Source organism: Bos indicus x Bos taurus, chromosome 7 (assembly GCF_003369695.1).
Source record: "Bos indicus x Bos taurus breed Angus x Brahman F1 hybrid chromosome 7, Bos_hybrid_MaternalHap_v2.0, whole genome shotgun sequence".
Taxonomy (NCBI): Eukaryota; Metazoa; Chordata; class Mammalia; order Artiodactyla; family Bovidae; genus Bos; species Bos indicus x Bos taurus.
In genome coordinates this window covers 95,809,816-96,017,223 of record NC_040082.1, presented here as the reverse complement: position 1 = coordinate 96,017,223, position 207,408 = coordinate 95,809,816, and the positions used below count along the sequence as shown (strand labels likewise).

General features: G+C 50.4%; 9 protein-coding genes and 2 non-coding genes across 15 annotated transcripts; 7 read left to right on the top strand and 4 right to left on the bottom strand.

Annotated features, from left to right (window-relative positions):
• Positions 1-9,633: 9,633 nt before the first annotated feature.
• Positions 9,634-54,309, bottom strand: COL5A3 (collagen type V alpha 3 chain). Of its 2 annotated transcripts, none has more exons than XM_027547797.1 (67): positions 54,052-54,309; positions 50,058-50,219; positions 49,785-49,974; positions 49,553-49,709; positions 47,917-48,021; positions 47,438-47,590; positions 44,667-44,780; positions 44,416-44,562; positions 42,841-42,888; positions 42,727-42,768; positions 42,345-42,407; positions 41,763-41,837; positions 41,578-41,661; positions 41,150-41,206; positions 40,999-41,052; positions 40,393-40,446; positions 39,263-39,316; positions 39,127-39,180; positions 38,880-38,933; positions 38,262-38,306; positions 38,097-38,150; positions 37,868-37,912; positions 36,954-37,007; positions 36,780-36,824; positions 35,586-35,639; positions 35,440-35,484; positions 35,249-35,302; positions 33,512-33,556; positions 33,349-33,402; positions 33,104-33,211; positions 32,629-32,682; positions 29,018-29,071; positions 28,041-28,085; positions 27,805-27,858; positions 27,636-27,680; positions 27,187-27,240; positions 27,042-27,095; positions 26,742-26,795; positions 26,500-26,607; positions 26,253-26,342; positions 25,847-25,900; positions 24,670-24,777; positions 24,468-24,575; positions 24,322-24,375; positions 23,622-23,675; positions 22,886-22,993; positions 22,756-22,809; positions 22,364-22,417; positions 22,210-22,263; positions 22,025-22,078; positions 21,125-21,232; positions 20,415-20,468; positions 20,186-20,239; positions 19,861-19,914; positions 19,603-19,656; positions 18,799-18,906; positions 18,569-18,622; positions 17,844-17,897; positions 17,540-17,647; positions 17,220-17,273; positions 17,100-17,135; positions 16,627-16,680; positions 15,884-16,091; positions 15,688-15,800; positions 13,243-13,311; positions 10,743-10,982; positions 9,634-10,645 (listed from the first exon to the last, which is right to left on the bottom strand). In XM_027547797.1, exons 1-67 carry the CDS (start codon positions 54,137-54,139, stop codon positions 10,499-10,501), a joined length of 5,241 nt encoding a protein of 1,746 aa, XP_027403598.1. In that variant the 5' UTR covers positions 54,140-54,309; the 3' UTR covers positions 9,634-10,498. The 2 variants fall into 2 exon arrangements, with proteins under 2 accessions (XP_027403598.1, XP_027403599.1); XM_027547798.1 differs by having other exon boundaries at positions 50,058-50,216.
• Positions 54,310-56,490: 2,181 nt separating this feature from the next.
• On the top strand, positions 56,491-62,754 carry RDH8 (retinol dehydrogenase 8). Its single transcript, XM_027548858.1, has 6 exons — positions 56,491-56,711; positions 59,265-59,426; positions 60,073-60,252; positions 61,241-61,334; positions 61,692-61,875; positions 61,986-62,754. Exons 1-6 carry the CDS (start codon positions 56,609-56,611, stop codon positions 62,199-62,201), a joined length of 939 nt encoding a protein of 312 aa, XP_027404659.1. The 5' UTR covers positions 56,491-56,608; the 3' UTR covers positions 62,202-62,754.
• A 13,162-nt stretch (positions 62,755-75,916) lies between these two features.
• On the top strand, positions 75,917-77,127 carry LOC113895937 (complement C3-like). Its single transcript, XM_027547796.1, has 3 exons — positions 75,917-76,262; positions 76,375-76,582; positions 76,936-77,127. Exons 1-3 carry the CDS (start codon positions 76,192-76,194, stop codon positions 76,948-76,950), a joined length of 294 nt encoding a protein of 97 aa, XP_027403597.1. The 5' UTR covers positions 75,917-76,191; the 3' UTR covers positions 76,951-77,127.
• Positions 77,128-78,529: 1,402 nt separating this feature from the next.
• On the top strand, positions 78,530-106,114 carry LOC113896348 (complement C3-like). Its single transcript, XM_027548570.1, has 39 exons — positions 78,530-78,668; positions 78,815-78,885; positions 78,974-79,056; positions 79,147-79,229; positions 79,480-79,567; positions 80,425-80,527; positions 80,667-80,787; positions 81,045-81,160; positions 81,836-81,976; positions 82,068-82,274; positions 82,474-82,680; positions 82,980-83,141; positions 83,408-83,537; positions 84,447-84,527; positions 86,549-86,746; positions 86,903-87,014; positions 87,755-87,840; positions 87,958-88,097; positions 88,563-88,769; positions 89,742-89,793; positions 89,967-90,053; positions 90,186-90,389; positions 92,442-92,517; positions 92,735-92,903; positions 95,603-95,698; positions 95,858-96,011; positions 97,016-97,197; positions 97,396-97,554; positions 98,756-98,815; positions 99,963-100,053; positions 102,055-102,100; positions 103,140-103,227; positions 103,510-103,596; positions 103,816-103,921; positions 104,582-104,671; positions 104,952-105,038; positions 105,126-105,215; positions 105,327-105,462; positions 105,883-106,114. Exons 1-39 carry the CDS (start codon positions 78,530-78,532, stop codon positions 106,013-106,015), a joined length of 4,668 nt encoding a protein of 1,555 aa, XP_027404371.1. The 3' UTR covers positions 106,016-106,114.
• A 10,684-nt stretch (positions 106,115-116,798) lies between these two features.
• C7H19orf66 (chromosome 7 C19orf66 homolog) lies at positions 116,799-121,347 on the top strand. The gene is made up of 8 exons (XM_027547795.1): positions 116,799-117,119; positions 117,589-117,712; positions 117,903-117,952; positions 119,322-119,360; positions 119,497-119,646; positions 120,098-120,201; positions 120,344-120,498; positions 121,041-121,347. Exons 1-8 carry the CDS (start codon positions 117,099-117,101, stop codon positions 121,268-121,270), a joined length of 873 nt encoding a protein of 290 aa, XP_027403596.1. The 5' UTR covers positions 116,799-117,098; the 3' UTR covers positions 121,271-121,347.
• Positions 121,306-130,243, bottom strand: ANGPTL6 (angiopoietin like 6). 2 transcript variants are annotated; one of them, XM_027547794.1, is made up of 6 exons: positions 129,681-130,243; positions 124,639-125,221; positions 123,343-123,520; positions 122,600-122,787; positions 122,250-122,520; positions 121,306-121,754 (listed from the first exon to the last, which is right to left on the bottom strand). In XM_027547794.1, exons 2-6 carry the CDS (start codon positions 125,212-125,214, stop codon positions 121,564-121,566), a joined length of 1,404 nt encoding a protein of 467 aa, XP_027403595.1. In that variant the 5' UTR covers positions 125,215-125,221; positions 129,681-130,243; the 3' UTR covers positions 121,306-121,563. The 2 variants fall into 2 exon arrangements, with proteins under 2 accessions (XP_027403595.1, XP_027403594.1); XM_027547793.1 differs by lacking the exon at positions 129,681-130,243 and adding an exon at positions 128,404-128,565.
• A 588-nt stretch (positions 130,244-130,831) lies between these two features.
• Positions 130,832-137,752, top strand: LOC113896347 (suppressor of SWI4 1 homolog). The gene is made up of 14 exons (XM_027548569.1): positions 130,832-130,967; positions 131,056-131,226; positions 131,744-131,845; positions 132,041-132,091; positions 132,401-132,571; positions 133,191-133,267; positions 133,457-133,564; positions 133,673-133,796; positions 133,885-133,963; positions 134,068-134,197; positions 134,271-134,437; positions 134,528-134,738; positions 135,168-135,292; positions 136,438-137,752. The coding sequence occupies exons 1-14, from the start codon at positions 130,950-130,952 to the stop codon at positions 137,532-137,534; spliced, it is 2,631 nt and encodes an 876-aa protein (XP_027404370.1). The 5' UTR covers positions 130,832-130,949; the 3' UTR covers positions 137,535-137,752.
• LOC113896742 lies at positions 131,882-131,966 on the top strand. Its single transcript, XR_003512113.1, has one exon. It is a non-coding gene; the product is annotated as a small nucleolar RNA SNORD105 (small nucleolar RNA).
• On the top strand, positions 133,305-133,379 carry LOC113896750. The gene has a single exon (XR_003512119.1). It is a non-coding gene; the product is annotated as a small nucleolar RNA U105B (small nucleolar RNA).
• A 102-nt stretch (positions 137,753-137,854) lies between the features above and the next one.
• Positions 137,855-142,513, bottom strand: EIF3G (eukaryotic translation initiation factor 3 subunit G). Its single transcript, XM_027547792.1, has 11 exons — positions 142,407-142,513; positions 142,212-142,258; positions 141,537-141,620; positions 141,340-141,428; positions 141,131-141,190; positions 139,852-139,956; positions 139,561-139,750; positions 138,719-138,826; positions 138,464-138,600; positions 138,271-138,377; positions 137,855-137,979 (listed from the first exon to the last, which is right to left on the bottom strand). The coding sequence occupies exons 1-11, from the start codon at positions 142,424-142,426 to the stop codon at positions 137,964-137,966; spliced, it is 963 nt and encodes a 320-aa protein (XP_027403593.1). The 5' UTR covers positions 142,427-142,513; the 3' UTR covers positions 137,855-137,963.
• Positions 142,514-144,296: 1,783 nt separating this feature from the next.
• Positions 144,297-197,606, bottom strand: DNMT1 (DNA methyltransferase 1). Of its 3 annotated transcripts, XM_027547789.1 has the most exons (41): positions 197,374-197,550; positions 189,275-189,311; positions 188,516-188,623; positions 188,102-188,321; positions 186,958-187,033; positions 185,607-185,682; positions 182,670-182,704; positions 182,197-182,278; positions 180,690-180,724; positions 179,673-179,760; positions 177,944-177,978; positions 177,374-177,455; positions 176,149-176,187; positions 175,352-175,386; positions 174,862-174,907; positions 174,686-174,766; positions 174,501-174,610; positions 171,403-171,521; positions 170,977-171,069; positions 170,360-170,511; positions 169,887-170,074; positions 169,596-169,779; positions 168,265-168,362; positions 167,775-167,922; positions 166,665-166,780; positions 166,054-166,258; positions 165,841-165,974; positions 164,719-164,892; positions 162,806-163,027; positions 161,751-161,943; positions 160,368-160,452; positions 160,045-160,173; positions 159,602-159,884; positions 159,144-159,285; positions 157,662-157,828; positions 157,106-157,283; positions 156,246-156,441; positions 155,770-155,933; positions 155,526-155,642; positions 154,667-154,757; positions 153,911-154,269 (listed from the first exon to the last, which is right to left on the bottom strand). In XM_027547789.1, the coding sequence occupies exons 1-41, from the start codon at positions 197,451-197,453 to the stop codon at positions 154,238-154,240; spliced, it is 4,875 nt and encodes a 1,624-aa protein (XP_027403590.1). In that variant the 5' UTR covers positions 197,454-197,550; the 3' UTR covers positions 153,911-154,237. The 3 variants fall into 3 exon arrangements, with proteins under 3 accessions (XP_027403589.1, XP_027403590.1, XP_027403591.1); XM_027547788.1 differs by lacking the exons at positions 153,911-154,269; positions 176,149-176,187 and adding an exon at positions 144,297-147,091 and having other exon boundaries at positions 197,374-197,552; XM_027547790.1 differs by lacking the exon at positions 176,149-176,187 and having other exon boundaries at positions 197,374-197,606.
• Positions 197,607-207,408: the final 9,802 nt, after the last annotated feature.

Sequence of the window (207,408 nt, the reverse complement as noted above, 5' to 3'; positions counted from 1 at the left end):
AGAAAACAGCTAACTCTGTTGAGGTAAACCTTTTCAAAGCAATTAAAAAGACAAGATTAGAAATACTTGTGTCTACATGGAGAAGACGGAAAAAAAATTCTCTGGCTGAGCTAACAAAGCAAGTCGCAAAAGAGCATGTTCAATATCGTACCCATGTGAGACAGTTTAGGAACTTGCCAAATCATGTTGTGCATCACCCCTGGATACAACTTCCTGTATGAGGTAAACATGGAGAAATAATGAGGTCAAAAATTCCCACAACCTAGGGAAAGGAAAAAATAGGGAGTTAGGGTTTTATGGGGACAGAGTTTCAGCTGGGGAAGATGAAAAAGTTCTGAAAGCGAATGGTGGAGATGATGGCTCAACGATGGGGCACTGAACCGGACATTTAAAATGGGTAAATGGTTTAAATTTTATAGTATGTACTTTCAACCACAATTAAACCCATATTTTTCACTGAAATTCATCTACCCTTGGTGGAGAAGGAAGAGAAATGCCATGGTGGAAATATACTCTTGTGTGCGTGCGTGCTAAGTCATGTCTAATTCTTTGCTACCCTATGGACGGTATCCCTCCAGGCTCCTCTGTCCACAGGATTCTCCAGGCAAGAATATTGGAGTGGGATGCCATGCCCTGCTCCTTCCCAACCCATGGATCTCAATTGTGGTTGTGATGCTTTATTCTTAGGTTGGGTGGTAGGCATATGAGTGTTCATTATAAAATTTCTCTCTTTTTCTCTCTCCATATGTGGATATACATGTTGCATTTAAGTGTTGCATATATATGCATATTTTTATATATGCAACACTTAAATACAACATTTGTATAGCATTTACCTCATGGCAGACATTGTTCTAAGTGTGTGATCTCTATTAACTAATTCAATCCTTGCACAAATCTGATGCTCTAGGGCTATTATTCACCCCATTTTACAGCTCTGGAGACTGAGACTCGGTATGGTGAAAGTCACATCTGTTATAGCAAAGGATCTGACACTTGCACCACGTGACTTGGCTCTAAACATTATGCCACACGGCCTCTGTACAACTTCCATGTTTCGTTCACAGGTTTTGTCACACATGGAATGGATCTGAGAAGAGGGTGTGTCTGGAGGGGCATGGGAAAGGACGTGAGGAATTTTCTGGGTGCTGGAAACAGTCTACGTGTTGTTTAGGGTGTGTAGACAATTGTCAAAATTCCTCCACAAGAACACTTACGATCAATGCATTTTATTGTACATAATGTGTGTCTGAATGAAAACAACTTCTAAAAAGAAATAATACCCGATCCAGCAATTCCACTTCTGGGTATAGATCCAAAAGAATCAAAAGCAGGGTCTCAAAGAGATACTTGCACTTTTGTATTTATAGCAGCATTATTTACAGTAGCCAAGATCTGGAAGCAATGCAAGTGTCCATCAACAGATGAATGGATAAACAAAATGTGGGCCAACCATCCAATGGCTTATTACTCACCCTGAAAAAGCAAGGAAATTCTGACACATGCTATGACACAGATGAACCTTGAGGATATTATGCTAAGTGAAATAAGCCAGTCACAAAAAGACAGATATTGCATGATTCTACTTATACGAAGTCCCTAGAGAAGTCAAATTCCTAGGGACAGGACTTTCCAGGTAACGCAGTGCTTAAGAATTCACCTGCCAATGCAGAGGACACAGGTTCGTTCCCTAATCCAGGAAGATTCCACATGCCATGGAGCGACTCAGCCCGTGTGCCACAACCACTGAGCCCAGGCATCCTAGGGCCTGTGCTCCACAACAAAAGAAGCCCTCGCACCACAACTCAAGAGTAGCCCCTCATCACTGCAACTAGAGAAAGCCCGTGCACAGCAACCAAGACCCAGCCCAGCCATAAACAAACAAACAAACAAAATTAAAGGGGAGCACCAGGGTTTGAGGTGGGGAGGAATGAAGAGTCGTTTAATGAGTACAGGTTTTCGGCTTTGCAAGATGAAAAAGTTGTTGCCCAGCAGTGTGAACATACTTAACACTACTGATCTGTACAGTTAAAAATGGTACATGGTAAATTTTATGTTATGTAGTTTTTCAACACAAAAATACTGTAAAATAAATACAGCAAGGGAGGAAAAGCGTATATAAGGGAGATGAGACCAGCATCACAGAGGGACAAGACAATCTCTTGATGTCAATCTGGTCTTTTGTCTGCTCAGCCTCCCATCTCTCCTGTGCTACACAGTCATCTTCAGGGTCCAGGCCCGTCTCCTCGAAAGGAAGTTCTGGTATGTCTGGGACACTAAGCATGGGAGGCCACACGTCTGCTTTTGTAGGGTCGGGACCTCTTTGCGTGACCAGGTGGGGATCCGCATGGTTCTGAGCGGTTCACTGCCTCTGGGCCTGGCTGTGTGAGGTGTTGCTTGGCTCCCTCTCTGTCTCTCTGTATGAGCCTCCACTTCAAAGAAATCTCCAGGAAGACTTCCCTGACTATCCTGTCTTAAAGAACACCCCTCTAGTCCTCCTCCCTGCCTTATTTTCATAGTGCCACCTGACATATCATATACATATATATCTGCTTACTGCCTGTCAGCCCCACTAGAGTGTTAACTCCACGAGGGCAGAGAATCTTTGTTTTGTTCACTGCTGGGTCCCTGGAGCCTAAAACACGGCCTGGCACATGATAGGTACTAAATACAGATTTGTTGGGACTTCCCTGGTGGTCCAGTGGTTAAGAATCCATCTTGCAAGGCAGGGGACAACGTGGATTCAGTCCCTGGTCAGGCAACTAGGATCCCACATGCCACAGGGCAACTAAGCCCGTGCATCACAACTACTGAGTCGCCCATGCCACAGCTAGAAACTGTGGGTCCCTGCAAAGAAAGACAGAGAAAGCAATGGCACCCCACTCCAGTACTCTTGCCTGGAAAATCCCATGGACGGAGGAGCCTGGTGGGCTGCAGTCCATGGGGTCACTAAGAGTCGGACACGACTGAGCAACTTCACTTTCACTTTTCACTTTCATGCGTGGGAGAAGGAAATGGCAACCCACTCCAGTGTTCTTGCCTGGAGAATCCCGGGGACGGGGGAGCCTGGTAGGCTGCTGTCTATGGGGTCGCACAGAGTCGGACACGACTGACGCGACTTAGCAGCAGCAGCAGCAATGAAAGATCCTGCATGCTGCAACTAGGACCTAGTGCAGCCAAATAAATAAATATTTTTTTTAAAAATTGGTGGATTGATTGAGTGAATGAACGTGTGGGCAGAGCAAGGGTTGTCTCTGAAACAACCATGACGGAGTTTACCTGCACCCACATCTGTGGCTTTTGTGTTGGTGGCACATCTCTGTGTGTGGGGTTGTGTGTCCGTCTGTGTATTTAGCATCTGCCAGGCCCCAGGATGTGGTACTTCTCTGTGTGACAATGAGGATCTCCCTCCAGAGGTGGCTCCGTCTCTGAGTGTGGGTTTGTGAACACAGTTGTCTGGGGGGCTCTGGGTGTGCATCCAGACACAACTGTGTGTGTGGCCTGTTATGCATGTCACCATATCTGCCTCTGGCCAAGGATGTAGGGGTGTGTGTGAGGCAGGTCTGCCTCTCTGAGTCTGCTTGTGGGTCCAGACTTGCAGCTGTTGGTGGCAGAGGGGGAGGGGAGGAGGTGACAAGATGCGGGTCTGATTCCACCTGCCCTTGGTCTGTGTATGTCATCGTTTGTATCTCTGTCAATGTTGTCAGGGAGTATGTGTAAATTACCCTGTTCCAGCCACCCTCTACAGCCCTGTCTAAAGCCACAGGCAGGCCTCCCCGCTGGCCGTCCCATGCCCGCCCCCCCACCACCACCACCTCGAGAGTAATTGCTCAAGAAGCACTAGCGGTGTGATTAATTATGGCTGCTGAATATGCAAATCAGCTGGGGGTTTCCTAGCAGCCGCCTGGGTGCTGGTGATGATGCTGAGTAAATACACAGAGCAGAGGCGAGCCAGGCCTAGAATTCCCTCCTTACATCTTTGTCAATTACCCTTTAATTTAGCAGGGCAGATTTCTAATTCTTTAATGAGCTTTTACCTAATTAAAGAGTCCTCATTACACTATTAATTGGTCCTCCCCTCCAAAATACCTGTACCAGCATGGGATTGGAGTTGCCAAAGCAGATGCTGGCTGACCTGCATTCAAACCCTGGGGTGTTATTGGGTATAATTTTTAAGATTATGTTGGAAATAATTCCCTTTAGGGAGAAGATGCCTTTTTGTTTAGCAAAATCTTTAGCTGTAGACTCTGGGCAAGTTACTCTCTACCTCTGTTTCTTAGCTCACTTATCTGCAAAAAGGAGGTAGTAAGAGAACCAAGTGGCATCCTCTGGAGAAGGGAATGGCTAACCACTCCAGTATTCTTGCCTAGAGAATTTCATGGACGGAGGAGCCAGGCAAGCTACAGTCCATAGGATTGCAAAGAGTCTGACACAACTGGAGTGACTGAGCACAACAGAACCTTCCTCAAAGGTGGTGATGAGAAATACATAAAAGCATTCAGGAAAGACATTTGATGAACAGTGTCTGGCATGGAGCCAATCGATGGTCTTTATTATCATTATTAATACTGTGAGTTGAACTAATCATGGATCATGTGGGCATGGAGACAGGGTCTGAACGAAGGGTTGAGGGGATTGCTCTTCATAAGAAAGTGAGATAAATTCGATCTAGCAAGATAAGTTTGATCCAGCGAATTCCTTGGTGCTCCAGTCATTTAGGGCTCTCTGCTTCTACTGCAGGGGGTGTGGTTTCGATCCCTGGTCAGGGCACTAAGATCTTACAAGCCGCACTGCGTGGCCAAAAATTAAAAAAAAAAAAAAAAAGAGCAGAAAGACTTAGAGGAAGGGAGTGAAGACGCAGGCAAGGAGAGCTATCAGGGAGGGAAAGATGGTAGGGGCGGGAGAATGGTAGGAAATCTGGGCTTGGGAAAGCACACCTCCAGTGACAGATTCACAGTGGTGGACACATTTGAAGATAATGATATTCAACAATAAATTTTAGCTTGATTTTCCTGCAGTGAGACCTCCTGGTTTGCACACATGCTTACATGCTGACCTTTGGTAAAAGTTGGATTTATTCACTGTGTTAGGATAATTAATGATAGCTGCTGTAAACAAGCAACTCTTAAAAATCTCAAGGGCTTAAAACAAGTAATTTCTTGATCACATCTAATGGAGTTCTCCCTGACAGCATTCTTCCAAGTGCAGTTGACCCTTGAACATGAATTTGAACTCACAGGTTCTTTTATATGTAGATTTTTTCCAATAAATATATACAGTACCATGGGCTTCGCTGGTGGCTCAGCGGTAAAGAATCCACCTGCAAAGCAGGAGCCAGAGGAGATGTGGGTTCAATCTCTGGGTCAGGAAGCGCCCCTGGAGGAGGGGATAGCAACCCACTCGAGTATTCTTGCCTGGAGAATCCCATAGACAGAGGAGCCTGGTGGACTACAGTCCATGGGGTCACAAAGAGTTGGACACGATTGAAGCGACTTAGCATGCTCACATAGTACTATAATGATCTGAGATTGGTTGAACCCATGGATTCGTAATCATGGATGCAGAGGTCTGACTATAAAGTTATGTGCAGATTTTTGACTATTCAGGGGTTGGTTTTCCTAAACCCAGCCTTGGTTCAAGGGTCAGCTGTAATAACTAATGGAAGCAGTCTTTCTAGTTCCACATCTGATACTCTCATCTGACACACATGATCTCCACGATCTTCATGGAATGGAGAGAAAGAGCAAGGAGGGCTATGTGGGCTATTTTATGGCTACACACATCCTATTGGCCAAGACCCAATTGTCCCCAACCTGACTACAAGGGGAGCTGCGAGATGTGATCTCAATTATGTGTGCCCAGGAAGACGAAAATAACATACAGCATTGGTGATACTATTATGCATTCTTCTGGGGGGGCTGTGATGGGTCTTAACTGCACCACGCAGGATTTTGGTTGCTACATGTAGAATCTAGTTCCCTGACCAAGGATGGAACCTGAGCCCCCTCCATTAAGAGCTTGGAGTCTTAACCACTGGACCACCAGGGAAGTTCCCACTATAGGCTTTTTTTTTTTTCCCTTAAAAGATGCATTTATTTATTTATTTTATTTAGCTGTGGTGGGTCTGTGTTGCTGCACGCAGACTTTCTCTAGTTGCAGCAAGCGGAGGCTACTCTCTAGTTACAGGGCACGCACTTCTCCGCCGTGTCTTTTCTTGTTGTGGAGCACAGGCCCTAGGTTCGTGGGCTTCAATAGTTGCAGCTCTCGGGTTCTAGAGCACAGGCTCAGTAATTGTGGTGCGTGGGCTTAGTTGCTCTGCAGCATGTGGGATTTTCCTGCACCAGGAATTGAACCTGCGTCCCCTACATTGCAAGGCAGATTCTTAACCACTGGACCACCAGGGAAGCCCATTATATGCATTCTTGAGTTAAAGATGTTTGAGAGAGGAACTAAAAGGAGGCAGGGCCAAGTCAACGTTTGGATTGATAAAAGTCAGGATGAAGAAGTCAGCAAAAGCCACACATCCAGAAAAGAGGTGACTGGGAGAAACACCATCCTCTCAAGAGCCCTCATGGGTATTTGACGATTTCTGGGTTCTTACACTGTGTGTCAGATACTTCCTTAAGACTTCACAAGATGAGTTCCCTGGTGGCCTAATGGTTAGAATTTGGAGCTTTCACTGCCATGGCCTGGGTTCAATCCCTGATCGTGGAACTGAAATCCCAAAAGCCACATGGCCAAAACAACCTCCGTATGGCTCTTCTCTTTCAGATCTCTGCTAAAACACCAGCTCCTCAGCAAAGCCTCATCTGACCAACCAGTTTCAAACAAGACATTATTCCATCAGTCTTTATCCATGCAACTTGTTTGATTTTCCTTCACAACAATTGAAAGTGAAAGTGTTAGTGGCTCAGCCGTGTCCGATTCTGCTATCCCATGGACAGAGGAGCCTGGCGGGCTACAGTCCATGGGATTCTCCAGGCAAAAATACAGGAGTGGGCTGCTGTGCCTTTCTCCAGGGGATCTTCCCAGTGGACTCTTTACCATCTGAGCCACCAGGGAAGCCCTCACCACGATCACTACCACCTGAAATCGTATTACACAGCTATTTGTATATAATCTGTTTTCCGCGGGACTAAGATCTTAAGGGCAGACACATCTTTCTTTTATCCGCAGTATCTGGAAACATGCCTTAGTGCTGAGAACACATGCCACAGAGATAAACAAATGAATGAATAATAATGGTGACCATTGAATGGATGACCTCTGGGCATCTTCTTCATAGAATTTCAACTCTTAGTAACATTTATTGAATGAATAAATGAATCCAGGTGGCCTTAGAGAGCCTGCTGACAGAAATAGTAGAGTGAGCCCTGGTTTGAGCTTCCCACGTGGCTCAGTGGTAAATAACCCACCTGCCAACACAGGAGATGCAGAAGACTCATGTTTGATCCCTGGGTCAGGAAGATCCCCCAGAGAAGGAAATGGCAACCTACTCCAGAATTCTTGCCTGGGAAATTCCATGGACAGAGCAGGCTGGGGGGCTACAGTCCATGACGGGCAAAGAGTCAGACATGACTGAGCATGCATGCATGCAAGCCCTAGTTTGGAAGAGGCAACTTACTCCAACCTGTTACTTCTGCCCACCCAATCCCACCTGATCCAACTTAATCACACCAGCCCTCCATCACTCCTAACTCAATAATGTCTATCAGCTGATGAATAGATAAACAAAATGCAGTAAATTATTATTCAACAATAAAAAGGAATGAAGTTCTGATACATGCTGCAACTTGAACTGTGAAATCATGCTAAATGAAAGAAGCCAGACACAAAGGACCACATGTTGTATGATTCCATTTATGGGAAATGTCAAGAATGGGCAAATCCACAGGGACAGGAAGATTAGTGCTTTTCTGCCACTCAGAGGTTTGGAGGAGATGATGAGTGTTAATGGATATGGGATTTCTCTCTGAGGTGATGAAATGTTTCAAAATTGATTGTGGTGACGGTTGCACAAGTCTGTGAATACCCTAAAAACCATTTAATTATGTACTTTAAGTGGGTGGATTAGATGGTACGTGAATTACATCTCAATTCGAGCCTGTGGCTTGTGGGATCTTAGTTCCGCCACCAGGGATTGAACCTCGGCCACAGCAGTGAAAACACCAAGTCCGAACCACTTGATCGCCAGGGAATTCCCAATCAATCTGTCTTTTAAAACCCTCAACCCGGGGACTTCTCTGGTGGCGCAGTGGATAAAAATCTGCCTGCTAATGCAGGGGACACAGATGCAGTCCCTGGTCTGGGAAGATTCCACATGCCGCAGAGCCACGAGCCCACGGACCACAGCTGCTGAGCCCGTTCTCTAAGGCCTGTGAGGCCCAAATACTGAGCCCACGTGCTGCAAATACAAAAGCCTAAATGCCCTAGGGCCCGACAGCCAGGACTAATGAGTCCCTGTGCCACAACTACTGAAGACTGTGTGCCCCAGAGCCTTTGCTCCACAAGAGAAGCCACTGCAAGGAGGGGCCTGCACGCTGCAACTGGAGTAGCCCCTGCTCTCCGAAACGACAGAAAACCTGCGTGCAGCAACAAACACCCAGTACAGCCAAAAATAGATAAAGCAGTGTGTACATGTCAAAACCAAAGTGAAAATCCTCAACCCAACATCTAATCCCCAACACAAGTCATCCCACATCCAACTCATCTTAACTGATCCCATTTTGACTCACCAAATAGGTAATCCTCCACCTCAAATTCATAATAACCCCTACTCACCTCTACTCAACTCAATCTCCTTCTTAAGTCAACCCTAATTCAACTCAATCCAGTATCCAATTTCAAACCCTTAACCCTCTCATCATTTCAACCTCCAACTCAACAGATCCCCAGACCGACTCAACTCACTCCAAACTACCCTCCAACCTGATTCATCTTTAACCCACCTCCCCAATGGCTCAGGGGATAAAGAATCTACCTGCAATGCAGGAGACACAGGAGGTGCGGGTTCAGTCTGGGTTGGGAAGATCCCCTGGAGGACGAAATGGCAATCCACTCCAATATTCTTGCCTGGAGAATTCCATAGACAGAGGAGCCTGATGGGCTACCGTCCATGAGGTCACAAAGAATCAGACACAATTCAGCATGCATGTGAATCACTAAAGCTACCTCTACCAAAAGGCACAATTAATTAAGACAAGTGATGGCAAGATGCCTTGGGTGAGACAAGAGCCAGACCCTAAGAGAACATCAATTGACAGACACAGACAAGGAACTTCCCTGGTGGTCCAGCGGTTAAGAATCTGCCTTGCAATACAGGGAACATGGGTTCTGTCTCTGGTCTGGGAAAATTCCATATGACTCAGGCCAACTAAGCCTGTGCACCACAACCACTGAGCCCACGCTCTCACACTCTAGAGCCCAGAAGCCGAAACTACTGAACCCGTGTGCGCTAAAGTCCATGCTCTGAAATAAGAGAAGCCACTGCGATGAGAAGCTCGGGACCACGGCTAGAGAGTAGCCCCTGCTCACTACAACTAGAGTAAGGCTGTGCACAGCAATGAAGACCCAGGGCAGCCAAAACTACAAATAAGCAAATAAAAAAGTAAAAAGAAAGAAAGACAGACAGGACACAGTTCACTGATTTATTCTCAGACTTGAGATGCCAATTATGCCCTATGGCCTGGGGCAGGTGGTGGTATGGGGGAGTTAGGGTGGGGGGATGGGGGTTTCTCTCATCATATCCCAGCCTTCCCTAAGGAGGAAGCAGATTAAATATACAACAGAGGGGATTCTCCCTTTTAATATAGACCCAGGTATAAATAGGGCAGCACCATTAGAATCCTAGTTTCCCCCCAACCCCACCAGTTTGGTCCCCACGCCACCTGGCATGGCAAGGTGTATTTGGGGAGGCATGGAGGGAGACAGTATTCAGAGCTGGGCTGAGGCAGCAGAAAGAGTACGCAGCTCAGTCCAGGGAAGTCCCACTTCCCTCTGTAGTCTGACATCAGTCCCTTCACTGCGAACCCACCTGAAAAGAAGAAATGAGCAAAGGGATCCCAGTCTGGGTTCAGGAGACATCCAGTGCTTAACTATGGGGAAGGTAGCACCAAAGGGTGTTGAGAGCACTGACTGAGGGGGTGGGAGGCAGGTGTGGGTGGGGGCATTCATCAGCTCTGAGTCAGAAGTTCATTGCTGGGGTGGGGGAGCTCAGGGGAGGGAGATGAGTGATGGGTGGGCACCGAGGGGAGAAAGAGCCAGACTACAGTTATGCCAGCCGGGGTGCAGTGCAGAGAAACGGGACCCATGGACCAGGGTAGTCCAGCCCCCAGACCCCCTGGAACGGAGAAGGAATATTGTTTGACCATGATGAGCAGACCGTTTCCTGGCTCCACGCAGTCACAGGAGACGATAAATATGACGGCTTCAAAGCCTCAGCACCAAATATGGCCCGTCTTGGGGGCTCCCTCATTGTCCCTCCCAGCCCCGGAAGCTCTCAGCTGCTAAAGCAGACAGGGCCCAGTTCAAACCCAAACTTCTGGTTCGTCTGGCCAAAGTCAGCAGCTGCCACGTCCAACAGGGGCAGAAATCCCACTCGGGAGGAGCTGAACTCAAAGAGGGTCTTCGACTGTCCCTTCCGGAGCTGACACAGGAAGACACGGATGGTGGGTAAGTCAGGGGGAGGGGAGTAATCACAGGCTCCCCTCCCCAATCTGGCCAGTCCCTGCCCTCTTCCTTACCCTGCAGCCATCGTAGGGGACTGTGATGGTGGCGGCTGCCATCTGGTTGAAGGATACCTCCTCCCCATTGGCCCCGAGGAAACGGGCAGAGCGGCTGTGGTCACCTGCAGCTTCGTCCAGCCAGGCGGCCGAGTTCTGGCAGGTGAATGTGAAGCTCTGGCGGGCCGTGGCACTCAGCAACTTCAGGAAGGTCAGCTGTACCACGCTCACTGCGGCCCCATCGGCATCCACGTAGGAGAACTGGAGGTGGGACAAAGAGGAGCTGAGGATGTGTCCTTGCCTCGACTCTTTCCGAGGTACCCACCTCCCAGGATCTCTATCCACTGCCGACCTGCCCCTGCTGCCATGACTTCCTCTTTGGAGGCCCCACCAGCCATCTGATCATCCCTGGTTCTCCTGCAAGCCCCTAGGCCTGTGTGGCCATTGAGCACTTGAATGGTGGCTGGTGAGATTGAGAAACTTTTCACAATTTCAGTTAAATTTTAAATTTTTTTTTGGCACTCATTTCTTAAGAAATTGAAGTATAGTTGATTTACAATGCTGTGTTAGTTTCAGGCTTATAGCAAAGTGATTTAGTTATATGTATATAGATATACACACAGATATTACATATATATATTCTTTTTCATATTCTTTTCGATTACAGTTTACTACAAGATACTGAATATATAGTTCCCTGTGCTATACAGTAGGTCCTCGTTTATTTTATACATAGTAGTGTATAGTGTGTATATGTTAATTCCAAACTTCTAATAGATCCCTTTCTCCCTTTCCTTTCTGGTAACCATAAGTTGGTTTTCTATGTCTGTGAGTCTATTTCTGTTTTGTAAATAAGTTCTTTTGTGTCATATTTTAGCTTCCACATGTAAGTAATATCATCCGATATTTGCCTTTTCTGACTTACTACACATAGTATGATAACCTCTATGGGTCCATCTATTTAAATTATTTAATTAAAAAATGTCTAACTTTATTTAATTTATAATGAACAACTGAGCCTCAATCCATTTATCAGAAAACTGAGGTTTGGAACAACTTGAAGATGCAAATCTGCTTTTTCAACTGCAGGTTTTATGCAGTCTAAGTCTTTCCAAGGAAATTTAGTATCAAAATTATGATGTGCTATAAATATAAAATATGCACCAGACTCTGAAGAACTCACAGGGAAAAAGTTGAAAATGCTTCAGTAATCTTTATATTGATACGACAATATTTTGGATATATTGGGCTACATAAAATATATTATTAAGTTATCACTGGCTTGAGATAACTAGCCCGGTAACACATCTTTTTTGGCTTCCTTCTCTTCCCTGTATCATTTCACATTTCCTGATTGATGTTTTCTGGACTCACATCACAGATAAACCCCTTGCAATTGAGTCTCAGGTCTGTTTTAGGGGAGCCCAAACCCATACACCACTTGACATTATATGGTAGCTTTGTTTCCTTGGTTATTCTCTGTCTGCTTCCTTGGTCCCATTCCCAATAGAATATTAACTTCAGGAAGTCAGGAACTGTGTTTTCTTTGCTGCTATGTTCCCAGTGCTTAGCATACATAAATATGTTACATAAACAAATCCCAAATGGACCCAAGATCTCCCACCACTGCATAAACCTGATCCTCTTCCCACTTATATATCTCAGAATCTCACTAGACTGTTCTTCAAACCAGGAACCTGGGCATCATCTCTCTTTCTTTTCCTCCCCTCCATCTCATCAATTACTCATCTCATCAATTACTATTGATAGGTCCTATTGACTTGCCATCTCATCAATTAACTAGGTCCTATGGACTTGCCCTCTTAGATAACATTATAAGCCATTCCTTCCTCTTCATCCCCCATTCCCCTAGCTCCAGCCTCTTCCCTTCCTTGCCTTTCTAAACCAACACATCAGTCTCCTCCTGGGTCTCCCAGCCTCCAGTTTCCCCACAACCACCACCAGCAGCCCAGAGGCATTTTCCTATCATAGAGATTGAATCTCAGTCCCTCTCACTTAAACACATTCCATGGCTCCCTACTGCCCATAGGTCTTTCTGAGGAGGTGGTCTTAGCTCTCACCTACCTGCCCAACCTCTTCTCTACCACATTCCCCCTCACTCTCTCTACAACAGAGCAAGTCGCTTTTTCTTCTTTTAATTTACCAGGCTTTCTCTTGACTCTGGGACTTTGTGTATGCTGTTCCATCTCTTCGGAACACCGTTCCGTGTCCTCCCAAACTTGCAAACCAGTTAATTCCTTAGACCTCAGCTGAGCTGTGACTTCCCTCAGGAAGCCTTCAGGTCCTTCCAGCACTGCCTGTAGATCACCACCATGTCCTGTGTTTCCCCCCACATCACACATCTGATGCTGCCCCCTCCCCCCTCCCCCCTCCCCCGCAAGCCTATGATCAGCATAAAGGCAGAGGTGAGGCTATCCTGTTCATCTCGCCTCCTCCAATTCCCATGCTGGTTTACACCAATTTTTATACCATCCCCACCCTGGCTTTGCAGGTAACTCACCTTTTTCCCTCGACGGAATGTGCTATACCAGCCACCTGGCTTTTCTTTGGACCAAGAGGCCAGTTTCACCTGGGGGACAGAGGGAAGGGTGTAACAGGTGCCCTGGGGTGGGGGGGCTGGCAACGTGTCAATTTTGCATTTACCACCCCACACTGAAAGCTACGGACTGTAGGGGACTTCCCCGGTGGCCCAGAGGCTAAGGCGCCGTACTCCCAATGCAGGAGGCTCGGGTTCAATCCCTGGTCAGAGAACTAGATCTCACATGCTGCAACTAAGATCCAGTGCAGCTAAATGAATAAAAAGAAATCTGCTGACTATAAATATCAGGAACTCTTAGGTTATTCTCTGGCTGTGGGACTGGGCTTGGCTGGTACCCAGGGTAGATCCAAGAGGCTGGGGGTTTCTGACTTCTGAGGGTGCCTCCACTGATGATTGACAAGAGCTGGTGGATAAATGCTCCGGCTCCTACCTCTCCCCTGAGGTGAGGTAACTCCCAGGAGTCTGCCCTACACTGTCTCCCTGAAGGCCCTGTGGATCGGAGCCTTGGGTGTCCAATGGTGATGTTTTAACAACACACCCCTTGGGAGTTCCCTAGTGGTCTAGTGGTTAAGAATCCACCTGCCAATGCAGGGGATACGGGTTCAGTCCCTGGTCTGGGAAGATGCCACATGCCGCAGAGCAACAAAGCCTGTGCGCCAAACTAATGGGCCTGTGGGCCACAACTACTGAGTCTGTGCGCCTAGAGCCCATGCTCCTCAAAAAAGAGAAGCCACTGCAACGGGAAGCCTGTGCACCACAGCAAAGAGTAGCTCCTGCTCACTACAACTACAGAAAGCCCACACACAGCAACGAAGACCCAGTGCAGCCAAAAAATAAATTAAAAGAAGAACATCACTGTGCACTTTTGCAGGCCCTGTGCTCACTAAGTGGTTTACCGGCAGTAGAGACATTAACAAAAAGTGTTAGTCAAGTGATTCAGTCGTGTCCGACTCTTTGCAACTCCATGGACAGTAGCCCGCCAGGCTCCTGACTGTCCATGGAATTCTCCAGGCAAGAATACTGGAGTGGGTAGCCATCTCCTTCTGCAGGGATCTTCCCAAACCAGGGATCAAACCTGGGTCTCCTGTATTGCAGGCAGATTCTTTACCATCTGAGCCACCCCAGCACTGCACACAGTCAGTGTATCAGTGTCATCTGATATGTGTACTGGTAACATGACTGCACAACTACCCTATCAGGTAGATACTTTCTTGAGCCCCCACTTTACAGATGAAAAAACTGAGATAACAGATCTGGATTCCAACCGAAGCAGTCCAGGGTCCAGAGGCTCACTGCTCACCCACTGCTCTCTACAGCTAAGCCTGGTTCTTAGTGTCAGAGACTGTTAGACTCCCTGATGGAGAACCCCAGGATTTCTGGGGGACCAGGTGGAGGGCAGTTAACCCATGGGACCTATAAGAGAGCAGGTTAGGAGGCAGTGTAGATGGGTGGTTAAGGGCTGAGACAAGGGCCAGGTGGTCATGGGTAATCTTGTCCTTCTCCATGCCTCAGTTTCCCTATCTGGGGGATGATAACAGAATTGTTATTTTTTTAATTGAAACAGAGCTGATTTCCAATGTTGTGTTAGTTGAGGTGTACAGCAAAGTGATTCAATTATACATATATATCTTTTTTTTTCTTTCAGATTCTTTGCCCTGATGTTGGTGTTGTTTAGTCTCTCAGTTGTGTCCAACTCTTTTGCAGCCCTATGGACTGCAGCCCACCAGGCTTCTCTGTTCGTGGGACTTCCCAGGCAAGAATACCAGAGTGGGTTGTCATTTCTTTCTCTAGGGGATCTTCCTGACCCAAGGATCTGACTCAGATCTCCTGCTTAGCAGGTGGATTCTTTGCCACTGAACCACCAGGGAAACCCTTTCTCCCCTTATAAATTATTACAAGATATTGAGTATAGTTCCATGAGCTTTACAATAGGTTCTTGTTGGTTATCTATTTTAGGGATAATAATAAAATGACCGCATCGGTGGCTGGGACTCAGTAAGTTAATGCAGCTGAGTTCTTAGGGCTGGCACATATATCCTATTGTTTCAAGGTTCACCACTATTATTGATTTCCTTACTATTTTTTCTTATCTGTCTTTCCCCACAGAAAATAAGCTCCATAAAACAAAATGAAGCAAAGAAGGGTTTGGTTTTTTTAGTTTGTTTGGTTTGTTTGTTTTAGATTATCTGCTGTAGCCGCAGCATTTCAAGGACTTTGGCATACAGAAGGTGCTCAATAGACGACAGAAGGTGCTCAATAGACGTCGGTTGAAGGAAAAATAAAATCCCAATCAACTCCTGGTGGGGCGGGGAGGGGGGAGGGTTGGGGAGCGGTGAGGTATGAATGAGATATTTTCGAAGTCCCTCCTTCCACCAACCCCTCCCAGCCCCCTACTCAGGTACTCACGGTCTCAAACTTCTTGTCTGGGTAGAGGCAGGTTTCTCCTCCTGCCGTGAAGTTACAGAAAACCCTGAGGGCATCCCGCGCGCAGCCTTGATTGGGATCAATCCAGTATTCCCCTGCCGCAGAGCCAGTGGGAGAAGATAAACCGGGGGCTGGATCCCACGTCTCCCCGCCCTCCGGGGGAGGGACGAGACCTCACCATCTGGCAGATGCGGATGGCTGCGGTGCAACTCTTTGCACACGAGGCCCGGGCGCTCAGCCGTGCCGGGAGGGCGCCGCAGCTGCTCTAACTCGAAGCTCAGCGACGCCATCGAGGCCAGCACCTCCTCCAGGCCGCCCTCCGGGGTTCCCAAGCCTAGCAGGGAACGTCGGCGCCGGCGCAGCCCGTGCAGCTCCGCAGAGGGACCCTGGGCAGAGGTGGGGATGGAGGAGAGGAGGACGGCAAGAGGAAGAGACAAGGAGAGAGACAGGCAGAAATGAGAGATGTGGGAGGCAGAAAGACACAGGGGTGTGGAGAGTAAGGAGAGATACAGACAGGAACCGGGGACATGGACAATCAGAGACGGAGGGAGACACAGGAAGGAGAGGGACAGAAAGGCTCAGAGATGGGAAGTGGAGAGAGGAAAAAAAAGAGCCAGAACCACAGTCAGGCAAAGGAGAGAGACAGAGAGAGACCCAGAAGACAAAAATAAAGATAAAATAGTGAAACAAAGTTTTGAGGTAGAGACAGAGAAAGGCCAGAGAGATGGACAGACAAAATCCAATCAGAGCCCCCATGGAGGTCCCCCCAAGCCCCTCTACACACAGCCCAGATCCTCCTTCAGCTTTTGAGCCACCTCCCTTCCCACCTGCAATCCCCGAACACGTGGTGTGTGCTCCGCCCACTTCTAGTCACTGAGGGACCAGGGGAGACACTCGTACAGAGCCCCATGGGGAACTTACCGGGGGACCAGGAGGACCTGGGGAGCCAGCGTCTCCACGAGGACCTTGGGATCCCTATAGGGAGAAGTCACTTGGGTGTGAACTCTGTCTATGGAGACCCCTGCCTGCCAACACACACACACACACACACACAACTGGAGGAAGGACATGCAATTTTCAGCCCCAAGCATAAAATGCAAATTTTCTTTCCATATTTGAACATCTCTGAAATCAGCATCTTAACATCTATGACAAGTCATCATTAACTTGGCAGAACTGTCTTCTTCTGTAGCAGTTCATAAAACAATGGTGCATCTTACAACAGATGAAATCTTAGATTTTATAAAATACAATGGTAAGTGTTGAAGACATAATCAAATGCCTGACTGACTGAATAAATAAACGAATGAACCCAAAGGCATTGAGGGTTCTGGTACAGGGAAGGGGGCTGGGGGGTTGGGAGGTGAGAGCCCAAGGGAGCAGTGACTACTTACCGGGGACCCCTTTGAGCCTTTCTGTCCTGGAGGACCCTGTGGGGTAGAGACAGGGGGGCTTGGACTCCTGGCTGGCCCAACAGGGTGACTCCCCCACCCCTACAAACCCCTCATACTCACCACCACGCCTTGGGGCCCAGGGTGGCCCAGAGAGCCAATGGGGCCAGGAGAACCCTGGGGAAAGGGCATCAGAATCATCACTGATGGGGTTCATCCTTATGGTCCAGACACATCCCCCAGACAAGTCTCCTCAAAAGAAGACCCTCAACCCCAGTCACAACCTTCAAGTCCCCCAGATAGAGCCCCCCATTTCCTTCAGACACAATCCCTATTGTTCAAGACCCAGGCTTCCTAATCCCCCACACCCAAACAAGCCCCACTTCTGCTTTCCCATCCCCCTCGAACACAATCTTCCCTCTTGGGGCATGACGAACACTCACCGGTTCTCCCTGGAGGCCAGGGGAGCCTTGCACTCCTGGCAACCCCTGATCCCCTTTCTCACCAACCTCCCCAGGGGGGCCGACAAGACCAATTAATCCAATGTGGCCCTGGAGGATATGAGAGACACATGTCGGGGAAGAATGGGGGCAGGGAATTGACAGACTGTTCCCTTCCAGCCTTGGGGTAGTGAGTTTGGGAGCAGAGGAGACCCCAATCTCCTAGCCTTCTGGCTACGGAGAGAAGTAAAGGTGGAGGAGAGGGAGGTAGCTGGGGAAGAAGAAGAATAAAAAGAGGCATCCTTACCTTTTCTCCCTTGGGGCCAGCATCTCCCTTCAGCCCTGGTAGGCCAGAGGGCCCCTGGAAGGAGAGTTAGGATCAGTTGAAAGAGAAAGTGTTAGTCACTCAGTGGTGTCTGACTCTTTGCAACCCTATGAACTGTAGCCCACCAGGCTCCTCTGTCCATGGGATTCTCTAAGCAAGAATACTGGAATGGATTGCCATGCCCTCCTCCAGGAGATCTTCCCAACCCAGGGACTGGACCCAGGTCTCCTGCATTGCAGGCAGATTCTTCACTGTTTCAGCTACCCGGGAAGCCCTAGGGTCAGTTGGTAAGTCTCAAACAGAAAGCCTCATGTGAGTGACTGGAGGATGGTCAAATGGGAAATGACCTAGATTTCGAATCGAATTACCAGGGAAGTGGTCATGGGGGTGGTCAGGAGAGAAGAGAGCTGATGAGAGATGAAGGGAGGGGTTTTTGGAGGATGGTCGAGATAAATGATCTGTAGTCAACATCGGTGTGGGTAGTCAGTGAAGACTGTTAAGATAGATGGTCAGTTTGGTCAGTGTAGACCGCCAAGATGAGTGATCTGAAGAGATGGTTAGTATAGATGGTCAGGGTGGACCATCAGAAGGATAGTCAGTGAGGGGTCAGTCTGCACTATGAGAACCCAAGGTCACTAGATGGTCACTGGATAGATGTCCAGTGTGAGTCTCAGTGCAGGGACCTCAGGGATGAAGAAGTCTCTTACCAGGGGACCAGGAGGGCCTAACAGTCCAGGAGGTCCCAGGAGGCCTGGTTCGCCCTAGGGCAAAATAGAACATGAGGGGCTGCACCCTGCCAGAACTCATGTGTGGCGCCCCCCTCCCACCCCAACCAGGGTCAGCTCCTCCCAACTGTGATGACAAATTACAAGAAGCGAGCAGACAGGGAGGGCCTGATCCCACCCCCCAACCCCATCCCTATTCTCAGTCCACTCACCACAGGTCCAGGGATCCCACGAAGACCCTCAGGTCCAACACGTCCAGGGGGCCCTTGAGCCCCTACTGGGCCTGTCCTCCCTGGGGGTCCATCAGGACCTGGTTCCCCCTGAAAAGGAGCAAGGTGGAAGGGAGGAGGCAGAGAGAATCAGGGGGAGCCTGCCTCCTGACCCTCCAGCCAGGAACCATCAGGGAGCAGGGAGAAATTGGGGCAACTGTGGTGGTCACAGGTCCCTCCCCATTCTGCTGGCCCAACTATTGACCAATGGGTCAGGACAAGGACCGCTCCCTGGGACTTCCCTGGTGGTCCAGTGGTTAAGAATCCACCTGCCAATGCAGGGGCTGCTGCTGCTGCTAAGTCGCTTCAGTCATGTCCGACTCTGTGCGACCCCATAGACAGAGCCCACCAGGCTCCTCTGTCCCTGGGATTCTCCAGGCAAGAACATAGGAGGGGTTGCCACCTCCTTCTCCAATGCGTGAAAGTGAAAAGTGAAATTGAAGTCACTCAGTCGTGTCTGACTCTTAGCGACCCCATGGACTGCAGCCTACCAGGCTCCTCCGTCCATGGGATTTTCCAGGCAAGAGTGCTGGAGAGAGTTGCCATTGCCTTCTCCACCAATGCAGGGGACACGGGTTTGATCCTTGCTCTGGGGAGATCCCACATGCTGCAGGGCAGCTAAGCCCGAGCACCACAGCTAGAGAGTAGCCCCCACTTGCTGCAATTTAGAGAAAGCCCACACACAGCAATGAAGACCCAACGCAGCCAAAAATAAAAGGACCCCTCTCTTGGCCAGGGGGAACTCACCTTGGCACCTTTCTCTCCTTCTCTACCTTCTTGACCCATGCGACCAGAAGGACCCTGAGGGGTGAGTAGAAAGTGTGAGTAGAGGGCTGTGAGCTGAGTAGAGGGCTGTGAGCTGAGTAGGGGTTTGTGATGGTGAGTGGAGGGCTTGTAGGGATGAGTGGGGGCCTCTGGGTATGAGGGGGGCTTGTGGAGGTAAGGGGGAGCCTATGAGAGTGAGTGGAACCAAGTTAGAGCTGGGGGTGGTGTGTCATCACTCACCCTTTTACCAGGAGGCCCAGGGGCGCCAGGCTCCCCAGAAGCGCCAGGTGGACCCTATAGAGATTGTAACCAGCACGGGAGTCAAGGATGACAGTTTCAGGATGCCTTTGATGGGAAGACAGCCTTCCCCAAACATCACCCCAGCACCAGCCAGCCCTCCCTCCCCCTGCCTCCTCCTTCAAGCTGCTCACATTCATGGTACAAAGCAGATGCATCCCTGGGGGCCCTGGGGACCTCATTAACCCATTCTCCTGGCCCTCAATTCACCCACTCACCTGCCCCAACACCCCTCTTTAGGCACCACCTCCTCTGTTCCCCTACTCACCGGTCCCCCCACATCTCCAGGGTTTCCCTTCTCCCCTGGGGGGCCATCTTGACCCTGTGGTAGGGGAAATGAAGTTGGGAGGGGTCGTGAGGACACAGCAGAATGTTGGGGTGATGCTTGGAGGCAAGTGGAGGTTTTTTGCTTCATCGACCTTGCTCAGGTTTGTGATGAGATTGGGGACAGAATAGGGAATATGCTGGGCTTTTGAGGAAGAGGGGGTCACACTCACCGAAACTCCAGGGTCTCCGGGGGGGCCTAGGTCTCCTGGGAGGCCTGTGGGGCCCTGGAACACATAATGATGAAAAATCATATCTCTGAATGATGGAGCATTCATCCATCCATTCATTTATTCATTCATTCAGCTGTCCTCAGACACAGTTCTGGTTGCTGGGGATACATTGGTGAAGAAAACACAAAACCCCAGCCCTGCTAGAAGGAACATTCTGGTGTTTAATGGGAGCTAAAAATGTTCCATGAATCATTTCACTGCATCCTCCCAGCTAGGGACTCACAGATAAAAATCAGAGAGGGGACCTGGTAAGGGGTGGGGTGCTGAAATTCAAATCAAGGTCCCTCAGACTCTGAAGCTCCTCACCGCCCTCCCTCCCCACCCAGAGGACCATCACCATGGCAGGAGGGGCTCAACCTCTGCCTTGATGGCAAATCCCAATCAGCCAACCCTGATCCCTCATCAGTTTCAACTTTGACCTTTCCAGCACTATTAGAATGACTCTATGTGGAAGCAAGTTTCCCCTGCTGCCATGACCGATTACCACTGTATGTTTACACTGATTCATTCTTTCATTCAATCATTTGGCCACGTTCTGGGTTGCTTGTGGAATCAGCACACAGGACCCCTGGCTGGAAGTTGAGGAGCAGGTTCGAGTTGACACATGTGCCCCTCCCTGGGTCGTGGCCTCCATGTGCCCCAGGACTCACCACATTCCCCTTTGCTCCATCCTCTCCAGGGGGTCCTTTCTTGCCTGGGGGTCCAGCAGCCCCAGATGGGCCTGTATCCCCCTTTTCACCAACTTCTCCCCTGGGGCCCTTGGCAGAAACAGAGGTCAGAGGTCAGAGTAGCCTGGACTCTCCAGGGGTCAAGGTTAGCATACCTGAACTCAGGAATCTGCGTGGCTTGGGACTTTCCTGGGGTTAGGGGTCAAAGTAGCCTAGACTGCCCAAGGGTCAGAGGAATCTAGGATTTACTGGAATCAGGGGTCACAGTGATCCAGTTGACCAGAGGTCATGGGCAAGTTTGGGCTAGCCCATGTGCCACTCTGGGGTGAATCAGAAAAGGGATCCCAGGACCTCCCTAGTGGTCCAGTAGTTAAGAATCTGCCTTGCAATGCAGAGAACACAAGTTCAATCCCTGGTCGGGGAACTAAGATCCCACACGCTGTGGAGCAACTAAGCCCACATGCCACAACTATTGAACTCTCGCGACACAAGTAGAGAGTCTGTGCACCCCAAGGAAAGATCCCACATGGCCCAGCGAAGCTCCCATGTGTCCCAACTAACACTGGACACAGCCAAACAAGTGAATGAATCAATATTTTGGGGATCCCCTCTGGGCAGCTCATCCTCAAGCCAAGGCTTGTGCTTTAGATCTGAGCCCCACCTGCCCCCTCAGCCACGCACCCTTGTGCAGCACACAACCTAGAGAGCTTGATGTAGCCACCCTGATACCTTTCAGGTCTCTGTCATCAAAATAACTGGGGATGCCCGTTGGTCTGGGTCCATGAGTGACCTAGGGCTGCCCAGAGGTCATGGGGGCCCAAGATGCCCAAGGGTCAGGGATTCCCTGAGATGGGTGCAGGGGCCCAGAACAAAGTCACTCACCGGGGTGCCTGGGGTCCCGGGGGGTCCTGGGTCTCCAGGCTCTCCTGGCTCACCCTGCGGGAGGCAAAGTGAAAGTGAGGAGGGGTCCCCTCCTGGCAGCCAGAACTGCCACCACCACTCCCCCAAACCAGGCAGGACTGATTGAGCCTCCTGGACCCTGGGCAGCCCCTTGTTCTCTCTCTCACCTTCTCACCCACAGCGCCAGGCTGACCAACTCCCCCAGGCAACCCTGGAGGACCCTGGAGAGACAACGAAGGGTATAGGTGGGATGGAGGGATTCCAACAGCCCCTTCTTGGGAAAGTGATGTCCTGAGGCCCTCCCCCTCCCCCAGTTCTTACCTCTGATCCGCTGGGGCCCTGGGGGCCCCGAGGGCCTGGAGCTCCGTGGGGACCCTATGGGACAGTCAGAATAGCATCCAGTGACCTCATGGCCCCTCAAAAAGCTCCAAGCAAGAGGAGAAGGGAGCGACAGAGGATGAGATGGTTGGATGGCATCACTGACTCAATGGACATGAGTTTGAGCAAACTCGGGGAGACAGGGAAGGACAGGGAAGCCTGGCGTTCTGCAGTCCATGGAGTCACAACGAGTCCAACACAACTGAGTGACTGAACAACAAACCACAAGCACCACCCTTGATACTGGTGACCCACATGTGCCCCATGACCCCCCAAATTGATCTGATGGCCAACCCTGCCCTACCACCCCTCCCATTTCCCCCCATAGTTCATACCATGGACCCTACATCTCCAACTTCTCCCTTTTCTCCAGCAGGGCCTGGCATTCCCTGTGGAGCAAAGAAGCAAAATTGGGGCACAAAGTGGGGAGGATCAGAGGCCATAGCCTCAAACTCAGACACCCACCTGTAGGCCAGGAGGACCAATCATGCCAGGGAAGCCTCTCACTCCATCATCTCCTTTCTGCCCAAAGAGGCCTGGGGGTCCCCGGCGTCCCTGAGCCCCGTCTGCTCCCTAGAAGGCACACAGGGCAGGACACAGTTAGGGTCTGTGTCAAGGGTTGGAGTTAGGTTCAAGGTCAAAGTCAGGATGGAAGTTCAAGGTTGGAATGAAGTTTGGGGAGGGTCAGGGTTGGGTCTAAAGGTGCAGGTTAAGGGTCAGGGTTTAGGAATGAAATCCAGGACTGAGCAAAGTTTCGAGATGAGCCTTGGTCATCTCAAGTGAGTCAGGGTCAAGCTGAGGTCAATTAAGGTCCAAGTGGGGTTGAGAGGTAGGGTTGAGCTTGACCTCAGGTCAGAGGTAAATTCAGAATTGGAGCTCAGGTTTGGGGTCAGTATTGGAGGGTGGGTCTGGACTGGGGTCAAGGGTAGGACTGGGTCAGGTTCAGCTAATGTTGGATGTGAAGATAAGGTCTGAGTTGGGATTGAGGTTAAGGTCACAATTAAAATTAGGGTATTAAAATTAGGGCTGTGATAGAGTTTGAGGGTTAAGGTCAAGACTGAGTCAGATTCTGGGGTGAGTTTGAATTGAGCATTGACACGAAAGGGTAGGGGTTAGGGTTGAACTGGGGCCTGAGTCACAGTGGAGAACACTGTCCCTTCCCATAAGGGATCCAGAGGACCACGAAGCTGGGAGTACTCACCGGGGAGCCGGGGTGTCCCACCAGACCCCGTATCCCTGTTGGTCCAGGCGGGCCCTGGAGGCGGGAACAGAGTCAAGAAACCCTCAGGTTTAAGATTAAGGTCGCAGGTGGGGAACTTCCCTGGTCGTCCAGTGACTAAGACTCTGCACTCCCAAGGGGGTCAGGATTCGACCCCTGGTCAGGGAACTGGATCCCACAGGCCACAACGAAGATCAAAGATCCCAGAAGCAGCAACTAAGACCCAGTGTAGCCAAATAAATAAATATTTTTTAAAAAAACTGGAAAAAGATGAAGGGGGAACACTAGCAACATCAATCACTGCACCCCTGTCCACTCCCCACCCCACTAGAAAATTGCATTTCTCTCCCCACAACCCTGTCTTCCTAGCCACCAACTCCTGGGACCAGACACAGCATCTCTCATAAGCTTGGCCCGTCAGAACGTTGGCCCCAGAGTCCCATCAGTTTCCCAGGACTGAGCTGGCTTCCGGGTGATGGGTGCTGAGACTGAATTCCTGGAGGGAAGTTGGGAACGCAGTTGGCCCCTTTATTCTGGGTAGCTTAAGTGACTTCTGTTACTTGAGTGTCAAGATGGGGCTCAAGAAGGCAGGAAACCCCGTGACCCGCCCCCCTGCCATCCTCTCAATACCCCTTTTACCCCTCTCCAAAGACCAGCTCCCTCTCTGGGGTCCCCCACTCACCGCGTCTCCCTTGTCACCTTTGCTGCCTTTGTGACCGGGGGCACCCACTTCTCCCTGCAAAGCAAGCAGACAGGATGAGGGACGACCCAGCCTCCCTCTTCCCCTGTCCTCCTCCAGCCCCTCCCTCTGCCTCAGCTCTCTCTCACCTTGTCCCCTTCCTCGCCAGAAGGCCCCGCAGCTCCAGGGGGCCCAGGAAGCCCCAGGGGCCCGGGGATCCCATCTTTACCAGTTGGGCCAGGGGCGCCACGTTCACCCTGTTAGGGGGAGTAGAAAGAGTCAGGGCAGAAATGCAGTCCTGGTATGTGGAGGGCTGGTTCTTGGGGATGAATGGAGGGGGCAGGAACTTACCGGGGAACCCTTCTCGCCTGTGGGGCCCACGGGGCCTTGGCCTCCGCTTTGACCAGGAAGCCCAATGCTCCCTGCTGGGCCTACAGGACCACGCTCCCCAGGGGATCCCTGAAAACAGGGGTGGAGGGTCAGGAATGATAGCAGTAACAGTAGATGTCATTTATTGGAGGGTTTGTAAGCAGCCTGAGTTAGGTGGTTACCACCAATCCAGGCCGTTCCCCACACAGCAGCCAGAGGGCGCTATCAACATCCAAGTCAGAGCACGTGACTCCTCTCCTCGCAGCCCTCCAAGGCTCCCACCTCATTTGGAGAAAAAAAGCTCTCCGGGCATCTCATGAGGCCCTAGGCGACCTGCCCCCATCTCCTCCCTGCCCTCACCTCTTCCGACTCACTTCCCTCCAGCAACACGGCCCCCCTCACTGCTTCCTCCAGCCTCAGGACTTTGCACATGCTCTTCCACCCTTCTCCTAGCCAACCACATGGCTCTTTCCTCAGGTCTCAGCTCAAATGTCATCTTCTCAGGAGACTTTCCCTAGTCAGCTTTTTTATTTATTTTTTGGTGCCTCAGGGTGGCATATGGGATCTTAGTTCCCCCACAAGGGATTGAACCAGCACCCCCTGCATTGGAGGCACGGAGCCTTAACCGCTGCACCTCCAGGAAAGTCCCGTGGCCAGACTATTTAAGGGCTCTCCCCTGCTCCCCACTAGTTTGCATTATTTGGCTTTGTGGCATTCACCGCCGCTGATCCATTATCTTCTTGACTAGATAGTAGTAAGCTCCAGAAGAAAGGAGGTTTTTAAAGGGGCTCATGTCCAACTTCCCTGAGGTCCAGTGGTTAAGACTTTGCCCTTCCAATTGAGAGGGCACAGGTTTGATTCCTGGTCAGGGAACTAGGGCCCACATTTAAACGGTGAGATCTGGTATGCAAGTAAGTATGTGTCAGACAGATCATCTCATTGAGGTTTACAACCTAGAGATGGGACTATTTTACAGACAAACCAACTGAGGCTGATGGAATGAGAGACTGCCTGGCCAGTGAGTGGCAGAGAGGAGTGTGACTCAAGCCTGTTTGGCTCCCAAAATAGCAGAACATGATCATGACCATACCCAGCTTCCCAGATATCTCGAGACCCCTCCACCCTGCCCACCCGCCATAGCAGATGGATTTACACTTACGTTGGCACCAACAGGACCTGGGGGGCCCTTGTCACCCTTTAAACCAGTCGGTCCCTGAGGAGGAGATGATTCATAGTCAAGAGACCCCCAAAGGTAATTCACTGGTAGTCCAGTAGTCAGGACTCTGTGCTCTCATTTCTGAGAGTTTGGGCTCGACCCCTGGTCAGGAAACTAAGATCCACAAGTCCCCACGACTTGCTTCCCTAGAAAGAGAGACCCCCCTAAAGTGCTCCCAGGTCCTGTGTTTACTCTGGGGGGCTCAGAGTTCCCACCCCCTTCCTGGCACTGAGGTTCAGGGATCCATCCCTCCTCCTCCATGGTCAGGAGGCTATGGCCATGTCCCTCCTAAGCCCCCCTTTCTTTCTCCACTTCACAGCCCAGCCAGGCACATGCAAACCATACTTACTGGGTCCCCGGGGGCTCCATGAGGACCAGGGAAACCTCTGGGTCCAGGTGGCCCTTCCTTCCCAAGGGGTCCCAGTGGTCCCACATCCCCCTGCAGGAGTCCAGGGGAGGGAAGTCAGACTGTGGAGCAGGGGCGTCTCCCCTCAATCTGTGAGTCTGGGTCCCCTCCCCCACAGGGTTGATGCTAAGGCCATTCCAGGATCTTTGGGGTCACTCAACCGAGATGTCCCGTGGGGTGGTGGTCTCACCTTGGCCCCCTCTCTGCCTTCCAGGCCCGGAAGACCTTGTTCACCAGGAGGTCCAGGGGGCCCTGGGGGCCCCCTCTCACCCAGAGGCCCTGCTTCTCCTGTCTTTCCCTGGAAAGGAAGAAGGCTCATCTTGAATGGAGGTGGCCTGGGGTAGTGGTTCTATCTGGGATCACCATCTCCCCTCCCCCCAAATATCCCCAAACTGGTGCAAAACTGGGGAGACCTGTGGGGACCACTCTGACCTGAGGACCCACGACACCAGCTGGTCCAGGTGGGCCTGTCTGACCTTGGAAACCCTGAGGAGAAACATTGAAAGAAGGTGTCATGGGACTTCCCTGGTGCTCCAGTGGTTAAGACTGAGCATCCGCTGCAAGGGGTGCAGGCTCCATTCCTGGTAAGGGAACTAAGATCCCACATGCCACAAGATGTGGCCAAAAAAAAAAATTTTTTTTTAATAAAATATAAATGAAAAAAAATATCATGGAGTGGAAGAAATGAAGAGCTCAATGGGGTCAGGGGTCAGAGGTCAAAGGGTTGCTCACCAATTCTCCTCTCTGTCCAGGGTGTCCAGGTACCCCATCTTTTCCCTGGGGACCCTGACAGACAAAGCATGAGAGAGCTGAAGCACAATAAGGAGTTTCCCCACTGCCTGGTTCCCCCTCCCCCCAGCAGGATATGCTGACTTACAGGGGGACCCTTTGGTCCAGAGAACCCAGGAGGACCTTGCAGACCTGGGAGGCCCTGAAACGGAAGCAGAATCATTAGAGCATCCTTTCTGCTTTCCTCCCCCTCCCTCTGAGTCCCACCTAATGACAACAAGCATTCTGGGTGCTTCCTGCAGGCCAGGCATGGGGTCAAGCATTCTACCTGCAGGAAGTCATTTCATTTGCCACAGCAGCCCTTTGGGAGGGGGACTGTGGTTATTCTCATTTGGTAGAGGAAGAAACCGAGGCAGAGAGGTTAGGTGACTCAACCAAGGTCACAGAGCAGATGAGCAGCAAAGTTAAGACTTGAACTCACAGCTCTCGGATATCAGAGGCTCTTTCTGCATTCTGCATTATAATGTCTCCCTACCTTCTGGGCTTGTCTCCCCGCCAGAATCACACAGACACACACAAACTCACTCACTCACTTACCTTTTCTCCAGGGAACCCAGGGGCTCCGTCCTGGCCCACATCACCCTAGGATAGAATGAATTAGACTCAGGCTGCAGAACAAACTCAACAGGGATGTGTTGGGAGGGACTTGGTGGGCCTGAACCAGAAGGCTTGCATGGGGGTACCTGGCCACCCACCCTCTCCATACCTTGGGGCCCGGCTGCCCTGTGGCACCTGGTTGCCCTCTCTCTCCACGGGCACCCTGAAGTGAAAAGAAGCAAAGATTAGGCAGGGGTGGGGGGGCGGGAGCCAGGAAGTGAGGCCGAGTCCTTAGGGTCCCTTCCCTCTGTGACCACCCAAGGACCACCGACATCCCCCAAACTCTCTTCCCACCCACCTCTCCCCTCGTAGCCCATCTTTCTGGCCCTGTCCCCATTTTCTTACTGGTGGTCCCCGCTCTCCTTCCAGGCCTGGCTGCCCAGCCTTCCCCTGGAACATAAATTGGGGCGAGGGGGAAGGAGAAGGTGGTGATGGTGCAAAGACAGGACAGAAACACACAAATACACCCAGTCAGAGACCTGGAAGATGTCTGTCTCACATTCATTCGCAAGCCTTTCACTCACTCAAATACATAAAGACAACTTACACACCCAACTATGAAAAGATGACAGACACCCAGTTATATTAGGATTGTACCTAGAGGGTCCACCCCTAGAAGCATGTTCACTCACACAGACACCTGTTTAATTATCACAGCTGCATGGTATGCATACAGGATTGTGTGCCACCATGGCATGCAAGGGGTGACCACAGCTTCGAGATGACACATGGAGCTTGTCGGGTAATATGTTCTTTGCCCATGTGTCTACCCAATGTAGTAAACACATATGTACATGGGCTCATGTGAGGACACGGTCTTGATAAACACAGTGGTGTACATGATGAGTGCATATACACAATATCCATTTACATAGCTGCAGTGCACACATAGCCAAACAATGCACGCATGTGTACACAATCCCTCAGGTGCATAGAAATACATATTCCTATGTGTGTTTCCCTATTCTTTAACACACATCAACATGCCCTTTCATGCATTTATGCCCACAGTCACACAACAGACATGCAGCTAGTGCCCTTGTTCACCCAGTCACAAGCCCCGAGGCTGCAGCATCCAGGTCCCATCTGATTTGCACTGAAGGGCATGTAGGATGCACATGGCACATGGGCACACGTGCTGTAGTGCCAGGTGGGATCACCTACATGTGCCCTGCATTGCATGTGGCAATGTGTGTGCACACAGTGCTTCCAGGCACAGACACACCTGCCTAGGGTCCCACCTGCTGTCACGCACAGCCACACACACTCCTCCTCTCATGCGAGCCCTTCCCCTCCCCACTGACCCCTAGATCATGACTCACCCGCTTCCCTTTTTCTCCTAATGGTCCCAGAGGTCCCGGAAAGCCAATAGATCCCTGAATCAAGAGAATGAGAGAGAAGAAATGGAGATGAGGAATGGGTGGTGGGCAATGTTAGCCCTCCATTTGGTCATCCCATCTTTTCAGGCATTTCCAGGTGACTGATTCCAGAGGCTTCTTTGGTCCCTCCAGCCCCTGCCTCCTCCAAGACAGCCCTCAGGCATCCTCACCTCTCTCCTCTTGCTCACTCCTTTCCAGCCACACTAGCCCCTTTAATGCTACTCACATACCAGTACATTCCTGCCTCAGGGCCTTTGCACTGTCTGCCTTTGCCTAAAATTCTCTTCTTAGATCCCCTCCTCATCTAGATCTCATTCAGATGTCACCTCCTTCAAGAAGCCTCCCACCACCATCCTGACCACCTCATCCTCAAATCATGCACTAACACATTTTCCTATTTTGTTTCCCCCATAATATTTGTCTTGAAATGACCTGCTTGTCTGCTTAGTTATTCAATGACTAGGACATAACGCTCTAGTCCTAATCCCCACTGCCTGGCATATGGTGGGCACTTACTCAATACTTATTAACTGACTCCAGTAGTTGCTTTCCTGCCCATCTTGGAGGCATCCTCCCTTGACCTGGGGAGAAGACATCATAGGCTCCAATATCCCCTCCCACCCCTCACTGTGTTTTGAATCCTAGATCCATCTCTGGACTAGCTGTGTGGCCCTAGACAAATGGCTGAACCTCTCTGAGCACCAGTCTCCCTGTTTGTAGCCTGGGATGATATGAACAAGGTTCTGGTTAGGATAGATGGGATATGTGTAGAAAATGTCTTGTTTAGTTTTATTTTTGTTACAAAGTACTTGGTACATAGTATGAATTCAACGAATGTTAACTGTCATTGTTACTCATGCAATTAGTAACTGCTATGGGCTGAATGTTTGTGTCTTCCAAAAATTCATGTTGAGTCCTCAGTCCCTAGTGTGATAATATTTGGAGGTGGAACCTGTGGGAACTAAGTAGGTCATGAGGGTAGGGGCCTCGTAAATAGGATTAGTGTCCTTATAAGAAGAGGAGACTAGACATACTGAGTGAAGTAAGTCAGACAAAGAAGGAGAAATATCGTATGACATCCCTTATATATGGAATCTGAAAAGAAATGATACAAACAAACTTACTTGCAAAACAGAAAGAGACTCACAGAATTAGAGAACCAACCTATGGTTGCCAGGGGGAAGGATGGGGGAAGGGATAGTTAGGGAGTTTGGGATGGACATGTACACACTGCTATATTTAAAATGGGTAACCAACAAGGACCTACTGTAGAGCACAGGGAACTCTGCTCAATGTTATGTGGCAGCCTGGATGGGAGGGGAGTTTGGGGGAGAATGGATACATGCATATGTATGACTGAGTCCCTTCTTGGTTTACCTGAAACTATCACAGCATTGTTAATTGGCTATACCCCAATACAAAATAAAAAGGTTTTTTTTTAAAGAAAGGAGACTATATCTCTCTCGGTCTGTCTCTCTCTCTGGCTCCTCCCTCTCTCCTTTGTTGTTGTTCAGTCGTTAAATCATGTTCGACTTTTTGTGACCCCATGGACTGTAGCATGCCAGGTTTCCCTGTCCTTCACTATCTCCCAAAATTTGCTGATTTATGTCCATTGAGTCTGTGATGCCATCCAACCATCTCATCCTCTGCTGCCCCCTTCTCCTTTTGCCTTCAATATTTTCCAGCATCAGGGCCTTTTCCTCCACTATGTGAGGACAAAGACAGAAAATGTTCATCTACAAACCAGGAAGAAAGCCCTCATAGAATCCAACCATGCTGGCGCTCTGATCTCAGACTTTTGGCCTCCAAAACAAATTTCTATGTTTAAAACATCCAGTCCAAGGCATTTTTATTCTAGCAACCCAAAACTGACTTCAACTTAACTGATACATCAGGCCTCCTGTAATGTGTTCATTGCTTGATGCTCAAGGCACGCTGCTCAGCCTTGGCTACGAGCCTTTGAATTTCTTTGAACTCCCAGGAATTCCTGCTCCAACAGGCTGAGTTCTGCTCTGAATTTTGGTGCCTTGAGTTAATTCCCAAACCTGTTTATAGCAGTTACTCTTGCCAATGGACTCATGTGATTTAATGAAAGCTTATGAAAACTGATGAAATGCAGAAAGGGAAAAGAAAGATATCTCTAAAATCAAAGTTACATGGAAAAGACAAGAATTCCCTGGCAGTTCAGTGGTTAAGACTCAGCGCTTTCACTGCTGAGGGCCTGGGTTCAATTCCTGGTCTTGGGATCTAAGATCCTTCAAACAGCAGAGTTCAACCCCAAAAAAAGAGAGAGAGAGAGAGAGAAATGGAAAAGATTTAACATAAAGGAAAGCAATTTTTAAAAAAATCACTGTCAAATTAGATAGACATGAGCAAGATAACTATGGGGCTTCCCAGGTGGCGCTAGTGGTAAAGAACTCATCCGCCAACTCAGGAGTAAGAGAGGCGGGTTCCATCCCTGGGTCTGGGAGATCCCCTGGAGAAGGGCATGGCAACCCACTCCAGTATTCTTGGCCTGGAGAATCCCACGGACAGAGGAGCCTAGCGGGCCACAGTCCATGGGGTCGCAAAGAGTCGGACATGACTGAAGCTACTTAGCATGCACGCAGGCAGGGCATCCAGGGTATGCAGGGCCCTGGTTAAAGGGCAGCCTCAGAGGCAGCGCCAGGGGCGGGGTCAAGAACGTGGGGGCGGTTGGGTAAGGGGCGGGTTAGAGGCGGGAAGATCCCTTGCAGGAGGGCGTGGCAACCCACTCCAGCATTCGGCCTGGAGATGCCCATGGACAGAGACTAGCGGGCCACAGTCCATGGGATTGAAAAGAGTCAGACACAACCGAAGAGACTTAGGACACACAAACGCAAGATAACTGTGCCAGAACAAGGCGCCAAAAGTATGGAACTCGAGGATTCTGTGCTCAGATTTCTTCCAAATGTCTTGGATTTTTCTGCTCCGCTTTATGTAAACAAAAACTACAAATCATCAGTGATGTAACACGGGTGTGGCTGAGGCAGAGAGACACGTCTTACCAATAGCCTCATCCATCAACACACTGGCAGCCCATGTACATTTTTACATAAATACATTCTAAGTTATAATTAATTCGAGATATGTAAGCTGCATGTTTTTTATGATTCTGCTCTTTACTGACTTTTTGTTTGAGCCAACCTCAATCATACCAGTAAGAGGGTCCTACAGATTTATTATCACCAAAATCATCAACATTATTATAATCAAATTGATGAGGTAGCTACTGCTGGTATCTCCATTTTGCAACTGAGAAAAATGGCTCAATAGACTTGTTCAAGTTCATTTAGCAGGTATTAGGGGGTGACTTACTCAAGGTCACTTAGCAGGTGAGGAGTGACTTACCCAAGGCCACTTAGCAGATAAGCTTGGGTATTTGAGCCTAAGTTTGATGCCAAAGCCCACATCTTACATTTTAAGTGCCCCATGAGGTGGCCAGTTCACACCCCCCAGACCACAGCCTAGAACCCCAGATGGTAATCAGTCTCTAAACCCTACCCTTGCCTACCACCTGCCTCCTAGCATCTGACCTTAGGGCCTGGACGTCCTGGATAACCTGGGAGACCCGGCACGCCAAGCTTGCCCTGCAGAGAGATTGTAGGAAAAAAGTCAGAGATTGCAATTTGGGGGTCAGTGGGGGAGGGGCAGGATGGCTGGGGCACGGTGGCAAAGGGAGGAGGGTGGGATCCAGGGAAACATGGGTTCAACTCCTGGTCCCTGTCTGCTAGGGGCATGTCCTTGGACAGCTCATTCAACTGTTCCAAATCTCAGTTTACTTGTCTGTAGAATGGGGATAAAAATGTCTGTTGCCTATAGTGGTTATGGGATATAAATAAGATAGAGTGCATTGCATTGCTCTATCATGCTGAGCTGCAGAAGTGAAGAAGTGGAGAGCCTCCTAAAGTTGGAGATAAAAAGACAGAAGGCTGAGGGCAAAGGGCCAGGGAACACCTTGACTGCAGGAAGCTGGGGACAGACTGGAGGCGGGTGACCAGGTCCACTCACCTTTTCCCCAGCTGAGCCTGGGGGACCCTCCTCGCCAAGCAGCCCCTCCTGCCCCTTTAGCCCCTCCGGACCATCCTCTCCCCGAGGACCGGGAGGTCCGGGTTGCCCCTGGAACAGAAAGGAGAAACCCTGATATCAGTCCTTCTTTGTCATCCCTGCCCGCTGTCTTTGCCCCAGTTCACCTCCTCACTGTTTTTCCCAAGTCCCCCAGATTCACCAGACTCCTCCCTTGGAGATCATCTTACCCGATCTCCTTTAAGCCCCGCATCACCCTTGAAGCCTGGGAAACCATCCTCTCCCTGGGTGGAAGACAGTACAGAGATCAGAAGTCAAGGTTTTCATGAAGGGGCAGAGTCAGAGCCCCAATATTAGGGTTCCCCTCTCCCAAGGAATCCCCTCCTTTCTTACCTTCTCTCCTTTCTCCCCCTGGAGGCCCCGGTTGCCAGAGGTACCCTGAAAAGAAAGAAGCTCTCAGTCCCCATGCTGCCCCCACTTAAGAAGGGCCCTGAACTCAGTCCTCTGCCCTGAAACAGCCAGGACAGTCCCAAGAGGATGCAGGACTAGAGGGAGGGGGTGGGGAGAAGCCCCAGAGAAAATTATCTTGTCCCATCATCTGCTAGTATGGTGTACAAGAGGTTCATTTCCCCCGCCCCTTCTCACTGGCAGCTTCCCAAGATCATCTGTGTGGGGGTGTGAAGGGAAGGCCAAATTTCCAAGTAATTGATTTCCATCTCCTAGGGACACTGTGTCCACAGTTCCTTCTGGCAGGAGGAAAAGGATGAACATTCCAGAACCCAGCTTCATTCTAAAGGCGAAGGAATGTTTCCCATTGTGCTGGATACAGTGCGACTCTGTGCCTGGCAACAAGGGGAGTCTGTGCTTGGCTACAGTGAGACTGCTCAGTGCAAGCCCAGATGCTGCTCACACCAAATTCTTGGCTTGGGCCATAAGAAAAGCTGCACTCGGCTACAGTGTAACTGAGCTCAGTGAGTTAAATGAAATTGTACTTGGATACACTATAACTATGTTTTGACAATAGCATGACTGTTTCCAGCCACAGGGAGACACACTATAATGGAATTCAGTGACTACAATGAAGTTACCCTTGGATACGATGTAACTATGTGTTTTGACACTATCATGACTGTCTCTAGCCACAGGGCAATTCATTGACCACGATGTAACCGAGTTTGACCACAATTGTTCTCTGACCATGGCTATGGTGTAACTAGACTCAGCCAAAACATAGCCTTCAACTCTACATAGAAAACCATGCCTGACTTTCAATGGAACTCTGAGTTTGGACACCCACAGGACTTCATGGCCAGCTACAACATAACTACACCTCCTTGGCTATAGGGTGAAGCTTGTCTACAATGCGAAAATGTGGCTTTTAGACTGTTCTTAGACTAACCAAACTCTGTTCTTAGACTACAGGTGATGGATACCTGTACTTAGCTACAAGGTAACTGGACTTAGCTACCACACAGATTTTAATACAATGTCCCTACAGCTGGTCAACAGTAAGTCTCTATTCAGTACAGCTCTCAAGTGGTCCTAGCACTTCTAGGCTTGTAGATTGTATGGCTCTTGGCTTGAGTTTTTGTTGCTTTTGTTTGTTTTATTTATTTTTAATTGAAGGATACATGCTTTACAATGTTGTGTTGGTTTCTGCCATACATCAACAAGAATCAGCCATAGGTATACATATGTCCCCTCCCTCTTAAACTTCCCTCTCACCTCCCACCCCATGCCACCCCTCTAGGTTGTCACAGAGCACTGATTTAAGCTCTCTGCATCAAACAGCACATTCCCACTGGCTATCTATTTGAGCTTTTAAAACAACCCTCTGCTTGATTATAATGTGTTGACCTGGGGATGTGATGTGTGTGCTTAACAGTGGGGTTCAGCCTGTAATGGGTTTAACTATTCTCAACTGCAAGGTGACAACTATGCTGTAATGTTACCCTTTGGCTGTTCAGCTTCAAAGTAGAACACACCCTGCTGCATAGGGCCAGTTCCACCGCACCTTGCCTGGCGGGCTGATTCCTCTCTCACACTCTTGTAGAAGTGTCTGATGGAGCCAGCTTCCCGAAGTCAGTGCTGATGAATCAGCCCTAACTGCAGGCCCAAAGCATCACTTACCTTCACACCCCGAGGTCCTGGATAGCCCGGAGGGCCTGCTGACCCTGCTGGACCCTGAGATGGAGATAAGATCAGTGTCAACCTGTTCTTCCCCCTCCGTGTTCCCAGCGCCCTCATCTCTCTTCTCATGAGACTCCTGGCCCTGCCTGCCAACCCCCATCCCCAAATCAGCCCCTCTTCAGGTCCCTTACCTGGGCCCCTTTCTCTCCTGTTGGGCCCTCATGACCTGGGTGACCCTGGGAGAAAGACGTTCTGAGTTGTCAAAGACCTGATTTGCCATCCAAACTCCCAAGCCTCTCCCTTCTCCTTCCTCTTTCTCCCAGAATCTAGTTCTCACCGGAGGGCCTTCAGATCCTGGGAGGCCTGGAATTCCTGGGTTTCCAGGAGGACCCTGAAAGAAGATGAAAAGTAGGGAGAGATACAGCGTCTCAGGGCCTGGCATTCCACCAGGAAATCCCTGCTCAGACATGCAGCTACCTCAAGGTTAGAGAAAAAGCAGATCCTACTGGTCAAGCAATCTATTCTCAGCAATTCCGAACTTGCTGTATGACCCTGGACAAGCCGCCTCCCCTCTCTATGCCTCAGAAAGCCTCTGCTTCTGGGAGAATTCAGGCAAGGGATATAAAAATAGTGTGACAGACATGCTGGGATGGGGGACCCCTTCCTTTAGAAGCCCCTTCAACCCACAGTTCCACCGAAGAGTGGTGGGTCTACACAGGCATGTGGTGACCCCTCTATGTCCTGCACACAGTTGATGAGTCCAGAGGGGAGATCCTGGCCCAGCTAAGCCAGTCAGACTCTCTCCTGAAATTTTGAGGGAAGCAACACCTTGTCTCATTGAAACTATGATCAGATGGGTTTGGGTAAAGAAACTGTAAGATCCTAAGGAGCTGGGAACTGAAATAGTGACAGAGCAGTACAAGATTGTGTAGAAACAGGGTTGAAGTAAGAACAGACTCAGACGGTAAAGAATCTACCAGCAACGCGCGAGACATGGGTTTGATCTCTGGGTTGGGAAGGTCCCCTGGAGAAGAGAATGGCAACCCACTCCAGTATTCTTGCCTGAAGAATCTTGTGGACAGAGGCACGTAGTGGGCTACAGTCCATGGGGTCAGAAAGAATCAGACGTGACTGAGCGACTAACATTTTTGCTTTTTCAAGATGTATATAGAAAGAATCCTGTCTTTCAGGGGAGATGGAAACAGACATGCAGAGGAACAAAGACGACACTGCAAGACCTCAAAGAAAAGGATTTCTTGGCCCATGAATCTTGGTAATACTTTCTGGCTTCTGAGAGGTTCCCCCGTGTCTTGATAATATCCCCTTGTTCTCTAAACTCGGTTGAGGTCTATTTCTCACCATCAGCCCTTCTCCAACAATGACACTTGGTTACTCTGGGCTTGTTTAGGGACTGCTGCAATTGATCATTATCCATGGCTTACAAAAGGGGCCCAATGGGAAGCTTTTCCTGCAGGCAGAGTTGAAGGAAGAAGATGATAGGAGAGGAGGGAAACGTAGAGCTGTCACTCACCTTCTCCCCAGGAGTGCCGATGGGTCCCTGGGGGCCGGGAATTCCCTGGAGATATTTTAAAAGACAAGAAAAGCATTAGAAAAGGACAGTGAGAGCAGAAGTTGGAGAAGCTAAGAATGGTCTATGACCTTCATGGACCACCCCTCCCCCCCTTATTGGAAAAATAGCTCAAACCTGGGACCCAGGATTTCCCTGCTGTCCTGGGGGGCCTGGTTCTCCTGGAGGACCCTGGGGAGAAAGTGAGGTTTCTGTGAAGCTGGAAAGGTTGTGGTGTTGAGGTGTCAGTGAAGTTGAAATGAGGGAAAGGGTCATGGGAGTGGACAAGGATATGGGTGGTCATAGGGTCAGAGTGTCTGAAAGCATCAGGGGGTCTTCCCTGGTGGCACCGTGGATGGGAATCCACCAACCAATGCAGGGGGCATGGGTTCAATCCCTGGTCCAGGAGGATTCCACATGCCGCAGGGCAACTGAGTCCATGCACCACAAGTACTAAGCCCGAACTCTAGAGCCCATGAGCTGCCAGCTACTGAAGCCCGTGTGTCTAGAGCCCATGCTTTGCAACAGGAGAAGCCACCGCAATGAGAAGCCCGCACACCACAGTGAGGAGTAGCTCCGGCTTGCCACATCTAGAGAAAGCCTGTGCCCAGCAATGAAAACCCAGCCCAAACGAAACTTTAATTCATTCATTAATTTAAAAGAAAGCATCAGGTGGGGCTTCCCTGGTGGCTCAGTGGTAAAGAATCCACCTGCCAATGCAGGAGATACAGGTTGGATCCCTGATTTGGGAAGATCCCAAATGGCAAGGAACAACTAAGCCCGTGCGCCACAACTATACAGCCTGTGCTCTAGAGCCCGGGAGCCGCAACTATGGAGTCCCCATGCTGCAACTACTGCAGCCCACGGACCTAGAGCCTATGCGCCTAGAGCCCCTCCGTGCTCTGCAACAAGAGAAGCCACTACAGTGAGAAGTCTGTGCACTGCAACTAGAGAGTAGCCCCCACTTGCAACTAGAAAAAAGCCCGTGCAGCAACAAAGACTGAGTGTAGCCAAAGATAAAGAAAGAAAGCATCAGGTATTGGAACACGTACCACATTTCCTTTGGCACCTGGAGCACCATCACTTCCAATCACACCCTGGGGGAGGAGAGGCTGTGAGACCAGGGCAGACACACGTGGAGGAGCCTGCGTCTGAGACGCTGAGAGGCACAGGGGGAACAGTGAGTGGGCAGAGAAGCCAGGCGGCAAGGAATGGACATGCAGAGGAGATAATGGTGAGGAAAGGACAAACAGGGATGTAGAAAGACAGTGATGTTCTCACCGGGCGTCCCAGGGGTCCGGGGGAGCCTCTAGGGCCAATCAGTCCTCGGGGCCCCTGCAAGGAAGTGGGAGCTAATGTTATTCCAGCATCCCTGCTCTGAGGCCCAAGGAGGCCTGCCTCCCTCCTCTGCGTCAGACAAGCAGTCCAGGGGTCCCTCATACTCACCGGCTCCCCTGCCTGGCCAGTGGGCCCCGGAGGTCCCTCTGCTCCCTGTGGGAAAGTGGCATCACTTGGGGAGGCAAGGGTATGACCTTTAGAGAATCACCTTCCCTCATCTGGGCAGCCCCTTCCAAGGCATCAGAGTCAGAACTTGTGGCAGAATCCAGCCAGCTGGGTGTACGTGACTTGAAATTCAGGCCCGTGACCCCAGTCTGGACCTGCAGTCCCGGGCCTCACCTCTGAACTCTAGTTGTTGTTTAGTCTCTAAGTCAAGTCTGACTCTTTTGCGACCCCATGGTCTCCAGGCTTCTCTGTCCATGGGATTCTCTAGGCAAGAATACTGGAGTGGGTTGCCATTTCCTCCTCCAGGGGATCTTCCCTGCCCAGGGATGGGACCCATGTCTCCTGCATTGGCAGGTGGATTCTTTACCGCTGAGCCATAGGGAAAGCCCAGTAACTCTAGTACTAACCCCCAACTCTCCATCTGTCTTTTTGAGCCCCTGATGGGGCCTCCTGAGTCTCCAATGCAGACCTTCACCCCTCCCCCAGTCTCCTGAATGTTCTATTTCCCTCATTCTGGCTTTCTGGCTTCCAAACCACCCCCTAACTTGCTTCCAAACTTACCTTCCGTCCATCCTCTCCTGGGGGACCAGGTTTCCCCACATAACCAAAGTCACCCTGGAGTGGGGAACACAGAGGGCCATTCAGAGTCAAAAGATGAGGGTAGAGATCAACCCCCAAGAAAGGGAGATGGGGTGTGAGGGGCGAGCACTCAGACACAGGGATGGAGGCTCTGATATTGGGGGTGGGGAGAGTGTCATGAATATATCGGGAGGGGCGTGGATGTGGGGGAAGGGCCTCACACACTCACCCTTTGGCCCTTCTCACCAGGCAGCCCTGGCAGGCCATCAAAGCCCCGATCACCCTGCACAAAAAGATACCATCTGAGCCTTGAATCCTCTACCCTGACAGTCCCTCCAAGTCCCAGTCCTGGCCACATCACCTACCTTAGGTCCCGTAGCGCCGGGGAGGCCCCGAGCCCCATCTGCTCCAGCGCGGCCCTGTGGGGGGTAGGGGTGACATAGTCAGGACATCTACTGCCATGTGGGGAGTACCTTCCTCATGCAGTCCCTTGTGCTGGTGGTTTCGCTGTGTACTAATTGAACCTCTCAAGTATATCTCAAACCCATCCATTACTCTTTATCCCTAGTGCCCTTTCTCTAATCCGAGTTACCAGCATCACAAAAATGAAGAACCCTCGTCTTCAGGGAATTCCCTGGCAGTCCAGTGGTTGGGGCTCCATGCTTCCACTGCAAGGGGGCAAGGGTTCCATCTCTGGTTGGGGAACTAAGATTCCCACATACCGCATGGCCAAAAAATAAAATAAAATAAAAAGAGGACTTCCTTTTTGGTCCAGTGGTTGAGAATTGATCCAGGAAGATCCAACATGCCACAGTGCAACTAAGCCTGTGCACCGCAACTACCGAGCCTGAGCTCTAGAGCCCATGAGCTACAACTACTGAAGCCCGTGGGCCCTGGAGCCTGTGCTCCACAATGAGAGAAGCCACCACGATGAGAAGCTTGTGCTCCACAACGAGAGGGTAGCCCCACTCACTGCAACTAGAGAAAGCCCTTCACAGCAAGGAAGACCCAGGACAGTCAGAAAAATTAAAAATAAATAAATTTTTTACAAATAAATTTTTTGAAAAGAGAAGAGTACACTTAAAAAAAAAAGCCCCCATCTTCAGTCTGCATTAATCTCCTTGCTGTATGTTCCCCATGGAACATTAATACTATCTGGAATTATCATTTTCCCCAATGTGCCAGTCTTTCCTTTTGCATGTACTGTTCCTTCGCTTGGAATGCCCTTCCCCTCCTGTTTCCATGGTTATACCTCAAATCTCAACTCAAGCATCATTCCTCAGCTGGTCCTCCCTGACTCCATGACCTGGCCAGCTTCCTTTGTCACCCTTGACTGGGAACGGCAGTCCATAACCCTCAGTGGACTGCCATTCCCTGTCCTCAGTGCTCTTATCCCACCAATGACACCAGCAGACCCTGAGAACACAGAGCCGAGGCTCATGTTGGGTGCTGAGAGATGGCTAAGGGATGACCTGAAGACATACGAATCACTCACCATCTTTCCCTCTCGGCCAGGGGGCCCATGAGGTCCCTGAAGCCCTCGGGGACCCTAGAAGAGAAAGAAAAGGAGGCAGAAAAAGAATAACAAAGAGTAAGGACTTAATTTAAGTCATTCCCTGTTGTGTTCAGTCACTAAGTCGTGTCTGACTCTCTGCGACCCCATGGACTGCAGCATGACAGGCTTCCTTGTCCTTCATTATCTTCTGAAGTTTACTCAAAGTCATGTCCATCAAGTTTGTGATATTATCCAACCATCTCATCCTCTGTTGCCCCTTTCTCCTCCTGCCTTCAATCTTTCCCAGCATCGGCATCTTTTCTAATGAGCTGGCTCTTCGAATTAGGTGGCCAAGTTATTGGAGCTTCAGCTTCAGGATCAGTCCTTCTAACAAATATTCAGGGTTGACTTCCTTTAGGATTGACTAGTTTGCTCTCCTGGCTGTCCAAGGGACTCTCCAGCACCACAATTTCAAACATCAAAAAGGCAGTAATTGCAAGTGTATCATCAGCCCTTTTGCTATTTTCCCCAACTCGCACTTTATCCTGTGGCCATGGGAGACATCCACCTTCCCATCCACCCTGCCCCTCACCCCACCAATCTCACCTGCGGCCCCATTTCTCCCATCTCTCCTTTCAGACCTGGATACCCAGGAAGACCCTTGGAGAAGAAAAACAGGGTGATGCACTTAGAGGGAGTTTGAGTTAGAGTCATCTCCACGGATGTGTTCCCTCTTCCACGCAGCCTCCTTACTCACCACGGGACCTGGGCGTCCGGTGAGCCCCACCGGGCCAGGAGGGCCTTTCATAGAGAGCTGAAGAGACAGAGGGGAACAAAGCCTCAAGTCTTCCACACCCCCACAAAATCATCGTCAAGAGTTAAATATCCACCTGTCTCCTGACTATTCAGAGTCTCCCATCTTTGTCATTCTCTCAATGTCCTCCCATTAGCTCCTGACACGCATGCTCAGTTATATGCTACCTCATAGACAGTAGCCTGCCAGGCTCCTCTGTCCATGGAATTCTCCAGGCAAGAATACCCGAGTGGGTTGCAATTCCCCTCTCCAGGGGATCTTCCCGACCCAGGGATCAAACCTACATCTCCTGAATTGCAGGCAGATTCTTTACCGCTGAGCCAATGGGGAAGCCCCACCCTCCAACAGTCCCCGGATTATCCTCCCCTCACCTGAGCTTGTTGCAGGACTGCCTGAGCCTGGGCCTGCTGGAAGGATACTGGGGGTCCTTTGTGAGAGCCTCTTGCAAACTGGAACTAGAGGGCAACTAGTAGTGAGGGTAACTTCTACAAGAGGTCCCCACTTCCTGGGTCAGGACTCCACTCCCCAAGGCCAGGCCAGCCTGTCTCCCTCTTACCGGCATCATGATCACAGTGCCCGGGAGACCCCGGATCCCATCCATGCCAGGGATGCCTGGGAGGCCAGCAGGGCCCTGAGAGAGGAAGAGAGACACAGAGGGATGGAGATAGAGAGATGGAGCAAAAGATAGGGGAAGGAGGGGACAGAGAGAAACAGAGCGGGAGAGAGGGAGAGAGACAGGTGAAGGCAGAGAGATGGAAAGAGGGGGGTAGGGAGAGAGAAGATACAGAAGACAAGACAAACACAGAGAAATTGAGGGAGGGAGGGAGAAAGTGATGAAAAGTGAAAGAGACAGAAACAGAAAGGAGACAGATGAAAGAGAGATGAGAAGACAGACATGGAGAGAAAGAGACAAAAAACACTCAAGGATAGAGACAGAAGGAAAAAAGCAGGGGATAGCCCCACCCCCAAGATGGAAGAGGAGCCAGATGGCAATTCACGAATGGGGAGAAAGATGAGCAGGAGGGGTCAGTGCCAGCCCCAAGGTGATGTCCCCAGCCCCAGCCATGCTCCCAGCTTCAGCTCCCCAGCTTGAAATCTCCCTCTCCCCAAAGGTTACATGCCAGAGAGACTCTCCTACCGGTAGACCACGGTCTCCAGGGAATCCTGGGGGGCCAGGAGGGCCTGAGGGGCCAACCACCCCCTGTTGCAGACAGAGGTACAGAGGTCATGAGAAGTGCAAAGTCTGAGCCAAGGGGACTTGCGGCCCACCACTGACCTCGGCCCCGTGTTGACCTTCCTACCCCATCCCTGAGCCACTCCTGGCCCCTCAATGCTACGCTGATCCATATAAACCTCCAACTTTACATCTCAATCCCGTTTTTTATTCATCTTTTGAGCCTCAAGTATCTAACAGTCATTGAATGATCTGGCAACATTACACTCCAACTCCGCACCCGGGGAGATCAAACACCCCAACTGGAAGTAAAAGGCAAGAAGAGGGGAATGCAGTCATGACTCACTTGGGGTCCCGGGGCTCCTGGGGGTCCTTCAAACTGCTGTCCCTGGGGGAGAAAGGAGTGTGACCCCCATTCTTGCCCACACCCCTGCAACTCTGCCAGCCCCAGACCCCTTACCTGTTCGACCACAGCTGGTTCTCCTTTTTCTCCTTTCTCCCCAGCACCCTGGAGCAGGGGGTGGAAAGAAAACAGATGTGAGCCTGGAACTCAGACACAGAACTCTCAGCTAACTGACTTCATACTAAACACACACACACACACACACATGCATACACAGAGTCCATTCTCTGAGCTGCCTCTGTTGTTCTTTCTTCAACCAATATGTTTCCAGCAGCTCAGCTTCCAGTTTTGAGCTGGCTGTGCTGCAGCAAGGTGAAGACCATGAATTCTGGGGCATGCTGTGAGATCTTAATCCTGGAACTGCCTCTCACTTATTCAACTTATTCAACTCCTACAGACTTATTTAACTCCTGCAGACTCACGTGCAAAGTTCATGGGTCAAAGCCTGCTCTATATATCCCATGGGAGGATGAAGAAGTTAAAACAATGCTTAGCACATCACAAACACTCAGGGTAAGATGGTAGGATTATTCACCTTCTTCCTTGTCCAACATCAAGGCTAGAACCTAGATGCCTTCCCTATGTGCGGTATTTTTCTAGACAATCTCCTCCAATCCCTGGACTAAAGATAGAATCTCTCTGCTAATGAGTTCTAAGTCTTTATCTCCAGTCTAGACCACCCCTTGAGCTCCAGAATTTTCTAACCAATCACTTGCACTGACAACCAAACAAGGGTTGCCAATTTGTCACTGTTGTTCAGTCGCTCAGTCAAGTCTGGGACCGCATGGACTGAAGCCCCCACCAGGCTCCTCTGTCCATGGGATTTTCCAGGCAAGAATATGGGAGAGGGTTGTCATTTCCTTCTCCAGGGGATCTTCCCAACCCAGTGATTGAATCAGCGTCTCCTGCACTGGCAGGCGGGTTCTTTACCACTGAGCCACCAGGCAAGCCCAGTTGCCAATTTAGCACATCCGAAATAAGATCATTGACCCTTTTCACCTGCTCCTCCTTCAGGCTTCCCCATCTTACTCAGTGGTGCCACCATGCATCTCCCCAGTCATCTTAGCATCTTTCTTCACCTTCAGCAGCAAGAGCAAAATGGGGCACGGTTCAAGTCAGTCCACTTGTCTCTGTCTGCCCCCTCCGCTCTCCCCCAACCACCACCACTCTCATCCAGGTTACCACTTTCTATTTTGCATGCATGTGTGTATTAATCACTCAGACGTGTCCTACTCTTTGCGACCCTGTGGACTGTAGCGGGCCAGGCTCTTCTGTCCGCAGGATTCTCCTTTTGCATAGACCGCTGGTTTCCCTGCTGCCCTTCTGGCTCCCCCTACAGTCCATAGGCTGTTCAGCACCAGAGAGAGCTTTGAAAACTCCCAAGTCATGTTCCCTCTCCAGAGGGCTTCTCATCATGCCTAGACTAAAAGCCAAATGAATCACCCTACCCACAGAGCCATTCATTAGCACAATGCCTGTCACATTAGCACAGTATCTGTAGATAAATATTTGTCAACTGTACTGGGGTGGTGGGAAGGCATTCTAGGCAAGAGCAAAGAAAGCAAAAAAAAAAGAATGTGGCCATGTGTGGCTCCAGGAAGGAGTCCCTGCACCTAAGCCACCCAAACTCACAGGAAAGATCTGGAACTCAGTATTCCATGACTGTTCTGCTGCCCGGAAGTGGGGGCCCATGGTGGGATCACCTTCTTCTTCATCTTCTCTGTCTAACTCAGTCTCCAGGGTCTCCAGTTCAGTTCCATTGTCAGGGTCCAGGCCCTCCTGAGGACATTGGAACAGACCCAAGTTTGCCCCGAGCTCTTCATTGTCTGCCGCCACCACCACCCCAGGACCTTCCCTTCCAGCCCCGTCCACTTCCCACCAACCTCTAGGATGGTGACATTGCTACCAAAGGTCACAGTTGTGGTGATGACCAAAGGCGTGGGTGTCGGAGACAGAGTTGGTTCTGGTGTCTCTGTCTTGGGGATGTCAGTGGAGGTCTGGAGGAAGGACAGAGAGAGTACCAGGTCAATCAAGGCGGAAGGGAGGGAACTTCCCTCGTGGTCCAGTGGCTAAGATTCTGCGCTCACAATGCAGGGGGCCCAGATTCAATCCCTGGTCAGAGAACTAGATCCCACACGCTGCAACTAAGAAAGATCCCACGTGCCACAGCTAAGACAGTGAAAGTGTTAGTCACTCAATTGTGTCCAACTCTCTGCGACCCCATGGACTGTAGCCTGTCAGGCTCCCCTGTCCATGGGATTCTCCAGGCAAGAATACTGGAGTGGTTTGACATTTCCTTCTCCAGCGGGAACGTCCCAACCCAGGGATCAAACCCAGGTCTCCCACATTCTGGGCATATTCTTTACCATCTGAGCCACCAGGGAAGCCTAAGACAAGGCACAGCTATATAAAAAAATAAATAATTTTTAAGGTGAAAAGGGAAGATACTTTAAAAAAAAAAAAAAAAAGGCAAAAGGAAGGTGAAGGAAGAGACAGACCCTGTCTCCCAGAGCACTCAGTCCAGGGAGGGGGACAGAGGAGGATTCTCAAAAAACATCAGAGGTATATAGGGCACCCTCAGGCCTGTGGAGGCGAAGGTGTGCTGGCTGGATGAGGACAGCCAGCAGGGGGAGCCCTCTTGTGTGGAGGATGGTCGGGGCTGGCCAGGGCTGGGAGTCACAGCAGGACTGGATCCAAAGCCCAGTGGTCAAGGTCAATGTCCAGCACTCAGGGCCAGACTCCCGGAAGCCTAGCTCATGTGTCCGCTCCCAAGGCAGAGCTCAGCGGTCAGCCAGCCAGGCTGCAGTCAGAGGGGGAGTTCGAGCTCCTGCTGGCCCAGACAGCTGCAAAGGAACTGGGTCAGGGTGCAAAGCGGGTGGTGGGGGCCCAGGTGAAGGGTTGGCGCTGAGGAAGGGGCTGAGGAAGGGTAGAATAGTCCTGGCATCTCTGTTCTAGGCTGAAGCGCTAACCTCTTTCTCCATGATGCTGAGAACAGATGTAATGCAACCGGTGACCCTCCAAACAAGGATCCCAACAAAGGGCACCTACCAGGGACACCTAAACAGTGGCCCTGCCAACTGATGACCACCATCAATGGCCCCCAATTATTCCTACAGTCATGAACCATTGCATGCATGCATGCTAAGTCACTTCAGTCGTATCCGACTCTTTCTGACCCCATGGACTATAGCCTTCCAGGCTCCCCTGTCCATGGGATCCTCCAAGCAAGAATACTGGAATGGGTTGCCATTTCTTCCTCCAGGGGATCTTCCCAACCCAGGGATCAAATCTGCATCTCCTGCATTGGTAGGTGGGTTCTTTACCACTAGCTCCACCTGGGAAGCCCAATTTAGTGACCCTCCAATTAATAACCTGTGATCAGTGACCCCCATTAAGAATCCTAACCAATGACTAACCAAAACACCTCCTAATAATCTGTATCTTTGATCTTCCACCAGGTATTCCTATAACCAGTCACCCATCACTGGCCCCCCATTAACGACTTCCATCAATGACCCCAACAAGTTACTCTTTCAGTCAGTGACCTCCCCAACCAATGACCCCCACAAGAAGTACTAACCAGTGACCCCCTAACCAATGAATCCTCTTAACCAGTGATCTTCCAACAACGAATACCCACAAATGAACTCAACTAGTGCTCTCCAACCAATGACCCCCCCGGACAGTAATTTCATTAACCAATGACCCATCAATGACTTCCCAACTAATTACCCATCAGGGACTCCCAAATTAACTATGTCATCCATGATCCCCCCAAAATCACTCCCCAACGAGTGATTCCAACTGGTGACCCCACTAGTGCTTTCTCATCAATAGTCCCCCACTGGCGACTTCCCCAATTAGTGATCTTCAACAATGACACTCCCCCACCATGAGCCTTAAGCTAGTGACACCAATAACACCAACAATGGCCTCCATCAATGGCTTCCAAGAATGACCTCCAATTAGAAACCCCCAAACATCAACCTTAATAAATATCTCCTTACAGTAACCCATGTCAACCAGTAATCTCTATCGGGGAGTCCAAATAGTGTGCCCCTAATTGCTGTTGTTGCTGTTCACTCACCAAGTCACATCCAACTCTTTGAAACCCCATGGATGTTATTAGACCAGGCAACTCCATCCTCCATTATCTCCTGGAGTTTGTTCAAATTCACATCCATTGAGTCAGTGATGCTATCTAACCATCTCATCCTCTGCCATCCCCTTCTCCTATTGCCTTCAGTCTTTCCCACCATTAGGGTCTTTTCCAATGAGTCCCCTCAGTGAGTGACCCTTCACTGAATAACCCCAACCAGTCAACGCCAAACAATGACGCACCAACAAACCCATCATTGAACCCAGCTAGTGGCTCTTCTTAAACAGTAGCCCTCACAAGAACCCCACTAATAATAATGTACTCATCTGGTGTGTCCCCTCCCTCCAGCACCCCCACCCTTAGAACTGGAGGTTGGGAGGAAGATATGAGAGACCTCCTAAGACAGGATAAGCCCCCCCCCCAACAGTGATTGGTCAGCCGAGATAAGTCAAAGGTCAGGGACTGGAGACCAGAGGGGGAGACCCTGGATGAGGCACAAGGGATCAGTGGGGATCAGAGTCCAGAAGCAGGGCGGGCAAAGGGCAGACCCCTTACCTGGTTGTCCAGGGAGCCAGGAGGAGGACTCACAGCCACAGTTTCCTTGTTCTTCTTCTTCCTGCCCTTCCCTTTACGACCTCGCCCTTTTTTCTTCCCTTTTCCTTTCCCCTTCCGCCTAGGGGGAGGGGTTTCTGGCTCCCCCTGAGGGACCTGGGGAGAGGATTCCAATCAGATCCAGAGGCCCTGAGTGGAGACTCCATCACTCAGATCACGGGAGGTCATGCTGGCACATGGTCCATTGGTCCTGTGTTTTAAAGCCAGGGCTCACTCAGCCCTGGGAATTGGGGTCAAGGTCAATACATGATCTGGGGCCAAGGGTCAGTTATGCGACTGGAGGTCAAAGTCATTCATGCCTAGGAATGGTTTGAGGGCGGGGGTCACTCAGCCCCATGGACAGGGCTCAGAATTCACTTATTCCTGAGACCTGGAGCCAGGGATGTCTGAGCCAGTGACCTCAGGACAAGCCCCATACTCACCGTGGTGACTGTTGGATCCAGGTCATCACAGCCAGGAAGGTACCGCTCACATGCCTGGAAGGCAGCCTGGGGATCTGGGCTTATCACCAGCTCCTGAACATCTCCCTGGGGAGAGAGTGGGGGTTGGCGAAGGGGTCCACAGCCTGACCCCAATCCCCATTCCAAGCAGCAGGGTCTCGTATTTTTCCACTCAAATCACCACTACTAAGTATAAGGAAGGGATAGCCCCACCACAGCCCCAGAAATCCCTCTGCACCCCAAAACTGAGAGCAGGAAGATTCTATCAGGGTAATGCCAAACCACAAGCCATACCCCAAAACGTCTGTCCCATCAGAGGCACATTTGTTCCTTTTCTCTTAGGCACATGGTGACACCTACTGTGAGTCAGGTGCCCTTCAAGGTACCAGGGACGAGAAGGGAAACAAAAGCTTTCCTAGTAGTCTAGTGGTTAAAAATCTGCCAATGCAGACATGGGTTCAATCCCTAGTCCAGGAAGATGCCACGTGCTACAGTGAAACTAAATCCATGCATCACAACTACTAAAGCCCACGTGCCCTGGAGCCCGTGTTCCCCAACAAGAAAAGCCACCACAGGGGAAAGCCCATGACTGCAACTGGAGAGTAGCCACAGCAGCAACGAAGACCCAGCACAGCCATAACAATAGACATTTTTTTCTTTTAGAAAAAGAAACCGGATGATGAGTTTCCTGGATTTTTATGACACACATGACAATTTTATGACACATTGAAAACACGTCTGTCACAGAGCCTCATGACACCTTGCCTTGCTGGCAACACACACCATCACAACAGCCAGTGTGGTCACGCATCACAGTCTTATCCTCCCACCTTAAGCTAAGTACGTGTGTGCATGCTAAGTCGCTTCAGTCGTGTCCATCTCTTTGTGACCCCTTGGGCTATAGTCCGATAAGTTCTTCTGTCCATGGGATTCTCCAAGCAAAGATACTGGAGTGGGTTGCCATTTCCTCCTCCAGGGGATCTTCTCGACCCAGGGGTCAAACCCACGTTTCTTTTGTCTCCTGCATTGCCGGGCAGGTTCTTTACTACGAGTGCCACCTGTGAAGCCTAAGCCTAGCATGCACCATCACAAATGATTGAATCGTGGTTTTACAGTCTCACAGACAGACACCAAAGATGCACTACAACACATGGGCTCCCTTCTCTCAGCTTCCTGGTGCTGAATTGAAGCTGGATAGTTCTCTTCTTCCATTTCTTCTCCAGATTCAGGCTGCAGACAAACCTTCCTTCAGCCCTCTGCCTCAGTTTCCCCATCACTGAAGTGAAGTGAAGTGAAAGTCACTCAGTCATGTCTGACTCTTTGCAATCCCATGCACTATACAGTCCATGGACTTCCCCAGGCAAGAATACTAGAGTGGGCAGCCTTTTCCCTTCTCCAGTGGATCTTCCTAACCCAGGGATCAAACCCAGGTCTCCCACATTGCAGGCGGATTCTTTACCAGCTGAGTCACAAGGAAAGCCCAAGAATAGTGGAGTGGGTAGCCTATCCCCTCTCCAGTGGATCTTCCTGACCCAGGAATCGAACCAAGGTCTCCTGCATTGTAGGCGGATTCTTTACCAACTGAGCTTTCAGGGAAGCCCAATCCCTGAAAGGCTACCTCAAAAGTCTCCTCGCCAAGGTCCTGGGTCCCCAGCACAGTGAGTCCCGCTGTACTGATGAATCGAGGTCCCTGAGCCAACATGGGGAGCTGAGGTTCACAATCAGCCACCAGGGTCACCATCCCACCGTCCACACTGATTGCCACACGGTGCCACCTGCAAGCACACAGTCTCAGTGGAGGGGTGCTCCTCACTCACCCTCCCGGGATCCCCCACCCTCCCCATATTCACCTGCCATCCGTGAGGTTGACCTGCTGGGGGAGGGGGCTGAAGGAGTCACCTAGGAGGTCCAGAGCTGGCCCCAAGGCCAAGCCGAGCTGCCGGACGCCGCCCTCATCATAGATGGACAGAAGGACAGAACGGTTGGCCGGCTGGCCCCGCAGGGTGATCAGGATGGAGAAGTTCTCAGGAAAGTGCCCATCTGGGAGGGCAGAGGGAAGGGGGCAGTTCATGCTGTGACCCCAGCTGCCAGGATGACCCACAGCCCCTCTGGCCCCGACTCACCTTGGAAGAGCTCCTGCGTGGGGACACCAAGTGTGCCAGTCTTGCCCACCCGGAATGCTCGGTCGCCCTCCGGGACCCTCTGGGGGCAGAGGCCGGGTCCCTCAGGGATACCAGCCTGGCCCCCCCGCATGCCCAGTGCCTTCAGCACATCCACAGGATCTACTAGAGAAAGAAGGCGGGGTGCAGGGCAGTTAGAACAAGCCCAGGACTCTGTGTGAGCAACTCCAGTTTGGAGGACTCAGCATCCCCAACTGTGTTTATGGGTCGGGGGAAGGAGCAGGCCTGGGACCCGTGCTCCCCTCACCCCTCCACAGCTGTTCCGGCCTCATCAGCTTGTTGACTCCTGTTTTTTTTCCCTTGGTTTTTGGTGAGAAGAAAAAAAAGCTGACCTAGTTCTGGGATGAATCAAAGCTTCCTGGCCTGAGCCCCAGAGCCAGGCGGTCCCCCTCTCCACACTCCCCCGCACCAGCTCCCTGGGGCTGCTTCCCAGGCCTGAAGCCCCCTTGCCAGGGGAAACCCGCTTAGAGAGGAGGGGCTCCTTCTGTATGTCCTTCCCACCTCTTCCCTTGGCTCCACTCCCTCGGACATCCTCCCTCTGACCACGCTCGTCCATGACTTCCTCTGACAACATTCACCCATGACTTCCTCCCTCTGACCACCACCTCTCCTGGCTTCTTCCTCTGACCACCATCGCCCAGGACTTCCTCTCTTTGACCACTGCCATTTTGGATCTCTTCCCTCTGACCACACTTTATCTGATCCCCACTGATTTCTGGCCATGCCCTCTGAACCTTCCTCTGCCTGACCCTGACCGTCTCCTTCTGACTACCCCCGACCTCTTTCCTCTGCCTATCCCAGTCTCTTTCAACCCGTGACCTCCCCATTTCATCACCCTCTCCGACCTTCTCCTCTGACCACCTCTCCCTGATAACCTCCTGACTTCCTCCCTCTGACCCTCTCCCTCTCATCCCAGCAAAGGAAGAGACTGGTCCAGTCAGATCTTAACCCAGGCTGTCCTACCAGCCCCACCCGGTGCAGCCTGGCCAGTGCTAAGTAGAACCACATGGCTGGGCAAGGGTGGGTGGGGTCCTCCCCTGGGCCCAAAGCCCCTGCCTGATCCCCCTCCCCTCAGCAGACTGTCCCACTGACCCCCTGACCCAGCCTCTTGGCAGGAGCCAGATTCTGCCGAATCTGCCATGACCTCACCCCGGGGGCGGCTCGGCTGAGCTCACCATTGGGGAGCCAGGGTGAGGGGCCAGACTTGGGGGAGATCGGGGCTCAGATGTGGGCTTCCCATCTCCGCTCCTCCTGGGTCAGATCCTGCATTCACCAGACTACAGAGCCCTGTTCCAGCCTCAGCTCTCTCTTGCCCCAAACTTCTGCTATTTTTCCTTCTCTCCCCCTCCCCGCCTTCTCCCCATCCCACTTTCTGTGTCCAACTCTGAATCAGTCCCTCTCCCTCTCTCTTTTGCTAACTCACGCTCGCTCTCCCTCTCTAGCTCTCTCTGTCTCTGCCTCTTGGTACTTCCCTGGTTCTCACATCTGTTTTTCTCTGCATGCCTCTCTCTATCTCTATGTGTGGATTACTCTCCCATCTCTCTCTCTCTCTCTCTCTCTCTCTCTTTCTATCCATACCCACTCCCCCCACCCTCCCAACCCCCCCGCCCAACTCTGCTGCTTCCACCAGCCTCATCTTTAATTGCCTGAATTGCCTGTTCTGTGGCTGGGCTGTCATTAAGAGGTATTTGGGTTACAGCCCCCTGGGGCTAAGATCTGGACTCCCAGGCTCTCCTGACCACAAGGGTCACTCCTGGGTGGAATAATCAGCCCAGCTGCCCTCTCTGCAGGCTGGAGCCCCGGGGAGGGCTGAGATCCATGATTCCACCCAGCATGGCTCTCCCAGGCTCTCCTTTCACCCAAACTCAGAAGGATCTCCCCTCGACCGACTGCTCAATCACATTTTAAAAGCCTTCCCCATCATCTAACCCAAATGTCTCCTACTTCAATCTGTGTTCCTTCTGTCATGGCCTTTCAGAAACTAACTGCCTTTCTTTTCATAGCTGGCTTGGTGACAAGGAAATACACAAGAGGCATTGAGTTCTGCCTGCAGGACCAGAAGGTGGGGGTCTGTCGAGCACCCAGCTTGCCCTTCTCCCCACAGACTCTCCCAGGTGCTGCTTAGGACCCCAGGGAGATGCTGGGTGGGGTCTAGCATCTGGAGAAAGGCAGGCAGGGATCAGGCTGGGACATGGCTGGGACCCCTCAGATGTGTAGGGGAGCTTATATATGAATGTGCAAATGTGTATACGTGCCATAGTGTATGTGGGTGAGACTGCAGGCATGTGTATGACTGACTCTATATGGTCCAGGGACTAGCTGAGCATGTTCTTTGTGGTGTCTCTATGTCTGTGAGTATTTGGCCTATGATGGAGTGTTTAGGTGCAGTTCTTGGACTTGTTCTGGGGTCCCAGCAGTGAGTCAGAGGTTCTGCAGGTGATTCAGGGAAATCTGTGATTGTTATAGCTCAAACTCGAGCTATAACAGATGCAGGCGTGGGGTTAACTGTGAGCCTGAGGCCAAGTCAGCGAGTGGGTGACTGGTTGAGAATATTTACTGCTTTGTGTGGATGCCAGTGGAAGAACGCGTGAGAGTTTGAAAGTGTAGGCGGGTGACAAAAGCCGAGGCCGTGTGGCGGACGGCTGATGGGGTTGCCTGGGCGTGGGCATCAGGTGTTTAACATTCTTGGCGTCCCAGGGGCCTTATATTCGGAATGCGTGCGTAAGATCGCACGACTGTGTGGATGTGTGAGCGTGGGAATGGGGCATAGGCTAATTTGGGATCATCTGCGTGAACAGGGACCTCTCTGAACTGCTGAGAAAGTGAGAAAGTTGGAGGGGCCAGGGTGCTCGGGTGGGGGTGGGCTGCGTCTGAGTTCACCTTAGTGGAGGATTACCGGGAGGGCCTGACTTGGGGTATCTTAGACCAGGGAAGCCCCCTCAGTCACACTTGAAGAACCACGACCTTCCCAAAGCCCGGGGCGCCCCCGACCCAGAACCCTGAGGGGCGGGGCGTGGCGTCTTGCCAGAACCGCACAGCTGGGCGTGCGTCAGCGCTGACTCATCCGTCCGGCGGCCCCCGGGACCCCCTGGGGGAGCCCTGAGAAATTCCTCGGGAAAAACACCCGAGGCTTGCTCAGCTTGGGGGAGCAACTTCCACTCCCCCCACCACCCGGCCCGCACTCCGCCCCTCCCTTCCCTGAGCCCCGCCCCGTCTCGCCCCTCCCCAGGGCCCTCCCGAGGCCCTGTCCATGGTGCTGATCCCGGCTCTGGGGAGCGCGGGGTGGGGGAGGGGGGCAGGGATGTGGGGGAAAGGAGGTGGGAGTGCGCTAACTGGGCACAAAGGAGGAAGAGGAAGAATAAGGTGAAGCCATTTGGGGAGCCGCCAAGGGAGCTCTGAATCCCAGGTCAACCCTCTCCCCTACAAGTCCCCACCTACCATCCCCCTTAGAATGATCCTCATGGGCAGTTATTTACCTATGTATCCCCCAAGTCACAACCACAGCCCTCATAGCGTCACCCAGAGACACACAATCAGAGACACACGCATAACACGCGCGGTTATTCTTAAAAATCAGCCCCACACACAGACACACACTCGCAATACAACTCAATCACAGATTCTCCCAGGGATTATCCCATCGCCCATATCCATACAATCGTCAACTCCCACTCCGAGCACACACATAATTTCACTCTAAATGCCCCCAAGCTCATGGCTGCGCACGCACACATACCTATAAATTGCATGCATTCCCATGCACACACCACGAAACAGGGTCACATGTTTCCATGCCTCCCCAAACTGTCACACCCGCAAACCGCCCAAACACTAGCGCCCCACGCAACGTGCACACCCGCATTCCCCACTCCGCGGCGTCTCTGGGAGCCTCGCTGGACCCTGCACTCCAGGTCCTATTTCCCCTTTCCCAGCTCACCGGCCTGCGTCCGGGGCAGAAGCTGCAAAGAGGCCAGGAGCAGGCAGAGGCCGGCCCGCGGCTGGCCCGGGCCCCGGCGACTCCCCATCCCGGCGGGGCCCACACTCAAGGCGGGGGACCAGCCCGGGAGCCTGCGGGGCGCGGCGTCTCCTCGGGCTCGGTGCAGTCCCTCCGCGGCCGACTCCACTCGGGATCCGCAGGAGACTGCCCGAGACCCCGCCCTGGCCTCTCCCTGCGCTCCAGCGCCCGGCCAGGCGGAGCTCAAGGGAGGGGGGGCAGCTGACAGCTGGTGTGGGGAATTGGGAAAGTTTGTGCTGAGCGCTGATTGGACGGCTAAGGGTGGAGCCCTGGGCCGGGAGCTGGGCCCTTTTTGCCCCACCCCACAGTAGCGGAGAGTGAAAGAGCCGGCTTAAAACTAAATATTATTAAAAAAAAAAAAAAAAAACTAAGATCATGGCACTTGGCCCCATGACTGCAGCCATGAAATCAGAAGACGACTGCTTCTTGGCAGGAAAACAATGACAAACCTAGACAGTGTGGTGGAAAATACAGACATTACTCTGCCGGCAAAGGTCCGTATAGTCAAGGCTGTGGTCTTCCCAGTGGTCAGGTACAGTTGTGACAGTGGAGGGTAAAGGCAGAATGCCAAAGAATTGATACCTTCGAAATGTGGTGCTTTAGAAGACTTCTGAAACTCCCTTGGACAAGGAGATCAAACCCATCAAATCTTAGGGAAATCAACCTGAATACTGGTTGGAAGGACTGCTGCTGAAACTGAAGCTCCAGTATCTGATGTGAACAGCCGACTCATTGGAAAAGTCCCTGATACTGGGGAAGATTGAGGGCAGAAGAGTGCATCAGAGGATGAGATATCTGAATAGCATCACCGATGCAATGGACATGAACTTGGGCAAACTTCAGGAGATGGTGAGGGACAGGGAGGCCTGGTATACTTCAGTCCATGGGGTTGCAAAGAGTCAGACACAACTGGCCGACTAAACAATAACAGTAGTGGAGGAGGGTCATTCCCACCCAGCCTTAAATTCCAGGGTCCCAGACTTATTCTCCAAACAGGCTCTGTCGAAGAGCTTAGTTGCTTTCAAACCTGCAGCCTCCATCTAGGGCCTGGAATTAGAGGCTAGAGCTTTATACCAGATCCTTTGTCTCAGTCAGGCCCCTAAATGGGGTCCCAGCCTGATGCTAAATCCTCACCCACCTGTCTGACCCCACAATAAGGTACCAGCCTCACCCCGTCTCCCCTGTGTGTGCTCAGTCATGCCTGACTCTTTGGAGACCTCATGGGCTATGGCTTGCCAGGCTCCTCTGTCCATGGAATTCTCCATGCAAGAATACTGGAGTGGGTTGCCTTTTCCTTCTCCAGGGGATCTTCCTGACCCAGGGTCAAACCTGGGTCTCCTGCATCACAGGCAGATTCTTTGTTGTCTGAGCCACCAGAGAAACCCAAACTCTTAATCTTCAAATAAAGCCCCCCACCTCCATCCTCCTCGCTCTTCTCCCAGACTCAGATCCCAGCAGGACGTCCCAGGCAAAACTCCGAATCCTTACGCATTTCCCTATTAAATCAGGGAGTCTGGTCCTACCCTCAAGCAGGGCACTGCTGCAGGGAGGGGTGGACCCCTGTCATTCCTGGGGTGAAGCAGAACGCTCCCTTCACCCCACTGGGAACCCTCCCCACCCCAGTGTGAGGGGGACCCAGGGGGTCAGGTCAGGCGGAGCTGTCTGTGCAATTGAACAAGCGCAGACAGGCAGGATCTGAGAGCTTCCGCAGGGAGGAACCCAAGGGGCGTGTCCCGGGCCCAGAACTGCCCCGCCCCCCATGGGGAAGAGGGAGAAGCCTCCCTCCCGGCCTCTGACTCTTACACAAAGAGACTTTGTGTCCCTGGGGAGGAGGGGGTGGGGACCCATCTGGCGTGAGGGGGAGGGGGGGCCCTGAGTGGGAGGAGGAGAGGGAATCTCCTCAAGTCATTTCTCTTCCCTCTTCAGGGACACCCGGAGACCAAGACTTCCCTAGCTGAAGACCCATGAAGTTCCTGCCCTGCCCTGTTTTGTTGGGAAGTTCTTCCTATAGTCTAACCTTATCTTCTGCCATTTCTATGCCCTTTCTCTCTTTGAAAGGACACTTCTGGGACCACACTCTCTCCACCAGAGATTCTTTGCCCAGGGTAGAAACAGCAAGAGAACACCCCTGCTCATTCCCCATGCACCCCAACTCCGCCCCCCCCCCAGCCCTGAATAACTTATCATCATAACAAAAGCCCCCAGTTATGAGTGTATTGGGGAGGAAAGGAAATATTTGACAGATAAAAAGAAAGGACTATATTGAAGTTAAGGGATTCTTCCCCCCACCCCCACCCCCACCATCCTCCCGCCCCGTGGCTGCCTGTGCAAGGTCAGTTCATAATCGAGGGATCCCAGGGTCCCTTCACGCTGCTGGGGATCAGGTGGAGGGTGCTTAGGAGAGAGCAGATGATCGGATGACAGGTGGTGGGAGTCAGCTGCTGGCCAGTGGAGGTCACGCGTCCAGGGAGGAATCAACATGGCTGATGCACCCCGGACTGTACTCATCTCAGGATGCTCCTCTGGGATCGGCTTGGAGCTGGCAGTGCAGCTGGCTCATGACCCCAGGCAGCGCTACCAGGGTAAGGGGCCTGGAGGTGGGGAGGACAGGCCAGGAAAGACAGGAGTGGGCATGGTTTCCCAGGACCCCTCAGCTCTCCCCGAACTATTTCCGATAGTCCATGCCTTCAGCTGCCTTGGTGAACTTGGAGAGAACCCAGAACACCGAGAGGCCCCCTTCCCACCTCTGCTTGTGAATCATCCCCCATCCAAAGAAAGCTTCTGATGCACCTGTTGGGTCTCAGGTTTTAGGTGTGGAAATACAGCTGCAAAAAAAAAAAAAAAGACAAAAATCTGGGGGAGGAGAGGGAAGACAAATATTAAACAGATAATTTAATTGTATTATGTGGCTAGTGCTGATGAGTGGTCAGAAGCAAAATAAAGGAAGCGGGGTAGGCGTGTGTGATATTTTTAGAAGGGCTGGCTGGGGAGGACAGCCCTTTTCTGAGGTTTCACTTACGCATTCCCCTCCCCCATGCCTCCCCAGATTACTATTCAGTGATAAGCCTCTTAAGTGACCCTGACCTTGAGGGTTTGGGGAGGGGAGGGCGCTGTACATCTAAAGACTTGGCCTCCTGCCGCTCTAGGGTCAATGGCCCCAATCTGCACCCCACCCAGAACCTCTGACCCAGAGCACACTAGAGTCGAAGCATCCAAAGGGCCATTACTTAATAGGAGGATGCAAGGGTGAGGACATTGCCCCACTTGGCAAGGCTGCTTCTCCCAGGGCTCTGCTCTCTGTCTTAGAGAGATGCACAACTTTGGCAAAACCCATGGTCAGAGGAGCCTGGCGGGCTACAGTCCATGGGGTCGCAGAGAGTCAGATTTGACTTAGCAACTAAACAACAAGGATAAATTAGGCAAGAAACTTCATTTTGTTGAGACTTGGTGAGTTAATGGGGATAATAACATTATCTATGTGTTCTGATTACTACTGTTAAAAACAGAGCACCCAAAAATGTATGGCATACAACAGCTGTGATCATCTATCTTGAGAGATTTACAAAGGTTATGAATTTGGAAGAGCTCAGCTGGGCAGTTCAGGCTCAAGGTCAAAGGCTACAACAAAGGAGACTGGAACATGTCAGGGTTGGGCAGACATCTCTCTGCCTTCCAGTCATCTCGGGGCTGCTTCATGGGGTCTTTCTGTCTGGGTTGGCTTGGGCTTCCTCCCAGCATGGTGGCCTCAGGACAGGGCTACTATAGGGTGGCTAAAGGCTTCAAGAGTAAGTGTTCCAGCAAGCAAGGCAGAAACTGCAACATCTTTTCCATCCTAATCTCCGAAGCCACACAGTGTTACCTTTACCACAGTCTATTGATTCCCAGCCAGTCACAGGATTCAAGAATCAGATTTCATGTCCTGCTGGGTGAGAAGCTACATTGTAGAAGAGCATGAGCAATAAAAGATATTGTGGCCATCTTTGGAAAATAAGTCAATGACCTAATCATAGGATTCCTGTGAGGATTAGAGTTAGCACTTATTAAAAAATGTTTAGCATAGTATATGGCACATAGTAGGTATTCAATAAATTGCAATCTATGCTGATGATGTAAATGTGGCTATTCATACTTACATGTGCATATTTGCACATATGTTGACTTTATTTTTTTATTGGAGGATAAGGTGGTGCTAGTTATAAAGAACCCACCTGCCAATGCAGGAGACGTGAGATACACGGGTTCAATCCCTGGGTCAGAAAGATCCCCTGGAGAAGGAAATGGTAACCCACTCCAGTATTCTTGCCTGGAGAATCCCATGGACAGAGGAGCCTGGCAGGCTATGGTCCATGGCGTCACAAAGAGTTGGACATGAAGTGACTTAGCACAGCACAGTGGCTTTACAATGTTGTGTTGGTTTCTGCCATACAATGCGAATCAGCCACAATTCTATTATATCCCCTCCTTCCCACTCCCATTCCTCTAGGTCATCACAGAATGGAGGCTGGGCTCCCTGTGTTAAACAGCAGCTTCCCACTATCTATTTTACACGTGGTAGTGTATATATGTCAATGCTACGTTCTCAATTCATCCTACCCTCTCCTTCCCCCACTGTGTCCATTCTCTACATCTGTGTCTCCATTCCTTCCCTGCAAATAAGCTTACCAGTACTATTTTTCTAGATTCCGTATATATGCGTAATATACAACATTTGTTTTTGTCTTTCTGACTTACTTCACTCCATATAACAGGCATATGTTGACTTTAGATATGCAGGCATTTCCTTTCTCAAGCCAACCTGTTCTATGTTTATTTTATTGTCTTACCTACTGGTTCTGAATTCCTTGAGGGCATGCACTTTATCTTATTTCATGGGATAGCCTCTGCACCTCGAATAGGGCATAGGGTAAAGTGAACGTAAATAAATGTTTGTTAGATTAATGGATGGATGGATGGAGGTACATATAAATGTCTGCACATAAATATGCATTTGTGATTGTATGGTGAATGTAGATGTGTAAACCTATGAGTCTCCATTCCTCTGTGACATTCCTCATGCAGTATCACAGGAACATGGAAGTTCACTCATAGGGTAAAGGAACCCCAGTGCCTGCTCCAACTCTGCTCTCTGTTCCCAGTGGTGGCCACCATGAGGGACCTGGGAAAGAAGGGGACACTGGAGGCAGCCGCTGGGGAGGCTCTGGGTCAGACCCTCACCGTGGCCCAGCTGGACGTGTGCAGTGATGAGTCAGTGGCCCAGTGTCTCAGCTGCATCCAGGGAGGGGAAGTGGACGTGCTGGGTGAGTCTGAGCATCCCCTGGGGTCACTTGCCTCCTCCTTGGCCTAAGCAGAGATCCTCAATCACAGCAAGCCCTCTCCAGTGTCTGGGAACCAGCCCTATTGTTTGACCAGCAACCTCTGACACTGTATGGAAGGGGTAGACCAGTTGGCTAAGAGCCCAGGATACCATTCAGTTTATTAAAGAAACAAAAAATAAATTGAGATCTGGGAACAGGGTGGATTTTTTTTAACGGAACTTCTCACGTATGAAGAAAACCATACGTGGTTGGGGAAATTAATTTGATGAGTCATTGAGGGAAAGGAGCATGATGAAGAAGCAACTCATGGTCCCTAAATGGTCCTCTAAGAAGGGGTGGATGTGGCTGTTTTGATGCAATTTGGGGTCAGAGCTGAATTGCTCATGCATTGAAGGAGAGGCTGTTCCCAGCAGTCCTCTTCCCCACCCAGGGTTAAGAGTCCCCTATAACAAATGCTAAACTGTATCTAAAGATTTTCAAGGCTCCACATTTGTCTGCCCTAGATACCCTGGATTAACCCCAGACCTGGAGTGGGGGCAGGGGGGAACAATTTAGTGAGTGTCCTTGGGAAAGTGACCCTAGAAGGGTTGGGGGACTTCAAAGTAACCCTCACTCCTACCCACCTTAGTGAATAATGCTGGAGTGGGCCTGGTGGGGCCCTTGGAAGGGCTCAGCCTAGCTGCCATGCAGAACGTCTTTGATACCAACTTTTTTGGGGCTGTCCGGCTGGTCAAAGCTGTGCTTCCCAGCATGAAGAGGAGGCGACAGGGCCACATCGTGGTGGTCAGCAGTGTCATGGGGCTGCAGGGTGAGTCCTGAGGATCCAATGCTGGGAATCCTCCCAGTGTCTGACCCTCCCCCAGCTGGAAGGATGGCAACTAGGTTTTAACTCATATTCCCTACATAGGCCTGCATTGAGAAGAATACTGAACTTCAGGAGGAAGAAGTTCTGGGATAGATTAATTATGTCTACCATAGTACAGGAGTAGACAGGGCTGGTATACATGCTGCCAATGGCCATCCACATCCATTATCAACCCCACTTCTGGAGACCTCCAAAAATCTCTTCCAACCATCCCACAAAATTGAAAGGAACCATCAGCACTCCTCCGGAGACTCCTTCTTGCCAGATCCCATCAGACCCCAGAGATGTCTAGATCTGGGACTCTGAGGTTCTGCAGGAAAGAGAGTGGTGATTGACTAGAGATGTCTGCTATAGGCCTACTATGGAGGCCACCTACTTGCCATCCTTGTGCCTGCTCTTTCCTCCTTGAACCCCTCTCAACTTCCTTCCTCTCCCTGGAAATTTCCTTGGAGCTGCCTCTCTCTCCAGCAGCCCCCTAAGGAATCCACCCTACTTGTAACCCTGACATGGAAAATCTGCATTTACCCAGCTCTCTGGTCCCTCTTCCAGCTACACTCCCTGACTTTGGGGGGACACATTCACTGTTCAATAAAGGGGCCAATAAAGACCCTGGTGAGTGGGGTTGTCCTTGTGGATCCCAGGAATCCCATGACCAAGCGGCCCAAGCGTTTAGAGGATGGAGGGAAATAGGAGAGTTCCTTGGACTAAGGATGGATGGAACACTGCAAGGAAGAGCTGGGACCTGGCACCCCAACTTCATCCTGACCCCACATGGTCCCATAACACACTACCATACACCCACCACATTGGCCCCAGATATCCTCTGATCTCTAAATCCTCTTTGCTCTGTCTCCCAAGACCCCATCCCTCTGGACCCACCAAGCCCACCACCCAGACCCCCAAAGGGCCTGCCTTCCTGCCATCTTCTCAGGTGTCGTGTTCAACGAAGTCTACGCGGCCTCCAAGTTTGCCATGGAGGGGTTCTTCGAAAGTCTGGCTGTCCAGCTGCTACAGTTCAACATCTTGTGAGGCGGGCATTTGGACAGTGATGGGGGGATGGAGGCAGTGGCAGGACAGACAAGGAGAGAGGAGTAGCAGAGGAGACGGGTGGGAGCAAGGAGGCATGAAATAACAATGGGAGACATGAGGAAGTGAGGAGAAAAGAGGGACAGTATCGGAGACTTTCCTGGCGGTCCAGTGGTTAAGACTTCACTTCCAATGCAAGAGGAATGGGCTCAATCCTTGGTCAGGGAACTAAGATCCTACATGTCATGCAGCCACAAAAAAAAAAAAACAGAGACAGAGAGAGAGACAGTATTAGACAAAATGGGGTATCTGGCATTTGGGGGGCACCAGACTCTCTCCCCTCCCCCTTTTCTCAGCATCTCCCTGGTGGAGCCAGGCCCGGTTGTCACAGAATTTGAGGGCAAGCTCCTAGAGCAGGTTTCCACAGCCGAGTTCCCAGGCACCGACCCTGACACCCTGAGCTACTTTCGAGATCTGTACCTCCCAGCCTCCAGGGAGCTCTTTCACAACGTGGGACAGAGCCCACAGGATGTAGCCAAGGTGAGGTGGGGCCTGGAGCCCCAAGACATGACTCAGGTATGTGAGGGGGCCCCTCCCTACAGAAACCCTGCCCCTCCTTGGGTCCCAGAGCTCAGGACTCCACCCCACAGGTCATCGTCAAGGTCATCGGCTCGGCCAGACCACCCTTGCGCCGACGGACCAACACCCGCTACACTCCACTGATCGCACTCAAGGCCATGGACCCCTCCGGCAGCCTGTATGTGCGAACCTCCCACTGCCTGCTCTTCCGCTGGCCACGCCTCCTCAACCTTGGCCTTCGGTGCCTGGCCTGCAGCTGCTTCCGCACCCCAGTGTGGCCCCGATGAACAGAGCCTCACCCAACCCTCCTCACCCCTGAACAACCAAGCCTCTTTAGTTCACACCCCTCTCTGGATGTACGACCCTTCACTCATTCATTCATTCATTCATTCAACAAACTCTGCCTGACACATTTTTGTGTCTGGGCATTGCCGGAACCCCAGAGAGCACTCAGCCTCCAGGTACAGACCCCTCTGTGGTCAAGGCTAGGAGCAGAGAGAGCGGACCCTAGGATCCTGGCATCCTGGGCTGAGGAGCCCAGATCAGAGAGCTGGAGTTGTGTCCGGGAACGCAAGGAAGTCTTCCTGGAGGAGGGGGCGTTGTCCTTGGACCTTGAAGGATGAGACAGGCTGTCTCAGTCAACCTCTGGACTTCATTATCTTCAGTCTAGGAATTTAGGAATGATCCAAACATTCCCATCCCTCCTCCCCTCCTACACACACACTCAAAGCTGGTTTGACTAAGGGGTTTCCAGACATTCTGGTCACATACTCCATCAGAAGGGCTTCCCAGGTGGTGCTAGTGGTAAAGAACCTGCCTGCCAATGTAGGAGATGTAAAAGATGAGGGTTCGATTCCTAGGTTGGGAAAATCGCCTGGAGGAGGACATGGCAACCCACTCCAATATTCTTGCCTGGAGAATTCCCATGGACAGAGGAGCCCGGCGAGCTACAGTCCATAGGGTCACAAAGAATTGGACATGAAGGAAGCAACTTAGCACACATGCAATCCATCAGTAAAATGTGTTTGCATACATACCAGCAATGTATGTATATTTTTTCATAAAATATATATTTGCAGCTAATAGTAATCACTGTAGTAATAAAGCTCAATTTCTCATGTATAAATAAAAACATTAAAAAGAAATAGGGCCTTTCTCACACCTATTAGCATGACTACATTTTTTTAATGCCCAGAAAATAGCAAGTGTTTGCGATGATGTAAAGAAATTGGAACCCTGTGCACTGTTGGTGGGCATCCCAGATGGATCAGCAGGTAAAGAATCCACCTGCAATGCAGAGACACAGGAGACTCAGGTTCAATCCCAGGGTCGGGAAGACCCCCTGGAGAAGGAAACGGCAACCCACTCCAGTATTCTTGCTTGGAAAATCCCATAGACTGAGGAGCCTGGCAAGCTACAGTACATGGGGTCGCAAAGAGTCGGACCTGACCGAGCACTTGGCACGTTAGGCATGAGGCAGGCACTGTTGGTAAGAATGTAAAATGGTGCAGCCCCTACGGAAAGTGGTAAGGCAGTTCCTCAAACAGTGAAATAAAATTACCATACGACTCAGCAGTTCCGTTCCTGGGTATTACCCAAAAGAACTGAAAAGATATTGTACGCCCATGTTCAGCACAGCGTTGTCCACAATAGGCAGAAGGAGGAACCAACCCAAATGTCCATCAACAGATGACTGGATAAACAAACTGTGATCCATCTGTACAATGGAGTATTTATTCAGCCTTAAAAAGGAAGGAAATTCTGACACGTGCTAAAACATGTATGAAACGTGAGGACACTCTGCTGAGTGAAAGAAGCCAGACACGAAAGGATAAATACTGTATGATTCCACTTATATGAGGTCCCAGAGGAGTCAGGTTCAAAGAGACAAAGTAGAACGGTGGGTGCCAGGGGCTGGGAAATGGGGGAATGGAGAGTTAGTGGTTAATGGCGATAGCGTTCCAATTCTGCAAGATGAAGAAAGAGTTCTTGGAGATGGATGGTGGTGGCAGTTACACAACATTGTAAATATACTTATCACTAATGAACTGGAGGGGCTTCACTGGTGGCTCAGTGGTAAAGAATCCACCTGCCCATGTAGAAGACAATCCCTGAACAGGGAAGATCCCCCACACCGCGGAGCAGCTGAGCCTGTGTGCCACAACTGTTGAGCCTGTGCTCTACAGCCTGGGAGTCACCATTACTGAAGCCCGAGAGCCCTAGAGCCCATGCTCTACAACAAGAGAAGCCACTGCAACGAGAAGCCCAAGTACCACAGCTAGAGAGGACTAGACTAGAGAGCAGTCCTTGCTCACTGCGACTAGAGAAAGGCGGCACACAGCAATGAAGATGCAGCACAGCTAAAAATAAATGAGCAAATTTAAAAAAAAATCTAGTCAACTATACACTTAAAAATAGTGAAGAGGGACTTCCCTGGTGGTCCAGTGGTTAAGACCCCATGCTCTCCATGCAAGGGGTGCAGGTTCGATCCCTGGTCAGGGAACTCAGATCCTGCATGCGTCGGCCAAAAAAAAAAATAGTAAAGATGACACCTTTTGTATTGTATATACTTTTCCACAATTTAATTTTTTTTTAAACCAATAAGGATTCCGTCTGAACCCTGAGACGTGTCCCCCACATTTCTTGGCCCTCCTCTTGAGAATTCGGAAGCAAATGGACTCTGGGTGTAAATGCTGATTTTGCCTTTCATTCAGTGGGTTGCCCTGGGCAGGTGACTCCCCTGGTGTCATCTTCTACCAAGCAGGACTAGCAATAAAGTGCTGAAACCAAAGTCCTCTGGACTGTTTCATTTCACTTGGAATATTTGTTGTGGTTTTGGGTTCAATAACCACCTTGGAATGCCAAGCTCCAGGCAAAGTTTTTTAATTAAAGTTTGCTCGGCAGCCTTATGAGATGGAGTCACTCAGAACATCCCCAGTTTCAAGAGACAGGGTTGGGAGGGGTGGGGAGAGGCAGGAATCTAGTCTGGGGCCATCCAACTCGGTCTATGCTGGTCTTTAGAGCCTCTTTCAATAAAAGGGAAACTGAAAGGAGAATCCCGGACCCTCGGAAGAGATCTCTTTGAGTCAGTGCAGGGGTTACTTAATATTTTTTCAAATCAGTTCCTCCTTTCTGCTCCATCTGTACTGGATTTTTGAAGCAAGGTTGGAATACCTGCAAAAGAATATCTAAAAGTAGATAATGGTGATGGTTGCATAAGCTTATGAATCCACCCAAACCCACAGAATTGTGCACTTAAACAGGGCAATGTTTATGGCATATAAATGCTATCTCAATAAAAAAAAAATTATTTTGGAGTCTGCAGAGGACAAGGATTCGATCCCTGGTCAGGGAACTAAGATCCCCATCATGCTGCACATGATCCCCACAGGCATGTGGGGTTCAGAGGGTGAAGAATTTCCCTGCAATGCAGGAGACCTGGGTTCCATCCCTGGGTTGGGAAGATTCCCCTGGAGAAGGGAATGGCTACCCGCTCCAGTATTCTTGCCTGGAGAATCCCATGGATAAAGGAGCCTGACAGGCTATAGCCCATAAGATCGCAAAGAATTGGACATGACTGGACTTAGCAGCAGCAGCAGGACAACTAATACTTCCATTTTCATCCCTGTAATTTAATTTCACGTGACCTGAATACTGATTTTTTAAATTAATTTTTATTGGAATATAGTATTCACCTGTGATGTAGGAGATGCAGGTTTGATTTCTAGGTCTGGAAGATCCCCTGGAGAAAGAAACAGCAACCCACTCCAATATTCTTGCCTGGGAAATCCCATGGACAGAGGAGCCTGGCAGGCTACAGTCCATAGGGTCACACAGAGTCAGATACGACCAAAGAGAATTAGCACGCACAGACAAATAAACATTTAAAATAAAATAAAAAAGAGTAGATGAAAAACACATGTGCAAAAGGTCTTTAACCAGGAGGCTCACCCAAGGATCAGATCAATCAATTTCCTTCACCTCCGGCTTCCAGTTGCGTTGGGTTCTGCCAGTGGGAGGCATCAGCAGGAGGTCAGGGGGTAGGAGGGGAAAGACCAGGGTGTTTGTCCCTTCCGTGCAGAGTCCCTGTGGATTCGAAGCATCTGTCCGTTTCAGGCCCTGACTCCAGTTTCTGAGGACCACACCCTCCTTTTGCCCCTTTCAGCTAAAGATAGTGATGGGACCCCATGGTCGGCAGCAGGAAGGCACTGCATTATCCTCCATTAGGCTCCCGTCCCCTGGCCCTTCCTTTAACCATTGTGCCTGTCCCCATCATTCCCCAAATTACCCACTGTGAGTGTGCTATCTCTTTCCATCTGGGACGCTGACTGATGGAACAATACACGCACTTGACAAGGCAGAGGAGCAAAGTGCATACACAGTAGCCTATCGTCAGACTCTACCGTTAGAACGTCATTGATATTGGCTGCCTGCCTCACCCCAAAGGTCTCCTCTGCCCTGAATTTTATGATTTTCCAGTATTTCCTTGCTTTAAAAAAAAAAAAAAACTCTGATTTTTTTTTTTAGAACTTCCATATTGGTACAGTGATTAAGGATCCACCTTCCAATTCAAGGGACCTATTCAATCCCTGGTTGGGGAACTAAGATCCCACATGCCTTGGAGCAAGCCGCAACCACTGAGCCTGGGCGCTCTGGAGTCCATGCGCCACAACTCAAGAGATGCCTAAGTGCCACCACTGAGACTCAACACAGCATAATTAATTAATATAGAAACCTCCTTTAGAACTCTCCCTAATATTCTGTGATAACCTCTATGGGAAAAGTATCAGGAAAAGAATGGCTATATGTGTATATATAACTGAATCCCTTTGCTGTACACCAGAAAGTAACATAACATTGTAAAGCAACTATACTCCAACACAAAATAAAATCTGTATTTATAAAATGTTTTAAAAACTCCCTTAAGTAAATTATTTTAAAAGACACAATTACCTCCTTACCAAGAAGGAAGAGCCATCATACCCAGGATGAGTGAAGCCAAACTTGATTTTTATTTGCAGGTGGGGCGGACAGTATTCCAAACCCCGTTCATATAGATTTTTTTTTTTTTTTTTTTGGCTGCTCTATGTCTTCATTGCAGCTCACAGGCTTTCTCTAGTTGCAGCGAGCAGGGGTTGCTCTTCATTCTGGTGCGCAAGTGTCTCATTGCGGTGGCTTTCTTGTTGCAGAGCATGGGCTCTAGGCATGTGGCTTCAGTAGTTGTGGAGCATGGGCTTAGCTGCCCTGCGGCATGTGGGATCTTCCCAGACCTGTGTCCCCTGCATTGGCAGGCGGACTCCTAACCACTGGACCACCAGGGAAGTCTCCATATAGACTCTTGGAACAAGAACACACCAGACCTTCTCTCCCAGCTTCCCTTGCAGCTTGAGGGCAAGCATGTGACCCTGATTCCACTCTGCAGATGCACAGGATTTAGAATGGAGAGCTGCCCACCTGGAGGAATGATCAGGAAGAGGAGGGGGCAGAAGGGATGTAAGCGTGGCATCACCAGTGTTGGCAACAAAAACCAGAGCTGCTGGCTGGTTCCAGGGGATGATTTAAACTGTGGTCTTAGCTGCTGTCCTGCCCTCACTTTGTCCTTTTCCATCTTCCAAGGCTGGTGATCCCATGAACCCCCAGTATCCACCCGAGAAATTCCTCTGAAGCGTAAATCACCCCGAGTCAGTTTCTGTTGCGAATCAGGAAGAATCATCATCAATCCAGATAGCAACTCTACAAACAAATGCAGAGCCTCCCTGGTGACTCAGTGGTAAAGAATCCGCCTGCCAACGGAGGAGACATGAGTTCAATCCCTGGATCCCTGGTCCGGGAAGATCCCACATGCCACAGAGCAACTAAGCCCAGGCACCACAACTACTGAGCCTGTGCTCTAGAGCCCAGGAGCCACCACTACTGAAGCCCTCTTGCCCTAGAGCCTGCAACTAGAGAAGCCACCACAATGAGAAGCCCAACTAGAGAGTAGCGTGGCAACTAGAGGGTAGCGCCCGGCTTGCTGCAACTAGAGAAAGCCCACCAGCAGCAAAGAAGACCCAGTCAAAAATAAATACATAAATACGTTTACAAAACAATTGCGGTGGGAAGAGAAAGGTTGCTAGGTGAATGCTACCGCTGACCAGCAGAGACTGATCAAAGCTCAGAAGGTGATAATAACCAGCCTACCTTTGACTCTTGATTTCTACACTCACACACCCCCCCCATCCTATCTTCCCATCTTAGCCAAAATAAGTCCATCCTAACTGCTCAAGCCAAAAATCTTGGCATTATCTCTACTTTCTTTCACACTTCATATATGGTCTATCAGGAGAGCCTATTCACCTGACCTGTAAAATATACTCAGAACCAAGTACTTCAAAACACCTTTTTGGCCTCCAGCCTAGTCCAACCACCAAGATTTCTCACCTAGAATATTGCCGCAGCCTCCTCCCCTTCTGCATTTTCCTCCCTACAATATATTCTCCAGACAACAGCCCAGAGGACCCTTAAAAATATCTTTCAAATAGTTAAAACATTCACAGTGCTTTTCAAAATCAAAAAATACAAAAGAACATACACAAAAATAAAAAATACATATTAAGAAATATTTTTAAGCCATTCTCTGACCCTCCTCATTACTCAACTACCCAGTTTCTGATTCCCCACCCCTCCCTGTAATAACTTTTATGAGTTATTTATCCAGATTTTCTATCTGAATATACAAGGGAAAAAAATACCTGATGAATGGATAAATGAACTGTGGTATATACACACAAAGGAATAGTATTCAGCCTTAAAAAGGAAGGAACTTCTCTGGTGATCCAATGGTTAGGAATCTGCCTTTTAATGCAGGGTACACAGGTTCAAGCCCGTGTCAGGGAACTAAGATTCCACGTGCCACCAGGCAACTAAGCCTGCATGATGCAATTAGAGAAGCCCACGCACTGCAACAAAGACCCAGAGCAAGCAAAATTTTAAAATAAAAGGGAAGGAAATCCTGACCTGTGCTACAACACAAATGAAGCTTGAAGACATTACACAGATGAACCTTGAAGATATTATGCCAAGCAATACAAGCCAGCTGCAAAAGAACAAGTATATTGCGTGATCTATTTATATGAGGTACCTAGAATATGTAAATTCATAGACAGGAAGTAAAATAGTGGTTCAAAGAGTCTGGGGAATGGGAATGGGGAGTGAGGGTTTAATGGGGATAGAGTTTCAGTTTGGGAAGGTAAAAAGAGTTCTGGAGATGGATGGTGGTGGTGGGTCAACAACAATATGAATGCACTTAATGCCTGTGAACTGTACACAAAAAATGGTCAAAATGGTCAATTTTATGTTGTGTGGATTTTACCACAACTTTAAAAATAAGGGGACTTCCCTGGTGGTTCAGTGGTTGGGACTGTGCCCTACCAAGGCAGAGGGGCATGTGTTCCAATCCTGGTCAGGGAACTAAGATTCCACATGCTGCAGGGGTGCAGCCAAAAATAATACAAAAAGATTTTTTTTTAATTTTTTAAAATAAAATGCTCAAATACTGCCTACATTTTAAAAAATATAAAAATAAATGTGTAGCATTTTAGTGGAAAAAATGAATATACACTTTTAAAACTTTTTCACAAAAAGCAACATACTATACACATAAGAGTGAAGAGTGAAGGGATCTTTCCTTGAGTATGTCCTGGGAGTTTTCCCCCCATCAGCCGGAGCAGACTTCCTCATTCTTTGATTCAGCCGTAATATATTCCATTGTGTAGATGGGGGTAATTTATACAACTGGTCCTGGAGTTCATGAAGAATCTTAGGGGTTCTCTGCAACCTTTGGCTATGATAGAAATGGCTGCAATGAATAACCTTGTGTTTACACATCATTTCACACACGTGCAAGCATTTCTATCATGGGATTTCTTGGCCACAGAAGCTAAGCATTTGTAATCTTTATGAACATCATCAAATTCATCTCTACTGGGGAGGACTGAAGTCCACATATTAATATGCTCACTTTTTAACAGCTCAACCATATTGAGCATCATTTTGCCAATCTAACATGTAAAAATTGGTATCTCACATTCCTCTTATTTTAACTTGCATTGCTCTTATTAAGAGCAAGGCCCAGTGTCTTTTAATGCATTAAAGAACCCTTGTGTTTCATTTTTTGTGAACATTCTGACTACACCATTTGCTCAATATTTTTCCTATGGGATTTGCATATTTTATGTAAATATACAAATTTATATTTATATTTTTATCATTAATTCTTAGAAACTCTTTACATATTATAGACATTAAGGGGTCTATAATATGAAGTACAGTTATGTTTTCCCAGGTTTTTTTTAACTTTTCTGTGGTGGCATTTGGCCCTTTTTTTTTTTTTATGAAGGTGCATTTGTTTATTTATTTATTTTGACTACATTGGGTCTTCCTTGCTGTGCTCGGTCTTCCTCTAGTTGTGGTGAGCACAGGCTACTCTCTAGGTTCAGTGCGTGGGCTTCTCATTGCAGTGGTTTCTCTCATTACAGAGCATCAGCTCCAGGGCACACAGGCTCACTAGCTGTGGCACTTAGACTTACTTGCCCTGTACCGTGGGGAATCTTCTTAGACCAGGGATGGAGCCCATGTCCCCTGCACTGGCAGGCAATTTCCAACCACTGGACCACCAGAGAAGTCCTGGCCTTGTTTTTATGTGGTGGAATTATTCACCTTTCTTCTCGTTACTTTTGGATTTCAAGTCATAGTAACAAAGGGCATCCTCAGACTAATTTGCTAACACAGAAAGAAAATGCCCTTCCCATCTTCAAAATTCTCCACGTTCCATCTCTAACTTAGATTCAGATCCACAATGATGAGGCCTCCTACATGATCTGACCCCTGAATATTCATCTCAAATTATCTCCATCACTCTCACCATTGCTCACTCCAGTCCCAGAACACAGGCCTCCTTGCTGTTTCTTAAACCTCCACACACACTTCCGCCTCAGGGCCTTTGCACTTGCTGTTTCCTCTGCCTAGAACACTTTTCCCAAATTTCCACAAGTCTCCCTCCTTGATCTCATACAGGGACTCAGAGGGGCCCCTCCCTGATCACCACAAGATGGCACAAGCAGATTCATTGTATACCTTGGACCTGCTTTATTTCTCATCACGTGACATATTTGTCTCTTGCCCATCTCCACCCATTAGAACATCGTCTCCACGGGGAGGAGACTGTGTGCTCAGCTGCATCACCGGTACCTATGGCACACGGTTGCTTGTTGTTCAGTCGCTAAGTCGCATCTGACTCTTTGCGACCCCATGGACTGTAGCCCACCGGCTCCTCTGCCCATGGAATTCTCCAGGGAAGAATACTGGAGTGGGTAGCCATTCCCTTCTTCAGGGGATCTTCCCGACCCAGGGATTGAATCCAGGTCTCCTGATTTACAGGCAAATTCTTTACTGTCTGAGCCACCGTGGAAGCCCTGAGATTCTCTGATTTCAGCCTAAATACAACTTCCTCCAGGAAGCCTTCCTTTACTCCTCAGACTAAATGGGTTAGCAGGCTCCTCTGGGCTCTCACATCTGCTTATTTATGAGTAGTTCTCCCTGACCTGGCTGTGAGCTCTTTGGGGACACATATTATTGGAATTCCATGGTGCTTTCAGACCCAGTAATCAACCCCAAATGTGATTGCTAAATTACTCTTTCTCCTCTGTTGGCAATAAGCTTCCCTTGAAAACTCTGACAGCCTTCAGAGACCGCCTTTGACCAGCAGAGAAGGCATGAGATTCCCGTAGGGAACAGGAAGCAAAGCCAGTTCTAGAAGCTCTGAGGAAGCCAAGAAATGGCCCAAGGAGCCTGGGCTAGGACTGGAAGTGACTAAACTGGCCACATCCCGGCCATGCCTTCCACACTAAGAAGCTCCTGACTCCCCCTACCTGAGCAATCAACCGTACCTCTCTGAGCGTCTGTTTCCTTATCTGTAGAATGGAGCAGTTGGTGGAAAGTCCCACCAAGCGCAGGGATTCGTAGGTGTACTACAAATGACAACTATCCGTTGTTATGCTGTTATGGGTGTTATTCCCTGTCTCCTGGGTCCTTCCCGGCCTTTCCCGGGAAGCCTCGGGCTGGAAGCCCAGGCGGAGGGGGACGAAAACAGAGGCCACAAATCCGTGCAAAGCCGCCCCTCCCGCGCCGGCCTCCTTTCTGCAAGCCCGGTGTCCCAGGGAGGGAGGGGGAAGGAGGGCGGAATCAGCGGCGGCAGCAGCAGCTGCTCTGGGCTGGCCGCCAAAGTCCCCTCCCTCCGCCACTGACATTCCTGCGGGAGGAGGCCGAGCGCTGCTCAGCGTCTGGCCGGAGGTTCGCTGGCGCCCTCTCGTGGCCAAGTCCAAGAGGTTGGACTTGATCGCTGGTGGCTGCCGAAGACTTGGGTGGAACCCATGGCTGCTCTCCCCAGTTCCTACCCTTCTTGGGCTCCCTCTTTGTTTCGTTTTTTAATCGAAGGAGAGCTGATTTACAGTGTTATGTTAGTTTCTGGTGTATAGCAAGGTGACTGAGCCATAGGCTTCTCTGGTGGCTCAAATGGTAGAGAAGCTGCCTGTAATGCTGGAGACCGGGGTTCTATCCCTGGGTCGGGAAGATCCCCTTGGGGAGGAAATGACAACCCCATCCAGTATTCTTGCCTGGAGAATCTCATGGACAGAGGAGCCTGGCGGGCTACAGTCCATGGAGTCGCCAAGAGTCCGGCACCCACTGAGAGACTACCTCTTTCACTTTCATATATATATATAAGTATATTCTTTCTCATATTCTTTTTCATTATTTCTAAGTCTTTATTGAATATGTTACAATAGTGCTTTCTATTTTGTTGAATTTTGGCTCCCAGGCATGTGAGATCTCCTTGACCAGGAAAGTGAAAGAAAATTAAAGTCACTTTGTCGTGTCCAACTCTGTGCCACTCCATGGACTATACAGTCCATGGAATTCTCCTGGCCAGAATACTGGAGTGGGTAAGCCTTTCCCTTCTCCTCAACCAGGGATGGAACCCAAACCCCCTGAATTGGAAAGCAAAGTCTTACCGATAGACCAACAGGGAAGTCCTCTCCATTATGATTTATTACAGTATATTGACGGTAGTTCCCTATGCTGTACAACAGGACCTCATTGTTTATCCATTTTTTTGATATATATATATATATATATAGTTGTTTGCATCTGCTAATTTGGGCTCCCTCTTAAGTCCAGATTCCAAGGCTCAGTTCCATCTGTTAACTTTCTGTGTGACCCTGAGTGAGTCACTTAACCTCTCTGTGCTTAAGTTTCCTAGCTGTACAGTTTGGGGCAGGAGACTTCACTTTGAGTTTTTTCCCCCTGCAAAATGGGCCAATGATGGATCTTTAGATTGCTGAGAGGATTCAGAGAGTCCAGGTGAATGTGGCTATGGTAAATATCCACTCCAGGAGGGTGGTGGTTTCCATTCTGTTCACTGCTATGTCCCCAGCACCTACAGCAAGGCTGGGCATGCAGTAGGTGCTCAAATTTATTTCAATTAGTGAGCAAACACTTATCATTTTTCTTTTGGGGTACCTGGATTGGGGTGGGATGGAGGGGTCAGGTGGATGAGATATGCACTCCTGTTATCACTCATTCAGTCAGCACCCATTCTTACCCCCATCCATTAGTTCATTGGGTGGCAAGGCTATATCTCAAAGGATCCCCACCCGAGTAGTCTAAGTGCTTCCTGCCTCCTCTGCTGCTCACTGGCACCCTAGGGCAGTTTTTCTTTCCTGGACCCACTTCCAAATCAAAATACTGATAGAAACTCAAGAGACTGCTGCAGGCCTGAGTGTGCTGCAGAGAGGCTTGGAGGCACCTACCTAGCAAAGATTCCCACTCAGGAGACAGAGGCATTGGCATGGAGGAAGGAGCCCAGACTGGAGAGAAAGATGAGATTATATAAGTCTCAGCAGCCACTCACCATTGGGTATCCTCCATTCTGGACATGTGGGGGCCCCTGGGATGGGTGGGGGAGATGTGAGCACCTGGTGTAGGGATGAAGATGTGAAGTGGGAGAGCTCACTCCAGCCAAGGGAGAGCTGAACAAGACCAACGGAGGTTCCCTGAGATCCTGGGACAGCGGTAGAACATGCCACCCCAAATGGACACCAGTGTTCTAGAATCTTCTAAATTAGGTCTCACCTGCATCCCCGATCCAGGCCGTAATTCCATTCTGTTGGTTCTTTGTTTCATAAGAGACTGTTTACCATAGATTTTGGTAAGGGCATTACCCAACCCGCAGGGCTCACGTGCCTGATGTGGGGGGAAGTTGCCCACCATCTCTGGGCCTCAGTTTCCTCATCCACACAATGGGTGGTAATTCTTACTTCGGCATGACTCTGAGACTTCAGCGAATGTACATCTGGCACGTAGTAGGTGCACAATAAGTGCCTGAGGAATAAATGACTATCTTCTTTGTGTCTGACACACTCAGTTTCCCAGCTCTCTACAAAGGTAGAATCCACAGAGTGGGTACACAGGGAACCAAGGTCATGGGAAGCTATGAAATCTAAGGAGAAAATAAGTTCTCAGAAAAGTATCCAGTCCATGAAAGCAGAGACTTTGTCTATTATGGTCACTGCTGTGTCCCCAGCATGCTAAGTAGGGCCAAGCTTGTAGTAAATATTTGGTGAGTCTTTGTAGCATAAATGTATATTATCATTGTTTGGGGAGGTCTGGGTCCCTCCTAGGCAAGACTCCCCAAGCTAGCAGTGTTGACCTCATCGAAGAAGGAGACCTATTTTTATTTATTTATACATCGATCTCTTCATCTTTGGTTGCATTGGGTCTTCACTGCTGCAGGTGGGCTTTCTCTAGTTGAAGTGTGTGGGGGCTACTCTTCAGGTGTGGTGCGTGGGCTTCTCATTGCAGTGATGTCTTGTTGCAGAGCACAGGCTCCAGGGTGCTCGGGCTTCAGTACTTGAGGATTCTGGGCTCAGTAGTCGTGGCTCGCAGGCTTTGTTGCTCCGTGACATGGGGAATCTTCCAGGACCAGGGTTTGAACCTGTGTCCCCTGTATTTGCAGGCAATTCTTACTTATCTACTCTTCCACCAGGGAAGTCCAAATAGAGCATATTAGACAGCCAGTGAGAATGATTTCAGGTCAGAGGAAGGCTTCTTCCAGGAATGCTTCAATCAGGATGTGTTTTCCTCCATGGTTTCATGGCAACCCACTCCAGTATTCTTGCCTGAAGAATTTCATGGACAGCAGAACCTGGTGGGCTACAGTCCACGGGGTCACAAAGAGTCGGACACAACTGAGTGACCAACACTTTCACTTTAACTATAATAGCGTATAATTTGCCATCTGGAAAAAGAACCCAGAGAGACTGGTGTGATTTTGGAATAATGGACAGTGGGCGATTTACCAAGTGTAACTGTCTCCTGCTTCCCCGATGGCTCAGATGGTAAAGAATCTGCCTGCAGTGCATGAGACCCGGGTTTAATCCTTGGATCAGGAAGATCCCCTGGAGAAGGGAATGGCAACCCACTCCAGTATTCTTGCCTGGAGAATCCCATGGACAGAGGACACTGGTGGGCTACAGTCCATGGGGGTCACACAGAGTCGGACACGACTGAGCAACTAACACACACAATCGTCTCCTGCAAGGAAGGAGAAAAGCCATGAGGTTCATGCTGAGTGAAAGTCACTCAGTCGCTCAGAAGCCCAGTAAGAGGATTTGACCTGTGCATTTTCCAGAAGCTTCCACTACAGTGGGTCCCAGGGCCAGATGGCTAAATGCCTCATACAGCTGATCACACCTGTGATTGGGAAATAAAAACATAATGCCTGCATTGCCCTTGTTAGAGCAGCTACCCCAGAAATTCTTGCCAATTTCACAAGGGCAGAGGTGGGAACATCCTGTCTCCTCCTACCCCTACCACCCAATCCCAACTATGTCCCGAGTGTGTGCTGCGCCTAGCGGTCACCTGGCCTGGGAAGTGACCTCCTTCCTGCTGTGGGAGCAGAGGGCTTCAGGATGAGACCCAGTGGCTGATGGGAAAGACAGCTCTCCCTACGCTCTGGCCCCCAAGGTGGGGGTGGGGCTGGAGTAGTCTCAGTGCAACTTTCCCTGACCCCGGACCCTGCAGAGCACTGGTTGAGAAGGGCAGAGCAGCCCCTCATCTTTCACTGGATTTATGGGAAGTTCCTCCCCTTGTTCGTTTAGATATTAACTCAACCAGGACAAGCCAAGGCAAACAGACCAGCGCTGAGGTGGACAAGAGGACAAGCATCTTCCACCCACCGCCATGGACGTGCCCTGGGGCCTGGGGTTGCTGCTTCTCCTCCTGGGGATCCCCATTGCCCAGGCTGAGCCGCTGTGAGTCAGAACTGAGGGGACCCGGCCGCTGGCATGATTCCTTGCATTTGACCCCAGTCCATTGCTTCCCCCACTTGAATCCTCCCATCCCCCCGTATATGTTCACTGGCAGGTACATCCTGGTGACCCCCCGGGTCCTGCGGATCGGCAGCCCAGAGACCATCCATGTGGAGGCTCATTCTGACTCCAGTGAGCCCCTCAGCCATCCCCTTGAGGTGAATCTCAGCGTGTGGGATTTCCCCATGAAGAATACTCGGGTGGCCAGGAGAGAGCTCGTTCTCTCAAAGGAAAACCACTTTATGGACCAAGCATCAGTGACGGTGGGTGACAGGCCAAGATGAGTGGGCTGGATATACTTACTGCTCCTCTTATGTCCTATTTTTTGTTTAACTTATTGAAGTATAGTTCATTTACAACGTTGTGTTAATTACTGCTGTACAGCAATAGGCTTCCCTGGTGGCTCAATGGTATAAAGTATCCACCAGCAGTGCAGGAGACTGGGATTCAACCCCTGGGCCAGGAAGATCCCCTGGAGAAGGGAATGGCTACCCACTCCAGTATTCTTGCCTGGAGAATTCCATGCATCAAGGAGCCTGGCAGGCTATAGTCCATAGGGTGGCAAAGAGTCACACACAACTGAGCGACTAACACTTTCTTTTTTTTTTTTTTCCAGAAAATCTCAGAGTAATCAAGTGAAAGGTTAAAGGTGGGAAGGAGAAGATGGCTTTGTTTCAGGGTGAACAGTCTGAGCAAAGACCTGGAAGGGAGATGCAGCATGGTGGCTTGGGAAGCAGAAAAAGATTTTAAAATCTTTCTTATTAGGCCTCAGCTCAGTTGGTAAAGAATCAGCCTGCAATGCAGGAGACCCCAGTTTGATTCCTGGGTCGGAAAGATCCACTGGAGAAGGGATAGGCTATCCACTCCAGTATTCTTGGGTTTTCCTGGTGGCTCAGATGGTAAAGAATCCACCTGCAAGGCAGGAGACCTAGATTTGATCCCTGGGTTGGGAAGATCCCCTGGAGAAGGGAATGGGTACCCACTCCAGTATTCTGCCTGAAGAATTCCATGGACAGAAGAGGCTGGCAGGCTACAGTTCATGGGGCCACAAAGAGACACAACTGAGTGACTTCCACTTTCGTACGTTCTTTTTCATATTCTATTCTATTATGGTTTATCACAGGATTTTAAATAGAGTTCCCTGTGCTCTACAGTAGGACCTTGTGGTTTATCCATTCTATATATACCGGTTGGCACGCTCTATCCATTTAGAAATTCAAAGTCCCCTAAGTCTGGGCTCCAAGAAAGGCCTTGATTAGCCCACATGACACCTCTGTGCAAATCTAAAAAGAAATGATACCAATCAACTTACAAAACAGAAAGAGACTCACAGTATTGAGGAACGAACTTATTCTTGCCATGGGGGAAGGGTGTGGGGGAGGGATATTTAGGGAGTTTGGGATGGACATGTACACACTGCTGTGTTTAAAACGGGTAACCAACAAGGACCTGGGAGCTCTGTTCAATGTTATATGGCAGCCTGCATGGGAGGGGAGTTTATGGGAGGAGAGTTTGAGGAAGAATGCATTCATGTATATGCATGGCTGAGTCCCTTCACGGTTCACTTGAAACTACCACAACATTGTTAATCGGCTATGCTGCCGCCGCTGCTGCTAAGTCGCGTCAGTCGTGTCCGACTCTGTGCGACCCCAGAGACGGCAGCCCACCAGGCTCCCCCGTCCCTGGGATTCTCCAGGCAAGAACACTGGAGTGGGTTGCCATTTCCTTCTCCAATGCATGAAAGTGAAAAGTGAAAGTGAAGTCGCTCAGTCGTGTCCGACTCTTAGCGACCCCATGGACTGCAGCCCACCAGGCTCCTCCATCCATGGGATTTTCCAGGCAAGAGTACTGGAGTGGGGTGCCATTGCCTTCTCCGTAATCGGCTATACCCCAACACAAAATAAAAAGTTTAAAATAAAGTAAATCATAGCTTGAGATTTGAAAGAATAAAAGGCGCCCTCTGCTGGTGACTTGGGAAACAGTCTAAACGGGATTGCATCCGCGCCGGATGCACTAGCTCGGCAGCAACCTGGGCATTGCACGCTGGAACCTTGCCCCCAACGGCAGAACCAGAGAGCTCCCATTCAATTGCTTCTCCAACACCTGGTCCAGGGCTTTGCCCGCAAGGATGGAGACCCCAGCAGACCCTGAGGAGTGTGGGCATCTCTCCCCAGATTCCCGAGGACCTGGTCTACCCCCCAAAACCCGGGATGCAGTATGTCATCATCGAGGCAAACTGGGCGCCCACCTCAGTTTCCTCATCCATGAATAAGCTGGTGTTGGTGGCTCCCCACGCTGGATACATCTTCATCCAGACGGACAAGACCATCTACACTCCCGAGCAATCAGGTGCAGCCCCCCTGGGCCCCATGTTCCACTTCCCAAGGTGTCCTTCTGTCCAAGGCCCCCCTCCCTCACCGCCCAAGATCCTCATGACGATACCCACCCCCTCTCCAAACCCTAGCCCACGCTCAGAATCTTCCCTCCTTCTCTAGTTCAATACCGGGTGTACACCGTGAACCACAGGATGGATCCTGTGTCCAGGACTTTCACTCTGGACATCAAGGTGACCTCTCCTGAGGGGAGGGTGGACCCCAGGTTCTATCACGTGCTGGAAGGCTGGGGCATGAACCGCCTGCTTTCCATTCCTGCAGAACCCGGAGGGGATTGCTGTGATCAGCAAGGATCTCCTGCCGGATAATGGTGTCTACATAGATTCCCTTCACCCTCCCAGAGCGTATCAGGTACCCTGCCAGGAGCTCTAGAGATGGAGTGGGGGCAGGTCTTCCTTCTCAGGCTCCAACTCTCCTAACTCTTTGTGCCTCAGTATTGGGACCTGGACCATTGAAGCCAGTTACCAAACGGCTCCCAAGCAGAAGTTCAAGACAGGCTTTGAAGTGAAGGAGTACGGTGAGAAGGGTGTGCCGGGGAGGACAAGGTGGGTCTCCACAAGGAGTGGAGCCGGAAATGCAAAGAAGGTCTCATGGTGCATGTTCCATGTGCCAGGGCCTGAGCTGGGGGCTGGTGAACAGGACCATGTGTCCAGCCCACCAGGGCTGCCAGAAGCATTGAGGAAGGAGCAAGTGGGGCAGGGAAGGGATGGGAGTGGGGCAGGCACAGTGAAATGCTGAGGGTAAGTAACTCTCTTTACTCCACCCAGTGCTCCCATCTTTTGAGGTCCAGCTGACACCCAACAAGACTTTCTTCTACCTCAGGGATGAGGTTCTGGGTGTGAATATCCAGGCCCGGTGAGTCCCTTTACCCCTAGCCTGGCCAGAGGACCAGGGAGGCCAAGAAGCTGAATGGGCAGAGAAATGAGCCCTTCTGTAGCTCTTAGGGTATAAGAGAGACACTCTGCCACCCATGAGACATTCTTGTCCTGTGAGGTTGTGCACATCACCCCCTAGGTCTCCAGGGTTGCACAAGCCACCTTGTCTTCATAACGGAGTTACACCATATCTCACGGTTCGGACCGTCTCTGAAGATCCATGAGGTCTCATAGGCACCTTTGCCATCTCCTGAGATTGTCCAGGTCATTTCTGGAGCTCAACGAAGCTGCAAATGCTACATTCGCTGCCTTTTGGAATTTTACAGACCATCTCCACAGCTCTATAAGGCTGTACAGGCCATGTTGTCTGCCTAGGGTTGTAGTGGCCATGTCTGTCACTTCTTGACATTATATAGACCACTTCTTCAACTCTATCATCCTACACAGGTCTCGTAGACTGCCTGATGAGGCTTCACAGGCTGCCTTTGCCACCCCAGGGTTGTTCAGACTTCCCTGTGGCTCCATATGGCTGTGCAGCCTACCTCTACCATCCTGGGAGGTTGCATAGGCCACATCTGCAACCCAACAAGACTTCATGGGGTTCTTTTGTCACCTCCCAGGCTTGTGTTGGTCAGTAATGGAATCATCTTAGTCACCAGGGGCCCCCTCTGCCCTTCCCAAGTGTTACAGCCTTTCCTCCAGCTCCATGAGGTCCTACAGGCTGTGTCTGCAGACACATGAGGTCGTGTCTGCGGGCAAACACATGAGGTCGTGTCTGCAGACTCATGAGGTTGTGAGGGTGCTTCAGAGCTAGTGAGATGGATATCTATCCTCCAGGTATATATTCAACAAGCCAGTGGATGGACATGCTCTGGCCATCTTCGGGGTGAAGCAGGACTCCCGTCGGATCCCCATCCAAAGCTCCCTGCAGAGGGTGGAGGTGATTGAGACTTACCCCTCTGCTATCTGTCCTCCCCCACCTCCTCTCCCCTCTTTCCCCTTCTCCCACCTCCCTTCCTTTGACTATCCCCTACTTCCCAAGAAACCATCTCCTCTCCTCTCTCCTACTCTGAGAGCAGATCTCTCAAGGCCATGGCCACATCTCCCTCCAGAAGGACACACTGATGGCTGCCTTCCAAGGCTCAGAAGAGGACTTCATTGGGGCCTCAATCTTTGTCAACGTCACTGTCTTCTCCTCAGGTGCCATCCTCACCTGGGCCCCCTGGCTAAGCTCACGACCCTGTGTCCTTTTCCAACCCAGGCACTCCACCTATGTGACCTCAGGCCAGCTCCTTAGCAGAGAAATTGGGAAATACCAGAAGGACTGGGAGGAGTCGAAATTGTGTTACCATCTTATCTTGCCTTCACCAAGTGGTGCCTTCCGTACCAGCAGCCCTGCTTCTTCCCCAAGAAACTTAACATCTGCTGCAGATTTCATGGTCCCCATGTCTCTCCAGGGGGTGAGATGGTCCAGACCGAGATCTCTGGGGTGAAGATTGTTCGGAGCCCATACAACATCAAGTTCATCAAGACACCCCAGTATTTCAAGCCGGGGATGCCATTCAGCTTTAGGGTCAGAGTCTGGGTTTACTCCACTCAGGGACTCAGGGCCCCCCTTCCCTGAAACAGACCTTCCCAGGAGACAAAATCCCACACTGGATTCACCTGCCTCCCAGAAATTCATTTGTCTAAGAATTGAGTCCATCATGTCTCCAGACCTATCCCAGGGTTCCTTCAAGTCGTAACTCAAATCCCCCGAAAGCACAGAGATGGCTCCAGAATTTCTCCAAAGATGGAGGGGGGATGGTTACAGACCACAGTCAGGCTAGAAGGTGGTGCTTAGACATTTATCTTGAGACTGCATTTGCACAGAAAGTGTGCTATTTTTGTATACATTCTTTTGGGATGATTTTGAGATGTCTGGTGGGCATTATAAAAGCTGGTGACAATCCTACTCCAAGCTTTCCCCAAGCCCTGCATGACTCCTCCTATGCTTTTCACCCTCAATCCCCCCCACCCCTACCCACCTGGCACACAAACCCCAGGGCTGCCACATCTGGCTTTACTCTGCAAAACTCTAAGGGGCGCCATTCATTGGCACTAAATGAGTGGTGCTCCTGGTGTCGTTCAGTGCACAACTTGTACAGCTGTACAAAGCAGTCTTATCCAGGCTGCCTTCACAGTTCCCACCTCTTACCTAAGGCCACCCTCCGGCCTGTCCTTGATCTCACACCAGATTCCACCCCAGGTCTTCGTCTCAAATCCTGATGGGTCCCCAGCTTCCAAAGTCCTCGTCAGCTGCACGAATGTGAAAGTACACACCACACCACGTGGTGAGGCTACTCTGGTCATCAACACAGAAGCAAATCTGAAGGAGCTCACTATCCAGGTACCAAACTTACGGGGAAGGGATAGTGGGGCTGGGATTTTGTAAGCTGGAAGAGTTATTGAGGGGTTTACTTGTCCATCACTCTCCCGAGGTGAAAACTGAGGCACCAATCCAGCCAGAGGAGCAGGCTTCAGCCAGTATGACAGCTCGGCCTTACTCAACTCAAGATGAGTCAGGGAACTTCCTGCACATTGATGTGAAGGCATTGAGCACAGAAGTTGGCAGCAACCTCCAACTGAACCTCAACACAAATCGAGATTCTTCTGTCAGTAACAAGATCACTCGCTTCACCATCCTGGTGAGGGGCTGGACTTGCACTGAGGAATTCTTTCTCTGGTACAACCCTGGCAAGCTGAGTTGGTGGGAACCATGTGGGATGGACTCAGACCTAAGGGTGGGCTGAAGCAAAGGGACTATGGGCCTCCTTTTTGGGCTGGGATGGCCTTGGGGAAGGGCTGGTCCTGTCCTTCTCATCCTTAGTCTCCCTTGTCTCCAAGGTCTTGAGTAAGGGTCAGATTGTGCATGCCAAAGAATTAAAAAATCATGGGAGTGTCTTCGCATCCACCATTATTGATGTGACTTCCAAGATGCTGCCCTCCTTCCGCATTCTGGCCTTTTATTTACTGCCCAAGGGGACAGGACAGGACCCTGAACTGGTGGCTGATTCCATTTTGATTGATGTGAATGACAAATGCCAGGAGAAGGTGAGCCTAACTCCTTATAGTTGTACACCACCATCATAATTCTTGGGAGATAGTCTGTACAAATTTAAGGGCTCTCAGCCTGGGGGCAAGGGAGAGGAAGAGGAAGTGATGTGGCATTAAAAGCTCAACCTCAGAGGTGAAGAAGATGCAAGTAAGTGTGCAGAGTTGAGACTGGCCTGGTGGAGTTCCCAGATGCACCATCGGAGCTGCAGGGAGCATGGACTTGAAAGTGGACTTCAGGAAACCCCTTGGTGACCTATGAGCCTCTTTTCCTCACATCTCTCTTTTTCCTTGCTTAGTTGAAGATTGGCTTGCAGAATGAAGCATACGTCCAGCCTATACAACCAAGCAGCTTGGTGGCATTGAAGGTTACAGGTGATGCAGAAGCCACAGTGGGGCTAGCAGCTGTGGACAAGGCTGTCCATATCTTGAACAGCAAGCACAAGTTCACACAGAAGAAGGTAAGAGCACGTGGGCTTTGAGCCAAAAGATTTCCTGGAGATTCTAGCTGGAGCCTCAGTTTCTTCACCTATTAAATGGGTAATATTGGTGATTGCAAAGATTCAAGGAGCCTGTGGATGGCATAGAAGTTGGCAGGTGGTAAGAGCTCAATAAATTGATGATGGTATGAAAATTATTATTTGAACCAGCAATTACAGTGTACCATTGCACCTTCCCTGGAGGGGTAATACAAGCTCTAAATCCAGGGTCCTCTCTTGACCCTCAGATCTGGGATACGGTAGAGGAACATGACATTGGCTGCACAGCAGGCAGTGGGAAAGACAGACTTGCCGTGTTCAAGGATGCTGGATTGGACATGAAGATGAGCACAGGGATGGACACTTTGGCGAGCACAGGTACAGATTGGGGACAGGAGGAGGGTAGAGGAAGGGAAAGTGCTATCCAGTGGTTAGGCACATGGACTTTGGTGTGAAACAGATGAGCTAAAATCTAGGATGCTGCCACTTACCATAGGTCAGTCATATTTCCTCTCTGATTCTCAATTTATCTGACCATAAAATATACATAGTAATATGTATATGTATAGAAGTAACTCACTGTGTGCTAATTAAGATGCAATTTTAGCCATGTGTATCAGAGATACAAATTAACATTGTCTTAAACAAGGGAGACGTTTATTTCTTGCTCAATAACAGGCCAGAGATTATTCTGGGACTCAGGCTCCTTCAAGCTTATTGCTCTGTTGTATCCCAAGATGGAGGCTTATTAGGACCTCCTGCCAGGCACCAGGACAAAGGGACTTGAGAAGAAGACACTTCTCTCTCATCTTATTGGCCAAAATTCAGTCACACAGCCCATCTAGATGCAAGGGAGGCTGGGAAATGTAGTATTCATTTCTGAGTGATACATTAAAGATGGAGGCTTAAATACCACAAGCCACAGGGGAGAATGGATATATGGAGACAACTAGGCATATCTTCTTTCAGCTATAAACCGTGAAAACAATAATGATTTTTATTTACTGCAAGCTGGAGCCTGCACTAAGTACTTTTATATGCATGATCTCACAGATAGAACTATGATTATTCCATTTTACGCAGCTGAAGAAATTGAAACCCAGAGAGGTTAAGTGACTTGCTGAAGACTGCACAGCTTTTAAGTGTCAAAACTTGAATGTGAAGAGGCTATGAGATAAAATGAGGTGATGCATATGAAGCACTGGGTAGGCAGTAAGCACCCAGTAAGTATCAAGAATGTGGATAACAATCTTGACTTATCCTCTCATTCTTCCCTCTGACTCCCAGACTGGCACTGCCCACCAAGCCCCTCTCCCAGCCATCGCCGCCGCCGCTCCTTGAAGAAGTTGGAGACCAAGAGGAAAGCAGGTTAGTACTAAAGCTGGATGTGGCCCTCTTGGCTCCCTGCTGCTGCTGCTGCTGCTGCTGCTAAGTTGCTTCAGTCGTGTCCGACTCTGTGCGACCCCATAGACGGCAGCCTACCAGGCTCCCCCGTCCCTGGGGTTCTCCAGGCAAGAACACTGGAGTGGGTTGCCATTTCCTTCTCCAATGCATGAAAGTGAAAAGTGAAATTGAAGTCACTCAGTCGTGTCCGACTCTTCACGACCCCATGGGCTGCAGCCTACCAGGCTCCTCTGTCCATGGGAGTTTCCAGACAAGAGTACTGGAGTGGGTTGCCATTGCCCTACCAGGGCTTAGAAAAGAAAACTGAAACCACTCTAGATACTCCAAAGAGGAGAGGAGTGACTTAATGATGGAAGTTTAGTGCTTTGAAATTCATTAGCTGAGCTTTGGAAATGAAGTTGGAAAGGTGTTTGCTGGGACTCAAGGTCATGCCACTGGAGATCTTACAATGCACAAAATCTCAGGAAATTGCTGTCAATATCCCTTGGGAAGCTGATGGGTCAATAATGAAACACAGAATTATGCCTGCTACAGAAACAGATGGTAGCCCACCTATCAACTACCACTGATGGTAGGGAAAATGGTCCCCACCTCTCTTCCACCTTCCAAATCCTATACAAGAGCGTCTGAAAAGTGAAAGTGAAATGGAATCCTCCAGGCAAGAATACTGGAGTGAGTAGCCATTACCTTCTCCAGGGGATCTTCCCAACTCAGAGATCAAACCCCGGTCTCCAGCATTGCAGGCAGATCTTTTACCATCTGAGCCACCAGGAAAGCCCACACAGGAGTTTCTAGATGGCAGGATCTCGTTCCATCCAGCACCCTAGCAGCAAGGGAGTCTGGAAATGTAGTTTTTAGATGTCTAGAGTCTGTGATACTGAAAGCGGAAAAGGATAACATGTAGACGAAGACCAGGGTGTGGTGAATCAAGAAGTCTAGAGCTGAAGGAAGATGGGAGGTAAAACTAGGTGTTTTTAGAAGATGGATTCTATGAATATTAGACTTTTCAGTCTCTTTGAGCAGTGCTAATTACTTTGTGGGTTTAAATAAAGGGGAAATAAGTGAAGTCTAATAAAAATTTAGGTAAAACGCTGTCTAATTTCAATATCAAAAATTCTGCTAACCTTCATGGAAAAGTACATATTATAAACTGTTGTTATATTTATGATAACAATCAGTCATATTACTTAACTATAGATGTGCTAATCACGTTATATGGTAGATGGCAAGATTTTTAAACTGCTGTAATATTTTAATCTTTAAGTGCACTCCTTCAGTTGGCTAATTTAGAAGCCTTTCAACTTGGCATCATACTCTACAGCAAGTTTTGTGTTTTCATTTTTTAAAAATACACAGTAGAACCAAGAGTCAAAATTGCATCTTTTTAAGGCTTATTTATTTACTTTTGGTTGTGCTGGGTCTTCGTTACTGCAGGCAGCTTTCTCTAGTTGCAGAGAGCAGGGGCCAAGCTCTAGTTGCCACGCGCAGGCTTCTCACTGAGGTGGCTTCTCTTGTTGCGGAGCACAAGCTCCGGGGCACAGGCCTAGCAGTTGTGGTGCACGGTCTTAGTTGCCCTGTGGCTTGTGAAATCTTCCCAGATCAGGGATCAAACCTGTGTCCCCTGCACTGACAGGCAGATTCCTAGTCACTGCACCACCAGGGGAGTCCCAAAATTACATCTTTAATAAATAAACATGGCATTGCCAATCCCCGTCCAAAAGGAAGGAGGAAGAGCAATGCTTCTGAGCTCTGTGACCCTAGGCCAGTGAATTGTTCTCTCTGTGCTCAACTTCCTCATTAGAACACATCACAAGGGAAGGGTTCAATGTGAAGCTTCAGGGGAAAGATATAGCAAAGCTCTAGGGACAGCATTTCCAGAGATGTGGCTAAACAGAGGTCGAGTGTCATGGTGCTTAGGTGGATGGGTCCCTGCTTCCTCAGGTCCCTCCCAGCCCTTCCTCTGTCCCTCTAACTCTGGCCTGCAGTGAACAAGTTCAAGACAGAGCTGGAGCAGAAGTGCTGTGAGGCTGGGCTCCGGGAGAACCCAGTGGGGCTGTCATGTAAGGAGAGGATCCAGCATGTCCGCCATGGACCAGTCTGCATCACTGCCTTCCTGAGCTGCTGCCAGCTGTCTGAGACCCTGACTCGGGAGGCCCGAGAGGAGCAGCTGCTTCTGGGGACAAGTGAGGGGGCCATGGCAGGAGGCACAGGGTTGGGAGGGCTCCACTGAGGGGGTGTGGAGTGCGATGGAGGGTTGGAGTGGGAGGACCCCACTGAAGGGTCTGCTGGGTCATGGGAGATGTGCAGAGGAGACCCTGCCCGGCATCTGCCCCCTGCAGCGGATGAAGATGATGATTTAGATGACTTCTTCCTGGAGGACGAGCCTGTCCGGAGCGTGTTCCCTGAAAGTTGGTTCTGGAAGACCATTACTCTGCCAAAAACCACACAAGGGTAGGATTATGACCCTCATGTCAGCCTCTGGTCCCTGGCCCTTCCATGCATTATCAGGGGATGTGGAGTCTTCCCAGACCAGGGATCGAACCTGTATCCCCTGCTTAGGCAGGCAGATTCCTAACCACTGCACTACCAGGGAAGTCCCAAGATTGCGTCTTTAATAAGTAAACATGGCATTGCCCATCGCTCTCCGAAAGAAAGGAGGAAGAGAAACAGAAGCAGCAGCAGCAGCATAAATTCCACTCCCAGCTCTGCCGCTCGTGAGCTGTGTGACCCTGGGCCAGTGTATTGACCTCTTTGTAGCTCAACTTCTCTGCAAGTTGAATGCTTCTAAATTAGCTAACTGAAGGAATGCACTTAAAGATTAAAAAATATAACAATTTAACCATCTTATTGTCTACCACATAACGTGATTAGAACAGCTATAGGTCAGTAATATAATTTGATTGTTGCCGTAAATGAAACTGTTCATATTATGTACTTTTTTCAGGGCCAATGCTCCCGGGGTGATACTGAGCTCTCAGAATCGTCCCATGCCTTCCTGGATGGGGATAAAGATCCCAGTGGGTTCCCCTCCCAAATCATGGCCCTCTAAGGAAAATGTCTCTAATTGGGTGACTCACTGACCCGTCCATAGTGATGTTAAGCCCAAGACAGTGACCCTCAAATCAGAGGCTCTGTCTAGGCAGCACAGACTCATCATGTCCCTTCCATCCACCCCCTGGGGCTTCCTGCAGCATCTCCCACTACACCACCCACGTGACCATGCCTGATTCCATCACCACATGGCAGTTCGTGGCTGTCAGCATCAAGACTGGACAAGGTGACCCCACAAGCCCAGTGCTGAGGAAACAGGAGAACAATGGCCCTGACCAGCCCCCCACCCCCACTCCCAGGACAGTAGGCCTTTGCTTGACCGCGAGTGCTCTCCTGGTTCTAGGTCTTTGCGTCTCAGATCCCTTTGAGCTGACAGTTATGAAACCCTTCTTTGTGGATCTTAAGTTGCCCTTCTCCGTGATCAGGAACGAGCAAGTCCAGATCCAAGCTGTGCTGTACAATTTCTTGCAGCAGTCAGTCAAGGTGAAGCCCCCAGACTTCCCCCTGTCCCTTCAAACATATCTGTTGGTGTGTTTTATGAAAAGGGATGGAGTGTGTCCATTTACCGAAGGGGCCACTGAAGTGGCAGCCTTCTTGCGAAAGCATCTAAGACATTTTCTCATTTAAGCCTCACAATAACCCCAGGAGATGGATGCTCTGGCCATTCTCAGTTTAGAGATAATTGCTTCCTGAGGTTACACCGCACCCAAGAGACAGAAGCCTGGCATGCTGCAGTCCATGGGGTCACAAAGAGTCGAACACTTAGAGACTGAACATCAACAAGTGAAAGAAGGGGTGTGAACCCAGGCAGGGTCTTTACTCTCAACCACTATGCTACGTTGTCACGTACTCAGGAATCTCAGGATGGAGGCAGGGAGGAGACTGTGACTTTAGGGTCCTGGGCCTCCTCAGGCAATCAAGATCCCCTAACCGTGCCCTCTGCCGCAGGTCCGAGTAGAGTTCCCTCACAAGGAGTCATTATGCAGCGCAGCAAAGCCAGATGCCCCTTCCCGCCGGATAGTGGCCGTGCCCCCCTTCTCCTCCAAGGTGGTGCCCTTCGTGCTCCTTCCACTTGAAATAGGCAAAGTGGATGTGGAGGTCAAGGCCAGAGGCTCTGTGGTCCAGGACCACGTGAGGAAGACACTCCTGGTCCAGGTAATGGGCACTCCCCAGCCCTTCCTGCCCATGTAGACAGTGGGGTGTCTACACTTGGGGCTCCAGGCTGTGTGATCGTGGGAGGGGGTGGTGGTTCCAAGATCAACAAACAGGCAGAAGTGAGGGGCGTGACAATGATTTAAAAGTTCAATCACAAAGCCCCCCACTTTGGGACTTTGGAGTCAGGCTTGGGTTCAAACCTTGTGTCTGCTGTGTGACCTTGGGCAGCTTACTTAACTTCTCTGAGCCTCATTTGCAAGAAGAATAATCCTCATAGCCATGAGTGATCAGAGAGCTGTGAACATTACACACAACCAGTGCCTGACCCATCAGTAATAATATTTTATTTACTTGACAAACACGTGTTTAATACTTAGGATATAGCACTTTGAAAATATTAACTCATTGAGCCTTCAGAACAACTCTGTGAGGTAGGAATTATTATCCTCTCCCTTTTATGGATGGGAAAAGTGAGGCACAGGGGGAAGAAGTATTTTGTCCAAAGTCATGCAGCAAAAGAGCTGGGATTTGAACCTAGTTATCTGGGCTCCAGAGTCTCTGGTCTTTTTTGTTTGTTTGTTTGTTTGGGCTGTGCTGGATCTTTGTTGCTGCTGGTCGGCTTTCTCTAGTTGCAGCAAGTAGGGTTACTCTATTTGTGGTGCATGGCCTTCTCATTGTGGTGGCTTCTCCTGGTGCAGAGCACTGGCTCTAGGGTTCAGTGCCAGCACTCTAGGGTCCAGCTCTAGGCTCAGTAGTTGTGATCCATAGACTTAGTTGCCTCAAAGCATATGGAATTTTCCCAGACCAGGGACTGAACCCATGTCCCCTGCATTAGCAGGAGGAGTCTTAACCATTGAACCACCAGGAAAGACTGAGTCTGCTCTTTATGGCTAAGCAAGACTTCCTCTTACCGTCATTATGAATGTCATTATGACTATTGCTTTTAACCTGCTTCTTCATTGCATCCTACAGGCAGGGGGTCAGATTGAGCAAATATCCCAAAGCTTCCTCCTGAACCCCCAAGGTTTGTGGGGTTTTCATGAGGCTTGTGGGATCCTGGGGCCATGCTCTGGTGTAGGGAAGGTCTGAAATGAGGGGGTCTGGCTAAGTGGGCAGTCTGAGCTTCTCCCAAAGTCTACACACCCTGACTTCCCCAGTCCCAGAGCCCACTCATCACACAAGGCTGTGCCTGCTCAGGTCAGACCAAGACGCAGCTGGTGCCAAAACAAGAATTCTTGAACAAGATCCCCAACACAGAGGCGGACGTGTTTGTCAGCGTCCAAGGTACCTAGGAAACAGAGCTGGCTCCTGTGGGGGCTGGGGTAGGGGGTGGGGGTGTGTGCCGGCTCCTCCAGAGCCCACCTGGGCACAGAGTGATGGGGGAGACCTGGTGCTTAGACTCTGCCCACCTGACAGGTGACATCCTTGGCGAGACCATCCTGGGGACCCTGACACCCAGTGAAACATGGCGGCTGCTGAGGATCCCGTCTGGCTGCCCCGAGCAGACGCTGAGCTCCCTGACACCCGTGGTCATACTGACGCGTTACCTGGATTCCACAGGCCAGTGGAACAAGGTTGGGGTGGAGCTCAGGGAGCAGGTGATGAAGAACCTTGCCAGAGGTGAGAGCGGGTCTCCTCCTGGGACCTTGATGAGGGTGTCTGAGTCTCTCAGGCAGAGTGCCAAGGTACCCTTGGAGCTGAAGGAGGCCCCCACTGGACCCTCCCAGACAATAGCATCCAAATTCTGACTCCCAGGGGACTTCCCTGGTGCACCAGTAGTTAAGACTCCACACTTCCAGTGCAGGGGGCATGGGTTGGCTCCTTGATTACAAGTGTGTGTGTGGTGTGCATGCTCAGTCGTTCAGTTATGTCCGACTCTTTTGCAACCCTATGGACTATAGTCTGCCAGCCTCCTCTGTCCATGGGATTCTCCAGACAAGAATACCGGAGTGGGTTGCCACGGCCTCCTCCAGGGGATCTTCCTAACCCAGGGTTCAAAACTGCATCTCTTGCATCTCCTGCCCTGGCAGGCAACTTCTTTACCACTGAGCTACCTGGGAAGCCCTGGATCCCTGGATAGGGAACTAAGATTTTGCATGCCCTGTGGCACAGCCAAAAAATAAAATTCTCAAACTCTGACTTCTCTCCCAGTTGACAGCCTGATTGATACCAAGTTCCCCAGGTGGCCTCCAACTATGACTGACCCCCAGGTTATTCCTTCACCCTGACCCCTCTCCCAGGCTACACGTCTCATAACAGACACCATGATTTACCCTAAAGCAGCAACTTCCCAGGTTATGTTATATTTAGACACTGTCCCAGGCTTTAGCCAGTCAGTTCCACGTCCTGGGCTACATTCCCAGGGAACTCCCAGGTAGAAAACTCCAGAATAATCCCAGGTGGTGGCTTCCTGGTTACACCTGAATGATAACACTTTCCCAAGTTACATCCAAACCCCCCAGGTAACAACCAGAGATACACACCCTGCTTACACCCAGACAGAGACCCTCAAGCATGTCAGGATGGCCAAGTGGTCTAAGGCACCAGACTCAAGTTTCTACTTCCCCAGACAGAAACCCTCAAGTTAGTTTGGACACTTACCCCTCCTCTCCCTGGTTACACTCAGACACCAACCCTCCATCCACATGCTCTGGATGGTGCTCCATCCAGCTAACACCCAGATGCTATCATCCCATGTTAAACCCAAACAGTAAACCTGAACTTCCCTGCAGACCCAGTGGCTAAGACTCTACGCTCCTGATGCAGGGGTCCAGGTTCCATCCCTAGTCAAGGAACTAGATTCTTCATGCCATGATGAAAGATCCTGCTTGCCTACAATAAGGACTGAAGATCCCACATGCTGAGATTAAGACCCAGTGCAGCCAAGTAAATAATTAAACACACACAGACACACACACACACACACACAGAGACAGGAAACCTCCAGATAACCTTCAAATAATACCCAAGCAGCAATGCTCAGAATCCGACAGAGACTACACCCAGACTACACCCTGGAGTGACCCCTTCTGACTACTACTGACACCTTTAGATTACAGCCAAGAAACAGCCCCCGAGAAAACACCTAGGTCATGGCCCCTCAGGGTTTCCTGCTGGCTCAGTGGTAAAGAATCTGCCTGCAATGCAGGAGATGCTGGTTCATCCCTGGGTCAGGAAGATCCCCTGGGGAAGGGAATGGCAACCCACTCCAGTATTTTTGCCGGGAGAATCCCATGGACGGAGGAGCCTGGCAGGCTGCAGTCCATGGGGTCCCAGAAGAGTCAGACATGACTAAGCGGCTAAATAATAATGGCCCCTCAGAATATGCCCTTTTCTGAGTTTTACCTTCCACGATCCTTGGTAGCAGTAATTCCCCATCACACCCTTCCCCAGAGGACCCAACAGCACTTCCAGTTTATTCCCATATACAACTGTCCCCTGGATCCCACGGTCACACTTGGCCATGACCATCATTTACACCTGGGCCCTTCAGGCCCCTCCGTTCTGCACCTGGACAAGTCACCGCCTCCGGGTTCCATCAATATGCAAAGCACCCCTAAGTCTCACCCACACCCTGCTCCCCAGATTCGGCCTGGTAACTGACCCCTCCCTTGACAACCACACCCAAACACCAACTCTCCCTGTAAATTTCCCATCCACCTATTTCCCCAGGGTACAGCCGGATGTTGACCCACCGGAGTGAAGATGGCAGCTACCACACCAGCAAGGGAAACCCAGGAAGCACCTGGTAAGGATGAGGACACTGGTAGGAGGGGCAAGCCTGGGGCTTGGGGACCCCAGGAGCACCCCCACTGTGGGATCTTGGGGCAGGCAGGCTGTGGGGCCAGTGGTGTTCCAAGTTGCTATGGTGTCTGGCATAGACTTCTCCACAGAGTAGAAGCCCCTCTCCTAGAATGCCTTGGTCAACGTTGCCAGCCATCACCCACCCGTCTCCCTCCCAACAGGCTCACGAGTTACGTATTCCGGGTCTATGCCTTGGCCTACCCCACCATGACAATCAGCGCGCTCAGTCTTGATTCTGTCTGCAACATCGCCAACTGGATCATCACCCACAGACAGCGGACGCATGGGAACTTTGTGGAGGAAAGCCCTGTGGTCATGTGGTCTATGCAGGTACCCACCATCCCCCTAGCTGAGCCGTTCAAATAAAACCCCAGGGCTCTGCATACAGGGAGGGGATGTCAGCCCCCTGGGGTGTTCACAGGTAGAATGAGAATAGGAAAGGGCTGAGGCCCAGCACCCAGCATCACATCTCCCTGCTCTGGACCATCCTGGACTCTATTACAATGTGGGGAGGTAGGGTACATCCAGGACCCATCCCCACCTCAACCCTACTTCAACGAGTTGCCAGTCCTGGCCCACCTTTCTCTGCGTCTGAGTCCTCCCTGTTCCCCCAGTCAATACACCCATCCCTACCAAGTATACCTCCATACCAGCCTCCAGAAACAGCTTTTAAAGTGGGAGGTGTGAAATTCTGGAAGGCTTCATGAGGAGAGGATGGGCTTCCCAGGTGGCTCAGTGATAAAGAATTCACCTGCCAATGCAGGGGATATCAGAGATGTGGATTTCATCCCTGGTTTGGGAAGATCCCCTGGAGGAGGAAATGGTAACCGACTCCAGTATTCTTGCCTCCAGAATCCCATGGACAGAGGAACCTGGTGGGCTACAATTTATGGGGTTGCAAAGAGTCGGACATGACTGAGTGACCAAGTGCATGCACTCTGATATTTATACAGACCTGGGGAGGTTAGGGAACAAGTCCCAGTGGATAACTAAGGCCAGAGTGTTCCAAGCAGAGGAAGCAGCATGTGCAAAGGTCCTGAGGCTGGAATGTGTCCAACATGTTTGAGGAACAGTGAGGAGGCCAGTGTGTCTGGAACAGAGTGAGCAAGGGGAGAGGGGGAGAAGGTGAGAGGAGGGAGGTGGTGGAACAGATTGTGCAGGGCCTTCTGGGCCAAAGGGAGGACTTGAGTTTTTCCCCTGAGTGAAGGTAGGAGCCACAGAAGATTCTGAGCAGAGGATGGATGCAAACTGATCCAAGAGTTCATAGGCTTCATTGGCCACTCTGGGAAGAAGGAGCTGTGGGCTATGTATTAGCTTCCTAAGACGGCCAGAACAAAGCAGTCCAACTAGGTGACTTAAAACAACAGAAATGTATTTATTTTGTCACAGTTCTGGAGACTTAAAGTCCAAGATTAAAGTTTTGGCAGGGCCATGCTCCTTTGGAAGGCTCTGGAGGGTGGGGATCAGCCCTGGGATTTCTTTGGAAGGAATGATGCTAAAGCTGAAACTCCAGTACTTTGGCCACCTCATGCGAAGAGTTGACTCATTGGAAAAGACTCTGATGCTGGGAGGGATTGGAGGCAGGAGGAGAAGGGGACGACAGAGGATGAGATGGCTGGATGGCATCACTGACGCGATGGACATGAGTCTGAGTGAACTCTGGGAGTTGGTGATGGACAGGGAGGTCTGGCATGCTGTGATTCATGGGGTCGCAAAAAGTCGGACATGACTGAGCGACTGAACTGAACTGGAGGGCAGGGATGGGGAGGGGAGAATCCTGCTTTGTCTCTTCAAGCTTAGTGGTTCCTGGCAATCCTTGGCATCCTTTGGTTTGTAGCCTCATCACTCCAATCTCTACATCCAACATCACATGCCTTTCTTCCTTCTGTGTACGCTTTCTTATATGTACACCAGTTATTGGATATTGGGCCCACCCTAACCCAGTAGAACCTGTACTAGTCACTCAGTCGTGTCTGACTCTTTGTGACCTATGGACCACCAGGCTCCTCTGCCATGAAATTCTCCAGGCAAGAATACTGGAGTGGGTTGCCATTTCCTCCTCCAGGGGATCTTCCCAACCCAGAAATTGAACCCAAGTCTCTTTCATTGCAGGCAGATTCTTTACCGTCTGAGCCACCAAGGGAAGTAGTAGAACCTGTTATTTTCTAAATTTTTTTTAAGTTTTAAATTTTATTTATTTATTTTTGGCTGCACTGGGTCTTCACTGCTGCACATGGACTTTCTCTAGTTGTGGCGAGTGGGGGCTACTCTCTAGTTGCAGTGAGTAGACTTCTCATTGCCGTAGCTTCTCCTGTTGCAAAGCACGAGCTCTAGAGCTCTCAGGCTTCAGTAATTGCAGCACATGGGTTTGGTAGTTGTGGTTCCTGGGCTCTAGAGCACAAGATCAGTAGTTGTGGCACAGGGGCTTAGTTGTTCCACGGCATGTGGGATCTTTCCAGACCAGGGATCGAACACTAGTCTCCTGCATTAGCAAGCAGATTCCTCACCACTGAGTTACCAGGGAAGTCCCAGTATAACCTGTTCTTCACTTAGCGAGTTACATCTACAAAGACCCTATTTCCTAATAAGATCACATTCCAAGGTTCTGGGTGGACAAGATTGGGGGGGAGGGCTGGACATTATTCAACCCAGCACAGGGATTGAGGGTGGAACCCGGGAGACTGGAGAAGAGTTTGAACCTTAAGTTGGTCATTTACTAGCAATGGAGACATGTCTCCAACCCTAAGGTTCATTGTCAAGAAAATGGAGCTGCCGCAAGAATGTTTTGAGCTAGCTTAGAGAATTTAGCACAGCATCCTCCATGGCCGTCAGCTTTTGTTAGTAAGACAGACCCCACACAGGCAAGTCTCAAGATAGCTCCTCCTCCTCTCCCTGTCTCCACATCTTGCTTTCAACATCATCCAGCCCAGAGCAGAGCACCCAGGAGCTGTTCAAGGTCAGGGAGGAGAGACTGGGGAAGGTGCCTCCAAGATGGTAAAGGGATCATGGGTATGGTTCTGCATTTGCAGGGTGGCTACCATGGCTCTGAGGCAGACATATCACTCACAGCTCTTGTCCTGATCGCCCTGAATGAGGGGAAGGAGTTGTGCAGCCAGAAGATACCGGTAGGCCTCAAAGAGAAGGGAAGGGTCTGCAAGGTGCCCTAACCCCTGCACACAGGATGCTCCCTTGCCATCATGTCCTTCTCAATGCATCCCTCTCTTCTAACTCCCAGACCCCTTCCACCCGTCACCTCCCTCTAGCCTCTTCTCTTGACTTTCTAGAGTTTGGCTGACAGCATGAAGCGTGCCGGTGACTTCCTGGAGAAAAAACTCCCTCATATTCGGACAACTTTTGCCATGGCCATAACCTCCTATGCTCTGGCCCTCATCAGGAGCCCCCGAGCCAATGACTACCTGGACAGCTTTGCCAGCAAGAGTGGGTGTGGGCCACTTTTTAACCAGCTATGTGTTCACCATAGCCATGGAGGCAGAGTGAGGGAGAGTGCATGATCTCAAATCCAGCAAGGTGTGATTCATCATTTACTGAGCACCTATTGTGTGCCAACCCTTGAGCTCAGGCCCTGAGAAACCAAGGTGAACAAGACTGACGTGGCCCCTCCCCTCAAAACTACCACTGTTGTTAGGGGAGGCTGGCAGAAGACAAACAGGTCAATAGAGAATGACAAATTGAGACTGGTGCTGAGGTAGTAACCTACAAGGTGGGTGGGAGCGATGATGATGAGGGGAGGGAAGTATAGACCGCAGAACTGGGAAGGGCCTCTGTGAAAAGGCGACCCCCTCAGCTGAAATGAAAGACGAGAAGGCTCACCTTCATGAGAAGGTTATTCCAAGCAGAGGGGCTGGCTCATGCAAATGCCCTGAAGCGGGCAAGTGCTTGGTATGTTTGAGGCTAGAAAGAAGGTCATTAGACACAGGTAATTGAGAGGGGTCTGCTTCCCATGGTCTTGCCCTATCCCATCCCTGAGGGTCCTTATCTCATCCTCTCCATCCCCCAAGTCAAGAGGAGTGGAGTTAGAGAAACTCACTTGTGGTGGGTCTGGGAAGGATGTGGAGGAGCTCCTTTGAACCTCAGTTTCCTCAACTCTAAATAGTGTCCCTGTCCCCTAGAGTGGTTCTGAAAAATTCAGTGTCCATATGTCTCCTCAGCAAAGGTTTTCACATAAAGTAGGTGCTCAATAAAATAGCCATGAGGGTGACAGAGGATGAGATGGTGGGATGACATCACTGATTCAATGGACATGAACTTGGGCAAACCTCAGGAGGTGGTGGGGGACAGGAAAGCCTGGCGTGCTGCAGTCCATGGGGTCGCAAAGAGTCAGACATGACTTGGCAGCTGAACAACAACAATGACACAAGGAGAGGACAGGTTTAGGGAGGTGGTTCCAGATCTACATGACCAGGGGGACACCTATCTTCTAGACAAAACCCACTGGCCAGTGGGTTTGGATGACCTGGACCTAGACGACTCCCTGTACACCATTGAGGCCACGGCCTATGCACTGATGCAGAAATTGGAGCTGGGTCGGCGCAATGAAACGCATGCCATCGCCAACTGGCTATTGAAGAAACGGCAGCTGGGAGGAGGCTTCCAGTCCACCCAGGTGACCAAATGGAAACTAGGGGTGGAGGGGTCAAGGGTGGAGGGTTGGGTTGCTAGCCAAGGTGCTGACACGACTGGCCCTTTGGGTGGAGCTGTCCACGGTGCTGGTACCCACAGGGTTGGGGAGAGGGGTCCCAATGTGCTGTCTCTGGTGCTGATCCAACACACACCCACGTACCCACCCTGTCCCAACACCCAGACCACGGTCGTGGCCATCGAAGCCCTCACCCGCTTTCGCGAGGCTGTCCCCTTCGAAGGTGTCCAGGATCTCCACATCCAGATCAAAAGTTCCAAGAAAGCCTTGCATGTGGAATGGGTCATTGATGAAAAGAATGCCTACCAGCTACGGTCAGCAAAGGTATGGAGCTCAGGGGCAGACAGGAAGTCCACACGGAAGTGGCACTGGAGATGAGGCCAAGAGTCATGTCCCTGACAGTCTCCCTCATCAATAGTATCTAGCCACCATAGGCAACACTGTCAATGTATTGGTTCACTTATTCTTCCTGAGCACCTACTGTGTGCCAAACATTCTCCTGGAGTACATTATGAAGCATCTGTGTTCCCTGCTCTCAATGAACTTACAGTCTAGAAAGAAACTAAGACAATAAATTTAATTCTATATTCTGTTTTAAGCTTCTGAACACAGGGGAAGGAAATAAGTATATAAAGGAAAAAAATAACCTGGGTATGGTAGAAAAGGTAATCTCCATGACCTTACCTCATGGAGGAGGTGATACTTACCTTCAATCACTCAGTTATCTTTACTGGGCACTTACTGTGTGCCAGGCACTGTTCTAGGTTCTGGGAATATGGCCATAAATGAGACAGGAAAAAAAGTCCTTGTCCCTGTAGAATTCTATATTTTAATGAGAACAGACGATAAAGAGATGTGAATAAGTAAGATGCGTAATGTGTTAAGTGATGACAAGTGCTACCTACGGGAAAGAATGAAACAGGGAGAGAGGTAGGAACAAGCAGTTGTCATTTTAAGTAGGTTGGGCAGGGAAGGTCTCACCAAGAAGGTTACACTTGAGCAAAGATCTTAAGGAAAGGGAGGTGTGATCCTTCTGGAGATCTAGGCAGAAGAAACAGCAAGTGCAAAGGCCCTGAGGCCAGAGTGTTGTAAGAATACCAGTGGGATTTAAGCAGGGGTGATGTGATTGGATGTGAATGCATAAGATTTTGCTCAAGCAAATGAGGGAAGAATGTATGAGGGGAACAAGACTAGGTGCAGAGAAGCCAAAGAAAAGAGTCTTGGTGGGGCTTCACACATTTGGAACTTCAGAGACACTGCAAAGTTGATGGTGCGGACAGATCTATATTAGGACTGAGTCAGCAGTTGTAGCTGATCTGTGACAGTGTAGATACCACAAATGCTCAGTCAAGAAGGAAAAGTCAAGCCATCTTCATGGAGAGGGACAGGAGAGTCACTAGACCCCAAGTTAGGGAAATAATTGAGTTCCCAGTGCCCATGGATGCTTCCCTCTTCATCCTCATTGCATGTGAGCCATGTTTTGCTGCTTCCTCTGCCCTCAAATCCTCCTCCCTCTTCATTTCAGTTCTCTGCTGAGGAAGAGCTACAGATCAAAGCCAGCGGCACTGGAAGAGGCACCATCTCGGTAGGTCTTGTGTTCCTTAGCTAGAGCCCAGGGCTCTCTCTGTTCATGGGAAGAGAGGCAAATATAGACTCCAAAACAAGGTTGATATCACCAATAAGCTTAGCTATCATTTAGAGCACAAATATGGGAATCAAGCTAAGGACACCTCAAAAAAACCCTGAGAAGTAGGTAAAAATATGGGCTCCATTTGACAGGTGGAGAAATAAGGTTTTCACTTGCAGTAAGTCAAGAGTTGGGGTAAAGGCCAGAGATACTTGGGGTTTTGGTTTGTTTTGTTTTGTTTAGGCCACACCATGCAGCATGTATGATCTTAGTTCCCCCACCAGGGATGGAACCCACATCCCCTGAAGTGGAAGCACAGAGTCCTAACCACTGGACCCCCAGGGCAGTCTCAAGGGCAAAGATTTTTGGATATTGAGTCCTTGCTACGTTGAGTCCCTGAAAAGATGTCTCTTTCCTTGCCCCACCAAAGGAAGATTCTCCCTCCAGGGTGCCTCCCAAGGCCCAGAGAACAACTGCATCCTTCCCCCAATATCTGGGGGCTCCATTACCTCATCTGACCCTCTGCCCTGTGATCCAGGAGGACAGCCCTCTTGGTCACTGAATTCAAGGTAGCCCGCTCTCATGTGTCAGGCGATGGAGTCACAGTTGAGTCCCTGCCTTTGTTGTGTGACCTCAGGCAAGTCACACTCTGTCTTCAGCTTCAGTCAATTTTAAAATAAATAAAATTAAAAATTCAGTTCCTCAGTGGAACTGGCCACATTTCAAGTGCTTGGTTAGCCACACGTGTGGACTTCCCTGGAAATCCAGTGGTTAAGACTCTGCACTTCCACTGCAAAGGGCATGGGTTCAATCCCTGGTCAGGGAACTAAGATCTTGTATGGCACAACCAAAAATAGCCACATGCGTCCAGTGGCTGCCACATGGAAAGCACAGATAGAGGCTATTTTGCCATCAATGCAGGAAGTTCTACTGCACAGAGGTGGCGTACACTCCATAGGCTGTTCTGGCCACTGAATGCACTGGATCGAGGAGGAAAGACCTTGCTGTGAATCCCCCATGGAGCAGAGAGCTGGGCAGGCAAGAATTGAAGCAAGGAGGAAAGGAGTATGCGTGAGTGAGCTCTGACCTCTCCCCTGCCCGACAGATCCTGACCGTGTACCACAGGTCCCCAGAGTTCCTGGAGAACACTTGCAAGCAGTATCACCTGAATGTGACTCTAAACGAGAACCAGAAAGGTGAGCCTGGACCCAGAGATGCTCTTCTTCTTTTTTTAAATATAATTGTGTTTATTTATTTATTTTTGGTTGTGCTGGGTCTTCATTGCTGTGCTACGGGCTTGCTCTATTTGCAGCAAGCAGGTTGCGGTGCCCCAGCTTCTCGCTGCGGTGGCTTCTCTTGCTGCAGAGCCCAGGCTCTAGAGCTCAGACTTCAGTAGCTGCAAGTCATGGGTTTAGTTGCTCTGCAACATGTAGAATCTTCCCAGACCAGCGATCGAACTCAAGTCCCCTGCATTGACAAGCAAATTCTTATCCACTGTCATCACCAGAGAAGTCCCTATCTCGTCTTTTTTATTATTTTATTTTAGCTACCATTCAGTAATCACATCTATTGCTTTATTCAGCCACTCAACAAAGAATCTGTGAGCATTTACCATGTGCTTCACTCAGTTTCTCGGCCCTGAGAACATAAGCATGAACAAGAAAAACAGCCCTTCTCCTCTGGGAAATCACACTCTAGCAGATTCTAGCAGAATCTGCATTGTAAAATGTAATACGTAGCATAGTAGCAGGTGATGACTAAGTGTCACCTAAAATAAAGTAGGAAGAGGTGCTACAGACTTGAAGGAGGTCCAGGGGAAGCTCTCCCCAGCCTGCTTTCAACTGAGATACGGAAGATGTGAGAGAGTGAGTTGTGGAGGATCTGAGGGAAGAGCACTCCAGGCAGGCAAAACAGCAGGTGCAAAGGCCCCGAGACAAGAATGAGGTCACCTGGCTTGAGTAACAGCAGGGAGGCCAGTGTGGCTACAGAGGAGCAAAGGTGAAAGTCGCTCAGTTGTGTCCAACTCTTTGTGACCCCATGAACTGTAGCCCGCCAGGCTCCTCTGTGCACGGGATTCTCCAGGCAAGAACACTGGAGTGGGTAGCCATTCCCTTCTCCAGGGGATCTTCCTGACCCAGGGATCAACCCCAGCTCTCTTGCATTACAGGCAGATTCTTAACTGTCTGAACCACCAGAGAAGCCCCCAGAGAAGGAAGGGGTAGTTTTAGGTGGAAGAGTCGGAGAGATGATGAGGCAGGGACTTGCAGACCATGGTGAGGACTTTGGGTTTGGCTTGGAGGGAAGTAGGAGCCAGAGAGGGTTCTGAGCAGAGGAGGGACGTGATATACAACAGGCTTGCACAGGCTCCTTCTGGGGGGAACAGACTATAGAGGGCACAGGCGGGAGTTGGGACAACAAGGAGGGGGCAACTGCGCTGTTCCTGCAGGAGATGATGGACTGGACCAGGGAAGGGGTGTTGGAGATGATCAGAAATGAACTTGCCTGATGGTCCAGTGGTTAAAACTGCACTTTCAATGCAGGGGGTATGGGTTCAATCCCTGGTCAGGAAACTAAGATCCCACATGTCATATGGTGTGGCCAAAAAATAAAATTTTTAAAAGAGGAAGAAATGGATTCTAGAATTTCCAGTCCTGAGTACGAAGAAGGAAGAGCCAAGGCTCTGCCACTGGGAACTCACTGTCAGAGTAGTGGGAGAAAACAAGCCTCACCAGTCCCAAGACTTTTGGGGACTAAAAGTAACCAAGAGGGGACTTCCCTGGTGGTCCAGTGGTTAAGACTCCATGCCCAAATGCACAGAGCATTTGTTCAATCCCTGGTCAAGGGACTAAGATCCCACACACTGTGCAGTCAACAAATAAATAAATGAAAATAAAAGTGACCAGAACTTTGGTTGGTGTCATATTTCTTAATAGTAGTAGTAAAATGATAGTAATAATAACTCACCATTAGAAAGCCCTGATCCAGCACTATATTAAATGCTTTACTTGTATTTACTCACTTAAAAGTAACCAACTTGATTGGGAATATCATGATCCCCTTTTCCAGATTAAGAAACCAAAGCACAGAGAGGTTAAACAACTTGCTCAAAGTCACACAGCAGAGCCAGGATTTGAGCCCAGGAAGCCAGCTCCAGAGACTATGTTACCAGCCTCTAAATTCCTGCTTTCTTTCTGCAGAGAATAAAAAGGGGGAAGCAACCTTTCAGCTCCGGATGGAAACAAGGTCAGAGAACAGATCTTCACCTAGGCAGGAGGAATGATGCACCTCCTGGAGTCCAGAGTCCTTAGCAGCTCTCCCTGTGTACTGAGTGGAGGCTGGGAACCAGCCAAACCCACCTCTCCATGCCTGCTCCATCATCGCTACCTCTCATCCTGCCCTCCCCTGCTTGTCTACCATCCCACTGCCCCAATCCTGTCCTCCATCCTGCCATGTCCAGAATGGCAGGCTCCTGAATGGTGGACATGCACCATGACCCAGATGCCCAGAGCCTGCTCCAAGCGTGGTGGCTCTCCCCTGGCTTCATTTTCTCCAGACATTCCAGCTCCCATTCCAGTCTGGCTGTCTCCCAAATACCCGTGCCCAAGTCTAGGTAACAAAACATGTACTGAGTGCTTCCTGGGTGTCAGGCTCTGTTCTAGGAGCTACGGAGACAGTTGTGAGCAAGACAGCTCCTCCCTGCCTGCTGAAGCCCACAGCCTCTCAGGAGAGATAAACAATAACTGAATAATCACCCAAAATCAATGCAAAATGACCACTGTGATTAAATGTGGTGAAGGAGAGGTCCACAGAGCCGCGGGAGGGCAAATTAGAGAATTATCAGTTGTGAGGGCTGAGGAAGGCTTCTGGGCGGGGGTGGGGGGCATGGTTGGTGAAGGGATGCATCAGGTGAGATTGCAAAGATGAAAGGGTTTTTCAGGGCAAAGAGGGAGGAAGGAGAATTCTAGGCTGAGAGAACAGCATGAGCCAAGGTCCAGTGGCAGGAGAGAGACCAACACTTCAGAGCAATCAAATTGGAGGCTGGAGTGGGAGGAAGTGAACTGGAAGGATGAGACCAGGCATTTTGTAAAGCAAGGAGGGTAAACCAGGAGGCAATGTATCAGATTTCTGTTTGCTAAAGCTATATGCTGTCTGGGGGCAGAAGAGTGACAGGGAGTCACAGGAGGAGGTTACTGCCCTTGTCCAGGCAAGAGGTGACAGCAATGGGAGTGTGGGGGAGGGGCAAGAGGACAGTGGGAAGAGACTCGCTCTGTGAAATCCCCAGGTTCCAGGGTCATCGAGATGCCACAATGACCATCATGGAGATCTCCCTGCTCACTGGCTTCTACCCCAACCAGGATGACCTCAAACAGGTAATGAGCAGGGCGGGGATGTCCTGGAAACCTCCCACACCCCCCAAGTGGGTGCAGAGCGCCTGTCTGTGGGTCAAGGCCCCCAGGTTAATGCCCCCACGGTCTGTGCCCCAAGGTCAGTGGCCATGGTCAACTTTAGCTTAACCTCTGCCCTGATTGTGCCTCAGTTTCCCCAACACTGGAGCTAATTGGACAAAGGTTGGGACCTCTAAGAGTGGAGCTCTCAGGGCTGGATGCCTCTGTGGATCTCTGCCAACTGGCAGGTCTCACCTTCTGCCCCAGCTCACGAGCGAGGTGGAGAGGTACGCCTTCCAGTACGAGACCAAGATGAACTCCAGTGACAGCACCGTTGTCCTCTACCTGGAGAAGGTAAGGCAAGCCAGGTGTCCTCTGCCAGGGCTGTGCGGGCCGCAGGGAGGCCAAGAAACGACGGTCAGCACCCTGGTCAGTGATGCTGGAGAGTCATGCCCTGAGGTCGGCTCTTCAGTATTCAAGACCACGTGGTCAGTGGTCATGACCAAGGCCCTGTAATCGGTATCCCCGTGCTCGGTGGCCCTGCGTGCCTCAGACAGTACGCCCCTCCTCCAGCTCTCCCACAAAGAAGACACCGTGCTCGGCTTCCGGGTCCACAGGATGCTGAAGGCCGAGTTCCTGCAGGCTGCCCAGGTCACAGTCTACGACTACTACGAGCCTTGTGAGCAGGGCCTGGGAATGGAGGGGATCCTCAGAGCGTACAAGGCCTGAGAAGGATAGGGTCAGAAAACAAAACAGAAGGGTGAGGCGCACGGAGCCAAAAAACGAAATGGGGCGTGGCAGAGAGGGTCTTCTTTGGCTCCGTGGGAGGGCTGGCCAGAGGGAAGGAACTTAAGGGGCGTGGTGCTGAGGGGCGTGTCCTTCGTTGGTGGTTAAAGGGGCGGGGAGGTGGGGCAGTAGGTTGCCTGGAAGAGGGTGTGGCCGAGCGGAGAAGGGACTGGGCGTGGCCTGCTGGGTCAGGATGGGCAAAAAGCAGGCAGGGTCTTCAAAGAGGAGGGACTTGTTAAGGGCGTGGCTGCGCACCCAGGTGCCCGCTAGTGGTAAAGAACCCTCCTGCGACTTCAGGAGACGTTAAGAGACGTGGGTTCGATCCCTGGGTCGGGAAGATTCCCAACCCACTCCAGTATTCTCACCTGGAGAATCCCATGGACAGAGGAGACGTGGGCTACAGCCCAAGGGGTCGCAAAAAGTCGAACACGGCTGAAGCGTGAAGAATGTTAAAATGATAGGCAGGGGCCTTCTGGGGGCGGGGCCAGACCGGCACCCAGCCCTCCAGGACCAGAGGCCCAAGCCAACCCGACTTACTCGCCCCCTCTCGCAGCCCGAAGGTGCACTTCCTTCTACAACCTGCCCACAGAGCACGCTTCCCTGCGGAAGATCTGCGACAAAGACGTGTGCAGATGCGCGGAGGGTGAGGCCATGGAGACGGAGGGCTGGGGTTGCCAGGCTAGGGATTCAAGAGCTTTTTATCACCTCCTGGGTGCCTTCTGGGTTGAGTTTAGACCGCGAGAGGGAGAGAGAGAGAGAGAAAGACAAAAAGAGACAGAGGAGGAGAGAGCACACTACAGACCAGAAAGGCCAGATCCGTCCCTCCCCCGGGGGTTGAGCCTGGGGCCGGATGGGGGTCAGAGTGGAGAAGGGCCCCACTCCTAGCGCAGCCAGAGCACCCTCCCCTTCCCCCAACCTTCCAGAGCAGTGCCCATCCCCAAAGAAGGACAGTAACCACCTGAGTCAGGAGGAGCTCCAGACAGCAGCCTGTGAGGCTGGAGTGGACTTTGGTGAGTGTGGGGCTTGGCAGGGGGGGTAGGGGGCAGACACCTGCAGACTGGACAGCAACACGACACACCCTTGGCCCCCTTCCCCAGTGTACAAGGCCAGTCTGGAGTCTGTGGAGACCTCTGACTCCAACCCCTACATCTACTACAACATGAAGCTCCAAGCCATCATCAAGAGTGGTATGTCCAAGGTGGCAGAGGAGATGGTGTGGGAGCCTACACCGGGGGTCCCAAAGTGGGGGCAAGCCAGGCCCATGCAGGTGAACACGCACTGGCTCTCATCTCCTTCAGGCACGGACTCTGCCAAACCCCTCGCCGTAAAGAAATTCGTCACTCACACCACCTGCCAAGACTCCCTGGGGCTGCAGGAACACGAAACATACCTCATAATGGGCCAGATTTCAGACCTGTGGAGAGTCAAGTCTGAGTGCGTGGCTGGGGGGCTCCTGCTACCCTGGGGACTCAGGCCTGGGCCCCTTTCCCTACCCCAGGCCAGTCCTTGGTGTCAAAATTTCTACTGCACCCGTCAACAGGAGTCTTGGGTTTCAGGGCTACCCTGAATGAAGGTGTAGGCTGTGTACTGCACAGCTCCTGGCAACACTGTTCATTAGGGGATGGTGGTTTTCCAACAGAGGGCAGGAAAGAGTCAGAGCAAAGGGAAGCTTTTCTAATCCCCAGTAGTATGGGCTGGGGTGGGGCTGGGAGACAGCGAGACAGCCCTGTGGAGGACATTATAGGTTGTGGTTCTGGGACTCCGTCAAGCAGGGCAGAGGGGCAAATCAGAAAGGTCTCCACACTTCCAAAGCAGCAGGCTCTCCTTACTGTCCTTGCCTCCTCTCACCCACAGATACATCCATGTCCTGGGCAAGGAGACGTTTCTCATGCACTGGCCAGCGAATGGGACAGTGGGCAAGAAGGAATTGCTGGACCAACTGGCAGGGTTTTCAGACTATATGCACACCCATGGCTGCGAGTCCTGAGACCCTAAGGGTTTCTGCTGCTCACAGGAGGGTGTCTCCAAGCACACCTGAACCCCTGGGCTTAACCTCAAATAAAAAGCATAGAATATTGTACCCAAACTCCAGACATGTGTTCCTGACCCGGAGAATTAAGCAAGGACCCCACGGAACCCGCTCTATCATTAACCTGCCTCCTCTTTCTCACTCCTATTCCATTCCAGTCACACTGGCCTTCTTTGTGACTTTCCAACACCCAAGTTGATTCCCACCACAGGGCCTTTGCACAGGGCCCTGTCCCCTCCGTCAGGTACACCCTTCCTCCAGATTTCTTTATGGGTTGAACACTTACCTTATTTGCAATCTGGCAGAGGAAGTTGTTTGCTTTGGTTGTTTAATTTAATTAGTTAATTTATGGCTGTGCTGGGTCTTCGTTGCTTCATGCAGGCTTTCTCTAGTTGCAGACAGCAGGGGCTACTCATTGCTGTGGCTTCTCTTGTTGCAGAGCACGGGCTCATGGGCTTCAATAGTTGTGGCGCATGGGCTTAGTTGCTCCGCGGCATTTGGGATCTTCCAGGACTAGGGATTGAACCTGTGTCCCCTGCATTGACAGGCAGATTCTTAACCACTGGGCCACCAGGAAAATCTCTGGACTCTGTTTTAATGTCACTTCCTCAAAGATATGTGCTTTAATAACATATCTAAAATAGACCCCCTTCCTTGAGACTTCCCTAGTGGTCCAGTGGTTAAGAATCTGCCTCCCAATGCAGGAGATGTAAGTTCAATCCCTGGTCAGGGAACTAAGATCCCACACGAGAGAGAGTGAGAGTGTTAGTCGCTAAGCCGTGTCTGACTCTTTGTGACCCCATTGACTGTAGCCAGCCAGGCTCCGTTGTCCATGAAATTCTCCAGGCAAGGATACTGGAGTGGGTTGCCATTTCCTCCTCCAGGGGATCTTCCTGACCCAGGGATCGAACTTAGGTCTCCTGCACTGCAGGCAGGTTTCTTACCATCTCTGCCAGCAGTGATCCCACATGCTGCAGAGCAACTAAGCCCACAAGCCACAAGAGACCCCTTGTGCCATAACTAAGACCTGATGCGGCCAAAAATAAATAAGTAAATATATTTTAATAAACAAGTAAAATAGGCCTCCTCCCATCACTCTCAATAACACTTAAAATACATAGTATGTGACATTTATTAATTTGATTGTTAGCTAATCAGGTATTTCTCCTGCCCCACAATATCAGCTCCTTGAGACCGCATGCCTGTCTGGTTCATTGTGGAATTCCCAGCTCCAGTAGCAGGGGCTGGTATACAGAAGGTGCTCAGGAAATGACTGTTGAATGAATGAATTTAGCATACACTCTGCACTTGGTCTTGATGGAAGCTTTGACCAGGAATCCTAGGAAACTGGAGAATTGAAAAAAGGGGCAGGGTAGGATGACTGAGTTTCATCAGTGTGGCCTGGAATGGGAGTAGGGGACTGGCAAGCCAAGGCAGTAGCCCATGGGGGTCAAGGGACCACCCCCCTCAAGGAGTTCTGGAGGGATTGCAAGTCATGCAGGATGGCTTGAACTCAGTGTCAAGGAGGGGCTGAAAGTGAGGGAGAAAAAGAAAGATGGAGTTTTGAACACCAGGCTAAAGGGTTTGATCATTATGAAGGGCAGTGGGGAGCCATGGAAGGTGTTTGAGCAGGAAGAGGAATTGACCAACTCTGAGGTGGAATGGCCCAGTTGATTGATGGGCAGAAAGTGAGTTGATGGCAAGAAAGCGGAAGAGGAGGCTGGGGGTTGTGGGCCCACTGGATAGCATGGCAGCAGCTACATGAATTGTGTCTAACTGCCGCCACCTCTCCATGGCTGTGTGTGACCTTAACCCAGTTATTCATATCTTTGTGCCTTGGTTTCCTCATCTCTAACCTTATTCCCATCAGAGAGTTACTGTGAGTGTCCAGCGTTCTAAGTATTCAATAAACCTTCATCGGCCTTATTATCAGTGAGCCAGATAAGAGGCCTTGGGGAGGGAGTGAAACTGCTGGAATTCACACAGTCAAAGAAAATCAGATATCAGCAACCCCTGCTCAACCCCCCCTACCCAGGTGAGACTTCCCTGGTGGTCCAATGGCTAAGACTTCACGCTTCCAATTCGGAGGACCCAGGTTTGATACCTGGTCAGAGAATTAGATACTGAATGCTGCGACTAAAAACTGGCACAGCCAAATAAGTAATTTTTTTTTAATTTAGTGGGACTTATCCTGGGACCAGGGCAATGAGGAGTTACCACCCCTTCTTGTATTCTTCCTCTTCCTCTTGTTATTTTTAATAATACATGAAGACCTTCTAGCAAAAAAGATTCCCCAAAAGGCAGACATTAAGGGGGAAAATGTGAGGGTCCCTGTTCCCTCCCCAAAGGAACCAGAACTGTCCATGGCTTGCTTGCATACCCTGTGTTCTATTTCCTGCTGTTTGTGGACACTCTGATGACCACAGGCAAAACTATAACTTAAGGTTTTATTTTCCTATGTATATAAAGACCTCCTCTTTCTAAATCAAACATTTCTTAATGTTTAACTTTTTTCTTTTTAAGAACAAACACACAATTTTTGCAATCAGGAAAAAAAAAAGGCAGAGTCTTTGTTTTTTTCAAGGGGGGCTTTCCACAGATTTGAAATTTCAAACTGTGACATAGAAAGAGATGAAGTCATCTGGCCACCCAAGCTCCCAGAGCTGAGTTACCTCACGCACTTTCCTGAAACTTTTCCTGTGAGCTTTCCGGAATGTGGGATCAATGATTAACTGTGAAGGCTTCTGCTGCCAGGAGCAGACACAAAGCTACCAGGCCCAGGGCTGGAGCACAGAACTGTTTTCCCACAGTTGACACCTTTAGGAAAAGCGATAGAAACCAAGGTGCTTGCACGATCAGTTGCTCAGTTCTGTCCAACTCTTTGCGACCCCATGGACTGTAGCCTGCCAGGCTCCTCTGTCCATGGGATTCTCCAGGCAAGAATACTGGAGTGGGCTGCCATTTCCTCCTCCAGGGGATCTTCCTGACTCAGGGGTCAAACCTGTGCCTCCTGCCTTGGCAGGTGCATTCTTTACCACTGAACCACCTGGGAAGCCCATAAACCAAGGTGGTATGATCATAAAAATAGCTGCATGGTCCTTGAAGGATTACTATGCTTTGTATCCTCTAAATCAACACAATGCCATAAGAATATAATGAAAGTCACATATAATTTTTTGTAAAATATTAAAAAATTTTTTGGCTGCACTGGGTCTTCATTGCTGTTCACAGGCTTTCTCTAGTTGTGGCGAGAGGGGGCTACTCTTTATTGCATTGCCCAGGCTTCTTATTGAGGTGGCTTCTCTTATCGCGGAGTAGGGGCTCTAGGCTGTGGGCTTCTGTAGTTGTGGCACACAGGCTTAGCTGCCCCTCCGCATGTGGAGTCTTCCCTGAGCAGGAATCGAATCTGTGTCCCCTGCATTGGCAGGCGGATTCTTAACCACTGGACCACCAGAGGAGCCCCCATACATATAATTTTAAATATTCTAGTCATCGTATTAAAAAGACAAAACTAGTGAAATTAATTATAACAATTTTATTTAGCCCAATATATCTAAAATATTATCATGTCAAAATGTAATCAGTACAAAAAGTTAAAAATGTGTCATTTCACATAAATCTTCAAAATCCAACGTGCAATTTGACACTGACAACACGTCTGAATAAGGAGCTACCATATTTCGAGGGCTCAAATGCTACATGTGACCAGTGGCTACCCTATCAGACAGCCCAGTTCTTAATGGTTTATCTATATTAACTCACAGAATCTTTACAAGAACTCTATTCCCATTTTATAGATGTGGAAATTTAGGCTCCGAAATTTAATAGAAGAAACTGCTCAGAGAGCTAGCAATGGACTCAAACCCAGATTGTCTGGTTCCAAGGTGTACCCCCTTGGCCTCTATGCTGCTGCTACTGCTGCTAAGTCGCTTCAGTCGTGTCCGACTCTGTGTGACCCCATAGACGACAGCCCACCAGGCTCTCCTGTCCCTGGGATTCTCCAGGCAAGAACACTGGAGTGGGTTGCCATTTCCTTCTCCAATGCATGAAAGTGAAAAGTGAAAGTGAAGTCACTTAGTCGTGTCTGACTCTTCACGACCCCATGGACTGCAGCCCACCAGGCTCCTCTGTCCATGGGATTTTCCTCAATTCCATCTGGAAGGAGCAATGCACTCAGCTGTCCTGGGTTCAAGTCCTGACTGTGCCACTTACAAGCCAGATCACTGCATGATTTGCTTAATTCCTCTGAAATTTCATATTCTTCATCTGAAAAAGGGCCAGTAGTACCTAAACCAGAAGGCTGAGGAATCACTTGCTAGTCTAAAGCCTGGAGGACACTGCACAGAGAGCCAGCACCCTGCTGACCCCTGGGTACACTCGGGCTCTTTCTACCACTGCGATTTCTCCGTTCACTGAATTCATTTGGGCTGCCCAGCTTTGCACATAACACATTCTTGAAAATGTATTTGAAGCCGATTTTGCACAACTCGAACAATAGATTGCTGTGCTGTCAAGGGCACTCCATTTACAAAGGACTACACAAATTATGAAATTCCAAATTACTTCTCACCTCTTAGGTGTCATTGTCAAAGACAGATTCCCAGGGTCTCGTACATGTTATTTTAAAAAATAATTGGATTTGTCTTATTGTGTATTTTCTTGATTCTTATTACAAAAGTGATGGATACTTATTGCAAATAAAAAAAAATTTTGATACTTCGAGAAATATGTCATATTGAGAGTAAAGGTGGTGTGGGGATCCACATGCAGAAATGCACAGGGATGGGGTGTGTGAGCCAAGGGAGTGTCAGCAAGGCTCCAGCTGTCAAAGCATCAGAATACAGAGGTTGAAAGAGACAATTAAAATAACACACAATATTCTGAAATTTCACACATACATACACACACACACATAATGAACTATGTGGATGAAATTTTTTTCTGAGCCATAAATAATAAAAAACAAATACTGATCAATCATGCTAGAGAAAAAATAAATTATCTTTGTAGTCAATCTGAAGAAAATATTCTAAATCATTGTCATATGAAGAGTCGGTTAAAGAGTTTGTTGTTATTTAGCCACTAAGTCATGACTGATTCTTTGTGACCCCATGGACTATAGCCTGCCAGGCTCCTCTGTCCATGAGATTTCCCAGGTAAGAATACTGGAGTGGGTAGCCAGTTCATTCTCCAGGGGATCTTCCTGGCCCAGGGATCAAACCTGAGTTCCCTGAATTGCAGGCAGATTCTTTACCACTATACCATCTGGGAAGCCCTGGTTAAACAGTATAGCCATAAAATGTAGGGGGACGTTTGGAGAGGCATGCTTGACAGTTAATTAATAAAAACACTTTGTTATTAAAAAAAAATAACACACCATGCTTTAGTAGGTGTTGCAGAGTTGCTCTCTCCAACGATTTTACCAAGGGACACCCTTTCCAACCAACAATATGGAGATTTCCCATACCCAACATCTCCAGTTCTAGGCATTCCCAAATTTCTTCATTTGGTTAAACTGAGGGAGGGACTTAGCCAGTGGTCCAATAGTTAAGATTCTCTGTTTCCGCTGCAGGGGGCACAGGTTCAACCCCTGGTCAGGGAACTAAGATGCTGCGTGCTGCTCATCCTGATCTAATTAATTAAGCTGAGGGAGAAATTGACTAGGTTTTGAAAAGCACGCATATCCTCCAATCATGTCCATTTCCTCCACAACTAAATGTACTTTCACTCAGCATGTGCCTCTGAAGGTCAAATTGAAGGTCAAGATTTGGGTATGAGTTTCCCCTCTGTTCACCCTCCACCCTGCTCACTAAAGCCCAGCAAAGGTGGCCTATAGATTCCTGCAATATACCCAGCCCCCTTCCACCTCAGGACCTTTGCACATGCTGCTCTCTCTACCTGCACCTTGTCACGTTGTTGTTATTCAGTTGCTCAGTCGTGTCTGACTCCTTGTGACCCCATGGACTGCAGCACCCCAGGCCTCCCTGTCCTTCACCATCTCCCACAGTTTGCCCAAACTGATGTCCATTGAGTCAGTGATGCCATCCAACCATCTCATCCCCTGTTGCCCCCTTCTCCTCCTGCCTTCAATCTTTCCCAACATCAGGGTCTTTTCCAGTGAATTGGCTTTTCACATCAGGTGGCCAAAGTATTGAAGCTTCAGCTTCAGCATCAGTCCTTCCAATGAGTACTCAGGGTTGATTTCCTTTAGGATTCACTGGTTTGATCTCCTTGCTGCCCAAGGGACTCTTAAGAGTCTTCTCTAGCACCACAGTTCGAAAGCATCAATTTTTCAGCACTCAGCTTTCTTTACTGTCCAACTCTCACATCCATACCTGACTACTGGAAAAGCCATAGCTTTGACTAGACAGACTTTTGTCAGCAAAGTGGTATCTCTGCTTTTTAATATACTGACTAGCTTTCTCACAGCTTTTCTTCCAAAGAGCAAGTGTCTTTTAATTTCATGGCTGCTGTCACCATCTTCAGTGATTTTGGAGCCCAAGAAGTAAAGTTTGTCACTGTTTCCATGTTTTCCCTAGGTAGTTCCTATTCCCTATTTATCCTTTGGAGAGACCCCACCCCCACCCCCAGGAGGTTCTTGTTTTCCCTTTTGTGATAATATTACCCCCTTTATATGATTTCTATCTGGATCAAATGAGATACATAATTCAAAACACTTGACACAGTGTTTCAGAAAGTGTTCACATCATGGGACAACAAAGCTATCTTTATCTGTCCAGACAGACCAAGATGGTTACAGAGCTCAAACTAAACTTTGAGGTAGGCAGCGCCTCCATGTGATCGCTGGGAATCTTTGTTTTTCTGTTCATCATGTTTAGTCGCTAAGTCATGTCAGAGACTTTTGCGACCCCATGGACACTGGCCCGCCAGGCTCCTCTGTCCATGGGATTTCCCGTGCCATTTCCTTCTCCAGGGCATCTTCCCAGCTCAGGGATCAAACTGAGTCTTCTGTACTGGCAGGCGGAAATTGACAAGCCACCAGGGAAGCCCTCTGTTCATCTATAAATGCCCAAATTCAGTACTCACAGGCTGTATCTCTGTCCCTCCAGACTGCTCTCGCCCTCGCCTCCTGCTCTGCGCCCTGACAGGCTGACTGCCTGACCGGCTCCCTTTCCTTCCTTACCTTCTGGCGCTGGAAGTGAGAGACTCCAGTAGGAGATGGGGAGGGAGGAGGGGAGAGAGGACAGGGTCTTTATCCTTCTTCCTAAACACAGGCTGGATCTGGCAACTCAATTTTATCACACAGGATGTGGCGGCTGAAGTGATGCTCTGGGACTTTGAAGGCTAGGTCATGAAACAATACAACTTCCACCTGGCTTTCCTTCTCTTGGGTTGCCTGCCCTGGCGAGGCCAGCTGCCAGGTTGGGCGTATCAAACTCAAGTCAACCTAGGTAGTGAGGAACTGAGGCATCCCGCCAACAACCAGCACTCACCTGCCAGTCACATGTGAGCGAGCCTCCTCGGAAGCAAGAGCCTTCAGCCCCAAACCTTCGGAGGAACGCAGCCCCAGTCAACATGTCGACTACAACCTTATGGAGACTCTGAGCCAGAAAGCCTACTAAAGCCGTCCCTGGATTCCTGACCCACAAAAACTGTGTGAGCTAATAAGTGTTTCTTGTTTTAAGTCACTACGTGTGTGCGTGCTAAGTCACTTCAGTCATGTCCAACTCTGTCACCCCATGTCAGTCCATGTCACCCCAGGTCACCCCATGTCAGTCCATGAGGATTCTCCAGGCAGGAATACTGGAGTGGGTTGCCATGCCCTCTTCCAAGGGATCTTCCTAACCCAGGGATTGAACTCTCATCTCCTGCATTGGCAGGCGGGTTCTTTACCACTAGCGCCACCTGGGAAGCCCTTAAGCCATTACATTTGGGAAGATAATTTGTTGCACAGCAACAGAGAACTACACCTGGTAAGAAGAGTCCCGAGTTCCCATTCTTCCTGGAACCCTCTTCCTCTACATCCTTCAGGTCTCCACTCAGATGTTACTTCTCATCTTCCCTAAGCTCTCTTTATCCATCCCCCTGTGGCGGTTTATTTTTCATCCTGCCGTGTATTATCTCCTGAAAGCAGTAAGAGTGTTAGTCACTCAGTTGTGTCGACTACAACTCCATGGAGTGTAGCCCACCGGGCTCCTCTGTCCATGGGATTCTCCAGGCCAGAATACTGGAGTGGGTAGCCATTCCCTTCTCCAGGGGATCTTCCTGACCCAGGGATCGAACCCAGGTCTCCCGCATTGCAGGCAGATTCTGTACTGTCTGAGCCACCAGGGAAGCTGCCTACCCATCACATATTTGTTTCTTCTATCTCCCCCACTAGAATGCTAGCTCTATAGGGCAGGGATCTTTGTTTTCTGTGATGCTGTGTCCATGGTGCATGGAGCAGTGCCTGGCACAGAGCAAGCTCTCACTATGGTGATCATTAGGATGAGAAGCTAACAGACGTGAGTTGTGTTGGGGCTTGATCAGATTCCCACCTGTTTCCTGCCTGTTCTGTGCTCACCATGACCAGGGATAGAACATAGCTGTGACCTCCCCCTCCACTGGGTAAGTAGTAGTTGGGAACTATAACGAGAGAGCCCCTCCATGCCTCCCTGCTTCCCTGGGATAAAATCCCAGGTCCTCTCAGCAGTCTTCAACCTTTTCTGCACCAGAGACCATTTTCCTGGAAGACAACTTTTCCACAGACGGAGTGAGGGGTGTGGGGATGGTTTCGGGATGATTCAAGTGCATAACATTTAGTGTGCAATCTATTTCGATTATTATTGTATCAGCTCCACCTCAAATCATCAGGCATCAGATCCCAGAGGTTAGGAACCACTGCTCTGTGATGCCTGCTGCTGCTAAGTCGCTTCAGTTGTGTCCCACTCTGTGCGACCCCATAGACGGTAGCCTACCAGGCTCCCCCGTCCCTGGGATTCTCCTGGCAAACACACTGGAGTGGGTTGCCATTTCCTTCTCCAATGCATGAAAGTGAAAAGTGAAAGTGAAGTCGCTCAGTCGTGTCCAACTCTTAGCGACCCCATGGACTGCAGCCTACCAGGCTCCTCCGTCCATGGGATTTTCCAGGAAGACTACTGGAGTGGGTTGCCATTGCCTTCTCCATCTGCGATGCCTACAGTCCCCCATTCCTACCTGAAATCCCACCACTCAGCCACAAAGAACCATGAACTGTTTATATTCGCTAATAGAGTAGGCTCCAGGGAGGAGTGCCTAGACCCCATAAACAGAACTTTGGAGTTCGAGTAGAAAACATTAGAACATTTATATTTTTAATCATTGGGGATCTTCCCCACCCAGGAATTGAACCCCCATCTCTGGAGTCTCCTGCACTGGCAGGCGGATTCTTTCCTACTAGTGCCACCTGGGAAGCCCAAGGAATATCATTATGTAATAAATACATTATTATAAAATGATCTACAGAATCTGATCTTTCTCTTGTAGCTCAGTTGGGAAAGAATCTGCCTGCAGTGCAGGAGACCTGGGTTCGATTCCTGGGTCGGGAAGATCCCATGGAGAAGGAAATGGCAACCCACTCCAGTATTCTTGCCTGGAAAATCTCATGGACAGAGGAGCCTGGCAGTCCATGGGGTCACAAGAATCGGACACGACTTAGCGACTAAACCACCACCACAGAATCTGAGTATAACTGTATTTGTATATAATTCATAAGCAAACACTCTTTGGGGAATTGAGCTTCCACATTTTTACTGATGGAGGTTAAACAATTTGAGGGGTGTCATTTATCCTAACACAATTTTGCCACCCCCAGAGAACATTTGGCAACGTCTGGAGACATTTTCAGTTACCACGACTGGGGCAAGGGTGCCACAGGCACCTAGTGGGTTGAAGCCAGGGATGCTGCTAAATATCCTACAATGCACAGGGCAGGCCCCCAGAATCACCCAGCCCTAAGCGCCAATAGTGTTGAGGTTGAGAAGCCCTGGCTTAAAGCGCTAGTCACTTTTTTCTGGGGTCTTTGCACCCAAAGCTGTTCCATCCCACACTCCTATCTTCTGACTGCTTGAGACCTCGCTCTTCCGGACTCCTCCAAGAAGCCATTTTTTTCTTTTTTTTAAAGAAACCATTTCTGATGCCGCCAGGCAGGGCTCCTCCAGCCCCCTCGCCCACCCCCCAGGCTGGGTTAAAATCGTCCTGATCCCCCGGGGTTCTCAATCTTCCGTTTTTCAGCGCAAATTCCCTGGAACCCCTAGACAGACCGATTCTGCAAGACTGCGAGGGACCAGGAATCCGTATTTTTAACGAGCACCTTCTCCCCACCACAACTGCCTGCTTCCTAATATCTTGCACATAGTAGGTGGCCCAGTGACTAGTTGAATGTCTACAGCGTGCCAGGCGCTGCTAAATACTCGACCTGGGGATCTCGAATCCTGGCACGTGCGCGCGCGCGCGCGCACAGGCATGAGCGCGCGCGAGCACACACACCCGCCCCCAGGATGTAGCCACTATCATCATCCCCATTTTACAGAGAAGTAAACTGAGGTTCAGAGAGGAGACATAGCCGGGTAAGACACTCAAAGCGAGTCAGGGGTCTAGATCCTCATTAGCGCCTGATTCCCGGGGGAGGGAGGGGACCGAGCGATGAACTGGGGAGCGCGAACAGGCGGGGGCACCGAGACTCGCCGCGGCCTTCAGATGCGGCCCCGCCCCCACGAGGGACGTGAAGACGCGGACCCCGCGCAGCGTGGGGACATGTGACCGACTGCAGAGGCCGCGCCGCTTCCCCCGCTCGAGTTCTGCGCGCTCCGCCGCAGGGTGCAGATCCGGGGCGCCCGCCTGGGTTTGGGGCGCAAGAGCAGAGGCGGAGCCAGGGCGGAGCCAGCGCTCCCCGTCCACCCCTCCGTTCCCAAACGAAAGCGAAACGGAGCGCAGGAAAGGAAGGGCGGAGCCGGCCTGGAGGCCCCGCCCCCTGCCCTGCGCGGCCGGACCGACGGGCGCGCCCAGGTAGGGGGCCGCTGAGCGCGCAGTGCGGACCCTCGCGGGGACCTACGCCGCCACCATGTCTCAAGAAGGTGTGGAGGTAGGAGATGGCTACAACTGGGCCGGTGGCCCGCGAGAGATGCTGAGGAGGAGCTAGGGGCACGGAGCGGGCTTCGCAGTTGCTGGGGACTCCATCCAAGCCCAGACCTTCCCCCCAAGGCTGGCTCTCGTCTCCCTCGGAAAGGAGAAAGACCGCCACATGCCCCGGAGCAAAATGCGGCCTCCTCAAGGAAAAGCGGGGGCTGCTGGGTCAAGGGTCAGAGGCCAGGGGTCATCTGGCCGGCCTCTTCCCTTAGCCTAGGACGCTCGCCCTAGTCCGCTCCCTCCCCCAGTGCCCTGTGGGGACTTTGGCTTTTTCCAGGAAATGCAGTAGAGGGATGGAGTTGGGGGGGGGGGGTGCGGGTGCGGAGGCCAAAACCCAGGGTCAAGTTTAGGCCGTGAAAAAAGGAAGCCTAGGGATGGAGGAAGGGCAATTGCGCTTCTCCTTCCCCTACCGGTCCCCACCCCAGCTGGAGAAAAGCGTCCGGCGCCTCCGGGAGAAGTTTCATGGAAAGGTATCCTCCAAGAAGGCAGGGACTCTGATGAGGAAATTTGGCAGCGACCACACTGGAGTGGGGCGCTCCATCGTGTATGGTGAGCAGGTGGGGGTCCTGCCTGGTGAGAGTAAGCTGGGGAGCAGGGAGGGGGTGTGGTCTGTGCTGGGGGCTGGAAGAGGCGATGAGATCATCTCTTTGGGGGGCGGTCTGGATCGGGGTTCTGGGGGCCCTGAAATTCCCACAAAACCTTTCAAGGGGCCTTCACTTACACTTACTCTCCCCACTAGGGGTAAAGCAGAAGGATGGACAGGAACTGAGTAATGATCTGGATACCCAGGTAAACTGTCCCCCTCCCCTCAAAACACGTGGTAAGGGGAGGAAGAATGGAAGGGTCAGGCAGAGCTCCTTCTGTGCACTGTCCATCCACAACTCATGGTCTAGCCTTATTCACTTACTCAACTCTCACTCATGGATCTGACCAAGGAGCCTGCAAACCGTAGGTGCTCATTACATCCTGATTGTATGAAATGGAGGAGAGATACAAGAAACTAGGCAGTGAAAAGAATCCGATTATCATCATTACAGAGGAGCCAAAGAGGTCGGGGAAGGCTTCCTGGAGGAGGTGGTACCACATTCTTCAAGCCTAGGGAGGAGTGATCCCTGGGAAGGGGAGGGGTTGGAGATCTTCCTGGAAGGGAGGGTGACCTGAGCAGAGGAACTTGCAGACAGGCTGGGACGAGTAGGAGATGGGGGAGAAAAGAGGGGCAGGGAAGCCCATGTGAATGAATGACTAAAACAATGAATGAATGAAAGCCTTTGTATGGCCACTTTGCCCCTTAGATGGCCTTGGTAGCTGGTGCACTGGTTTGCCTGTCTGAAAGGGCCCAGCACAGAGTTTTTAAAGAGTATAATAAAGTGTTTTATACTTGTAACATTTATATATTTACAGTTATACATGTAATGAGTATAATAAAACTAGCAAAGAGTATCATTGATTGAGCACTTTCCCTGCAGCAGGACTCCAGGAATTCTACCTGTTGACTTATTGCCACAGGTCCTGTAAGACAAGTCCTATTATTTATCATATCCACTTGACAGATGAGGAAGCTGAGATACAGGGTGATGAAGTCACTCACCAGGTTCATGCTGAATGCAGGTGGTGACTGGGATTTGAACCCAGGTCACCTAGAGTCAGAACCTGGACTCCTAGATGTCCTTCATTAGGGAGAGTAGCTTGGCCACAACCCCATAGCTGGAAGTGATGAGGCCAGGATTCCAACCCGTGGCTCTCTAAATCTAGAACTCAAGCACTTAGCCTAAAGCAGCGTAGCCTCAATGAGGTGACCTGTCACAATGCCAGCAAGTGTGTGGCATTTGCCAGCATGAAGGGAGCACAGGCCCCAGGCCTGTTGCCCCACACTCACTCAGGGTAATCTCAGGCAAGCCCTCTCAGGGCTCTGGGCCTCAGTTTCCCCATCTGAACAAGGGGGATCACAGGCGTCCCCACCCCTCAGGGTTGCTATGAGGACAACTGAGGTCACACACCCTTGCCCTCAGGAAGTGGAAGCTGCTCAGTTAACTCCTCTTGAGTTGGGGCCACCTTACTCATATGGGGCCAGAACCCTGCCTCCCCATCCAGAAGCCCTGCCCCCAGAAAAGAAGCATGAGCCACCTCCCCAGTTTCTACCCCTGGTGTTTCCACCCAGGACCCCCCAGAGGACATGAAGCAGGACCGGGACATCCAGGTGAGTCCAGGGTGTGGGACGGGGAGGTGGAGCGGTGAGCACACCCCTGGAGGTGTCCATACGTGAGGAGGAGGGACACTTCAGGGGCTGGAAGAGGACTGACTACCCTCTTGGCCCTGCCCACCCCATTCTGCAGGCGGTGGCGACATCCCTCCTGCCACTGACAGAAGACAACCTACGCATGTTCCAGCGTGCCCAGGAAGACCTCATCCCTGCCGTGGACCGGCAGTTTGCCTGCTCCTCCTGTGACCATGTCTGGTGGCGCCGCGTGCCCCAGCGCAAAGAGGTGATAACCCAACCCCTGACCTTGGTTCTGTCCCGGCTCTGCTCCCAACCCCCATTCTGTGTCCAAACCAATTGACCTAAGAACATCAGCCTCTGAGAACCCAACTCCAGACACCTGCAGCCTCAGAGATCAACCCCAATCTCAGCCCCAACTCTGACCCACTGAGCTGGACTTTCAACTTAACATTCAACTGGAGAAACTCAACTTACCCCTGAACTCTGACTACGGAGTTTGACCGCTACCACAGAAATAAAACCTGAACCCCAAATCTGGCTTCTGAAACCCCTGACCAGTGGTGTGCTTCTGGTAAACGCCTAACAACCAGCCCTTGTAGGAAGTGCCCCCAGATTTCGCCAATTTCGATGTGTTCGCCAATTTCGATGGTGTAAATCCCAACGTGACCACCATCAGGCTATCGGTGCCCATCTGCTCCGCTCTTCTGTACCCCCAGGTGTCCAGATGCAGGAAATGCCGGAAGCGCTATGATCCCGTGCCCAGTGACAAGATGTGGGGCGTGGCTGAATTCCACTGCCCGAAATGTCGACACAACTTCCGGTGAGGGCACAACTTCCCGAGAGGGAGCTGACCCCACCCCCTCGCCCTCGCCCTCGGCCCCAGCCCAGCCCCGCCCCTCCCTGCCCTGGCCCCATCCTGGCCCAGCTGGCCTTTGGACCCTCACGGCCCTGCCCGCCCCCAGGGGCTGGGCACAGATGGGGTCCCGGTCCCCCTGCTACGGGTGCGGCTTCCCTGTGTATCCGACCCGGATCCTCCCTCCGCGCTGGGATCGCGACCCGGATCGCCGCAGCACCCACACCCACTCCTGCTCCGCTGAGGACTGCTACAATCGGAGAGGTGAGCGCCTAGCGCGTCCGCATGGCCTCCCCCTATTCCGGGCAGTCTATGTGGCCTGGACTGCTGGGACTTCCACCTCTGGGGCTTTAAGTACCAAGGTGTCTGCCTGCTTCTTCCACCTAACTCCTAAGGTCCTAGTTCTGGAGGCCATTTCATCTCTTACCACATCAGCCCCTCCTTCCACATCTTCCACCGTCCTCCACCTCCTTGCCTCCAGGTCTCTCCTGGAGGGGGATCCCTCCTCACACTCACTTCCCATGGCATCAGCCACCCTCCGTGTTTTCACCCATATGGCTTTGTGGTTTCACCCTGATGGCCCACATCCCAGTGTCCTGTGGACTCAGCCCTTGCAGTCTCTCTGTGTTCTTGGCTCGTTTTGTCCTCTGTAGTCTCAGGTGATGTCCATGACCCTGGGTCTCCTGTGGCTTTAACGTCTATGACTTCCACCGCTGCCCTAGAGCCTGTGGCCTCAGCCCCTCCCCTCCCCCAAAGCACCCTGTGGCCTCCAGCCCAGGAGGGGCTCAGAATCTCTCCCTCCCCAGAGCCCCATGTGCCTGGGACGTCCTGTGCGCACCCCAAGAGCCGAAAGCAGAACCACCTGCCCAAAGTCCTGCACCCCAGCAACCTCCACATCAGCAGTGGCTCCACTGTGGCCACCTGCCTGAGCCAGGGAGGACTCCTGGAAGACCTGGACAACCTCATTCTGGAGGACCTGAAGGAGGAGGAGGAGGAAGAGGAGGAGGAGGAGGAGGAGGGCGGGCATGGGGAGTGACCCCTGCCAGATGCAGATGCAAACCAGACACGGTCTGTGGCTATTTTGTGTTGTTATAAAATATGAGCTCAAACTGAGATCTCAATGCCCTTGGGGAGCCATGTGGGTCCAAGATATTGGCAGGGGGATTCCTGGGCACTGTCTGCACAGCCCTGGGGAAGCCCTGCAGATCCACAACGGGAGGAGGTCTGTGGGCGTGGTCTGCATGGAGCCACGAAGGAGGGGTGGCCAGAACAACTTGGGCTCCTGCTGACACACATCCCCTGGGACCTGAGGGACAGATGGACAGAGGGTCACGGCCTCAGGGGCCTGATCAGCATGGCAGCCTTCTTGAGAGAGTAAGCCCCACCACGAAACTCGGCCCAGTAGACCCCATCCTGGTAGCGGCTACGGTAGTGGCCACCACGATGCCACACACCATTGAGGTTGGAGTGGGCACAGGCGTGGTACCACCAGCCTCCCCGCTGGTACAGGGCACAGTTACCTGAGGGGAGAGGGGAAAAAAAAGCCTTATTTTATTCTTCTCACCAGAATAAAAGCCTCTACCAGCACCTCACTAACACAAGGCTTTTGCCAGGCATACTCTGTCCCCCTACTTCAAAGTAATAGCCTTAGTTTCTTCCTTATCCCCTTACCAAAGTACAAGTCATATTTTCCTCCATCCTTTCTGCAAACAAGGAGCTTTACCTCTCATCCCTTTACCAGAAAAAACAACCTCTCCTTTCTTTCTACAACAGTTAAAAGTCCTAGCTCTCACAGCTCCCCCTTTCCCCCACCACCTTTCACAAAGGCTGGGGCCTGACTTATTGACTCATTAGAGAATGAACGTAGACTCCCTCACCAGAATAAGAGTCCTGTCCTCCATTCTCTTGTTTGCCCTGATCCCTACCAGAGGAAAGTCTTACCCCACCCTCTTTCATTTCCTCATTAAGAGTCTTCTATCCTGCCCCGACACACCACCAAAATAAGAGCCCTTTACCAGAATAGGAGTCTCGGTCTCTATCCACGGTGCTGAAAGGCTTGTCATTGTGCCAGGAAAGAGAGTCTCCAGCATCTCCATGGTACTGGCCAAGCCGCAGGCGATAGTGGTCACTCTCAGGCTCCAGGGAAAAACCATCATAGTGGGCACGTGCCCCACGGCCTCCCCAGTCTTCAAGGAGCACCAGTAGCTCATGGTCCCCACGGCTGGTAAGCTGATGCACAGGTTCAAGGCCCAGCCAGTATTCCCCATCAGGCTGCCCGAAGCCCACCTAGCAGGGCAAGAAAGTCAGAAAGGCAGGAGCTGGTCCCCTTCCCCTGCCCAGCCCTGCCCCACCCACCTGTGCCCACCTTGTAGTGCTGCCAGGTAGTGAAGAAGTTGACCGAGCCATCTTGCCGCCTCTGAATCACAGTCCAGCCTCCTCCCTCCAGCTGTTGCTCGCACCATGCTGACACCACGTGCCGGCCCACTCGTAACTCATACACTCCACTCTGTCCATGGCCTGCCTGGCGGGCCTCTGCACAATCCTGCCATGGGCCTATGGGCACAGGGACATGGGAGAGGCACAAGCTGAACCAGTCAACCCCTTACTTGAGTAAGAGTCTTGATTCTCACTGGTCCCCTCACCAGAATAGAAGTGCTGCTTCTCTTATTCCCTCTCCAGGATAAAAGCCCCAATACCCCTTTTCTTACCTAAATTAGACTCTAAGTCACTCTTCTCTCAGTAGAGCAAATGTGGAGCCTGGGATTCCTAAATCCTCCTTCTAGGGTTTCACCAGAAGAGAGGTCCTGAACATGGCTCTCTGAACTTCCTCCAATTCTCACCAAAGTAGCATTCTTAAATCTGCTGCCCTCTCACCAAAATAAGAGTACCTCTCCTAGTTTCACACCATAGTAAGAATTTTGTTCCTTATCAGAGTAAGAGCAGTATCTCCCTGTTCCATCAACAGAATACAAATGCATCATTTCCCCCCAGTCCCCTCACCATAAGAGGAATCTCACATTAAGGTCCTGACTCCTATTTCCCTCTATTCCTGCTGCACTGGGAATCCCCTGGCTCCTCACACCCCCAACAGCCACGCCCTTGACTTACCTGCTGGCTTAGGAGGAACAGCAGGGTGCCCCAAGGGCAGAGGAGAGGCCAGGGGTCCTGGCTGTCTCAGGGTCTGATCTCTCTGGGGTTCTGCAGCTGAGTTTAACCTCCTGCCAGTGTCATCAGTGCCACCCACCAAACTTACAGGAACCACAGGTACCAGGGGTGGGGGCAGGACCTGGGGTAACCAAGAAAGTCAGATACGTTAGCCCTGGAGGCTCTGGGCTCCTACATCTCCCAGCACCCAGATGGGAAGGCGATCAAGAAGGAGCATGGCTTGATCCTCCCGTGCCTAACTCCAGCAGTCAAGAAGAGACAGAGTTGGACTTCCCGGTGGTCCAGCAGTTGTGACTTTGCTTCTACTGCAAGGGGAAGGGTTCGGTCCCTGGTCGGAGAACTAAGATCCCCCATGCCTCAAGGTGTGGCCAAAAATTTTAACAAGAGACAGAGCTGGGCTTAAACTCTTGCTCTGGTGCCCATAGCTTAACCAATCTGTGCCTCCAAACTTTTCTGTAAAGCAGGGATAATATGAGGCAATCCAACACTTGAGTATTAACTTACTGAAGCCTCCCAAAGCTGTAAGGTAGCTAATGTCAGAGCAATAATCTCTTATTCAAAACCCAAGGCCAGACATAGTCCAGAATTCTGAATAATACAGCAGGAGTTAGAAACAATAACTGGAGAAGGAAATGGCAACCCACTCCCAATATTCTTGCCTGGGAAACCCCATGGACAGAGGAGCCTGGCAGGCTACAGTCCATGGGGTTGCAGAGAGTCAGACACGACTTAGACTAAAGGACAACAAGAAACAGTAACACAGGGTCTACATATATTCCCTAGCAACCCCAATGAGGTCTTTGGTCTTCATGCACATATTAATAATATACCTGATTACAGGAATCTGCCTGCAATGCAGGAGAGCTGGGTTCAATTCCTGGGTCAGGAAGAACCCCTGAAGAAGGAAATGACAACCCACTCCAGTATTCTTGCCTGGAGAATCCCATGGACAGAGGAGCCTGGCAGGCTACAGTCCGTGGGGGTCGCAAGAATCGGACACGACTTAGCGACTAAACCACCACCACTATGAGTATTCATATCAGGTAGATAAACACTTTAAGTAGCTACCAGTAGCGTTTTGACCCAAATGAGTTGTTGGAGGAGAGGCAGGGATCCGGTTTATGGAGCTTTTTTACTTCAGAACTGCAGATAAGAGATCGTGGGGTTTCAAGAGGCCCCACCTTACAATGCCCACAAGAAGTGGCTGCGATTTGGGGAGGGTGATAGTTTCGGAGTTACCTGCTGCTGCCCGCCCGCACTCCCCGGGCACAAGCGCTCCAGGCGGGCGATGAGGCCACTCTGCTGGCTGACTAGCTGTGCCAGCTCGCGGAACTTGACGTCCAGCTGGTGGAAGCGGGCGGCGGCGCGCTGAGCCTCGGCGGAGGCGTTCAGCACGCGATCCCCGAGCAGCGCCAGCGCGGAGGCGGGCTCCGCCCCCGGGCTAGGCGCCGCCCCTGGGCCCGCCTCGTGCTGCAGCTGCGCGCGCAGCTGGCCCAGGCGCGCGCTCAAACCACGGCTCTCCTTGCGCAGCGCACGCACTTCGCCGGCTACGGCGCCGTCGGCAGTTGCCAGCCGCTGAAGTTCGCGCAGCAATTCCTCGTGGCGGCTCACGCGCACGCGCAGCGCCGCCACCTCGCTGGCGTTCACGGCCTCCGGCGTCGGCCGCGCGGCCGCTGGCCCGCTCCAGCACACGGCGCCTGTGAACTTCTGCGGGGGCAGCACGAAGGTGTAGGTGCAGCGCGGGGGGGCCGCGCGCGCCCACCACGCGCCCAACAGGAGCAGCAGCTGCATCGTGAGCAGCCGGGGTGCCGACATGGCGGACCTGCGGGCAGAGAATGAACGGGAAGGAGCGGGGCTGGACCCCCGACTATCAAGTCGGACCAAACCTTGTCCTCTCCCACACGGGAACGCACATGTCTACACCTACGTGTATCAGGGGTCGCACACGCCGGATACATCCCCTTCCCAGCCCCGAGGTTGGAGATGCTGCAGTAGAACCCATCCCTGGCCTCACCACTGAGTTCCAGGCGCCCTACAGGTCATTATGCCTCGTGCATTCACTCTGCAAGGCTTCACTGAGAGCTGACCGTTTACGGGCCTCAGTTCTAGGCGCTTGGGAATACAGTCGGGGGCAGCACACACCAAAAAAATCCCTGCCCTGGTGAGCAACGAACAAAATTAAGTTAGAATTCATAGAGTATTAGACTGCCCTAGTTTGTATTAAAGATAACAGGAAAAGACAGAGGGGAATACCCTGGCCGTCAGTGGTTTAACTGCGCTTTCGCTGCTCGGGACTTGGATTCCGTCCCTGGTTGGTCCAGGAGCTAAGATCCCACAAGAGCCAAAAAAAAAAAAAAAAGACACCAGTAAAAAGACTGAGATTTGAGAGGAGGGAAGACCTGGAGGACGTGACATTTTTATAGAAAAACCTGAGGGAGGAAACCATGGGGGTTTCTAGGGGAGAAGAGGTCCCTGGCTGGGGGAACTGAAACTTGAGGGTGGATCATGCCTGATGTATTAAAGGACCTGGAGGAGGTGGAAGCAGAAGCCATGGGGAAACGGGGGAAGAGGGGATGAGGGAAAAGTCCCCCTAACTCAGTCTAGTAGTGGACACCACATTTCCCATATACCCAGCTCAAAACCCCAGGGTTGTCCGCATCTCTTTCTCAATGGCAGATGGAACTCATCAGCCAGGCATGTCAGCTCTGGTGTTTAGACCCTGAATTCCTCCACATCCCCCCCGGCCACAAACTAACCCCATCCCATGATCCAAGCTCAAGACACCATCTGGCTTTCCTTACAGCAGCTACCTCCCAGGTCTCCAGGCTTCTGTGCTCAGGTTCTGCTCTGTTTTTCCAACAGCAGCCAGAGAATGCCTGTGAACACCCAAGTCAGGTCATGTCCCCTCACTTAAAGGAAAAACTCAAGTCCTCCTGCAGCGCAGAAAGTTCTATAAGCTCTGCCCAGTCCCCTCCCTTCCTCACCTCCTCCTGTTCACCCCACTCACTCTGCTCCAGCCACCCTGGCTTCCTGACTATTCCTCAAACACACAAGGCATCCTTCAGCCTTAAGGCATTTGCACTTGCTGTTTTCTCAGCCTGGAATATGCGTCCCTGAATTTATCATGCCTCCCTCTCCTTATTCAGGTCTCAGCTGTCTCCTTAGAAGCCCTCCTTGACTATCCCATTTGGAGTCGCCCCTCCTGGGCACACCCTATACGGACTTTTTCTTTCTTTTTTTCTTTTCTTTTTCTTTTTTTAATATTTATTTATTTGGCTGCACTGGTCTTACTTGCGGCATGTGGGATCTAGTTTCCTGACCAGGGATTTAACCCAGGCCCCCTGCATTGAGGGCATAGAACCTCAGCCAGTGACCACCTGGGAAGTCCCCATGGTCTTTGTCATTTTAGCATTTGTCATTCTGCATTTGCCTCATTGATTTGCCACTGTTTGCGCTCTGAATTCCTCCACCAAAATAGCAGCTCCCAGAGGCTGAGTCTGGGTTTTGTTCACTGCTCTGTCCCCAGCTCCTAGAACAGTGCTTGGTGCCACACAGGCCCCGCAACACCCACATGCTTCCCCCCCAGGTGTTCCCTGACTCCCACAAGTGAGCTCATATAGGTGTCTTCACTCAAGGACGTATAGTTGTGGCCACTAACCCTCTGCCCTGCAGGATCCACACCCAGGCCCGCACTGCCTTCATTCCTGGAGTTCACACACTTGCAGCCTCTCAGATGGGGAAACACGTTCCTCCCATGTACATTTGCCCACATTCAGAAAATGGTCCACATGTCAGCCCTGTCTGCACCAACATCCACTTTGTCCAAACCCGCACATCCTGGTAGCCACACAAGCATGTGTCCTGTGGGCTTCATCGTCACGCACATTACCTCGTTCACACATTCAGCAAGCATTCCTTGAGCACCTATTGTGTGCCAGGAGATGGGGACACAGCTGTGACCAACACAAACAAAACCCCTGCCCTCACAGAGCAGACTGGGAAAAAAACAGTAGGTACGTCTTAGAGTGATAAGTCTTAGGAGGAAAAATATGGAAGGATGTGAGAGACCTGGGCTGGGGAGCACTTTAAATAAAGGAGTCAGAATTCGCTTTCACTGCCAGGGGTCTGGGTTCTATCCCTGGTCAGGGAACTAAGATCCCATAAGCCATGTGGCGAGGCCAAAAAAAATGAATAAATAAGTAGAGGAGTCAGAGCTCACTGAGAAAATGACACTTGAGTGAAGACCTGAAGGAAGAAAGATAAAGGGAAAATCATTCAGGCAGAGGGAACAGCAATGCAAAGGCCCTGAGGTGGAACCTAACTTGATATGCCCAGCGAATAACAGGGAGGCCTGTGAGGCTGGAACAGAATGAGAGAGGGGGAGAGCAGGAGGCAGAGAGGACAAGGAGGTGATGGAGGCACAGTGTGCAGGGACCAGAGGAGGATCTGGAGTTTTACTCCAAGTCCTGTGGGAGCAGTGGAGGGTTCTGAGTTGCAGAAACGCATATTCACAACGGTACTCAAACACCAAGCACTAACTCCCCAGGGCAGAGCAGGGTCCTCTCCTTGCCCCCAACCCTGGAAGACATCAGGCCCTACATAATAGGGATGGACCAAACCCCTTGGAGGCTTTCCCAGGTGGCACAGTGGTAAAGAATCTGACTGCCAACGCAGGAGACACGGCAGATGCAGGTTCAATCCCGGGTCTGCAAGATCCCCTGGAGTAGGAAATGGCAACCCATGCCAGTATTCTTGCCTGGGAAATCCCATGGCCAGAGGAGCCTGATGGGCTACAGTCCATGAGATCGCAAAGAGTTGGACACAACTGGACATGCATACACACAAACCCCTTGGAACTAGAGTGTGTGTAACATCTGCTGCCTTTTGGGATCTCAGCCTGTGGTAAAGAGGAGGCCTGGGGAGCCCCCCAGCCAAAGCGAGGCCCAGGTTTCCCAACAGACAGATTCAGCCTCCACCTACCCTCCCACCCTCCCACGCTCTCACCTCTCACGACCAAGACCCTGAGTTCCACAAGGCCCACAGCAGACACAAGGAGTCCGAGAAGGAGCCGAGGGTCCAGCAGGGCCTCTGAACTGGAGAAGGGGAGAGGCTAGTGGGAGAGCAAGGAGGAAGGAGGCGTGGTAACCACCCCCAGCCACCCAGAGCCTCGAACTGGAGCTGTGAAATGCGAAGCCGGGGAGTTCCAACTGTAAATATTTAGCATTTCCCACGTGAGAACAGAGGCAGAATTGCCAGACCCTCCTGCTCAGGCCACCAGAGCCTGATAACACAGTTCAGTGCCCTGAACGTTCCCCCAACAGCGGAGCACAGAGCGTGGGAGGCTGCAGGCCCAGGAGGCTGGGGCGGATCCCAGCCTCAGACACAGACACGCAGACACACATCACAGAGAACCACAAGGGCAAATACCAGCAGCACCTGCTGCGTGGCGGGGGTGACTCTAAACTCAACATTTTGTATCTCATTTAATCCTGGCCACCTGAGCTGGTCTCCATAAGCAGCCACATTTTACAGCAGAGAACTGAGCCTCAGGGAGGGTGAGCAACTGGCCTGTGGGTCACAGCCAAAGGAAAAAGCAGCAGTGGGATTCAGCCCAGGTAACATGGCTCCAGAACTCACACACATAACCACGACAGTCACACACTCTTGTGTAACACTGCAGCACAAAGACACATACAGATGCCCCAATAAGACATGTAAACCATTGCACAAAGCAGCAAAGATAGATGGAATCTATGTGTATGTGTGTGTGTCCATGGATTTGCCTGGCACACCCAATTATAAAGACACAACTGGAGGGAATTCCCTGGTTGCCCAATGGTTAGGATTCTGCTCTTTCACTGCCGGGGGCCAGGTTCCATCCCTGATCAGGGAACTAGGATCCCACAAGCCTTGTGGTGTGGCAAAAAAAGAAAAAAAGACAGCTGGAAACACAGCACAGATTTGGGCAGTGACTTTTCAAAGCGTGGTCACATACACATATACATCACAACAAAAGAAAATATCCTGTGGGCTGAGTGTGTCTGTATCTGCACGTGAGGCACATACACACTCAAGTATACTCAGTCACACACCGGCAAGGGCAGAGACGCAAACCAACTAGAAAGCGCAGAGACAAGCCCCTGATACCCGCCTGCCACCCAGTGCAAGTTTCCATTTATCTCCCACACACTCTCACATCCTCACACAGGTCAAGTCCTGCAAGGACGAAAACAGGCAGCAGTAACCACACACTCATCTCTCAGAAGTACAAAGCGACTCACGTAGAGCCCCCACCGGCCTAGGGTCTCCTTGTAAGAAGGCCTCCCCGACCAGCAGACACTCTCTCCCGGTTGCTACTGTCCTGAGCTCGTAACCCGAGTGGCCTCCCGGGCTGAAGGAGGAAATGGTCGTCCCAGATCTGAGAGACGCTGCCAGGCTGGGCTCTGGGCCTGGGCTGGGGCCCCTCCGCCCCCCACTGGTAGTCTCCTCCGGCTCCCCCTTTTGGCCGCAGAGAAAGAAACCTCAGAAGTCAAGGAGACGGGCTAGTGGAATGGAGTGTCCAGGAGACAGAAGAGAGACGTAGGGAAGGTGGGGAGAAAGGTGGGTGATAGAGAGAGAGATGAGAAGAGAGAAGTGGGAAAAGCGGCAGAGGAGAAAGACGGAAACTTATAGATGATGAATGAGACAATTGATGGCAGGAGCAAGGCTGGGGAGAGGGAGGCAGACAGGGAGAAGACAGGGATGGGGAGGGGGAGACAGAAGTGGGGAGAGGAGAAAAATTGGAGTGGGGAGACAGGAGAGGGGAAGCAAATGGTGGGGAGACAAATGAGGCAGGGGAGTAAAGTGGAGAGGGGAGACAGGGGAAGGAAACAGATGGAACAGGGAGAGAGATGTTGGGGGAAATCTCTTCCCCCACCCGAAGGTTCTGGGGAAGAAGCCAGAGGCCTGAGGCCAAGACTGGGGCTTTGAGCGGAAACTGGGAGGGGGGAAATTATTGACCAAGCGCCCGCCTTGCCCTGAATTTCCAGAAGGTGATGTGGAGTTTCCATCCCCCAGCCAGTCCACAGACAGGGCCTCTGCGAGGGACAGCTGATCCTCAGGAGCTGGGAGCCCAAGCGAGTAATTGCCAAGGAGCTACCCCCTTCTCAGGCTCCCAAGTGCCAGGCTCCAGGGTGCCAAGTATTGTGTACACATCATCTCTCTTAATTCGCAGGTCAGAGAGGAAATGATGATCATTTAGGATATTTTAGGAGCCTCAGAGTGGAGAACTTGGCTCTCAAAATCGCACAGCTGGTGGAAATGGCAGAGGCGGGATTCGAACCAGCGGCTCAGTTCGAACCATGGCCCCGCCCTGGTTTCCGTAGAAACAGGCCCTCTGTGTCTCCATAGCAACCCCTCCGCGGACTTTTTTTTTTTCCCGCCACCTGGTGCGCATGCACTATTGGTGACGTCATCGCGGCGCCTCACATAGTCGACTCGCCAGAGCCGGAAGTGAGCGGAGCGGCGCCGGAAGCAGCCGGCAGACGAGACCTCGTGGAAAGGACGGCGGCATGGGACAGTCGGGGAGGGTGAGTCCCGGCGGCCAGGACAGCGGGCAGCGCGGGCGGGGTTCCGCCGGTGGCCGCGGGGCTAACCTCTTGTTTCTCGTCCCCGCAGTCCCGGCACCAGAAGCGCGCGCGCGCCCAGGCCCATCTCCGGAACCTCGAAGCCTATGCCGCGCAGCCGCACTCGTTCGTGTTTGCTCGGGGCCGCGTGGGTCGCAGCGTCCAGCAGCTTAGTATGGACTTGAGGCGGGTCATGGAGCCGCTCACCGCCACCCGCCTGCAGGTCAGCATCACCCAGCCCACCTTCACCCGCACTGGGCCTCGTCTTCTCAGCTGCGGGGGTGGCTTCATCCTCGAAACTGCTGGAGGCCTCAGTTTCCCAGGCTGGAGAAAGGGACCTTTATGGGCACCATCGTGCCTGCCTCTCAGGGCTTTGAGGGGCAGCAGCGAGGGCGAGCAGATGAATGCACCCAGCCTGGAGCTTGGCTGAGTGCCTAAGGCTGATGGTTAAGAGGGGGACTCGAGTTAGCAAAGCTGGCTTCTCTCAAAGGCCCGAGCCAAGTTACTTAACCTCGCTGAGCCTCAGACGGGCCCTCTGAAAAATGTGGTGATGCAGTGTCAAGAGACAGAAGCTTCGGTTAAAGTCTGATTGGCTCTAGAGACCAAGAGCATTCCATTCCCCTCTCCCCCTAGTTCTCTAAAGGGTTAAATGCAAGAAATGGCATAACAGGTTAGGCTTAAAGGCTTTGCTTAATAAGAGGTTATCTGTGATTGTCTATTTTTCTTTTCATTGTTTCCAGATACGGAAGAAAAACTCTCTGAAAGATTGTGTAGCAGTGGCTGGGCCCCTTGGGGTCACACACTTCCTGATTGTGAGCAAAACAGAGACCAACGTCTACTTTGTGAGTGGATGCTTTCACTCCCCACACCCTCCTCCGCTGCCAGCTCTCATGATGACCCTTGTGCCTCTGAGCTGCCATGATTCTGGCTTCAAAGTAAACGCTCTGAAGAGATAGGCAGTGGTCTCCATTTCCCACCCCCTCCAACCCCGCTCCTGAATTATACACCTCAGCCCTCACAGATCTTTTTTTCTGCAGAAACTGATGCGTCTCCCAGGAGGCCCCACCCTAACCTTCCGGATCAACAAGGTAAGGACTCAAGGTGACATGGGGCTCAACTGGTAAAGAATCAGCCTGCAAACCCAGAAGACCTGGGTTTGATCTCTGGGTTGGGAAAATCCCCTGGAGAAGGGAACCCACTGCAATATTTTGGCCTGGAAAATCCCATGGACTGTGTGTATAGTCTATGGGGTCACAAAAAGTCAGACACGACTGAGTGATTTTCACAACAACACAAGAGGTGACGTGAGGTCTCCGAGGGGCAGGAGCTGGGTTTGGGGATTGCACCAGCTGTGTGTGCTGGACGGGTGGTCACCCACTCCTCACCTCGCCCTACAGTACACGTTGGTGCGTGATGTGGTCTCCTCGCTGCGCCGGCACCGCATGCATGAGCAGCAGTTTGCCCACCCACCCCTCCTGGTGCTCAACAGCTTTGGCCCCCATGGCATGCATGTGAAGCTCATGGCCACCATGTTCCAGAACCTGTTCCCCTCCATCAACGTGCATAAGGTGAGCCAGCCCACGTGTGATGAAGGTGAGTGTAGGTGAAGCAGGCAGCAAGGACCACACTCAGGCTCATTCTTCACCTCCCAGCCCCAAGGCTGAGAGTTCTGGGTCCTGAGTTCTAAACCCACTCATGCTCTCCCATCTGGCAGGTGGAAAATAATGTCCGTGGTATTTTATTTCCTAAGCGTGCATTCATTGAATGCTGATCTAAGTTAAGTAGTGTGTTCCATTTTACAGAGAGGGAAACTGAGGCTCCCAGAGGTGAAGATACTAGTCTGAGGTTAGATACTAAGGACAAGAAGGCAGGACTGGATTCTTTAAATCCGTCTGGCTCCAGAACCCTGGTTCCTGATCCCTGGCATCAGTGGGTCTCAAATTAGGCTTATTAGATGCTAGTCATCAGGGAGTCCAGTGTGGGTAACCTCAACGGGCCTTGGAAGCTGGATTTCTAGCCCTGGGTAGCCCGTGGACACCAGTTGCAACCCCATCTGTCCCTGCGGTGCTGGCAGCACCCAGGCTGCCCTTCTGGAGTGTGGCCATAGCCAGGGCTCAGCAGGGGCTCCAGCACACAGGGAGGCCCATGGAACACTCACCAGGTGCTGTGCCCTCTTTTCTCTCCCAGGTGAACCTGAACACCATCAAGCGCTGCCTTCTCATCAACTACAACCCTGACTCCCAGGAGCTGGATTTCCGTCACTAGTGAGTTCTCAGTGGGAATTGGAGGGGTTGCCTGGCCCCATGTGCAGCTGTTGACAGCACAGCTGCTGAGACTCTATGATTGCTCAGTCTCAAAGTAAATGACGCACTGTGGAAAGGGTTGGCAGGGTAGAGCTGACCTGTGACCCTTGGCTCCTGACCCCCATCCTCGCCTCCCTCCAACCCCTGCAGCAGCATCAAGGTGGTCCCTGTGGGTGCCAGTCGTGGGATGAAGAAGCTTCTCCAGGAGAAGTTCCCCAACATGAGTCGCCTGCAGGACATCAGTGAACTGCTGGCCACGTGAGGAGGGCTGGAGGTGGGGAGTGGGGGGCACCACACTCCAGGGGACCCCAAAGCTGTCCTTGGAGCCAGGGAGCCCCTGCTGAGCCCCTTGTGTGCCCCACGCAGGGGCGCAGGGCTGTCGGAGAGTGAGGCAGAGCCCGACGGCGAGCACAACATCACAGAACTGCCGCAGGCTGTGGCGGGGCGCGGCAACATGCGGGCCCAGCAGAGCGCTGTGCGGCTCACAGAGGTGAGGCCCAGTGCGGGGCAGGCCTGGTGGCTCCCCCCATCCCCAAGGAAGCACTGACACCCCATCCCCTCCTCTACCGTCCCTCCAGATTGGGCCTCGGATGACGCTGGAGCTCATCAAGATCCAAGAGGGGGTCGGAGAGGGCAACGTGCTGTTCCACAGGCTCGGTGAGGACGGGGCCAGGGGCACAGTGGGGCCTGCAGCCTGGTCATGGGCGGGCTAACCTGGACCTTGGGGATGAAGAGCTCAGTGGCCACCTCTTCCTGCTCAGTGCACAAAACAGAGGAGGAGCTCCAGGCCATCCTGGCTGCCAAGGAGGAGAAGCTGCGGCTCAAGGCCCAGAGACAGGACCAGCAGGCCCAGAATGTTCGGCGCAAGCGGGAGCAGCGAGAGGCTCACAAGTGTGTGGTCACCAGGCAGGTGGGGCAGGGTCCCAGGTGCAGGCTGCCACATTGACCGATGTCCCTCCTCCAGGAAGAAGAGCCTGGCAGGCATGAAGCGGGCGCGGGCAGAGGCCGATGGGGACAGTGATGCAGAGGACCCCGGGGCCCCGCCAGAGGCAGAGAGGACCAGCCAGCAAGAGGAAGAAGAGGATGAGGCTGAGTATTTCCGCCAGGCTGTAGGCGAGGAGCCTGATGAAGGTGTGTGGCAGACAGGGCTCAGGGCACCTGGGTATCACGGGCCTGTCTGTCCCTGCACCCTGGTGGCCCTGACACTGTTTCTTCCTACAGACATGTTTCCAAAGGCAGCCAAGAGGAGGCGGCCCACTGGGCCCCCAGGCAAGAAGCAGCGGCTGAAGGAACGGAAGCCGGACCGAGGCAGTGATCGGAGGCCTCAAAAGGCCAAGGGCAAGGGCCCAGGGGCCCAGGCCAAGGTGGGACCCAGGGGGGCTGCCAGGAACCGTGGACAAGGCCGACCTCGGCCACTGAAGAGAGCAGCCTGAGGCCAAGCCTGGGTGGCAGATGGAACGCCCCAGATTGGGGCCCGAGAGACACTGTGCTGGGCTCCCCTCCTGGGCCTCCAGGCGCAGCCCTCGGTTTCCTTTCATAAAGGAGAGCTGCTTTCCCACTTTCCCCTCTAATAAATTCATTTCTCGTGAGGCTGAGTCTACGTTTGAAATGGCGGGCCTGCTTTTTGCTCCACACCTGGGCCTCTGTCTGCACCTGGGCAGTGGATGTGCAAGGCCTTATTTCATATGCCAGGGTGACACAGGTGTGACCCTCCTGTGGTGCCCTGGGGCCCTGGACCCCTCCCCAGCCTACCCAGTGCCCCCACAGCAGATGAACCAGCTCTGGAGGTTGGGTGCTCTCAGAAGGAAGGAAGCAGGAAGTGGTAGTGAGGCCTGTGCTCAGACCCGCTTGGCGGGCTGAGGGTGGTACTGCTGGGAAGGGGAGGGGCCAGCGGCTTGTGTCTCAGAAGGGAGCACACCGCACAGGCCACAGTGCAGCTGCAGACCCAGAGGCAGGCCATGCAGGCCTCAGCCAGCAACAGCTCAGGTGAGGGGCCAGCACAGCCGGGCTAGTGAAGCCGGGCACATCCAGGGCCTTGGGGGTGGAGGTGGCCGGCTCCTGGAGGGTGGTGGGGAGATGGGTAAAGAATCACTGCTGGACCCACTTCCTCCCAGACCAGAGGGATGGGATAGGAAGGCAGAAGTGAAAGTGGAGGAGCCATCTGAGTCATGGAAGGGGTCCATGCACAGAGCTCATGGCCAGGAGTCCAGGCCATTCCTAAGAAAGCTGAGGCTGAGTGGGGTGTGTGAAGGATAGATTACAGAGCTCAGCCCCCCTACACTGCTGCATCCCGGGTGCTGGCATGGGAGGCCAGGAGCAGGGCACTTCTACCTTCAGGAGGGAAAGTTCTGGGGATTTTCCTTACAGTGGTCATATGGATGGGGATAGAGCTGTGGAGGAAAATAAGCAGGGTAGGAGACTACAGGGAGCAGTCGCCATGTTAGGGTCATCTCAGGACCCGAGACGAGGAGGAGGTGAGGGGGACTACCTCCAGGGATGCCTGGTGCATCAGCCAATGCAAAGGCCGTGAGGTAGGTTCTGCCTTAAGGAACAGCCAGAACACCATGGTTGGTGAGAGCTGGAAATGAGTGAGTGGGGGTGGGAGGAGTAGCTCCCTCAAGGCATAGTAGGAAGAGATGAGCACTGGTTTTTCTTCCAGGTAGGTAGGGAGAGAGTCTGGGAGTGTATGGCTGTGACCTGACTCTGGAGGCTGTGAGGACAGATGGATGATGAGGGTGGGAGCAGGGACAGCAAGGTGGACCAGACTCCTGATCCAGGTAGATGGTGACACTTGGGGGGACAGACTCTGACATGCGGGACCGAGTTGTAGAGGGATGTGGGGGGCTCTTGCTTCCCCGCCCCAGGCCCTGATGGCTCTGGTGGTCAATGCCAGATTGTGTGCATCCCTGGTTCTTGCCCCAGGACACGCCTAATGGACTCTGGGCTTCTAACCTTCCTTGGGCTCTGAGTCCCTCTGTACAAAGGTCCTGTGGCTGGCACCCGCCTTCCTGGGTGTGGAAAAGCACTCTGGAAACATCCCACAAGGGGCTCCTAGCACACGATAGGTAAAGGTGTCACAGCGGGAGCCACAGTGAGGGACAGGGTTGATGTGCCACACCCTCTGCTCACAGGTGACACGCAGTGCCCAGTCAACTTCTCGGAGGCTGCAGATAGCGTCCTCAGTGGCCTCCAAGATGACTTTCTGTGGCCCATGCTGGTAGTTGAGTTTCTGGTGGCCTTGGCCGGCAACAGCCTGGCCCTGTACCGCTTCTGCAGCCGGAAGCAGCACCTCTGGCCCCCAGCTATGATCTTCTCGGCCCAGCTGGCGGTCAGCGACCTGCTCTACGCCCTGACGCTGCCCCCCCTGGCTGCCTACATCTACCCGCCCAAGCACTGGCGCTACGGGGAGGCTGCCTGCCGCCTGGAGCGCTTCCTCTTCACCTGCAACCTGCTGGGTAGCGTCATCTTCATCACCTGCATCAGCCTCAACCGCTACATGGGCATCGTCCACCCCTTCTTCACCCACAGCCAACTGCGGCCCAAGCACGCCTGGGCTGTCAGTGCCGCTGGCTGGGTGCTAGCGGTCCTGCTCGCTGCCCCCACACTCAGTTTCTCTCACCTGAGCGAGTCCCAGCGCCCAGGCCAGTGCTCTGTGGCCAACCTGGGGGCCTGTACCAAGTGCCTGGGGACAGCAGGTGACAGCCAGCTTGAGGCCTACCGGGTCTACAGCCTGGCGCTGGCAACGCTGGGCTGTGGCCTGCCGCTACTGCTCACCCTGGCAGCCTACGGCGCCCTGGGGCGGGCCGTGCAGCACAGCCACGGCATGACGGCAGCCAACAAGCTGCAGGTGACGGTGCTGGTGGCCAGTGGCGTGGCCCTCTATGCCAGTTCCTACGTGCCCTACTATATCACGGCAGTGCTCAACGTGTATGCCCGGCTGCGCTGGCTAGCCCTCTGCCCGGGTTTTACAAGTGAGGCCGCGGCTAAGAAGGCACTGGACCAAAGGACGTACTTGGCCCACCAGGTGACACGAGGCCTTGTGCCCCTAGCCATCTGCATCCACCCGCTACTCTACATGGCTGTGGTGCCCAGCCTGGACTGCTGCCACCAATGCTGCGGGCAGGGACAGACCCCAAAGAGCACCACGTGCTCCAGCCAAGCCCTGCCCCTCAACGTCACAGCCACCCCCCAAACCTCAGGGCTCCAGTCCCACGAGCTGAGCCCGTGACCTGGCCCATCTTCAGCCCCCTCCTCGTCACAAGATGCTGGAACCCGGCAGCAGAATGGAGGCAGAGAGCAGGCCCCCGGCCCCGAGCCCCCAGACAGGCCAGGAGCCCCTACTTCCTCCCCACAGAAAGGCCTCCAGTGGGACTAGGGGGCACCCATGCCAGAGCTGCAGGAGCTTCCACTCACAGCACCAACCCTGGGGAGGGCCATGGAGCAAACCCAAGATTGGGGGGACTGGGCGGGGGGGGGGGGGCGGGGGGGAGCTGGCCCCACCCACAACAGTGTGATTGACATCAGGGAATAAATGTAACAGCACAAGGCTAGAGACTAAAGACTTTTTATTGCCCTGAAGTCCCCTGCTCCAGGAGGCTGACTTCTGTCACTGAAGGGTCCCGGGGCCAGGGGCTGAGCAGCAACAGCAGCAGCTGGCTTAATTGGTTGATGGCCTAGAAAGGGAAGCATGAGGTGGGTGAGGATGGCAAGTGGGGGAGCTCTAGACCATTTAGGGAGTCCCAGGACCACCACCCATCTTACATACACAACATGAACTCAACGGGGAGGAGGGGGACGGGGCACGGAGCACACCAGGGGCCAGACAGGCCTTGGGGTGTGGGGCCCTCCACGAGAAGCAAAGGACAGCCAAAGACCCACGCCCCGGGACAGCCCTGGCGAGGCCCACAGTCAGCCCAAGCATCAGCTACGATGCCACGAGGGGCGGTGGAGGGCAGAGGTCTTACTTGGCCCACTCGACGTTGAGGATGAGGTGGTCGTAGCCAAAGCCGGACACCCCGGCAATGGCACGCGCAGCGTCCTCGCGGCGGTGGAAGCTGATGAAGGCAAAGCCCTGGGGGAGGGAGTGGGGGTCAGGGACAACGCTCGAGGCACAGTTGGGAGTCAGGACCCCACCCCGCCCCACGGCCGCTGGCCCACCTTGGACTGGCCGGTGGTCTTGTCCTTTGCCAGGTAGATGCGGGAGATGGAGCCAAAGGGCCGGAAGAGCTCCTGCAGGTCGGTCTCACGAGTGTCCTCAGACAGGTTGGTGACACGGATGGTGGCATTGTCATCAGCTGGGCAGGCAAGGAGAGGCGTCAGTGAGGGGCCGGCCCCACCCATGGGATAATCATAGGGTACAAGGGGTGCCCGCCCACACATCAGCCCGGCGCTGGGGTGCCCTCCCCGCCTCACCTCTGCGGTTGGGCTGCATGGACTCCCCACGGCGGCTGGCCCCGTCGCGCAGGCTCGGAGGCACGTACTTCCCAGTCTTGTTTTGAGTGGCCTGCACAGGCTCCAGCTCTGGGGACCAGAAGCAAGGTTAGGTCAAGCCTCCCCCGGCACAGGCCTGGCCCAGGATGTTAGCCGCTGTGGCCATGATCCAGCCCCAAGCACTCTCTCTCTCAAACCACAGGCATCCGGGGGATCTCTCAAGGGCTGAAGGTCTTAAAAGGACTAAAAGGACTTAAAGGTCACGTCCAGGAAATTGACCCACCCACATGCCCTGCCTCCTAGCAGCACAGGAAGAGTGAGAGAACGCACCGTGAGAAAACGCCCAGCCTCACACACAGCAAGACAGTACACAGGGTAGCAACAGCCCCCAGGTTCCCGTCCCGGGGACAGGTGACCAGTGGCTGCGCACACGAGTCACAAGTATAGAACTCCAGTGTGTGTGTGTGCACACACACAGCAAGCTCCAGTCAGGACAGACACACTGAGAGAACAGCCTTCTCCCCCCGCTACTCACGTCCTTATGCCTGCAGCCGTGCTCACTAGAGGCTCTCACAAACCCCAACGGCAAGAGACGGGTGGCGTCACCAGCAGAGCGCCCACCTGCAGTCTCTCCCACAGACCAACGTGGGCTGTGGCCACAGCCTTGCTGCTGCGTGGGAGGCAATAACCACCAACGGCGGTGGTCCTGTCCAGACCCCAGGTGAGGACCCGCGACTCCCAGAGACGCACGCAATTCCTGCGCTCCACTCCCACTCCTCCCCCCAACCGCCAAGCCTGCCAGCCTTATCCCAAGGTCCTGGCACCTCCGGGGAGCTTCTCCTTCTCGCCAGTGGACAGGCCCAGCTGTTCGGCCAGCTCCTTCTGCATGGGCCCCAGCGTGTCCTTGTAGGGGCAGCGGGTGGTCCAGTGGTCGCCCTTGCAGATTCGGCAGGACACTATCTTCTGGCCCTTGAGCTTGTTCATTGGATCCTCCTCTTCCTGGCAGTTCAGATCCTGGCAGGGCAGGTGGGGGCAGTTCAGAAGGGGCAGCCACTCCCCTGGTGCCTCCAGTAACACCCTGGCCACTGGCTCCCCCTGCCAGCCACCCCACTTACCTCTTTGCTGGTGATGAATGTCATGGATACATCATCGCTGACTGTGGTGGTAGCTACGTTGGGCCCCGGTGGGTCAAATTCTGAGTTCCCAAACTTCTTCCAGTTCTGAGCTCAAGGCAGGATGGGGGACAGGTCAGGGCAAGGACAAGCGGGACCCCCTCCATTTGCACCCTAGACTTAACAAGAGCCAACTTGAGGGTGAGTGGGTCTTAAACCCTATTCACCGCCCTCCTCAAATGCTCCTTGGAGAAGTGATGACGACAGTTTCTGTTCCCTGAGGGCATGTCAGGCCCCAGCTTCATGCCAGCTCCAGAAGTAGGGGCAGCTCTCAGCCTCATGTTACAGATGAGAGAATTGAAGCTCAGGGGTAAACAGGCCCAGAGCCAACAACCCCTGGCAGGGGCTGTGCAGGTAACAGACCAGCTCCCACTGAGTGATACTCAGGGGTGTGCAGGATCACCCAGATTTCCAGGGGCCTTGAGCTCCTTACACAACCTGCACCTCGGCATCCTCCCCTATAAGGGACCACAATGCTCCCCCCACACCTTCCTGGAATGCTAGGGGGACTGAACGAGAAAATACTCCCCACAAAGCACCTGGGTCTAACACAGAGTATGTAGGTAACCATACAAAATGTATTTACTGCCATCACTCCTGCTGCTACGACCACCTCACAGGAGGGCTTGGCTCTGTTCCTCCCAGGCGACAAGCCAGGAGAAGTAAGAACCAACCCCTCCGCTCCCACTCCTGCACCTGCTGGACTTTTCAGGGCCCCCCACGGATTGCACACAGGCCTCAGTTCTGCTCCAACAAAACAGGTACACACAGGGGACTTCCCCGGTGGCCCAGTGGTTAAGACTCCGCACTCCCAATGCCCGAGGCGTGGGTTCAAGCCTTGCTCAGGGAACTAAGATCCCACATGTTGTGTGGTGCAAGCAAAACATTAGAAAAAAACAAAAAAGCACTAGTCTCTGAATCATGCCCAACTTTTTGTGACCCTATGGACTGTAGCCCACCAGGCTCCTCTGTCCATGGAATTCTCTAGGCAAGAAAACTGGAGTGGGTAGTCATCCCCTTCTCCAAGGTATCGTCCCGACCCAGGGATAAACCAGCATCTCCTGCACTGCAGGCAGATTCTTTACCACTGAGCCACCAGGGAACTGTTTAACAAACAGTTAAACCCCACTTCTAAAAATGAAGGCAATGGGGAAAAGAACTCCTATTTTTACTCTGAGTCAGCCCTGGAGGAGCCCCCAAGACAGGGGGAGAAGGGTCTTACCTTCCTCCTTGCCACAGCCTTTGAGGCCTTCCGGGTCTCAATTCTGAAGGTGCGGACAATCTGTGGACAGGAGGGGAAAGGTTTGGGCGTTCTGCTCCTCAAGGTTCCTAGAGCCAGCAGATCTTCCTCATCAAGACATCCAACACATCACTCTCTCCTAGTCCAAGTGCCCCTCAAGCAAAGGGCTCCCACCTCTTCCCCAGCCTCACCTTGAACTTCTTGCCATCCTCATCTATCTTATACTCCGTCACTGTCTTGATGTTTCCATTGATGACCTCCTTGGGAGGCGGTAGTGGAGCTGGGAGAGGGGAAGAGACAAAGGAACTGAGCCCTGGGTAAGAGGGACCAGAAGGAAGGAGGCTGCGGAGAGAGACGGCCCAGGGCTGGAGTGAAGTCGGTCACTCACCTCCCGGCAGTAGCTCAGGCTCTGGACTGGTATCCCCAGTGGCCAGGGGGATCCCCTTGAGGAGCTCGCTGGTGACACATTTGTCTGTGACAGGGAGTGGAGGGAGCAGGGGTCAGCTGTGGGTGGGAGGGGGGGGTGGGGTGGGGTAGGGGTGGGCAGGGACAGGAATTCCCAAGCTGAAATCAAGGGACCTTTGGGATGATGCCTGCACCAGGAGTTGAGAAAGGCGGGACCAAGGGCAGAGGACTGGCCAGGAAGTGTCTTGGGATAGCCATCCAGGGACACGGAGCTGGCACGTAGTAACTTCCAGCAATGAGAAGCACAGGGGATCCCTGGCCTGAGGGCAGGGGAGGGCCATAGGCCTCCGGGCAATAGTATTAATACAAAGGCAGGAGTGTGGCTGTTAAAATTTCCTCCCCAGAGTAGGGAAGCGGAAGTGCTGGCATCAAGGACTTGGGCGGTGGCACGTTAGAAGATGGGCTGGCTGGTGAACATATGGAGCTGGAGATAGGCTGGCCCAGATGAGAGTGGCGCGGGGCAGGGGCTGGCCGTGAGGGGAGATGCAGGGTCTGACGGCGGTGCCAGGGTGGAGGATCAGAGCAGGCAGCAGTGACGGCCTGGGAGCGGCGGGGGGAGGCCGGGCTGCGGTGACCCGAGGCGACAAGGTAGACTCACCGTCCTCTCCTTCCTCTTCCACCTGGTCCGCCCAACTGGGCTTCGAACTGCGGGGACAAGTTTGTCAAAAGGAGGGATGAGTGAGGCGAGGCACGGCTCCCGCGGCCTCGACGCACCTAGGCTCCATATTAACTTCTAGGACCGCCCCCCACACCTAGTCTGCCTCCCAAACCCCCTCCGCGGCCCCAGACTCACTCAAAGTCTCCGGTCGGCATTACAAAATCCCCACGCAGCCCAAGCCTGGGCCAAAGACCGGAAGTAAGAGGTGACAGAGACTTCCGGTTCCGCTGCCTAGAGCAGCCGTAGCACTCCACAGCGCCCCCTACGGACGGAGGTAGAGGTGACGGCTGTGTGAGAGGCTGGGCCCTGGTATCTTCCTATTAATAGCTGAATAGAGGCTTGGCTCATTTACCTTAAAATCTTGTTTATTTATTTATTTGGCTGCGCTGGGTCTTAGTTGCGGCATGTGGGATCTAGTTCCTGGACCAGGAGCGCCTGCATTGGGATCACTGAGTCTTAACCACCGGACCTTTTCATTTACCTTTTTTTAAAAATTAAAAATAATGACAATAAGCTCAATTATATAGCTCTTACTGTTTGCAGGAACTGTGAGGAGGAAATTATCGTTTCCATTTTTCAGCTGAAGAAACCAAAACTGGTCTTCCTTGTCTGGAAAGAACTTTCCTGATTCAAATGACCAAGATATCAAGTCACCCCCTTACTATTCTCCCTCTTTGAGTAACTTTTTTCTTTCTTTCCCCTCCGAACGGTAAAGCTTGCAGGATCTTAATTCCCTAACCAGGTATCAGACCTGGGCCCTGCAGTGGAAGTGCAGAGTTTTAACCACTGGACCACCAGGGAATTCCTAGTAACATTCTTGGCTCCCTGATATAATCTTTTCCATTTTCTTTAATTTATTGCTTATTGTCCAGCTTTCCCTCTACCGCATGCATTCTCAGTGGGAGTGATATGACTCCCAAGGGGACCAAAATTAATTGTTCTGTGGCAAAAAAACAAACCAACTTGGAGATGACAATGACTTGTGGCCCTCCAGAGCCAACCCTCCCAGACAAAATCTTATTACTAAACATTTAATTTCTATTGTTAGGGAGAAATTAAATGTAATTAGATTAACATTGATTTAAATTGAAGATAATTCCATTTTTCTCTTTTAGAGGGACGATAATGAAAAAAATGGTAAAAACTGCTGTAGACTGCTGCAGAAAGACATTTGCCTGCTTCGTTCACTTCTGGGTCCCCAGCACCCTCAGGGTGTCTACACTTGATAAGTGCTCAATTTGTGGGTATTTGGAACCGATAGGAACCAGATTATAAAGGACTTTAAAAACTAGACTAAAGATCGTAGTCTGTTATATATATATATATATAAGGTTTTAAAAATATTTATTTTTATTTATTTGGCTGCATAGAGTCTTAGCTGTGGCACGTGGGAACTAGTTCCCTGACCAGGGATCAAACCCAGCCCCCCTGTATCTTGGGCACAGAGTTTTAGCCACTGGACCACCATGGAATTCCCAGCATAGGCTCTCTATCCTGCACGATGTGGGGTGTGGGTGAGGCACTGACACGTTCTGAATGGTCACCCAATGTGACCAGATTTTCTTGTGAGAAAGATTATTCTAGAAGCCTGTAGAGGATAGGGTGGAAAGGAATAAATTAGCAGGAGACCAGGAAGGAGGCTGGGAAAATAAGTAAATAAAGAGAGTGGTTGGGAGTTCCTGGTGGTCCAGAGGGCAGCAGACGATGAGATGGTTAGACAGCATCACTGACTCAGTAGACATGACTTTGAGCAAACTCTGAGAGATAATGAAGGACAGGGAAGCTTGGCGTGCTGCAGTCCATGGGGTTACAAAGAGTCGGCCAAGACTTAGCAACTGAACAACAGTAACAATCAGTGGTTAGGACTTCAGACTTCTATTGTAGGGGTCACGGGTTCAACTCCTGGTCAGGAAACAAGGACTGCAAGCTGTGAGGCACCACCAAAAAAAAAAAAAAGAGGGCAGTCTGACAACAGATGAATCTATTATAAAGTTTGTACAAAGGGTCAAGAAACATTTGTGCAAACTCACTAAAGTTTACTTCAAGAAATGCAAAATCCAAACAATGAAAGTTGCAGTTGGGCAAAACTGTAAAAATTTGATATTACTCAGTGGTAGCAAAGATACAGAGAAAAAGACACTCCTGTACTTTGTTCGTGAGATTATGCAAACTCTTCAGATGGCATACTGATGATATCTACTAAAACTTAAGTACACATACGTGTTTTCCTTTGAATCAGTTGACAATTCAACCTGTGAGAAAAACCTGGGAATGTATGTAAAGATGTGAGAACAAGCTATCCGAACAGTACTGTTCATGACAGCAAAAACTGGAAATTCCTATCTGTCCCTTAACAGCGGCTGGTTAAATAGATTAAGACGTGTTATGCTGCTGGGACTTCCCCGGTGCTCCAGTGGCTAAGACTCAGAGCTCCCGATGCAGGGGGCCTGGGTTTGATCCCTGGTCAGGGAAGATCTGGCATGCTGCAACTAAGACCTGGTGTGGCCAAATAAATAAATATTAAAAGAAAAAAAGACATGCTATGCTGTAATCTATTAAATGCTATTCAGTCCTTAAGGAAGTAGATCTACTTGAGTTCATGTTAAAAATACATCCAAGAAAAGAACATGAAGCAAGGTATAAAATGGCATATGCTATAGGAACCAATTTTTGTATATCTTTAATAATAGATAGATATGTAGATACATTCAAGCTATTTTAGGAACAGAATTATCAAACTATTGCTGAGAGAATGCTTTGAGAGGAAGCCATCGGGAAAGAGAAGGTTATTTTTTAAATGCTGTTTTAGTTAAAATTTTTACCATCTGATTTTTTTTTGGTTTAAATGTAAACATATACATAAACTATAAAATTATATTTTTCATGTTAATATATAGCACACACCCTATGTTACATATGCGAGATGTAATGTATATACAATATGTTTTTTAAATCTCTTCTTTTTTTGTATTTCCTTACTTGGCTGCAGCCTGTCTTAGTTGCATGTGGGATCTTTAGTTGCAGCATGCAAACTCTTAGTTGCCGCTTGTGGGGTCTGGTTCCCTGACCAGGGATCGAACCGGCCCCGTCCCCCACCCCCTGCATTGGTAACTTGAAGTCTTAGCCATGGACCATCAGGGAAGTCCTTTTAACATGTTTTTCATATTCACAAATTCGCATGTCCTCTTCTGGAAGGGGCCTAAGGAAATATACATCCAAGTGCCCTAAACTGGCTATAAGAAGGCGCCCAGTGCAATGTGGTTTAAAGGGTTGGAACTGAAAACAGCACAACTGTCATGACTAAGGGATTAGCTAAATATTGCCCGACGAGCTTCACCCCTGTTAGAGAAAACTGTGCCCATTTCTGGCTACCCAGAAGGACCTTAACCACTAAACACTGATGCTTCTGGGTGTTTCGATTTGGCCTCATCTTTATAGGCATAGTTTGTTTCATTGCACTTGATAGATTTCCTACCAATTGAAGGTTGGTGGGAACCCTGCATGGTCAGATGATGTTTATTTAGCATTTTTAGCAGTAAAGTATTCGGAGAAGGCAATGGCACCCCACTCCAGTACTCTTGCCTGGAAAATCCCATGGATGGAGGAGCCTGGTAGGCTGTAGTCCATGGGGTCGCACAGAGTCGGACACGACTGAAGGGACTTAGCAGCAGCAGCAGCAGTAAAGTATTATTAAATTAAAAGTTTTTTTTTTTTTCTAGACATAATACTATTGTGCACTTTAAATAGACTACATAGGGCTTCCCAGGTGTCGCTTGTGGTAAAGAATCCAACTGCCAATGCAGGAGATGTAAGAGCTGTGGGTTTGATCCCTGAGTCGGGAAGATTCCCTGGAGAAGAAAACGGCAACCCGCTCCAGTATTCTTGCCTGTAGGATGCCCTGGACAGAGGAGCCTAGTGGGCTACAGTCCCACTGGGGTCACAAAGAGCTGGACGCCACTGAGCACATACACACGTATACACATAGTGTAAACATGACTTTAAAAAATTATTTTATTTACTTTGGGCTGCGCTGGGTCTTCATTACTGTGAGGGCTTTCTCTAGTTGCGGCCAAAGGGGTTTCTCCTGTGGTGGCTCCCCCTGTTGCACAGCAGGATCTTTGGAGCACAGGCTCAGTAGTGGTGGCTCACAGGCTTAGTTGCCTCACGGCATGTGGAATCTTCTTGGACCAGGGATTGAACCCCTGTTCTCTGCACTGGCAGTCTTCCCTTGTGGCTCAGCTGGTAAAGAATCCGTCTGCAATGTGGGAGACCTGGGTTCAATCCCTGGGTTGGGAAGATCCCCTGGAGAAGGGAAAGGCTACCCAGTCCAGTATTCTGGCCTGGAGAACTCCATGGACTGTATTGGAGTCTCAAAGAGTCAGACATGAGTGAGTGACTTTCACTTCACTTCCCTGCACTGGCAGGCAGACCCTTAACCACTGGACCGCCAGGAAGTCCAAACATGACTCTTATTTATTTTTAAAATGTATTTCTTTTTGACTGTGTTGGGTCTTTGTTGCTGCTTGGGCTTTTCTCTAGTTGTGGACAGCAGGGATTACTCCCTAGTTGCAGTGCCCAAGCTTCTTATTGCAGCGGCTTCTCCTGTTTCGGAGTTCAAGCTCTAGGGCTCCATGGCTTCAGCAGTTGCGGCCCCCAGGCTCTAGGGCACAAACTTAATTGTTGCGGCACACGGGCTTAGTTGCTCTGCAGCATGTGGGATCTTCCTGGATCAGGGATTGAATCCGTGTCTCCTGCACTGGCAGGCAGATTCTTTACCACTAAGCCATCAAGGAATCCCCCAAACATGACTTTTATATGCCCTAGAAAACAAACAAAAAAAAATTGTGACTCATATTTTCTTTATCGATTAATTTTGATATTTGCTTTACTGCAGTGGTTTACAACTAGACCTGCAACATCTCTGAGGTTTGCTTGTACTTCCATCGCAGTATTCTTTCTGTATGGAATACAATTTTCTTTTTAGTTCTCTATTTATTTATGTGGTGGCTACACCACACATCATATGAGACTTTAGTTCCCTGATTAAGAATCGAACCTGCACCCGCTTCAGTGGAAGCACAGAGTTTTAACCACTGGACTGCCAGGGAAATCCCTGGAAAACTTTTTCTTAAACATTGAACATGTATTTTTTTTTCAAATCAGGTATTTTCTAAGGGATAATAAAAGGGGGCCAAGGGAAGCATAGGACAGTGGGGAGAAGCCTGAGTCCAAGGCTGGATGGAAAAGAAGTCCCTGAGCCATTCTTGTGGTCCTTTATCACCACACCAACATTCTGTCCACATCCAGAGACTCCACAGGACAGCAGCCAAGATAAGAGCAGGACTTCCCTGGTGGTCCAGTGGGAAAGAATCTGCCTGCCAATGCAAGGGACAGGGGTTTGATCCCTGGTCTGGGAAGATTCCACATGCCGTGGAACACTAAACTCCTGTGCTCCTACTGAGCCTGCGCACCTGGAGCTTGGGAGCCGCAACTGCTGAAGCCCTCACATGCCTGGAGCCTGTGCCCCACGAAAGAAGCCACTGCAGAGGAGCCCCCTGCTCACCACAACTAGAGAAAAGCCCGAACACAGCAGTGAAGACCCAGTGCAGCCCCAAATAAAAATAATTAAAAAAAAAAAAAAGACAAGAGTGGAAGGAACTCTACAGAGGGCGTCAGGAGGGGAGTGTGGACACTCAGGGTGTGGCACCGCTCAGAAATTTGGCAGCAGTTTCAAGGGACTCACTGGTGCTCATAGGTGGAATTCCACTTCTTGGTATTCTTCAAAAGCACGAGAAACACACATCCACAAAAGGTCACATATTAGGACATGCACATGAACATTCACAGCAGACTTATTCACAATGGCCCAAATTGGGAATCATTTGAATTTGTTTCTGCCATAACAAAATACCAGACTGAAGAGCTCATAAACAATGAACATTTATTTTCTCACAGTTCTGGAGGCTGGGAGTCTGAGATCAAAATGTCCTCTGAGTCCTATCTCCCTGGCTTGTGGATGGCTGTCTTCTCCCTGTGTCTTCACATGGTCCTTATAAGGACACCAGGCCTGTCGGCTTAGGGCCCACCCTAATGACCTCATTTTATTTATCTTTAAAACATTTTTTTAAGATTCTATCCTCAAATATATTCACATTCTGAGGTACTAGGGGTTATTCAACATATGAATTTTGTGGGAGACACAATGCAGGTCATAACAGAATTCAGAACTCCATCAGCAGAGGCATGGATAAACTGTTCCATCTCTACAATGGAGTACCATGTAGCAATAAAGGGAAGCAAATGACTGATAGTGACACGGATGCACGTCTCAGACACAAATGAAGAGACACCATAGGATTCCACTGGTGTGAAATTCTCTAACAGGCGAAACTAACCCATAGTAACAAATCATCTGTGATCATCTCTTAATGGAGATGGAACCAGCTTGCAGTGCCAGGCAGGTGAAGGGAATTTTCTGCATCTTGATCTGGGCAGTTGATGACATAGGCAAATATACAAGTAGAAAGTCCAGCTATCCTTGGAAAAAAAAAAAGAGCCAGATCTTTAGAAAAAAGTCCAGCTGCACATACATGTGTGCATTTTAATAATAAAATCTGGAAAGGAACAAATTAAGGATCAGAGTCAGAGTCAGACCATCCCAATTGATTGTTTTTTAAAAAAAATTACATATTTGGCCAAGTGGAATTTTCTATCTTTGTCGTGGCATGTGGGATCTCGAGTTGTAGCATGCAGGATCTAGTTCCCTGACCAGGGATCAAACCCGAGCCCCCTGCATTGGGAGCATGGAGTCTTAGGTACTGGGCCACCAGAGAAGTCCCCATGTTCTCTGCTTTATTTTGATTGTAGTATTTCTTGCTTTTCAAAATCCCCTTATTCTTTGTGGAGTTTGTCTGCTCACTTTGTTCTTGAGACTGCTGGGGATGATGTTGGTCTGTGTGATTGCTGCATGCTTGCCCAGCACTGGAACCAGTGCTGGAATAGTCAGTGGTAGATCAGTGGTTGTGTGATTGTTTGTGTTAGTTTTCAATTAGTAGTTGCAAATGATTGCCTGTCAGTGTGGACACACTACATATGTGCGTGATCGTGGTCATTGTGGCGATGATGGGGTGTTAGAAAAGCTTCCTTGTGACACAAAAGGGGAAACAAGTACTGACCATTCGTTTTGGCCATTGTGGGATTCAGTGTCATCTTTTTTTCTGTAGCTTGCTTTTGTTTGAAAATTGCAAACGTGCTTGAGAAAAACAGGTTGCCGATAGATACGCGTAGAATAGATGAACCTAATGTTTTTTAAAGATGCAGAAAATAACTGAGTTTAGGAACATGTGGTAACGGTGGAAAAACCTAGACAGGAAGGAAACACAGCAACACTTTCATCATGGTTGTGTCTGAGGAAGTAGCAGGCGGGAAAGACAAAGAGTCTTCATCTGTGCTTTGAATAAGCATTTCATTAAAAACAAAACAATCTGGACTTCCCCAGCGGTCCAGTGGTTAAGACTCCATCTTTCAATGCAGGGGATGTGGGTTCAATTCCTGATCAGGGAATTAGGATCCCACATGCCGTGGGGTGAAGTCAAAAAATAAAAAAACAAAAACACAACTTGGCTGTTGTGGAAAACAGTATGATGGGTCCTCAAAAATGTAGAAATAGAATGACTACAGAATAGAAATATGACCCAGCATTTCCGGGTATATACAGAAAGGAACTGAAAGTATGGCCTTGAACAGATGTTTGTACATCCGCATTCATAGCAGCATGATTCACACTAGCCTGAAGGTGGAAGCAACCCTAGTGTCCATTGATGGATGAATGAATGAACAAAATGTGGTCCATCCATACAGTGGAATATTATTCAGTTTTAAAAGGAAGGAGCTTCTGGGAATTCCCTGGTGGTCCACTGCTGAGGGCCCAGGTTTATTCAGTCCCTGGTCAGGCAACTAAAATTCTGCAAGCTGTCATGGGCATACACCCAGAGAGAAACATAACTCAAAAAGATACATGCACCACAGTATTCAATGCAACACTATTTACAACAGCCAGGACATGGAAGAAAGCTAAATGTCCATCAACAGAGGAATAAAGAAGATGTGGTACATGTATGCAATGGAATATTACTCGGCGATAAAAGGAATGAAATAGTGCTATTTGCAGAGATGTGGATGGACCTAGACTGTCATACAGGGTGAAGTCAGTCAGAAAGAGAAAAATAAATATTGTACATAATGCTTCTATGTGGAATCTAGAAAAATGGTAGATGAATTTATTTGTTGAGCAGAAATAGAGATACAGATATAGAGGATAACTTACGGATAGCAAGGGGAGAAGAGGGTGGGATGAAATGGGAGACTGGAATTGACATATATACATTACTGTGTATAACAGATAACTAATGACAGCCTACTATACAGCACAGGGAACTATTCAATGTTCTGTGGTGACCTGAGGGCCTCCCAGGAGGTGCTACTGGTAAAGAGCCCATCTACCAATGCAGGAGACATAAGAGACGGGGGTTTGACCCGTGGGTTGGGAAGATCTCCTGGAGACGGGATAAGCCACCTGCCCACTTGAGTTTTCTTGGGCTTCCCTGGTGTCTCAGATGATAAAGAATCTGCCTGCAATTCGGGAGACCTGGGTTCAATCCCTTGTTTGGGAAGATCCCATGGAGAAGGGAACCCACTCCACTATTCTGGCCAGGAGAATCCCATGGACAGAGGAGCCTGGCAGGCGAGAGTCCACGGGGTGGCAAAGAGTTGGACACGACTAAGCAACTTTCACAATACTACAATAAAAATTAAAATCTAAGAAAAGATTCTGCAAGCCACAGGGCATGGCCAAAAAACCAAAACAAACAGAAGACGTGAGGTGTAGTTGATTTACAGTATTGTTAATTTCTATTGTACAGTAAACTGAGTCAATTATACATGTATATATTCTTTTTCATATTCTTTTCCACTGTGGTTTATCACAGGCTTTTGAATATAGTTCCCTGTGCTACATAGTAGGACCTTGTTTATCCATCCTATATATGATCATTTGCATCTGCTGACCCCAGACTCCCAATCCATCCTTCCCCCAGCCTTCAGAATTGGTGTTTAATGGGGACAGAGTTTCAGTTTCACAAGATGAACAGAGTTCTAGAGATGGATGGTACTGATGTAACTGCAGTGTGAAATTACTTAGTGCCGTTGAACTGCACACTTAAAAATGGTTAAGGTGGAAAATTACATCATATGTATTTCACAATTTTAAAAAATTAAAATGAACATGTACGCACACACACACCATAAACCTGAAACCAGTAAAAACCACAGCGAGACACTACTAGGATGGCATTTATGAAACAAAAAGTAACAAGTGTGGGCAAAGATGTAAAGAGATTTGAACATCTGTGTGTTGCTAGCACAAATGTAAAATGGTACAGTTGCTATAAAAAAGTTTTTGCTGGTTCCTCAACAAGTTAAACATAGAAGTAGCCTGTGATCCAACAATTCTGTTCCAAGGTATATACTCCAGAGACTTGAAAGCGGGACCTCAGAGAGATACTTGTACATCAGCGTTTACTCCAGCATTATTCACAATAGCCAGAAGGTGGAAGCAGTGCAAATGTCCATTGACAGACTGATGGACAAAACGTGTATACATACGAGGGAATGTCATTCACCCTTAAAAAGGAAGTTCTGACCAGCGCTATAACACGGATGAACCCAGAGAGAGTTCTGCTGAGTGAAAGAAGTCAGACGCAGAAGGCTAACTATGATCCCATTTCTATGAGATGCCTAGAATGGGGAAACTCAGAAAGTATAGGGTAGAGGTTACCAGGGGCTGGGCGGAGGGAGATGGGAATGAGGGGTTGTTATTTAGTGGCTATGAAGTTTGTTTGGGATGATAAAAATGTTCTGGAAATACACAGTGGTGATGGTCCTACAACAGAGTGATTGTATTGGATGCCATTGAACTGTACACAAACACAAAAAAAGGCTTAAAATCCCTCAAGTCTGTCATGAGCTTTGACAGAATTAAATTATCAGTCGTTACGTCATTTCCGACTGTGACCCCATGGATTGCAGCACACCAGGCTTCCCTGTCCTTCATTGTCTCCCAGACCTTGCTCAAACACATGTCCATTGAGTTAGTGATGCCATCCAACCATCTCATCCTCTGTCGTCCCCTTTTCCTCCTGCCTTCAATCTGTCCCACCATCAGGGTTTTTTCTAATGAGGTGGGCTCTTCACATCAAGTGGCCAAAGTATTGGAGCTTCAGCTTCAGCATCAATCCTTCCAATACATACTCAGGGTTGATTTCCTTTAGGATTGACTGGTTTGATCTCCTTGCAGTCCCAGGTCTGCAAGTCTCAAGTCTTCTCCAGAACGATAGTTCGAAAGCATCAATTCTTTGGTGCTCAGCCTTCTTTATGGTCCAACTCTCACAGCTATGACTACTGGAAAAAACCATAGCTTTGACTAGACGGACCTTTGTGACACAATGGAAGAGTCTATCCAAGGATGGTGCCGTTTACAACAGCAGGAAGATAAAACATTTAATTACTTACTATGTGGTAGATTAGTTGCTAAGTCGTGAAGTCGTGTCCGACTCTTGCAACCCCATGGACTGTAGTCTACTAGGCTCTTCTGTCCATGGGGATTCTCCACGCAAGAACACCAGAGTGGGTTGCTATTTCCTTCTTGAGGGGATCTTCCTCACCCAGGGGTCAAACCTGAGCCTCCTGCATTGGCAGGCCGATTCTTTACTGACTGAGCCACCAGGGAAGCCAGACTACTTATGAAGGAGCTGAATGGATCTTACATTTGAACGCTCTCTAGTCCTTTAGTCTTGTGATTAAGGCACCTGTGACTTGCATGGCATGTTCCAGTAGAGGCGCCACCGAGTACCCTCCTGAATACATAGAGGTGGGGCACGTGCTACTTGACGTCTTAACAGTGGCCCTCTGGGGTTTGTGCTGGTGAGTGACACTTGTTTGTCTGCTTCTGCTTCATTGTCATTTTATACAGGTCTTTCCCAAAGATGAGCCAAAGAAAAGGTTTGTTCCTCTTAGAATTCAGTCAGGCTGAAAACATGGAAAGTCCACCTAACAGATTCTTAAGTAAATACAGGGTCTGTCTGGGGGTGGCAGGCCAGGGCTCCAACTGATGATTCTCTTCTTGTGCCACCATCTGTTGTGTGGGGCTTCTGGCCTCGTGGTCACAAGACAGTCACTACACTGCCAGGCATCACAGCCCACTCCAGACCAAAGAGATACAAGGCCACGAGGAAGGCCAACTAAGGCTTCCTGGGGACTTCCCCAGTGGTCCAGTAGTTAAGACTCCATGCTCCCAATGCAGGTTCGATTCCTGGCTGGCGAATTAAGACCCTGCATGCTTCACAGTGTAGCTAAAAAATAAATAAATAAAAGGCTTTCCTAAAAACACCACCAGCAAGTTCTACTTGCATGTTATTGGCCAGCACTGAGTCACAATCTCTACCCCAAATACACATGGAGTGATCTAACTTCAGACCAACACCTCTGTGGGGTCACACTTGGCACTAAGGACCCCACTCTCATCCTGCCTCAGTGGAGAGGCAGCCAGAAGTCCCTCGTAAATTGTGAGTCGCCACCCAGGGTGATTTATAGGAGAGATTTATTTGAAGAAATATTACAACATATAAAAACTACATAAAGTCTTAATTTCCACTTCATACAGTGGTAAATTTTATATAATGCGTAATAAAAAACTTTTAAAATCCAGAATGGACAAAGTACTGCACAGTTTGATCACTAAGTCAAATTAGCCGATAGGCAAATCTCACTGAAGAGCTTCATGTCAGCCAAGGCCACAAACACCGCATACGACACATCTGAACTGACTGATTGACATGTGAAAAATACAACAATATCAGTGCACGTTGGGGATCTCTGGTGGCAGAAACATGGGTGATAGGAGGAGAGAACTAGTCCTTGGCAGCCTCCTCCTTGATTTTAGCTGAAGGGAAATAAAAGGGAGAGTCACTGCAGGGAACGTATGCTACAGTAAGCAACAGACAAGTACGACAGGTACATCAATCAGGAGCTATGTTAATACCCAGGTGTCGATGTTAAAGGATGACCAGGTAAGAACCTGTGGCAGCTCTGTATCAACATTCAGAGAGACTGAGCACTACTCAGGTGTCCCCTAAAGGCTTCTAAGACTGCCTGGGTTAGCGTCCACGGTGGGCCCAGCCGAGCCAGACTCTGCCACAGGACAGAACCGGGCCCCAGTGCCTGTCCACTTACCCACCCGCCTGCCTGCTCAGTCTCACAGCAACCCTGAGAGAGACGCGAGGCCACTGGGTGGGTCGCCCCAAAACATCACACCCTTGCCGAGTCCGCCCCCACCATACCTGAGGCGCTCTCGCGCGCTTTGGCCAACATGCAGCGCTTGATCTCCAAGCCGATGGCTTTGGCCAGTGGCGGCGGCACAGCATTACCCACCTGCAGGAGGGAAGGAGGGCGACACCTGGTTTGGCATGGCTGGAGTCAGCACCAGCCTCCACTCAGACCCGGGCACTGGGTCCCTGGCCTCAGGCTCACAGAGGCCTACAAAGCCCTTCCACTGGACCCTCTTCCCACCCCGAACACTGATGGGTCAAGAATCAGCCAGAGAAAGGGGATTTAAAGGGCTTTAGAAAATCTTAGAATCCAGATACAAAAGCCACCAGGTCTCACTTCTGGCTGAAAGTTGATACTCTGGGAGAACAGCATGTTGAGGGGGGTGAGGGTGGTGTGAAATGGGAAAGTCTCGCTGTAACCCCAGCCATGCACCTGCATTACTTGGATGTACCTTAATTAAGAGCCAAAACTAGTACTCTGAGGAACAGGAGGAAATACTGGTTCATTTCAATGCTTAGTGACAAAACAGTGAATTTGCACCACCACACGCTCAGCCTGCTTTGTGTGATGTGCTGGAAGTTTCCTTTGGGCTAAATCTCCTTCAGCTGTCAATAGCAACCACACACTTAGTGATTCCGCCTGACCCATGAGGACCCGAGGCCCCAGGGATGGCGGGTTACCCGCTTCTTACCACCACCCTCCTGGGAATACTGAGGCCAGCCAGTCAACCAGCTGTGGGGGTTCAGCATCCCCTCAGAAGTGACCGTGTGAGCCAAGCTCCCCACGGACCCACCCCACCCTGGTCTCCTCTCGACGGGCCTGCATCGTGGGAGCTGCCGGCCGGCCCCGCCTCAGCGTCCGTCCACTGACCTGCCGGTGCTTGTCCAGGATGTTGCCGAACAGCCGATAGGTGTCGGGGAAGCCCTGGGAGCGGGCGCACTCCCGGACGCTCACCACTCGGTGCTGCTCGGGGTGGAGCACGCGGCCCTGGGAGCGAGAAGCATGGTGGGGGAGGGTGTGAGAGGCGACCACCTACGACCGTGCCACCAGAAGCCCACGCTGGCCCTGGCCAGCGAGTCCGTCCCCACCAGGCCCGAGGGGCCCGCAGACCTACCTGCTTGCCCATGGGCTCGGGGTTGGTGACGGTTGTGCTGAAGAAGCCGTCCCACTCGAGACGCCCGTAGAGGCCGGCCCAGTGGTTGTGCCTGTTCCCAGTGTGGGGCAGGCACCAGGGGATAAGGGTGTTAAACTGTCGGGCCGCAGGCTCACAGGGCTTGCCTGCAGGGAGAGAGGGCTGTGATGGGGCCGTGGGAGCGGGGCGTGAGGACAGTCCACCGGGCGGAGCCTCCCTATAAGCCCTGCTTTCAGCAGCCTTTATTTAGAGCAGGGACACCCAGGTCTGGTGGGTCTGCACCCAGCTCAGGGCCACTGGGCTCCTGAGCCCCTGCACCTCCTGCTGAGAAAGCCTGAGACCGTGCCCCTTCCCTTGAGCCCCCCGCATGGCTGCAGACCCTAAGGGGGCTGGAAGCTTCGCACCAAGCAGGAGGAAGCCATACCCAGAGGCCAGGGCACGGGGAGGGGGTGCCCCACCTTCCACACAGGAGCAGACCCCACGGAGGGCGCCGCTGCTGCTGCAGCCGTTCTTCTTGTCGTGGTAGTTGTACCGCAGCTTCCGGGCCAGGGTGCCGTCAGAGAGCCGCACCTCAATGTTGGGCAGGTCACGCCAGTCCGAGCCCGGGGCCAGGGGGATGTGCCGCATGCGGGCAGCCACCAAGGCGCTCATGTCCTGGAGGAGCACAGCAGGCCCGGCTGTCGCCCAGTTCCGGGAGCACCCAAGCAGGAACCATGGGGGCTGGGTGCTGTCATGGTGGGCACTGGGCACATTGGAGGCGACTAGGAGCCCCCAGGGGCTTGTATCTCACTGGGGGAGACTGACAGTAACCCCAGTGCACAGCCTGGAGTCATACACGTGCATTGACATCTCCAGAGCGGGGATGTGGAATAAGGGGGGACGGGTGAAGGGGCGGCTTCCGGCAAGTGCAGGGAGGGTTTGGGAGGAGCTTGCGTGGCACAGGTGGAGCCAGAGGAGGGGAGCCCTGCGGTCTCCCAGAGAACAGGGGTGGTGAGAGACGCAGTGGGAGACAGTGGCCATTCCAGACCTATTCTAGGAAAGGAGTATAAGGTCTTCCTAGACCTGTTACTTCAGAGTAATAAGCTCTGATGAACACTTCCCACGGCCAAGTACTGTGGTGGGGGAGGGTGGTGGTGGTGAGGAGGAGGTGAGGTGGTGAGGCTGGGGGCCGGCTGAGATATCGCTGGTCTACCGGTGAGGGATCAAGAGCAGAAGGAGTGGAAGGGGAGGTGCAGACATCAGCTCCCCCAGCCCAGGCTGGGCTCCACCCGCAGCTCTGTCCCCAACAGGCAGCTGTAGGGAGGCCTGCTCTGGTCACCTTGCAAATATGATCCCTGAGGATGGGCTGGTACTGCGAGCCCCGGAGCTGCCTCTGGAACCAGGACTGGGGCTCCCCGTTGTATGAAATCTCCAGTGCCGAGGCCCCGTTCCGGATCTCAGGGAGGTCGGACATGGTGTCCCGCACGGTGATGGTTCGGAAGGGACCCGAGCTCAACCTGCAGCAAAGCATGGAGGGTTGGCACCTCTGGGACACACAGCTACTGTCACCTGAGTTACAGCTGCTATCCCCAACGACTGGCACCATCTTCTCCAGAAAAGGGGACCTCAACTCGTGGTCAAAGGGCTACCCGAGGTCACCGGGGCAGCACTCTCCTCAGACCCTGTGTAGAGTGTGGGCTCTGGCTGTGGCCCTGTACTCAGGGTGCTTGGGCAGGATGAGCCCAGGGGGCAGAGCGTTCTGGGGGCACACTGGACCCCACATCACTGCTCCGGGCCCTTCTCCGGGCCCAGGCCTTGTCACTGAGGTCCCCCGGCACCACCCTGCTCCCCCGAGCCTCACCGGCACCACGACCACGGGCGGGCAGGGCTCCTACCTGGTGATGTTGCTGACAAACTTCTTGTCGTCCACCACGACGCTCAGCTGGCAGGCCCGGGGTGCGAACACATGCAACGGCTCCGGGAACAGCGGGAGTGGCTCCCCAGGGGCTGCAGCCAGGATGATGGCTCGCCTCCGAGTCTGGGCCACGCCGTACTGACCAGCCTATGCGGGGAGGACCAGAGATGCACAGTCAGCGGGCACCCTGACTCGCTGGTCCAAGGGCTGGGGTCCGTGGCATCTGACTTTGGGGAGCAGCTGGCTGGTGTGAAGCTCATCCAGAGAGCCCTTAGTTAAACCACAGTGCTAGTGCTAAGTTGCTTCAGTTGCGTCCGAATCTTTGCAATCCCATGGACTGCAGCCCAGCAGACTCCCCTGTTCATGACATCCCCCAGGCAAGAATACTGGAGTGGGCTGCCATGTCGTTCACAGGCTTACACCTAACCGGAGTGAGGCCAGAGGGAAGGACAAGAGATCCCAAGAGGTGGCCGGCAGCCCCTGGAGGAGGTGGGAGTGAACTCAGGAGATGCTCTCAGCCGGTTCTTTAGACACATGCGGGTGCTGTGGTCTTAGCCCTGGGGAGGAGAGCGGCCAGAGGAGACACCAGGAGCCACGCCTCCTGCCTGGCAGCCCCCAGTCACAGGGACAGAACACGGCCGCCAGCGAGGCTTGTTCAGTGAGGCTGAGACACTGTGCAGACCGACTGGGAGGGCCTGGGGCCGAGTGGCCACACTCTCTCCTCCACACACTCACTGTTTTCCAGCCCACTCTTCCTCCTCTTTCAGCACTCGTTTCAGTTTTAGTGATGCCATCAGTTACTGAACAGGCACACACAGCGCAGCTGCTCTTCAGAAGAGGCCTTGACCCCTCTGACCACCCCAAGGCCCTGTCACTGCAGACACAGCCACTGAGAGCCCCCTGGAGTGTCACCATGCACACCCTTTAGGTGTTCATAAGCACGTCCATTCACCCAGAGACTCGGCTCTTTAGTCTATAAAACAGTTTGGTCTATGTGTGGTTCCTGACCCACCCTGTGTGGGACTCTAACTGCTACCTGGAGTTCCACAGCTGGGCACCCCTACACCCCATCAGTGGAAACGAGCTGGAAATGACGCGGCAAAGAGGTCTCTTGCACACGGCCCCTCAGGACTTACTGGGGTCCTGGCTTTGAGTTCCTCCAGAATCTCAATGCCAAAGGCTCCACAGTGCAGTGTGGGCCCCAGCATCTGCCTCCACCACACTACAGGTCATCACCCTATACAGCCTGACCCTTTGAGGGGTTTTGTTTTTAATTTTTGGCCACATTCAGCAGCATGTAGGATCTCAGTTCCCCACCAGGGATCGAATCCACACCCCCTGCAGTGGAAGTGCTGGGGAAGTCCCCTTTGGAGCTCCGTGTTCGGTTAGGGACAGTTTGTTGCAGCTCAGGGATGGCCGCTCCCGTCTCTGGCCTCTGCATCTGCCCCCAACCTGGGCCCACCTGCAGCACGCCAAAGGTGCACTGGTAGCCCATGCGGACCAGGCAGCGCAGCGTCAGCTTCAGGACCATGGAGCGCTTGAAGGAGACGAAGTTCCGAACGTTCTCCAAGAGGAAGTAGCGGGGCCGGTAGTAGTCACAGTAGCTGTGGAGGACAGGAGTGACCGAGAGAGTCAGCTCCACGCCTGGAGAGAGCAAGAAGGCCTCCTTGGCCAGAAGTCACTCCCAACTGCTTTGATGCTTGTCAAGACACACCTGCCGGCTCTCAGGGTCTCTCCCTAGTGGAGACGGAGCCGTGAACCCCTGAAGGCTGAGACTGGCGCCTCGCTCAGCAGCAGCCTTCTGCAGGGGTAAAGGCTAAAGTGGTGACTGCTTGGCCCCGGCACCAGGCCTTGCAGGGGGCAGGCCATCTAGTTGCCCTTAGGTGGCACTGAATGCAGAGGGACTTTCGCTCTGTTTACCTGAGGAAAGAGACCACCAGGGAGTTCTTGAATTTGGAGTAGGTTCGAGAGTTGAAGCGGTTCATGCCGCTGAAGCCCTGGCAGGGCGGCCCGCCGCACAGCATCTCCACGTCTCCCTTCTGAGGCAGCTTCTGGCCGCGGGAGTTGGTCACCTCCCCGGCCATGACCAGCTTCAGCAGGACGTTGCAGTCCTCTGTGAACACCGTGGACCCAGGGTTGTTGAGCCGGAATGCCTGGGCCGCAGGGTCCCACATCTCGATGGCCCAAAGTGTCTCCGAGATGCCTGGGTGGGGGATACAAGGACACAGACCTGTCATGAAATCCCCAGAAAGAGACTCTCTAGTCGGAGCTGTGACCAGGGCCACAGAGGTCTTCCAGACACAGCCTGCCTGATCGAGTTTTTAACAGGTTGTGTGGAGAGACCCCCCCGCCCCGGAGCGCACCTGCTTGGTGGAAGCCTTCCGACAGTCCCCCACAGCCGGAAAACACGTCCAGGGTCCGCAGCTTCGGCAGTTTGATTTCTGTCTCCAGTTCACTCGGCTCACACGTCTGAGATTTCGTCCTGTTTTTTCCTGCAGGAGATGGGCCCCAAGTCAGAGCAGTTCCTGATGGGCTCTTCTCGAAGCCCCTGGTGACTCAGAGTCCACCTCATTTTGAGGGAGGTAACGTCAGAGGCTGCTCTTCCATACTGATTGACTCGTGAGTATCCGAGCTAGAGGACACACACTTGAAGAGGAACCTGGGGGGATGACACACCACGACATACCTTTCCCCTTCCCTTTCCCTTTATTTCCGGTGCTCCGGGCGTGGTTCGGAGGATCTTCAAAGCTTTTGCTCTTGGCGTTATAGGCCTGAGGGGGAAAGAACCACAGTGGTCTGCAAGAGAAACACCAGCTCCCCTCTCTAACAAATAGGCTTTAAGTTAATCTGATAAGAATACACTTCATCTCTCCCTAAGTATGGCCAGAAGCCAAGAGGGCTTTGATTCTAATAGAGAAAAGGGGAAAAGTCTATTAATAAAAATGTTTTATGTAGCTGACAGAAATTCCTGCTATTTTAAGTACCTGGACTACTCATTCTAAAAATAGGCAAATGTCATAATCAGGCTGTACAGACCAGACCCTGGGGGAGACACGGGTTATCTTAAGACCATACACGCCTGTCACAAAGAAGCCATGCTCAAACAATTTAAAAGTGATTGGGAGGAAAAAAAAAAAAAAGGGATTGGGAGAGCCTGGTGGGCTGCCGTCTATGGGGTCGCACAGAGTCGGACACGACTGAAGTGACTTAGCAGCAGCAGCTTAAATCAACAGACTCCTGGCTCGTCTCTCTCTCAATAACCAGGCCACAAGCTCAGCTATGAGGCTGAAGGGACTGGGGGCAGGGATTCATCTCCTGGGGCTAGAGGTCCATCTCCCTAACTCATAGACACTGACCAGACCAGCAGAGGCCACCTAACAGTCTACAAAAATTGTTATTTGTGTGTGAGTGTATGTGTGTGTGTTAGTTGCTCAGTTGTGTCTGACTCTTTGCAATGCCATGGACTGTAGCTCGTCAGACTCCTCTGTCTATGGAATTCTCCACGCAGGAATACTAGAGTGGGTTGCCATTCCCTTCTTCAGGGACTCTTCCCAACCTAGGGATTGAACCCAGGTCTTCTGCATTCCAGGCGGATTCTTTACCGTCTGAGCCACCAGGGAAGTCTGAGTTACTGCATTGCTGCTACGCTGCTAAGTCGATTCAGTTGTGTCCGACTCTGTGTGACCCCATAGACGGCAGCCCACCAGGCTCCCCCGTCCCTGGGATTCTCCAGGCAAGAACACTGGAGTGGGTTGCCATTTCCTTCTCCAATGCATGAAAGTAAAAAAATAAAGTGAAGTTGCTCAGTTGTGTCTGACTCCTAGCAACTCCATGGACTGCAGCCCACCAGGCTCCTCCATCCATGGGATTTTTCAGGCAAGAGTACTGGAGTGGGGTGCCATTGCCTTCTCCAAAGTTACTGCATTAGGATGTTAAAATATTTTGTTTTGCTTTAAGTGTTAAATTCCAGATCAACCTGAGTGTCACAGACTCGTGCTCTGGGTAAGTAAACTTCTCGGGTGCTGTGTCTGACCCAGAGGCCCTCCCTGCAGTGAGCCCAGGGCCCCACCTCGAGAAAATAGAAGCGATCGGGGCCACCAGCGGAGAAGTCCTGGAGGCACTGAGGCAGGTCCTCTCCGTACTCCACAGTGCAGCGGCCCTGCACGGCCTTGAAGTCCACCACGGCCTCCTCATCGCTCCAGTAAAGCAGGTTGATGTCTGCGTGGTAACTGGCTGGGGTAGACTTGTGTGTGTTCTCCGGCCTGGGAGTGCAAGAGTCTTTGTTAGTTCGTTTGTCGCAAGTTGAAAATGAATTAAATGGCATATTCCTGGGGATGTGCTCATAGGATCAGTGGGTAAAGACTAGGCCCCATGCCTCACTAAGTCACCTTGATTTACTAACCCCCTTAGTTGGCACTAAACACCACAAACTAAGTGGGATTTCTTACCGTGAACTCAACTAAGGGTTTGCTTGCTCTTTATGCCTCCAAGAAGACTGGGTGGGCCTGGGTTGAGACCAGTTGCTGACCTCCTATTGAGAAGCATGTCTAGAGCTGCCTTCTTCCCCCTATGCCCGCCAGACTCCTTGTTCTCTCAGTACCTGTTATTTCAAAGACTTCAGAAAAACTTTCCTGTATGTTAGCTAAGAAGTGGAGCAACTGTAGACCTATCTGTATGGATCAGCTTCAGTTTAAGCTCCTAAGTACTATTAGGATCCCAGAAACTCAGTGAAGCCAAGACCTTGGGACAGAGAGAAATCCCAGAAACGGAGAAGAGGGCCTGGAAAGGACAGGACTGGCAGTAGGGAGGGGGCGGAACACAAGGCAGCTTAAACAGATATCAGGGTTTTGATGGCACCTCAGACAGAGCCCAGGATATTCCATGCCTGCCTTGGTCACACTCTGGACCTCCGCTCCCTGATTTCTTTTGGACAAAGCTCTGCAGCTTTAAGACAGGAATCCAGGGCTGTGCTGCACAGCTGTAGTGATCCTCAGCACCCACCAGGTAATCAGGAACACCTGGGAGGACACCTCCACCCCTGCCCCCCCCCAGACCACCGTGTATGCGATTCACTACCTCCCACGACTCAGGCAGAGGCCCCTGGAGGGCAGAGCCCTCACCGACCTGTAGAACTTGTTGACCCTGATCTTGATGTCTGTCTCATTGGGCCGGCCGTTGCTCTTCTTGCTGCAGAAGATCTCCTTTATGCGGCCAATACGGTAGGGCTCAGGGGCATCCAGGTTGCTGCCCTTGATGTAGTCAGAGTACTTCCGGTAGTGTTCTGGATACAGAGCTTCGTCCACAGGCTCCTTCCGGGGGCGTTTCACAGGACTGGACAGCTTGATGCTGCAGAGAGGCAAATGCTCTGAGTGACTGAACGTGAAATGTTAGAAAGTGGTTTGGCGTGACTGACCTGTGATAATCACTGTTTAAATTCCAGCGCCTGAACTAACGCAGCTCAGTACCCTGATCACAGATTCAGAGATTCAACCTCATCCACACTTTGACACAGGTATTCCCCATCTGTGCTCTGGGTCTCACTGCTGAGGTTGTTCACATTCTCCCTGCACCCGGCCTTAGGGCAGGACTTCCTGGCAGGTGATGTGTTCAGCTCCATGGGTGTGAGCAGCCGTGATACACAAGCCCTGCCCTGGCAGGAGAGTTGCCAGTGAGCCTCCTCTTGCCTCAGACAGGCAACTTCTGAGAAGGCAGAGGCCCTGTCAACCCAGGTCCCTGAGTGACACAACAGTCTGAGTCCCCTGAACCACAGTGGGCACACAGTCCAGGCAAGAGGTAAACTCCTGTGATCTGAGAGTTGTGGCCGTGGCATAAGCTACATTCTGACTGAGGCACTAACCTCGGGGCACTGCTGGAGAGGCTGGGGGAGAAGATGGGCAGTCTGGGCTAGCCGAACCTGGCCTGGCCATGTACTGGCGGAATTAGGCCATCACAGCAAATGCCAAGCTGCCAGGACCACAGGGCCACACTCTGAAGACAGGAAGTTAAGCAGTTCAGGAGGGCAGCTGCCGTGTGTTCCCACCAGGCCCCCCAAAGTCTATCAGGCCCCAGAGACCCTCTGAACACCTGTGCTCTCACTTTTGGCTGGGCCAGGAATACCTGGTCAACAGCCCTACAGGGCGGCCTCCCCTTCTAGGCCAAGAACTGGTGTTTCAGGGCACCATGTACACCCACTTCACGGGGCTGGGAGGACTGAGGCTCTGCAACTCAGTACACGGGTTGATTGGGTTGAACCCATTCAGTTGAATGGGTTCCAATGAGGACTCGAGGAAAATAAGTCGGGAAACTGAGCTAAGCTTGCCAAAATGCTGGTTGTAAATCCAACCACACACTAGTTCTAAGGACCAACAAGGAAGGGATCAAGTATGGGAAATATCTGTGGCTTTGATTTTTCCCTGAAGAGCTCAGTCCTTTGATGTGGAAGTCTTTTGATGCAATTCCCAATTACCAAGCAGTAACTCACAGTCAGCCTTTACACTAAGCCAGGCGCTGTGCTAATAAGCACCTTTTTTTTTTTTTTTTTCTTTTGAATTTTAGATTTTTTTGGCCACACCATAGGGCATGTGGGATCTTAGTTTTCTGACCAGGGACTGAACCTGTTCCCCTTGCACTGGAAGGGCAGAGTCTTAACCACTCAACCACAAGGGAAGTCCCTAATAAGCACTTTTAACTCACTTATTCTTAGAGGCCTGGCAGGCAAGACAAGATACTCCTCTCCCCATCTGATAACGGGAACTGGGGGCAGGGTCTCTGACATGACCAGCTGGGCAGGAACCCATCACTGACCCCAGCATCCTCCTTTAGCCAGCTGGCTCTGTCTGACTTTCTTCACAGATAGCCTCACTGCCATAGAAGGACAGTGGCTCCACACAGGACCGCTGGATGGCATCTGCTCACCACAGACGCCAGTGCGACGGCTCGACAGCAGCTGGTAGTGGGCTGACGTGGGGGGCACATGGTGGAGCCAGCCTGCTGCTGGCCCGGAGCGCCCGGCCCCGCTGGCTTCAAGGGGCACTCACTTGAAGGTGAAGGCCTCGGGAGGGAGGTACACGCCATCGCCCACCCGGTACTGGACGCCGTTCTTGGTGGCGAGGCTGTAGAGGACGCGGCCTTCCAGGTCCTGGAGCTGCTCCACGACCCTGGGGATTTCCTTCTGCCTCATTTCGGCCAGACGTGCACAGCTTGCGCAGAACCTGAAGGAGAGGTGGACAGAAACCAAAGGCCCTTGAGTGGCTGGTGGTGACTGTAAGCAGCTGCTGCTGGCGTATTTCCAGAGACTCCGGTACCAAGAGGAAGTATGCACGGATGTTAGAAGGCACTGGCTCTCCTGCACTTTTATGTTCACACTGATTGGGGAGCAAAGCCCAGAGATATGCACACCAGGAAAATGTCAAGTCAACCCCACTTCCGAGTAGCTGACATAAAAACCCAGAGACATTAGCAAATGGCCTAGAATCTGGTTAAGAATCCAACATGAATGATAATGCAGACCACGGTAAAGCCAGGAACCCAAACCATGTCAAAGGAGGCTCACACTATTATCTCTAAAGGCTGAAGAAGGATTTGGTAAAATACAACATTCCTGATTAATAAACCCTTCAGAGGAGAGTTAGAGTGCCTTAAAAACAGATCAAACCCGAAAGCAGCCCAGGCTGACTGGAAGTACCAGAGGCAGCTCAGCAAACCCTCCCAGCCTCACTCCCACACACTGCTCATGATGGAAGACTCCAGTCACCACCTTTAGTTAAAAAAAGTGAGGTATCAAGGTTAGAAAGGAAAACAGGAGCACTAAGCATTTAAGAAGCAAACCTCTCTAAAAGCATTAGAGTTAAATGGAATCAAAGACCTCACTTATGAGGAAAGACATAGATTTGTAGGACAGACACAGAAAGACACACCCTATCCCTGAGTGGGACAGCTTCTCATGGGCGTGACCCCGACCCCCAGCCAGGCTGTCCACACACTCACAGCCACTGCAACCAAGTCAGGCTGGTCTCTGGTTGGCGGGGAGGGCAATCAGAGGACAGGGGGACAGCAGACCCAGCAGACAGAAGCACAGGGCAAGCAGGGGGGGTCCACACATTCACACAGCGTCCTGGAGCACCGACAGGGCGGCCTGGGAGCCCAGGCCCCGCACTCACTTGTACTTGTTGTCCTCCGTCGGCTGAGTTTTCGGAGGGGACTCAAATCTCGCGTAGTCTTGGTCGTACCACAGCTGGTAGAAGTAGGTCTTCCCGTCGTCCTCTGACATCAGGGCCTCGGGGTCCACGCCTCCCTGGGGATGGGGCCACCGTCAGCCATGATGACCCCACGCAGCAAGGGGCAGCGACACATGCAGGGCACCGGGGACTCACCTCCATGGCCCAGTTCTCCGAGGGCGCCTTATAAATGACCTGCACCTTGCTGTGGATGTACGAGAGCTGCATGTCCTCACACTCGTCAACCAGGAACAGCTCCAGGGGGTCCGATGTGGCCCCGAGGACCGTGTCCGTCCCAGCACAGAACCAGTGGGCATGGAACATCTGCCCATTGCTGCTGTCCTCCCACAGCGCCGTGACCCTGGAGCCGGAAGACGGGGAGGGAGAAGGTTCTAACTCGACCAGTGGAGCTGGCCCGAGGCTCCTCAGGAGTACAGATAATTGTTTGGTGTCGCTTGCATGTGTGCTCAGTCGTGTCTGACTCTTTGTGACCCCATGAACTGCAGTCCACCAGACTCCTCTGTCCACGGGATTTCCCAGGCAAGAATACTGGTGTGGGTTGCCATTTCCTTCTCCAGGGGATCTTCCCAACCCAGGGATCGAACTCAGGTCTCCTACATTGGCAGAACTCTTGACTACTGAGTCACCAGGGAAGTCCATTTCTTGGTTTTAGTCTAGGGCAAAGAGCTGCTGCTTTTTGCAAAACAGGCACCTCCTGCTTTTACTCAAAGTGTGGGCTGAAGTCAGGCGGAAGGAAGGATACAAACCTTGCTAGATACAGTGGTTTTGAAGAGTCGTCTGGAATTACAGAAACACAGTCCCCCACTTCCAGGGTTTCCGAGTCGATGCATACCTTCTTGTAGTAACTCTTCTTCCCGTCAGTCTGAAAACAAGAACTTAGTTTCAGGAGAGGATGGATCTGAAGGTCCGTGCAAGGCTTGTCCTGCTAGTTCCTGCTGCTTTACAGAAAAGCATAGCTCATGACGGTTTCTCTAAACAGCCGTGAGCTCCAACAGCCTGGCTACTTACTACAGAGAGCAGCCCCTCCCCTGGCTGGAAGCCTGCAGCCGAGGCACTCACAGCCCTCTGTCACCAGCTCCGCCCTCCTTTGTCAGCAGCAAGTCAGATCCTAGCCTTCAATTAGAACAGCACTGCATCCCACTCATCACACCCCCTCAGACACATGGACCCCCTTCCTTCTCTCCCACAAGGAAAGCTGGTTCCCACCACAGGGCCTCTGCCCTGGTTCCTCTCAAGGACTTTCAGTGGCCAGCTGCTCTCCAACCCTTCAGGACGTTCCAGCAAGAAGCCTCTGTGGCCCCAGCCCTCTTCCCGTGCCCCACCCGCCTGCCGGCACTTGTGTCGCCCAGACCTGGAGCAGCACCCAGCAGGGGCAGGCCTCAGGCTTGCTGAGGGAACTGGCCCGTCTCCAGCTTATGGACACCAAGGGACCAATGCGGACAACGTATTCACTCCCCAGCTGTGGCAAAGAATTTGACTCTTAGGCAGGTGAGCACAGAACCTCCGGAGGCGGTTTGCTAGTGCTCCCAAACACCAACTCCTAGCGAGGGGGCAGTGGGGGCTCTCCTCAAAACCAGCTTCACAGGGGAACTAGTCTCGCACACCAGGACTGTATCAAATGCCAGCTTTGGAGGGCGAGGAACATCGAGTCCTTGAGCATACAAGTAAAAACACATTTTTGGCGCCTGGCCACAGACCCCAGCCTCTCAGTCAGCTCTGCTCTGCTCGCGGCTGCGGGATGCGTGGGCAGGTTTCTCACTCCAGGGCTCTGGCTGCTCTCAGAACGGCTGGCAGTGAGGTACCTGGCTGCTCAGCAGTGCAGCACGAGGACAGCCGAGGGCCCACTCCTGGATTACCTTGACGGCATCGCCAACCCAAGAGATCCGATTCTTATTCTGCTTCTTTTTCTTCCCCTGATGCATCTTTTTGGGTGATGGCATCTCTGGAATATTGTCATCCACTTCCTCGTCATCGTCTGCCTCCTTCATGGCCATGTTGGGACACCTACAAAGTCACTTGTGATAAGCAAGGTCTTCTTTAAAAAATAAGACCAACTGGGAACTGCCTGGTGGTCCAGGGGTTGGGACTCTGGGACTGCCAAGGGCCCAGGTTCAATCCCTGGTCGGGGAACTAGGATCCCACAAGCCCCCACAGCGCAGCCGGGAAAAAAAAAGTAAAACCAACTGAAGGTTTTTCACTAAGAAAACAGGGACAGGTTTGGTGACAACACTAGACAAAGGGATCTTGCCTATTCTACACGTGTCAACCCACCTGTCCCACACAAAGTCTATTTGCCATCAGCTGGCATTTCCCTCCATTCCAAAAACAATCATTGGCCAAACTTACCTCCTCTTTTGGCAAGCCTGCTTGCTCCGTCCGCTACCACCAAATTTAACCATATCCTTACAGGCCTTACACTTTCCACACTCGGGCTGTTGACAAATCTAAAACACATAATTAAAAAAAAAATTAAATGGCCATTAGTCACAGCTGATAACCAGTTTTTGGTGAATTTTAAAATATGTAAGTTTAACCTCATTAGAACTCAGGGAAATAAGTGTTAGGAACAAGACGTAAGGTTTGTAAAGGTTAACCCTGAGACATGGTGCTGGCACAGGTATGGGGAAAGGAGAACTCAGGTGGCTCAGAGGTAAGCTGGTGACACCACTCTGGAAAACAGTGTTCTAGATCAAAGTCAAGTATGTAACCTACACCCCAGCAATTCTGCTTCCAAGCAGTGAAGAATCACAGAAGACACATTAGAATATCACACTGCCCATCACCGAGGGATAGGCTAGGAGAGTCACCATGAAATACTATGGAGTAAAGTGGTAACTAGGTCTACTCATATCAACACACAGTAGCTGTGAAAGATGCCAGGTTATGTAAATTAAAAAAAAAGAAAATTTAAAGCTTGGATAAGCATGTGCTAGATGAAATAAAAACCAAAATAAGAACGGTGAGGACAGGGAATTCGCTGGTGGCCTAGTGGTTAGGTCTCTGTTTCCACTGCTTGGGGGACACATGTTCAACATGCAAATTCCTATTGAGGGCGACCACTGAAGACAGAGGAGACCCTCAGAATCCAGGGACTAGTGTGAATAGAGGGTGGTTCTGAAGGCAGGTGCTATATTTTCCCTTTTAAGCTTTCATCCAAATTAAGTCAAATAAGACACCAAAACAGATCTGATCTCTGGGTCAGTGATAGAATTAGAGAGATTAATTCCTCGAGGGTGAAGTAAATACATATTATACTAAAAAATTCAGAGAGAGGTCGTCTCAGGCCTCAAAGCTAAGCTGGACGAAGCCCCCAATTTCTGAGGAAAGTTCCACCATGAGACAAGACAGGATCCTGGGAGGATGACCCCGCTTGGAGGAAGCAGTGCTGGCCTCTGCGGGGCAGTCACCCCCCTCACCCTCACACAGGGGCCTGAGGACACAATGGGACGTGGCCAGACTCCTTTGTAGCAGAAGCAGCACTGATGGCAAAGTGCCTGAGCGTGCCTCTTTTGACAGTTGTCCCGTAAGACATGCAAGTCCCCCTGGATAACTAACTCCTTCGCTGAGCTGTTTTTGGGGGGTCACGTCTACGCAGTAAGACTCTCAAGCCAAAAAGAGAAAACAGCGAGCTCCTCAGAGATCATGAGGGGCAGGAGAGCCGGCATAGGTGAGGTTACCTCACAGACGCCACAGCGCCGGCGCTTGAAGGCATTCTCCTTGTCTTCCTTGTCATCTTTTTCAATTTGCTCCGCAAAGAAAGTGTCAAAGATCTGGTAGACCAGCTTGGTGGTGGTGGCCTTGGTGGGGCCCTTGTCCTTCTCTTTGGCGGGTTGCCGGATGGTCTGCCGCCTCTCGGCTCGCCTGGAAGAGAGATTCCACGGTGTTAGCGGCCCAGGAAGAGCTCCCGCAGTGCCCTGCCTTCCAGACTCCGTCTCAGGTCTTCAGGCTCACTCCTACTGCACCCTCACCTTTTTCCCAGGGTGACCCCGGCCAGCTTGATGAGGTCTCTCATGCAGGGGCTCAGGAAGATGGGCTGCTCGTCACTGTCCCCAGCCCGATCATAACTCTCTACTTGCTCCACCACGAACTGGGCATGCCGCAGGAGAGAATCCTCTGTGAATCGATTCAAGTTGAGCATACAAGGAGGAACGGTGGTCTTTTGGGAAAAAAAAAACAAAAACAGAAGTTTCTCTTAGGCTTAAGCAAAACTGGTTTGCGTCAAACATGCTTATATGTATCGCATGTAAATGGGACTTCCCACATGGCTCGGTGGTAAAGAACCCGCCTGCCAGTATCCTTTCCCAGGAAATCTCATGGACAGAGGAGCCTGGAGGGCTGCAGGCCATGGGGTCACCAAGAGTTGGACCCAAATCAGTGAATGAACAACATCACATGTAAACAATCTATGAATCCCAGATAATGAAAAACCTAAGCCTCTTACCTCAATCTTATTGATCAGGTCTTCGTAGGTGGAGTCAGGGTTGCTCTGCAGGAACTCAACCACTATCTTACTTATATAGATCTTCTCCTGCATCACGCTGAATAGTGGTGCGTACTCTGGGCTGGGATCCATCAAGATATACTCAGCAAATGCTGGAGTGGACAGACAGACAAGAGCAGTGTGAGCCTGACGGCAGCAGCAGTAGCCAAAGGGCAGGGATGAGGCTACGAGGCTCACAGAGCAGGCAGAGTCATTCCACACTCAAACGTCAAAACCTAAGAGGCACGGTCAGGGTTAACTCATTCAGAAGGGGCCTATTGGAGCCAACCAGAGAATAGACTGGCCAAGTGGCTTTCCTCTAGCTCGATTCTGGCTTTTGGAATTTGGTCTGGGTTTCAGCTGCAAGGTCAGTTCCAGGGTCAGTTGTAACTAGTACGAGAAGCCATCCCAATCAAGCCTGACATGCTTCCCACACAGCCACGAGAGCCTGAGACTTTCCAGAGCCCAACCAAGCCCGGTCATGGGAGCCTGAGACTTCCCAGAGCCCAACCAAGCCCCATGGAAGACAGAAGCATCTTTCAGATTCCAAAACAGTCCACAGTTGGCCACATACTTACAGGTGCTAAAGCCAAGAAGAGCCTTTTCACCTCCATCAAAACCAGCAATCCACCATTCGTTTATGGGGCCAAAATTTTTGCCATTAATACCACCTAAAAGAGGAGAAAAAGGTTTCTTGAAATGAAGTGGACTAAGAAATGGCAACTCACTCCAGTCTTCTTGCCTGGAAAATCCCATGGACAGAGGAGCCTTGACAGGCTACAGTCCATGGGGTTGCACAGTTGGACATGACTAAAAGAATATGCCTCAAAAACCCAAGCAGGTTCAGTGGCACTGAGTCCCCACCCGAGCCCACACCTCTGATCAGGTGAGCCGGGCAGCCGTACTGGAGCCATCAGAGCGAGACTGCTTGTAGCTGCTCGCAGCCCAGACTCTGTTCGGTTTACAAACTGACTGTTTCAGACAATCTGGAACATTCCCCTTACCTTCGGGAGATGGATCATCCTCATATATCGGCTTTGCTGAACCAGAAAAGAGGAGCTCGACATCCTTCTCAATGAGGCCGGTGTCGATCGGGCAAAGGTGACCGCGTTTACAGTACACGCTAGACAGGGGACAGAGGCCATTTACCAGGAGACCAAGGCAGGCAGGGGTACTGAGTCAAGCTCAGACATGGGGGGATGAAGTGTGGTCCCCAGACTCCACTATCTCCCTGGCTGCCAGAACCCTGGGTCAGTACAGTGCTCTTTCACCCCATAGCTTCTGATTCGCCCACCTGGGTACCAAGAGTAAGAGTATGAGAAGGGAATGTGGAGAGGTCAGCAAGACCGACAGCAGGAAACCCCACAGGGGAGCCCCTGGCGCGCCCTCCCTTGGGGAGTGGCTTGTGGAGACGCACTGGCTGCTCCAATACATCCTACCCAGACTTGGGCCACCACTCCCTCTAGCTCCAAAACGTTCTTGTTGCTGAAAATGAAACCTCACACCCACTGACCTGTCACTCCTTCCCCCCTCCCGACACCACCCCGGCAATTCCTGATCTGCTTTGTTTTTCTGGATTTACTGCTTCACACTATTTTATATGTTAGTTTGCGTTATGACTTTCACCTCAAAAAGATTAAAATAATGTGTGTTACACATCATAAGAAGCGAGGCTCATTGAGGACATGAGAAGGAGGGACTTCCACCTCCCTCTGGGGGGTGAAGCCTCAAGTTCAAGAACACCCACCACCTAGAGACGCTCCATGACACTAGGAGAGTGTGCATCATTGAGCAGGACGCTGAATTTGAGAAAACAGGATGGGACTGGGGTGGGTTCTGCTTACGGACCTGCCTGTGCTGGCCTCAAGGCCAGAGTTGCTATGCAGGTCTGAGAGTATCCCCCGCCACATTCCCACCGCCTAGGCCCCTGGATGCCAAGAAATTCTCATCTTGGAATCTTACCAAATTAAAAAAATGAACACATGAGCACTTTGAGTGGAGCTCTTCCACCAGGCATAGCAGACAGACATGGGTCACAGTTCTGCCACTAGGACCTGAAGCCGTGGGAAGGATGGACACATACCCACAGAGGGCAGGACACGGTGGACTCACAGAAGGGGAGGATCCAGGGCCCAGCCTGACAGACTGTCCTCGTGCTCCGTCAGGAGAGGTGACATCAGGGAGAAGTGCCGAGTCTCAGGCCAGGGCAGGGCCCACTAGTGTGCAGAAGGGGCTCGTTGCCACCTGCCACCTTCAGCCCAAGGACCAGAGGTAAACAGAGTCCCCAGCTAACCCAGGTGGTCTGGCTTCAACGGCTTGATGCTCAAAGGCATGCCATTCCTGGGACGTGTGTTCTTATTTCCCAACCCACAGGAAGGAGTCTGGGGTAGACCTGTTCTTGAGGAGCCACCCAGAGACCCCAAGCCCTGACACTCCTGATTACAGTGGCCCCAGCCCCCGGTTCTCGTGAGCCTCTGCCCCAGCAGCGCCACAGGGAAGCACAAGGCCGTGAACATCAGCAATGCTAACAGCACGTTTCACTCATGCTGTCAGGCAGAGGTTTGAGCCGGGGAGTGGCCGGGGAGTAGACAGCGTCCCAGTACAGATCAGGCTCCTGCTCGTGGAGAGGGAGAGACACACCCAACAGCAGCGAGCATACAGAGCACTGTGAAGAAACACACTGGGATTTCCTAGAGCGCCCAGCCCACTGTGGGGCAGGAATGTCAGAAAGACCATCTCGAGATGATTCCACCTAACGCTTTGTAACAGGCGATCCAGCCGCCCCTACTCTTTTCTTGTCCAGGGAGAGGAAAAGCACGTGCCAAGGCCTGAAAGGAGACATGAGCTGGAGCCAAGCTATTTCACACAGAGAAGCAAAGGGAAGCACCTCCAGTGAGCAGGAGAGAGCAGAACGAAGGAGGCTAGAGAGGAGGGGGACTCTGCTCAATCACAGGCTTGTCTGAACCCCAAACGCAGTCCAAACTCCACTACCTACACCAAGAAGACCCCAGCGTCATTGCCTCGGCCTGAAGAGCCCCGCAGGATCCAGCCCCAGCCCTGGGTCCCTGTTCCCCAGCCACATCCCCTACCACTCACCCCCTGGCCCCTCCACTCCAGCCACACAGCCCCTTATCTAGTCTTCCACAGCCTACACGCCCCCCTCCCAGCCTCCACCTGCTGTTTCCTCCTCCTGGATGTCTTTCCCTCACTATCTCCTTGGCTTGTTCTTAAGCTGAGGTCTTTGCTCAAGTCCCTTCCCCTCCATTCTGAACAACTTTCTCCCACCCACTCTCTCTCTGCTCCCCGTGCTTTTCACATCCATCACAATGTCGCTACCCACAGGCACAGCTTGTTCTGCTTCCATGAAACCAGGGGCCTGAAGTGCTGTATCTATAATACCCACTGCACATAGCTGGCCCTCAGTGGAATGAATGAGCTTTACGATATTTACCGACTCAAGGGCCTTCCCTGGTGGTCCAGTGGCTAAGAAGACTCCATGCTCCCCAATGCAGGGGGCCCAGGTTCAATTCTTCAGGTAACTAGATCCCACATGCCAGAACTAAAGATTTTCAAGCCACAACTAAGACTTGACACAGCAAAACAGCTGATTTTTGCAAGGATGTTTACCTACTCAAGATCTAACAGGAATAGCTTTCACAACCAAAGACCTACCAGTCATCTACCAGCTTGGTGGCCCTGAAGTGTCAGCAGCTTAAGAAATGTTGCAGATCAGGTGTTGAAAACTTTATTAGGATATTAAGAACTCAGGTGTCTTTAAGAAAATGCCTTGTTATGATAAGTATATTAGTTACCTGCGCTTCTTTGGTGACTTAGTGGTAAAGAATCCCCTGCCAATACAGGGGACACGGGTTCGATCCCTGGTCCGGGAAGACCCCACATGCCACAGAGCACCTGAGCCTGTGCACCACAACAAGAGAAGTCACCGAAACGAGAAGCCTGCACACTGCAACTAGAGAGCAGCCCCTGCTCGCCACAACCAGAGAAAAACCCGTGCAGTAACAAAGACCCCGCACAGCCACGTAAATAAAAAGATCCAGCAGGATTTAAAAAAAAGGAAAAACACACAAAACCTATCAGTTACCTGAAGCAGGTTAGTTTGTGCTGAGGCAAATCCTCGTAACTCTCAAAGCCAGATTCGTTGGCATCAAAGATGGACAACCTCTCGTTGGTCAGTATCTGTATCTCTTCCACCTGAGAGACATTGGACCAGTGAGCAGAGACACAGGAGACGGTAACTATCCGGCTGAAGACAGAGCTGGAACTTACCGCATCGGGGGGGTGCTGCTCGTATCTCAGCTCAGGGTCGTCCAGGTACTGCAAGCACTCGGTGCACTTCGGAGGATTGGTCTGTGGGGACAAAACACAGACGGCGCTCAGAAAGCCAGCCCTAAGCCAGTCCCTTAGCGTCACACAACGGCTTTTATTCCCAGGTGTACATTTACCTTGGACACTACGGCTATTTTGGTTCGAGTCATTTTCTTCTCAGTTCTGGGAACAAAGCAGAAGGTTTGTTTTAGTCATTACATGACACGTCAGAATCTGTCAAAGTTATACCGGATCCAGACACAGATGAGTGCCAGCTGCTGCATAAGGGGAAAGTGTGTCTTTACCATGCAGAGGGGACCTGCCTCACACAGCAGAACTGGCATGTCTCAGTCCTGCGCTCACTATCCATCACACGCAAAGCTAAGGCTGCTCCAGGAGGTCACTGAAAGTCAAAGTGAAGTCGCTCAGTCATGTTGGACCCTTTGCTACCTGGTGGACTGTAGCCCACCAGGCTCCTCTGTCCATGGGATTTTCCAGGCAAGAATACTGGAGTGGGTTGCCATTTCCTTCTCCAGGGGATCACTAAACGCCCCTTTTTCTTTCTTTCTCAGACAACTGTTTAGTATTACGATCTGCTTGATGGAAAGACAAAAAATAAGTTCTTACAGTTCTCTGTATGTAGTTCTGCGTCTCTTCTCCTCCTAAGTAGAGAAAACAGAAGAGTGAAGGGTAAAAAAGTCTTTTCCATCCGGACTATGTCACAAAGTTAAAGAATTTTATGTACATGGTTATCACAAAACCTAGTCAGAGGCAGGAAGGCAGTCAGAAAACCAGTGAGACCCAAGCCACCTCCAGTGTCTAGTCTTATAAACAAAATTATTATAACCAGACTTCCTTAAAAGACTCATAAGAGACTAGTTTTTTAAAAAAAGACAAAAACTTTTGTTGTTTAGTCACCAAGTCATGTCTGATTCTTTTGTGACCCCATGGAACTACAGCCCACCAGGCTTCTCTGTCCATGGGATTTCCCAGGCAAGAATACCAGAGTGGGTTGCCACTTCCTCCTCTAGGGGATCTTCCCCACCCAGGTATAGAACCCGCATTAGCAGGTGGATTCTTTATCCCTGAGCCACCAGGGAAGCCTGACAAAAATTAGCTTTCCTGTATTAAGTGATACCTCAGTAAGTATATAATTGATATGGGGCGCTATGGACTGAGTTTTGCCCTTGCTCCCCAACCCAATTCTTATGTTGAAGCCCTAACCTCAAATGTGACTGTATTTAGAGATGAGGCTTTTAAGGAAGTGACCGTGGTTACGTGAGGTCGTAAGTGGGAGAGACCTAATCCAATAGGACACCAGAGCGCTCTCCTCCCTACGTGCTTGCACAGGGACAGGTCATGTAAGGACCAGCAAGAAGGCATCCGTCCACACGTCAGGAAGAAAGACTTCTCCAGAAACTAACCCTGCTGGTACTTTGATATGTGAACTGTATTCTCCAGAACTGTAAGAAAAATAAACGTCTGTTGGTTAAGTCACTCAGACTGTCGTATTTGGTTATGGTACCATCCCCACCCCTGGTGACTAATAAGAGAAAACTTATTTCTAGAATTATTTTGAGTAAATGAAGGAATGCTAGAACTATCACTCTGCAACTCCCAGTGAAATAATGGATTTAAGCAATGATTGTTAAAAACAGGTGAAAAGGTGAAAAGCTGAGGGGAACTTTATAATGGATGGAGCAGGCTGAGGGCACCTGGGTTCAGTGATGAGTCCTGAAGCCTTACAAAGATAACCCTGCCTCTGGTGTGATATAACAGGAAGCACACAGCACCACCTTAGAAATCCTCTGGGAAACAAGAGACATGCCTCTGGTCCAGCATCTGAGCCTAACTAGTGGTCTACAGGGGACAGGGCTCTGGGAAGATCCCAACCTGAGAACCCACTAATGCTATGCGGCAGCTGGCTACTTACACCAACTGCAAGTAAGAGGATGGGGTGGCGCTATAGATGACACAGGGAAGACAAACAGCGAGTAAGCATATCGTACAGACTGAGCTGGGGTTCTGACTCACAGCAAAACACGCAATGCAGACCTCAGAGAAATCTGAACAGAGATTGGACTTTGATACTATGGTGTTAGGAAAATGGTATTGTAGTGATGTTTATTTACTTTTAATATTTTTTGATGTGGGTCATTTTTACAGTCTTTATTGAATTGGTTACAACATTGCTTCTGTTCCATATTTTGGTTTTTTTGGCTACGAGGCGTGTGGGGTCTTAGCTCCCCAACCAGGAACTGAACCTGCACCCCCTGCATTGGAAGGTAAAGTCTTAACCACTGGACCACCAGGGAAGTCCCTGTGATGATGTTTAAGAGACTCCTTTCCTTTTTAGAAGGAAGCACCTTATAGAAGCACTTCTGTTAATATTTCACTAATATGTCTGGGATCTGTTTACCAGAGTGAGGGAGGGCAAGGAGAATAACTGAGGCTTGGGTAAAACATGCCTAGTCATGGGTTGGTAACTGATGAAGGTTGATGAGAATATGAGGGTTTGCTACCCTTTTCTGCCTACTCTAGGGTACGTTTGAAAGTTTCCATGAGGAAAATTGTTTATAAATCACTTTAAGATATTCCAGCCAATGGGATGTTATGAAATACAGTAGAATTGAAAAAACAAGAGCTTACCTTTTCATCTTCATCTTTCTCATCAGAAACTTGTGGCTTTACTCTTTCAGGTTCTTTTTCTTCTGGTCTCCGTTTGCTAGCTCTATTGGATAAACAAATAAGCCAAATGTCAGCTTAAAACCTGTATTGCCAATTCACATAAAAAATGACAAACTAATGCCTCGCTATAGAAAAGCAAAATATTCAGAACCGATCTGGTGAACAGACACTTTCTTCCCATCCAAAAGAAAGTCCCCTTGTCACAGTGGCTCCAAAGGTGCGTCACTAACACGTGATCCTGAAAAGAGGCCTGCAGACGCCCCATGTGACCCTCAGACATGGGGCCTGACGAGATACTGGAACTAAGACACGTGGCAGTGCAGTGATGGGAGTGCTACCCATGAGGCAAAGGGCAACAGGCAAGATGGGGCCCACAGTGATTTCTCATCCAGCCCCACCCAAACTGATCCAGTCTTCCAATAGCACCAGCAATTCCCTGTAAACATCTACATCACAGATCTCCAATAGCTATTTTGGTAATTTAAACTACACAAAGCACAGCACAAAAGCACAAGCATTTTAACCACTTACAGATCTTTGGGTTGACTTCTGTGCCTCTTTTCATCCTGAGAGGGGAAACGTGTGGGTAGAGAAATAAAGGGGGGAAAATTAATTTGAGCAAGAGTGAGACAAAACCCCAAAGTATCAGTTAATGATTGCAGCACCGTGGGACAAGAGAATTGGAAAATCTAGGCAGGTCTACAGGCTAGAGATGAGGCTTCAAAAATTTTAACTCAGTTCCCTAACGCCTACAAACAAGAGTTGGTAGATTTCCTGTAAAGGGCCAAAAAACAGACATTTTCAGGTTTCCAAGCCACAGACTTGCGTCACAGCTCCTCAACTGTACCACTGCAGCACAAGAATAGCCAGAAACAATACATAAGCGAAATGGCATGGCTGTGTTGCAATAAAACTTTATGAAAACAGGCAGAGGGCCAACTTTGGCCTGTGGACCACAATTTACACACCCCTGTCCTGGGATAGCTCAAAGCAAAAGGGACTGTTAGAGCCATTTTGCTTATGTCAGCCCAAATGTCTATAGCTGCATCTGTCATTTGGTCACGAGTGAAGATGTCATACAAACAGGCACTGGGACAGGAGTGGGAAAGTAGGTGACAACGCTAAACTTTGGAATCCAGTATGGGAAAGAGACAGAAGTAGGGATTCCCAACTTGGTCACCAACTCATTAAAGACAGCAGAGCCCACATACAAAGACTATCTTTCTGATATGCTGCTGACCTTTATAAAGAAGTATACACACAGATTAAGTCAATAATTAAAAAAAAAAAAAAAAACTAGACAAAGTCAAACTTTTGGTCCTTTTGTCCTTTTCTGCCATGAGACAAGAGCGCTGGCTGTGGGGTCTGAAGCTCCTGCCAGCTGCTGTCTGAGGAAAACGGATGGTCTGACACCACCGCTGAGATCTCTCTAGACCTGAAGGGATCCCAGGCAAGTGCTGACGATTAAGATCACGAGTAATCAGAAAAGATGAGACAATAAGATGTTAGACAGAACAAGCTGGAGGTGACACACCGAAAGGATCACGTGCCACAGAACAAGCAAGGGTGCCCACTGGAAGCGAGAACGCTCAGGACCCAGGAAGTCTGACCTCAGGCTCTGCTCCCTGGATCTCACAGAAAACCAGAGACAATCTTGGGACCATCCTGGTTTGGCTTTTCTTAGAGCAAATTGCTAAGGAGCTTAATAAGATCCCTGTGCTGTGGACCCCAGCAGATGTAGCCCAGTCCCCTGGAGTTTACAGCCCTGTGGATAACCTCACCATCTGAGGCTTCTATACAGGCCCACCCCTGGGTCAGTGTACAATATTTTAGGGTTTAATATGTTAACTAAGCTGAACTGTGGGAGCTGGCGGGAACGCGAGGAGCTAGACTCAGAACTCAGGAGACTGGTCGATAAAGCAGCACAAGCATGATGACACGTGTATCTGGGGTGACACGTCAAGCCTTCTCAGGCCAGAGGCTATGAAGAGAAGCTGGTTCCACACACATCTTAGTCCAGGCACACACAGGCCCTTGGCACCATTACCATAAATAGACAACTGAACGCTCACTACGTATCAGGTGCTAACATGCAGCGACAGCTGCCAACCCCCACAAGGAGGGGCAGGTCACCTGCCCAAAACCACCCCAGGGCAGGTAGGGCTGGATTTCAACGCACAGCCCTAACCCATGCCATTTCTCCCAACCAACTGGGAACACAAGGATCGGTTAGAGATAAGTGATACGAGTCAGTATTTACTTTGTCTTCTCCTTCATTCATTTCAGCCTGAGCTCCTCCAGGCCTCACATCTCTGTCTGGCTCCTCCTTAGCTTTGTGTTTAGGTGTCCTGTCACAGAAAAAAACACACAGTCAGCTAAGGGAGCCCATCACCGTTTCAAGAAGCCACAGTGAGGGTTTACACGGTTCCCTCCCCCAAGTTAGAGAGCATGGATGATTTTTCTCATCTGAAGGGTAAGTTTTCATTGCAAGAAACCCAAGAGGGCTTTGGTACTTCAGAACTTATGATCTCAGAAGTGCCACCAACACTTCATGTGTTGCTGAGACACGCCGCAGTTTAAAAACAAGAGACAAAAGGGCTCCCCTGATCCCTGATAACCTGATGGGAATCCTGCCTGTGGAAGATTCCTGTGCAGGTTTGCTAGTGGGCTGAGGTGACATCTGAGAAGTCTTCCCCTCCTTCCACCAGGGCCCAGGCACTTGGTTCAGGAGTTCTGCCCACCCCAGACTCAGGCCCAGTCAATACCTGCTTCAGTCCATTGCATGTCAGAGGCTGCTTTTCACTGCCGCCCTCACACACTGCCACTGCTGAGCGCACGCCCCAGCTGGCCTAGTCCTAGGGCTGAAGCGGGTCTGCCTGGCCAAGATCAGTCAATGGCCACTGAGCCGCAAACATATAAGCTCAAAAAGTGCCTACTGTCCTGAGCCGCTGAGCTCTGGGGCAATTTGTCACATAGCATCTTCACAGCTACAGGCAAGAGACAGAGCTGCTCAACGCTCTTTAACCACCACCTAACAAACTGCTTCCTGTATGAACAGCAGTAAGGACAGACCACTAAGGACAGGCCAGCGGTCAAGGTCAGGTAAGTCTCAGCTGACCTCAGCCTACACTGTGGTTGCCTGACCTTCCAAGAACAGAAGTTACCCACACATTACACGTATGACCTTAATGCCCTGTCCAATCCATAATTTTTACGAGAACACTTACTTTTGGAAGTAAATTTCACAAAGTACAAAAGGCATGTTAACTGTACTTACGGTTCTTTGGTCTGACTTCTGAGTCTCTTTTCTTCCTAAGTGGATGGGACGGGGAGGCAAAAAAAAAAAAAAGACTAGTTAATTTCCCCCCGTTTGATTCTAATATTTCTATTAAAGAGCTTTATGGAAATAAAATACCTAAACTGATCCTATAGTCTAACTGGTAAGAAGGAGTCTCTTCTATTCAGATAGCACATTTTTTTTGGTGGGGTAGGTAGGCAGGAAGTTAAAGAACTCTTAGATTCTGCTGTTTAAGATGGATTTGCGGGCAAAATTACTGTCACTTATCAGGATTAAGTGTTGACAATCTCCTTGATAACTTTATCAAATGAGAATCTAAATAAAGGAATGAAGTAGTATGACCAATCGGAATAAGAGCTCCATTTCAAATATGGACAACAAATCATTTTGAGTCTGAATTTAGAGAGCTAAATGCACCTCTCCAAAATTCAGCCTCAGGAACCCCTCACACTTTGTGAGGAGATCAAAGGTTGGTGATGTAAACAGAAAAAACACATGGCAGACTCTGCTACTGCAAGAGGGGATCCCAGGAATCTGGCCATAGACAAGGGATTTCAATCAGCCCTAAATCCTTCTTTGGAGGATTTGAGCCAGTCTACTGGAACCACTTGTTCTCAAACGATTTAACATATGTCCCAACTGTAACTGCTGCTAATTTTAACTAGGATCAGGGTAGGGAAGTGATCAATTAAAGGCTAGCTTCAAGTACCAAATAGTTCAAGAATTATCATGCATCTTGGTTGATTCCCCATTAGGACAAAATAACAGACACCCATTTTTTAACAGGCTCTCAAGGGCACACACTACCCATGGGAGTTGCTAAGAAAATTCTCATCAGTGTGGTCATAAAACTTTTGGGGATCTGAGATTGTTCCACCACCTGGGACCGACCAATGTCAGCCTTTTACCGTGTGGGGCAGCACTGTCTCATGGTAAAGCTCCCACTTTCAGACCCCCGATTCCTTCTTCTACCCTCCCAAGCTCCTGGGGTGGGATTCAGTGGTACATCTGTATTCACAGAACCTTAAGCCCACCCTGATTTTACAAAGGAGCCACAAGTCTGGGGAAAGAACTGGTCTGATCTCAGTTAAGAATGCAGCTTTAACCCTGGATGATGCTATAGCACTTTAGCACCTTGTGTGTCTGAAAGTGAGATCTCCACCAAGACCTCATGAGCAACCAAGATGTGCAGGCGAGGGGAGAGGCTTAAGCTGTGTGACTAACTGATCAAGCAGCAGAGGTCCAGGTGACTTCTAGGCCTATCAGTGGTTTACTGTTACCAGAACCACATAAACACACCTTCCACATAGAGAAGCAGCAGAAAGAGGAGTTTGAAGAGCATTTTTGCTAAAGTCAAGGTCATTGTGATCATTAGTGAAAGTCATTCTGTTCCTACATGCTCTCCACGCCCTGATCCCTCTTCCTAGAACCAATGGGGACTCTGATTCAGGTGGAAGTGACAAACACGGAGGTGACCAGGCTTTACTTTATCATCTCTTCCTTCTTCTTCCATGTGTGTTCCTGGTCTTACTCTTCCTGGTTCTTCTGCAGGGAGCAGCCCAGCAACTCTATCAAGCAAGATAACACACCCTAAGGATGACTCTCAGAGACTCCTCCCCTGGAAGCAGTTTTCAAAAGGGCTTCCTTCCTCCCCCCGACCACCAAAAGACAATCTTCATCTCAGTAGCCCTGAAAAGTACATATTACGTTAACATTTAATATTCAATACAACCTTTAGATCTACTTCTGGTAACTGCCAGTTGCCCCCCACCCCAATTTACTCTTTGCAAGAGAATTCAACCTGGATCACAAGGTTAATCTGGCTGCAAACTCAGCGTCCTTAAGCTATCTATGATCACCCTGGCAACTCACTAGTTCTTCCTTTTAAAACATTTCAGAAAAGTAATTTCAGTAGTCGAGATTACAAATTACACAGAACAAAAAGGTATAAACTCTTACCGTTCTCTGGATGTAACTCGACGTCTCTTTTCCTCCTATGTGGACAGAAGGGACGAGAAGAATATTTATTTCAAAAGAGGATCAAAACCAAAAGCACGAATCAAAGTGTTAAGTAAATACATTTGATATGGTTAAATACAGGCTTCCCAGGTGTTGCTAGTGGTAAAGAACTTGCCTGCCAATGCAGGAGACAAGAGATATGGGTTTGATCCCTGGGTCAGGAAAATCTCCTGCAGGAGGGCATGGCAACCTACTCCAGTATTCTTGCCTGGAGAATTCCATGGACAGAGGAGCCTGGAGGGCTACGGTCCAGAGGGTCACAAAGAGTCGGACACATTTGAAGCAACTTAGCAAGCATGCATGCATGGTTATAAACAGGGGTTGGGGGTAATCTGGGTTTGGGGAAGATGTGGGCAACTGTCACTCTGGTGTTGAGGTCCCACCAGCCTCAAAACAAAGGAGAGGCCCAGGAGTTGACCCAGCACACGTCCGCACAACTAGAGGTTGTCTAGTGATGCTACATGAAGTCAAAGATCCACCTCATGTCAGAGATTTGTTAATGTTAGCAAAAAAAAATCAACCCAGTAATTTGGGATTCCCATCAGGAAGTGATGATGACAACCTAAACTGGACACCAGCTCTTCAACGAACAGCCAGGACACTGCTTCCCTAAGTTCACAAGACTTGCCATTTCCAGGATATCTGTAGTTATGTATTTAAACAGGATAAAAATATTGTGGTGACGAAGCAGATATCTTGTTTGAGGTGAAGATTACAAGAATCCACACACACATACATCTGGCTATGCATGCAGAGTGAACAAAGTCTGTAGATTATACCAATGTCCATTCCCTGGTTTTACGGTTGTATTATAGTTGAGATGTTACCACTGGAGAAAGTTGGGTAAATTACACAGAACCCCTCCATAATATATGATATGGAATTAGTCTGTGTGTGTGTGTATTATATATAAAATTCTGACTGCAAATTGCTTTCAGACTTGAGCTACAACACCAACACTTCCCTGCGTCTGCGGCCTGTCGGCCCATCGTGCATATTTTGGACCTGCCAGTCTGACATTGTGTGAATCAGCTGCTTAAAGTAAATCTCATATATACAGATATCATTGACTCTATTTCTCTGAAGAACTCTAATACAGATTATATATTAATATAATACAGTACTATGTATAGACATACAAACCAAAACAATATATTAAAGACTGAGAAATGCTCGCCTCTAGAAGGACAGACAGGAGGGAGGGGCGGGAGAGGGATGGACAGAAGGGTGGGAGTACCACTCCTTTGTACCCAATAGCCGTTTGTACTGTTTTATCAAGTGTAGGTAATACTTGTTTAAAAAAAAACACATAGTAAGATCGCAAAACTTTAAACTGGGGGACTTCCCTGGTGGTCCAGCAGTAAAGAATCCGCCTTTTAACGCAGGGTTCAATCCTTGGTCAGGAAACTAAGATCCCATACACCGTGAAGCAACTAAGCCCGCGGGCCACAACTAAGACCCAATGCAGCCAAATAAACAAATAAATAAATTAAAAAAAAAAAAAGACACTTTAAACTGGCTGAAGTATAAGGTTTTGACCTTATTTGATTTATTCAACCAATACCATCTGATATCACTGGTTTGGTGCACTAGGACTCTAGCATGTTGGAATAAACCCTATTCCTACAGGGGTTCATCCTCGAAGTTCACAAGGCCTCACACACACCACCAGTGAAACAGCTTCCTACTTGGGAAAGAACGCCCTGGTTAATTTCTTTAAAAGCAAAAAGAAAAGGCTATGTAAGCCCTCCAAGGTGTTAGAAGGGGGAAAAAAACAACTCAAACTGGTACATGTGTTTGTGTTTTTTTTTTAAAGTCTTATCAATATTACAAGAGCCAGCTTGCCCACGACATGTTCTCCTACTAGAGGGCAAGGGACTTGGCCACACGGCTTAGACAAGACGTTTCCCCATCTCGGTTTCCCACCGTGAGTGGGTACTCTGGCTAAACCTAACTATAGACACCTGAATAAAGGTCATGAACAGTCGCATATAATTCTCAAGAATAAGACAGAAGAATGAGCGTGTCTTATCAAGTCTACCTCAGCGATACCGGGCTCAATGCTTCTCACCTAGGGCAATTTTGCCCCTCTGAGACCTCTGGGAGAAACCGAAAGTGATTTTGGTTGTCACAAATGGGAGACAGAAGGAATGTTACTGGCATCTAGCGAGTAGGGGTCGTGACCTTGCTAAACACTCTACGATGTACAGGACTGACCCCTACAGCAAAGGTTTATTTGCCCCCAAAAGTCAAAGCCTTGGCTGAGACATCCAGCCTTAGAACAAACCACAGATATTCATCTTCAGCAGGTAATAGGCATTTACTACCCACCCGAAAGCCTACAGACTTTCCAAATTACACAGCCAATCCTGTGGCAGAACTGAAATAGACAGCATGTGGCCAGCTGGTATTACCTAGATTTGCCCCTTAAGCCACATGGGACAGCGCCAGAGGCATTGTCTTTCCCAGAGGCCTTTGGCAAGCCACCAGTTTTCCAACCTAAAAAGTCTAAGCAGCATTATTACAATGCACATAATAACATGACAATTCTGCTCTTATTGAAAAATTAGATGTGGGAAAGGAGCTTATCTGATGTCAGAAGCAAATGCTTTAAACACACCACCTCTGCTGGTCTGAACATCTCATCTTGCCAGGTGGAGAGGCAGGAAAGTAGACAGGAGAGAGCAGACTCAAGCTATGGGCCTGCTAAGCCCTCGGGTCTCATCATGATACACTTTGCACTGCCCGGGGTCCAGGGATACGTTCTAACACCTTCTCAGTCACTTCTGGTCCATAGACAGACCAAGCGTAAATTCACAGTTAACGGAAAACGTACCAAAATAAGGCAGAGTTAAGAAACTTAAACGTGAGCCCCACCTGGTCTTTTTCTTCATCAACAGAATCGTCTGACTTCACTTTTTCAGGTTCTTCCTCAGGTTTTCGTTTGGCAGGGCTGTCACACACAGTAAAGCCAACTGTTAGCTCAGCCCAACCCTAGACCTCCAGTGGGCATGAAGCAACTTACTGATACATTCCTCCCTCTGTATGGGAAGATTCAGGGCATGGACTCCCCCTTCCCTCCAAGGAGACGCCCTCATTGTCAGGATGTTAAAGTTCAACGTTTCTTCAAATGACAGGTTTAGAATACTACCATTTTGCAAACCTTATAAAATCATGGATCTAGACTTTGATCAACAGCTGCTATCATCACCAAAAAGACGTGACATGCTTCTGATGGACAGCCCCAGTTTGTTAATGAAGTTTCAGAAAATAAAGCTGGAATCTGAACAAGCCTCTAGACCTAGCTACCAGTTTATAGAAAACCAGAGACAAGTGAACACATTAACCACCACTAATGATGGTGATCCAGAAGCTAAAACAAAACCAAGTTTCTTTAAATAAATGGCAAGAAAATAAGGAATCTTAAAAGGATTAAGGAAGAAGTCAACCAAACTCTGTTAACATACGCGGAAGTATAAACACTGCTGTATACCTGGTAGTCAGGAGCTATTATACTTTATGAGGCATGAAATTATAGTTCTGTTTTGTCTTCTTAAAAAGACTGTTTCCTAAATGTTAGCAACTATAGCAAAATATGAATTAAAACTTGTCAGAGGAAGACCCTGTCATCTAGAAATACAGTATTTATGGATAAGATGACATGTCTGACTTGTTTCAAAGTAACCCAAGTCGGGGGTGTGGTATGTATGGAGGTGTAATTCATTTGGAATAGTTCATTGGAGCACATGGGGCTGAGGATGAAACGATCACCAGGAGCTGTTAACTGCTGTCACTGGGCCATATACAAGGGGTTCATTATACTACTCTTGGTGATTTTGTGTATGCATATTTGAAGCTTCCCAGAAAGACTGAGGGCAGGAGTAGAAGGGGGCGAGAGAATGAGATAGTTGGAGGGCATCACCAAGTCGACTGTCATGAGTTTGAATACACTCTGGGAGACAGTGAAGAACAGGGAAGCCTGCTGTGTAGCACTCCATGGGGTCCCAAAGAGTCGGACAGGACTTAGCAACTGAACAACGTTAACAGGAAAAATGGATGAGGTCTTCAGAAATGCTGTTCATGAGTGTCTGATAGCAAAATACCAAAGTGAAAACCCAGGCAATGTGGAAGTCAGAATCACTAAATTACATCCTACTAATTCTATACGTGGTTTACCAAAAACAGTTGGCCCCTAAAAAGGGGGCTTGTCCATTCATTATATACTGACCCCCGTGGGAAATGAGATGTGATGGTGGTCTGCCTGGTAGTCTTCCTTGTAATCCTGGGGCTAGAAGAGACTTCAGCTGTTTAAAGAAAAAGAAACAAAAAAGTCACTAAGAATAAAAAAGTTCACAGCAAAGGTACAGTTCTTCAGAATTACCAGGCTGCTGCAGAGACCAGCTTCTGAGGATTAAGAATCCTCCTCTTCTTATTTTCAGCAACCACCACCTTGATAAAACTCACCAAATTAGCACCTGCCAGTTTGCTGAACCATTTTAACACAACCTCTTATATGACGGGCCCAACCCTGACACAGACAAGGAAACAGAACCTTTGCTTCCATCATCAGAAGGTGAAGTGGTCAAGAGCCTGACCTGAGCTCAAGTCCCATGCTCTTATTCTTTTAAAAATTTCAGAAGAGTTACTCTGACTACAAACGGGGAAGGAGTCTAAGAATAAATGTTTAGCTTAAACAGGCATATAACTTAGTTCTAAGTATCAGTAGATCCTGTTACTTTATACCTCAAATTCAATGATGTTTGGAGATCTAATGCTCTCAAACTTGGTCAAAGACAAAAATTTCTAGTCTACATCGAAGCTAGTTAGAAGTATACACAAGGGGGAATTCCCTGGCGGTCCAGTGGTTAAGACTGGGCACTTGCACTGCCATGGGCCCAGGTATGATCCCTGGTCAGGGAACTATGATCCCACAAGCCGAGTAGCGCGGCCAAAAATATATACATATATGGATACACAGGAGAAGGCAATGGCACCCCACTCCAGTACTCTTGTCTGGAAAATCCCATGGATGGAGGAGCCTGGTAGGCTTCAGTCCATGGAGTCGCTGAGAGTTGGACACAACTGAGCAACTTCACTTTCACTTTTTACTTGCATGCATTGGAGAAGGAAATGGCAACCCACTCCAGTGTTCTTGCCTGGAGAATCCCAGGGACGGGGGAGCCTGGTGGGCTGCCATCTATGGGGTCACACGGAGTCGGACACGACTGACGTGACTTAGCAGCAGATGGATACACAAGAAAGAAGTGATGCCCAGGGGAGCGGGTGGGATGAACCTATGGCGCCAAGTCTAATTGTCCTCCCCTTTGGTGATACCATACTCCAACAAGGTCAAATGAGTCGAATGCTCTTACACTTTGTTTCTCCATCAGACTTGCTTCTCCTGGGCGTGTAAAGTCTGGAGACAGGTTTGGGGGGCTTGCCTTTCTCTGCCATTACCACTCTGCAATCCTCACCACTTGTCTGGCTCCCGTTCTCTAGACATCCATTCGCTTCCCGACTGAAAGCATGAGCTCCGTTCTCCAAGGACAAATCTTTATTTAAAAGGGATTTGACTTTAGCCAGGTAGCCCTCCTACAGCAGGAAAGGATAATTTGAGTAGCAGTGAATGTAAACAAGTGGCAATGAGAGAATAATAAGGAAACACATGTGTTCCCTTTGTATAACTATCAGGTGACATGGGGAGTTGGGATTATTCAGCCTCCCTGGTCACAGACCAGTTACCCGGGAGGCCAAGTCTTCCAGACGCCAGGACCCTGAAGACTTACCTCAGATAATTCTTCTTTATGCAATTTGGTTTCCAAATCACATAACTGATTCTTTATTTCTGTCCGCAGAAATTCGTGCAAGAGATTCAGTTTCTCCTTCACACATTCCTAAGGGAAGGATATATGTTTAGAAGTCCCCACACTCTAAAACAACGCACTAAGGCACACTTACACTGCCTGGCCACATAACAATGACTGAAAGGCAGGCAACGCTGAGTCAAGACATGTTCGTGATAGTTCCATTAAGATCATATTACTTATTATTTTTATTTTTTTAAGAGGGACTTCCCTAGTGGTCCAGTGGCTAAGACTCCACACTCCCAATGCAGGGGACCCAAGTTCGATCCCTGGCCAGGGAACTAGATTTCATGTGCCACAGCTAAGACCTGGTGCAGCCAAATAAATATTAAAAAAAAAAAAAAAGATCATATCACACCATCTACAGGGTGGTGAAAAATGGGAAGATTAGGAAGTGAAACAGACACATAATGGTATAGTAGAACAAAACTGATTCTGAAAAAAACAGTGTGACCAGGGCAAGTTATAATCTAGACTTGCTGATAGGGAACCTAGATTGGGAAACTTGATGAGTTACCAAAAGCTAACTGATAACAGCCTATTAATATAGCACATTAGACAAAAACATCCAAGTTATCCTTAAGAGTTTAAGGAAAAGAGAGCCAATTCCACTTTGAGCTACATAGTCTATCAGACAGTCACATCTGATAATAGATTTTGTTAAGGTGGAGATGACCTTACCTTTTCTGTCAAACTATCTCTTTCCAAATCTTTGAGCCTGGGGGAAGAAAAAAGGGAAGAAAGAAAACGCTTGTTAAGCAACACTGTTCATCTATAATACCACAGTTTAAAGAACTTTGGAAATAACTTCAACACGGATATTAGAAAATACAATGGTTCCCCCTGCTCAATGTGTAGAATGCCCCACTGCAAGTGCCTACATACACATTAAGAAGTCATTTGCAATCTAAGTAAGGTTCCCTTTTTGGGGGGTGTTTTTCTGATAGTGGAAAGGGATAATACAGGCACTCTATGACAATGTTACTTTAAAGACACTGGCGGTCCAGTGGTTAAGAGCCTGCACTCCCAATGCAGGGGGCACAGGTTTGACCCCTGGTCGGGAACTAAGATCCAACATGTTGAACAGTGCAGTCAAAAATTAAGATTAAAAAAAAAAAAAGGCACTGGGAAAGTGGAAGCATAGTTGGGGTCCTTCCCAAGTTAAGTGACCAACAGGTGGTCTTCCTCCAGTTGAACCTGACCAAGAGTCCATAGAAGGGCATACAGAGGTTAGAAAGAGTGAACCAGGGCAACAGGAGGCTGCGGAAACAGTCAGCTAACACCCCCAAAGGCCAGGATGGGGACAGTGGGAGTGGCAGCACTCTGATGAGTAGGAAATGGAAGTCGGGGTCACCTGGGGCAGCACAGGGTGCCCCACACACAAGGAAGAGAGAGGAAGTCAGAGAAGCTGGCTGGCGCCTCACCCAAGAGCTCATCCTTGTGAACGTTTCTACCTAGTCATTCAGGTGTGCAGAACTGTCATGAGTTTCGCTGGAAAAATCATGGTCTGACTTGATTACTAAGATGAATGTCTTGCCTCTTTTCGGGGGAAGGGAGCAAAGAGAATAAAGGAACAAGAAGCAAAAGACACAGAGGAAATGGACAGCCTGTTGTTCCTGGCTTGGGCAGTGTTCCTGTGGGCAGCGGAGTGAGAACAGGTCCAACCAGCTAAGCCAGCGTCCGTCAGCAGAGGGGGGTTGCCCTGGGCAGGGAAGGACTGGGCCTCCACCATGCGTGGGTCCTCCCTTTGGGCACCCAGGCAAGGTACTCGGTTACCACCAACCTAAAGGGCAGGAATAGAGCTCTCCCAGACTGACCTTCGAAGAGGGAGGGCAGATGTAAGCAGCACAGACAGGAATGTGAGTGACAGGCTCTGCTGGACTAGTGACAGACAGTGGCTACTCCGAGTGGGTGGGGATCCTGCTTCTAGCTGCAAACATCATCTGTGGGTGCCTCCTCTGCGCCAGACCCTGTTTCAGGCAACAAGCTGAGTGCTGAGATGTACGCACTGCCAGGCAGGGGCTTCCTGGCTGGCGCTGGATGCTCAGCAGAGGTCTGGCTATAGAAGAGACTGAGCAGGGGCTTCCTGGTGGGCCAGCAGCTAAGACAATCATGCTTCCACTGCAGGGGGCATGGGTTTGATCCCTGGCCAGAGAACTGAGGACCCACAATGCCACGGAGCACAGCCAAAAAAAAAAAAAAGATAGCAGCCTACTGACAGAGTGGTTAATATGCTGTGTATCACATGCGTTGTGTAATCTGGACTCAAGATTCAGAGTCAGGCTTTCCAGAAGCATGTGGAGTCCCTTCCAGGCAAAAGTCATTCTACCCCCAAAGCAACTCAGGTCCTGGGAGAGCCTTAGTTGAGGACGACTGCAGATCATGTTGCTCAGAGCCAGAGGCGCACACACTGCTGCCGGAGCACCACAGCCACCCACCTTCAGTCACTGTGCTCACAAAACCCTGGCAGGACACAGCTCCCACCTCAACCGGGTCACCTTAGGCATCAAGGACAACGCTCAGATGGAAGCCCATCAAGGGGCCCTTTGCCCAACGCTGACAACGCCTATATCTGGGCAGGAGACAGATCTGCAGGTCAGAATTTTTTAAATCTTTCCTATTGAAGTGGGATATTTAGCTTGGCAGGGAGAAACAGACCTTGGGGGTATCTCAAAAGTCTCGCCCTGTGAAGACTAGATTTAACCTGCTCAGCCCTGGAGTGGGAGGCAGGAGCCCAGGGCAGGCACTGAGGAGCCAGAGGTGGGGCAGGAGGAAGGCTGGTCAGTGTGCCTCCCCTGGTGCCCAGGCTATCACTGGAGAGTTTATCCCCATCCCAGTAAAACTGGTGACACTACCTCCCATCTAGGTTCACAGCCAGGAGGATGAGAAGCAGATATGAAGGACCGAGTAGTCACAGAAGATGGCAACATTACATACACATACACACACACACACACACACACACACATATATATATATAACCTTAGCTACCTTCTGGTCCAAGATCCCATGACTCATTCCTAGCTGCTTCCATCAGAGCAGCTCTTGAAAGGCAAAAAAGATATACGTCGACCACGGTGAAGGCCAACAGAGTTTAAGTCTGAGGCTTCTGAAGAAAAAGGATATAAATGGCAACAGGAAGGAGGGACACAGAGAAGCTGAGAGCTCAGTGGGAACTAGGCAGAGGAGCTGCCACAGCAGGGCAAGAAACTCACACGAGTCAGGCCAACACAGGGGAAGAAAGGCAAATCCTGAGAGGAGCTGGGTGCCTGTCTCAAGGAGGTCAGCAATGTCAGGCTAAAATATCACAGATTTTCTCCATAGTTAACAAACCATTGGAAGAGTCAAGGGGGAGATAAAACCCAAGAATCAGTCATGTTTTAGTGGGGGATAAACAAAGTCAAGATGGCAGAAATATACAATATGTATTAGTTTAAAAGAGATAAAGTGTTAAATCACCATAAGGTGTTAAATCACTCTAACATCCTAAATTGGGCTTCCCTGGTGGCTGGACGGTAAAGAATCTGCCTGCCAATGCAGGAGACCTGGGTTCGATCCCTGGTCAGGAAGATCCTCTGGAGGAGGGAATGACTAGCCACTCCAGTACTGTTGCCTGGAAAATCCGATGGATAGAGCCTGGCAGGCTACAGTGCATGGGATTACAGAGTCAGACATGACTGAGTGGCTAACTCTTGACATCCTAAATCAGAAACACTGATCTGTAATATGGTTTCACAGCAGGAGCTGAGAACATCCTGGAGAAGTTACAAAGCTCTGTTAATTGTGCCTTCCGTAACTGGCTGCATGGTGGGTGGTACCGGAGACAGTATTTGTGGAGGGAAGGATAACGGACCCTCTCCCCTAGTTCCCCAGAACCTGTGAATATGTTACCTTACATGGCAAAAGGGACTTTGCAGATGTGATTAAGAGTACAGCTCTTGAGATGGAGAGGGTATTCTGGATGACTCAGGTGGGTCTTATCAAATCATTTAAATCCTAGGAGCAGATAAAGTTCCCAGCTGCATTTCAAGTGATGTGACTACAGAATGGTCAAAAAGACGTGATGTGAGAACTCGCTTTGAGGGCTTAAAAGATGAAGGAAAGGGGCCATGAGCCAACAGATGACGTCGCCTCCAGGCACTGGGAATGGCTTTCACCCTACAGCCAGCAAAAGAAGAAGGACCTCAGTCCTACAACCACAAGGAACTGAATTCTGCTGACAACCCGAGAGAGTAAGAAACGGGTTCTCCCCTAGGGCCTCCAGGAAGGAAGGCAGCCTGCTGATGCTTTGATTTTAATCCAGTGAAACCCACACCACATTTCTGACCTACAGAATCAGAGGATAACAAATATGTTTTATTTAAGTTACTAAGACTGCAGTAGTTTGTTATGACAGCAGTTAAAAACTAATACAGTACCAGAAAGGCAGAACTTTTTGGTAGGGAAGAAGGGAGCAGACCACGAATTTTAGGAGTGAAAGACAGTCCAGTGAATCTACGTGGCTATTTAACAGCTAGAAATTAGAACTGGCTCTCCAAAGAGGCATCTCTGGCTGGTACTGTTAACTGCTGAAGGCAGAAACCCTAAGACTGGAGGAAAATAAGGGTCCGAGAATTGAAAAGAAATATGGGGGAGATCAGGACAGAAGCTCCCAGGTAGTAAACAGCATCACCAAAGTCAAGAATACAAAGAATTAAGGAGAGAAAACCATCTTAACTGAGGAATGGCTGGGCACCTGGCACAAAAGCTAAGCTAAGGTGGCAGCAAAAAGAACAGGTCCAGATGAGTATACAAGAAGCCAGGCAAATAGGAAAGTTGGAATGATAAGCAGGCATGGGCTGCTATATTAGTATCTGCCTTAGGATCAGGTTTGCAAGTTGGTAATTCATTAATAAGGTATGTTCCCCACCCCCCCACCCCCCATAATGGAAGTGAAACATACAGCTGCCATGTAATAAGCAGGGAAGCAGGTTTCTGTGCAGGTGTTGCTCTGCCACGTTTACCTCTTTCAGCTCAGTCTTCACAGTGCCCTAGTGTGGTGGGCACCTCTGTCCCATTTTAGAGATAAAGCATCAGGAAGTTAGGCTACTTGGTCATATAGCTGGCAAGTGGCAGGCTGGGCTTTGAACCCCAGGAGTCTGCACGTCTAGAATCCTACTTCAGGGGAGAACTAGAGAAGTCAGTTATGCCTTCTGTACCTATTCAGGAGCCACAGACTAGTTAAGAACTTGAAGATCCACTCTAATCTAATCAGAGTGGTTAGCAGATAGGAAAGCTGTCATAATTACAAAGGCTGAGTCAGATTTGTGTGAGGAGGTGTCTAGTATTAGTATGTCAATTCAGGCTTCACTGAAGGTGAAAGTCTAGCAAGCAAGAATCTGAGTCTACTGGATTCTAAGCTGCAGATGCAACCAATGAGGCAAACATGCTTGGACGACAAGTGATCATCAACTCCAGACTGCAGAGGCAGCATGAGGGGTATACTGACAGAATTTAACCCCTTCTCATGGCAGGGAAAGGGGATTGTCTTTCTGAGCAGTCTTGGGAATGAATGGACAGTAGCCACCATGGGGAAGGAGTCAGGTGCAGTCTAGCCTCACACTGGTGGCTCTGCATGGTCTCAGGCCCTAAAAACCTAAAGGATAACCTGAATGGCTTGTAAGAAAAAGAAGGGCACAGGATGAGTCAGGCAAGTGGATGGCAGTCCTGGACTTCAAGTCATCACGTGCGTATGGGGCAGGAAAACCTCCCACTCCAACTTATATCCTAAGAGGATGAGTTTCAAACTTAGAGAAAAAAGACCAAATGGCAACAGAAAGACAAGTGGGAAGACTACTGCTTTTTCTATACAAAAGATGGTGGCTTGGAGAGTAAGAAAAATCAAGTGGAAAAATGTGGCTTGTCCTGAAAGGCCTGATTTTTAGAAGACTTAGGACATGTGCGTGCTAAGTTGCTTCAGTCGTGTCCAACCCTTTATGATCCCATCGACTGTAGCCCACCAGGGTTCTCTGTCCATGGGATTCTCCAGGCAGGAACACTGGAGTGGGTTGCCATTTCCTTCTCCAGGGGACCATCCCAATCCAGGGATTGAATCCATGTCTCTTATGTCTCCTGCATTAGCAGGCAGATTCTTTACCACGAGCACCACCTGGGAAGCCCTGAACTTAGTTTTTACACTTAGTTACACTTTAAAAACTCAAACACTGGACTTGCCTGGTGGCGCAGTGGATAAGAATCTGCCTGCCAATGCAGGACACAGGCTCCATCCTTGGTCTGGGAAGATTCTACACGCTGCAGGGCAACTAAGCCCATGCGCCACAACCACTAAACCTGTGCTGTAGAGCCTGAGTGCTGCAAATACTGAAGCCCACGCGCCTAGGGCCTGTACTTCGAAAGAAAAGCCACAATGAGGAGCCTGCGCACTACAACAAAGAGTAGCCCCTGCTTGCTGCAACTAGGGAAAGCCCACGCACAGCAACAAAGACCCGGTGCAGCCGTAAGTAAATGTACAAATACCTAAACATTAAGAACATTTTCTAGTATCATCATATAGGTAATGTAATGGTATGAGTCTTAAAAGAAGCTGCCATATAAACACAAGTTAGCGTAAGTGACAAGAATTCCTCAGTGAGGACTAGGCCTAAATTTTGTTCCTATTCTACTAGATTTAGTATAATCCATAACATGAGGTACCTAATTTTCATGAATCAAAAAGTTATATCTCCATTTACAAGGTGGTATAAGGGAACATTTTAAAGGGAATATTGAATGCCATGTTTACACCTGTATTTTAGAAGCTAAAATTCAAAATTTAAGAAAAGCTGTTGAGAGGGTCACATAAGGTGACAATGTCAATGGTCTGAGGCAGAAACCTAAGCCTACACTGGGCTTCCCCGGTGGTCCAGGGGTTAAGATTCCATGTTCCCAAGGCAGGGGGCATGGGTTTGATCCCTGGTCAGGGATGGATCCCACATGCCATGAGGTATAGTCAAAAAATAACCCAAAATGAAAAAAAAAAAAACAAAAACCTAAAACCAGACTCTATACCTAACAGTAGGCAATTCTAGTTCAAGGTAATATGGAACCTACGGTGAATGATGGATTGATGGATTGTAACACTCACCTAAGAACATTCAAATTCAGCCAAACAGAAGCCTTGCTCTGGCCCAATAAAAGCCCTCACAGAAGGGAAAGGTTTTGCCAAGAAGCAGATCTTAGCAGAAATCTTTGCTTCCTTACAGTTAATTCCTAGGGCAACCACTCTTGAGAACAGTTGAAGATTAAGTGAGATCATGTAAAGTGTTCTATACAATTAGCAGAACTGAAAAAAAGCAAGTTAGATTAGTCAAGAATGCTGACACGGGGGACTTTATGTGCCAGGCATATTCTCATTTAATCCAATACCAGTTTAAAGCCCATGTTAACTGTCCAAGTCCACAGACGCGACTAGTTTATGAAACTTGCCCAAGGTCATGGATGGCTCAGTGGAGGTAGCACTCTCACCATCAAGGTAAAGAAGGCTGAGCCCAATATCCCCGTCCTGGGTCTAAAATGAAGTGAGGCACTTTCATAAATCCATTTCCACTTCAAGTCATGTTTTATCTTGGGGGAGATGTATAGGGATTATTTAGCAAGGCACATCACCCTCTAACTGTGGCTAAGAAGTGGTCTGACACCTGGGAGGAGGATCCAAATACCCGCTATCACCTACTCTCCACCTTTCAAAAGCCCGAATCAGAACTGGTCTGGCACAACTTTAGGAAAGAAGCAAAGGGAAATAGGGAAATGGCAAAATCAGGTTCACAAATCTGGTTGGAAGCATTCAGGGCTGGTTCCCACATTGTTGTAAGTGAGGTTTGCAAGTTTCCAAGAGTGAAACTGATGCCCTTCACCAGCAAGAAGCCTAGGGTGCACACTGGGCTTGCCTGAAGATCCATGTGCACAGAGTAGCTGTAGCTGCATCCCCAGTATTAGCTGCTGCCCCCCTCACTCCCCTTCCCACACATGCACATACATACGCACACATACACAAGGAAACCAGCCAGTTCTCCCTAGCAAGGCTTCCTTGATGCCCACAGCTCAGATTTACTGGAAGAAACCACTCAGTTTTCACGCTGCCCAGCCCTATCCTATCACTGAAGGATAAGGGGTCCTTCCAGAATGCTACTACCCTAGCCATATGAGGTGATGGAGGGAGCCCCCCAAGGAAGACAGGGCTCGCAAACCTGAGCCGGCCGCGCCAGGGCCCCGACCGGCGGCGGCATCTGTCTCTGGAGGCTGCCATCGGGATGCTTGGCGTGGGACGCCGAGAGAATCCCCCCAAATACCCTCGGGGACCAGGCCAGCCCAACCCCCTCGAGTGGACCGGGCACCGGAAGTGGAGGCCGAAGTGCCCGGGCTGAGGGGTATCCCGAGGCCGCAGGCTGCCCACTTCCTGCGCGACCAGGCTGGCGGCAGGAGCTGGGCCCGAGGCTGCTACGGGAAGGGGCTCTCCAAGGAAAACCCAAAGCTTGCTCTACTTTGAGGTCAGAAGAGACCCCAAGTTTCTAGTCACCAGGGAACTGGGGGGGGTGGGATTGGCCCATTTTGGCGCCAAACGGCCAGGGGCGCGCGCGACCGGAAGTGCCACCCTGCCCGCGCCAACTGCCGCCGCGCGCCGCGCCAGCCCACGCATGCGCGCCCGTCTGTCAGCGGCGGCCACGGGCTACCCCGAGGGGAAATGACCCCCACCCCCACCGCCGTGCCACCCACCCAGGTTCCAGGTTCCCCGCGACACCTACCGCCTGCGGACATCGTCAGGCAGTGAGAAGGCCCGGGAGGCCAGCGCAGGCACCCGCGCCGGGGCGGTTCGGGCAGGCATCTTGGAAGGTGCAGCAGAGGCGGCAGCAGCACAGGCAACCCTGGCTTTTCGCGCGGAAACCGACGGGGAGGGGCCGCGCGCGGAGGCGGCGCGTACCATCCCGGCCCAGGCGTGGGGGAAGTCGGGCCGTACCACACAGAGAGAGGCTGTACCATGAGTGGGCGGAGGCAGTGGAACTGGCTCCGCACAGGGGTCGCGCATGCGCGACGGAGGAGCGCACCCCTGCGCGGAGCAGTGGATTTGTCCAAGCTCCTCCATTTGCTGCGAGCCTTGCCTGAGACATTCATTCATTCATTCTTTACCCGCATGCTAGGCATAGAACGAGGAACATCCCCAGGGCACTATACCCCGTGGGCTCTAAAGTTCAAGCACTCATTTCCAATCCCACCTACACTATATTTGCTCACTATAACTACCTAGGGCAGGTCACTTGGACCCAGCCTCAGTTTCCTCATCTGTGAAAAGGAGCTAACAGAACTTAGTCCAGAAAGTATTGAGGACGCACGAAGGATCTCACAGTGTAGGGAGACCTGGGCCACTTCCACAGCCTATGTACTTAAAGAAGCATCAGAACTCGGGCAAGGATAGTCTCTTCAACACATGGTGCTGAGAAACCATATATCTACACGCCAAAGATACCCAGAATGCGAATATCTACCTGCAAAAGGATGAAATTGGAACCTTGCCTTACATTACATATAAAAGTTAACTCAAAAGATGGATTAAAGACCTAAACCTAAAACTGCGGCACTTCTAAAAGAAAGTGTGTGTGGTGGGGGAGGGGGCAGCTTCACAACATTGGGCTTGAAAATGACACCAAAACCACAGGTCACAAAAACTAAGATAGACAAATGGGACTATGTTAAAGTGAACTCATGAAAATTAAAGTGAACTCATGAAAAGCAAAGGAATCAAAGTGAAAAAGCAACCAATAGAATGAGAGAAAAATGTAGGCAACCCATGTATCTGATAAGGGCTTATCTAGAATATATAAAGAATTCCTACAACTCAAAGACAATTAGAAAACAGGGGACTTGAATAGAAAGTTTCATAAAGTAGATACAGATGGACAAAAAGCATATGAAAAGAGGTTCAATATGACCAGTCTGGGAAATGCAAATGAAAACCACAATGAGATCACCTCACATGCTTTAGGATGGCCAGTATCAAAACAAAAAGTATTGGTGAGAACATGGAAATTAGAACCCCCTTGCACTGTCAGTGGGGATTTAGAATACTGTAGCTGCTATAGAAAAGTGTGGAGGCTCCTCAAAAAACTAAAAATAGAATTATACAGGTGCACTGGGATGACCCAGAGGGATGGTATGGGGAGGGATGTGGGAGGGGGGTTCAGGATGGGGAACACGTGTACACCCATGGCAGATGCATGTTGATGTATGGCAAAACCAATACAATATTGTAAAGTAAAAAAAATAATAATAATATAAAAAAAAGAATTATACAAACAGCAACCCCATTTCTAGATAAATATTCAAAAGAACAGGAAATACGATCTCAGAGATATTTGCACACCCATCTTCTTAGTGGCAGTATTCTCAATAGCCAAGAGGTGGAGGCAACCCAAAGGACAGGATAGATGAATGGATAAAGAAAATGTGGCATATACATTATGGATGTATTAAATGGATAATTCAGCCTTAAAAAAAAAAAAAGCAATCCTGCCCTTTTACAACAGCCTGGGTGAAACTTGAGGTCATTATGCTAAGTGAAATAAACTAGTCACAAAAAGACACACTGTGTGATTCCACTTAGAGGTATCTGACTTAGTCATCTCATAAAGAAAGAACAATGGTGGTTGACAGGGGCTGGGAGGAAGAGGAAAAGGAAAGTTGTTCAATAGGAATAGAGTTTCAGTTTCACAAGATGAAAGTCTGAGATCTGCTGCAGAACAATGTGCATATAGTTAGTAATGTACTGTATGCTTAAAAACAATTAAGATGATAAATGCTATGGTTTTTTATCCCAATAAAGAAATAAATCATCAATAGGATAGGACTACATTTTTTTTAAAGTACTTTATCCGCCACAACGTAAGCATCAGAATGGAGTTCCAGGTTACAGTATACATTTACATTTTTGTATCATGCAATTTACAAGTGAATGTATTTGTAAACATGCACATAAACTAAGTTCCCCCAGCAACTGGTGGAGAGCTTCCAGAAGTGGACCTCAGACCCTCTGGTCGCCATGGGTTACCCACTGCAGGGCAGGATCCAGGAGAACTGAAATATTAGGAATAAAACTAATAGCTATTAATTGAATAGTTAATCAGCACTTCCATACTTACTGTACCAGGATCTTTAGGAGTTATTTAGTCCTTTACAGGCTTCCCTGGTGGCTCAGATGGTAAAGAATCCACCTGTAATGCAGGAGACCTGGGTTCGATCCCTGGGTCAGGAAGATCCCCTGGAGAAGGGAATGGCTACCCATTCCAGTATTCTTGCCTGGAGAATCCCATGGACAGAGAAGCCTGGTGGACTACAGTCCATGGGTCTCAATGAGTCAGACACAACTGAGTGATTAACACACACTCAGTCCTTAACCACCATAAAGGGAGGTTTCAAGACCCCTTCCCTCCCCCATTTCCCATGGCCTAGGAGATTCGTCTCAAAGGAGACTGGCTTATCCAAGATCACAGGCTCAGTAAGCAGGAAGAACTATCAATCCAGGTGTCTTTAACTCCAAAGCCTGAATGTGTAGACCTGTCAAAAGCCAGCATCTGGGTCCCTAACCCAGCTTAGGAAAGGGGGCGCTCATGGGATGGGGTAGGGAGGGGAAAGAGATAAATGAGCAGACTTGCTGTTCAAGGGCCTCAGCTCACAGGAGAGCAGCTGCACTTATTGGAACCTCCCTCTCAGGTAGATTCTCTTTGTAATCCCTTTGCCAAGGGATAATTTGACCAATTATACATATGGGACAAGGGTTCAGAGACAAAGACTGGCCAAGGTTCCTGGTGGCTCAGATAGTAAAGAATCTGCCTGCAAGGCAAGAGAGCAGGGTTCAATCCCTGGGTTGGGAAGATCCTCTGGAGAAGGAAATGGCAACCCAATACAGTGTTCTTGCCTGGAAATCCCATGGACAGAGGAACCTGGTGGGCTGCAGTCCATGGGTTGCAAAGAGCTGGACACAGCTGAGCAACTAACACTTTCACTTTCACCCAGCAAGTTGGTGTCAAAGCTGCACCTTCAGCCCAGCTGATCTGTTCATGTTGCTCAGAAGCAACCAGCCAGGCACCATCTCTTAATTCCTCTCCTCCCCTCACCTGCTGGAGGTGAGAAATTTGTTGCTTCTTCCTCTGAAATACACACAGGACTTTCTGTGTAACCCAGACTGCCATCATCTCTCACTTGTACTATAATAGCAGCCCCTTCCCCAATCTCTCAGCCCACTGCATCCAGAGGGCATTTTCAAACACTTTTAATGCCCTTTTCTTTCCCACTAGAATCTTACAGAACTTTCTACTGCCCTTGAAATAAAATGTAAGCATTTAACTACCTTTACAAGGCCCTGGAAAAGGAAATGGCAACCCACTCCAGTATTCTTGCCTGGGAAATCCCATGGACAGAGAAGCCTGGCGGGCTACAGTCCATGGGGTCACAAGAGTCAGACACGACTTTATGACTAAACCACCACTACCACCACAGGATCCTGCCATGATGCAACTCATTTCCAACCCCCTCGATGAGCCACAGCTTCGCTGACCCACTTTCAGTCTTTCAAGCTCTCAAGTGCCAGTGCTCCAGGGCCTTTGCTTTCAATGTCAATGCTGCCCAGGCTACTCTTCTGGAAGCTCTACAGCTCAAAGGTTCCTGCTACCCACAGGATCCCCCGACCTGTCCACTCATCTGGAAACAGCCCCTCACCCCCACCTCTCTGTTCTATCTTCCTGTGGCTTCGTGGCACTTAGCACTGTCACTGACTCTTATTTCCATCTGTTGTAGTCTTTCTGTTCCACTAGAGTAGAGCAAAGGTTGACAACTTTACTATGACGAATCAGATAGTATTTTAGGTTCTGCAGGCCATATGTTCAGTCAACTCAGCGCTGCCTTTCTAGCATAGAAATAGCCATAGACAATACACAAATGAATAGCTATGCCTGTATCCCAATAAAACTTTATTTACATTTAAAAAAAACCTTAATTTCCAAAAACTTGCTGGGCCAGATTTAGCCCATGGGCCTTAGCAAGCCAACCCCTGCAAAAACCATGAGCTCCAGGACTTCCCTTGTGGTCCAGTGGTTAAGAATCCACCTGCCAATGCAGGGGACACCATTTTGATCCCTGGTCCGGGAAGATTGCAGTGCTGTGGGAAAACTAAGCCAGTGCACCACAACTACTGAAGGCTACATGCCCTAGAGCACACTGAGAGAATTCTTGAGCACTACAAGAGAATTCACTGCAACTAGAAGCCTGAGCACTGCAACTAGAGAGTACTCCTGGCTTGCTGCAGCTAAAGAAGACCGACATGCAGCAATGAAGACCCAGAACAGCCCCAAAGAAATTGAATCAATTTTTTTTTTTAAGAAAAGACTGATCTCCAGAGGGCAAGGATATGGTGGTCTGCCTCATTCACAGCTGACTCTCCAAGGGCTCACTCAGTTGGAATCCAAATATCCTTTGAATACATAGGACATGGGGGCTACCACGTGGGAGGTACCTGATGCAAATGTTGGTAGGTATAGAGTGGTTTTCTCCCCTGCCCCCCCCCCCCCCCGCCACAACACTATGATTTCCATTTCACAAACTCAGAAACTGTGGTCCAAATCAGATCATTTGCAAACCCAGGTTCTGTCTACAGTCCCTGAAGCTGCTTCGCTCGACTCACCTGACCAGTGAAATGTTGGCCAAGGTCAGGGGAAAGGGCTACACATGGCTTCCAGAGTGACTGGCTGGGCTACCAGACTCCTTCCCTGCAGAAGATTTTTCCCCAGCAGTGGATAGGAATCCGCCTGCCAATGCAGGGGACGTGGGTTCAGTCCCTGCTCCAGGAAGATTCCACATGCCTCAGAGCAACCAAGCCCATGTGCCACAACTACTGAGCCCGTGTGCTCACTACTGAAGCCCCTGTGCCTAGAGCCCATGCTGTGCAGCAAGAGAAGCCACCACAATGAGAAGCCCGCACACTATGATGAAGAGCAGTCCCCACTCTCCACACTCGAGAAAGCCCATGTGTACAAAGACCCAGTGTAACCAAAAAAATTTTAAAAAAAGATTTGCCCCACCTCCCCAGTTCCTGGGCCACATTCTTGCCTCCAGCTGGAGGGCCACACTCCAGAGGCCAGGAGAGTCCTGGGGGCCAGCCCAACTGAGGTCTCAGCAGCCCAGAGCACAGGGCTGGTGGAGGGATGGCTACATGTCCTGAGCCATGGTCAGTCAGAAGGCCGAAGCTGAGTCATGCCACGTGCTGGGGAATTAGTCACGGCCACTGAGATCTTACTTGATGCCAGCCCAGCAAAGGCTCCGGGAACAGCACTCAAGGCTTGCACAGGGACACTTTGCCACTCCCAGCCCCAAGCAGGTGGCCCAGCAGGAAGACCACCAGGACAGAGCCTCGCAAACTCTCTAGGCTCAAGTGACTGGAAATCGGATCTTGGGAAACCAATGGTGAATAGTGCTGGGCAGACCCGTCTGCTCCTCTGCAGGGCCTTTGAGCAGGCTGAGGGCTTTCTGTTTAGACTTGCCACCAAGCCTGGCCAGGTTTTCCTTCAAACAGCCCCTGAGTCAGTTAGCTGATTTGCCCCTCCAGGGCCAGTGCCCCAACTCAAGTCATTCCTCCCCGCTCTCCTGGACACCTTCCTAGTCTCCTTCCTGGGCTGCCCTTCAACCCTTCTACCACCTACTTTCCACAAGGAAATGTGAAGTTTCTAGATCTGAGGGCTTCCCTGGTAGCTTAGCTGTGAGGAACCTGCCTGCCAATGCAGGAGACACGTGTTCGATCCCTGGTCCGGGAAGATTTCACATGCCAAGGAGCAACTAAGCCCATGTGCCACAACTACTGAGCCTGTGCTCTAGAGCCCAGGAACCACAACTATTGCACCCATGAATCAGAATTACTGAAACCTTCATGTCCTAGAGTTCATACTCCACAAGAGAAGCCACCGCAGTGCAAACTCCGTGCACCCCAACTAGAGTAGCCCCACCAGGCACCACAACAAGAGAAAAGCCCACACAGTGACGAAGACCCCGCACAGCCAAAAATAAATAAAATTACTTTTGACAAATCTAGATCTGATCTTATCACTTCCTCTCTACCCTACTGAAGACACCTGAATGGCTTCTCAGGGCTCTTAGGATAAATCCAACCCCTCCAGGCCTAGCTCCAACCACTTCAGCTTTTGCTACTCATCCCTTGGTTCACCCAGCTGAGCTACATCCTAGAGGCTCCCCACTCCTTCCTGTCTAAGAACTGAAGAAGCCCACCTCCTACAGGGCCCTCCAACATTCCTTGCCTCTCAGTACTCACGCCCTTCTGGAATCCTCTCCAAGAAGAACCAGGGCCAGTCTCTACGGCCAAGAGAGCATGGTGGAAGCGAAGGTCCAGGACTTCTGAGCTGCTGTTGTTGTTTAGTCACTCAGTCATGTCCGACTCTTTGTGGCCCCATGGACTGCAGCACACCAGGCCTCCCTGTCCTTCACTATCTCTCAGAGTTTGCCCAAGTTCATGTCCATTGAGTCAGTAATGCTTTCCAACCATCTCATCCTCTGCTGCCCTTTTCTCCTTTTGCCCTTAATCTTTCCCAGCATCAGGGTCTTTTCCAATGAGTCGGCTCTTCACATCAGGTGGCCAAAGTATTGGAGCTTCAGCTTCAGCATCAGTCCTTCCAATGAGTATTCAGGATTGATTTCCTTTAGGATTGACTGGTTTTATCTCCTTGTAGTCCAAGGAACTCTCAAGAGTCTTTTCTAGCACCACAGTTCGAAAGCATCACTTCTTCAGCTCTCAGCCTTTGTTGTGGTCCAACTCTCATATCCATACGTGACTACTGAAAGGAACATAGCTTTGACTATATGCAAGAACTCCACGAACAGTATAAAAAGGACTTCTGAGTCTAGACCACAAAAGCCACCTTGTTCTCTTGGGGGAAGCCAGCCATCATGTCATGAGGATGCTCACGCAGCTTTGTGGGGAGGCCATGGGAAGAGGAACCAGTTTGTCAGCCAGGTGAGTAAGCCACTTTGAAAGTAGTTCCTCCAGCCCCAGTCAAGCCTTCAGATGATTGTAACACCAGCCAATATCTGACTGTATTCTCTGAGACACCTCAAGCTGGAACCGTTCACTTTGCTGCTTTCTGATCCCCAGCCTATTGAAACCATTGAGTGATAATACATGGCTGGTAGTGTTCTAAGCCAGTAGACTGAGGGCTTTTTTGTTATCCAGCCATAAAAAAATATTGTAAAGTTTCAGAACTTGCTGTTGTTTTAGCCTGCTGCTCCATGTGTTCACTTCTCCTGCTTAGAGAATCATTAGTCATTCTTTCTATTTTGACTCACCCATCACTTCCTTCAAGGAGCCTTTCCTGACCTCCCCCAACACTATCAGCTGTCTTGATAGGCTTTTTTTTTAAGTTTCATTTCTTTTCTTAAGTCTTCCTTGAATTTGTTACAATACTGCTTCTGTTTTATGTTTTGGTTTTATGGCCACAAGTCATGTGGGATCTTAGTTCCCCAACCAGGGATCAAACCTGCACCTCCTTGCATTGAAAGGCAAAGTCTTAATCACTGTACCACCAGGGAAGTCCCAATAGGCTTTTTAAAAAATAAATTTATATTGGAGGATAATTGTTTTGCAGTATTGTATTGGTTTCTGCCATACATCAACATGAATTAGTCATAGGTATATATATGTATCTTTCCTCTTGAACCTCCCTCCTGCCTCCCACACCATCCCAACCATCTAGGTTGTCACAGTTTTTGAGCTCCCTGAGACATACAGCAAATTCCCACTGGCTATCTAGTTTTACATATGGTAACGTATATGTTTTAATGCTACTCTCTCAATGCACCCCCCGCTCTCCTTTCCCACACTGTGTCCACAAATCTGTTCTTCATGTCTGTGTCTCCATTAGTGAAAGTGAAGTCACTCAGTCGTGTCCGACTCTTTGCAACCCCATGGACTGTAGCCTACCAGGCTCTTCTGTCCATGGGATTTTCCAGGCAAGAATACTGGAGTGGGGTGCCATCGCCTTCTCCAGGGGGTCTTCCCCACCCAGGGATTGAAACCAGGTCTCCCGCATTGTAGGCAGACGCTTTACTGTCTGAGCCACCAGGGAAGTCCTGTGCCTCCATTTCTGCCCTGCAAATAGACTCATCAGTACCATCTTTCTAGATTAGAACACTAGGCAGAACTCACATCGTGTCAACACCCGCCACAGGCCTTCGAGTTGATAGGCTCTTTCTTTCACAGCCTATGCCTCAGCTGGGGATCACACATTTTGGGGTGATAACCTTTTGCCATCATCTAACAAAGTGCCCAAGATGTAGCTGGCATAGAACAAAGACTCAAGGAGCCCTGCGTGAGTAAGGGCACAATGGCTCTTCCTCTATATTAAATGCTCAGTCTGCAAATATTCATCGGAACAAAGGCAGACACCCTTTTATTCAGCTATTCTACTTCCAGGAATTTCTCCTAAAATGTACTCACAAACATATGCAAAATGAGAAGTGGGGAATTTGCTGGCAGCCAGTTGTTAGGACTTGGCCCTCTCAGCACCAGTGTTCCAGGTTTGAGCTCTGATCAGGGAACTATGATCTCAGAAACCTTGAGGTTCAGCAAAAAAGAAAAAAAAAGAGAGAGAGAGAAAAGTGGACGCAGCCCCACATTAAGCCTTGTCTGTAGCAATATACTGGGAAGAATCTAATCCCCACCAGTGGGGATTAGTTTAAAAGAATGGCTTCCCATTCATACAGTGACAAACTCCACATTAACAAAAAAAAAGGATATTTTTCTACATAAATCCTAAAGACTGTTTTCTTATCTGTAAGTAGAGAGAAAAAAAAAGAAGACATGGAGGACAGAACCCTTAGTGTGCTACTGTTTATGTAAAAATGGAAGGAAGGAAGGAATTATGTATATTTACTGGTTTACATGTAAAATCTTGGGAAAGAAATAAGATATGGATAAGTTTCTTGAGATAAGGGATGCTATCTCTGGAGATAAGGGATGTTAATTAGCAGAGTGGAAGCTACTGGCAGAGGAATTTTTTCTGAATGTTTTGGCCCTTTTGGAATGCTGGACCATGTGGCTATATTATTTATGTCAAACAAAAACAGCTGGCAGAGCATCGGTGAAAGGATGGCCTTTTTAGTGAATGATGCTGGAATCACTGGATGATCCTATGGAAGAAAGTGAACTTTGATCCCTACCTCATACCATATACAAAACTCAGTTCCAGATGTCTTGCAGATCTAAAGTGTTCGTTGCTCAGTTGTGTCTGACTCTTTTTGACCCCATGGACCGTAGCCTGCCAGGCTCCTCTGTCCATGGAAATCTCCAGGCAAGAATATTAGAGTGGGTTGCCATTCCCTTTTCCAAGGGATGTTCCAGACCCAGGGATTAAATCTGGGTCTCCCACATTGCGGTAGATTTTTTACCATCTGAGCCTCCAGGGAAACCCAAATGGGAAAGCAATGTCAAGATAGACACAGATCATCTTTGTGACTTTGTAGTAGGCAAGTATTTCTTTAACATGACATAAATCATTTTAATCATAATGGAAAATATGCTAGTCTGTATTAAGATGACTTTGTTCATCTTGTTGTTTAGTTGCTAAGTCGGAGAAGGCAATGGCACCCCACTCCAGTACTCTTGCCTGGAAAATCCTATGGACAGAGGAGCCTGGTAGGCTGCAGTCCATGGGGTCGCAAAGAGTCGGACACAACTGAGCGACTTCACTTTCAGTTTTCACTTTCATGCATTGGAGAAGGAAATGGCAACC

What these genes read in the sequence shown, in the direction of transcription:
- LOC113896347 (XM_027548569.1), top strand. An exon ending in GAGCTGGATTTCCGTCACTA is followed by an intron (nt 133,268 to 133,456) that starts GTGAGTTCTCAG and finishes CAACCCCTGCAG; the next exon opens with CAGCATCAAGGTGGTCCCTG. An exon ending in CGTGCTGTTCCACAGGCTCG is followed by an intron (nt 133,964 to 134,067) that starts GTGAGGACGGGG and finishes CTTCCTGCTCAG; the next exon opens with TGCACAAAACAGAGGAGGAG.
- LOC113895937 (XM_027547796.1), top strand. Translation starts at nt 76,192, where the DNA reads ATGGACGTGCCCTGGGGCCTGGGGTTGCTGCTTCTCCTCCTGGGGATC. An exon ending in ATTGCCCAGGCTGAGCCGCT is followed by an intron (nt 76,263 to 76,374) that starts GTGAGTCAGAAC and finishes GTTCACTGGCAG; the next exon opens with GTACATCCTGGTGACCCCCC.
- COL5A3 (XM_027547797.1), bottom strand. Translation starts at nt 54,139, where the DNA reads ATGGGGAGTCGCCGGGGCCCGGGCCAGCCGCGGGCCGGCCTCTGCCTG. An exon ending in CTGAGTTCCAGATCTTTCCT is followed by an intron (nt 42,889 to 44,415) that starts GTGAGTTTGGGT and finishes CCCCTGCTCCAG; the next exon opens with GGTGCTGGGGAGAAAGGAGA. An exon ending in CTGGTGAGAAGGGCCAAAGG is followed by an intron (nt 38,934 to 39,126) that starts GTGAGTGTGTGA and finishes TCCCCACTCCAG; the next exon opens with GGTGACTTTGGTTATGTGGG.
- LOC113896348 (XM_027548570.1), top strand. Translation starts at nt 78,530, where the DNA reads ATGCAGTATGTCATCATCGAGGCAAACTGGGCGCCCACCTCAGTTTCC. An exon ending in TCCCTTCACCCTCCCAGAGC is followed by an intron (nt 79,057 to 79,146) that starts GTATCAGGTACC and finishes TTTGTGCCTCAG; the next exon opens with TATTGGGACCTGGACCATTG. An exon ending in GGAAACCCAGGAAGCACCTG is followed by an intron (nt 92,518 to 92,734) that starts GTAAGGATGAGG and finishes CCCTCCCAACAG; the next exon opens with GCTCACGAGTTACGTATTCC.
- DNMT1 (XM_027547788.1), bottom strand. Translation starts at nt 197,552, where the DNA reads ATGGTACGCGCCGCCTCCGCGCGCGGCCCCTCCCCGTCGGTTTCCGCG. An exon ending in CGAGTTACATCCAGAGAACG is followed by an intron (nt 182,279 to 182,669) that starts GTAAGAGTTTAT and finishes CTTGCTTGATAG; the next exon opens with AGTTGCTGGGCTGCTCCCTG. An exon ending in TTTGTCAGCAACATCACCAG is followed by an intron (nt 157,284 to 157,661) that starts GTAGGAGCCCTG and finishes GCTTTGCTGCAG; the next exon opens with GTTGAGCTCGGGTCCCTTCC.
- EIF3G (XM_027547792.1), bottom strand. Translation starts at nt 142,426, where the DNA reads ATGCCGACCGGAGACTTTGA. An exon ending in AGGCTGTGGCAAGGAGGAAG is followed by an intron (nt 139,957 to 141,130) that starts GTAAGACCCTTC and finishes CCTTGAGCTCAG; the next exon opens with AACTGGAAGAAGTTTGGGAA. An exon ending in CATGCAGCCCAACCGCAGAG is followed by an intron (nt 138,601 to 138,718) that starts GTGAGGCGGGGA and finishes TTGCCTGCCCAG; the next exon opens with CTGATGACAATGCCACCATC.
- ANGPTL6 (XM_027547794.1), bottom strand. Translation starts at nt 125,214, where the DNA reads ATGTCGGCACCCCGGCTGCTCACGATGCAGCTGCTGCTCCTGTTGGGC. An exon ending in GTGCGGGCGGGCAGCAGCAG is followed by an intron (nt 123,521 to 124,638) that starts GTAACTCCGAAA and finishes TGGTTACCCCAG; the next exon opens with GTCCTGCCCCCACCCCTGGT. An exon ending in TGTTCCTCCTAAGCCAGCAG is followed by an intron (nt 122,788 to 123,342) that starts GTAAGTCAAGGG and finishes CTGTGCCCATAG; the next exon opens with GCCCATGGCAGGATTGTGCA.
- C7H19orf66 (XM_027547795.1), top strand. Translation starts at nt 117,099, where the DNA reads ATGTCTCAAGAAGGTGTGGAG. An exon ending in GGGGCGCTCCATCGTGTATG is followed by an intron (nt 117,713 to 117,902) that starts GTGAGCAGGTGG and finishes TCTCCCCACTAG; the next exon opens with GGGTAAAGCAGAAGGATGGA. An exon ending in GGACTGCTACAATCGGAGAG is followed by an intron (nt 120,499 to 121,040) that starts GTGAGCGCCTAG and finishes CTCCCTCCCCAG; the next exon opens with AGCCCCATGTGCCTGGGACG.
- RDH8 (XM_027548858.1), top strand. Translation starts at nt 56,609, where the DNA reads ATGGCTGATGCACCCCGGACTGTACTCATCTCAGGATGCTCCTCTGGG. An exon ending in CAGTGTCATGGGGCTGCAGG is followed by an intron (nt 60,253 to 61,240) that starts GTGAGTCCTGAG and finishes CCATCTTCTCAG; the next exon opens with GTGTCGTGTTCAACGAAGTC. An exon ending in GCCCACAGGATGTAGCCAAG is followed by an intron (nt 61,876 to 61,985) that starts GTGAGGTGGGGC and finishes TCCACCCCACAG; the next exon opens with GTCATCGTCAAGGTCATCGG.